We start from the raw sequence: 246,021 nt of genomic DNA, 5'->3' as shown, positions 1-246,021 counted from the left end.
TCTATTATTGAAACACATTCCCTGACCCCAAGAAATATTTTTCCAAAAGCAAATTATATTCTCAAACGTTTATTTTATAGTTCTGTCAAGATCCAATTCTTCCCTCTCCCACTTATGACATTTATCCTCCAACCCTTTTGAAAAGAACAGTAATTTTTCATCTCAGGTTTCCTCCTCTCAGGTGTCCTAATATTTCTGGTTGACCGGTTGACTTGCTTGCTTGCTTGCATTCACTCACTCTCTGTCACGTTCTCTCTCCCTTCTATCCTCTTCCTTCCTTCCCTCTTTTTCTTTCTTTCTCTCCTTTCTGCCTTCCTTCCTTCCTTCCTTCCTTCCTTCCTTCCTTCCTTCCTTCCTTCCTTCCTTCCTTCCTTCCTTCCTTCCTTCCCTTCCTTCCTTCCTTCCTTCCTTCCTTCCTTCCTTCCTCCCTCCCTCCCTTCCTCCCTCCCTTCCTTCCTCCCTCCCTTCTTTCTTTCTTTCTTCCTTCCTTCCTTCCTTCCTTCCTTCCTTCCTTCCTTCCTTCCTTCCTTCCTTCCTTCCTTCCTTCCTTCCTTCTTCCTTCCTTCCTTCCTTCTTCCTCTTTCTTTCTTTCTTTCTTTCTTTCTCTTCTTTCTTCTTTTCTTTCTTTCTTTCTTTCTTCTTTCTTTCTTTCTTTCTTTCTTCTTTCTTTCTTTCTTTCTTTCTCTTTCTCTCTCTCTCTCTCTTTCTCTCTCTCTTTCTTTCTTTCTTTCTTCTTTCTTTCTTTCTTTCTTTCTTTTCTTTCTTTCTTTCTTTCTTTCTTTCTTTCTTTCTTTCTTTCTTTCTTTCTTTCTTTCTTCTTCTTTCTTTCTTTCTTTCTTTCTTTCTTTCTTTCTTTCTTTCTTTCTTTCTTTCTTTCTCCTCAGGTTCTCACATGTGCAAAGCAAGTACTTTCCCCACCGGCTACATGCCCTGATCTTTACCTTTTCATTCTTTCTCAGGGATAATCTATTTCTTTTGTGTCCATTGGTTTTTCTTCTCTTTCTTTATTTTGTTTTTGGGGTCGCACTTGGTAATACTTAAGGGTTACTCCTGGCTCTGCACTCAGAAATTACTCCTGGTGGTGCTCTAGGACCATATGGGAAGCTGGATAGAATCCCTGTTGGCTACATGCAAGGCAAATGCCCTAGTTGCTGTACTATTGCTGTGGCCCCCTCAGTTAGTTTACTTTGTGCCATCTTCTAAGTCTTTCTCTAGTTGATTTTAAAGTACGGACTTTGTGAGAGCACCTCTGAGTGTCTGAGAACATCAGAACTTCCCAGTAGACAGTGACAAAAATTCCAACAATCCAGTCACTGCTTACAGTTGACCATCGTGAACTAGTTATCTTTCTTACATATTTCTGTAGAAAACTTCCTATTTCACTTGTTTTACAGAGTCTCTTGTCCTCCAGATTTCCATGACTCTTTGTTATTTTGCCTCCTGTTCCATTAAAGTAATATTCCAAATCTTTGTTCAGATTACCATACTATTCCCCTTCCCTGTTCTGGTTCCACTGATAATGCATATGAGAAGCCAGTGAATCTTAGGTTTCTGGAATGTGGGAAAAATCTATTGCAATTCCACTGATTTACTCCAATATAAATTTCTTTCAACATTCCTCATCTTTTTTTCTTAAACTTGTCAAGAACTTTTTTTCTGGAAAGATATTTACTTTAATTCATACCAAGGGTATTGAGAACCCACCTCTTTTTGAGGTAGCACAAGGAAATCGATTCTTTTCACTGAAGGTAGATGTCCCCATGCCATTCCTTCTCTGTACCTCCAATATTGCTCTTCGACTATTGATCCCCACATAGACAGAGCCACCTTGCATGATTTCAAGTCACTTGCTAATTCAATGAGGTTTGCCAATTTGTCTAAGCTCTCTGAAACTCAGTTTCATACTCTGTATGACTGTAATAAAATTGTTTTGCTCTAATACTTCAATGAGTTACCGTAATGCAAAACACTTTCCACATTATTGATACTTCTTTTTTTCTTAATCTAAAATAATATGTATCACATTGAACTAGGGGGAAGTAGTTGAAACTTTTTAAAAGCCTTGGTTACTGCCATTTCACATGGACATGAAAGACTTGATTTTCTAGATAAAGGATTTGTGTTTCCCTTGTGAAGGTTTCACAATCACAAACAGGTGATCCTATGAGCCCACTTTTTTAAAAAAGATCTTAAAGTGGCTCTTTGTTTATCTATGACACCCTTACTTACACCCTGGCAATGAGGATCTTGACAAAGTTCCTGGGATTTGACAGAATAACTAACTTATGAAGACTCTTCAACTTCTGCGTTGCTATGATCCCAAGGTTATGAATAATCAAACCCTAACATAGACACTCTGAATTTCATATCCTAAAGAGGCATCTTATTTCTTATGACGTCAACTGCATTTTAACAAGTAAGAATGCTTTTTTTCCTGCATTTTAGCAGGGAAGAGGTACACAATGAACTCAACCACAGAACCAGTGTTTAACGCAGTCATCTGAAAAATAGAAAAGGAAACCTTTAAAGTTCTTTCCAACTCAGATTAGGATATTGACACTTTGAGGTAAATGGTAGTCTTAAAGCTTTTTAAAATAGCCAGATATCTCAAAGGATAGAGTGCATGCTGTGCCTTCAGGAGGCTTCGGTTCTCCCTGGTACCACATGGTCTCCTGAGCACCATCTGATTGTAACCTACAAGCACTGAGCAGGGAGTTAGTAGCACCTAAGCTGTGTCAGGTGTGGACCCCCTCGCCAAATAGAAAAAATGGCCACAGAAATGAAAATATATCAGAACAATGAATTCCATAGAGACAGGGGCAAAATAATTTACTTAGAAAGGGGTAATTTACCCAAGTAAAGAGGTTTCTAAATAAGAGCTTGAAAATTTTTAACAGGATAGTTGGCTATTAATGGAATGATCTTGAAAAAATTAAGAGTACTAACATTACCTCATACTTCTTAGTTTTAGGCTTCTTTGGTCACTAAAATTTTACACTATCACTGTTTTTGGGGGGTTGGGAGGGACACACCTGGTGATGCTTAGGGCTTAATCCTGGCTCTGCACTCAGGGATCACTCCTGGTGGTGCTTGGGGGACCCTATGGGGAGCCAGGGATTGAAGCTGGGGTCAGCTATATGCAAGGCAAGTATCCAACCAGTTCTACTATCTCTTTGGCTCTTATCACTATAATTTTAACCATATTTTTTGGTTTAGGGGCCACACTCAAAGGTACTCAGGGATCACTCCCGATAAGGCTCAGGAATCCATATGGAATGCTGAGGATCGAACCCAGGTCAGCAGCATGCAGAGCAAGTGATTTACTTTCCATACTATCACTCTAGCCCCCATTTTAAACCATTTTTAAAAGGATCATATTGACCAAATATACAAGCTTTGCTTTGGATATAAAATGTTAAGTGAGTTATGATTTTCTAGGATTAATGAATAACACTTGTTTTATTTACTTAAAAAAACAGTTTGCATATCTGTTCTTTCCATGAAGAACTTTATGTTAGTTCAGCAGATTGTTTTCTGTTTCTTCTCTTCCCCGCCCTCCCGCTCCCCCCCCCCCCGCCCCATCTTCGCTGCTCAGTGCCCAACCCAAGTTCAAAGGCTAATGATAGAGACAACTCATGAAGAGGTTTGACTCTAGGGAAAGTTGTTCAGTGGATGGGAGCTTGGAGCACAGGGAAAGATGTTACTCTCTTCCTGGCTGCTCCTCAGCCTTGCTGCTGTGACTGCTGCCCAAAGTGTTCAGGAAAATGCCACAAAATTTTTGGAGAACTTTAATAAGGATGTCGAAGACCTGTCTTACAATAGTTCACTTGCTTCCTGGGATTATAACACAAATATTACCGATGAAAATGTCCAAAAAATGGTAAGTTCTTTTGGTAACTGGCAGGGATGGGGGAGGCAAGGAGGGGATTGTTCCTTTGTAGAGATTATTGTTTATTAATCTGAAAATTAAAATCAAAGAAATGCTTTGAGCTGTGTAGTTGGATGTTTGCATATATATATTTCTGATTCTGGAGTCTCAGATGATTAAATTGACCTTGGTGCTTATTTGGAAAATTGTTAAAAAATAATTCACTGGTCTCATTCCTGATTCTTGGAAGCCAAAGAAATTTAGTTACAAAGTTGCCATTGTAATCTTCATCATATTCATAAGTTCAAAACATTTCACAGAAACGGCATGTTATTGACCTAATAGTTTCCCAAAGTCAGCAATTTCAATAGGAATATCTAAAGACTCTCTACAATGATGTATTAACTAAAAATGCAGTTGTACGCTTAGTAAAGAGTTAGCTAGCAATGACATTAACCATGCATGGGTTAAGTCTGATTTGGAAATTTTTCATTGACATGGAACTCTGACGGACCTCGACAGATCACTGAATTCATCCAGAGCCCTCTAAGAAAACCATAATTAAACCCACCTTAGCAAATTTCTGAATGTTCTGAGAAAGCGAGATGCTTGGCTTGACAAGTGCAAGTGTTTAGGAATTTATTTTTCACAGATCCCAAAGCAATAATTTTACATGTATAGTGCTAGAAAATTAAACAATTTTACAGAAGAAAATGTTTGTGGCACTCTTCCAGAAATGTAGTTCAGAAACTGATAATTTCAAATGATTAGTGGGTTGCATGTTTAAATAAGATTTCTTATATTCACTGAACAGATTAAATCAGAAACCCAAATATATTTTTTTAATTTCTTTAAGGTTCAAAGACATTTTGATTATCCAGCGTTGTCAGAGATTTTTCCCTTTTGTCTCCTTTTGGTCTTATCACTTTTCATCTTTACATTGTTGCTTCTCTCACCCTATTTGAACTTGATTGGAAATTCCATTAGTGCAGTATGTGTTTGCTTTCATTCTCAACTGATCAGTTCAGCAAGTAATGGAATACAACAGTATCTGCCAAGTGATGAGCTCTGGAGTCAGACTACTTGCGTCTAAATTCTGTCTCCACAACTTTCTAATTGGGTGAACTTAAGCTGGTTAATTTAACTCTATGCACTGTAGCACTGTAGCACTGTCCTCGAGTCGTTCATCGATTTTGCTCAAGCGGGCACCAGTAATGTTTCTATTGTGAGATTTGTTGTTACTGTTTTTGGCATATCAAATACACCACACATAGCTTGCCAGGCTCTGACGTGCAGGCGGGATACTCTTGGTAGCTTGCCAGGCTCTCTGAGAGGGACGGAGGAATCGAACCCGGGTTGGCCATGTGCAAGGCAAACGCCCTACCCGTTGTGCTATCGCTCCAATCCAATGCATATCAGTTCAATGCATACCAGTGCATACCTCTATGCACCTTAATTATTTTTTTAATCTGTGGAAATGAATTGCCTCATAGATTTACTATGAAGTATGAATTAGTATGAAGAACCAACAAGACAGTGCTTGATACTAGTGAACATAGAACAATAAGGCGTCATTGTTATTAGGCTTAGTGGGACTGTGATTGCTGAAGGGACACGGAGCAGTTCTACTGGATGCCCAGATGCTGAGAAGACATGTTACAGAATGACATGTGATATTTGTTGAAATCATCTCTGGATTGATTATTTAGTCCTATCCCTTTTGAATTGTACTGGTTGATTTGGGCAAAGGCCAACAATGAAAAAGCATAAATCACAAAGTGTGACCAGAACACAGGAAAGTTTTGAGCCCTTTAAGGGATACTGCAAGTGTTTGAATTCAAGAAGCAAGCAGGATGCTCAAATCTCTTTTCTCAAGTAGTGGAAAGCCTTCATGCACTCAGGTGTAGCTGTAGGAATTTTCGGAAGAGAGGGATCAGGCACTATAGAAGCACCAAGGTGAGCAGGCAGGTGATGTGTGATCTGCTGCTAGTGGTCATAGTTCAGGGAAGAACTTTAGAAATGGAGAATGCTCCTTCTCTCTCCACATCGCAAATGGCAATGATTTAAAGGAATCAGAGGGAGTTGTAAGGGGAAACAATTTGCTGTATGAAGAAAAGAAATAGTTTGAGATGGAACAAAAGAGGGTGGAGTGTTTGTAGTTATATTGATCAAATCTCTTCATACCAGAAAGGTGCTGCTGTTGAAAGTTCCAAAGAGATAAAGAATAAAAGGAGGTGATGCTATTTCTATTACGTTTGGTGGAATTCATAGGACTTGTAAAATAAGGCCATACTTCAGTCTAAAGTTAGGGAGACACTGATGGGTCAGAAAGACAGCTCAGAGGGCAATCTTGTACATGTGAAGCCCTAAGTTTTACCCCAGGTATTACATTCCTACTGAATACTGTGAACCTCAGCATAGCTGGCCTGAGCAGCACTGCATCACCATGCCTGAGAATTGAACCATCTGACATGATTGACGGGGGCTGGAGCAATAGCACAGCGGTTGGGCATTCGCCTTTCTCGCGGCCGACCCGAGTTTGATTCCTCCACCCCTCTCGGAGAGCCTGGCAAGCTACCGAGAGTATCGAGCCCACGTGACAGAGCCTAGCAAGCTACGCGTGCGTATTGAATATGCCAGAAACAGTAACAATAAGTCTCTCAATGAGAGACGTTACTGGTGCCCACTTGAACAAATCGATGAGCAATGGGATGACAGTGACATGATTAACTAACTATTACCAAGAGTAGCCTCTGGCTTTCCTGAGCATTGCTTGGGCATTCTCCATTTCTAAAGTTCTTCCCTGAACTGACCACTAGCAGCAGATCACACATCACCTGCCTGCTCATCCCACCCCCACAAATGGAAGCATTAAAATATGTTTATGAAATATTTAGGAAAATGTAACGGCTGTGTAAGGACATATGGTGAGTTGCATCGATGGGCCCAGCTCTTCACCCTTCACCATGTCATATCTGAGGTTATATTTCTTTATAACACTATCCTACTGAAAGTCATGGAAGTGTGTTCTTTGCCATGTCACTTATTTTTACCAGCTGTTGGCTGATAGGATGCATGCAGAGGCTTGAAATGGACTTGAACTATGGGCTTGTCCTTTGCTCTTTTTTTCCTCACCACGAACATGCCTGGGCCAGCCAAGCTAAAGAGTGATGGTAGCCACATTTCATGGGAGCCACGTGAGTCTAGCAGAAACTAGCCACAGCCTTGTAAGCAAATCCAACCAAGAGCAGATCTGTTTGGGAATCATCTAGTAATCCAAGGCATATAAATAACAAATAGGTATGCCATTTAGATTTTTTGGTTGCTGGTTATATAGCATTGTTGGTTCAACACATAACTGCTAAACTAGGGGAAATTTGGGCTATATGATGTGTATGTTCATATCGTATTAGGGTAATATTAAGGACAATCTGCAATTTTATCATTGTTGTTCCTTAATATAAATTTTAGAATCAATCTATGGATCTCAAGTAACATGCAAAAATTTGTTGACCACACCTGGCTGTGCTTTGGGCTTACTCTTGTCCTTATGGTTATGCCTGGTGGTGCTCTAGGGGACGTATGGGGTAGCAGGGATTGAATCAAAGTTAGTCACATGTCAGTCTAGCACCCAACCTCTGTACTATCTCTTCAGCCCAGTGTGATGAATTTTGATCCAATTATGAGGCTATACCTCAAAATAATAGAAAGCATTAAAACGTGGCATGTATGGTATCCTAAAGGCTTTCTACTTAGACGAGAAGCTGATCAGATACACATAAAGAAAAAAATGGTTCAAAATAGGCGTCCAAATCATTGAGAAATTCAAAGAAAATTAGTCACCAAATTCAAAGAAAATTAGTCACACAGTAAACTGCCTCCTTTGCTTTAAAGCAAATACACGTCAGGTTAGATGTAAAATGCTCACCTTGTGAACTGTGATGCTCTTTGCAGTGATATGTTATCAATTCTTTTTTGCATTGCTCTTTCTCTAAAGGACTATTCAAAAATAGAATCCATTGTAAATCAAAGCTTAAATTGGGAGGGGGTAGTGCAAAAGCTTTCCAGCAAGGTGGGAGGTCCCTGGAAAATTTTAAGCTTTGGAAAAGAACAACGAGATCACATTGCCGCTGGAGGCCTCCAAGTTCAGTGTTCCATAACTAGCCGTTGGGTAGTCTCTAGGGTTTCTTCCGTTCCCTATTGCACAGGCCCTTAGTGTCCTTGGGCATGTCTGGTTACTGAACCTGCTCCTTTGCCTGTAGGGCCAGGTTCTCTGTGAACTCAGAGCAGGGTCCATTTAAACTGCTATTCTGTGCCCAGGGGAAAAATATTGACTTCATCCTAGTCTGCAATGAGTTTGATCTATACCTGTGCTGCCGAAATATTGGAACCGAGGAAATTTAATGTTATCCTGATTCCTATGAGCTTCCTTTGATACCTTGGGCAAATCAATTATTTCTTTGCTTCTTGACATGTAAAGGGGTATATGGAAACAAGCAAGAGTTTACAGTAAGGGACCTTGTGAATGGGAAAAGTCTATGCTCGTGGGAAGAGTTAACATGTGTCAAATGTGCTGGAGTCCTTCATGCTTCCAGTTTTTCTTGGTCATGAAAACTTCGTTATGTCCCAGTTTAGCGGTGTAATTTTTACAGAATTAATCTTGAGCCATTCCAAATGATGCCACCAGCGACTCTCAGAGAGAGCCGTGAGGGACCCGGGACAGCGACTGCTTCTTGATAACTTGGGGAAAAGAGCAGAGATTTAGTTTTGATAAAATCTTTTGGTTTACAGTTCCATATGGGGGCTGGGGGGAAGGCTTTCAGACCTAGTAAAGGAGGTGATTGTCTTTTCCTTTTACTATTAAGCTCTTTTAACAACAGCTTTATTGAGATATAATTTACGCTCCATAAAATTCAACAACTTAAAGTACATAATCCAATGCTTTTTAGTATATTTACAGATTTGTAGAATCATCACTGTCATTTAATTTTATAACATTTTCATCACTCCAAAAAGAAACCACAAGCCCATTAGCAATCTCCCTTCCTTTCCCTGGCTCCAGCGCTAAGCAACCACTAATCTGCTTTGTGTCTATATATCTGCCTGTGGTGACTATTTCATATACATGCAATTATACAATAAGTGGACTTTCTCTGATTTTGCACTTTGTAGCATATAACATCACCTCCTCAAATTGCCAAATTGTCTTTCATTTGTATGAGTTTTCTTTGTATTATTAAAGTTTTCACACATACATAAAAGAAGAGAGACTATTGAATAACCTTATATTTGTCTCTGTATATTGAATTTTCTTATGTCATCATCCAGCTTTCCCAGTTATCAGTACTTTCACCAATATTGTTTAATTTTTCGCCAAACCCCACATTTATAGGATGTTTTAGAAAAGAAATTTCAAATGTCATGTAGTTTTGCATGTAAATATTTCACCTTCTAACCCTCTTAGTATTAATTTTGCTTTTGGTTTTTGGGGGCCACACTCAGAAATGCTCAGGGGCTATTCCTGGCTCTGCACTCAGGAATTTCTCCTGACAGTGCTCAGGGGACCACATGAGATACCGGGGATTGAACTTCAGTTGGCCACCTACAAGGCCTTACTCACTGTGCTATTTCTCTGGTCCTTTTAGTACAACATTTAAAAGAAACTTTAATAGTAATACTGTGCCCAAAACTTGTGAAGAATTCTTCAGTGTCATCAACTATCTAGCCAGTATTCATTGACTACCGTCTTATTTTAGTTTGTTTGAATCATCGTCAGACAAGGTCCCCTTTCAACCGTCTTTTTTAAATGAGGTTTTATTTTTTAAAATGTTGTTTGAGATTCTGTTGTTTACAATACTGTTACTAATGGCGTCTCATGCACATAATCCCAAACCACACTCACCACCATTGTGCACACTTCCCTCTCCCAAGAACCCAACACCCATTTCTGTCAACACCCCTAACCCCCAACTCAATTGTGTGAATCAGTTCTCCCATTATGTTGCCTTTGGACCTGTGTTGCTATGTTGCTATGTACCTTTAAATCCCACATATGAGAGAGATCATTCTTCATCTATCCTTTCTTTCTGTCTGACTTCACTCAGCACGATCTCTTCTAGTTCCACCAATGTCGCTGCAAATTGCATTTTTTGTAGTATTCCATTGTGTATCTATATCACAATTTTTTTCTTTTGAATAGTCATCTTTTTTATTGAATCACCATGAGATACAGTTACAAAGCTTTCATGTTTGAGTTTCAGTCATAAAATGATCAAACACCCATCCCTCCACCAGTAAACATTCTCCATCACCAATGTCTCCAGTATACCCCCCTTTCCGCCCCCCCCCACCTCCATGGCAGACAATTTCATCCATACTCTCTCTCTACTTTTGGACATTATGGTTTGCAATACAGATACTGAGAGGTTATCACGTTTGGTCCTTTGTCTACTGTCAGCACACATTTCCCATCCCAAATCATTCCTCCAACCATTGTTGTCTTAGTGATCCCTTCTCTGTTCCAGCTGCCTTCTCCCCCAGCTCATGACACAGGCTTCCAACTATGGGGCAATATTCCTGGCCCTTGTATACCACAACTTCTTGTTAGGTCATTTGTAGTTAGGCATTTGGGTTGTTTTCAGATTTTGGCTATTTCACTAAGTACAGCAGTGGACATAGGTATGCATATACCTTTCCAAAGTAACATTTTTGTGTGTGTGTGTTGGGAATAGATGCCAAGAAGTGATATTGCTGGGTCAAATGGTAGTTCTATTATTACTTTTTGCATAAATATCCACATTGCTTTCCTTAGAGGCTGAACCATATGATTTTCCTATGAACAGTGGATAAGTGTTCGTTTCTCACCACAACCCCAACACTGGCTATTTCAAGACTTTTTGATGTGTTCTGTTCTCACAGGAATTAGATGATATATCATTATTGTCTTAATTTGCATTTCCATAGTCATAAGTGACAATCCCCTCCAGTTGTGTTAATGGATGTGATGTACTTTAAGTCTCCTTTGATCTCAGAGTTCCTCACTTGTTTCCCTGCAATTAATTTGTGGATAAATTGAATATTGAGTCCTATAAAACCATTGTTTTATATATTTTCTTGATGTGTCCCCATAATGCTACTTAACACATTCCTTTATTCTCTGTGCTTCCTGTATGTAAGAGGCAGATATCAGCACTTTTTTGTTCTGTAAAGTCAGAGAGCAAATATTTCAGGGTTTTCAGACCCTATGGCTTCTGTTCAACTCTGCCGTTATGTAAACTCTTTGCCATTAGAGGCTGAAGGCTATCATGAACAACACATACATATGTGTGGCTATGTTTCAATACAACTTTATTTACAAAAAAATGATGCTAAAATCCTGGTCGAGAGACTTTATCAGACTCCGGGTTCCCTTTGAGTTATTTAATAGGTGTGGTAATTGAATATACATTACTAGCATAGTATGAGAATATTGAGCCAAGAAATTAACAAATGCTATTTCAGGTCCCTAGAGCTTTGGGAAAATGAAATAAAAATTTTAAAATCCTGTCTAACTCTGGTGATGGCAATTGTATAGCAACACTGCAAGTATAAAAGAATAATGTTGGTACTATCATTAAAATAAAAATTTCAAGTTAAAAAAACAAAGAAGGATGGAAGGAAGGAACGAAGGAAGGAATGAAGGAAGGAAGAAAGGAAGGGAGGAAGGAAGGAAGGAAGGGAAGAAGGAAGGAAGGAAGGAAGGAAGGAAGGAAGGAAGGAAGGAAGAAAGGAAGGGAGGAAGGAAGGAAGGAAGGAAGGAAGAAAGGAAGGGAGGAAGGAAGGAAGGAAGGAAGGAAGGAAGGAAAGGGAGGAAGGAAGGAAAGGGAGGAAGGAAGGAAGGAAGGAAGGAAGGAAGGAAGGGAAGAAGGAAGGAAGGGAGGAAGGAAGGGAGGAAGGGAGGAACGGAGGAACGGAGGGAGGGAGGGAGGGAGGAAGGAAGGATGGGAGGGAGGAAGGAAGGGAGGAAGGGAGGAAGGGAGGAAGGAAGGAAGGAAGGAAGGAAGGGAGGAAGGAAGGGAGGAAGGGAGGAACGGAGGAACGGAGGGAGGGAGGGAGGAAGGAAGAAAGGAAGGAAGGAAGAAAGGAAGGAAGGAAGGAAGGAAGGAAGGAAGGAAGGAAGGAAGAAGAGAGGGAGGAAGGAAGGGAATAATATCTATCCAAAGGCAACAGAACCTGAAAATATGATATATAAAATGAGCTTTACGTGGTGGAGAGTGGGGGAGGGGACTGTCGATTAAGAAGGAACACTGGTGAAGGTTATGGTGTTGGAACATTGCATGCATGAAATCCCATAACTAGTAGTACTGAAAATCATGGTGCCTAAAATTTAAAAAATAAAAGAACACTTTAGCAAATCCTGCAGAGATCCTTTTAGAACCCATACGTTAATTTAATCATACTTATAAAAGAGAAACACATTTTAGATTAAAGGTTAAATTAAAAAGTCAAGACCTGAAAATTGATAGAGAAATATAGCTGACTTTTGGTAAGTAATGCTTTATTAAATGACTGCTTGGAAATGGTTAAGTAAGAGACAAAAGTATAAAATTATAAGAGAAAAATTTCTTAAACCAATCCTGCAGAGATCCTTTTAGAACCCATACGTTAATGTAATCATACTTATAAAAGAGAAACACATTTTAGATTAAAGGTTAAATTAAAAAGTCAAGATCTGAAAATTGATAGAGAAATATAGTTGACTTTTGGTAAGTAATGCTTTATTAAATGACTGCTTGGAAATGTTTAAATAAGAGACAAAAGTATAAAAGTATAAGAGAAAAATTTCTTAAACCAATTGCATTAGGATTAAAAACAAATTATCAAGAACATCACACAAAGAAGCAGACCTCAAAAGACAGTTGTAATTTTTAAAAGATTGTCTGCTAAAATATATTAAGAAATTGTACTAAATGCTGAGAAAAGGACAAAACTTTATTAGAAAATTGAGTAAAAGGTGTAAGCAGCAAATTAAAAAAAGAACTGAGTACATATTCATATATATTTACCTCATATCTATGTTTAATCTCACTAATCATTGGAGAAATCAAATTATAGTGAGTATTAGACGCTAAAATGATATAAATCAGATTTTCCTATATCTGACAGTACTATTGAAGTTAAAACTTTCTTGGAATGTTTTATTCCAAGAAACTTTACCATTATCATTATTGTAAACCACAGTACCTAAAATATAATTTTAGAAAAGAAGAGAGAAAACAAACATTTCTATAACTCATCAATTATATTTCTGGGAATTCTAACTGGAGAGCTTCACTTGCTTACTCAAGACACTTTGACCTGGAATGATTCCTATGAAATTTTCAGATTTGAAGATTAAAACAGAATGTCAAGGCTGAAGAGATAGTACAGAAAACATGTGGCTGACCCCAGCTTGATCCCCAGTACCACATATGGATCAAAAATGAAAACACAAACAAACAAAACCAGAAAACCTGGAATGTCAGCAACTTCATACGGCTTAGTCTAATACAAGGATGGAACTCCTGAACTGTTTTTTTAGGCTGGGAGCCTTACAATGAGACTATGGGAAAAATGTAAACAACATCAGAAAGAATAGCGCAGGGTGGAACAGTATATACTCAGATGTCAAAATTCAAGGCACTATCAAGTACTTTTATATATAAGTATAATAGGATATGGTATTATTAACATATCTAGTTCCCACATGCAGAACAATAATATAAATCTTCCACTACTGAGAACTTTTGGATATTGTGAGTTTTTTCCAAAGTACATTGAGAAAATATTCTTATAATTTAGTATCAAAGTTTCACTGAAGGTTTTCTTGACAGTAAGCTGTATTTGATTGGGTGAAGAAGGATGGGGATTGAGATATGAGTACAGAGGGGTCTGTGCTATAGACAAAACTTCTCTCCATAGCTTATTCCTTCCCACTCATGCATATTAGAGAAAAGATTAGAATGTATTGAATGCAATCCATGGTAAGTGATTAAGGGCATTAACTTTGGGGGGGGGTGACCTAGGGAAAGCTACTTAACACTCTGATGAATTGTGAAGTGGAGACAATCATAAATACCTTAAAAGAGTTTTTGTGAACATTGTTGAGAAGCGGCTCCCGAAATGTGCTCAATGAAAAGAGAAATAATTCACATTTCCGTTGCTACTATTCTCATCGCTTGTCTGATTCACTGTTGTTACCATTCCATAACAACCATGGTGTTGCTGCCATCGTGCCTCCTTGGAAAGTCTAAGAGTATTCCCAGAACAAAAGTGAGATTCCTTCATCTGGAAAGTGTAATCATGCCTGGAGTCCTGCCTCTGGTATCTCTACTAGTTATGTGTTGTGTAAAAAAAATACCACAAATGCTGTAGTTTAAGACAACACACATTTGTTACATCAGTTTCTGTGGGTCAGAAGTCCAGGTGTAGCATAGCTGGATCTTCCACTTCAGGGTCTCATAAGGTTGCAGTGAAAGTTTTGACCACCGTTGTGGTCTCATTGAAGCTTGACTGGAGATTAATCTACTTCCGTGCTAATGCAGTTGGTCATTATCAGTCAGATCCTTATATGATTCTGAACTGAGGGCCTCAGTTTCTTACAGTTGTCAGAGGCTCAATTTTTCTCCACATGACGTTTTGTGTGGCCCACAATGTAGCATCAAAGTCAGCAAGGCAGGATAGTTAAAATGAAGCAGGATAGTCTTCCAGCAAGATGAAATTGCCATCTTGATTAATATCAACGTGCATTTTCCACATTTTCTATATTTTACTGATTAAAAGTACATCATAGGTATCACCTAAGGGTCAAGGATCACACATGAGTATACCTCCAGCAAGTAAGGATCATCTGAGTCATGTGAGCGTCTGTTCATCATTGTATCCAGGAGTTAGAAGCTGGTCGTTGATTGGTCACACCTCAGAGATCTTTCAGTCTTAGTTCTATACCCCCATAATAAAGCAACTATTGCAGTAAAGCAGATAACCTAAATTATTTGGTTTTCCAGTGCATAAGTCTTTTATGCTATACTCACATATAGTAAGTGTTTAATAAATTATACATAAAATATATCTATCTTATTTTTAAAATATTTTCTGAAATTACCCATTATCTGAGCCTTGAGCAAGTCAAAATCTTTGCTGGTTAAAGGTCATGTGAAAAACATTTATATCTATAAAGCGTATAAAGTGAAGCACAGTAATGCAAAATGTGCCTGAATTTATTTATCAGCTCATCTATGCATATGTTGAAAATGAAGATAGGGGCACATTCTCCACCTTGGGGATTTTTCTGCATTTCAACGTGAGATTTGAGATGTCTAATCCATTTCTGTTATTTTATAGAAGATTCTCCACCTTGGAGTTTTGCCCCATCTTAACTTGAGATGTAGGGTCTAGACTTTTTCCCCCCTCTGGAAAAGCCTGAGTTCTCTCTTGAACACGTCTCTCTCCCTCATATTTCTATAGTAAATTTCTATAAATAAAACTATTTTACTTTAAGAAATGAAAACATAGTGGTTCAGGGATGTGGCTCAGCTATAAAGCCTTGCATGTGTGAGATCATGGATTCAATCTCTGGCACTATATAAAATAAAAATGAAAGAATAAAAACATTGAAATGGAAATGGACTGTCTTCTGTCTCATGGGGTTGTTAAGAAGATCACATGAGGTAAATATTTGTAGTGTGGGGCTGGAGCAATAGCACAGCGGTAGGGCTTTTGCCTTGCACTCGGCCCACCTGGGTTCGATTCCCAGCATCCTATATGGTCCCCCAGCATGCCAGGAGTAATTCCTGAGTGCGGAGCCAGGAGTAACCCCTAAGCATCGCTGGATATGATCCCCCCAAAAAGCAAAAAATATTTGTAGTGTACTCTATATTCACCCAACTCCTATCTACTTTTACATCTGTCTATGTTAATTATCACCTCCTCCATGAGGGCTTGACCACATCTGATCACCTATGTGAATCTTTCTTACTAGGAAAAAAATCCTTGGTCTACCCAGAGTTCATGTTTCATTAATGAAAAATTCATGATGCATTTCACATTGCTATGAGGTAGGTCAGTTGATCAAGGACTTAAAGGGAGAACACAGGCTATAAATTCCCACCATGTGAATTGTCTGTGAGAATTAGCTTCCAGTTCTGGGGACAAGACTCATGGGAAAATTAAGTACTGGGCCAAAAGAGAGAGTGACCAAGAGTGGCCGAGCCACTCTTAACCTAAAAATTGACCTTCAGTGAAGTTCAGGAAATGTTAGATGTTCCACCAGATGTTCTTTGGACTTTAACTTGTGTTCTGTCTGTTCAATGAGTGCCATTCAGACTTCAATTCTGTTTTTTGTCATTTCAGAATGAGGCTGGGAGCAAATTGTCTGCCTTTTATGAAGAACAGTCCAAGATTGCTAAAACTTTTCCACTACAAGATATTACCGATCCCAAAGTCAAGCTTCAGTTGCAGGCCCTTCAACAGAGTGGGTCATCAGCACTCTCAGAAGAAAAGCTCAAACTTGTATGTGACTACTTTAGCACTGATCATGGGGGTTGAAGTGTATGGGGAATATTAATCATTATCATCTACTATGAATGTTTTCTTTATCTGCAAAGAGAGTAATGTTGATATTAGGAGACAGCTCTGTTTTCAGGTAGAGTGACCATCTCATTTGTCCTTCAACTAGAGTCCTTTTGAGAGTGAAAGAAGACATGGGTAATAATTATGTTAGAACATAGAATAAAACTGGGATTGCCTGGATACTGTTTATATCCATACAGAGGTCACCTTCCTGAGGACCGGCAGTTTGAAGTACATACTAAATCTATGCCAGTAGTTCTCAACAGGAGATAATTTTTTCTCCCAGGAGCATTTAACAATTTATAGAGATTATTTTGATTGTCACAAATGTGCGTGTGTTTCGTTGGCATCTAGTGGATAGGGATACTGCTAAAAATTGTAAAATTCACCAACAGTGCCCAACAATAGAGAAATATGTGGTCCAACATATCTAAAATTCCAAGATTAGAAAGCCCTGGATATAATATTATCCTTTTTTCTTTTGTTCTCGACCCTGCACAGCAGCTCCCTTTACAAAGTGGCCACCATCTCAGTTCAACACAATTTAGATGGTGCTTTACTCTTTTCAAGACATAAATTCTCTCTGTGGGTCCTCTGATAGAAAGATGTTTCTTTCTTTAAGCATAAAGTTTTATTTCCACTTTGGTCTGCCTTCTCGGATCAATTTGTTTATATTACTGTCACTGTCACTGTCATCCCATTGCTCATCGATTTGCTCAAGCGGGCACCAGTAATGTCTCTCATTGTGAGACTTACATGTCATTAAATAAATAAATATGGCTACTTTTGAAAACCTGGCTGAGTATTTTTCTAAGGTAAACATTTTCTTTGTTTTTACTTTTTAAATTGTGGATATTGTCTTTTGAAATTTTTATGAAGAGTCATGATTTACAAAGTAGTCATGATTTACAAAGTAACTGATAGTTGTGTTTTAGGCATACATAATTCAACACCAATCCCTTCACCAGTGTTCCCAGATTCCCTCACCATCGCAACCCCCACTCCACCCCCACCTGTCAACTTGACAGGCACAACACAAAGTTTCAGTGGTTTCAGCTATGATCACTTGTTTTCAGTTCTGTTAAATCTGTGTTTGGGGTATATGGCTCTACCCCTCATTCATATCATTGATATCACTGAAGCCCTGATGTATGTTAATAGGATAAACATTTTCTCTTTGTCAATTTCCTCTCCGTGCTGCCTTTGAGTCCTCTACCAAGTTCTAGCTGTTGACTTCATTTGTCATCATCCTTGAGTAGCATATAGAATTCTGAGTGGGTCCTGCTCTACATGGAAGTCAACGGGCAAAAGAAATTTGCACACCACGTTTCACACGCGCTAAAATCCTTTAGGACTAAGTTTGTGTTTTTCTGCTTGCTCTGGGGGTTTTGACAATCATTTTTGGCTCATTTCAATGAAGTTTCCAAATCTCTTTCACCCAACTTGCTCTAAAATGGCATCTTTTCAAAGTTTACTCTAAAGTAGTTTGTCCAAATGCCTAAATCTGCTGCTATTAAAATAAAATCTCCTGGGTCTGGAGAGATAGTTCAGTGGGCTGAGTGCATGCAAAGGATGATTTGTATGTGGGTGGCCTGGCTTAGATCCCAGGTACTCCATGGTTCTCCAAGCTCTGCGGCAGGAACACCTGAGCACTGAACCAGGAGTAGCCTCTGCGCACCACTGGATGTTACCAAATAATCAAAGTAAAGAACAAAATAACATCTTTTATCTCATCTTTCTCAACCAGGAGCTAGCAAATTTTTTCTGTCAAAGGAAAAATAATCAGCATCTATTTAGGTTGTGTGTGCCATATTGTCCCTGTCACAGTGAGTTAAGTCTGCTGTTGCAGTAGGAAAGAAGCCATAACTAATACATAAATGAATGGGTGGCAGTGTGCCAATAAAACTTAATAAAATCAGCAGTAGATAGGATTTGTTCTGCAGATCACAGTTTACAGACCCTACTGTAACCCATTAAAGTATTTTTATCTAAAATATTTGCCTATTTAACATCAAAGTCTTTCTGAGTTTCTTGCCCTCTGAAACTTTGTGTTCTAATATGTATCTATAAAAAGAAAAATCCATGATAAGAACAAAGATAAAACCATATGGTGCATATTTTCTTACTAGTTCATATTTATTATTCTGCATTCCTTGGGCCAATTATTCAAGTATTTATTATTCTACTTTATCTTGACCATTCCATGATTCCTCATCTTTTTCACAAAGACCATGGAAAACTTTGTCCATTGCTCTGTTAACATCTAGACATCCTGGTCTAGCCCAGGTGAAACCTGGATATTGCATTTAGGAAAATATTTAAGACCTTTTTTGTTTTTTTGGAACACAACTGGAGGTGCTCAGGCCTTACTCCTGGGTCTTTGCTTGGGGGTCATTCCTGGAAGTGCTTGTGAAACCATAAGTAATGTTGGGAGTCAAACTGGGGGTGACTGTGCAAGACAAGCACCTAAACCCCTGTATTATATCTCCAACACCTGGACATTGCATTTTAAAAGATTTTCAGAACAATCTAATGTGAAGGCTGAATTCAAAATACTGACATACAAGTAAGAACTTTAAGTGGAATAGGAGGGACTCAAGGATGCCTGAATTCAATTGCAAGGAAGTAAGGGAGATTCAAAAGAAGAAATAGAAAGAGACTATGAGGCGTTTTGTATCATGGTAAAGAACTTGGATTTCCTTTGGACTATGGAATCTTTTGGATGTTTTAGCATGAGTCAGTCGTATTTCATGTTTGAAAAAAAATGACTCTTGTAACAGAATGAAAAAAGGAAGAGAGAAATAGAAGGGATAATGGGGCCTTTAATTCAGTGCTTCTAAAACTATCAATTAGGAGAGAATGAGTCCTTGCTTGCTTTCTTCCTTCATTGCTTTCTTCCTTCTATTTCTTATCTCAAGTCCTGAACTTATCACCGAACTGAAACAAACCATTTGCTGACTTGCTCTGGTCTATGGACCATAATTTTGCTTTGTACTGCTACTTTTATGCTCTTTCACCTACAGGGTAAGGTTTAAACTCTTTAGTGTGACAGTAGAAGGTCCCTTATAATCAGACCTTTGCTTACTTTCCCATTCTCATCTTCACTTTCCTCAATCAACAGTACTAGGGTTTCCTTAACAGTACTAGGACACTCCAGAAAAGGACGTGTCTTTTCTAATCTCCTCAGATCTTTACCTATTCTCTATGTGGCCAGCAGAGAATTAGTTTTCTTATAATACCCATATCCATGTCCCCTACTCATTGAAGTCATTCGAGAATCTTTAAGTTCTTAAATTATTCATTACCTTCCCACATCATTTCTTGATGACTTATAGCATCTGTCACTCTGTTATATAATTATTTATTGCAAGGATGTCTCACTGTCACATGACTGTGGGGTCCTTGAGAACCAGTGACTTGCTCATGTCACAACTGTCTTAGTATTGAACTTAGTTGATGTCCAATACATGTGCTCAGAATGCATACTGAATGAAACAACAGCTGCACCTCTCTGTGTATGTATAGATGAGAAATATTCTTGGGATTTAGGGAGGTTAAGATCTTTCAATAATTGCATTATATATATTTAATTCTCTGTGATAGCTGATAGTGGAGAAACATAACTATGGTGTTCCTATATTACTACATAAAGGAAGAGGTGAACTTCTGAATCTTAACTTATTAAAAATAACCTGTCTAAAGGCACATATTTATATTAGCATTCTATCTAGAGTATTTTCCTTTCTAACAGTGTATTATCTTTAATCTGCAGTTAAATACAATTCTAAACAATATGAGCACCATCTACAGCACTGGAAAAGTTTGCAGGCCAAATAATACCAACGATTGTTTGTTACTTGAACCAGGTAGGCTGCTAATTTTGAGCAGTGATTATGAAATTTACTTTCATCTGTCAAGTTCTACAACTGAATGTAGTATTGGATGATAATCCAAATGTGAGAAGATCTTGCATATATGTTTTACGTGCATGCCCTTTCAACTTAAAAATTATTATAGATTCTGTGACATTCAAATGGTTTAATTAAATTAGTACTTTAAGTATATCAATGGTTTCTTTTCTTTGCAGCAATATTCTGGAGCTATAATAAATTCAAATGAACCATTCCAATTCAAAACAAAAAATTATTGAATTGGAATGGTTTATTAAATAATTTCATGACCTTCATTTCTGCCCGTCTGACTTTTAGTTCTTTAAAGTTCATATCATGGACCACAAATAAAAATCTCACAAATGCATTTTTATATTTCTTGGGGTGATAACAGGTTTGGATGGAATAATGGCAGATAGCAACGACTATAATGAAAGGCTGTGGGCCTGGGAAGGCTGGAGGTCTGTGGTTGGCAAGCAAATGAGGCCATTATATCAAGAGTATGTGGACCTGAAAAATGAGATGGCAAGAGCCAACAGTAAGTGTTCTGATCTGTAGAGGTTCTAAAGCTTTATAAGAGCTATTTCTCATACATTGCCAAGTCAACCCTTTGATATAAAGTTGACTAAATTATTGATTATCTAAAGAACAATCAGGTTATTTGTCTCCAAGATGAAACTTGGAGTAAATAAAGAAACTTGAAGGAATAAATAAAGATGCATTTATACTCTACAGGTTAAAAAAAACCTAAAGGTAAGTCTTAGCTACAGTCTCAAACAAATTACTTGTCTGGAAAGATCATGGGATCCTGAGTCTTGGAATTTATGAGGCATTCTACTTCTCAGACACAGTGGGAGACAGAGACAGTGTCTTTTCCTAAACTTCTGACAAGTCACAGCTCATTGTCAAAGGTTATTTATGTATTTACCTCACACAAATAATCTCAGCGTTGAAGTAAAAAATGAGAATTTTAAAAGTACAGTTAATTTGGTTCAGAAATCCATTATTTTCTGCAATTGTAATTATAACTCAAAAATATTTAGTCATAAAAACCTTAGCAGGGAACAGAATTTTATTATCTTTTGACTTATTCTCCAGACTTAATAATGAGGTAAATCTATGACCTGAGGAATAACTTTATGCTTTACTCATTCACTACCTCCTGGATAGTATAAGGAAATTCTTTTTACATATGTTGTTTCCAAATGTGTTTCAACATAACTCCAATTTATATTTTCAATCTCTGTGTAAGTTGAAAACAGCTCAGTCCCATGTCTGTTCCTCCAAATGTATATATTCGTGTTCTTTACAATCATGTTGTGCTAATGCACCTATAAAAATTAAAATTAAATTTTTTGCCAAAAATACATCAGCAAATTTTCCTAGCTAATATTCTAATATGAATTCACATTTCCTTATAAGATGCTAGTGAAACACACAGAGGTGTGTTGGGTATACATATACAAACAAACATGTTGTGGCAATGTCTAAAATGAGCTGGGTTAGATTTGAATTAATAAGATATTGAACAAAAAGAGAACTACAATTAGAAATAAAACCACCAGAGATAGAATTGCATATTTGAAAGATTAAAATGTAAACTGAACTGTGAAGAGAAATAGAGACCCAGGTTTAGGACAGTAGGAATGTGAACTTGGTTGACTTATTTAACCATCTAAGAACAGGATGCTAATATGCACAATGGGGATTATAATAAAGTCAGCATTGTAGAGTTTTTGTGCTTGTTTGATGCTTACGTGCTTTTTAGATGCATTAAATAATGCATTTAAATTCTCAGCACGGACCAAGTGTTTAGCAGAGGTTAGTTGTGTTACTACACCTTTGCACTCCTTTGAGTTGCTGTTGGGGATGACAAATCAGAATCTTTGGATCCCGCTCCTCCCCAACCAAGTCTAATCTGAGTGCATGGTTTTTTTTATATCTTTCCCTTATGTTCTTTTTCCTTTTGAAAAACAGATTACATGGACTATGGGGATTACTGGAGAGCAGATTATGAAGCAGAGGGAGCAACTGGCATTGAGTACAGCCGTGACAAGTTGATTGAGGATGTGGAACGGACTTTTACAGAGGTAACTAGGGAACTCTAGGCAGAGAATGATTTAGGACAGTGCACAGAAAGAAGAGATAGTAATTAAAGGCACTTTTATTTGTTCTTCACACACTGGCCAGGCATTTCCATGTCTCATGGTTTTGAAATATTAGAACTTGAAAAGATCTTACAAGAGAAAACAGACTTCATTTTTTTTTCTTTTCTTCCATTCTATTTATTCTTTGTTCTTTTTTTGCTTTTTGGGTCACTCTGGAAATGCACAGGGGTTACTCCTGGCTCTGCACTCAGGAATTACTCCTGGCAGTGCTCGTGGGACCATATGGGATGCTGGGAATCAAACCCGGGTCAGCCACGTGCAAGGCAAACACCCAACGTGCTGTGCTATTGTTCCAGCCCCAATAAACAGACATCTTATACAACCGACCAGAACTGCTCTATTTCCCTTCCAGCCACTACTCAAACATTACCAATAATAAGATTATAAAATGCAAAAAGGATTGCAGAAAGGAACGCATAAAGAAATTGCTCTTGGGGCTGGAGCAAGAACACAGCAAGTAGGGCGTTTGCCTTGCACATGGCCGACCCAGGTTCGATTCCCACCGTCCCATATGGTCCTCTGAGCACCACCAGGGGTGATTCCTAAGTGCAGAGTCAGGAGTAACCCCTGTGCATTGCCAGGTGTGAACCAAAAAGAAGAAAAAAAAAAAGAAATTGCTCTTTAGATTATAGTGTTCTAAATCGAAGAAAGGAATGATGGTCCTTTAGATTATAAGAAGGTATGAATGGTCATTGCACGCTAACTAGGGCTGGCACTGCCTTCTTTTGTTAGCAGAGATGTGTAGTCTTTGCTTCCTTCCTCAGGACACTATTATTTCCTTAGCCTTTCTAAAGAAGACTTTATAAGACAGGAAGGGTCCTGTGAGATGTGCCCCTTTGATACTTATCAATTTATTCCTTTTCCTTCATTTTGACCTTCATTTTCCTTTATTCTTTACCTAGAACTGGGGTGCAATTGACTACAAAGTGGACATAAGTAAACTTTGAAATTGTAGTGGATATGTTTAATATGAGATAGTGGTGATGGTGGTTGTCCAACAATGCCCATGTACTAAAACTTAATTATAAAATATACACTTTAAGATGGGTAAATTTATGATATTAATAGCACTCCACTTTAACAACAGAGGAGCTAGGTAAAATCTTACAATGAAATTTATATTGCATCTATTTTTATTTTAGAACATGTGCTCCTCCAGAAATGCTGATTATTTTATGTAGTGAAGCTAGTTATTATCAGTATCTAGGCAGTAGAAATTATTTCAAATTCTCAAGAATATTTTCTAAAAGAAAGGTCAATTTAGGGAAATTCCACTTTTCTACAGGGGCCCTTCTTTTAGGTGTTGGGCATTAGAAATTGTGATTGGTCTGTAATTTTCTTCCTGTACTTTTCAGATTAAACCATTATATGAACATCTTCATGCCTATGTGAGGGCAAAACTGGCGAAGACCTATCCTCAGATCAACCCAACTGGATGCCTGCCTGCTCATATGCTTGGTGAGAAACTCCAGGAACTCTTTGTGACCTTCGCTTTTTGCTATTTATACCAAAGAAGTTGTTTTGGGGAGGGACACCTAACATACAACCTTTGAAAAATTCTGTGAATAAAGCTAGTAACAATAAAAATTGCATTTAAAGGTAACTTAACAGAAAAGCCATTCTAAATCATTATTTAATGTTTTATTCTATACATAGAGAGTAATTATATTGGTCACAATACAAAGAAAAGAGGTTCTCTAAGACAGAAATGTTCAAATAAGTGTGGAAATGGAAAAATAATCTTTGCTATTCAAATTGATTGACTAAGCTTGTTTGGTGGAGTTTAGGATTTTTGTGTCAGAGGAAAGAGGCTTTGTAGGCTAGACATAGTTGGGGGTAAGAGAAAAACATTTCAGAATTAAGATACAGATTAAATTGAAACTTCATAATGCCATTGTAAATGGCACAAATTATTTTTGCTGAAAAGTACTTTGTTTGGAATCATGGGTAATGAATGAAGTATTTGTCATTAAGGAAGAAGCTCAGCATAGGAGACTCGATCTCTCAAAAACTTCAGACCCTGTCACAGAGCCTTTGTAGACCACACAAGACCTGGGACCTTTCATTGAACCTCCTAATACCCTTCCAGAGTTCCTTCCTCCTTCGCTGAATCTGAGGCCAAATAAAATATACATGCTTGAAAGTTCATGTCATGCACACACAGCATTCCGAACAAAGTCAAACTAAGTTGCTGGTAGCTGATCTCTAGTAAAACCTCTCAGCAGGAAAGGAGATGGACAAAGGATTTGTAGGAATCTAGATCCGCGTGCTTGTTTATTGTCTCTGACCCTGAAATCCAGTTTCATATTTTTTGACATGTTTGAAAAAATAACTATTTATTTAAGTGTATCGCTATAGTAGTAAAAGTGGAACTCAAATGCTAGTTTGTAGAAATCCCTAAATGAGGACCCTGTAAGATCTCTCTAGAAACCAATAGCTTAAGTCTCTCTAGAATCCAACAAGCTTAAATTACTAATAATTTAAGTTATTTTGTCCCATGACTGGTGGATTTTATAAATATGTTTTGATATTTATATATAGTAGCTATGATGGGCTGGAGCAATAGCACAGCAGTAGGGAATTCGCCTTTCACGAGGCTGATCTGTGTTCCATTCCTCCACCCCTCTCGGAGAGCCTGGCAAGCTACCCGTGGCATATTGGATGTGCCAAAAAAACAGTAACAATAAGTCTCACAATGAGATATGTTACTGGTGCCCGTTTGAACAAATCGATGAGCAGCAGGATGACAGTGACAGTAGCTATGATGTTCTATGTATGTAACAATTATATATTTCAATTATAATTTGAAATGAAAGAAATTGGCATATTTCCCTAACAAGTTTTGCCTAACCATATATTGCCTATACTTATAAGAGATAGGAAAAAATAAGGGAGTTTAAAATAAGAGAAAAAAATTAAAATAAGTGGAGAGAAAAGAACCAGTGAGATAGCATAGGGGTGTGGGTGCCTTCTTTGCATGTGTGTGACCTGGGTGTGATCCCCAGCACCACATTGTCCCCTGAACATTGCTAGCTGTAACCCTGCAGAGGCCCCAGAGCACTACTGGGGTGGTCCTGGTGGTTACTAGAATCTTAGGGCCACAACAGCACTATGGATTCTGACCCTGGAACTGAACCGCTGGTCCGTTTTATCAAGTACTACCAGGATCCCCAGATCCCCCAAGCACCACTTAGGAAGCTCCTTCATTTCCCCAAAGAAGAAAGAGGAGAAAAGGAACTTGTGAAAATGAACAGAAACTGAGGTTAAATCTATATTATGTGACCTATGGCAATTCTACTTTATATACTATGTAAAATCAGATCTATAGTTCTATTCTTTTTCATTTATTGATGAAATTTTTTTTTAAATAGGTGATATGTGGGGTAGATTTTGGACAAACCTGTACCGCTTCACAGTTCCCTATGGACACAAACCAAACATAGATGTTACAGACGCAATGGTGAATCAGGTAGGGAAGAATAGTCCCTGAAAATTGAGTCAAAGTCATACATTTTATTTATTCTTGTGCTATCTTACTTGTTACAGTTTATATTTTGCATATAAAACCATGTAAATAAAAATATTCAAGCTACCTTAGATCTAGTTCTATGTAGCTCTATTTTCAATAGTACAGAGGGCAGGATGTTTGCCTTGTATGTGTGTGGCCAACCTGAGTTTGATTCCTGGCACCCAATATGGTCCCCAAGCCTGCCAGAAGTGAGCTCTGAGCATCATCACGTGTGGTCCTAAATCAAAAAAATCCAATGTCATACTTATTTATATCAATATAAGCCATTAAATATCAATAATTTATTTTTAATTAAATAAATTTGCTATTGAAACATTTTTTAAAGAAAATTAGTCTCCTGCTTTATACCACCAAGTATGACATAATAGAAAAACTAGACAACTGTTCTTTGGGATGAATGGGAATTTTTCTGTGTCAATAAGTGATTTTAAGAAAGTGTTTATTAATTCTACAAACTTATATATAGTTTTTCCTGATGTGAACGTTATCTCCAAAGAAATCTTGGCTAGCTCCCAGAAGAGTAAGATGGATGTTAGACATCTATTACTACCCCTCTCCAATTTCAGAACATTCTGAGATTCATATTCCAATATCTTTATGAAACCAAGATTCAACTACCCTTTGACTGATAAAAGTATGTCCAGTCCTTTTTGGTTCCTAGCATCCACAATTTTATCGTTTCTGTCTTGCACTGAGCCGAGCACCAGGGCCCAACCCCTTGAAGGAGCTCAATGAATGATTTTTGGCATGGTTTTAATATGTTTTGGCCAAGAGAAATATATTGTCATTCATGTTTACTTTTGGACTGTTAAGAAAAAAGACAGACCGCTTAAAAATGTTACAAGAATAAAGACAAATGGTTTTAGCTGTATCTCAGTAATAGACTGCATGCTTTGCATACATGAAGCCCTGCATCCTATCCCTGCATCAAAAAAATAAAAAGCATGGTATATAAGCACACTTAGTCTATTTTTAATATTGTGATATATTTCTTCATTAAGTTTCTAGTGTGTATGTGCTTTATTATACTTTTCTATGTATAAGAGAAATATTTTTATCAATATAAGTGTATTTGTATTTTCCATTCACAAATATAATTTTGCTGTTCTGCTGGTTGCTTCACTTTTCTACCCTAATTTAAAATTGTTTCAAATAGAAGTGGAATCCTTTAACTGATTTTCTGAGAACTTCCTAATTCCCCGGAGATAGAATTACTGAGATAAAGAATATAAACTCTTTGAAAGCTGTCTGCACATGTCACCGAATTTCCTTCCTGAAAGATGAGACCTATGTACATAACCAATGGAAAGAAGTCTGCTGCTATTATTTTAATGCGACAACGGAATATCGTTCATTTTGCTTCAGGGCTGGGATGCAGACAGGATCTTCAAGGAAGCCGAGAAATTCTTTGTGTCTGTTGGCCTTCCCAATATGACTGACGGATTCTGGAAGAACTCTATGCTAACTGAGCCCAACGATGGCCGGAAAGTGGTGTGCCACCCCACAGCGTGGGATATGGGAAAGAACGACTACAGGTACTGGAGCTGATACCCAGTTGCTTCTGAAACTGGGAGGCAGTCGATGCAGGGTTGAGGATGAATTTGGACTTCTCTGCCTCGCTATTCACGAATCCTGAAATCCCGAAATCCCATTAATCACTGATTTCTCGGGCGGGCTCAATAACCTCTCATTCCGTCCTTTCCCTGAGATCTTAGCAGTCCATCTCGACTCGGCCCTCCTAACGATGTTGCAGTGGGGGCTCTTCAGGGTCAAGGGAATGAGATCCAGCTTGTTACTGGATTTTGCATATAAATACACCATGGGGAGCTTGCAAGGCTCTCCCATGTGGGCAGGAAACTCTCAGAAGATTGCCAGTTTCTCCCAGAGGGAAAAGTAGGCTAAAGATATCACGCTTCTGAGAGCTTGCTTTTAAGTCTCTCTCTGGATGTTGGCCGTTGATGGGATTACACACACCTGGGTTCCTCTGCCAGTACCTTCATGCATGAGGCCTGTCTGAACGTGTGGAGAGGGGCCTCCAGCATGGCTGTAGCTAGGTTCTAGTGGTCTTTGGCCGCCAGGAGCTCTGCTCAAGGTCTGGAGGGAATCTGGAGCCCATCCCCTCCGAGGGGCCCCAGGGAAGGCAGCCAGGCGTGTGGGCAAGAGACTCTCTGCTATTATTCAGAATAAATAAATTAACTGCCTCTGATTGAAGACTAAGTCCATGAGAGCATATCTGGGCTTTCCCAGCAGCTCCTAAATTGAACCTTTAGACAGTCAGCCTCATTTGAAATAATTGTCATTTGAGACACTTATATATGATGTGGCTAAGAAAGGATTGGTGTTAAAAATGATGGAAAATGAATGTGTGAATTGGGCATTGCTCTTTCCACTTCGTGTTTTCCTCCGATGAGTGAAACAGAATAGGTGAATAAATGTGGGGTAGGGGATAAAAGAGAGAAGTACACCGTAAGGAGAAACATGGAGAATATTCTACGGGGAATCAGAAGAGAACTGGACACAACTAGACTTGGGGCTGGGATCTGACAGGGTGATGTTTGAATTAGGATTGACAGAGACTAGACAGACTGAGCTAGGAGGCCAGCAGGCTGAGAGAGGCAGCGTTGTATACCAGAGTCAACAAGTTAGATTAGAAGAAAGAGCATGCGAGAAAGGCATGCATGATGTGACAGGAAAAAAAAACATAGAATTTCAAAGTCCAGGTATGTCAGTTAAGAACCAGACAGCCTTGGGAATGGTATTTAACTTGCTTTGATTTCAGTTTCCTTATCTCTAAAGTGCAGTGGTCACACCTAGGTTGAATGTTTGTGGGTGTCTTAGGTTGGTCCTCTAACTTAAGATGGATGAAGAGGCACGAAGGAAGCAAGTTGGGACAGAGAAAACTGTTAATAAGGATGTGATCTCAGCCCAATATCCTGGGACTCTGGAACATGGTCTGTGCTACAGAGTTGGTCACACTTTGAGACAAAGGGACTAGCCTTTTGTACCTGCACCTATACTAGTGAGTCGTTGGCTATGAAGAGCCTCCGAATGTATGAAGATCTAACCTGCCTGAGTTATCTCATATTTGGCCAAAGACCAGGAAGGAAGCAGCACGTATCAGTCTTTAACCGCCATGAATCAGGAAACTAGGAGATTGTTGGGTCTCTCTGTTTGGGAAAGTGGGTGTGGGTAGGGATCCATGCATGTACTCTATAGAACAGGAATTGATAATCCTTTTCTGCAAAGGACCACATAGTGAATAAATCTCTGTCTCAACCACTCAGCTCTTCTTTGTGGCACAAAAACACCCTCATAGGTAATGCATAAAGAAATGACCATGAGTCTATTCCAATCAAGTATATTTTCTTAAATAAAAACATGTAGTAAGTCACAACATATTTTACTGATTCCTAGAGTGCTACAGTGAGGGTTAAAAGTGAATAAGCGTATGTAGGTGTCCTAACATGGCATCTTCCATACATAGTTCACATAAATCATAGCTATTCTTATTATTTCAAAAGAGAATAGATAAAAACAAAGTTAGAAAAGCAGGACATATTGGATTGTAAAAAGGAAGCTTTTTACTTTTTTACTTTTTTTTTGCTTTTTGGGTCACACCCAGCGATGCTCAGGGGTCACTCCTGGCTCTGCACTCAGGAATTACCCATGGCCGTGCTCAGGGGACCACATGGGATGCTGGGAACCCAGGTTGGCCGCGTGCAAGGCAAATGCCCTACCTGCTGTGCTATCACTCCAGCCCTGGAAGCTTTTTTTCTTGAGGGTGAACAAGGAGTAATTATCAGGGGGGACTGACCTGATCAGAATGATAGGAAAATTAATTCAGAAACCTACCAAAATATATCTAAACCTCATGGAATGAAACTTCTTTCAACAAGTGACCAGTACAACCACCTATCGGACAGATGTAGTCCTTTCTCATAGCAGTGTTATTCTAGGTTCACAAGTTGTGTTTGAAATGCTATTTTTTCACTGACTTCTATATTGTCAACCTCTTTGGGGCTCCTTTGACTTCTCTCTTCATCCCCTCTGAATCATCTACCACTCTCCACACTTTAGGCACAAGGATCTCATAAGACAAATCCTCTTTTCTTATCATTTCTGCCCTAGATTTATGAACCATTATATCCACTCCATAAATTCTATGTGAATGATTCCCAAATCAGCAATCTACGGAAGCTTGTACTACTATTTCTCAGTCTTCACTACACGAACTGCTTTCAGTGTCCAGAATTCCACATGCATTTTCATGTATTTCCCACTAAATATTTCCAGGAACTTCAACTATTTGTCTCTTCTTGTTAGCTGTCAAACTCCTGTACGTCAACCAAGGTCCAGCTTGCTTATTGAATACTCAGTTATGCCCTTTTAGGTGCTTCTTCTGTGTCTGCATTCACTCATTGTTATGCGCAGTCATGTCTACCGACCCCTTATAGAATCTCAGAGCTTTTGTAGTATAAGACTCACGTCACCATTAGTCTGTGAGTAGGGTTCAGCCCTACCCATTACTTTCTGTTGAACACCTATACAATGTCTAGTACAGAAAAGGTAGGTACTTAAGGTTCATTTGTGGAAAAATATTGGAAAGATGATACATGTTAACAGAATCATATATAATTCTACTGTGTTAATTGCACAGAATCTAATGATATTGATTTCAATGTTGCTTTTTTGCAGGATCAAGATGTGCACAAAGGTGACAATGGATGACTTCCTGACAGCCCATCATGAGATGGGGCATATTCAGTATGACATGGCATATTCCATACAACCCTTCCTGCTAAGAAATGGAGCTAATGAAGGATTCCATGAGGCTGTGGGAGAGATCATGTCACTTTCCGCAGCAACCCCTAGCCACTTGAAAGCTATTGGTCTTCTGCCACAGGATTTTGTTGAAGACCAAGGTTTGTTTTCGGAATTCTTTAGTTTTGTATGGGCAACGGTGTCTATTTTTAGGTGTAAGATGTATTTATTTTTTCCATGTAAAGTATGGGATCTTTATGGGAACTGGCAATCATAACTGGTAAAAAATTTAAGTATTTATCTCCATATACTTACATGTGATTTTGTGTCTTTGAAAATAGCATAAGAAAGGTAACAGTGGATGGTTTGAGGAATCTGAAAAAACATCTAACAGATGCTTAAACAGGTTCACAGAATGGAAAAAAGCCACTGAAGATCTTCAATTAATTCGTGGCAGGGTTCTGAGTAGATCCCTTTCTTTAGTTGCAATAAAATCTTCCCAAATTGTTAGAGGTTAGATTTTAAAAAACACACTTTGCAGGGCCTGAACAATAGTACAGCAGGTAGGGCATTTGCCTTTCATGAAGTGGACCTGGATTTGATCTCCGGCACCCCATATAGTCCCCCAAGCCCACCAGGACTGATTCCTGAGGTCAAAACCACTAATAATCACAGAGCATAGCTAGGAGTGGTTCAAAAAATGAAAAATAAAACACTTTTCAGATATGCAAACTGAAGACGAGAGAATGTAACTATCTCAAGGTCAGAAGAGCAAATTGACAGTCAGAACTTGAGTCTTAACCCAAAGCTTTCTCCATAATAGGCAAATTCAAGTGCAACTTGAAATTTTGGAATCCTTAGAGAATAGACACTGGAATATCAATATAGGAAGGGACTAAACCATTTTGTTCATGCTTCTGAAGCATGAATTTGTAACTAATACCCTGCAAGAGCTACACTGTCTTTCAACATCTGGCAAACTGTTTCCCTTTGGATGGTTTAGACTTGATGGAACATATAACCACACCTGCATCATAATTTTGAAACATAACTCATCAAATAAATTAACAGTGACTTGTTTTATCTCTTGAAATATTCTCTGACAGAAGACAGATATGGTTGAATCATGGTGACAGTACTAAAACGAGTTAAATCACTAGTTTTAAAAACTATATATCCCGTTGTTTATACCCTTGCTCCGTGAATGATGTTCAACAACCAAAATTTATTTATTTCTTCTCTCTCATTCCTCCTGTTCTCTCTTTGGTTTTTCTCCCCCCAAAATTTTATTGATTACATACTATGTACAGGGAATTTTTTAAAGATACTAGAGTGCTCAAAAAGAGAGTGGAAAACTATCCCCTGCTTAGATTTCAGGGAGCTCTATTTATAGACTAGATATTTGTAGACTAGAGATCAGCTCTCCTGACTATTACATCACCAATAAAGGTGAATGAAATAGCCTAATTTAACATTTTTCATTGCCCTTAAGAAAGATGTCCCTGCATTTACAGTACATTTTACTTCTGATTAGCCAGTAATTGATTTCCTCTAGGGAAATGCTCTTTTGTTTTTCTCCCTCTAATTTACCGGCTTTGGGCCACATCTGTTTGAAATATGTTCATTTAGCAAAGACTTACTCAAAACAGCTGCTGGGCTAGACATAGTCATGAATGAGACATTAACAATTACTGCCTTCATGGAGCTTATGAGGATTAACAGTATGAATACAAAGAAGGACCCCTAAATAGATCTGATAAGAGGGGTTTAAAGAAGACAGTTGAAACTATTGGGAAAAATGAGTGTGGGGGTTACTTGTAGATTTATTTTACCTATTCAGTCCAGTGCTTGACCCTACTCCTTTAACTGAAAATAAATGAATGTATACTTTTTATTTTATCCACTGCCAATATTTCTCATACAATCACCCCTATAATATCTTTGTTTTAGTGTGGGGGGAAGGGTACTCTCCTGGTGATTCTCAGGAACCAGGAAGTGTTTGAACGTGAGGGCCTAACGAGTCAGCGCTGCTCCAGATGTGCAAGCTGAGGATTATTGGGACCACCCCAGTGAACCTTGATGCTAGGGAGAACCATTTGGTGCCAGGGTTTGAACTGGGATCAATTACATGCCAACCATGTGCCCTAACCCCTGTATAATGTCTCTGACCCACAGTAAGTGTATCTTAAGGAATAATATCCTGATACTAGGAAATTACCAACAACAGAACATTCATTGTCATTCTCATCTTTCTCTTTTCCTTTCAGAAACGGAAATAAACTTCCTACTCAAACAAGCACTTACAATTGTTGGAACTCTACCATTTACTTTCATGTTAGAACAGTGGAGATGGAAGGTCTTCAGGGGTGAAATTCCCAAAGACCAGTGGACAAAAAAGTGGTGGGAGATGAAGTAAGTCAATAAATATGAAATTGGTAAAGTGTTTTCTCATGAACTTGATGTTTACTTTAAAGCTTTTGGATGACCTGTGCACACATGTGCATATGTACACCCAGAGAAATATGAGGGGGGATTTGACTTAGCCTTGAAGAGCATTTAATATTTTTACAAAATTGTGCAATTTTCTATTTTTAAGATTACATATATGGTGCCACAGAGAAATGATAAGGGCTTTTACTATGTACTTTTGATGATGCAATGCTCTTTATTAGATTAGTGTTTTGAAGATACACTCTCTGAACTTAAATAGTAAGAGATGACTACTATGAATTTATCATTGGGTGATGGTAAACTAGACTAACCAAACCCAATCTTCTTTTTTTCCTCAAAGGCGAGAAATAGTTGGGGTGTTTGAACCTGTTCCCCATGATGAAACATACTGTGACCCTGCATCTCTGTTCCATGTTGCTAATGATTACTCGTTCATCCGGTAAATAACAATTTTTCTCGCTATTAAATTGTAAAAATTCAGTTGTATTAATGGCAAAGAAATAAGGCTGTATGAAGAAATGACTATTAATCCTCTAGCTCCATCTGCCTCCCCTCCTCCACCTCAAGATAGATTATTGGTTTTAATTAAGTTGAACTCAACAAAATTTATTAGTTTAAATTAAAAACTTGTGTGATATCTTTTACTTAAACTTCAAAGAACTAAGAGTAACCTTGGATAAAAAAATTGTTGATATTCTCATTAACATTAGAGTACCGAGTTATTTGAACAGGCAGATTTAGCCTGAAGTCCCCAAATCTCATCTGTGTATCTGTTAACTCCAGATTTTGAAGTTATTTAGGGTTCATTTCTTTATTTGTAAGGTAGGAATCATACCTTACAAACCTTACATACATTTATTAAATTGTCATAGGATTTATATGAAACATTTATTTAAGGGATGCATGACTGTAGAATAATACACATGTGAGCTAACATTTATAAAATAGTGTTTCCTTTTTATCGTTGTTTGCATAAATGCAAGTAGGTTATGATGAATCCATATGGTTTATGTTTGGGTCTTTCTTGGACCTTTTTTGGGTCTTTCTGACTAACATCAGTTCAGTTACTTGGGCCTCAGAAAGTGAATATAATCTCAAATCTGTGATTCTATCATTGTCTGAACATTGTTTGAAATTTTGTACCTTTATCTCTTTTCCAGATATTACACAAGGACCATCTATCAATTCCAGTTTCAAGAAGCCCTTTGCAAACTAGCTAACCATAGTGGCCCCCTGCACAAATGTGATATCTCAAATTCTATAGCCGCTGGCAACAAGTTGCTGTAAGAAATGCTTCAAAATGCTCGCCCTTCCCTGTTAGCCAATATTCCTCATTACTGTGTTTAGGTTTGATCTGATTTCTTCATTCTAAAAAAATATAGCCTCAAAATGTCCTCAGTCACTACATTGTAGTCGAAGGCCATGTGGGGGAAGGGAGTTGCGGGCTGAATGAGGGCTAGAGACTGAGCACAGCGGCCACTCAACACCTTTATTGCAAACCACAACAGCTAATTAGAGAGAGAGAACAGAAGGGAATGCCTTGCCACAGTGGCAGGGTGGGGTGGGGGGGAGATGGGATTGGGGAGGGTGGGAGGGACACTGGGTTTACGGGTGGTGGAGAATGGGCACTGGGGAAGGGATGGGTTCCCGAACTTTGTATGAGGGAAGTATAAGCACAAAAGTGTATAAATCTGTAACTGTACCCTCACGGTGATTCTCTAATTAAAAATAAATAAATTTAAAAATTAAAAAAAAAGAAAAAGAATCAGAAAAAAAGTACTTGCTCTGAAAAAACAGTATTGACTCAAAATGAACAAGAATCTTAGAAGCTAAGATTCCTCCTATCAGAAGCAAGTCTGAAGTACTAAGCAGCATCTATAAAAATTGAAACAGTCTGAGAAACTACAAATAGCTGCCTCCTAGTCTAGAGATTTGAAAATCAAAATTCTTGGCTTATATTACTTAATAGCAGAAGTCCAAGAAATAGTATACTCTAAGAATTTCTATTTTCAAATCTCTAAGCTAGGAGGGACAATTCCTTATCAGTTCTTCTTATCAGTTCTTCTTCATGGATGGAGGGTAAATAGAAGATTATTACATGGATATGGAGATTAATTAGATAGATGGAAATACATAGAATCAGCAACTCAGAATGATGGAATAAACTCATACAAAATTTAAAAAAAAATGTCCTCAGTCACAAATTGAATTGTTTTGAGATCACGTAATTGAAGATACATCTTGTGTATACCACACACTTCCCTAGACCATGTGATGGATTGGCCATCTCCTCTTTCCATATTAAAGCTGCAAAGCTTCCTTTGTAGTGATTAGAAAGGAAGAAGAATTGGAGAATGAAGACATCTGTTTAAAATGCCTTGTTTGGGGCCAGAGCGATAGTACGTCGGGGCAGGGTGCTTGCCTTGCACAGGGCCTACTCAGGTTCAGTCTCCAGCATCCATCCCAGAAGGTCTCTCAAGCCCACTGGGAATGATTCCTGAGTGCAGAGTCAGGAGTAACCCCTAAGTATCTCTGGGTGTGACCCAGAAACCAAAATAGAAAAGCCTTGTTTTTATAGATAAATTTTATTTATACTTATCTGGAATAGATATACAGAGACACATTTTTATTTTTCACATCTAATTTAATGAAAAATTCAGATCAGAAGTACCAGGCAGGAAAAAAAGCAAAAACATCCTAAAGGTAAAGCAATTTAGAATGTTTATGGAAGCCCAGAGTAGTTGGTGAGTCATGTGCAAATGAAGGGTGCAGGAGGATGGAAAATGAGAGGTAGAGAGGAGTCAGATTCAATTAGTCTTTATACATCTGGGTGAGAGAATTAATGTGCCCCATATTCTTATCTGCATTGAGCAAACTTAGCCCACCCTCCCCGTTTTTTTTTTCATACAGTGATATGCTGCAGCTAGGAAAATCAGAGCCCTGGACCGAAGCATTGAAAAGGGTGGTAGGATCCACCACTATGGATGTAAAACCACTGCTTAATTACTTTCAGCCCTTGTTAACTTGGCTGGAACAACAAAACAAGAATTCTTCTGTGGGATGGAACACCGACTGCAGTCCACGTGAGTGCCTAGAAGTGATACGTTTCAAACCACTCCCTGTTCCATCTTGGGAAGCTAGAACGTGGTCCATCATGTTTGCCCTCCACACAGACAGTTCTACTGCTGATGGTGTTGTGATGCTCCATTTTTACTGGGGCAGTAACATTTGTTGATCATCTACTCCACACAAGACATAGGAAAGACGACTTCGCATACAAATACACTCTTTCAAGTCTGTTTAGTTAGCCCCATGTTGAAAATATAAGGGTGTCACAGTCCCCAAAACACTTTGCCCAAACCCTTCTCTTTGAAGACAAAGATTTGAAGTGTTTGAGTCCTATAAACTCTCCTAGCAGTTGCCTTCATATTTCTTAACATTTCATTTATTTCCTTATTGGTCACTTTTAGATTTGCCCTTCTGCCTGATATTTCACTTCCCTTTCTCAGCCTTCCAATAAAACTTCCTCATAACTTTTAACAAAAGAAATGATGGATATTTCTATCAGTGTTATACCTGCAAAGCTGAGTTTCACAGTATTTGAAATCTTAGGTAGTGTTTTTACCTTAGAGTTTCTACTGTCTTTTCCTGTTTTTCTTACATGCTTAATTATTTCTATATTCGTTATTCCAACTTGGCTGTTGCTTTTGTTTGGTTTTGCGGAGCCAAGGATGGAACCCAGGGTCTCATACATGATGCAAGGTATGCATGCTACCACTGAGTTACATCCCAAACCCAACAGTTCCTTTCAGTCCCATTTTTCCCCCTAAAGGCTTTCATCATAGGCTCCTACTTCCTCTTGGCTCAATCTGGACAACAATTTTTACAATCTGACTATCTTCTTTGGTGAATTCTCTGCTTCCTGTAGCCCGCATCTTCTTTCTTGGATTACCTCTTGTTTTCCTACCGCAAAGCCTCCGGACTGTCGAAGCAAAGAACACGTGGAGTGGGAAAATCAACTCTTGGCCAACATAGCTTTAATTAACTACCTTTCCATGTTTATCTTTGATTTTCAGCCCTTCTTATTTTCAGTGCAATGTCCTCCTACCGCCTAAATGCCAATTCCCCCTGGGGTTCTCTGGCACCCTTGGGCCTCTATTGCCTCTGCATACACTTTGATCATAATGTTCCTGCTCTTCATAGGAAAACGCTTATTTCCTCTTCAGTGACTTCTTATTTGCCCAGAGGTTGATTATAACTTCAACATTTCTTTCTCTGTTAAATGGGGTCATGGATGGTGGAAAGGGAAGTAAATGTACTTCCTTGATCTGTCATTTGTAACACTAGTCTTTGATTTCCCTTTGATCAGGTAATAATAACGGAAGCAGCAGCGAAAGCATCAAAGTGAGGATAAGCCTAAAGTCAGCTCTTGGAGAAAATGCAGTGAGTATTCTTGCCAGTGCATCTATATCCATTACTTCCCAAAGTCCTGTCTTCCCCGACACACAGGAAGTCCATTCCAGTGTGGGTTAAGGAGAAAAGGCCACATACCATGTGATTCTCTTAATAAGAACTACAATCCCCAACTTCTTGGGGTTTAATAGATACTAATAGATATCCTCCTAATTTGGATTGACTGTTTTTACTTTTTTGTTACAGTGAAGGTGTTACGGACACCAATGAGCAAACACATTCAATTTTATTCTATTTTATGAATTTTTTGTTTGGGGGCCACACCCTGCAGTGCTCAGAGTTTACTCCTGGCTTTGCACTCAGGAGTTACTCTTGTTGGTGCATGGGGGACCATATGGGATGCCCAGGTCAGCCACATGTAAGGTGAATGCTCTATGCACTATATTATATAACTCCAGCCCAAACAGTCAATTTTATTTTATTTTTAACACTATATTTATATTTTTTATTTAATCACTGTGAGCCTCAGTTACAAAACTTTCACGTTTGAATTTTAGTCATACAATGATCAAACACCCATTCCTCCACCAGTGTATATTTTCCATCACCTATGTCCCCAGTATCCTTTCCCCCTATCCTGTCTCACCCCCCCCCCTGCTTCTATGGCAGACAATTTGCCTCTTTCTCTCTATTTACGGACATTATGGTTTGCAACACATATAATGTGAGGTCATGATGTTTGATCCTTTATCTATTTTTAGCACACATCTCCCATCCTAAGTGATCCCTCCACCCATCATTGACTGAGTGATCCCTTCTCTATCCCAGCTACCTTTTCCTCCAGCTCATAAGGCGGGCTTCCAATCATGGAGCAATCTTTCTGGCCCTGTCTTTACTGTCCTTGGGTGTTAGTCTCATATTATGATATTTTATATTCCACAAATGAGTGCATTCATTATATGTCTGTCCCTCTTTCTGACTCATTTCACTTATCATGATACTCTCCATAACCATCTACTTATAAGCAAATCTCATGTCTTCATCTTTCCTAACAGTCGCATAGTATTCCACTGTGTAGATGTACCAAAGTTTCTTTAACCAGTAGTCTGTTCTCGGGCACTCAGTTTTTTTTCCAGATTCTGGCTATTGTGCTGCAATGAGCACACAGGTGCAGATATCATTTCTACTCTTCTTTTTTGCACCCTCGAAATATATTCCCAGAAGTAGTATTGCTGGGTCATATGGAAGCTCAATTTCTAGTTTTTTAAGGAATGCCCATGTTTTCCAAAAAGACTGGACCAGTGGACATTTCCACCAACAATGAAAGAGAATCCCTTTCTCCCCATATCCATGCCAGCACTGGTTGTTCTTGTTCTTTTTGATGAAAACACTTAATTTTAAATATCCACAATCAACTCTTGCAATTCATTCATATTATTATTTGTATTCCAAGAATATCTGTTTATATTTTTTGATAGACAATTTTTAGCCAGAATACAGATAATTTTATTTGATTTTAACCAATTATCTATGATCTTGAAGCTTCTTTAAAATGCAGAATCTTAAGAACCCTCCTCCTATCTTCCCAAAGAACTACTTAATCAGAATTTTCATTTCAACATGCATCGCCGTGATTTTTCTAGACAATGAAGACTAGGAACTGTGATTTAGGACACTGCCTCTCTAATTTCGCTGCACATTAGAGCCATATAAGATGTTTAAAAAACGTTAATGCTGTTCCCCTTCCTAGAGAGTCTGATTGAATTGCTCTGGGCCACAGCATCAAGAGTTTAAAAACCCAAGCACTAAAGTTTAAGAAGCACTGATGTTGAGATGTGCTTTTGGGTCAAACCATGTTTTACAGAAAATCATGTTACTTACACCTCGTGTGTATTATTTTAAGCTAGTGATTGCTTTCCCCTAAACATCTGTGTCCAGGTAGCCTATATGAAGTAGTGGTTAGCTTTAATTGATAGAGGAAAGGAGAGAGTAGTTCCAGATAGGAGATCTGGGTGTAGGCGTGGCACCCTGAAAGCTTTGCAGATTAGAGGACAGCTTGTGGCCATTAGATAAGACAGTCCAAGGTGCTACAGAAAATTATTTGCATTGGATAGATCTAAAGATTGTACTTAACTCCCTTACTTTTCATGGGAAGTTAAATATTATCCACGGCTCAACAGTAGTCATAGTGCAATTTTCATAGATAAGAAATTTAAATAAAAGTAACATGATAGAGTAGCAAAGGAAAAGAAAATGTCCGAAAGAAATAATAGAAATTAAGGTGTTTCATCTACCAAATGGGAAGAGTTATACTATTTCATTTTATGTTCGTTTCTCATTGCGGGCGCACCTGGCAGTGCCCGGGCACTGCTCTGGTGCTGAGCTAAGGGTCCATTTCTCAAAGTGGTGAGGATTGAACTCCAGTGTGAAACATGCACGCTAACCCCTTGAACTATCCACCTGGCCCTCAAATCCCATCCTCTTAAGAACCTTGAGCATCTGTGAAATTCTCTTTCTGTCACTGCCCTTTCTTGGCCTGATACATTTTAATTACTTTCATTTCAAGGATACGGCAGATCGGGATACTTTCCAATGATCTTCTTTTTTGGCACTTGTCTCCAAATGCCTTTCCAAGCTCCGGAGGGTTGGCAAGGAGTCCTTCGAAGAGCTACTGGTGTGACATTCTGAGGCCCCCTGCCTGGCACAATGCCTGTTCTCGTGAGATCAGAACTAATAGCACAGCGTCCTAGCAGGCCAGACTGTCTCCCTGGCTCAAGCTAGTACGTGGCAAAGTCCAGCTGGCTCTCTGGTCTTTACTGATTTTCACATATAGAAGTAAGAGCCAACAGAAATATTGTTAGTTAACGGTGTAATAATAATATTATTCCTATAAAAGTCACTTTCCCCCAAACCTGAATGATACCCAGCTGAAGTTAATATTAATAATTTCTTTGTGCAGCGTTGGGAGCATTTTATCCAAAAGAGAGAGGAGAGGTGAAAAACAAACATGCACCATTTGTCGATCTCTACTGCCAGCAACTGGAGAAAAGAATGATTGCATCTTTTCTTTTTGAACAAGTTTTTCATTGACTGTGCAAAGACATAAGCTAGGTTAGCACTGAAAAGTGAAAAGAAATTACCCTGTGATTTACAAAGTATGATTTTTTCCCTTGGAACCTCAAGTTTCTCTCTTCTTTTGCATGTATACACATCTGAAAACTTACTATTAAAAGAGCAAGCACTCTGTATATTTGTCTACAATATACAGACATTTTAAACAAAACACACAACTCCCATGCCTCCCGTCTTATAAATCTGCCTCCAGTGTGACTCTGGGGTAGGGCTTAGAACTCAGTGGAATGTGACGCTCATGAATAAGCCGGTTCTTTGGAGTGTCAAAATATTTAAAATGAATGTTTATGGAACACGAGTGCTCACTGGTCCCTACTGAATAATGTTTTACTTCTAACTTTGCAGTACCAATGGAATGACAGTGAAATGTACTTGTTCCAGTCATCTATTGCATACGCCATGAGAAAGTACTTTTCAAAGATGAAAAATGAGACTCTTCCCTTTAGGTGAGTGAATCTGCTTTCCAGTGACTTCTCCCAGGGCTCCCTTTTGAATCTGAAAAAAAAATATGCTGTTTAAACTTTGATTCAAGTGAAGTTGAGAAAACTTTCTGCCAACTTTAAAAGTTCCTTATAATCTGGAATTGGGGGCTCTCCAGTTAGGGATAGTGGTGATTTTTATCACTTACATTTTGCAATGTAAGTTGCAAAGGGCAGGAGTGATAGCATAGCAGGTAGGGCGTTTGTTTGCCTTGCAGGTTCGATTCCTCCGCCCCTTTCGTATAGCCTGGCAAGCTACCGAGAGTATCCCGCCCGCACGGCCGAGCCTGGCAGGCTCCCCGTGGCGTATTCGATAGGCCAAAAACAGTAACAACAAGTCTCACAATGGAGACGTTAATGGTGCTCGCTTGAGCAAATCGATGAGCAACGGGATGACAGTGACAGGTGGTACAGTGATACGTTTTGCAAGAGCATTGTTCTTATTAAAAAGCCCTCTCCCCTCATCTCTCACTTCTCCCTTAAACCCCAAATGCTCTCACCCACCCTCAACACTGAAAGGCAAAGCGAGAACCCCTGCTTTCATGGCATTTGTATGTATATGTGTGTGGCGTGCCTATTGTGTGCAGCATATGATAACAAAAATATAGGAATAAAATATAATCAAATTCGATGATGGTAACTGCTAAGGAGAAAAAAAAATTCTACGGGTGAGGGGCTATGGAATGCTAGTATGGGTTCATGACTGTGTGTGTAAGTTCAGTTTTAAGTCAAATCGTCAGGAAAAATCTCAGTAATATGTGAGCAAATATCTGAGGCAGAGCAGAGAGCCAGCAATGGGGGCAGAAATCTTCCAGGGCTGGGACAATAGCAGGAAAGATTCTGGAGCAGGAATATTCTGCTTCAAAAGGAACAGCAAGGAAGCCAGTGTGGTGTGGACAGAGTGGGCAAATAGGAGACGAGAACGTGTGGTCAGGGTGGCACTGAGGCAGGAGCAGGAGAAAAGGAAGTTCCTGGGAACTCATGAGTCAGTCAAGGGCTTTGGCTACTGTTGAGAAGGAGTCCGGAGCCGCGTGATCTGCCTTAGGTTTCATTAGCATCATCATGACAGCACAACAGCAGTCCTTGTCACATGATACTGCACTCTCCTCACTCAGTCATGGGTACACTATGTCAATTTTTGCTGGGAAGGACAGGGTCAGAGGGTGTGAATGTGTCACCTTTCTCCATAGTTCTGAGCCATCAGTGTTCACCAGGTGATTATCACAGTTCTGCCTCTCCACGGAGAATCAGTGGTTTCTTGCTGATTCCCTGGTGCTTTGAAAACATCCTATCATTGGAAGAAACACGATTCTTATATGTTGGCAGAGCAATTAGTGCCAAGACATGTTATTGCATAGTTGAGTTTATGAGATTTGGGAAGCGCGAAGTTTGGTGGACAATGCCAGCCTTCCATTGTTTATCGTGCCTTAAATCTCTCTACACCCTGCCAGCATGATTCTCCCCCTAGTCACCAGCAGAAGTCTTCATTCTCTTCACTGTGTCCTTTGTGCAAGAAAGAAAGCTATTTTCTTCTGTTTCTTTACAGGGAGAGCAATGTTGTAGTGAGTAATTTTAAACCAAGAATCTCCTTCACCTTCGTTGTCACTTCACCTACAAATGCATCGACCATCATTCCCAGAGCTGAAGTTGAAGAGGCCATCAGGTGACATGTACTTTCAAACACGCTCTATTATGGCAATGCCACTAACCACACAGTGAAAACAATAATATTCACTCTCTTCTGCTGTGTGCTAGCTACCATTCTGAGTTGTAAACAGCTGTTAGCTCATCTAGAAAACTTGAGTTTTAATTCCAGAAGGATCTCATAGCAAGGATATTGTCTTGGTTTGAGCTGTCTAGAGAAAGAGCCTTAGAAAATGATTTGAATGTAAGTAGTTCTTGGGAGATGATCTAACAGAGAAGTGCGGATAGAAGTTACGGAGAACAGAAGGGAGATCATAAGTGGTGTGTGCTTATCAAGTTCCCACCATGGGAAATTCAAGCTCCATTCTTCTGGAGAATTATGGGACACTATATCGAACATGCACAGATCAGGGCCAGCGTACTAATTTATTCACCAGTTCCCATCAGTCATTGAAGTTGCTTGCAGGTGACATTAATTTCTGGTACTTCTGACCTGCAGATTGGGCAGGCTCTGTGGCTTGAGAACAACCTCAGGCAAAGGCAGCCTTTTGCCGGCAGAAGAAAGTCTGGTCAGCGCACATGGAAATGATCATGGCAGAAGGGACGTGGAGGAATGTATTGCCATCACTTGCTATATGGACTTAGTTGTAAGATTCATTTTACCAACCAAGGTTTGAGGCAAGATAGGCCAGAATATGATTCCGTAGATGCTGTATGTCCACTGATTTGCCATGAGGCATTTCCTAAAGTAGAAGAGTATCAGTGTCTACTCAGAGTGGATGTATCAATAGTTCCTCCTGTCCTTAAAATAATTTAAGATCACCACCCAGAGGGCAAACTCACTAGATGGCTCTCTTGAGCTATTTTGCATCCTGGGAAGCTGACTTAAGACACGCAGGGAGGCCCCATGCCTGCCCAGGAGGGGAAAGGTTTTTCTCTCTCGCCTTTTTCTTTCCGGGGGTGGGGGGCGCGGATTGAGGGGGGAAGGCGTGGCATCCGACATCTTATGAGGACCACAAATGCTAGGTACGAACCTGCAGCAATAGCAATAGGACGCACGGGTGCTCTTGGGAAGGGGACGGTACTGGCCCCACTCTCCCCCGAGATGTGACCCCGTGCTGCACATGTGCGGCCTCTCTGCAGCTGCACGAGCATGAACCCAGAGGCCAGCTAAACTTACTTTTGCTACCGGCAGCTTCTTGCAGAAATGTCCTTGGACTGTGAACTAAACCTCGGCCCCATATCTGCCCAGGAGAGGAAAGGTTTTCTCTCTTGCCTTTTCCTTTCCAGGGGGTGGGGGGAGGAAAGGGCGTGGTGACAGCCATCTTATGAGGACCACAAATGAGAGGTACAAGCTTGCAATGATCCAATTTCTGGCAGAAATTTCCCTGGACTTAGGTACTAAAATACAGAAATCCAAACCCGCGCAGCCGCAATAGCAGCCGCACAACCTCATATCTCTTCATTCTAAGCAATGGAAAACAAATTATCAAATGCTTTATTTTCAGCAAGTCTGATTCTAGGGGGGAAACTCCAAACAATAATAGTGAGTTTTTTGTTGAAATATTGAATGTAACCAAAGTAAAGAGAAAGTAAATTGAAATTTATCAGTTACACACAGGCGGGGGTGGGGGTGGGGGATGGGAGGTATATGTGGGGTTTTTTGGTGGTGGAATATGTGCACTGGTGAAGGGATGGTTGTTCGAACATTGTGTAACTGAGACTTAAGCCTGAAAGCTTTGTAATTTTCCATATGGTGATTCAATTAAAAAAATTAAATAAAAAAGAATTTAAAAAAATAAGACATGCAGGGCAAGGTGTGCCTAGAAAATATGGTTTAGTTGGATGTGTACAGTCCAAGCCATCTCAGATCCTCCCTGCCTCTGATGTCTGTCTTGAGGAACAGCACCAGTTGAGAGCATGATGAAAGGGCCCAGGCCTCTGTAAGTCATAGAGGAGCTGGAACTTGCTGCTTTCCAGAATGACTCGAGGACTCTGACCTGACTTCCCTTTCCTCCTAAAGGACAGGGAGATGGCATGCCAGATACTTTGGCTTTCAGTCCACAATATTCTATAGTTCCCTATGTTTGCTTTATTTTTGGAGTAATCTTCATCTTTGCTTTCTATAAAAGTTGACCATATCACACCCCAGTGCAAAGGCCCTTTTCCTATGTCCTTCCCCAATGCTGCCACAAAATGTCAACACCTTTTATTTCGAGAATATATCTGTTGGAACTTGGAGATTCTTTTGAAGAAGAGGTGTATCCCATTGTCCTTTGCCCATTATTTGATGTAAAGTCATTGTGGACATACTCCAACAGAAGGGTCCTGCTTGTCCAATATGTGAACTTTGCCGTTAGAATATGGCAGGCACCAAAGAAGAAACGTTATCCAATTTCATTTTTTTTACACTCGGGTCCCAATTTTCCAAAGAAATTAGTACCAAACCCAAACTCAGTTTCAAGACTGTGAAGAGGGCATGATTGTCAAAATGCCTACCTTCCCCCATTTTTATAATTTAGTTGATTGATAAGTTACAATGTTTATTTTTAACCTTTCTGTTTTTTATTGATTGATTTTTATTGGTTAACAATACTATAGAGTCTCGGGCCATAGCTTTACACTTCTGAATGTATATAGGACTCACTCTGCCAACTGCCAAAGTTCCTTGCCTTCTTACCCTGCAAGAGACATCTCTACCATTCTTTTCCTCCTTGCTCTCCTTTCTTTCTTATAACCATCATAGCTTTCACCAAGTCTAGGAAAAATTCATTTAAAAATATTAAAGTAGCATTGGTTTTAAGAGCTATAAGGTTTTATGTATATTATAATTCAAAATCTGTTTACACTGCATTATGATCACTGCCAAAAATCTAATTTTCAATCACTACCATACAAGTAACCCCCTTTACCCCAATTATGACTCCCTTCCCTTTCCCCTCTGATAACCACCATTTTTCATAATTTCTTATAATCTAAGATTTTCTTAAATTTTTATTAACACACAATAATTTCAAAGGTTATTCATAGTTGAGTTTTAGGCATACAATATTCTAATACCAATCCCACCACCAGTGTCACCTTCCCTCTACCAATGTTTCCAGGTTCTCACTCACCCTCCAGCCTGCCTCCTAGACGGGAGTTTGGGACCTTTTGTAGTATAGATCTCTTGCTTTCTGCTTCCAGTGTTGTTGACTCTGTGATATCTATATATCTATATATACACACAATGCTATATATAACATATATAACATAATATACATATACATAAAATCTCTGTATCACACATAGATAGCATATATAATATTATATATATTATCACCTCTACACCAGTAATGTGCCTAAGGTCCCTTACTTCTGTTCCTGTTACCCCCAATCCGCTTTATCTTACTCTGCCCACCCTTGATTTTTCTCCATCCTTCTCATTTCTATAATTTAGGGTCAAGAGTAATCTGGATATACCTTCCATTTGCATTTCCTCATCCTGCCTTTTCTCATCCTGTTGTTCTGTATGACACAGATATCCTCTGACCTGCTTCACTTAACATGATATCCTCCAGTTCCATCCAAGTTGCTGAAAATGGCATGCTTTTTGTGTTTCCTTGCAGCTGAATAATATTCCATTGTGTATATAGCCACGCCTTAATTGTTCACTCAGCCATCCTTCCTTGGACACCTAAGTTGATTCCATATCCTAGGTATTATGCAAAGTGCTGCAGTGAATAAGGGTGTGCTTGTGTCCTTTTGAATCAATGCTTTTGTGTCTGGAGGATAGATACTAAGAAGTGGAATTGCTGGGTCATATGGCAGTTCTGTTATCGCTTTTCTGAGAAATCTCCAGTGTGAGAATGGTACATATCAAAACAAACTGGGAACAACCTATGTTGCTGTGGATGTGGTGAAAAGGGGACTGTCCTCCACTACTGGCAGGCATGTTGTCTGGTTCAACCCCTATGGAAAAAAGAGTTTGTTCTCAAACTATCTTTCACTGGACCTGGTTAGTTACTTTGATTTAATTGCTATTTTAGCTGTATATTCTTAGGATAAGCCTTATCAAATCCTTTCAGGGATAATGATGTAAGGAGTAAATAATCATACCTCATTTTATTTGGACTAAGTGTCCCTTTCGCCTAAATGTGTTTTTGTCTAATTCTGTTTTCTGTTTTGCATTTTGCCTAATTCTTTTTTGAGGGAATAGGATGTCCCGGGACCGTATCAACAAAGCTTTCCAGCTGGATGACAACAGTCTGGAATTTGTGGGTATTGAACCCACACTGGCACCCCCTTACAAGCCACCTGTGCTCATCTGGCTGATTATGTTCGGCATTGTAATGGCAATAGTACTGATTGGTATTATCGTGCTGATCGTCACCGGGATCAAAGAACGAAAGAAGTAAGTGACCTTTCCTAAACATATTTATCCTAAGACAGAAAAGTTTAGGACAAACTAACCAGAACATCTGCAGCAAGTAGTAGACTGTACAAGACATTCACCAATCAGAACATTTTTAGACCAAAATTTTCTGATTAATATTGCTAGACACTGACCAGATTTTGTTTACACTTTATCTTTCTGCAAGCTCTGTACAGAGATGTTCTCCCTGGGCTAACACTTTTTTAACCTTCAGGAATCAACTATTTTCATTGAGTTTATGTAATTAAGGTTAGTAATATTTTATAACACCTAATCAACAGCTTCACACTTCAGGTTGCTTATCCACATCCTTTCTTAAATTTTCATATGCACTAGTCTGTTTTATTCAATTTTCTTCACTATAGAGATTTTCAGTCCTCCGATATAGCTCATTTTAGAAAATAAGAGGGCTGGAGAGATGGATAACAGGAGTAAAGCATTTGATTTGCTTGTTGCCAGCCCCAGTTCAATCCCCAGAATCATACATATATGGTCACCTGAGCACTGCCAGGAGGGATCGCTGGACACAGAGTCATGAGCAAGCACTGAGCACTGCCAGGTGCAACATCCGCCCAAAAAAGAGAAAAAGAATTGATAAAATTCAATTAAATATGAAATATGGTCAATATTTTTAATAGAAAAAGATACTCAGAGACTTCCTGCTTCCTTTTGCCTCCATGTTCCTTTCCCAAGCCAATCAAAGTAATCAATTTATTGGCTATCCATTGAATCAGAACCCGAATATTAGTAAGACCCCCTGGGTGATTTGCATACCCACTACACTTTCGAGAAGTGTTCTTCTATACAATAAAAATGAGTACAGGAGATACTGCTCCAAAGTGAATTCATTAAACAAATTATCTAGAGCCCACTCCTTCATATGTACGTTAATAGAACATACATATAGTAGGTCATACAGTATGTTAATAGAAAATCTATAGAAAAGTAATCCTGGTTACTCTGCTCAGTGCTTTAAGACATTAATGCTTCCAGAAAATACATGTTGTAAGTTATCTTCGTAGATATATGAAAACAAGATTCAGAGAGATCAAGCAAATATCTTCCTCAAGTTTATATAGCTCATCAGTTACAGTTCAGGGTATATATACACAATTTTCTGGCTCTGCACTCAGGAGTTACTTCCGTGCTTGGAGGACCATATGGGATGCCAGGGATAGAACCCAGGTTGGCACAGCAAACCCCCTACCCATTGTACTATCTCTCAGGCCCTTATACCCAGTTTTCAAAGCTGATTGTTGTACCACAAAGCTGACCTACCCTGATCTTTACATTGTGGAAGTTAATAACTTAGAGGAGAATCATTATTAAGGTAATAATAATGGTTAATATTTATTGAGGACCATATTCCAGCTACCATGGAAACTCTGCTGGCGTTATTTTACTGCTTCATATAATTGCCATCATTTTCCAAATAGGCAGATTAAGACATAGAATCTTTATCTGATTCCAGAGTCCATATCACTGACCAGTCTCCAATTCTACGCCAACCAGAATGTTAACCAGCTATGGGCCTGTGAAACATAGCTAATGCTCCCCAGGTGTTGATTGTTCATTAACAGGGCAGAGAGGCAGAACCAACGATGCGATTAGACAGAAGAGATGCCTGGACCAAAGCGATATTCTATCTTCACCATATTAAGATACTTTCTTTTGTTTTTGACAGGAAAAGTGAAGTTGAAGCTGAAGACAATCCTTATGACTTCACAGACCTCACTATGAGAGATACTATCTCAAATATCCAAAGTAGTGACGCTGCTCAGACATCATTTTAGAAAATCTATGTTAGTCCCTCTTGAGGTGATTTGGTTATACACGAATTTAATCTGTAGCATAAAAAATTTATTATAACCATATTATTAAATATCTACATGATGACTCTGCGCAGTGCTTCTTGTCTAGAAAAGACGGGTCCAAAGAGAGAGTTTCTCACTAGCAATGTCTTCAGTATATATATCTGTGTCATGATTTGACTTCCCGTCTGTTTCCTAAAAGAGCTGTTTATATTGAAGTGTGTCATTGGCTTCATTTGCCGTTCAGCAGTAAGAGAAATGGAAATGTCTGTTGCGTGGCTGGAAGTGTGGTGGGCGAGGATATGCCATGGCAGCTAATGGTGGGGTCTTGTGAGAAATCTGGATGGGTCACTTTTAGAAAATTCCTTTTTTTTCTTTTTGGCTTACACCCGGTGTTTCTCAGGGGTTTCTCCTGGCTCTGCACTCAGGAATTACTCCTGGCAGTGCTCAGGGGATTATATGGGATGCTGGAGATCCAATCAAGGCAAACGCACTACCCACTGTATTATTGCTCCAGTCCCTGGATGGGTCCTTTTAAAGAAGGTGCACGAGACTTGGTAGAGCCACAGGAATTGAGAAAGACACACACTGTCCACATTAATTCATTTACTTATCAAGGGTGGTACACTTCCTTTACTTTCACTTAACCACTGTAGTGATTTTCCCATGATGCCTCTTGGACTATGCCCAGGGGCCTCCGTGAGCCTGCTAGAGCACCCCCGATAGACCCTCACTTCCACTGTTCTATGGCTGTGAAATCCTGGAAATCCTGGAAAGTCTGGAAATCCTGACTGAGTATCACCCTCCAAAGTGGGCACCTAATCTCCTGAACCTTTAGTATTCACTCACAGTGTCCCAGTAGAGCAGTGCAGACACAGTTTGACCCCATCCTGCCCGCTTCCATGCTGGCGAGTCTACGGATTCTGACTATTCATCACTCCCGACAACTTCGTATCTGACGGGCCCCCCAAATACCTGGGAATATATTCCAGTTTTGTAAATTCCTTTCTTATAGACGAAACAACGGTCAGTAAAAGCATCTTTCAAAGTTTTGTAGGGTTGGTAGACACCATCAGGTTGGAACCAAGCCCCATCCTGCTTTCTCCTATCTCGGAACCCTGCCTTGAGTGTGTTAAGGTCTATAAGGCAGGACTTGGGCAGGCAGAGAAGACAGGCACCCCCTCTTGACTTGGTACTATTGAGAAGAAGTTGTAGAACTTGTTCTTTCGGGTAGGAAACAATCCGGCATACATTACATGCTGAATAAGTTATTGCTGAATGCTCCTGTGTTTATTTTTAAAGTTCCATTTCCTTCGAAATTGAAATTTTTGTACCTTTTTAAGAAACAGAACACTCCTTTCATAATTCAGTTTTTCTGAGTAGAAAGGAATCATTATTTCCATGTCAAGGAACAACCAAAAGATCCGTGAAAGAACAGGGGGGAGAGGAGTGAACAGATGTCTCTTGAGAGGAATTATCTCTTTGATTCAGAAAACTGTAGCAGGGCTTCATTAGGGTGTCTTTTTATTGCAACAGTGCCTGACACATTAACCTTTCTCGGTCCTTTAGGTAGTATAGATGTGATAAGGAAGCATTCCAAAAGAGATTCAAACCTATGGGTTCATCAGCTGGTCACGGAGGGAGGCATTCCTAGGAAGAGTTTCAAAGCTAATGAGCCTCATAGCAGTAGATATGGGAAGCTAAAATTGCCCTGCTGTACCTTTACATAAGATAGAGAGCTTAAATAGAAACTTTAGTTGTCAAACTAACCTGAAACCCCAGTGACCTCCCCAAATCAATCTAAATGACTAAAAAGTGATGATATTTTCATTTCCTGATAGAAGATGATGATTACACTGAATTGACATTGATAACCATTACTGCTAGGAACGGTATCTAATTGTATATCTCATTCTCCTTTATTTTATTTTATTTTATTTTATTTTTGTTGTTGTATTTGGATCCCACCTTACTGGGTGCTCAAGGGCTACCTCTGCTCAGTGCTTGGAGATGGCTCCTGAGGTACTTAGGGGGCCATGTGGTGCTGAGACTGGAACCAGGGCTCCTCTATGCAAAACCTATTGCACTATGTCTCTGGTTCATTAACATCATTTTTTAATTGAGTCACCATGAGACACACAATTACAAAACTGGTCATGCTCAGGTTTCAGTCATACAATATTCCAACACCCATCCCTCCCTCCCCCGACCCCCAACCCCAGCTAAGAACTATGTGCTGAAAGTAGGTAAAGGAAGAAACATGAAAACCTCTGGGATTCTGTATGGCAAGCTATAATGCCCTTAACATCTTTTAAAATTTGTTCTCTGACCCAGCTTGGTGTGCTCCCTGGGTACCACCAGTTGTGGTTCCCAAGTCACAGCCAAACAAAAATAGAGTAAAATGTTCTCTCCATGAAACAAAGTTAATATATTACTGAATTTGTTTTCTTTTGTTTGGAGGCCACACTTAGCAGTTCTCAGGACTTATTCCCAGCTCTGGTCTCAGGGATCACTCCTGGAAAGGCTCAGGAGAATGATATGTGGTGCTAGGAATCAGACCCAGGTGAGCCGCATGCAAGACAAGTGTCATATCCACTGAACTGAACAAGTGTCACTCCAGCCTTTTACTGAATATCATTATTTAATTCTAGACTGCTATTTGTGTACAAATGTGAGGACAAAGAGTCATTGTTCTCACCTGGATATTGGATGAGAACTGGGTGATGTGAAGTGAGTTATAGACAACTGATGCCCATCACAGATGAGCCCCTCTCCCCACCCCAGGCACTTTGGACTGGCTACCTCAGCAATGTCTGAGAGCTTGTTAAAAACACAACTTCTCAGGGTGTGCTCAGATCGACTTTTCCAGAATCTTTGGAGTAGTTCCTAAGACTGAGGTTTTTTTTAACTCTCCATTTGATCCTAATGCATGCTAAGGTCTGACCCCACTGAAAAACAAAATTCAAGTCCACATTTTCTGTACTTGTTAATAACATTGTTAATTATCATGGAGGTGAAACCATAAGGAAAAAGAAGAAATATCCCACAAATATTTCTGTTTGGTTCAGTTGTTACACATGGCACACACCCTCTCTATATTGCAATCAGAAATGTGTTTTTGCTATAGGCTGAGAAATGTTCTACTAAGAGCAGCATAAACAAAATTGACTAATTTGACCTCCATTCAAGGAAATACTTTGTTTCCTACCTTGGCTATTTCTAGGTACTATAATAAACAAACAACGCTCAGAATACAATTAAGATAAACAAACTAAATTGCATCGTCTGTGCCTTGCTACATTCCTTCAAAAAGATGAAAGTGTTAGCCAACACTTGATATTCACTCTCATCAGATCTCCTAATTTCTTCTTCAAGGCTTATCTTTCTCCTGAAGATGTTCAATAGAAGACAGGAGTTGCTGAAATGTGGGCCGTTTTTCTGGATGCTAAATGAAAAAAAAGGTTGAATTTATGACAACTATCATATCAAATAACATAGAAATAGTTACATCTCAATCCTAAAGCTAACAACTTTTTAAAAAAAAATATTAGAGAATCACTGTGATGTACACAGTGAACTCATGAACTTTTGTGTTTGCATTCCACTCATACAGTGATCGTTTACCCATCCCTCCACCAGTGCCCATTCTCCTCCACCAATGCTCCCAGTATCCCTCTCACCACCCCCACCCCATCCCCCACCACCCCACCCTGCCTCTGCAGCAGGGCATTCCCTTTTGTTCTCTATCCTTTTGGGTGAAGCTAACAACTTTTTCTAAATTTTTTTTAAATTTTATTGAATCACCGTGAGATAGTTACAAGCTTTCATGTTTGGGTTACAATCTCACAATGATCAAACACCCATCCCTCCACCAGTGCACATTCCCCACCACAAATATCCCGGGTATAGCCCCCTTTCCCACCCTCCCCCTGCCTCCATAGCAGACAATATTCCCCATACTCTCTCTCTACTTTTGGGCATTATAGCTTGCAACACAGACACTGAGAGGTCATTTTGTTTTGTCCATTATCTGCTTTCGGCATGCATCTCCCATCTCAACTGGTTCCTCCAGCCATCATTTTCTTAGTGATCCCTTCTCTATTCCATCTGCCTTCTCCCCTCAGCTCATGAAGCAGTCTTCCAGCTATGGGGCAATCCCCCTGGCCCTTGTATCTACTGTCCTTGGGTAAGCTAACAACTTTTTTTATCGTAGAAAGACGACTGACATTTTCTACTGAAGAGAAGACAATAAGAGCCCTAGAAATGAGAAAAGTGGAAGTATCTTTATTTCCATAATATCTGAATACTATATGAAAAAACCAAAAGAAGAATATAGAGTCAAACCAAATGATAAAAGAATTCACCAAGAGAGTGATAGAGAAAAGTTACAAACAAAACTAACAGCCTTCTTATGTATGCACTATACCCACTTAGCAGGTATCCTGAGAGAGACAGCCCCGCCTCAGTCGGAACAAGGCTGGGGGTGTGGCTTAGCTGGGGGTGTGGTTTAGCAGTTGCGTGCATACCTTGCTTGTTGTTAGGCCCTGGGTTTGAGCCCTGATACTATAGATATAATTGCAGCAACATCAACATAAGATGTTAGCCAGATGTTCCCTAATGGCCAGGGAGACAGCACAGGGACTAAGGCTCTTGCCTTGCCCACCTGGTTTGATCCCCAGCACCTCATGCTTGCTTGAACACAACTTAGTATGGGCCACCCACCTCTCCCTGACAGAATACAACTTTAAGATGAAGTCAGCTTAAAAACTTAGCTGAAAAGTGCCAATTGTGGACTTGAACGCAGAGACAAACACTGCTTGTTCTTGAACAGGAAAAAAATAAATGTTTTAGAAGAGGCCACATTTCCCAAACTCAAAGGTAAACTAAATAAAATCGCCTCTACTATACAAACAAGCTATTTCAAGCCAAACAAATTGATTATATGGCTTATAAACATTTCAGGTATGCAAAAATGTTGGGGAGAGTAGGAAGAACGATGTGGATGAGAGGGCTAGCTTACCTGGTAGGCTCTGACACACAGTATAAAGTCTCTCCCATCCCATCAGGGCTGTGCCAGCAAAGAACAGAGAGACCAGGGTGCAGAAGAGGAAGTCAATTCCCAAATAAACCCAGGCATCTCCCTATACCAGTCGTGGCACTCAAATCACCCACGCTGTGGGCATGGTGGCAAAAGTCATTTCTGTCAAAAGTCTGTAACCAGTTCAGACCCGCCCTAGCAGCTCTGGGTGCTTGCAGCACTTCAAACACTACATCAGAGGCAGAAAAAGGCACCATTACCTCTTAAGAGGCCAGAGTGATGGTGCAGCAGGTAGGGTGTTTGCCTTCTATGCAGTTAACCCAGGTTCCATCCTGGCATCCCATATAGTCCTTTATATAGTCAGGAATGACCCCTGAGAGCAGAACTAGGAGTAAGCCCTGATCACCCCCAACTGTGGCCCAGAAGAAAAAGAAAATGCTGGGGTCGCCTTCAGTAGGACTCCAAGTGCTCGAGAGTAGGAAATCTCAAAGAGCTCATTTTCCCGGAGCTAATTTCAGGCTAGAGGAGAAACTGTTCTAGTATGTGATGGAGCCAGCAAGTCTATCAAGGCAACAAGAGATGAGCTTAGGAAGTCTGTAAGTCCTGGGCAACAATTTGTTCCTAGCTCCTAGCAGAGTGACTTGTAAATATGTACACAACAACAACCAACACTGAGAGCACTTAGTGTTTACCAAACACCGCTTTAAGAATGGGAGAGTTGCCAGCAGCTGACCCTCCCCCCCAGTAGAGACAGGAACCCTCCTTACAAAAAAGGTCTGAAGGAAATTCCTGGAGGACCCTCAATTGCTTCTTTTAATAGGTTGAACCAGAGGCTCAACCAGTCCAGACCAGGGAAGGCTGGAACCACCCTCCAAGAGAAGGTCCAGAAAGAACAAAGATCAAAAAAGGGAATTTCCTTGCACAGGGGCCATGCTAATTTTCTCTGTATCGTTCCAATTTTAGTATATGTGCTGCTGAAGCGACCTCATGTCTCTTCATTCTCAGCAATGGAAAACAAATTATCAAATGCTTCCTTTTCAGCAGGTCTGACTTTGGGCGGGTGGGGGGGAATCTCCAAACAATAATAGTGAGTTTTCTGTTGAAATATTGAATGTAATCAAAGTAAAGATAAAGTAAAGTGAAATTTATCAGCTACACAGGTGAGGGAGGTAAGGGGAGGGAACGTATACTGTGATTCTTGGTGTGGAATACGTGCACTGGTGAAGGAATGGGTGTTCGAGCATTGTATAATGGAGACTTAAGCCTGAAATCTTTATAACTTCCCACATGGTGATTCAATAAAAAAAATTAAAAATAAAAAAGTAAAAAAAAACAAAGAACGGGAGAGTTAAGCCATTCAATCCAGACAATAGCCATGGGAAGTACATCAGCTAAGTGCTGTTAGAGTGAAGAACAGAGATGTTAGGAGGCTTGTACACGGTCACACAGCTAGTATTCAATGCATATCTTTTGGCTCCAGAATCCACTGCTTGGTTACAACTATGTGCCTCTCACTGGTGAGGGAGTGAATATCTGAGTGTATGAACGCATGAGTGCAGCATTAAGCCCTTTTGTGAATGAAGCAGAACCCTGGAAAGGCTAGCAATACTGGGCTCTTACATTAAGGTTCTTACCGGGGTCAACAACTCAAAGGCCGGTGGTGTTTAGTTTAATCTCTCCCCTCGTGGCCCCAGCACCAGTGGTCCCGAGTACTGAATAATCAGGCCCACACAGCAAGATCGAGCATTGCCGGGAATGGCTTAAGCACTGTCTGTTCTCCTCCCACATAAAATGCAAGTTCCCTATTATCACATCTCTGTCAAAAGGCTCCCTACTGCCTATAAGAAATGATTCGCCCACTCCCTTTCTTTTCAGTCAGCCTGAAGATCTGGACGAACTTCCAGACTTCCTGGCAACAACTAGAGCCAAACGTGCCACGTTAAGTCTTGCTTCCATGCCTGTGCTCGTGCCAGTGCTATCCTCTGGAACCCTTAGCCAGGCTCTGCTCTGCACTCACCTGCCAAAGACGTTGGGCCCAGGTTCCTTGCCTTACTCAGACAACAAGGCATTCATACAGTTGACCCCCCACCTCCTCTGAGCTCTTCCTGTTCTTGTCACTGCTTCTTATTTGGAAGTATAATTATAGTCAGTCCCACTATGTGTGTGTGTGTGTGTGAGAGAGAGAGAGAGAGAGAGAGAGAGAGAAAGAGAGAAGGATGGGGTAGGAGAGGGAGAGAGACTGCATTTGGCAAGGGGAGTTATCCCCCTTAGTTCTACGAACTCAGTAGCTACTTTGCAAAAGCAACCTTCCTTTGTTTCTTCCTTCCTTCTTCCTTCCTTTCTTCCTTTCCTCTTTCTCTTTCTATCTTTATCTTTCTTCTTTATCTTTCTCTCCTTTTCCTTTCTCTCTTTCTCTCTTTCTTTCCCAAGATCAACCAAGTACTAGCACCTGAAAAATCATGTGTTAACTCTTTGAGCCACCACTTCTGGCTCTAATCCCCAGCAATTCTGACCCCATGCTTCCCCCATGATACTTTTAACATCTACCTGCATGAACTTCTATCCAGTAACAGGGACAGAAGGGGGTTCGTTCTGTATACACACACACTCTTCCAGCTTTTCTGCTTGAGGAGAGACTCCCATAGCTGTTGTAAAGAATGGGGACCCGTGCCCTAGCCAGCCTGCCTCTTTTAGTTCTGTGACTTAGGGCCGGTTACTTAACATCTATGAGGCTCTTCTTAGCTCTTTTTAGCCATTCTCTGCACCTATATTAGAGTGTCTGTTCTGATGACAAAAATGAGCCACAGCCAAACAATTCTTAGAACAATGTTGGACATCAGTTGTTCAGTTGTTGACATCTCCAAACACTTGATAGCTGGCTCCAGGGCCCATGTCTCCTGACTCTGCAGTTGATGCTGCCCTCGAAAATCACCCTTCCCGGTGGTAATGCAGCCCCCCCTCCCCCAGGCGCCTGGCACCCCCTCCCACTCGGCCAGGTGCTGCACTTGCCTCATGCCAACAGCTGTACATGATCTGGTAGATGGTGTCCGAGGCCAGTTGGGGCCGGTACAGTCTGTGGCCCTGGGAGACCTTCAGCACCACCTGGGAGTTGTCGTACAAGTCGTAGGGCTGCTTCCCCAGAGTGAACACCTCCCACATCAGGATCCCTGCGCCAGGCAGAGGGGTGGCCATGAGAAAAAGGAGAGAGAGCCTGGGTCAGAAGGGAGCGTTGGTGATGAGAGTCACACACCTGATTGTGGGGGAGGGGGGAACATGGCCAAGAGAGGAATAAAGGACGGGGTATTGGTGGGCCTGCACGCACTTCGGAGCCAGGGTCTCCTCCCGGGTTACTTGAGACCTGAATGGCTCTTCTTGCTGGTTACTGGGTGAATAGGAAGGGCAGCTCCAGAGAGAGCTACTGCATGGGGTTGAAGTTCATGGGTTGATTGGGACCGCGAGCGTGGCCCTGGTTCCAGGTGGCAGAGACCTCCCACCCCAGTCCTCTGGGCAGATTGAAGTCTTTGACCTTTGTGGCACAGCAGTGTTGTGCAACGAGATGATTGGACAATGAAATTGCCTCTCAATGGAAAGTTAAAGGGAAATCATTGCCAGGGTTCTGTTTGATCACCATAGTAGTATTTTGCGGGCCAGATATCTTTTTAAGAACTGAATAAAAGGGGCAACAGTGATGGTGCAGCGGGGAGGGCTTTTGACCCAGGTTCTATCCTCAGCATCTTATATGGTCCCCCAAGAACCTCCAGGAGTAATTCCTAAATGCAGAGCCAGGAGAAAACCCTGTGAGTTGTCAGTGTGACTGTGCCCTCCCTCCAGCCCCCCCCAAAAAAGGCAAAAAAAAGAGAAAGAACTGGATAAAAACCACTGACTCCTCCTTATGGAGATGAACAGTGATTGGGTGTTTGACTTCTAGGAGGCCACAGTTCCACAGTCCAGGGGTATTGGACTCAAGGTAAAGAGACAAAGTGCCCTTCCTCATGCCAGTCAAGAGGGGGACATTCAGGGGTCAGTCAGATCTGGCTTTGAGGCACAGCTCTTGCATGGATAGCCGGGGCAGCTCTTTATTCCAGATTTTATTTTAGAAATGATTTACAATATTGATAATGGCAGGGTTTCGTGTGAAAAACATTCCAACACCACATCCTCCACCAGCGTCAGTTTCCCTCCAAAACTCTCTTCAGAAAAGACATTTGGGCAACTCTTTTAACAGCTCTTCACTCGGATTCCCAGTGTAGATTCTGGAGATTTTCACAGCTGCCTTTCGGAATCAATAGAATAAAACTCAAAGAGCGCCAGATTATTGAAATCACAAGGTGGCCCTTGGCTAAAGCAGCAGCTTTCAGCAGTCAGCTTCAAATACCTGGAAAACCAGGAGCATATACAAAAAGAAGAAAATCGTTCTAGAACTGTGAAATGCTAACTAACGTCACTGAATCTTGGGGCTGCAAATTTTATGTCAAATATTTACAGTAAAGCAACACAGTATGTTGTTGTGTGTTCATTTAAAAATAAACATTTCAGGGCCAGGTATATGATTTGGCAGGAGAGCATATGCCCCCATGTGTGAGGCCCTGGGTTCAATCCCAGTACTGCAAACAAAACCCCACATATTAATAAAGAAACACACTTGGGGACCAGAGCGATAGTACAGCAGGTAGGGCATTTGCCTTGCACGTGGCAGACTCGGGTTCAATTCCCGGCATGCCATGTGGTCCCCCGAGCACCACCAGGAGTAATTCCTGAGTGCAGAGCCAGGAGTAACCCCTGAGCATCGCTGGGTGTGACCCCAAGAGCAAAACAGAAAAAAAGAACACTCTAAAGTCTGTCACCCAATCCACAAAGCTCTTTTTGGATCTCCACTTATCCCAAAAAGAACATTTTTTGCTTAACATCTTGGTTTGAGTCCTTAAGAATTGTTTTGGTTTGTTTTGGACAGCCTTTCTCCAGTGAGTTTCGGGACAAATATTAAGAATGGATGGAGCAAAAGGAGAGGGAGAGAAAAAGGGAATGCCCTGCCACAGCGGCAGGGTGGGGTGGGGGGAGGATGGGGGGAGGGTGGTGGGAGGGATGCGGGGACCATTGGTGGTGGAGAATGGGCACTGGTGGAGGGACGGGCACTTGACCATTGTATGACTGAAACGCAAGCACGAAAGTTTGTACGTCTGTAACTGTACCTCATGGTGATTCACTAATAAAAATTTTTTTTAAAGAAGAATGGATGGAGCTTGGGGAAACATCCAGGGAGTATGGCAGAGTGTGAGGAGCCATATTGTATGGCAGAGAATGAAGGACGAGCTGGGGAGCGCAATATTTTACCCCAAATAAGCTGTAGCTACTGAGGATACTGATTCTTAAAAATAACTTCCATCAGACATATCAATTGATATAAAGTGATTGAAACCAAGTTTGATAAGTTAAACTGCACAAATGCCATCAAGAATTCACCAGAAAGCCTTTTTTTGGATATCACCTTTCCTATTTATCTTGGATTGCCTTTTTTTAGTTTTTTTTTTTTTTTTTTTTTTTGCAGGGGCCAGGGGGGAGGGGCATATAAGGGAGTGCTCAAGGCTGACTCTGTGTTTAGGGATCACTGCTGGTGGGCTCAGGGGACCTTATGAGTTTCCGGGGATTAAACCCGGGTCAGCCATGTGCTAGGAAAGTGCTCGTCCCACTGTACTATCGCTCTGGCCTTGAATTAAGGGGACTGAAATAATACAATGGGTAGCATGTTTTCCTTCATATAGCCAACCCAGGATTCTTTCCCAGCACCCCATATGGTTCACTAAGTTCCTCCATCAGTGATCCCTGAGTGCAGAGCGAGAAGTAAGCTCCAAGCACCACTTGGAGTGGCTCCAAAAATTCAAACCAAAAATTTTTAATTTGAGATATAAAAATAAATGGCTAACTATATTTCTGGTTTTGCCAATAGTCTTATGGGTTTTGCATAGAAAGTTAAATTATGCTTATTGAGCAAGGCAGGAATGAAATAGGTCTCAATTTATTTAATGTCTTCTACATCTGGATGAGCATTTAAATATCTCATCCTGGACTCAGCTGATATTGATAATAAACAGGTCTGACATTCCTCAGCAAGGAAAAACCTAGCCAAAGAGCTACAAAATCGTAACTGAAAAAAAGGTTTTGCATTCTAATTAGCTTTTCTAAATCTCCATATGGACCTTTCGATATAAAATAAAGCTCATAAAACTCTTTCTGTAGAGGAACACACAGTAGTGTGTTAAGCTTTGTGATTATGCGGTGTCTTTGGTTGCTGCTGTGTTTTACAGCACAAAGGCAGCCACAGGTCCTGCATACAGCAAGGGAGGTGGAAGGATTGCAATCAAACCCTATAGTCACAGGCCATGGCATTTGATCCTGGGCTATGATTTCCTGCCCCCCTCAACTAAGCGTGGGTCTTAACGAAGATGCCGGTTGAAGTTGATGGAGACCAAAGAAATGCGTCGTACTGGTGTATACACCAGGCAGGGGCAAAGCATCCATCCACTGAGAAGGGACTGACTCTCACCACTGCCTTCAGAGAGAGCTACAGGCTTCATTTTCAGTCCTTGGGTATTTTGGATGTCAGGGCAAACTTGGTTTTCTCTTTCAATGACCCCTTTTGGAAAACTCTTCAGAATCTCCTATGGAAAAGCTTTTAGTCTCGTAGATTTTCAGGAGAAGGTGCTAGCAAGATGAGATTACACAAAAGGCGGCAGAAATCAAACAAGTGGCCGGGAAAGGGTCTCCAACATCGTGGATCCCTTGCTTGTCTCAGGCCATAAAAGTAATGTTGTAAGCACAAGGGACTTTTGCTACAAAAGGATGTTGCAGAACTTGTGGTTTCCTGTTGTAGAAACAAGCTTAAGAAACGGCCTTGGTTCGGTGAGGCCACTTCTTACCGAATGCCCATACGTCAGACTTGCTGCTGTATTTGAAGTAGTGAAACACCTCCGGGGCTGACCACTTGACTGGAAATTTTGTTCCTACTGAGCTGACATACTGGTCATCAAGAACATACCTGTGAGGGAAAATCAAAAAGACCTTGAGCCACCTGACTGTGCATAATGGGAGGAGCTTGGAAGCTCCCCCGCCCCCCCCCCAGTTGTCTCTGCAGAGGTTCCAGCTGATGAAGGCCTTTGGGCCATCCCATGTCAGCCAAATGTCTGGGTCTCTTGGAGGCCCCCTGTGCACCTCTAGGGTGGCCCTGATGATCCCTCGCACCACAGGGTCTTAGCAGGGCTTCATGCTTAGGTCCTTGCATTTAACTGCTGACCTGGTTGGTCAAATATTGGTGGGAGAGGCCCCCAGACCTCCTGAGCTCAGCTTGGGAAGAATTCATCACCAAAAATAGATATGCACCCTGGGAAACACCAAAGTCTATGTGCAGAATTGTGGGTCAATACAGAAAACACAGAAATGGAAAAATGAAATCAAGATGTTTCAAGGACCAAGGTAAGTCACAAGCATCTGAATGATGTGACAACAGAGCTGCGTGGCCAGCACGGCCTGTGCATGGCTTCCAGGATTCCTTATTCAGATGAAGACCGTGTCTCCCTTCTCCTAAGATATCAAGACATTACAGGCAATATTTCTTTTCTGAGAACAGAGTGAGCTTCTACCCCTTAGTCCTGGACACTTCTCCCTTCACTAAGTAGCTGTGAGCAGCACTTCCTTGTGTGCTTAATAGTTACATGTTGGAGTGTTGATAGAGAAGACCGCATATATTTGTGTGATGCCACGTAGCACTCAACTAAAGGGATGCCCTGCCAACATTGAAGGGTCCTAGAAGAGAACTACTTCTTGGTCATGAAGTTTGGAGGTTTTTTTTTAAAAAAAAATATGAGCCCAGCAAGCTACCGAGAGTATGCCGCCCGCATGGAAGAGCCTGGCAAGGTACCCATGGCATGTTTGATATGCCAAAAACAGTAACAACAAACCTCACAATGGAGACATTACTGGTGCCCGCTCGACCAAATCGATGAACAATGGGACGACAGTTCAATCCCCGGCATCTCATATGGTCCCCCAAGCACTGCCAGAAGTAATTTCTGAGTGCAGTACCAGGAGTAACCCCTGAGCATGAGCATTTCTGGGTGTGACCCCCCACAAAAAAAGCAAAAAAAAAATATGTGGAGTTTCAAAGCCACATTTGCCAAATACTGGATTAACCTTGGTCAACCCTCCACATTTCTTTGAAGCTACATTATCCCTCCTTGGAATTATGTTAGTTCATGTTGAATCAGAACAACTTTATACCTGTATTTTGTATCAGTGTCAAGAGCATCTGCCTCTCCTTTTGTCTAAACTGTGGGGAGGCTGAAGACATTCAGGTTGGGTTTTCAGTCATCAAACATTATGGAACATAAATGACAAATTAATCAGACTGAGAAACCACAACATAAGTAATTTTTAGACCTTGTTGGTCACTAGAGGGACAGGGGAACGGTTGGAGGGATGGTGGGGGGTTACTGTGAGAGTGGCATGGTTCCCTGACAGTTAGTGTGGTGAGGCTTATTCAAATATTGAGGTGTGATGCTACATTCCCCAAATTATATAGTGATATAAAGCAATAAACTTTGTTTTAAAATGTTCCAAGGAGATGGCACAGGGGTTAGGGGTGCATGCTTTGTATGCGCCCAACCCTGGTTTGATCACTAGAAGTTCCATGGTCCCCTAAGCATCCCCTGAACAACAAGAGTTCTGCTCTCCAGGCTGGCCCTGCTGGTCCCACCATCACAGAGCCGAAATAGCATCACTGAGGACCTTAGGGCTCACGTTGAGTTGGCTCCAGTCTGACTGGCTGATTATTGCTGGGAGAGGCTCTTCGAGCACTTTTAGTCCCAGAATAAAAAGCAACATGAAGTACATTGATGGGACTAATACAAATTAAAAATGGAATACATAGATATTGATAAAAATAAATGTTTAGGATTTCATTGAACTTTCTCTTAAGTTTAGAAAATATTTATCAGGATGCTGAAAGAATTCAAAGGAACCTTGGATAATTTCTAAAGAATTCTCTCTAAGTGAAGAAATGAGATGTCCAGAGGTTGTAAGGGGAGGGGCCCAGATAGCTACGCCCCAGTTCACAGTTCTATATCCCCATAAAGCATTTAAATGAAACGATATCTCTCTGTCACTAGTTGCACCTTTGGAACTGGCTTACCTAGTCATTCCAAAGTCAGAAACTTTCACTGTGAGGTCACTGTCTACCAAGCAGTTCCGGGCAGCCTTTGGAAGAAAGACAAAATTACCAAGTAGGAAAAATGACCAACAGTCTCCTGACATCAGAATCATTTTTCTTCAGCAGAATATATGATTGCTTGTCATGAAGGCTTCCTTTCACAGGCGTGATCTGAAGCACAGATGTTGTCTCTTTCCATTTGCATCTTTTAACTTTTCAAATTGGAAATGTGCTCCTGCATTTTCTCCCCCTCGTTCATCTCAGCAAACAACACGAATGGTCTTGCACATTAAGCAAAGAACCTGGGCTCATTAACAAGATGAAAAATTTCATTTCTAGGGGTTTCTCTCTACCACTAGAAGACTGTGCTGTAATGGATGCTTTAAAGGCATAAATGCTGAGCCGGAGACTTTCAGAAGGCACTGGCCTAGCTGTTCCTGGCACCTTAGCTCTTGGACACAAGACAATCTCTAAAAGATAAACACCAAGTGATTAGCAAGCAGAACACTCCCCACTCTTACCCTGACCCAAACATACAAATTTCATTTCCTTCTAGGCTAGGGTTTTTGTGGTCTGACTTGGTTGGTTTTCATCTCTGCAACTGCGATTGATGGGAATGACTGCTTAGTGTTAACTAAGCCCTTCCTGGAGTAAAGGTCAACTGGGGGTTGACAGTTCAGAGAAACACTACACCTACACTCACCAGTCTTTCCCACCTCTTTTCCTTCATACACGTATAGGCCATGATGCTTCTACTCTTTCTTTTTTCCTTCTTTTTTTTTTTGCTTTTTGGGTCACACCTGGCGATGCACAGGGGTTACTTTTGCTTTTGCACTCAGGAATTACTCCTGGCGGTGCTCGGGGGACCACATGGGGTGCTGAGAATCGAACCCAGATCTGCCACATGCAAGGCAAATGCCCTACCCGCTATACTATCTATCGTTCCAGGCCCTCTTTCTGATCTTTAAATATTTTCTTTTAAAATAGTGATTTTTCGGGGACTGAAGAGATAGCACAGTAGGTAGGGTGTCTCTCGGCACCCCACTAGGTCCCTTGAGCACCACTGACTCGGGAGTGATTCCCGAGTGCAGAGCTAGGCGTAACCCCTGTGCGAGGCCCAAACTCGAACAAATAAAAAAAGAAATTGAATTTTAGCAAAAGTATCATGTCCCTAAGCCTGTCAAAAAGGAACAAAAAGTAAAGATGCTCTCCTGGCCCTCTCAGCGTCTGTGTGTGAGCTTGGTGGGAAGCAGGGAGTCCTGTGGATCGTTGCCCTCTTTTCTTTGAGCTTGCTCGCCAAGCTTTTCTTGGAGCTTTTCTTACCAAGTCCCGATGGATGAACTGGTGACTCTCCAAGAAGGCCATGCCTTCACAGACATCATAACACATTTCTAAGAGCTGGCAGGGTTCCAGGCTTTTCCCATGACTCTTCAGGTAATCAAGCAAGCAGCCATTGGTTATATATTCAGTGACGATGTATATCGGGTATCTCTTTGAACACACTCCGTAGAATTTTACCAGCTTGGGATGGCTGAGTTTCCTGGAAACAACAGATTTTCGAAGTTCAGTACTAAGACGCCACATGCCATTTTCCACATCTGTAAAACATCCTCGGGACCAGAGAGATAGTATAGCGGGTAAGGCACTTACTTGCATTGCAAGCCGCTGACCTAGGTTCAATCCCTAGCATGCATATGGTCACCTAAGCCTGCTAGGAGTGATCCCTGAGGACAGGGCCAGAAGTAAGCCTTGATCACAGCCAGGTGTGACCCCAAAACAAAACAAAAATCCTTCTCAGATTTATGGTCTTTTTTTTGTTGTACCCTCATTGCACTTGGGAAAAGAAAGAGAAAGAAAATTTTAGGAGCTCCTAAGAACTCCTTTGTATTCACATAATAAGAGTACTGCCTCATTTTAAACAATTATACTTCTAGCAATAATTTAGCATTTGTAGGTACTTTCTTCCATTTTCCTACAGAGAAGCAGTGGTCTGTTGCCTTGGAGATTCCATAGTCTTCCATAGTATCTTGAGAACTCCTATGACTTATTTGAAAGAAGTTACATGCACGCTAAGAGCATTCACCTTCCATGTCTAGATATTTCCTTCTAAAAAAGTATTTACTTAATATCCTGATGTGAAGAGCAAAGGCAAAATGAAAATAGTCATCACGTTAGAGAAGTGATATTAGGCACAATTTTTATTTCTGTTAAAAAGACTGATTTTATACTATTATGTTACTTTTTCAAGAATAAATTAAGAAACTTGCAACCAAATTTATAGCATTTCTGGTAGGATATGACATAGCCATTACAATACTTGTCAACTTGCCATTATGAATGTATCTGTTCCTATAAATTTACAGCATGATTCTTCAGTGTTCAGATGTGTGAAGTAGACATAAATTTAACATATAAAATAAGAAACTCTTAATGAATGAGGATTTATTAAATATTTCATTTTCTTCTTATTGGAACTACAGTGTAATATCTTATCATACTATTCCGCTATTAATCTTACAGCAATTTAAAGACCTGCACAGAGGGCTGAAGATATTGCTCAATGGACTGAGTTCATGATTTGGATGTGGGAGCCCAGGATATGGTCCCTTGAACCATATGATCCCCCTGGACACTGATGAGCATGTTCCTAAAACCAAAGTAAAATAAAGACCTAAATGGTACTCACTTGCTCCCTTCAAAGGGAGGCCTATGGATGGACAAAAGTTCACTGTACAATAAAAGCTATTCCTTGAACAAATTCAATCCCTTACCAGGGCACTCATAGTAAGAACTGTATGCCAACTGATATTTCCCTCATGGGAGGCCTTTACCTATTCTGGCCCACTCTAACATATTTCTTTATGACAATGTGACTTGTCATTGACTCTTGATTACTAGTTTTTTAAAAATGTTACACTGAGACATTAGAATTACGTCATGAGTCTAAGGAAATGTCTGCCAGACTTTTCTGTTTCACAAAGGAAAACATTAAAGGGCCCTTTCCCATTTTCATAGGGCAGAGCGATAGCACAGCGGGTAGGGCATTTGCCTTGCATGAGGCTGACCTGGGTTCAATTCCTCTGTCCCTCTCGGAGAGCCTGGTGAGCTACCGAGAGTATCCCGTCCACACGGCAGAACCTGGCAAGCTACCCGTGGAGTATTCGATATGCCAAAAGCAGTAGCAACAAGTCTCACAATGGAGATGTTACTGGTGCCTATTCAAGCAAATCGATGAACAACAGGAAGACAGTGCTACAGTGCTCCCATTTTCATAATCATCCCATTGCCAAAGTTATAACAAGTGACATCACTCTTAGGGACCGTGCAACTGGACCATGCGGGGACCCTTGTTTAAAAATTATTAAGAATTACAAGAGGATGGCAGCAGAGCATTAAATCTGAATGCAGGATCTGGGCCTGGTGAGAGCACATGTTGTACAGCTCATGAAGCTTGCAGCTATATAGTACCTCTTCTAAAAACGTTCTGCCTTTCCTGATTACAAAAGTGGCTAAGCCCACGGACACTGAACTGTCTGGTGAGTTTGCATCTCCACTTTGGGCAAGTTATTTACCATTTCTGTGCTTTGGAAAATGAAATGAAATTTCATTATAATATTATGAAGTGGCAGTGTGGGGTGGGGGGAGACGGGACTGGGGAGGGGGGGAGGGATGTTGGGTTTACTGGTGGGGGAGAATGGGCACTGGTGAAGGGATGGGTTATCAAACTTTGTAAGGGAGAAACATGAGCACATGTTTCACAGCTCCCCACTGCCACTCTTCACATATAATATTTTAAATTTTCGAATATTTGGGCTTAGAGGAAAAAGCCTGTAAACTCTATTTATAGGAGCCTTTCTGTCAACATTCAGAAAGTGCTCTTTCTTTGCAGTGGATTTGTGATTTCACTGACCTTTGACCCAAGTCCTGCTACAGCCCTGTTTTTCCTACCCTGCTAAGTGTTTCTTAAAAGGACAACCGGCTGTTCTAATCTGCTTCAGACTGTGGGGTTTCCTGGTCACCAAGCTTTCAGTGCGAAAACTTGGAAAGTCTCCAACTGAGCTGGGTAGTTGGTCAGCCTTCATAGTCTGATACACCATGCTGATAAATAGTGGTAAAATTATTAAACTATTTCTTTGAGCTTCCATAAGAGAGAGGAGATTGGATGGGGATGGGGGAGAATATGTATCACCAAGAATATGTGCCTGGAGCTGAGATCCAGTAGGAATGTCATCTTCACTTACCTGGTGACACAAGAGGCTGGTTGGAAGGGGACTTTTAACAGATGGCATGGACAGTACAGGAAGGAAGTGGATATTGTCTTCAGTGTTACTTTAGTTCCGACCCATAGTGGCTCCTGCCTTAGGCTTGAGTTTTGTTTTATAGAGACACATTCTGTTCTTCATCCTACTCTGCACCATCCCACAATGAAGCCACAGGGCCCAGGAGATATGCCCACCCAGCATTGTTGTCATTTTTTGATGGCCCTTAGTATAAGGACTTGGTCCCAATAGCGAAGACCTCCTGGACAGGATGCATGAGTTTCTCCTGGGTCTTTTCCCCCAAGAGTGGACCACATTAGCAAAAATTGTGGGCCTGTGTATATCGTTCATGGGAGAAATGAAGGGAGCTTGGGACCACTAGACGATGTATAATAATAAGAAATACAGGGAACAATAAAGCTGGGGGATGGGAGGAGAAAGGGGAGTGACTGCGGGATTTGGAGGCCCTGGGCCTGGGCAGGCTTCTCTAAAGAGTCTTGAGAATTCTAAATTCAAATACGGTCTTTCTGGTAATTATGAAGGTGTACATTCAAAGGAGAAATATGTCCTCTTTGGTTTGTCTTTTGGGCCACTCCTGGCTCTGTGCTTAGGAATCACTCCTGATGAGGCTTGCAGTGCTGGAGATCAAAGTCAGGCCAGATACATGCGAGGCTTACCTGCTGGACTGTCTCTCTGGCCCAGGACCTTTTTGTTTCAGGTTTCTGGACCATACCCAGCTGTAGGATAACATGGGCTTTGTCCTTTCAGCCTTGCCGCAGGGAACTTAGTTTACCTTAAAGCAATGTCCTTTCTGTATGGACACAGGAAGACAGTTAATAATGTGCTTTGTAACTTGGGAGCTGATTGACTCCAACAATATTTACTCTCAGGAATCTGCTTTCTCAACTCAGTTGCCCTTAGTTCCTAGCACCCCAAAAGCAGGGTCCCGATGAGGGACGGAATGGATCCAGGGCAAGCTGTGAGCTACCCTGGCATCAAAATGGGCCAGGCCAAAGTGCCACAATACTCAACTATAAGTTGAGAGCATGGTCATAGACAAATGCTGTCATGATCCAAAAGTAACAATGAGACTAGGACCCTGCTGGTGTTAGGAAAACTAACCTGGCCTGAGGACTGTGGTCTGGAATATATAGTGAGATGTCCTCAGGAAGAACCAAACATTAAGTCTGATATATCTCTTACTGTACTCATACAGAATGACATTGCTAGAAATATTAGAAGTAAATTTACTATAACTATTTAAGTGGATTACTAGCTGAGGAAGGAAGAAAGGGACACACCCTGACACACCCTTGTTTGGACTCCACCCTTGAGCGGATCTCCTTAGATGAGATTTCCTTAGATTTTGTTAATATCCTCGAGAAATGGTCTTACCCTTCTTTGTTGATTTGTTAATGTTCAACCCGCCTTTGTGTTACTGCCCTATGTAATTTGCTATATAAACTAAGACTGGGGGGCACTGACGGGAGACAGAAGACAGAAGAGACAGAGAAGGAGACACAGGAGAGAACACGGGAGAAGAGCAGAGAAGACACAGAAGCAGAGACAGAGAGAGGTCGGAAGAGACCAGAGGAGAGACTACAGTGACAGAAACAGAGAGACAGACAGAAGCAGAGCACAAGGAGGAGCCGTCCCGATTTGGTCCTTACACAGCGGCTCAAGAACACCTAACTCGAGTTGTACGTTCGAGAGAGAAATGCCCAGAGAGAACTGCCCCGAGTGCCCGCGGACAACAGAACGACATGACATATCATTGCGTCTCCCCCTCCGGCGCGCGCCACACCTGTGATTTTTTACACCCAGCTGTCCTCCAGAGATAGTCCTGGCTCTTCGCTTAGGAGTGACCGCTGGCAGTGCTCAGGGGACCTTATGTGATGCTAGGATTAAACCAGGGTCAGCCCCATGCAAGCCAAGTACCTTATCCACTGCACAGTCTCTTCAGTTCACAGAATCTATTTGACATGTGTTCACTCAATTTTTGCATTTCTCTGTTGCATAAATGCTCACTTTGCAAGTGTGACAGACAGGACTGTGGGCACGAATGTCTGCCCATGGTGAGGACTCAACTGGCATTGCTCAGACAAAACTTACATCATGGTCTGGGCCTCCTGGAAGAATTCATCTTCTGACATGGAGCCCTCCTTGATCATTTTCACAGCAACATCGTATTGCCCCTTCCACCTGGCAAGATGAACCACTCCGAACTGCCCGCTGCCCAGCTGCTTCAGCACTGTGATCTCTTCTCTTTTCAGCTCCCAGATGTCTAACACGGCAAAACGGACATATTTTAGGTTTGAGTAGAAAGGCTAACAGTTTCCCAAGTGATTTTTATTTTTTACTTTTTTTTTGCTTTTTGGGTCGCACCCAGTCATGCTCAGGAGTTACTCCTGGCTCTGCACTCAGGAATTACACCGGCGGTGTTGGGGGAACATATGGTATGCTGAGGATTGAACTTGGGTCAGCCCCGTGTAAGACAAACGCCCAACTCGCTGTACTATCAATCCGGCCCCTCCCAAGTGATTTTTGATTTTAAGTTTGGTCTCTCAAAAAATCCCCGAGTGCTATAGTTTTCTAACCTACTTAGACCACCTGGTAATGCCAACTTGGACTGCACTTGAAGCAGATACCATTATTAATGACAAATCTCAATATCTTGACTAACTAGAGGCATCTGGGCATTGGTGTCAAAATGTGCTCAGTGCCCTGTGCTTGGTAAAACATCATTACTTTTCTATTCTTTTTCTTTCTTTTTTTTGGTTTTGGAACACACCCAGTGGTGCTCAGAAGTTACTCTTTACTCCTGGCGGTGCTGGGGGTACCATATGGGATGCCCGGGATCAAAGCTGTTTTGGTCACATGCTAGGCAAATGCCCTACCTGTCATACTATTGCTCCAGCCCCCAATACATTTTTTTTTTGCTTTTTGGGTCACACCTGGCAATGCACAGGGGTTACTCCTGGCTTTGCACTCAGGAATCACTCCTGGCAGTGCTCGGGGGACCATATGGGATGCTGGGAATCGAACCTGGGTCGGCCGCGTGCAAGGCAAATGCCCTACCCGCTGTGCTATATCGCTCCAGCCCCCCCAATACATTTTCTTATAAAACAAATTAAATTGTGATCTGGGTGGATTGCATTATCCTGAGCACGCAAGTTGAAAACGGGTTATCCTAAACAGTCACAGAACAAGAGGCAAGGATAGATAATGGATCCTAGGGGCTGATGACAGGTCTAAGCATAGAAACAGACAATACTTTGGACGTTGCTGGGGATATTACAGATTTCATTTAAGAGAACTTAAAAGGGTTTGCTTTTTAAGAAAATGACTTTGGTACATCTACACAATGGAATACTATGCAGCTGTTAGAAAAGATGAAGTCATGAACTTTCCATATAAGTGGATCAACATGGAAAGTATCATGCTAAGTGAAATCAGTCAGAAAGAGAGACACAGACATAGAAGAATTGCATTCATCTGAGGAATATAAAACAATAGAACAGGAGACTAACATCCAAGAATAGTAGAAATAAGTACCAGGAGGTTTGCTCCATGGCTTAGAAGCCGGCCTCACATACTGGGGGAAAAGGCAGCTCAGATAGAGAAGGGAACACCAACTAAAGTGTGGTTGGAGAACCCGCTCAGGATGGGAGATGTGTGCTGAAAGTAGACTATAAATTGAACACGATGGCCACCCAATACCTCTATTGCAAACTACAATACCCAAAAGGAGAGAGAGAGAACAAAAGGGAATGCCCTGCCACAGAGGCAGGGTGTGGGAGAGGGATACTGGGGTCATCGGTGGTGGAGAATAGGCACTGGTGGAGGGATGGGTACTTGAGCATTGTATGACTGAAACACAAGCACGAAGATATGTAAATCTGTAATTGTACCCTCACAATGATTCATTAATTAAAAAATAATAAATTAATAAAATTAATAAACAAATAAAGTTTAATACCTAAACACTTTCAGAAAAAATTAAAGAAAAAAGAAAATGAACGAATATATCTGAAGCTTTCCCCGGCCCAATGCACAGAGACTTGCTTTTTTGTCTCCCTAAGTTTTTTAAAAGTGTCTTAAGTGTCTTTTGAACAAAACTGAAGGGAAATGAAGCTCAAAGATGAGTCCATACCACTTCCCAAGGACGCGGAACTGGGAACCTTGTTGGTCGTGGTTGACACAGGGTGACGGAGTCGTGTAATCATGCCTGCAACAGAATCAGTGTCACATGAACACACACCATAGCATGTTGTCACATGGTCTCTTTACATCCCCTACCTCCGGGAGCTGAGCTAGCAGAGCTAAGGCTGTGCCAAAGGTGAAAGAGAATCCATTTGGAACATATTCCTTTTCTAGGTGGATTCGTTTCTGTGACTAACTAGCTACATGCTAATTAAAATTTTAAATAGTAAATGCTAATTCTAATTAAAGTTTTAAAAGTAAAACCCAAAATTAAAGGTGTGAAACAAAACCAAAATTAAAGAGCAATCACTCTATGCAATCTAAAGCCTCAACAGTGTAACTGGATGGAATCTTTCAGTTAAATTTTTTTCCATTTTTATCTTTAAATTACTTTGTTTAAATATGTATATACAAAGCACATACATTTGTCAAGACATCAGAACACTGCATAAGGTTACAAAATAAGGGACCGGAGCGATAATACAGTGGGTAGGGTGTTTGCCTTGCACAAATCTGACCCAGGTTCTATCCCCAGCCTCCCAGAAAGTTCCCTGAGCCCACCAAGAGTGATTCTTCATTGCAAAGCCAGGAGTAACCCCTGAGCACTGCTAGTGTGGCCCCACAAAATAAAAATAAACTTACAAAGTAGAAGGTAAACCACCTGAGTTAATTAAAAAAAACTGGAGCCTTTGACTAAACTGCATTAAATTTATTAAATGGTTGATTCGTTTTCATTGTTTAAACTGAGTTGTGGTAAATTTGGATGAAAACAATTACAGTATTTATGGGAAGATACAATTCCTCAAAAAATGTCAGTGTCTTCAGGGTTCAAGGGAGAATGCACGGGGCAAGGCTTTTGTCTTTGATGCAGCTGACCCCTGTTTGCATCCCTGGTACCACATAGGGTCCCCTGAGCACTGCCAGGAGTGACCCTTCAGCACAGAACCGGGATAAACCGTGTATACTTCTGGGTGTAGCCCCAATACACCCCCATAAAACAATTAATGTTTGTTTCAAACATAGAATGGTTTCAAGTCCTGGAAGATCCCACACATGTGTTTTTATAGGAGTAGTTTTCAGACCTTTTAAATTCAATAACTTTAATGAAAGAAATAGGTGATGTAGGTTTTAGAGAAGCTGAAGTAAGCTACATGTATATGTATGAAAAGACTTCATAGACAAGTTGAATAAAGAAAGGACGTGGAAAAATAAAATGTGTAGGAGCTCTTTGCAAAAATAAAAGGCATACATGTACAAGAATCCACAATGTGTGTTTCTATATGATGAATGGTAAGTGTTATTGTCATCACAGAAAAAAACCGTCAGCACAGACACCAAAATAACAGTGAAGGTTTCTCCTCCAATGCCAACTGTTTCTTAAATGTTTGCATTTTGCACTCACCTTACTTTAAGAAAAAGAGAAATGCTTACAAATATTTAAATTGGGGTTTTAAGTTTGATTTTTCAGGAAGCAGAATAGTTTTTATTGAATGAAACTTACTTAGAAGGATGTGGGCGCACATATGCTGCCCGAGCCCATGTGCTGCTTGGACCCACATGGCCGAGCACATGTGGTGCCCGAGAACATGTGTTGCTTGCATCTCCCCTCTTGAGTTGTATACTTTCATGTTTTCATGTCTGACGCTGGGATGGGTGTAGGGGCTCTGTCTGCCCTTGGAGAAGCCCGCATTTTCTCTTGAGTGCGTTACTCTCTCTCACTCTCTCACTCTCTCTCCCCCTCAAAAATCCTCCAAATAAAATCTATTTACTTAAAAAAAGAAAGAAGGAAAGATACGAGTGGGGAAGAAGGAAAGAAAGGCGTGTTCAAGAGAGAAAGAGCGACGAAGCAAGCACAGAGACAGCAAAGAGATGTGTTCCGGGGCTGGAAGGAGTACAGCTTTGTTCTCGTTTTGGGGCCACACTCATGAGCGCTCAAGGGCTACTCCTGCCTCTGAACTTGGGACTTGTTCCCAGAGGTGCTGGGGTGGTGTGTGCTGGGTTCCAACATGAGTCTCCTATAAGCAAAGCATGGACTTAGCCCTTTGAACTCTCTTTCCAGGTCCCCACCTCAAGCCGGTCCATATTTTTTTTTCATCTTTCAACATTTTTATTTATTTATCAATTTTACTGCACTGCACTGTAGCACTGTTGTCCCGTTGTTCATCGATTTGCTCAAGTGGGCACCAGTAACGTCTACATTTTGAGACTTGTTATTGTTTTTGGCATATCGAATATGCCACCGGGAGCTTGCCAGGCTCTGCCGTGCGGGCGGGATACTCTCGGTAGCTTGCTGGGCTCTCGGAGACAGACGGAGGAATCAAACCCAGGTCGGCTGCGGGCAAGGCAAATACCCTAACTGCTGTGCTACCGCTCCAAACTTTCATGATTATGTTTGAGTCAAAAAATATTCTAGTGCCCATCCCTCCACCAGGGCCCGTTCTACACCCCCAATGTTCCCAGTAGCCCTCCCCCCACCCCCACCCCTTCCCACCTCCCGCCTCTGTGGCAGGCACATTCCCTCTTACTCTCCCTGTCTTTTTGGTTGCTATAAACATGTCCATATTTTTATAGAGAGCATCTTTACTTCTATTTCACTCAACTTTCTTTCTTGGCATTAGAAAGTTTATCATGTTAGATTGCAGAAAATGTAAGTTAGAGGCCACGGGAGGCAGAGAACTTGAAAGCATCTTCCCCACTTTCGTGGTTCTCTGTATAATAATGACTATTAGCATGCTTAGTAGTAACCAGGAACACTGATATTTATTGCCAGAAACCATAAAAGAAAAACTGAAGTAAGCTACCTGCTGAGTTGTGCTGATGATAGTGAATAAGTTTTGGAATGGAATCAAAACAGTAGTTTTCTGCCAGGTACAATTTGTTCTCAGCATTTGTATGCACATGGTAATGTTTGACTGTTCCTGTTTTGTCACTGGTAAGAAGAAAAGAATGTTAAAGCATTTATAAGAAGCAACATGAGCTTGAATTATCACTGTACCACTGTCATCCCGTTGTTCATCGATTTGCTCTAGTGGACACCAGTAATGTCTCCATTGTGAGACTTGTTGTTACTGTTTTTGGCATATCGAATCTGCCAAGGGGAGCTTGCCAGGCTCTGCCATGTGGGCAGGATACTCTCAATAGCTTGCCGGGCTCTCCGAGAGGGACGAAGGAATCGAACCTGGGTCGGCCTCATGCAAGACAAACGCCCTACCCACTGTGCTATTGCTCCAGTCCAAGCTTGAATTAACAACACATAATAATGACTGAAGGTGCATATGCGAACTGTGGAAAGGGAATTCAGAGAGCCTTGCCATTTGGCGTTTTCTGAAATATCTGTGATGCTCCATAGTTATGGAGGAGACGCCTTCCTGAACTCCAGTTAGATTTTGTGCACATCCAGAATTCAGTAGTATGAAATCTGGGCCATTCCTTCTTGGGGAAGTATAAGCTGGGATCTGTGCTTGGTGCTTGAGAATGCTGCCATTCAGTTCTTGACTGTTATTCTGCACACCAATTATCTTTTAGATTTATAATGGGGATGAAAATAGGGGAGGTGATTTGGCTGGGCGGGGGTGAGAGGGGTGTTCTCAGCCAGAGCAAAGAGGAGGGCTCTTTGGGAAGGGAACCTGCAGGCTGAAAAATGCTGTCCTTTCCTGAGATGACGGTTCAAGTATAGATATTTAACTAGAAGCGTTAATTTCCTGACAATCTTGTAATCATAATAAAATGCAGTTAAATACTACATGTTCAGGCTTTACTATAGTCATGCACATATCTAGATTTCAAATTTCACATTAGGTCTCATTAGCTTCATAATTACGTTCTATAAATTTGAAGTTATATATATCGTTTCATGACAAATTTGCTTAAAACTTAAACTCCTAGAGTTAAGAGTGATGGTGGTTTATCTTTAAGTCTTGATGCCTTATTGAATACTGAGCACATCAATTTTTCACCTAATAAAGATAAAGGGGGAGCGGAAAGCTGCTCGATGAGGCTCACTACATAGATGCAGTCCAGGGAACACAACTCCACATCTTCTGCCTTCCACCAACTCTGACCTTGATGGGAAGACTTACTGGGGGTGGGCAGGTCTAAGCTCCACAGCAGGGGATGAATGTGTAAGGGTCTAGGGTCCATTGCTGTTTCCTTCTTGTTTAAGACATAGGAGAGACCTGAGGGCCATTCCCCAGATTCTTGTGACACTTGTTTACTGAGGCATGCACCAGGCACCTGGCTGTTCTCTACAAAGCACAGGGTTCACCCACAAAACTGTTGTCTTGGAAGTAGGGGCAGAGGACGACTCTCAATGGTCACATCCAACAAATACTTTAAGCCTTAACTTCTGGAGTTTACAAATAGCATCTTATTCCAAAAGGTGACTGACCGCAGTAGCCAAAGAACAGACATGAAAGATAAGAGAATGAAATCCATGCCATACTTACTTTACAGCCTTACTAAACAGGGACACTGTGTACATTCCAACCTGGCTGGAATTTCTAACCATGAATGCTCCTTCTTTTCCCTGAAAAGGAAGGAATATGTGGAAGGAATAGGAAACATCTTCATTATTCTTGAAAACGATTTTTCCTGGTAGGTGGTGAAACATAGCTTTTCGGTCTAGTTAAATGTCACTGACGACACAGATTGTTCAACAGTTGGCATAGAAGGAGGCCCATCATTTAGATGTCCCCTCTTCTCACTCAATTTTTTTTACAGCTCTACCCCCAGTGTTTGAATTCTTCCTCTATGGTTAAGTTTCAATTCTGACTAATCATGTTCTCTTTTTTGTATTTGAGCAAATACATGTTTTTCATCTTTCAACGATAAAATTAAAAAAAAAAACACATGCCATTATATCACACCCTTGGAAGCTTTTAGGGAAGCAAAGAGCCAGAACAAATCGTTTGTTTAAGTTCTGTACTCAACTTGTATTTCTGAATGTCTTGTGCTAATAATTCTAAGCAGATCCAGATTCTGAAAGAGCAGATAATAAATTGTAAATGTGTCAAAATACTTATTTGTGTTGTGAAGTTATCACTTTCTTGCCAGTATTTTTTAAGGAAATAATTAGGGTGTTTTATTAGTTGAGTTACATTAAAAGGTCATTTATGGAAGTCAGCGTTTTGCTGTTGGTAAATTCGAAGCCAGTTAGTCACAAAATTGGATAGATTTATTTATCATTACATCTGCTGTACTCTGGTTAAGATGGCCACGAGTAAATTATCTCTCGGTAGTCATGTCCTCTGTGTTCTCCTTCCATGCTGACACTGGGATGGGCCATGTGACTTGATTTGGTCAAGAGAACACTAGAGAACATGATGGAGGTATAGACTTAATACTACATTTCACTGCATAAACATTGCAGGTTTGATACCATCTTTTGAAAAAAGTGGGGTATAACCATAATATAAGCTTTTTTTGAATCCGTGCTAGTATTATTTGAAAGCATGATACAAATACAGTGTTCTCATAGAATTGGGGTCCATATCCTCTCCTATCACTTCCTTGAGGTCACCATGCTGTGAGGAAGCCTGAGTTAATCACTGGGGGAAACTGTGGCTCCCCAGTTGACTGCCTCAGTTCAATTCAATGTGGCTCTCCCTCTCCCACCCCGTCAAAGCACCAGTTAACCACAGCTACCGTAGTGACCCCAAACGTATAACATAGAAGAGCAAATTTTAACTCTTGTTGTTTCAAGCCATTGCCTTTTGGAATGGCTTGTTGCACAGTAATAGATACTGCATCAAAGGAAGGTGAAAGATTTGGTAACCCATAGGCAAGACAACCAACACTATGATATGATACACTGACTGAGTAATTAACAATAAGGCTACTATAAGAGGTCCAACAATAGAGATCTTTAGAGACTGTTTAAAGACTGGGATGTTTACCTTTTGTCTCAGTAACTGCTCAGATTGTGACCTGGACATGTTACCTGCAAACCAGCTGCAACGGAAAGAATTCCATATTTGAGAATGAATTATTTTTAAGTTTTATTTTAACACTATGATTTACTGCATTGATAATGGCAGGTTACATGCAAAAAGCATTCCAACACCACACCCCCCACCAGAGTGCCCACTTCCTTTATGTCCCAGTGACCCCCCTGTAATATGTTTCCTATTAAAGACCACTTCTCAGTTTTTGATGCCTTTGAGCTTTTGTTATTTCTTTACTGTGTTACTTTATAACCCACGTATGAGGAAGACCATTCTGCATCTCTCCTTCTCCTCTGACTAACTTCATTCAGCGTGACACTCTCCAGATCCATCACATAAACACAAATTGAACAATTTCATCTTTTTCTTATATCTGAGCAGTATTACATTTTCTTTATGTATCAGTTTCTTTATCCAGTCATCTGTTCTTGAATATTTAGACTGTTCCCAGATTTGGGCTATTGTGACTATTGCTTCAATAAACATATGAGTGCAAATGTCTTTACTGAAGAGTTTTTGGACCCTTGGAGTTAAGTGTCAAGAAGTTGAATTTCTGGATCACATAGGAGAATGAATCATTTAAATTGCATAACACATCATTCAACTTTTCATCTGTAAGGTGAAGTATTAACCTACACCAGGGCTTTCCAAACTAGACTTCTCAAGAAAATCACCCCAAAAACTTTTGAAAGATTAATTTTCTGTATTTCCCTTCCCACTACTGATTCTGGAGTGATATTCACATCTCTGTTTTCAAATAGGCTGGGGTTTAGGAACTGTTGAATTCCCTCTATGTGACCTCTAACTTCTCTCAGATATCACTACTTTGTCTTTTTTCTGGCCACACCCATTAGTGTTTAGAGACCACACCCAACTGAGCTCAGGAGTCTGTGCTCAGGGCTAACTCCTGTCTCTATGTTCAGAGACCACAACTGGTGGTTCTGGGAGACCATTTTCTAAGCCAGGATTAAACCAGGGTCACAGACTTAGAAAGGCAAGTGCCTTAACCTTTGAACTATCTCTCTGATCCTATATATCACCATTTTAAATGAAAGCCAGACTTCAGGGTAAAGTTAGTCTCCAAGGATGAATGTTTCTACCTTTTGACCCTCCTGTTTTCTTTTGATAATCTGATGGAAGTTCATATTATAGCATCTATTTTCAATGTCAATATTTTTCTTTTTTTAAGTTTTTTCAATGTCAACATTTTTCTAAGATGTATTTTCTATTTGCAGGAGAGTAGTATTTGTCTAAGATTATATCAAACAGGAGCAATTGCACTAAACTAAAAAAAAAATCATGTGAGGCATCCAAGTATAATCTTTAAATATTGCCCTTTTTTACTAAGTTATTCTAGGACATAATTTTTTATGTGGGGGCCACATCCAGCAATGCTTAGAGGTTACACCTGGCTCTGCACTCAGGAATTACTCTCGACAGGCTTGTGGGATCATAGCTGGAGATTGAACCCGGTTAACCACGTGCAAAGCAAGCACTCGACTGGCTATACTATCACTCTGGTCCCATCACTTCTTATTTTATATGTGAAGTTCAATGGGATAAAGAGATGTTTCTAATGTGAAATCAAGTGTCTATGTAGCCTTTGACTTTGGCCAAGACAAGGCACTAAGACATGAAGAGAACAAGATGTGAGGTAGGAGGGATCATAGGTCTAGGACCTGGGACCTAAGGGATCCTCAGGCTAGAAGATAACACTGAAGAGGAAACAGTAATACAACAACAATAACAACAACAACAACAGCAACGACAATAGTAATACAACAAGGAGAAAATTCAGGCAGAAAATGTTTCAGAACCTGGCAAGACGGAAGTATAGAAATATTTTCCATATATTCCCTGAATCAGGTGAAAGGGATCTAGCTGGTGGTCAGCTCACTGAAATGGAGCGAGTCTCACACTAGCTAGCTTGGAGGTCTGGGTTCTAGACATAATTTCCTAATAAGTAGTGTGTGGATTTGGATAAGCCAGTTAGCCATTTTTGGCTTTGGATCTTTCCATTTGTAAAATTAGGGTGAAGATTGAATTTTATTAAGGTTTTTTGGTTTGGGGGTTACACCAGGAAGTGCTCAGGGCTAACTCCTGATCTATGATCAGGGATCACTCCTGGTAGGGCTCAGGGAACCATATGTGGTTTCAGGGATCAAACCCTGGTCAGACATGAGCAAGACAAGCACCTGACCCTCTGTACTATCTCTCAGGCCCCATGAACTTGATAACTTTGAAAGCCCTTATAACTCTACCATTATATATACAGTGTAATGCATACTGGATACATGATTTGATAGCTTTCTTATTAATATTTTAATATATTAATACTTATTATATAAATGAATTAAAGAGTGTTATCTAGGATATCTGCCCACAGGAAATAGAAGGAAGAGACAATCAGAAACAAGGAAATAAGACAGCCCTATAAAATAATGTGAGATTTGGGGGGCTGGATCAATAGCACAGCGGGTAGGGTGTTTGCCTTGCACATGGCCGACCCGGGTTTGATTCCCAGCATCCCATATGGTCCCCTGAGAACCGACAGCAGTAATTCCTAAGTGCATGAACCAGGAATAACCCCTGTGCATCGCTGGGTGTGACCCAAAAAGCAAAAAAAATAATAAAGTAAAATAATGTGAGATTTCATGTAAGTTTCCCTCTTCTACACACTTATACACACACTCATATCTTGCTTGCATTGCAATTTTTCTGAAAATTGTCCCTGTTTAAATTTTAAAAAATAGTATTCTAATGGCAGAGCATAAGAGGCTTAGACCTAGTGCTAAGGCATCATTGGCCATCTAAATATTGGTGCCTCTGTCTTCAATGGAGTATAGTTGAGTTCCTCATGAAGTTATGACTATAAAGCAAACCTGTCCATGATCTCTGATAGAGCAGGAAACTAAGTAGGGGCACCAAGCATAGTTTGAGAAAGCTGAACCCCAGATCATAGAGCCTTCTAGTCCCAATCTCTGATTTTGAAGAGGCAGTCCTTCCCTGATGGTTTCTCTGATGCAGTCCCCTCACACACCATCAAAATCCTAAATGATGGAGCTATAGACTGTCTGTATTGTATCTGGGCTTTCCAAGTCAAAGAAAGTTTTCCAATTAATCTAAATGCTACAGACGAAAACCTACAAGATTTTCACTCCTACTGCTTTAAGTTTTTGTAATCTTTTAAAGTGCTATAATCTTTGGGTAATTATAGTGCTGGTATTTCTCAGTTTTTGTAGCGGGAGGGGGGAGTCTCAGTTTGAACGATCCCATCAGATGCTCCTCTGTGGGTAGAAGATGAAAAACTGGGTAGAACTAGAAGGTGACAAAGAGAACATGCTATAAAGGGGTGAAGGTAAGAGCATGTTTTCCCAATGTGACAGGTATAGCAAGGGTCAGCCTGGGTTAGATGTAGCAGGAAAGTGGAGACAGTGACGTGTATTTTATAAGCTCTCATTGGTCTGGTAGCTAATAAAACAATAACACAGTGTCTGTGCAAAAACAGCACTAAACATGGCATAACCCTAGTGTCCTATTTATATAGGTTGGCATTGGTTGCATTGGTTTCCATTGGTTGACTATATGTCTGATGTATATCTCAGATGTCTGAGACATATAGTATGCCTTATAATTAACTCCACTGTCCCTAACACCAATCTCTAAGCTCAGTAGATGATTACTTATGCCTATTTGTAGGATAATATTCTTAGATTTTGGGAACAAGTTTATGATCCTGACACCGACCTATCGCAGTAGATTTGGACTTGCAATAGTCTCATGTTCAATACAGCATTTAATCCTGTACTCTTTATCTCTCTAAAGGTTCTTGATTTACATGTTAAATTATAAAGCCACCCTAGGAATAGGAATCTCTCACCTTGCTGTCATGTTCAAGGTTTCAGTTGTGCTACTTTGTAAAATTAGTGTATCATAAATACATTCCCAAAATGGACTCAGTGTTATCTTAGATATTTCTAACTGCAGCCTGGATAATGTTCTCCAGGGAAGAGATAACTATTAGAAATGTCATATGTTATATCTCTGAAGACAAAGTGAAATGAAAGGGATGCAGCACGTGAAAAATCCAATGAATATGTGCAGCCAATTTAGATTGTCCAGATTGGGGGAAAAGCATTTTCATTGGCAATAACCCAGATCACTGTTACTCATCATGCAGATAGATGGCCAGAGCATCACATGTGTTAACTGATAAGAATCTGGTCTCTTGAGCAAGTCTGAGCCATCTGTTTTAATACCTTTGGAGAGGAATAGAACAGACATAAACATATCTGTGTTTAGCTTTAGAGGAACACAGAGCATGTTCAAAACTCACTCATAGCCATTTAGGTCTTCCTCATCTTCAGATGAATTTGACTCAGGGATGCCCCTTAAAAAGAGAGGAAAGGACACTATTACCAACAATGAAAGCCACCAAATAATCCAAGAGACTAACAGTGCAATATCAAATCCTATATGCTTCCTTCTATGAGAATAAGATTTAGACTGTTAGGTTTCATTGTCTGCACTTGGGAAGATAGCAGCAGAGTGAAGAGAGAGTCACTCAAAAATTAAGCTCTTGATTTGTGAGAAAATCACCTTCTATAATCAAAATCATAACTATGTAAATAGACACATGTGGGGGTTTGAATGAGGCCACCTCTTTTTTCAAACACTAAAGGCAAGAGCTTCCCCAGGCTGACTGAGTAATCAGATTGTTCAGTTCTAAGCACTTCTTTGGGAGGTAGGGGCAGGAGGTATATAATAGAAAAGAAGTGGGTGACTAGTGATAATTCACCCAACTAAAGTGGGGAAAGGGGCAAATAAATCAAGTTTCCCCCATAATAGGTAAGTCCAAATTTCCCAGTCATTACCGATATACAAAAATATTTATATAATACACAGATTGAGTAAATTTAAAACATATGTATATTTATGTTAACAGCAGCCTAGACCAGGAATGAACAGGAAAAATCAACACAAAGAAAACTATAACCGGGGGCTGGAGTGATAGCATAGCGGGTAGGGCATTTGCCTTGCACGCGGCCGACCCAGGTTCAAATCCCAGCATCCCATATGGTCCCCTGAGCACCGCCAGGAGTAATTCCTGAGTGCAGAGCCAGGAGTAACCCCTGTGCATCGCTAGGTGTGACCCAAAAACCAAAAAAAAAAACACAAGAAAACTATAACCATCATTAATTCAGACAAGCAAAAGGATTTAGAGAGGCAAACTACATGGGTCTCTCTTTCTCTCTTTCTTTCTTTCTTTCTTTCTTTCTTTCTTTCTTTCTTTCTTTCTTTCTTTCTTTCTTTCTTTCTTTCTATCTTCTTCCTTTCTTCATTCCTTATTTCCTTCCTTCCTTTCTTTCCTTACTTGTTCTCTTTTCTTTTCTGTCCTTTTTTTGGTTTAGATTGACCTTAAGCATAAAACTTAGTCACAAAAATTATTGCAAATTTGGTTAGTTTTCCTGCAAATGGAAGCAAATCCTCAATGTAAAGAGCATCTGAATTTGATTTACCATGGAATCTTTGAGGTGCTGTGATTTAAATTTTTTTCCTGTTGTTTACTGCATGGAAAATCTTCATTACTACAACAAACAAGATAAATTGAATACATTTATATTCATTATAAATGACAAAAATTTATTTTGTTCAGATATATTTTAGCTGTAACACTTCAACCCGCATTTTACTTGATTTGGGAATTTTAGCTAATGAGTTGTTTTCACATTTTGGTTTTTGTAGAGGCTCCAATAAAAGCTGTAATTTGACAGTATTCCCAAACAAATGAGAACTGCTAATAATGCCATACAATAACATCAAGCAATAGAAAACTTTTATTAATAACCATTTTGAGTGGGTTTGCCCTGAATTTCTAGTAAATATGCAAGCATTTTGTCAATTACATATTTTAAATAAGTTACTTTCCTCTTCACTGAAAGATTATAATTGAGTCTTGGCAATACTGAACTTTTAACTGCTCAAGGACACAGATGGGGCTGCAGAATTTTCATTATCTGCCATTTATCACCGCATCTCTCTCATTTGGAGTGTTAAGTGGAGCATGAGGAAGTGCCTACCTCTCCAAGTCCAAAGGCTGCCTGATTTGGAATGTAGGACCTATTTCCTGTTGGCCTTCATACCCCAGGCCTCCCCCCACCTTCACCCAAATCTCAACTTCATAGTGACCAGTTTCCTAAACAAGCAAATGCTCCTCTAGCGCCATTCCGTGGACATTACTTTAATTACAGCACATTGCAATACATTAATGTCTCCACGCCTTCTTCACTTCATCGGAAAATATTTACTTAAAGGTGTTAAGGAATTTATTTCACTGTTTTTCATTTTTACGAACTCATGGTGAATTCGTGGAATTGTGCATCACATAGGTTTGTCCATGTGACTTAACACACTGCTACCTACTCCAAGTCACTGGATAGCTTGTACAATGTGAGAATTGTCCTCTTAGAACTCCAGAACTGGACACATAAAAGGTTAGAGATGGGCTGGGTATGTGGCTCTGTGGGAAAGCATGAATTTCTTGTGTTTGAGGCCTAGGTTTCATCTCCACAGCATCCATAAAACAAAACAAAAAAAAAACAAAGATGGTAAGTTTATGTCATGTGCATTTTAGAATAATTTAAATTTCTAATTCAATTTTAGCCAGGTCTTCATCTATTCAAAAGGGGAAAATGTTCAAGATGGTGCATTTTGAAGGGAGCACTCCCAGCAGTGCCCAGGGTTTACTCCTGGCTCTGTACTCAGGGATTACTCCTGTCGGGGGCTCCAGGGACCATGTGGGATGCCAGGGATCGAACCCGGCTTGGCCACATGCAAGGCAAGCGCCCTACTCGCTGTACTATTGCTCCAGCTCTGTCCAGGATTTTGGTTGAAATGAGCAAGTGGCAAAGGCTGTGTGGTAAGACTTTGCATTTAGAATTCTCTGTGTGTGCATGTATGTATATATACAGTAGAATATACATATATATATATAATTCCATTCTAGTGGAATATGCACTGGATATTCTGCAATATTTGGATACGTTAATGAGATAATGGGTTATTTTACTACTCAGCAAATGATTCTAAAGCAGCTGAAGTGACGATATATGAAAGACGAATGATAAAAGTGCTAACAGCTTACATGAGTTGAAAGTATTATCAACTTCTATGAGCAGAGAATCAAGCTACTTTTTCAGGAAAACATTTCAATTAAGAAGGGAAAGATGGAGGGGAAGGCAGGAAAGATTCCCACGGTATGGGGTGGGTGGTCTCCAAAGCAGGGCATCCCCACACTTCTATCTAAAATTTTTAAATTCTGCACTGGAGAGAGATTACAGCAGATAGGGCGCTTGCCTTGCATGTGGCCACCACAGGTTTGATCCTCGGCATTCGATATGGCCCCCTGAACTCAGCCAGGAGAGATCCCTGAGCTCAGAGCCAGTAAGCCCTGAGTACTTCTGGGTATGGCCCCCACACCAAAAGAAATTATTCTCCATGATGATCTTTGAGTAACTTTAATCATTTCTTCATGGATGCAATGCTGTTCTGGCTAAGACGAGACCAATCAATACTTTATTCAAATAACTACCTTTCTGGGAGTCTAGGGAAGTATCGAGTCAGGACTAAATATTGGGTGCAGCACCTAATGGGATGTCCAAGAGAATAAAACCAGTTACCATGAATGAAATGCTTTTTAATAAAATGTTTTTAAAATGAAAACTAAGGGGCTAGAGTGAAAGCACTGCGGGTAGGGCGTTTGCCTTGCACGCGGTCAACCCAGGTTCAATTCCCAGCATCCCATATGGTCCCCTGAGCACCGCCAGGGGTGATTCCTGAGTGCAGAGCCAGGAGTAACTCCTGTGCATCGCCGGGTATGATGCAAAAAGCAAAAACAAACAAACAAAATAAAAACAAATAAAGTGAAAACTAATCTTAAACATTCTTGAAGATTTTTCTTTTAATGTTGGAAAAATATTTTAAATAAAGCGGGTTCTAGCAAATGGCTACACTGGCATCCAGCTGCCCCTTTGCAATGAAAGCTCCCATGACTTGATATACTGAAAAACAGAACAAAGATGCACTTACAGTTTGTCCGGTTCTTTATGGTCCTGTGTCTGTATCGTTGGTATCGTGAGGAATTTGCTTTGGGTCAAAATGATGCAGATGAAAGAATAAGAGAGCAAGGGAGAAAAAAAAGAAATGAGATGAACAGTGAGTCAAAGAGATGTTCTGTCTCTGCTATGAGAAAGGACACTCCAATTTCAGCTACGGCCTGTGTGGACAGCTTTGATACTGAACTCCAAGTATGTGGGGGCGGGGGTTGGGGGCTTAGGGGAGGGCCATGTATACTGTTTATACCCCGTGTCCCCAGACTGAGATGGGTCTTTTTTTTTACCTTTTAAAATTTAGTTGCCACCAGTCAGGGCAGTCTTCCCTTGGGATATAGGGCATGTTGTAGACATTTGGCTGGGAGCCAGAGTTTGTTTTCAGATCACTGTCATACCGGGTTAGAGCAGTACTTGAAGATGGCCTTTTCATTTCGAGACTCGGAATGACTGGAGGAATCTTAAACTTTGGAAGACAAAAGGGCTTAACATAAGTCACAGTGAAGTACAGGTTCATGTAACCACCAAAATATATGCAATCTTAAATTAAAAGGGAATGAAGGAAGGTATTCCACGTGGTCCCCTGAGCTTTGCCAGGAATGATCTCTGAGTACAAAGCCAGGAGCAACCCCTGGCGTCGCTGGGTGTGGCCCCGAAACAACCAAACAAAACCAGAGTCTATAAAGTGATCACACCTATAACAAAAGCTTGATTATGTATCCTGGCCTCCAGCCCTATGAGAAAATACGTTTCCATTGTTTTCATCATGTAGTATTTTCAACATGTATTCTTTTCTTATGGAACCCCTAGAAAACAAATACAATTGTTAAAGTTTGGGAGTTTTATTTTGGTTTTATTCCCATCTGCCTAGGAAGCCCCAAAGCAGGAGGCTATGTCTAGGCACATGAGAGTGAGCCAGAATGACTGACCAGTGAGATCAAGGTTGTGTTTGTTTTCCCAGGAGGCCAACTCCACCCTGGGGAACAGGTTAGCCTGGAGCCATTACTGTATCACTGTCATCCTGCTGCTCATCGATTTGCTCGAGTGGGCACCAGTAACGTCTCCATTGTGAGACTTGTTGTTACTGTTTTTGGCATATCCAATACGCCATGGGTAGCTTGCCAGGCTCTGCCGTGCAGGCTCGATACTCTCGGTAGCTTGCCGGGCTGTCTGAGAGGGGCGGAGGAATCGAACCTGGGTTGGCCACGTGCAAGGCCCTACCCGCTGTGCTATTGCTCCAGCCTGGAGCCATATTAAAATAAACTCTGTAGCTGGGAGAATTGGCCCAACAGCCATGCTGACGGCCTCAAACCCAGAGCTAAGGGTCAAATTCTCTGTCAGTAAATGAGAGTGGAGCTCCCCCAGGCCAACCTGTGAATGTCTCCCATCAGGTAAAGGACCAGCATTAGGAAACGGTGTCACCAAGAATCCTCACCCAGTGTGTGACCAGCCACATATTGACTGTTCCTTCCTTCAGCAGGCCTGGTCTTCCCGACCCACAACTCTTCTGTATGGGGATTTTCAATGAAGTGCCAGGAATGGAACCTGGGTTGGCCATGTGCAAGGCAAAAGCCCTACCCACTGTGCAACCTCCATGGCCCCAGAGTAAAAACATTGTGCCCTATGAAACCTCAGTCTACCACCAGGTTACCTACATGAGAAATATTTGTCTATGCCGGGGGTCTTAGCACTGTCTTTAGACAATGTGTGATATTGTCTAAAGGACTTCTCCAACAAAGGCACTCTTTTTTTGTGACTATTTATGTGATTATTGACTAAATTGGTCATCAAATGCAAAGGCAGAAAATGTTCCTATATTTGAATTTTTCACTCAACACTGTCCCTACCTATTTACTAGTGTTAGTTCATGTGTTTTCTCTCTGCTGAACAGATTGACCAAAGCTCATATTTTCTAGTGTTGAATATGGAAAATCGGGATTATTTAATATCGCCTAACTGAAAGACCTTAATATTGACTTACCACCTTATCTGGAAAGGTGGGAGTTCTGCATTTCTCTTCATTGGGTGCAACGTGCAGCTCAGAATCTGAAAAGCAAAACCAAGTGATGCTTTATTTTCATCTTGCATTTGCGAACCATACATAATCTTGTTGGATAATTCCAATAACACCAAGAGTCACGATCTACAGGCAGTTCCTCTTTTATTGCTTCATTCAAGATAGTTGTAAATAGCAGAGGAATAAATAAACAAACATACTGTATGCTTTATTTTCTGTTCTTATAATCATGGCTGACTTCTCTTTCCATCCCCACATGTAAATGGGTGCCCGGGCCATAAATATGTAACCATGATGGATCTAATAAGTGGGTTGGGGTTGTCCATGATTTATTGACAAAACTGAAAAATTCTGATTATGATCATGGTTTTTAATAAGTCGATCAGGTCATCAGTCACATAATAAGTGTCCAACTATACAGGTGTCTATGGTTAACTTGGGCTGGAGCGATAGCACAGCGGTTGGGCGTTCGCCTTTCAAGGGGCCGACCTGAGTTCGACTCCTCTGCCCCTCTCGGAGAGCCTGGCAAGCTACCGAGAGTATCGAGCCCTCGCAGCAGAGCCTGGCAAGCTACCCGTGCATATTGTATATGCCAAAAACAGTAACAATAAATCTCTCAATGAGAGACGTTACTGGTGCCCGCTCAAATAAATTGATGAGCAACGGGATGACAGTGACAGTGATGGTAGTGATGGTTAACTTACTAGGTCATGTACTCGAGAAATAGGATGGTTTTTCCTAGAGTACAGTGCGTGAACTGTAACATGACTATATTCTGTAGTGTTTTTCAGACTGGCAAAGAGCCTGCAGCATTCAGGACACGTGATGGGTGCCATTCATACAGAGCCAAGCACAATAATCCCAAGGCAATGATCTCTCTGTTTGTGGATTAGCTCCTTCCCAGGAAAGTCAGGGCCATCCCAGTTAATTCAGAGAATAAACTGTTCCCTGCTTGATTTCTGATTCTAACTTAATATATGTACATTCCTCATTTAAAAAAGCATGGCAGATGTTAATATTGTTATTATTTTCCCGAACATGACTCAATTGGCCCAGAAATTCAGCTGCGTTTGCCAGATAGCATCTTCAAGGCTGGATTTTCATGATGCCAACCAAACTGGCATGTCTTGTCTTCCTGAATTGGCGAGACTCGCTGGCCTCAAGTAGGTTTGCCTAACGGGGCCCAGTCTACCCAGGGGCCAGCCCAACAGAGGGGTCACATTACATGCTTCCCAGAGAGTACATCCTGGAGCCGCCTTGCAACTCTGCTGACAGCACAGGAACTTCCCGTCCACGAAGAACCCACTGTGGTACTTGATCAGCAGGTAGGGGTTGCCTCTGATCTCTAGGGAGCAGGCCAGAAGGAAACATAACATGAGTCAATGTTGGCACAAGAGAAGAAACGGTATTCGGTAAGCACTGGTATCCCCAGAACAATGAAAACCTCCCGCTGCGAGCAAGCAGGGGCGGAACTAATGGCTCCCAATAAATAGAATAGTTCCCAAAGCCGGGATGAAAGTCGAGCCAAGTAGAGTGGGAACAATGCAATGAACTTCCATCAGTTCAAACTACAACAAAACAGTAGAAAGTGTATAGGAAGATAAGCTGGGTGTTAGAACTTCAGAACGATTCCCATAAAGAGAGTCAGTGGCTTACAGCACTTGATACTTTCTTGTGCTGCACAGGAGGCTGGGGGGGAGGGCTAGACCTTAGGGAAAAAAAAACAGGAGTTTCTTTTCATAATAGAATGATATTCCCTCCCCACTTTTTATTTTGAAGCATTTCAAGTGTAATAGAAGTTGTAAAACCAGGATGATGAACGTTCATATCCCCTTTATTCAGATTCAACAATTTTTTTGTCTTTGGGCCACATCTGGTAACGCTCATGCATTACTCCTGGCCCTGTGCTCAGGAATTACTCCTGGTGGTGCTCAGGGAATCGTATGGGATGCTGAGGATTGAATGCGGGTTGGCCATGTGCAAGAAAAATGTCCTGCCCACTGTACAATCTCTCCAGCCAATTCACCAATTTTTAGCTTCTTGTCATGTTTTTTTTTACCTCTTTATTTCTTTAAAAATTTATTATTATGTGTTTAACTTATTCACGGCAAAGCCTGGCAAGGTACCCATGACATATTTGATATGCCAAACACAGTAACAACAATGTGCTCTTCATGTTCCTGGAGCGAGCAGATGCCATTGGGCTACACTAGCACGCGGCAGGGACAAATGAAGACGTTACTGGCGCCTGCTTGAGCAAATCAATGAACAAAAGGATGACAGTGATATAACTTATTACAGTGATTTAACTTATTACTTTTGTACCTTGTTTAACTATTTGAGAGTGAGTAATAAATTTGACGACCTAAATAATGTCACTCACATTACTTCAGCATATCATTTCTATTGAGAAGGACATTTCCATTTATAACCATAACACAATGATCAAAATCAAGATTATATAACACTGATACAATGGCATGATTCAACACATACTTCATATTTTAGTTTTCCCACTTGTTACATGTACTATCATGTATGTAAGATCTTATATGCATTTTCTGATTAAGAACCAAATCCAGAATCAATAAGGATTTCTACAATTTCTCATACTTCTGGTCTTTCATGACTTCAACCTGATTTTTCTATGGAAAGAATGGTTTATGAGACCAGATCTCCAGGAATCTGTATATATTTTGTTAGAACATGGGAATAGATAATGTTTAATACAAATAAATGAAATTAGAATACTCGTATATAAAACTCTTTCTCCAATGAACTACCCTCTTGAAACAGCGAGGAAGTGTACAAAGTCTGAGAGAATGGTTCAAGAAGTCTTTAGGTAGGAATGGTGGGGGTTCCATGTGTGGCTTCAATGCTCTCCTTGATTCTATGCTTGTCTTGGGGATTACCTTATTTTGATCCCAGGAGAATTCTAGTAGTCCTTTACTATCCTGACTCAAGGCTGTCTATGGACTTCATAACAATTACTCTACTGTGTCATTTGCATTTGGTCACAGGGATGTGTTCAATGAACAGTGGGTTTTACCGATGGCATTCCCCTTACTGACTTTAACTGAGCTCAGATGAACTGAGAGCAAAGAAAAATAATTTGTTTTTGCTTTTTGGGTCACACCTGGCAATGAACAGGGCTTACTCCTGGCTCTACACTCAGGAATTACTCCTGGTGGTGCTCAGGGGACCATATGGGATGCTGGGAACCGAACCTGGGTCAGCTACATGGAAGGCAAATGTCCTAACCACTATACAATTGCTCCAGCCCCAGAAAATATTTTTTAAAAACTTTAATATTAATGGAAATTAATGAGAAAATGTTACAGAAATCACAAAAAAGCCAACAGAGTTAAGATTACAAAAGACCGGTTTCTGACTGTGGTCTCAATGATCATCATAATTCCTCATGTACGTTTCTTACCTTCCTATTCTCTAAGGTCTTAATAACTATAGGCCAAACTATCTATTACTTCCGATGAGATGAGTTTCATTTCCTGGATAACTGATTCTTTTCCAACCAAGTTCAAAAGTACACATTGCAACACTCCCAACCAACTGCAATGGCAGTAAGAGGATCTCATATATTAATATGTCTATAAGATTCAACATGATTTCCCCTTACACATATTATTTCCTTTCCTACTTGATAGCTTTGGAAACTGTCATGGCTCTTACAGAGGCAGGCAAGCTGAGGCTCAGAGAAGTGGTGTAACTTGCTCCTGTTCACAAACAGCGTATCTGAGATTCAGTCCACAGATTTTTCTACCACATCCTGAAGCAGAGATGCCAGCTTCCCTGCCAACCCCCATTTAAGGGTTTGTTTTGTCAAGAAAAGCATGTTACAGTTACATCCGATCGGTGGAATACACAAACATGGTAGCTAACACTCTTCAACTCCTCACTGAATCAACGTATTGACTCTAGAAAATTCTAACATCTGCCTTAGTTTATAGACCCAAATAATCCAAATAATAGACACAAGAGAGGGGAGGTCAACATACTACAGTGAAATTTTGTAGAAAGAGAGGACTTGGGTGGAGGAAGCTCTTAGATTTCCTTTGGCAGATTGTGGGATCAACCTAACAGCTGACCCCACATTTCTTCTGCTGCTCTCTTCCAACAGAAGCTGGAAATGCCAGGTACTCTGCAGCCTCCTTTCACATGGAGGCGGCATGACACACATTTCTGGCCAATGAGACCTGAGCAGATGTCAGCAGGGGCCCTTCTGAGACAATTCATAGCCTTTGCAAGAGACTCCAATGGTGACACGTCAACAAGCTAAGAGAGTCCAAGGGTCCCAGCTGACTTGTTGAGCTGCTAGACTAGCTAGACTAGAGGTGAGATGACTCACTTGTCGATAAATTACTATGTAAGGGGAACAAACTGGGTGTTTGTTGCAGCAACTGTTTGGTATCTGCTTGCCTGCATCCCAAAGCATTAGCAATTGACAGCAAGTCAATTGGTGTGTCTGCGGCAGTCAGAGATACAGGGCAGCTCAGTAACTTTGGGGAGGGCTCAAAGATTTCCTTCTGTTCCTCTCTGCTCTTCTACATTTCAGATGTCTTCACAGAACATGCTCAGGACTTGCCCAAACCTATCTCACATATACAGATCCAGCAGTCACATAGGACTCTAGGATATGACCAATAACTACATTGGAGTTATCTACATTGAACCTGCCTCCAAGAACCTACTGCCCCTTTTCGCGTGCACACACACAATGGAGACTGTACAGGAAGCAACATCTTAGGGCTCCTCTTGGAGGTCCCGCTGTTACCACAGTGACTCGGTGTTTATGTGAAGGATACTTTAATATACTCATGAATTACTCCTGTGTGGCTTATGATGGCTCAAGGAGAAAGTCTATGAGAAATTCCATGTCACAGCTCAGGAAACTGAGACCTGGAGAACTTAGATGGTGTCATTAACTGACACAGTCAAGTTGGATTTGACTACAGGCTTATCAGAGCTGAGCTGGTGGCAGAGAGAGCAAGGTTGTTGCTCTCCCCACTGGACATACTGACCGTCCTACAGAGCAAGTTGTTAAATCCTTATACGGAAAGGGAAAATTAAATTGAACGTTTGTAAAGGGGTGTGTTTACATTGCGGTGTAGTAGGTGGTTGTCTTAAGAGTAATTGGAAGTCTACTGCAAGAGAACTCTAAAACTTACATGGAATAAATAAGATCTTACCATATCTGGGAACTTAATATCTGCATTCATGCTGATAGAGTCATTTGTTTGAGCTAAATATTGCCCTTAAGTCATGAACAACATTTAAAACAAAAGTAGAGCATGAAGAAGTATCAGAGAATCCAATTATAAACAATTCCCTCTTCTACCAAAAGTTGATACCAGGGCAGCCTACTAACCATTGAACGGAAACATATAAAATCCCCACTGCACCTAACATTTCTATGACACTGGTGAAAAGTTGGGTGTGAATAACTGAGTTATGTGTTCTCCATTATTAGTTATGTGACTCTGACTATGTCTCTAACATCATAAGTCTGAAATGTAGAGAATAACATAACCTGTTCCCAAAGAACTGTTCAGAGAATTACAAATATCTGTAATATATATTTTATAGGCTCTTAAAGCAGTAGCCGACAGAGTGTACTTAGTAAGTATTTGACATAATTTTCCATAAACATCCAAAGTACAGACACAACTCCAAGAGGACCCAGACTTTGCCCTGGCAAAGGTAAGCATGGTGGGTGGAGAGCAGGTGGCCCGGCTTCCTCCAAGCTCCAGGGAAAGCACAATAGTGAGGTCTGTGCCAAACGGGAAAGAAACGCAATCCACAGGCTTCCTTCATGTAACAATGAGAATGCAAAATGAGGATGAGCATGACACAGTCTCTGGGGTGCATAGGAAAATCAGTAGATTTTCTCTTGGCACTAGGTTCTTTCTCTGCTATGTCTTTCCTCCAAAACAAGTCCACCAGTGACTGTCTTTATATGTGTTTTTAAATTACCTTTCTGTAATGCTTTCAGCCACTGACTTCGACTCTCTTCATTCGATGCATAGACATAGAGAAGCCCATCTTTATAGACAATCTGGAAAGAAAAAGATTTGGCACCTTAAAATCTAACCACATTTTGGGGCTGGAGCGATTGTACAGTGGGTAAGGCATTTTCTTTGCAGGAGGCCCACTGGATTTGATCCCAGGCACCCTGAGACCACCAGGGAGTGATCCCTGGGCAGAGAGCCAGGAGTAAGCCCTGAGTATCACTGGGTATGGCCCCCCAAAGAAGGGTAAATAAATAAAATCAAGTATAGCGACATTTTGCAACTGCATATTTTCTGTTATCAAAAATAAACATGAGTTTATTTCTGTCACAAAAGCTCTGGAATCAAAGGCATAAAAATGTTTTTTTCATGGAGGGAATCCTATTGTATTCCCAACTGCACTGCCCCTCAGCCCCTGCCCCCACAGACCATATCACTTGGTCTGTCCAGAATGGTCAGTGCTGCTGGGGTTCCAGGCAGAATGTCTGTGTCCATGGTAACTGTCTGGTGTCTTGTGGGCAGGTAAGAGCCACGGAGGGCCTGTCATACTCTCTGTAGATCTCCAATTTGGACTTTTTTCTCAGGAAGCTGGTGGTTTTATCCCCATACCTTAAGTTTTTTTATCCCAGATACCTCTACACTTTGGGGAGTGAAAGACAGTAATGATGCATCAGATGCAGTGAGGATTGAGGTCTCAGGAGGAATGGCCTGGGTCACTGGGAATTAAAGTTATAAAATGTTAAGTAAGTATGACAGGTATCTTAGTTTAGTCTATTTATCCACCCAGGGAGAGACTTTATTAGAAAATGTTTATCTACCATATCCCTAAAATATATTCAAGGATGAAATGTTCATTACATACTGGCCAATTTCCACATATCTCAAACATAATGTGATATGTTTGAATATCACATTATGTTTGATATGTGATATTCGAGCTTATAATGAGTAAATTATAAGCTTATTATAATAAGCTTATAATGAGTAAAAAGTATGTCACCCTCTTATTCCCTTGGGTCATGTATCACCCTGGAAATCCCCAGCATGCCATGTTCTATCTCGTATGACACCCAAGTGTTTAAAGCTGACAATGTCTTCTCCAGATGCTCCTGTTTATTCAACTCTTGTTGGTAACTAGGTCCTTTGTTAAACACCTTCTACTAACTAGCTTTTTTCCTAGATGATTTCACACTTTAGTTCTACTTCTATTCTTTCACAAATATATGATTACATCTATTTTGCAAATGAAAAAACAAACTCAGAGCCTGTGTGTCACAGTTGTATAAATATAACAGAGGGACTATGGTCTCAGAAGGCTTTAAAACCTGTGTTCTTTTGAGTATTCCATGCTTCTGTGATATGAATTTGGAACATATTTCATGAGCACATACTCCTCTGGTGCTACCCCTCCCCCCCTGGGTATTCTTCTTCCCAATGGGAAATATGGCTTGTTCATCTACTAGATTGTTTCATTTTGCTCTGTTTGGGGTTTCTTCATATGAGAACTAGGTAGTCTGACAAGATGGTCTGTTTTTTTAAAATTTATTTATTTATTTATTTATTTGTTTGTTTGTTTGTTTATTTAGGCTTTTGGGCCATGCCCCATGATGCTCAGGGGTTACTCCTAGCAGTATTCAGGGAACCATGTGATGCCGGGGATCGAACCCAGATTGGCTGTGTGCAAGGCAAACGTCCTACCCTCTGTACTATGGTTCTGTCTCTGGTCTGCTTTTCAATCACAAAGACAATTATTCATGGCCTGAGAGACGTCAAGCCATTGTAAAGAGTGTTCTCTCGACAGCAGACCATGGTTTGACACACTTCAAGGTAAAATGAAAATTTATTAGCATGTTGGAGAAAACCTTTCACAATGCAGTCCTGCCTAGACCCTTCACTTTGCTCCTCCACTCCTTCACAGCTCTGCTTTTTTTGCAGGTAGGTTACACCCGGCAATGTTCAGGGCTTACTCCTGGCTCTGCACTCAGGAATCACTCCTAGCAATGCTTGGAGGGACCAGATGGGGATTCCGGGGATTGAACCAGGGTTGACCCTGTGCAAGGCAAACGCCCTCCCCACTATAAAATCGCTCCAGCCCCATGGCTTCCTTTTTTGAAAGGACTACTTTGCGCTCTCCAAACATGTATGTATCATTGTTCACCTCCTAGGCTACTGCATTGGTGTCACTGTACTTCCTGTTTTTGCTGAACTAACTTCCCTTTATCTTTCTCTATGTCACCTCCAAAAGAAAATCTCCATGACCTCTTGAAGATTCTGCTTCCTGGGTCAAAATGGGATACTCTGCTTTTTCTTGTTGTTGTTGCTGTTGGTCTTGTTTTTGTTGTTGTTGTTAGTAGTAGTAGTATAGTAGTAATAGTAGTAGTAGTAGTAGTGTAGTAGCAATACTTACAGTAGTAGTAGTATACCGAGGATCAAATCCTGATCTCATGCATGTAAGCTTTACCATAGACTCACAACCCGGCCAATGTCACCTTAAACATTCATTCTCTGCATTCTAATGATCTATATCTTGCGGATGAGGAAGTCTGGTCATTCCTTATAGTGTGCCTAGAAGCTTGTGGCACTCCCAAAACGCCCTTCAATGCTGGATGGAGAGATTGTCACACACAGCAAGACAAGTCATGCCATGTTGGCCTACACATTCTTTCTTTCTCTCCCTGTAGGGAAGTCCAGTTGGTGTCTATAATTGTCCCAAAATAGCAACACCTAAATGCAAGTGTTCTAAACCAAAACTTGCTGTTGCATTAAATAATCATTTTACTCTTGGTATCATCACAGAGTTAGGGCATTTGCCTTGCACGCAGCCGACCCGGGTTCGATTCCTCCACCCCTCTCGGAGAGCCTGGCAAGCTATCGAGAGTATCTCACCCGCATGGCAGAGCCTGGCAAGCTATCCATGGCATATTCGATATGCCAAAAACAGTAATAAGCTCAAAATGGAGACGTTACTGGTGCCCGCTCGAGCAAATCGATGAGCAACGGGATGACAGTGACAGTGACTCTTGGTATCAGAGTAATAGTACAACAGGAAGGGTGTTTGCTGACTCGGATTTGACCCCCAGCATATGGTCCCCAAAGCACTGCCAGGAGCAATTTCTGAGTGCAGAGCCAGTAGTAACTCCTGAGCATCACCGACTATGGTCCAACCTCCCAAAAAGAATCATTTTACTGGAGCTGGAGAGTTAATAGAGGGATTAAGTTTTTGTGTTTCCCATGGTCAACTCTGGTTTGATCCCAGAACTGCGTATCGTTCCCAAGCACTGCCAGGACTGATCTGTGAGCACAGAGCCAGGAGTCATCCCTGAGTGCCACAGGGTGTGACCACAAAACATATTAAAACAACAGTAGTATTTTACTAAGAAATCATTATTTATTCTAGATGTATAATGTTCATCGCAGAAAATATTTTAAAAGCAGAGCTAGCTATCCAGTGCAATGTGTCCCTCCCCTTACCTGAAATGGGTACTGCCTCTCCACAGGAGTCTGCTCCTCCAGATTGACTTTCTCCACACATCTGATTTTCTTAATCTCGATCAATCCTTTCCTACTGCCTCTTTTCTGAAGGAAAAAAACCCAAAATGTAAAATGTGATACACAGCGGCAAACGAAGGTGAGGTTATACCTGAGAGGGAGATTGGGGTAGAACTGAAAGAATCGTTTTTGATTATTCACAATATTCAACACCCAAAGACAACAGAACATAGATTTAACGATAGAAACCAGCTCAGATGCTCTTCCAAAAGTATGTCAGGAGAGTTGAATGGTTTTGTTTTATAATCTTGAGACATTTTAAACCACCTGCCATGTAGTCAATCATCTCAGACAAATAGTTGTTTTCCCATGCAGAGTCATAGTGTTTCCATTTTATAACAGTATTTTGAATTTCTACTGCTCTAGAATTCTCAACTGCACAGAGGAATATCTTACATCTCCGCACATTGTTCATACCATATGAAGGTAGGTTTCTCACACCTTCAGCATCATCTGGACCCAGAGAAAGACTTGCAATGGAGCTTATCCTGTGCATCTGTAGGGTGCTTAGCTGCATTCTGGTCTCCCACACAATGATATTTGCATACCCCCACCCAAATTTTGACCACCAAACAGTGTCCCTAACCATTACCAAGTGTCTCCTGGGGAGCAACATCACCCTCACTTGAGAACCACTGTTGTACACCAACAATATGCCCTAATCAACTGTTTTTAAGTCCTGAACCTAATTTTTTCGTTAGGGTTCCACTGGTTTATAACAATGTGTAAGTCTCAAACATACAGCTTTATACTTCCACTTCGGTATGTCTTGCATGGTGATCACCACCAGGAGTCTAGTTCCCACCCCACTGAGTACTTTTGAATCCCTTTACCTGTTTTACCCACCCCTCCCATGACCACTATTCTGCTATTAGAATCTAAGAATTTGAGGGGCTTGGGGATTAGTTTTCTTGCTTTGTTTCTTTACCTTGTTATTGAATTAAAGTATACTTTGACTAAGAAGAGATAAGGCAGTAAGTGAATACAATGTGATCTTACTGAGTGAGCAGAGAAGACTGATGTCATTTCTTTCTAATTATTCAGTGTGAAGACAAGAAAAATAACATCAAAACAATTGCAAAATGAAGTCTCACCATTTTGTCATATTCATAATAGGAGAGGTTTGTTTTAGTCAAAACAAAAAGGCGCTCTTTGTAATTATTTGGTGACATTTTCTTCTTCTGTTGTGACCTTTTGAGAAGAAGCTCTTCTAGGATGGATTTTGTATTCATATTGTCCTCCTAAATAAAATCGAAACATTAAAATGTGTGCTTACTGCATCTAATAAGATTTTCTTTTAGTGATCGTAATTGGACTTAACTATTTCTCACTCAGGAACATTATGAAATATAACATTTAAGAATATTAGATTTATGATTATGGAAGAAAATGTAATAAACAGACTCTTAATTACACATATAGTACCACATTTTTATTACTGCCTTGGCTTTATGTTGAATTATAATGATAATTATGATTATGACTTTAAGCATATTGATTTTATGCCTTTCATCATCTTGAACTTTAAATTATGAATTCATTATCTTTATAATACTCTCCCTTATCAAAAATGTTCTTACCCCTTGAACAGACTATATTTTTATATTGAATAAAATACAAAACCCTAAACATCTTTTTTACAAAGCTGTTCATGATTGGATTTCAGTCATACGGTATTCCAATACCCATCCCTCTACCAAAGTACTTTTTCCAGCATCAGTGTCCACAGTTCCCTCCCATCACCCCCACCCCCACCCCTTGCCTGCATCTATGGCAGGCACTTTTCTTCTTTTTTTCACTCTCTCTCTCTCTCTTCTTTTGGGCACTGTAGTTTGCAATATTGATACTGAGAGTTATCCAGAATATCCCTTACCTATTTGTTTTTGTTTTTTGGGGTCACACCTATCGATGCACAGGGGTTACTCCTGGCTCTGCACTCAGGAATTACTCCGGGCGGTGCTCAGGGTAACATATGGGATGCTGGGAATCAAACCTGGGTCGGCCGCATGCTAGGCAAATGCCCTACCCGCTCTGCTATTGCTCCAGCTCCCCCTTACCAACTTTTAACCCTCAGCTCTTGTCCAGCATGATAATATTATAAGGCATTTTATTTAAAAACTTTAAAGCAAATAAATTTTAGTTCAAATTTTAAAAAATAACAAAAAATAAAAAATTAATGAAATGTTAAGTCCATTGAAAAAACTAAATTCCTGACTTTGAAATAAGTAATGCAAAGAATAAATGTTTTCCAATTTAAAAAAAGACCTTAAAATTTGAACTCCAGGCCAGAGAAATACTCAAGTGCTAAAGCATATGTGAGAAGATTTGAGTTTTATCCCCAGTATGATGTAATGTCCCCCCAGCACTTACTAGGGAATAGGCGCAGCCCCTATTAGAAAAGGAAAGAAAAATTTGAACTCCAGCCAGCGAACCATGTATGAAGCAACTGATCAACTGAAATTTCTCTCCATTAATGTGGCCAGTTGTTTGATCAAGTTACCCAAAATACTTTGGCATGTGTACCATTGCAGTTGACATCCACAGCCCCTAGTTATGAGCATATTTTAACATAACGGATTTGAGTATACTTTTAAAATTATATTTTATTATATTTTAATGCAGAACATTTATTGTATTTTAAATCAGAACATTTAATCCGTGCTTCTGAGGAAGATACGAAGAATTGGGGAAAAGGTAGTAGTACGAACCAAAAACAATCTTCTTTTTCCTCCTCCAACTGTACAAAATATTAAATTTTGAGTTATTTCTGGAAAATACATGTATTTATCTCCTGGCTCTACTAAAATTGTTCCTCAGTCATATCAGGTCCAATGATGAAAAGAAATGATGGTAAACATTAGCCCACAAGACAGAAATATTCTTACGCTCCTTTTCACTTTGTGAAATCACAAGATTACATCAGATACTCACTCATTACTCTTTCTCCAATAATCTAAAAGTAATTAACTTTACTCACCTTCCTGTAACAGAGCCAAAGTGCACTGATGAGTCCTTAGATCAAACTCTCAACCTCTTAGTAGAAGGTACTGCTCAGAGGCACCATCACTCCTATTTCCTCTAGCTAGGTCAGGGTCATGCATTAAAAAGAAGCTATTTGCATCCTATTCACTACTCTACAATGGGAAGCAGCAATGCAGGCTTTGTTCTGTTGGAATGGAGGAGGACCTCCAGGGAACCTGTCCAATCACTAATGGGCACTGCTCCCAGACCTTGGAGACTCATATTCCCACTGAGGCAGGGGAGTGGGAAGGTCGAGAGACTAAGAAATACCGCTTGGCTTCGAATAGACCTGTGTCAGGCCCAATCAGTTTCCATACTGACTTGTTGTGATGATTTATTTCCATAGATCAGGCGAGAACCAACCCCTCAAAAGTTAATCCAAGGCTACTTTTGGTTTATAGGCAGAAGTAGTAGAAGTCTGTCCATTCAATATAATAAGGTCCATTCAATATAATAAGGTCTTGGTCACTTTTTGTTTTGAATATTGTTTTATTTTTTTTAAATGTATGATTGTTTTGAGAAAGTGAAATGTGGTTATTTTTTAGTAGGATGGGTTCTATTCACCGGAGTCAATGATTTATTTGCCCTAAGTTCCAAATAGAACTGAAATTGTGTGTATAATAAATGTAGTAGGACCTGGAAAAGCAGAAGGCATATCTATCTTTCACCTTTGCCTTTCTTATAATCTCTATGCATACGCCTGTTTAAATCAGATTGTTTTCTGTTCCAGCATCTCCTGGCAAGAAGAAAAAATGCTAGAAAATAAAACTATGAAAGTTCTAGATTTTGTGAGTTTAAGTATCCTTTGTAGACGGCATACTATGCTGGACATAGTTCTTGGAGACTTCTTCCTTTGACACTTTACTAACAAAACAAGAAAATTCTTGTCAAGTTTTTTCCCTATCCATAGCTAATACAGTCCTCCCCAAAGTAGAGTTCTAGTTAAATAGATCTGTAGCACTGTCATCTGATTGTTCATTGATTTGCTTGAGCGGGCACCAGTAACATCTCCATTGTGAGCCTTGTTACTGTTTTTGGCATATCGAATACGCCACAGGGAGCTTGCCAGGCTCTGCCGTGTGGGCAGAATACTCTTGGAAGCTTGCGGGGCTCTCCAAGAGGGACGGAGGAATCGAACCCGGGTCGGCCGCGTGCAAGGCAAATGCCCTACCTGCTGTGCTATCAATTCAGTCTGAGATCTAGTTTCATTGTGAAACTTATTGTTACTGTTTTGGGCATATTGAATACACCACGGGTAGCTTGTCAGGCTCTGCCGTGCGGGCTCCATACTCTTGGCAGCTTGCCTGGCTCTCTGAGAGGAGCAGAGGAATCGAACTCGGGTCGGCCACGTGCAAGGCGAATGCCCTACCACTGTGCTATCACTCCAGCTCGAGATCTAGTTAGTTTAATTAAAGTTTGTTTTGACTTATTTTTTCAGATGCTGAATCAACTTACAACACTAAGAAAATCAATTTGCAACATTAAGAACACTGTTTTAAGGCCCCTCATGACTTCGTGGTAGTAAGAACACTGTTTTAAGGCCCCCGCATGACTTCATACTTAGTGTTGTGAAGCCTTGAGTTCCATCGCGGGCACTAAAAAAACAAAACCGAAGTGCTAAACCGTCCACTGTTTAAAAAAAAAGGTAGGGGGCCGGAGCGATAGCACAATCGGTAGGGCGTTTGCCTTGCATGCAGCCGACCCGGGTTCGATCCGCGGCGTCCCATATGGTCCCCCAAGCACTGCCAGGAGCAATTCCTGAGTGCAAAGCCAGGAGTAACCCCTGAGCATTGCTGGGTGTGACCCAAAAAGCAAAAAAAAAAAAGGTAGATGCCAAAGTCCAAAGTGGTATACAACCTTCTTCAAAACGACATGATGATACACACACATTTTTGTTTGAAGAACTTTTACATCCAATACTTTAAAGATTATTTGGGAGTGGTTAGAATTGTGTATGGTGAGTCACAGATATCTGCAACAAATAAGATTTATAAAGTCTGTACCTTGAAGAGAAGAACATCAGCTAACAAAGAAATAAGCAATTCCCTGAGCACATGATATCTCCAAGGTCTTCTGCATCTTGTTGCATAATGTAAAATTTCACCAAACCCATTCATTTCCAAATCTTGTCATTTGTGACTTCTTTGCTTTTATTAAAAAAACAAATAAACATGTGATCTCTGTTTGCAAATCCCAAAGCTCTAGGCAATCAAAAGGATATATCTGAAAACATTTTGGTGAAAATAGTGCTGGATTTTATCATATATACCTTTTCAGGAAAAAATGAGCTCATATACCGTGCATATGGGTCAGCCCTTGGTCCTTATGTAACGAAAACCTGAGCCACACATCTCTAAAAGTTCTTTGAAAATTCTTCCTCTAAGTTTCTTCTCTGGTTTCCTATCAAACCTGTAGAATGCCATTTGAATGACTCACACCTTTGTCCTCATCATTTGAGTTCCTTATTTGAGTTAATACCTGGTTCCTACTCAAGTGTGGACCTGCATTTTCCCTTCTATTTGCTTTTTTCTTTGTACTTAGCACTTCTCTTGATTACCCTATTTCTAAACTGAACTTTAGCGTATGGCTTCTCTCCATAGAGGAGGCGATCGTGGGTGGTGGCTACATTTTAGAAGCATAATGTCTCCTCCCTGACATGAGAACAATAACTCAGCAAGGCTCCTGCACAATGATTGTCACTCAAACTTGCCTCTGCCTACACTTAGTACTGTAGGAAAATTCAGTTGGGAAGCTAAAAAAGAAAAACCTTCCAAAATGAAATGAGACCCCAAACCTAGTCAGTATTGACCAGAAATGTATTTCCCTAGATCAATGGGTGGGATTTGGCTGGACGCTCCTATTACTGTCTACACAGAATGGGTACATCAATTTGCCTACCAAATAGCATAGCTGCCTATTTTCATAAGCACGTGGAACTAGAAAGAGATTAAAGGTGTAGGGGAGGCAAAAACAAACAAAATCCTAGCAGAAATGAACATGATATTTTCAGTAATGAAGCCAGTAGCCACTACAGAACCTATAACATACATAAAAGTGCATTCCGAGTTTCCATGGCTTGGGTTCACTATGGTTATTTAGCATTTACATGGAAATAATACCACGAATATGGAGCTCAATTTTTTTTTTCTTTTTGGGTCACACCCAGCGATGCTCAGGGGTCACTCCTGGCTCTGCACTCAGGAATTACCCCTGGCCGTGCTCAGGTGACCATGTGGGATGCTGGGAATCGAACCCGGGTCGGCCGCATGCAAGGCAAATGCCCTACCCGCTGTGCTATCACTCCAGCCCCATGGAGCTCAATCTTGCAGGTCCCTTTGGCATCTTTGCTTCTGAGACCACATGCTTCTGATCTTGGGTCAATAATGATCAGCTGTCCACTGCCCTCAGTGACAACCAGTGGGTTTTACAGCTAGGTCTCACAACTAAGTAATATGCAAATTTTATGGAGGCTTACAATAAGGTAACCGGACTGTCATTTTGAGCTGACCTAGTCCCTTGGTGCTCTAAACATCAGTTTTTTGATCTGTACATGAGATCACCATCTTTACTTGATAAATCACATGTGGGGAAACCCAGGCACATGGTGGACAATTGCTAGAATCACGAGAAGAGGAAAGGTAGGAGAAAAAAACAACATAAATACAAAGTGGAATCTATCCTCTCCTTTATGCACAGCCCCAGGAAAGAAAATCTTTTATTTTTCTCAAACTAACCAAGAAAAACGTGGCCAAAGGGAGGGCCTGAGAATTGGGATTGGAAGGATAGTGAGTGATTGTGGAAATAATCGTCGCTAACACGCATGGAGGGAGTACCACGTGCCAGGTGCCCTTTTAAGCACTTTGAAGGTATGTAAAACATCTCGAAAATACTCACAAACATCTACAGGGTGGGCAATGTCATCTCTCACACGGGACTGGTTGTGACACCCTGCCCCATGGCATTCAGAGATGGTCTATGGAAGAGATAATAATATCTCTATCCTATGGGTAGTTTGTGTCACTTTAAGGGGTATGTTGCAGCATCATTCCCTGCTTATAGCTGATGGAGCGATGACAGAAAAGTGAATGGCCAGTTTCACTTTGTATGGTGGCCCTGGAACTTGAGCTCAGGCAGGCAGTCAGTCTGCACAGTCCTTATTTCTCACCATGGTGCTCTTTAGACAAGGCCATGGCAGCTACGTAATTCTCTTCACCAGAGATACCGCTAATGAAAGGCAACCACAGGATAACAGCGCAGATAGAAATCCTAGAAGTTGTTTTATGGATGCAACATTAGCCCAAGCAGCACAAGTGACTTAGCTAAGACCTGAAGGATGTGGCCTAGAAGCCACAGCCCAGGGAAATAGGTTTCTGGTGTCTCTCCTGGGACACTGTCCACACCAGCTTATCAATAAGTGGACCAAGATATTTCTGTATGCAGTTAAACATCATCCCACAGCCATGCCCAGGTATGGTGTCTAATAAATCATTTTGGGGAATCATCTTGACTCTTACAAGATTCATGCAAAGGTTGCCCTACTGGAAAGATCAGAAAGAAGGAACCCGCAAGGCAGCGTTAGATCGCAAAACACTAGTCCATGTTTTGAAAATAGATAAGAACATACAACCTCTTGAGTTGGACTAAATTCAAGTGATGCGGAAAGGGTGCAGGAGGCAGGAAGAGACAGTATATTCAGTATATATACTAATATGGGGTCATTGGTGGGTTCCCTCAACCACCAAATACTATCTGTGATGGGATGGAGCCCTGAGGCTTCACCCTTTGGAACTGAGAGATGATCGTAGCAATTCCTTACCCCTTCACTTGACTCAGTGACCCTTTTTTTATATGTCAGTTAGAGATTTGGTCAATGTTGAGATATTTTAATAATACATATTCCGGATTTTGATATGCACTGTAGCACTGTCGTCCCATTGCTCATCGATTTGCTCGAGCAGGCACCAGTAATGTCTCTGTTATGAGACTTGTTACTGTTTTTGGCATATCAAATACGCCACAGGTAGTTTGCCAGGCTCTGCTCTACAGGCAGGATACTCTCGTTAGAGGGACGGAGGAATCAAACCTGGGTTGGCTGCATGCAAGGCAAACACCCTACCCGCTGTGCTATTGCTCCAGTCCCGCAGGGCAGAGACCATCGGCAAGCTACAGTGCTGCAGTGCTACAGTTCTGGAAGAGTGGAAGGGTGGGGGGAGGAAAACGCTCCAAGTGCAGGCTGAGGATTTAAGGGGCTCTAAATGGGAAAAGGGCGGACCATGTGACAAACTAGATGTTCAAATATCGGCCCGAGGTCAGGCAAGCCTGCTCATTTTCTTACTAAACAAATAAGCTCAACAGGAACAAAAAGCTTAAGCCACCCCTCCTGCCTCGCCCCCCGCCAATTGTCTTAAGATGTCTGCCAAAGACTAACACTAGACCCGCAGAAGCTAGCAGATCATTATTTCCTGTGATTCTATGCAGGAGAACAGAGAAAGGTTCTTTAGCTCTTGGCATAATAGAGACTGAAACGCTTCAACTTTGATACTCAAAATTCTCAGCATGATAAAACTATAATGCTTATATATAAAACTATACCTAAACTGAACCAGAACAAATTTGTGAAAATCAGATGCTGTAAAAAGATCCATTTTGCACAAAGAAGTTGAAGATTCTGATGCCATTCCCACAGAAGCTAAAATTTGCTTTAGGTATAAATTCACCTTTTGTGTCTCATAAAAGTTTTCTTGCTTTCTAACTTTTGTCGTCCTTTTAGCAAATCCCTGGCTTCTGCTCTCTCCCCTTCACCCAGAACACTCATCTGAGTACCACCCTTAGGAAAATAGCAAAAGTGATAAATCCATGTCTTAATATATTTTTTCTAAATTAATTCAATGTGTAACACCACTTAGATAATTCAGATTGGTGTGAGCAAAAGCACCAGCCTATGGTGGGTCGAAATCCGTATTCTGTCTCCACACAACCTGGCCTGTTACTTAACTCTGACAAACCTCAGCTTCCCCATCTGCAAAGGCAGTAAAATAATAACCACAGAAAGAGGCTTAAGGAGGCAAGAGAAAATGGTGGCACAATGATTAGCACCAAGAAGAGATGTCCCAGAAACCCATACCACTTCCCCTCATTGCAACAAAAGAGACAAGAGCAGATTTGAAAAAATAAAGACAACTAAAGACTCACAGGGATAAAATGTCCATCCCCGTCTTGGGGGGATAGAAAATAACGGGAAGCCAGAAAACTCGTGTATTCTAAAGCCAACCAGCTCGAGAGCCCTGGTGGTTCTTTCAAATTATTTTAACCTCCAGCCTGGGCTGCCTTAAAATCCAGGTCAAACCAAACTCTCTATCTTTGGGGCACCAGATTTCTTCCAAATCACCATGTGATGTATACTAATCAGTGTCGTCCTCAGGCGCACATCAGAGTCAGCATCAGCTAGAAGCCCGTTAGAAATGTAGCGGTTTAGTTCTCACCAGACCTTACATGTCCTAATCGTAGCAAGATCTCGGCCTCCTGAGATCAAGGTGTGCCCGAGCACTTTACAAGCACTGACCTAGAGCACTTCACAGGGCCCAACTTTTAAGATCCAACGGAATCAGCCAGCTCCAAGAGAATTTTGCAAATGCTACGGCTGAGGCTGTGATAGATCATTTCCTTTCTAGCTGTCCTGCGCCATTGAAAATATCCTCTGGCCCCTAGTTGAGGAGACCTCAAGGGCCTCAGAACACACAAACACATTTTTGTTGCCAAAATAACATCATACAGAGCCAGGGTGATAGACCAGCGGGGAGGGCACTTTCCTTGCATGTGGCCAACCCCAGTTTGATTCCTTAGCACCCCAAGTCTTTTTATTTTGCTTTTGGGGTCACACCCAGTGATGCACAGGAATTATCTCCTGGCTCTGCACTCAGGAATTACTCCTGGTGATGCTGGGAGCACCATATGGGATACCGGGGATTGAACCCGGGTCTGCCGCATGCAAGGCAAATGTCCTACCCACTGTACTATCACTCCAGCCCCCACCCCAAGTCTTGACCCTGGGCACCGCAGGGTATGCCCTTCCTACAGAATAGCAACATACAATCATAGATAAATAAAAGAAGGTAAGTAAGACTAACATTTCTTTGGGTTTTTTTTTTTTTTTGCATTACTTACAACACCAATCTGCAAAGGCCTGGCAGAGGAAATAATCCAGAGTTAGACCAAACCGGGAGCCACAGACTCACAATCTGCCAGGTTCCCTGAAGGAGATTTAGAAGTAGGGGTGAATTCCAGTGAACCCCCAGCAGGCCCCCACCTTACAGGAATCCACCTAAAGTCAATGGGAAACCCCAGCAATGTCATAGCCAGAATTTTGTAACTTTCTTCTCTCTGAGTGGGGCTCCCCAGGTTTGGTAAACTTCAGCCTTCACAACACCCAAATCTGAACCTATTTTCCTGTGGGTCCGACACTGCATAGCCACCTGCGCTGAGACGCACCATTTTGGCCTGATCCTTCACCTGACGGCACTGAGGCTGATCTGTTCTTGCAGGAGACTTGTCCCAGCTGTCCTCCTTCCTCCGGTGGCAGCAACCTGTCTCACATGCTCCCGCTGCTGGGTCAGAAATGACTGCATGACTCAGTGCCCCCCAAACGTTTATTGTCCGGCAAGGCCTTACACAATGCCACAGGAAACCACGCTCAACACTTAGCCAACACTTGTTGATCTGATTGAATGCAACCAAAAACGGAGACAAAAGCGTATTTCACCAGGGTTCCAACTTTGATAACTCCTGCCCTTCCCAGGCGGCTCTCGGGTACATGTGATAACACTGCCTTTGTTTAGTGAGCTCTACCCTGGAAAAGACAAGAAAATGCCATGGAAAACCCTCCCTTTGGATGCTGACTTCTCTCTCACAAGTCAGGAAACCATGAGGTAATGCCAAACTGCTCAGAGAATGAGCAGTGAAAACCTCAACTCAACACTTGGACAAAGGGAGACCGGAGGATTTATGGGAGAAACTCAGTCAGGTGGCTGAAAATGAACACACAGCCACAACTTCAGTGATTCAGAAATCCAGACATGCCAGACCCATGACATTCTGAAGTAAAGTGAGCCAACGATAAATCAATTTGCAAATTATGGGGGAAATTCAGACATGGAAAGGTGATAAATATTGCTAATGGGTAGTGGAACAAGATCGCAATGAAAGAGAATAATTATGACAATATCAACATCTTTGTGTTTTTTTTAAATTTTATTTTATTGAATCACCGTGAAATAGTTACAAACTTTCATGTTTGGGTTACAATCTCACAATTATCAAACACCCCCCTCCACCAGTGCACATTCCCCACCACTGATAGATATCCCGAGTATATCCCCCCCTTTTTCACTCCATGGCAGACAATATTCCCCATAATCTCTCTCCACTTTTGGGCATTATGGCTTGCAGCACAGACACTGAGAGGTCATCATGTTTGGCCCATTATCTACTTTTGGTATGCATCTCCCATTCCAACAGGTTCCTCCAGCCATCATTTTCTTAGTGACAATATCGACATCTTTGATTGTATGCATTCCACTGCTTTCTCTGTCACACACTGATGAGACACAGATAATAACTTAATGACTTATATCTTTAGCCCTTCAAGGAGAGGGAATAAAATCATTAACACTGCATTAACTTAAAAAAGTATGATCTACTTAAGTGTAATTATAACCATTCGTAGTGTATTGAAATCTTGGGCTGGTAGGAGAGTAAAACTGAGTTTCAAAGAGTTATGCTTTGCTTGCCACAAGTGTGTGTGTGCTGGGGGAGTTGTGCAAATGGCAGTTAAGTTAGACAAGGGATCTGTATGACAATAATAGTTAGAAATGATCACTCTGGACAAAAACTGAGTGTTGACTGCTGGTGGGAATGCCGACTGGTCCAGCCCCTTTGGAAAACAATATGGACGCTTCTCAAAAAATTAGAAATTGAGCTTCCATTTGATCCAGCAATACCACTTCTGGGAATATATCCTGGAGAAACTAAAAAGTATAGTCAAAATGACATCTGCACTTATATGTTCATCGCAGCACTGTTTACAATAGCCAAAATCTGGAAAAAACCCGAGTGCCCGAGAACAGATGACTGGTTAAAGAATCTTTGGTACATCTATACAATGGAATACTATGCAGCTGTTAGAAAAGATGAAGTCATGAACTTTGCATATAAGTGGATCAATATGGAAAGTATCATGCTAAGTTAAATGAGCCAGAAAGAGAGGGACAGACATAGAAAGATTGTACTCATCTGTGGAATATAAAATAACAGAGTATATACTACCCAAGAATAGTAGTATATAATACCAGGAGGTTGGCTCCATAGCTTGGAAGGTGGCCTCACACGATGGGGGAAAGTCATCCCAGGTAGAGAAGGGAATACCAAGTAAAATGTGATTGGAGATCCTGCGCGGGAAGGGAGATGCGTGCTGAAAGTAGACTAGAGGCTGAACAGGATGACCACTCAACGCCCCTATTGCAAACCACAACATCCAAAAAGAAAGAGAGAGATCAAATTGGAATGCCCTGCCACAGAGGCGGGGTGGGTTGGGGGGATGGGATTGGGGGGTGGGAGGGATACTGGGTTCATTGGTGGTGGAGAATGGACACTGGTGGAGGGATGGGCTCTCAAACATTGCATGAGGAAAAAACAAGCATGAAAATGTGTGAATCTGTACCTGTACCCTCACTGTGACTCACTAACTAAAAATTAAATAAATTTTTAAAAAACCTGAGTGTTGAAAGTAGGTTAAGGAATATACATGATAACCTTTCAGTATCTGTATCGAGAACCAAAATTCCCAAAAGGAGAGAAGGTAGGGAGAGAGGGGTGGGGAGGGGGGAAAGGAGGGAGGGGGGGAAGAGAGAGACAGAGAGAGAGTGCTTGCCATAGAGAAGGCTGGGGGAATATGGCAGGAGGAAACTGGTGATGGGAAATGTGCACTGGTGAAAGGATGGGTGTTGTAACATTATTTAACTGAAACCAAATCATGAACAGTCTTGTAACTGTGTTTCTCACTGTGATTTAACTTTTTAAAAGTTTTTAAGACTTATGATATTGAGTCAACACAGGTCTGGCATCATTTCTATTCATTCATTTGGTCATTAAGTCCATCAGTCTGAATGAGAACTACCATGAGCTGAGCTGGAAAACACAAAGGGGAACAGAGTCAGTCTCCCTCTTGAGAGAGGGGGCACCACAAGGAACGGATTTATTGTAGCAGAGTGTATGAAAACCAATTTTCAGGGCTACTCTTAGATTTATTTTTGAAGCTGAAATTTGGGGAAAGAAGTCCTTCAAAAGAATGCAGTAGAAGGACTGGAGCGATAGCACAGTGGGTAGGGCATTTGCCTCGCATGTGGCCGACCCGGGTTCGATTCCCAGCATCACAGATGGTTCCTCGAGCATCGCCAGGAGTAACTCCTAAGTGAAGAGCCAGGAATAACCCCTGTGCATCGCCGGGTGTGACCCAAAAAAGCAAAAAAAAAATGCAGTAGAGGTGAGATCATATCCTCGAAGAAGATACATTGCTGATGAGTTCCAAATCTCTCCACCCTCTGAGAAGAAAGTAGGCAGACATTGAAGACATGGTGGGTGAAGGAATGTATGAGTGGCACAACTGCTTGGCCAACTGAATTAATTCTGGATTCTTCTAATTAACTTCCCTTCCCACATGGAGCTTTATATTTACTCCACTCTTTAGTTACGGTAGCTGGCAGAATATCAATTGTAGAAGAAAAAAGTATATACTAGAGTTGGGAAGGAGGAAGAGGTATAATACTGAAAACACTTGGGCACAATCTCTTGGGTTTCCATCCAGTCTTGGGTTGATGGGAGGAATTAAGTGGTTTAATTCCATTAAGTCCAAATGTGACTTATTTAATTATTTTATTAATTGAATTTCTCAGCCACTTCTCCATTTCCTTGGGTCTGTATTTTTAATGTTTTCAGTTTAATTCTAGCTTGCTGTGGCTACTTCCAATATGGAACTTGATTTTTCAGTTTGTTCAAATCATCGTCTGCTTTGTCACCTCTATGAAGTGAGACCTTGAGGACTCTTTTTTCTAAAGCTTGTTTTTTCTGCTCTTAACAGACAACCAACTCCAGGAGGGACACAGCAGCGTGGGATCCTTGGATTTAAGATATAAACAAGTTTGTTGACTCAGAGGGGCAGTTCCTACATTTTTTTCAGTAAAAAAGAACTAGATAGAATCCATCCTGCATCCATGTGTGGGCATGAGCATGGGCGTGTGTGAGAAAAACAGAGAGAGAAAAAGAGAGAGCAAGAGGGAGAGAGGATGAGGGGAGTTTTGACTTAATAGCTGACCTCTATATTCTCTCACTTAAAAAAAATCATTTGGCTCAGCTTTAAACATCATTTATTTATATGATGTGATTCAAAATTTCATCTGTATTCTCTCCTCTGAATTCCATACTTGCATTTTGACTCTCAACTTGTGCACTCCATAGTTGGAATATCCAATAAACATGACAATTTTAACATATCCAAGTTTCTACAGCCATCCTCAGTTGATGGCAACTCTTGTTCCAGATACTCAGGCCAAATGAGGTGTAGTCCCCCTCGAATTTGATCCTGCTTTCACACCCGACATCCAATCAATCCTTCACAAATATGTTTAGTTTTATGTTCCAAAGATATCCCCATTGTGGTCACTTCTCATCACCTCTACTGCTCCCTACTGGTCTCAGAATCACCCCATTTAATACTACAACCCCACTCCATCTTGCAACCTCAGTCTTCCTTTTCAGGGTTATTGTTTCACTCTTCCATAGCACTTAACACCTTAAAACCCATTATATAATTTCCTTGTTACCTTTAGTGTCTTTCTCTCTATCTTAATGCCCGCAAGGGCTTCAACAACTTCTCTCTGCAGCCTGCACTTTTGCCCTAAATGTCTCTTAAATTGGGATGTGACTCTGTTAACTCCTTCAGTTATTCCTTCAGTAACAAGCAAGTAGCACTGTAGCCCCTTGTTCATCGATTTGCTCAAGTGGGCACCAATAATGTCTCCATTGTGAGACTTGTTGTTACTGTTTTTGGCATATCGAATACACCATTGGTAGCTTGCCAGGCTCTGCTGTGCGGGCCGGATACTCTTGGTAGCTTGCTGGGCTCTCCGAGAGGGATGGAAAAATCGAACCTAGGTTCACCAAATGCAAGGCAAACGCCCTACCCACTGTGCTTTTGCTTATGAAAAAAATCTCTTTGGTATTGGGGTTTGATGTGAATAGTTAGACATCCTAAATTCAAAGATTAAGGAAACCTGCATATTCAACATCAGCGCCTAGGTAACTGTGAAAGTTATTAAGCAAGTGGTGGGTGGAGGTGAAATATGATGCAAAGGTATGCAGTTTCTTTTTTGTTGTGACCTTTTGTGGAACCTATGAAATCTTTACCTAGCCTCTTGACTTTTTAATCAATTTTCCTTTTTAGCGGAACATGGAGTTTGGGGGTCTAGATGGGGCCGGCTAACTATGAACACCACCTGTTCATAAATGTTTTGGAACACAACCATGGCCACGGGTGGCTGTTTTTGTTCTACAATCAAAGTGCTGATTACTTGTATCAGAGACTGTACGCCCAGAGAGTCTCAAATATTTGCTATCTGTCCTTCACAAAAAAAGCCAACTCATGCTCTTAAGTAATACTGCTGGCTATAGAAATGACTTTATAGAAATTTAGCCCAACAGTTCAAGTTAACACTCTCTGATTAGGCCATGCATAAAATGCCAAGAGTTGTTAGAGTGAAGAAAGTAGACAGGGGGATATGCTTATGGAATCCTAGTCATGATTCTCACTTTGATTTAACTTATTTACCCTAAATTTTACCTCGAACAATTTCAAAATCTAGAGGCGTTCAAAGAATTGTATGATGAGCACCTGTATACCACCATCTAGATCCTACAATTGTAGGTTACAATATTTGCTTTGTCATCTATTATCTTTCTCTCCACCCATCATTTACCTCATTGGCATTCATTACTACTGCCACGGTCACCATTTCTGCGGCTGCTATTCTTATTGCTATTTTTGGAGCATTCAAATTAAGTTGTAGACAAAAGTAAATTGATGTCCATTACTTTATCCATAAACGCCTTGGCATACATTAACATTCATAATATTCCCTAGAGTTTAATCAAAGTTAACTTTTTAACTCCAATATAGGGATCTTGAATGCAGCTTTCATTTGATCAGAAGACACACCTTTAAAAAGCTGAAAACTCAGGGCTGGGGCAATAGCACAGGGGGTAGGGCGTTTGCCTTGCACGCGGTCGACCCGGGTTCGATTCCCAGCATCCCATATGGTCCCCTGAGCACCACCAGGAGTAATTCCTGAGTGCAGATCCAGGAGTAACCCCTGTGTGTTTCCGGGTGTGACCCAAAAAGCAAAAAAAAAAGAAGATGAAAACTCAAAGATTAACAGAAAAATAAGGTTGCAAAGAATCATTCACCCAAAATATCTCTAATTCCCTAGATCTTTGTAGATATGCCAGTCTTTATATAAATCTTGAAATAAACTTGAGACATAAATCAGCCTTTCGTGGTTGAGAGCATTTTGCCTTTTATGAATTTTTGGAAATTTCTGTAGCTCAAAAGAGGGTTATAAGCTGTTCTTCCCTAGCATGTTGCTAAAAACACAAGGGAAAGACAGAGAGGAACATAGCTACAAGTTTCAGGGATTGGTAGATTAGATGTAGCCTCTGGTCAGAACCTCACAACTTTGTGGTAAGCTCTCTTGAGGGTGGGGATGGGGTTTGGTCATGCATACCCATATTTTCCAGATATATTCAAAGATCCAAACAGCAACACACTAATGGCCTTCGTATGCTTATTCTTACACAATGATTACACCTTTTTGGAGCCAGTTGATTTCCTGGATTCAGCCAGTCTGAATCCCTGACACGGAATATTCCAGAGATAGTTAACACTTTCGGTGTCTTAAGAGGCAAATTTCAGAAACCTGACCAATCCGCAAGGATGTTTGAATTGACTGCTTGAAGGAGAAAAGAAATGCAAGTGATGAAATGGTATAAGATGTCCATGGCATTCTGAAACAAATATCTTGCAAAGAAAAATCAGTGAAACATACAAAAGGAAGTACCTTCTTTGAGTCAGTGGGGTCAAATAAAATGTATGAATAATATCAGCATCTTGGATAATGACAATAAAACTCTTATTATCCTTTGGAACCCCTTAGGGAAGGCTCTCCTCACTGTCCTGTCAGAATGGTGTTTTTAGTGATTTCATAGGAGACTGATGTTGTAGCTACACAATCATAACTCCAGCTTCCGGCTCCGTGTCCAAATGGATGACAGGTGATGGTTCTCGCTTCAAATGTGAACCCTCTAAGACTCCTTCCAGGTTCTGTATTCCACTTGGAAATACATCCCCTTCTCCCACCTGAGCTAGTTCTCATTTTCAGATGTCTAGCATGGCCTACAAACAGAATCCCCTGCCTTGGTCCAACAATGCACGCCCTGAAACTCAGTTTCATCCTCTGCTCGGCTTCTCCAAGACAAGCGTGAAGGCATTCTGCTTCCTGTTCTGGCTTCAGAGTAGGGGTGAAAGCTTTGAAAAGCTGTTAGATGGCAAGCAGCCCCCAAGAAGTATCGCAAATCCAGTACAGTAATGGATAGAAATGGACAGTGACATCCTCCTCTCCTCTCCAACGACGTTTTGTTTTCTTATCAAGTCCTTAGACATTGGACAGAGGAGGCTTTCAGAGGTGCCCGTTCTAATGGGTGGAATGCAACATTTAATCTCTCCAGTCCCTTTAATAATTGTCTCTCTGAATGGACGGCCACTTCCCTTGGGAATACAGTTTAAATGAACCGACCCACATTCTGAAAGGAAATATTTGTGAGGCTTTCTTTAGCCTAGAATTTTGAAATTCACACCATCTCTCCAAATTTTCTAGTTACCCGGGAGAAAAACCACCTGGAAACTGTGTGACTTAAAATGAACGTTTAGGGGCTGGAGCAATAGCACAGTGGGCTGGGCGTTTGCTTTGCACCTGACCAATCGGGGTTCGATTCCCAGCATCCCATATGGTCCCTCAAGCACCGCCAGGAGTAATTCCTGAGTGCATGAGGCAGGACTAACCCCTGTGCGTCGCTGGATGTGACCCAAAAAGCCAAAAACAAAAAATAAAAAACGTTAAATTTACTCCCAAGTCTATGAGGCAGCAAATCAGGAAGAAGGTGGGATGTGCTTTTCCATCCACTTGGTTGGCAGTTGCTGAGGCAGCTGGCTCTGGCGGCCCTACTCGCCAAGGTGGGTTATTTGTCCACATGTCTGGGGTGCAGCTTTCCTTGAGCAAAAATCTCTTTCTGCACATGCCACCTTCTCCTCAGGGCTTTTCTTTCTTGTGCCATGGGGTGCTCCCAGAATGGTGGTCTCAGGGTTACTGCTGGTTTGCTTCCAAAAGGCAGGAAGCAGCAGGGTCACGCCCAGGATTGGCACAATGTCACTTCCACTGTGTTGCATTGGTCAAGACAGCCGCAAGCCCTGCCTACACTTGGGAGGAAGAGGCAAAAAAAACTTTCTTTTGAAGAGAGGGGGCAAGGTTACAGAGCAGAAGAAAAAAGTGAGATGGAAGATCCTGTCGGGGTGGATCTCAGGAAAACAGAATCTTCCAGATGATAATAAGCAATGACTAGGTGTGAATATTGCCAGTCATACACCCCACCCAGATTTGAAAGGACAGATCAGAAGTGTTTCCCAGTGGGAATGACATTGAAACCTTGAGTGGAAAGTTCCAAGCTGAGGTCCAGTGAGCCAACAAGTACTAGTCCAAAGCCTATTAAATTCAGCATGGTGAGGAGGTATGTGTGTGTGTGTGGCCTTGAGCAAATATTAGCATATTGAGGGTGAGGGCAAGCTAAAGATATTGATGCAGGAGAGGCAGAAGCAGCAGTAGCGGGTCTCTGTTCATTTGTAATTCCCAGGTTCTTCAATATTTTCATTGTTGAAAATACTGAGTAATAAAGATGCTCAAACTCAGAGTTGAAAAGTAGAAAAGCTTATTTCAAAGTAGAAAAGAGAAGGAAAGAAGCTCCCACGTGGGGAGGAACGTAGATTAGGACTAAGTTAAAGGGAGTTTTGTCTGTGCCCTTTGTAAGGCTCCTTGCATTCCTTAGTGGATGACAAGAATCTACAAAAGATGCCGTGAAAATCCTGGGCAAGTCTAGCTCGTCTGAGTCTCTCTAGGCATCATTGCCCATTACCTTAGTTTCCCTGTCAGCCCATGCTCCAGGGCCTAGTTTTATATTCCTAGGAAACCCCGTGAATGCTGAGACAGAACCCTGGGGGTTGAATGTGTGTCAGGTTGATAGGGAAGAGATGGAGCCTCTGGCAAGAGAAAACTGTGGCTTTCTCTGTCCCTGGCAAGGGGAAACTGAGGCTTCCTCTTTCAAGATCATAGAATTTTCCCTGGAAGGCAATGAAGGTTTTGAGCAGTTATCTCATTGGCTCATAGCAAACCTGAAGTCAGGAAGAACGGGCTGGCTCTCACAACTGATGGGATATGGTAGTCAAAAGGGAAGGGCTGGATCTACTAAGGGTGGTGAAGGGCAGAATCCTCTGGCTTTCAAGGTGGAAGAGTAAGGAGTGTTGGCATTTCAAGTTTAGACTTCAGGATTTGGCAAAATGCAGAAGCATTTACCAAGGCTGGCAAAGTACCACAGTCTTTAGCCCACATTTTGATTTTATTTGGGTACAACTGCATAAGTATGAAGGTCACAAGTAATGACAGTTCATTACTCCATGGGGCTGGGGAGATAGTACAGCTCTTGCCTTGCATGCAGCCAACCTGGGTTCGATCCCCAGCACCGCAGATGGTCCCCCAAGCACTGCAAGGAATGATTTCTCAGTGCAGAGCCAGGAGTAATCCCTGAGCATAGCTGGGTGTGGCCCCCCACCTCAAGAAAATGATATTATTCTATGGCCCTTTTAATGTTCGTATGTATTAACTCATCATCATCATCATCATCATCATCATCATCATCATCATCATCATCATCCCGTTGATCGTCAAATTTCTCGAGCCGTCTCAGTAATGTCTCCATTCGTCCTAGCCCTGAGATTTTAGCAGCCTTTCTTTACTAGTCCTTCCCATTCATATGCCAAAACCAGTAACAATGATGATCTCATTCCCCTGACCCTGAAAGAGCCTCCAATGCAGCACAGCACCGTTGGGAAGGATGTATTAACTCATTGAGCCTTAAACTAAGAGAGGTGGAAGGGTGGTGTAACTCCCACAATATATAAGGACCCAGGGCAAAGATCCTGTTTCCTGCTAATCTGTTTGAAGCAAAAGTCTACAAAGCAGACATGCAGTCCATTTTAGTCCATTACCTAGTTTTTACAACCTGTGGTTAAGTAGTTCTGCAATTTTAAGATGTTGATGAATGCTTCCGGCAAGCTACTGAGTATCCCGCCCACACAGCAGAGCCTGACAAGCTCCCCTTGGCGGACTCCATATGCCAAAAGCAGTAACAAGTCTCACAATGGAGACGTTACTGGTGACCCCTCGAGCAAATTGTTGAACAATGGGACGACAGTGCTATAGTGCTCCAGATGAATGCTTCATGACAAGGGTAGGTTATATGAAATTCAAACTTTAGTATCCATGAGTCAAGTTTTATTTGACTTGATGTCCATTATTTACATGTGGATGGCTATTCTGTTGCTACAAAAGCAGCTGGAACAATCTCCACAGAGAACAGCTGTGGCACAGGTGGTAAATATTTACTATTCGGTCCCTTACACTTTAGTGACTCCTGTTTTAGAGGCAGTGCTGCCTTTCCTTTCCTAAACTACACAACGAGCAGTTTTGTGTTGGGTGAACAGAATCCTACAGCCAAAACTGTAGTCCTGGGAAGGAACCCTAGCGGGGTCCCTCACCGGCTTCTGCAAGTGCGGCACCCCCCTGGGAAAACACCCCAGGGCTCGTCCTCCCCCGTGGGTGCGGCCACTGCCCAAGTGTCCAGAACTTACATCAGGGGTACTAGGAGTACTAGGCTCGCTGAATCCTCAGCGCTAAGCTAGGATATCATAGTGTTCTCCCCAGCGGCCCATTGTACAGCGGGGGTGAGCAAGCAAATGGTAGAGACAGAATTCGAACCCGTGCAATATGCAATCCACCAGTTACTGACTTTCCTGGGATCTGAGGTCCAGTCCGGACCTGTGCCCTGTTCAGAGTGCCTGGCCATCACCCCTACCGGGGCTGGACATGCCGGGGGCCCAGCGTCCTCCAAAACGCAGGGAGAAAGGTCAACAGGACAAGCGGGGTTGCGTGAGAATCGGGGCCCGGGGAGGGCGCGGCGCGTGCCCAGAGAAACGTGAGATCCACCCAGGGCCCCGAGACCTACAGACTCCGTCTGCACTCGGGCGGCCGCGGACCACGAAGAGCTGAGTCACGGTGAGGATGCAGAGCCCCGACCCTCCCGGCACGCCCTTGCTGCGCCCCGCCCGCACCCCGGCGTCCCGTCTCACTCCTGGCACCCAGCCTCGTGGCGCTCCACCCGCCTCGCCGTGCCCGCCTCCCCCAGTTCTGGCCGCCGCCCCTCTCCTGTACGCCCCGCCTCCTGGCTCTCAGGCCACCTCCCTGCTCCCCGCCTCTTGGTGCTCAGGCCGCCTCTCCACTCTAGGGTCACCTCCCCGTGCGCCGTGCCCGCCTCCCTCCCGGGCCCCGCCTCCCCCGGGCCCCGCCTCCTTCCCACGCGTCCCGCTCCCGGGCCCCGCCTCCCTCCCGGGCCCCGCCTCCTTCCCACACGCCCTGCTCCCTGGGCCTCACCTACCTCCCGGGCCCCTTCTCCCTCTCTGGGCCCCGCCTCCTTCCCCTCCCCCCCCCCCCGCGCCCTTCGCCCCGGGCCCCGCCTTCCTCCCAGGTCCTGCCTCCCTCCCAGGCCCCGCCTCCTTCCCACACACCCTGCTCCCCGGGCCTCGCCTCCGTCCCCGGGCCCCGCCTCCCTCCCGGGCCCCGCCTCCCTCCCCGGGTCCCGCCTCCTTTCCCTCCTCCCCCCCCCGCCCGCGCCCTTCTTCCCGGGCCCCGCCTCCCTCCCGGGCCCCGCCTCCTTCCGTGCTTCCCGCCCGCCTCCCTTCCAACGCCCCGCCTCCGCGCGCCCGTTTTTCTGTGCCCCCTCGTCCCCACCACGGTGAAGCTCTGCTGGGACGTGTGCGGCTCCTAAGCCACCTGACAGCCGACGACCACGTGAGTACCCAGACAGCCCGCCGGAGTAGGGGGGCTGGGAAGATTGTATCCCGCCTCCCCCAGGCTGCTCGCGTCTCCTTAGCGAGCCTCGGAGGGAGGCACCGGAGATGCTCCAATAGACTAACTGAATGTGGTGCAAGTGGAAGGAATCGCATTTCTTTCTGCGAAGCACGACATCACTTGTTTATTGGCATGGAACTGCAGTCTGAAAGGACCCAGAACTAGCCGGGAAGGGCTCAAAGGCTTTCTGTAGCATGGTTGCAGGCGATGTCAGTTCTATCCGGCTTTGAGAATTCAGCTCGGATCTGTACCCCCACAGTCCCGAAGCCAATATATATTGATTGTGGGCGGAAGGCATAATTTAGGATGGTCCTCGACTGATAGAGAGCACAGCCGGTAAAGTATTCTGTTTGGCAGCCGCTCACACTTTAGAGCAGGGACTGTCTCACTGCCCCCCACTTTACACATGGGGAAATGAAAATGGAGAGGCCAAGATGCGAACCGGGCCTCTCTGGCTCTTGAGTTTCTGTTGCTTGCTAAAAGCATCTCTCTTGGCTTGAGTAGGAATCTTCAAGAGAATGCATTAGATTTCACTTGAAGGAGCACTTTAGAGATGGGAGATATCAATAGCCTTTGAAGTGGAAAGGGATCAATAATCCATGTTCTGTGATATTCCACTGAGTGGAACTTGGAGACCCCGACAGGGGCTGAGTGGGCTGGGTCATACATTGGTAGTGCTCAAGGGCTACTCTTAGCTCAGTGCTTCTTGGCACTTTATTGCAGGGGACGATGCGGCGCCTGGGCGGGAGGGAGTGAGTGCTCTCGAGTGCTTCCCGTGCTCAGCCCTCTGAACTATCTCCCTGCCTCTTGGGACACACTTTTGAACAAGAGCCCCAGAGACTAGATCAGTTCCGAAATACTGACTGCGTTGTCACTCTCCTCCTCCATGAACTTCCTGCGCCAAGAAGACACAGATGTCTTTGCCAGAGAAGCTGGCCCTCAACTTCAGTGACCCAAGGGTCTTAGATGACACAAAGATCCCTTCTATTGTCAAGATCTTCGGGGTGTTGTGGCGAAAGTCACAGAAGCTCTCCGTGTGCCCTGTCGGTCGCCATACCCAGCAGTCCTAACCTCCCTGGCACTGCATGCCCCATGGCTGGCAAGGCCAAGAGACTTCAAAGAGGTCGAGCTGATGAATCGCTCCGGGGCGGGTCTCAGTAATATCAGCCCGACAGAGCTGGAGTCACTACACCTGGCCAAGTAGTTGTAGGATTCCGTGGGATAACATTCCCAAATAGTGACGCCTCCTGCACCTCCCCCGTCATTATTGCTTTCAGCCCAGAGAATGTAGATGCTCCTACTTTTAGCAAGTGTGAAGGAAATTCCTTGTTTCTGTATAGTCCTTGGGTGTTCCCTGCTTTCTGACTTCTTGTTGTTTTCCTTCCCTTGCCCCCATCCTCCACAGTTCAGCACCAGGACCCTCTGGTTTGGGACTCTGACATGGCGTCCATCAAGAAGGTTGCTTTCTCCGTGCTCAGCCGGGAGCAGTCAGAAGGGGTTGGAGCGCGTGTTCGCAGAAGCATTGGCCGACCCGAGGTATGCTGGCTAGAGGGCAGTGCCATACTTCCCTCACCCTTGCCCTTCCCTTCCTTGCTTTTGTTTGCTGTTGCAGTGGCCTGGAGTTTGTCCCTTGGTTCCTGTGCTCCAGACATGGTGCTCTCGTGGCCCCGAGGATCGCCACCCCCACCCCCAGCATGCTCCCTGAGTTGCTACTATGCAGTGCCAGGGGTCAGACTCACATCTGTCAGGCAGGTGCTCTACTGAATCACATCCCCAGGTCGCAGACTCAGGCTTTTTTGGTGGAAGGGACTGGCGGGCCCATGAGGGTCACTTGAGAAGAGAAGGCCTAGTATGACGGTGAGCTGTCCCGTGGGGTGTGGGTGACCAACACTCAGCTCAGCATTTGGGCTCTTTCCGAGCAGCTGCGGCACACAGGGGACTTCTGCAGTGCGGGCGCAGAGCTCCCGGGTAGAAAGCGTAGCGGAACTGAGTGCTCATCTCCTGTCTGAGCACTCCCAGTGCCAATCATGCCCACCTGATGCCCTAAAATGTATGTGGCCTCAGTTTAGAGCAGCCAAGAGTGACTCGTCGTCCCAATTATATCTTCCCAGAAGAGAGGATCTGATTGGCATGACATGGGTCAGCTCTTAGTGGACAACGGTCAGTCACTACCAGAGGTCTCTGAGAAAAACTCTGTGGCCATTGGGCCAGTGGGGGCTGGCTCTCAGAGAGGGCAAGGGCAGGGTTGGTAGATATACTCGATGTTCAAGAGCAGGTACAGGGGGCGGAGCAATAGTACAACAGGGAGGGTGTTTGCCTTGCTTGTGGAAGACCTGGGTTCGATCCCTGGCATCCCATATGGTGCCCCGAGCACTGCCAGGAGCACTTCCTGAGTGTAGCGCTAGAAGTTACCCCTGAGCATTGCAGGGTGTGAGCCAAAAAGCCAAAAAATAAAAAAAGAGCAGTTAGAGGAGGCATGGCACTTGCAAAGAGGAAGTTCTTACAGGTACACCGTGGTCTCAGTCATGGCCTTAGCCAAGGAATCCTGCACCCAGCCAGATTCCAAATATACATCCTATGTTTGGTACATTGATATAGAACATCATAGTTTCAGATGTACAGTGTGCCACCAGGATTGTAGTCGGGCATGAGGGGCGGTATTGGGAATAGAGCTCATGCCCCTATACTTGCAAGGTAGGCAGTCTACAGTGAGCCCCCCCAAACCAGGGCCCTTTAACTGTATTGTAATGGTAGAACCACCACAGTGTAGGTGGAACAAAAAAACCATCTTAAAACTCAAACGCCTTGGTTTTGCACACAGGTAAATTGTGGCTCTGAGAGTCATAGGGCAGAGGGGATCACACAGGACTGTCCATCCACACACCCCACAGTGCACCCCTCAGGCCCTAGCCCAGGTGCTCTGTGTTTTGTCTTTGAGGGAATCTATGGCAGATGTTGTAAGTGACGGTTCTTACGAGCAATGAGGCATATTGGTTTAGCTTTGAAAATCAGGTTGTATACGAGTCCCAGCTCCCCCTGCTTCCAGCAGTTCCCAGCCTTTCTGGCCAGAAAGTGACCCTCTCCTCATGCCGTAGCATCCTCAGCAGTTCACTGGCACAGCGAGCGCGTACTGACTGCATTTTATAGGTTTGCGGAAACTTCTTTGAAAGTGGAACAGCTGCACCGAAACCACGTCCTCAGCCCTCTTCTTTCCTTGCATGTGAGCCAGGCTGATGTTCTTGCCTCATCATCCTTTGAATGAAATATTGGTGCCCAAAATGACATTTTGAAATGTGAAGGCCATACCTGACTGTGCTCGTGGGTTACTCCTGCCTCTGCACTCAGCAATCACTCCTGGTGGAGCTCAGGGGACACCCTGGGGTACCAGGGCTCAAAACTAGGTCAGGTAGGTGCAGGGCAAGTGCCTTACCCAGAGTACTCTCACTCCAGCCCCCCCAAAGGACATTATTTGAGGAAGATAAAATATATGTGGTGGTCAGAATGTGCAATCTCATCTCCCAAGCTCAGTTCTGTTGTCCCTTGGTTTCCATAGCGCTGAAAGGGAGTTCTGAGTGACAGCACAAGACTGAAAGGAGATCCGATGTTCCCTGAAGAGACAGGAGCTAGAGAGGAAACTCTGATGGTGGGCGGGGAGGAGGAAAGTAGGGAGGAGCTGCCTCTGGCTGCAGTGTGAGATCAGCCATAAAAGTGAGAGAAAATAACCTGGAAGAGGGCTAGGGCGTTTTATGAGCATCTTTTTATTTGGGGGCCACACCTGACCGGGCTCAGGGCTCTGTGCTCAGGAGTCACTCCTGGTGGTGCTCAGAGGGCTATATATGGTGCCAGGGCCTGAACCCAAGTTGGCGACATGCCAGACCAGTGCTTTAACCCCTGTAGTATCTAGCGCTGTTGTTGTTGTTGGGGGGTCAGTTCGGGCAGTGCTTACTCCTACTTCTGTGCTCAGGGATCACTCCTGGCAAGCTCTTGAGACCATATGGGATGCTGGGGATTGAACCCGGGTCATCCATGTGCAAGTAAAGTGCCCTGCCTTCTGTACTATCACTCCAGTTCCTAAAACCACATCTTTAAGTTGAGGCTCCCTTTGGCATTTTTGAGAGAACTCAATATTTGAATTATTTCACAACTCCTTTTGGGGGGAATAGGTTTGAGCCACACCCAATGGTGGGGATTAATCTTGGGCCTTCCGGGGCCAGACTATTAGTATGGCATGGAGGGTATTTGCCTTGCATGCAGTCAACCTGGGTTTGATCCCCGGCATCCCATAGAGTCCCCTGAGCACTGTCAGGAGTCATTCCTGAGTACGGAGCCAGGACTAACTCCTGAGCATTGCCCAAGTGTGACTCCAAAAATGAAAAATAGAAAAAAGATTTAAAGCTGCACCTCCCTACGCAAAGCATGCACTCCGCCTGTTTAACTCTATCTCCGGCCCTCAACTGTAGCACTGGAGCACTGCTGTCCCGTTGTTCATCAATTTGCTCAAGCGGGCACCAGTAACGTCTCCATTGTGAGACTTGTTACTGTTTTTGGCATATCAAATACGTCACGGGGAGCTTGCCAGGCTCTGCCGTGCGGGTGGGATACTCTCGGTAGCTTGCCGGGCTCTCTGAGAGGCACGGAGGGGCCCTCAACTAGTATTTAATATTGAACTGGGACAAACACTGGTCGGAGATCAGCTCCAAAGTGTAGGTACATGTGTGTGTAGGCATTTCCCAAAAATAGCCAAAGAAGAGAGAAAAGATTTGATACTTTCATTTCCAGCAGCATGACCAGGCAGATGACCTGAAAGAATTAGAATAGACAATGACAGATAAATAACAAAAAGATTAATCAGCTAAGGTAACAGAAAGAGAAATTCTATTAACAATGAGAAAGAATAAAGTAATAGAAAATCAACATGGTTTTCTAGCCATGAGAATAATTTTTCTCTTAATTTAATTTTATTTTTTTATGAGAAAAATATTTTTTTTCTTTTTGGGCCACACCCAGCGATGCTCAGGCATTACTCCTGGCTCTGCACTCAGGAATTACTCCTGATGGTGTTGGGGGGACCATATGGAATGCCAGGGATCGAACCCGGGTCTGCCGCATGCAAGGCAAACACCGTACCCGCTGTGCTATCGCTCAGTCCGGAGAATAAGTTTTGTTCATTTGTTTGGTTTTTTGTTTGGGGGTCACACCCAGAAGTTCTCAGGGGTTACTTCTGGCTATTTGCTCAGGAATTACTCCTGACTGGCTCAGACACTCCACTTGCAAAGCAAACCCCCTACCCGCTGTGCTCTAGCTCTGATCTACGGCTTGAGAGTAATGAAATCAGTACCATGAAGACCATGGTCCCAGGTGGTTTCACAGACAAATCCTCCTGAATATGTAAAGTACAAGTCATTCTAGTGCAGGCTCTCCAGGAGATGAAGCCCCAGGGACTTTTCATCACTTTCTGCTGCCAAGCTCAGATGCTGCGAGCAGGTGAAAACCTTACTGCGGCTCATGTATAAACATTTTTGCAAGTATCATAGCAAAATATTAATCAACCAGACATAGCACTGTGTATCAAAGCTAGCATTTCACGACCAAGATGAGATTATTTAAGGAGGCAAATTTGTTTTCATGCTAGAAAAATCTGTCGGGTATCAACAGTGGGTTAAAGAGAAAAGTAGGATCTCAAAATGTGCAGAAAAAAATCATTCAATAAAATTCATCATAGGTTTATGTTTAAAAATTATTAGTATACTTGAAGTAGAAAGGAATTTCCATAAGCTAATGCTAAGCTTCTCCAGAAAACCTGAATTAAGCAATTGGCTGAAAGTGAAACTTAAAACATCCACCTATTTGTTTGGTTTTGGTTTAGGGTCCACACCTGGCAATGTTCGGGTTTTACTCCTGCCTCTGTGCTCAGGGATTATTCTTTTTAAAAAAATTTTTAAATCTTGGGGCCGGAGCGATAGCACAGTGGGTAGGGCGTTTGCCTTGTACGAGGCTGACCCGGGTTCGATCCCCAGCATCCCATATGGTCCCCCAAGCACCACCAGGAGTAATTTCTGAGTGCAAAGCCAGGAGTAACCCCTGAGCATCACTGGGTATGACCCAAAAAGCAAAAAAAAAATTAAATCTTATTGAATCACCATGAGATAGTTACAAGCTTTCATGTTTGGGTGACAATCTCACAGTGATCAAACACCCATCCCTCCACCATTGCACATTCCCCACCACCAATATCCCGGGTATACCCCCCTTTCCCACCCTCCCCCTGCCTCCATAGCAGACAATATTCCCCATACTCTCTCTCTACTTTTGGGCATTATGGCTTGCAAGACAGACACTGAGAGGTCCTCATGTTTGGTCCATTATCTACTTTCAGCATGCATCTCCCATCTCAGGGATTATTCTAAATGATGTTTAGAGGACTATATGGGGCGAAGGGGATCAAACCCATGTCTGACTGCATGCAAGGCAAATGCTCTGCTCACTGTACTCTCTCTGGCTTCAAAATATCCCTCTGTTTAAAGTCAGAGATAAGACAAGCATATCTTGGATCAATCCCTGCCACCTCATATGGTCCCCTGAGCACAGGAGTAATTGCTGAGCACAGTTGGGTTCCCCCCCACCCGCCAAATAAAAAGACAAGGGTATCTGTTATCATAATTTCTACTCAATATTGTTCTAGAGTGCTAGCTTGGAAAAAAATTAGGGAAAAAAGAGAGTAGAAGGATTGAAAAAACGAGAGAATAAAAACTGCAGCTAGTTATTTGCTTGTGGGTGTTGGTTTGCATATCACCCCCAAATATTGGATCCTTCCCTTTAATAGGATTATGGGTTCCCACCCACATTAGGTTCATATCTCTGAGGTTTATGCGTAATGAACCTAACTCCATTGATACAGATAACATTTATGCATTATCGCAAATTCTGTTTGACCGGATATGAAGTCACCAGGGCTATTTCTTTTTTTTTATTTTTAAAATTTTATTGAATCACTGTGAGATAGTTACAAGCTTTCTTGTTTGGGTTACAATCTCACAATGATCAAACACCCATCCCTCCACCAGTGCACATTCCCCACCACCAATATCCCGGGTATACCCCCCTTTCCCACTCTCCCCCTGCCTCCATAGCAGACAATATTCCCCATACTCTTTCTCTCTCCTTTTGGGCATTATGGCTTGCAACACAGACACTGAGAGGTCATCATGTTTGGTCCATTATCTACTTTCGGCACACATCTCCCATCCCGACTGATTCCTCCAGCCATCATTTTCTTAGTGATCCCTTCTCTATTCCATCTGCCTTCTCCCCTATGCTCATGAAGCAGTCTTTCAGCTATGGGGCAGTCCCCCTGGCCACCAGGGCTAGGTTGCTTCTTCTGTTACAACCTTTGTCTTCTGTGCAGCTCTGATATCCTACCAGCAAGAATCATGGCATCTTACCATGATAAGAAATCTGGGAATCACTTAATTCTCTTTCTTTCTGCCATCCTCCATCTCTACTGTGATTGCCTTAGTCCTGGCTTCTGTCATTACCTGGGCTGTTGGAATGACTTTCTCCTTACTCCTTGTCTTCTATCTTCATTTTCCAAACTGTCTCCCACATATGTGCTAGGGTGACCTATAATAATGTCGATCTTTGATGAAAACCCATCACCTTCAGCAGAAACCCCAAAGCTTCTTAAGATTTAGCCTCTGTCTTCAGACCCTTTATCATCATCATTTTATGTGCGTCTTTTATTCAGGAGACTCATTTCCTTGCAATTTTCAAGCTTGCCAAGCCATTTCCCTGTTAGTTTACAAGTACTGGTATTGCTTCTCTTCCTCCTACTTGATTAAGCTCTACATATTCTTAAACCCCATTTCAAGTACCACCTTTCTGCTAGGACCTTCCTTGATCTTACCTCTTTCTCATATGTGTTTTCTTCCTCCAGTACATTTATCATCATGGGGAAATTCCTGATTTTCTAATCTGACCACAACCCCCACTAGAGTTTACAAATCTGTTTAGACTGCAGACTGTAACTGCTTTGTGCTTGAAAGGGCCTTGAAGTTTTAGATCATCATGAGATGTCTGTCCAGTTTTTAAGCTCCTCATAAAATGTCAATTCTAATTGAACCTGTATGGGTTTGTACAAGAAGTTCTTTCTTGTAAGCAGTTTTTATTGCAAGAAGTTGCACATTGGGTATACAGTTTTCAATGAGTTTTGCTAGATCTATTCTGAATGTAGCCCCCAGATGTGTCGCTAAATAGACACGTCTAATCTGTTGAATTTTATTTTTATTTCAGTTAAAAAATCTGGATCCATTTCTGTTGTTGGACGAGTTTAAAGGTGGTAGACCAGGTGGATTTCCTGATCACCCACATCGAGGATTTGAAACAGTAAGAAAAAGAATTTGATTGAAAATTAAATATTTTATGTACCTTGACTATGTTACTAAATTTAATTATTGCTTCTATAAGAAAACTCAATCTTAGAAATGATAAGGAATAAAATGTATAGTTTATAACTGTAGATCGGAAACTATAGAATTGTAGCATCTTTTTACATAAACTATACTCAAATTTCAGAGTTGACTGTTTTCAATCCTCTGAATTTGTCCCACTGGACACATTCCCATTTGAACAGTTAATGAACAATAAAAACTGGCTTTAAAATATATTTATATAATTAAAGTAGTTTGGGTTATGAAAGAAACAATTTAAGATGTGATTTAAATAATTTTATATAGACCTTTGTTTGTTTTTAAGAATGTTCAGAAATGTTTAAGCACACATTCTCTAATATTTCAAACCCAAAAATATTATCTACAAATACTGTAGTTAAAACTGATTCTAAGGGGTTTAAAATCAAGGGAGTAAAATACACAATAAGCCAGCAACTCAGATTTTAAGGACATACACATACATTTAGTAATTTAACTAAAATTTACAGATTCCACTCAGCATATATTTTCAGTTTTAGAAATCAAAATGTGTAATGTAATAGCATGGCACTTTGTTCTTTTTTTTTTTGCTTTTTGGGTCACACCCGGCGATGCACAGGGGTTACACCTGGCTCTGCACTCAGAAATTCCTCCTGGCGGTGCTCAGGGGACCATATGGGATGCTGGGAATCGAACCCGGGTTGGCCACATGCAAGGCAGTTGCCCTACCCGCTGTGCTATTGCTCCAGCCCCAATAGCATGGCACTTTGAAAGGTCCCCATTGTCTATACATACAGATACCTAGGAATATAGAGAGGTACTTACTTCCCAGTTACAAAATTTAACTGTTTCTTGAACAAAACAAGAGAGGGATTTTCAAAGATTCAGAGTGTTTACAATGTCAGTGATTGAGTAAATGTTTATTGAATGCTGTAACAGGCAGGTATTGGTGTTGCATGATCTTTTGTATAGCGGGATGCATGTACTTTGTATGGAATAACATGGGCAGAAGGCAGAGAGAGGAATGCTAATGAGGAATGAAGTGTGACCCCAGCTTGCTTTCAGTTTGCAATCGAGTTACAGAGGTGAAAGATGGGTGTGAATGGTACAGCATGGTACAGAATGGTACAGCAGGCAGTGTGCTAGCTTTGTACACATCCCACCCAGATTCGATCCCCCAAGCCCTCCAGAATTGATCCCTGGTCATAGAACCAGGAGTAAGCCCTGGTGAGTAAACAGGTAGATGAGCAGGTAGACTGAATCAAAACACTTCCAGAAACGTTACGAAGGATCCTGCTAACTTCATGGGTCTTTCTTCTTCTCTTAGCCATTCGCCTTCCAGTCCTCTGCTGTCATCTGTGGGATGTTGTGCTTTTTTAATTTTTAATTTTTTGTATTTTGCTTTTTGGGTCACACCTGGCAATGACAGGGGTTACTCCTGGCTTATGCACTCAGGAATTACTCCTGGTGGTGCTCAGGAGACCATATGGGATGTTGGGAATCGAACCCGGGTCAGCCGCATGCAAGGCAAACGCCCTACCCTCAGTGCTATCCCTCCAGCCCCGATTTTGTGCTTTGACCCAGATCCCAAATATATTAACCCACTGTGCTCTTCTGATTCTAGTACCAGTACCTTCTTGTCACCCTGTGTCTTTTCAGACACAGCATCTGAGTTTTCTAGACCATTCCCAAAAGGTGACGCCTTTCCCTGCATTAGATTCCCAGAGCGTTGTGTCGTGACTAGCCTCATGCATCTTAGACCTTTCTGGTGCATTCAGCCCCATTGTTTGCCTTGGATTAGTGTTGGGTATTGCTTCAGCCTTGTTTAACTTACCCAGGAAGACTAGCAATTGCTTAATGTGAGGTAATTCCCCCACCACAATACCTCATTTTCCAGAAAGAAATGTTTGGTCCTTAAGGGTTGACTCTAACTGAATAATGACATGAAGACTTTTTTTCTGAAGACGGTGACTCTATTAAATTCAATGACCGATGAATCCTGTTTGTTTCCTTTCCAATATGTGAAGGGAGACAGAAACTTTTATACATTGATGGAAGGGGGTGGTACCTCAACTTCATTCCATGAAGAATTTCAGCTCTAGAGCATTGGCTTATTTCTTTTGAGCATGTATTTTCCCTAGAGCTATATTTGTAAGGGCTTTAAAGAACGGGCATGTGGTTCAAGTGGTAGAGCACAAAGCTCTGAGTCCCTGGCACTGCATGGGCCCCAAGTGCCTCCAGGAGTGGCCTCTATTTCTCAAAAAGCTATATTAATAATTGTGTATTTTACTTATGTGTGGGCAGAGTGATAGCACGGTGGGTAGGGTGTTTGCCTTGCATGCAGCTGACCCAGGTTCGATTCTTCCATCCCTCTCTTGGGAGCCTGGCAAGCTACCAAGAGTATCCTGCCTGCACAGCAGAGCCTGGCAAACCTCCCGTGGCATATTCGATATGCCAAAAACAGTAACAACAAGTCTCACAATGAGATGTTACTGGTGCCCACTCGAGCAAATCGATGAACAATGGGAAGACAGTGCTGCAGTGCTACTTATGTATTCACCTGTTCTTTAAAATCTATTTGCAACCCAGATATCTATACGTGTGGTAGTTCTGTAAGTTTCTGTGGGCACATGCAGAGCAACCCAAGGGCACCTTCCCCGCTGAAGATGAACAAGGCCATATTCTGTCCCATTTCAGGTCTCCTATCAATAAACATCCCTTGTGGGGTCTACTTGGTGTCACATTTTCCACGTTAGTTGTGCCTTGTGTGGGTGTCAGTGACCTCTACGCATGGAGCTAAGATGCCTGTCAGTATTCCTTGGCACAAAAAGGTTGCCAGGCACCTTCTGGAAAAAATGTGCATTAGAGAAACTGCCTTGAGGCATGTGTTGGAATGTGTCGTGTCCGGGATCAGTGTCGAGCAACAAGCGATGTTCCCTAAGTTATCTTTAAACAGGAGCACACCTGAAAGCTGGTTATCTCTGGATTGTTCGGTGAGAACATTGTAGGAAGAGGCTCCCAGGAGCCTGAGCCTGGATTTCCCTAAGGAGCACTGGGTCTGTAATTGCAAATACAACAGCTTTCCAGCACATTGCTACTGCAAATGCCTGCAAGCGAGCCTATGAGTTTGCCCCTAGTGTGTTGGTCAGACTCAACTAACTCCTAATCATGTAGAATGTAAACATCTTCAGTTTATTTATTTAGTTATTTATTTGCTTTTTGGGGTCACGCCCAGCAGTGCACAGGGGTTACTCCTGGCTCTGCACTCAGGAATTACTCCTGGCAGTGCTGGGGGACCATATGGGATGCTGGGAATTGAACCTGGGTCGGCTGCGTGCAAGGTAAACGCCCTACCCGCTGTGCTATTGCTCCAGCCCCAACATCTTCAGTTTAAACCATGGCCCCTTGTAAGCTCTCTTTCCTTTTGGCCCTGGCACATTTTCTATAGGCTTATCATCAATTTTGAAAATGTAAACTAGCTTTGGGGCTGGAGTGATAGTACAGCAGGTAGGGCATTTGCCTTGCACATAGCCAACATGAATTTGATCTCTGGCATCCCATATGGTCTCCTGAGCCCGCCAGGAGCAATCCCTGAGCACAGAACCAGGATTAAATCCTGAGCACTGCCAGGTGAGGCCCCCAAAACAAAAAATTAATCTATTTAACCCAAGTTCAACCCTCGGCACCCCAGACGATCCTGCAAGCACTGTCAGGAGAGATCCCTGAGTGTAGAGTCCATACAGTCAGGAATAATTCTTAGACAAAGCTGGGTGTGGCCCCAAAACCAAACAAGAATATTTATTTACATGAAGCGATAGCATAGCAGTAGGGTGTTCGCCTTTCACAGGACCCCGTGTTCAATTCCTCCGCCCCTCTTGGAGAGCCCGGCAAGCTACCGAGAGTATGGAGCCCGCACGGCAGAGCCTGGCAAGCTACCCGTGCGTATTGGATATGCCAAAAACAGTAACAATAAGTCTCTCAATGAGAGACGTTACTGGTGCCCACTCGAACAAATCAATGAACAGCGGGATGACAGTGACAGTGACCAGAAAAAATATGTTAAAACGTATCTGTTGCAAATTATATATTGTCAGTGAAAAACTGTGGAGATTGAAGAGGGCGGAATGCCCCCACAAGAAGGCACAGCCAGTGGCTATGAATCAGAAGTGGGAGCAGGGGCCTGGAGCGATAGCACAGCGGGTAGGGCATTTGCCTTGCACGCGGCCGAGCTGGGTTTAATTCCCAGCATCCCATATGGTCCCCCAAGCACCTCGAGGAGTAATTCCTGAGCACAAAGCCAGGAGTAACCCCTGAGCATGACTGAGTGTGACCCAAAAAGCAAAGCAAAAAAAAAAAAAGCGGGAGCATTGCTGTCCCAAGGCCTGAACGGGTGCAATGACCTGGCAGTGGCCTCTTTGTCTGCCCTGATCGCTTGACTTGTTTAGAGCAACTCTCAGTGATCAGGAACAAAGCAGGGTCTGCGGAACGGATGGCAGGGCCCTGCCAGTGTTTAGTTTGGCTCCCAACAGGAGGACTTCAAGTTCGCGGGCTGTTCGGAATCCGTCACCTCCGCCTTGAGGAGAAACTGGTTTTCAGTTCTCAGAGCCTTCTTTGCCTCTGATCGTCTTTTAAATTCTCACCTTGGGGCAGGGATGGAGACTTAGCTGGGGGGGGGGGTTGCCTATGTGAGGCTTTGGCTTAGATCCCAATAACACTGCCCACCCCCAAACACCCCTCCCCCACAACACCACTGTGGCCCCCAAACAGAGCCACGATCACAGTGGCCACAAAGAAACAAAAACATCTCACCGCCTCTGGATGTGCACACCCCCAAGTCCCGAGAACCCCAAGTGCAGGTACGTGGCCTCTGTGCCGGGTTCAAGATATGACATGCGAGTCCCAATCCACCCGGTGTAGGGGGCTGGAGCCACAGCACAGCGGGTAGGGCATTTTGCCTTGCATGCGGTCGACCCGGGTTTGATTCCCAGCATCCCATATGGTCCCCTGAGCACCGCCAGGAGTAATTCCTGAGTGCAGAGCCAGGAGTGACCCCTGTGCATCGCCAGGTGTGACCCAAAAAGTAAGAAGCAAAAATCCACCCGGTATATTTCTCGGGGCCAGGTGGGGACAGCCGCATCCGCCCTGCTCTTCCCCGGCTTGGCGACGCGCGGGAGCCATTTGGCCCCGCAAGCCCGAGCAGGCTCTCCAGTTTCCTGCAGGAGAACAGCCCGGCCCTGTTCCCAGGGTGTGCCCAGCGGAAAAGCCACACGGCCGGGCTGGAGAGCGGCCAGCAGCCTTCGCATGCGAGGCCGTGAGCATTGTCCCAGAGAGGAAGGGCAGAGCCGGCTGGTTCACTCCCAGCACTCACCCCTTCATTCCAAGTCCATCTTTCTTTCTATTTTTTTTCTTTTTCTTTCTTGGTGGGGCCGGGGGTGAAGAAGGACCGGGCTCCCCCGCAGGCCAGGCCAGCTCTGTCCTGCTCCCCTGTCTGGCCACCTGGAGAAGGCCCAGTCGATAAAAGGCAAAGTCCACTTGGGACAGAATCCAGTGGGTAGGGCGTTTGCCTTGCACGCGGCCGACCTGTGTTTGGTCCCCGACACCCCCTACCGTTCCCCGAGCACCGCCAAGAGTCATTCCTGAGTGCAGAGCCAGGAGTAACTTCTGAGCATCACGGAGTGTGCCCCCCAAAAACAAACAAAGAATCCTCATTCAGTATTCCATAGTTCCCAGCCCTGGGATACCAAACAGCCCTGATGACAGGGGACAGGGGAAGCCTGTCACACTGTGCCTGTGAAATAAGGTCCCCGGAATGGCGGACCACTATTGGAGAGGAGGATTTACTTCTTTTTTTTTTTTTTTTTTGCTTTTTGGGTCACACCTGGCGATGCACAGGGGTTACTCCTGGCTCTGCACTCAGGAATTACCCCTGGCCATGCTCAAGGGACCATATGGGATGCTGGGATTTGAACCCGGGTCGGCCGCGTGCAAGGCAAACGCCCTACCCGCTGTGCTATCTCTCCAGCCCCAGGAGGATTTACTTCTTGCTAATATGCAAAGACAATGGTGTGCTGCTGCCAAAGGCAGCGGGGAGGCTGGCCCAGGGCTGCTTCTGAATTTCCAGGCCCCATGTAAGCTTGTGGAATTTAGCCTGTTTGTATTTGGCAAAATCTCTGGCGGGCCGGGTGGGGGAAAGTTAGCGTGGTAAGAAGGAAGTAAAAGCCCAGAAACACCCACAAGACACACCCTGGCACCACCATGCTAAGAATATCAGCCAAAAACCTTTTAGTAAATGGCTGGATATTTATTATGAGACAACCACGCAGAAACCTCCCACTTTCCTGGAGAAAATCAACAACCATCTGTCATGGGAGAAGACTCCCTTCACAATAGCTCTCAGAACTCCCTAGCTCCAGAGAGGAAAATGTTTGCCTCCTTCACCCCTTTTCCTGCCTGCAGGCACTGGGTGTATACCGAACCCCCCCCCAAAAAACAATCAGGAAACAAAAGCAAAGGAGAGAATTCTTATATATTTGAAAGTAAATGTGGAAAATTCTATATATGCAGGATAGAATGTTAGACCCCAGAATAGATGAAGCAAATGTTATAATTTCCCTTTAATCATTGATCGTTGAAGTCATGGCTTTTCATGGCACTGTTGGCATTTGGGCTGGAAATAGATGTCGTTCAAAAAAAGCATAAACAAAAAGCGCACGGAATTTATGTATGAAGTGCATGGAGAGTCTAGGATTACATGTATTAACTGAATCGTAGTTTTCTAAGTACTCACTCTCGAAGTATCGTGAATGTAGTTCACTTTATTCTTCTTTTTATTTTTTCATGATGCCCTACTATAAAGAAACTACAGTAAAAATGAATATGTTATTTTACTAATTATTGCTGAATTTTATTCTATAATGCATAATTTAAATGAACAATATTATATCCCTGGAACTGACAAGGTGTATGAGAAAAAATCTACTTATGTATTTATCATACTTGCTTGTATTCCTTTATATACATTCTCCGTCCCTCTCGGAGAGCCCAGCAAGCTACTGAGAGTATCCCGCCTGCACGGCAGAGCCTGGCAAGCTCCCCACGGCTTATTCGATATGCCAAATACAGTGACAATGATGGGTCTCATTCCCCTGACCCTGAAAGAGCCTCCAATATGGCACCGCCACTGTTTGGAAGAATGAGTAAGGAGAGGATGCTAAAATCTCAGGGCTGGGGGGCTGGAGCGATAGCACAGCGGGTAGGGCGTTTGCCTTGCACGCGGCCGACCCAGGTTCAAATCCCAGCATTCCATATGGTCCCCTGAGCACCGCCAGGGGTGATTCCTGAGTGCATGAGCCAGGAGTGACCCCTGTGCATTGCTGGGTGTGACCCAAAAAGCAAAAAAAAAAAAAAAGAACACTCAGGGCTGGGACAAATGGAGACATTACTGGCGCCCGCTCGATCCAATCCATAAATAGTGGGATGACAGTGACAGTGATTTATTTCCTGTGAGTTCTCTGCAATGCCCGGGAACAGACCTGTGCGCTGTAGGATGGTAGATGTCAGTGTCCCCAGCGTTACCCTCCAGCTGTAACACACATAACTGTGTGCAAACGCGTAAAACGTTCCTCTCCGGCTAGAAGCAGCAGCTTCAGTATTGTGTCTGAGCCGGGCGTGCAGCCTGCTTGACTAGTGTATGTCACAACTTGGTTTGCCCTAACGCAGGACTGTCTCCATGCTAGCTGGAATGTGACACAGGCAAGGTGCAGAAAACAGTTGGGGAGTTGTATAGACTTTTATAAAAATAAATACAAAGGTATGAAAAAGACTTTCTTTTGTAGTTCCTTTTAATGAGTTACTGCCAATTTTATCCTGGGGAAGAGGAACTCATTGGATGGGTCTGGGTTTTCTAACTGGAGGCTGCTTCTGCCCTCTAGTGGAGGAATTCGAGTACTGGCAGCCGGACGCCCTGTAGGGAACCAGGCAGTTCCCAGAGTGAAGAGATTGCCCCTCCCCCTTTGTTTTATAGTCTCTGGATCTTGACTGTTGATGGGATTACACAGCACGGGGGGGGGGGGGCGGGGGGGGAGTTTGTGGGTGTGGCTGCCAAGCTACTGGAAAATAGGGGGTCTGCGTGGAGGACGGCCAGTCCTGATCCAAGCAGGCTTGGAGATCTCAGCCCCAGGTCCCACACACCTGGGTTCCTCTGTCGGTTCCTTCATGCGTGAGGCTCATCCAGGTGTGTGGAGAGGGGCCTTGAGCATGGCTGTGGCTGGGTTCTGGAGGTTTTTGGCTGCCAGGGCTCTGCTTTGGGTGGGGAGGGAAACTCAACCCACTCCCCTCCAAGGGGCCCGGGTGGAGACAGCCTGGCGCAGGGGCAGGAGATTCTGTGTCATTGCTCTCTTCTAGGAGCTTTGTTTTACCTCTTATAGTCTAGCCCACTAATGTACCTAAAGCAGCACAAATGTATTTGGTTTTAACATACTTGCTTGTATTCTCTTATATACATTCTTCATCCCTCTTGGAGAGCCCAGCAAGCTACCGAGAGTATCCCGCCCGCATGGCAGAGCCTGGCAAGCTCCCCGTGACGTATCCGATATGCCAAAAACAGTAACAATAATGGGTCTCATTCCCCTGGCCCTGAAAGAGCCTCCAATATGGCACCATTAGGAAGGATGAGTAAGGGAAGGCTGCTAAAATCTCAGGGCTGGGACGAATGGAGACGTTACTGGCGCTTGCTCGAGGAAATCAATGAACAACGTGATGACAGTGATACAGTGATACCCCTCCCCCACCTTCTAAAGGTAACAAATAGCACTTCGAGTGTGTCTGAGACCATATTCTGAGTCCTCAAGTAGACAATGGGAGAAGGTGCGAGGGGGTGGGGTTGTGATAATAAAGACTGCTAATCCATCATGCAGCATACATCTATGGCACCAAATAGAAAATAGTGCATGAGACTAAGAGCATGTGCAAAATGAGCAGAGACCAGGGCGGGAGCGATAGCACAGCGGGTAGGCTGTTTGCCTTGCACACGGCCGACCCGGGTTCGATTCCCAGCATCCCGTATGGTGCTCTGAGCACCGCCAGGAGTAATTCCTGAGTGCATGACCCAGGAGTAAACCCTGTGTATGACCAGGTGTGACACCCCCCCCCCGGCAAAAATGAGCAGAGACCATTCAATGATAAAGTTTCTTGTAAGGCATCCGCCCTGAAGCGAAGCTGCTTCCGAATTATCAGTTAGTAGACTTTTAGAATGAAACATCGGTCCATTTACATTTACAATTAAAAACAAGAAATTTGCTACACAATGATATTTGCTACTCCTTTTGTTAAACCCCCCCAACACACACACACTCACACACACACACTGTTTTCTGTACATTACTTCTGACCCTTACAGCAACCTTGAAATATAAGAGGGGTCAATCCTATTTGCCCTGGAGGAAACTCTTCCTCACTCACTCACCAGAGAAGTGGTGGCTGGGCCCAGGCCCCAGGCCCACCCACGGCACGCCAGGACTGGGTCCCCACACTGTGGACGCTTCACCAACTCTCTGCTCACTTGCGATGACTCCAGGGTGGGAATTTCACACGTACACTTGCACAGTAATACGCTCATTCTCTGAACTTCCTGTCTAATGAGGAAATGCAGTCAATTGCCTCACTGCCTGAATATTTCAGGGAAATCATTGAACTTCTTATAGTCACACAGGGGCATTTCAGGTAATCATTTCTTAACTTCACAAAATTGTGCTTTAATTGTGTTCCATCTTTTATTACAACCTAGATGTTCTTTTCCGACAGAGCTCATTTCTATAGACTTTTATGTAAGTATATTCCTCTCTACTTTTCTGCCTTGCACACCTCCGCCTTTCCAATATTTCAGTCTCTTAAGGATGAGCCTGGGGGAACTGCCCCATCTGTGAATTTCTCTAAGATTGTTCCTCATTAGAATAAATCCTTCCTCACGGATCCTACGGAGCTTGAATGTTCTTTTTCTTAGCTTTTATTTATCTTGTTTGCAAGAGAAGGCTCTTGCAGATAGGAGGATAATTTTTAAACTCTCTTTGAAAAGCATTTAAAAAATATTCCAAATATAAACATTTCTTTTAAGAGGGAAAAGGAAAATCAAAATCGACCTCCCTGTATCAGAGACCCCTCCTTAGGATAAAATTCCTTCTTGCGTCTTGCAGCCCCAAATCCTGAGAATATCACCAAATATAATGAAAGGAGTTGTTGAAAGTATGAGAAATTGAATTCTAGCCATGAATTGAGGAATAATAACAGTGATTAAAATAAGTCTTTCAAAAGGTATCACCTGCTTAAGAACCTCATGCCCGAGGCTGGAGTGATAGTACAGCGGGTAGGGCATTTGCCTTGCATGTGGCCGATCCAGGTTCAATTCCCAGCATCCCATCGGGTCCCCCGAGCACTGTCAGGAGTAATTCCTGAGTGCAGAGCCAGGAGTAACCCCTGTGCATCACCGGGTGTGACCCCAAAAGAAAAAAAAGAGTCCCATGCCCTACTGACTAAGCTAGCCGGGTGTCACAGGTATCACCTACTTAATCAGATTCAATATGATAGTGAAATTTTGCAAAAACATTTAGAAGGGAACCCATCTGATCTCTCTCTTTTTTTCTTTTTGGGTCACACCTGACTTTGCACTCAGGAATTATTCCTGGTGGTGCTCAGGGGACCATATGGGATGCTGGGATTTGAACCCGGGACGGCCACGTGCAAGGCAAATGCCCTACCCGCTGTGCTATCGCTCCAGCTCCATCTGATCCCTTTAAGCTGCCTAAAAGCCTGGAGCCTAGCCCCGCCTAACCAGGCGACACAGACCCCAGGCCCCTTTCAGGCACTTGTTAGCTGCCTTGGCAGCTCTGAAATGGAGAGTATGCTGCAAATGAACAATTCCCCGTACATCACAATATCCTGTGTCCTGCGATGACTAGATGCAGCTTGCTACACAGATGTATTGTCTGTCTATAAGGAATGAAAATGTGCACGTAGCAACATACAGGGAGACAGTTAATAGCGGTTGGAGAAAAACAGCGATCATACACCATTATGAGCAACAGAGGGCGCTCTTTGGCAAAAAAATATATCTAGCTCCTACATCCTTGCCCTCAACCACTACTCCACACTGTTTCTGGAAGGCCTTTCTGAGAAACGTGGGGGGCAAAACAATGGACATGAACAGTGTGTCCATCCGAAGCCAGCCTGATGATTCCAGGGAGCCAGGGTTCACGCCTGAGGAGCTGTGTGTGTATGTGTATGTTTAAGAAGGGTGTTCACAGGCAGTAGCACAGCGTGGAGGGCGTTTGCCTTGCACGCGGCGAACCCGGGTTCGATTCCCAGCATCCCATATGGTTCCCTGAGCACCGCCAGGAGTGATTCCTGAGTGCAAAGTCAGGAGTGACCCCTGTGCATCGCTGGGTGTGACCCAAAAAAGAAGGAAGGAAGGAAGGAAGGAAGGAAGGAAGGAAGGAAGGAAGGAAGGAAGGAAGGAAGGAAGGAAGGAAGGAAGGAAGGAAGGAAGGAAAAAGAAAAGAAGGGTATTTATGACCCTGGGGTTTGAGAAACTTTGAGAAGATTCTGAGGTAGTCTGTGATTGGTTCACCTGAGTAGAAACATTCGAGAGTGTGATTGTCATTGAAGGCTCATGTACACACCAGAAATTTTACTCGAAGTGAAAGGAAAATTAGTAGACGGGGTAGATGTTGGAGAGTGGGCAAGGGATGGTGAGGCCTGCTCTCCGCCTGTTACCAGACACAGGAGCTCGTCTCCTTTCTGTGGGTGCCCTCTCCCAAGCGGTACTCAGTGGGCTCGGAATCCCACCCCCCACCGTGCTTCTAAGCCAGCAAGGGCGCAAGGTGTGGTGGTGTGAGGGCTCTGTGGTGCTGGGGACCCCCAGGGCCCTCCCACAGAGCTCAGGGGGCACTTGCAGGGTCCCATCTGCTGTTGCTGGGCTTGGGGGACCATTGTGGAGCCAGGGACGAGACAGAGGTGCTGCTTGCCCGGGGACCTGTGCAGTCTCCCTGCCCAGGGTCTTTTTCAGAGATGGTCAGTTCCCCTAAAGCCCTCGGGTCACCTGTCCCGGCCGGTCACCTGTCCCGGACACACCCACTGCTCTCCACAGGCATCGGCATTCAGCCCCAAACTCTTCTTTCAAAATATTTTTATGACCGTGGAGATGAAAAAACCGTGTGAGCGCAAGAAATCACACACAGAGAAAGAGCCAGACTCTGCCCCTCAACAGTGTAAAATTTAAGGGGAGGCAGCTCAAATGGTAGAGCACCTGCCTTGGCATGTGAAAGACCCCGAGTCTGTTCCCCCCTCAGATGGAAAATGTTGCTTTAGGTTTTTTTTTTTTAGCTTTTTGGGTTACACCCGGCGATGCTCAGGGGTCACTCCTGGCTCTGCACTCAGGAATTGCTCCTGGCAGTGCTCAGAAGAACATATGGGATGCTGGGAATCGAACCTTGGTCAGCTACATGTAAGGCAAACGCCCTCCCCACTGTACTATCGCTCCAGCCCCTGCTTTAGGTCCTTGCTCTGTAACTAGTCTCACCACAGCACAGCATGGCCACACAATCACGGGAAGCTCGTAAGTGCCCAGGATAAGATGACCTATAATGCCTGAGAGGCCATGCAAACACAAGATGCTGCCCCTGGCCTGGTCAGCCACCAAATGTTGTCAGCCAGCGCCACACTAGGCACCCATCTAGATGAGGATCCAGCACGTGCTTGCATTCAGGGAGGTTGCCCAATGATCCTCTCTCATGTAGCGTGCCCAGGGGAGAAAGCTGTGAAGAGACACAACAGGCAGACACACAGAGCAGACACTCTCAGGCGTTGGTTGGAGCTGGGTTGTGACCTTTGGAGAGAAGACTGAAGAGAGGAAGGAGACCCTGAGAATCTTGGGGGAGAACTGCATCCCAGGAAGCACAAAGGGGCCCCCACTGATGGAGCTTCTGCCCCCGGGAACAGGGCAGATATGTTGATTTCAGACTTACTGATCACTGTGTATTTACTGAAACTAAAATACGAAGGGGCCGCACAGCGGTTCTCTCTCTCCCCGCCTGCAGTCGGTAGTCTCAGTCTGCCTCCCCCACCCCGGGGAGGTTGATGGTGATGGGCGGACGAAGGAGGGAACGAGGGCCAGGCTTGTTGGTGTCAGTTGCAGTTTACTCCATTCCCATCTCCATTCTCCTCTGATTCTCCTCCCGCTTCTCCCTCCCTCGTGCTGCTTCATTCTCCTTCTCAATCCCACTTCAATCTCCTTCTCGCTCTGGATCCCCCAGCCCCCTCTTACAGTCTATTAAATCCCAAAGCATGAGGGGTTACGGTAATAACTACACATAGGTGTGGTCATACCATCAACAGAGATAAAGTCTTTCTCTCGGGGGAAGCTGCTTCTAGGACAGATACTCATTCAGCAGGACGACCCACCCAAGTGTGGAATCCCATAGGTGTGTTTCTCCTCTCCTTGTCCAACAAACATATAAACATTCATAATATTAATCACTTTGTATGGACATAGTAAGAGATACATTAAGCTTATAGGATTGCTCCCCTGTGGTCACCTCGATCTCAGACTACAGTGCTCAGGCCAGATTAGTCTTTCCTATCCTGAGCAGGGTCCTTATCTCATTGTTACTTTTGGATCATGACAGCATCTGTCCATGACCATGCTCTCAACTTATAGTTGAGTATCATGGTGCTTTGGGCTGGCTCATATTGATGCCAGGGTTCTCACAGCTTTCCCTGGGTCCCTTCAGTCCCTCGTCGGGACCCTGCTTTTGGAGTGCTAGGAACTAAGGGCAATGGCAGCTTCAGTCAAGGAAGCAGACGCCCTGGAGTATGGATTGTTTGGAGACAATTTGCTCCCAAGTTACAAAAGCAGAATATTAACTGTCTTCCTTTGTCCATACAGGAAGGACATTGCTTTAAAGTAAACTATTCAAAAGATATAAGGAGAGGAGAAAGGCAATATTAACTTACAATACAAGTTCAGTGTCCTAGAAGGATCTGACCTTACAAGTTAACAGAATCTGCTTAGGGGGTAAAGCTGGTTAACTGGTTCGGGACGAGAGCAGAGAGAAGTTATGGACAAGCACAGAGGAATGGGAGTGACTCAGGAGCACTGTGATGGGTGTGACTCAATAAACCTAAGCTCCCTGTGCAAGGGAGAAAGGACAAACCAATGTTTTCCTACAGATCACCAAGTGCTTGGCATTTGATACATGTTTGCTCATGTAGCCCTCACCACATGCATCACCTCCAGGATTATGGTTGTCAGGGAAGCAGCTGAGCCTCCGAAGGTCAAAGACTTCACCTCTGAAACCTGGGGAATGGCAGTCCCCGGATTCCAGCCAGAAAGTTGGAATCAAGTCTGGACTGTTTCCCTGTAGCAGGGCAAGCCCCAACAGCACTTTATTTATTTATTTATTTATTTATTTATTTATTTATTTGCTTTTGGGGGTCACACACGACTGATCAGGGGTTATTACTGGCTTTTCACTCTGGAATTACGCCTGGCGGTGCTCAGGGGACCCTAAGGGATGCTGGGAATCGAACCCAGGTGGGCCATGTGCAAGGCAAACACCCTACCTCCTCTGCTATTGCTCCAGTCCCCCCAAGAGCACTTTCAACTACTTGAATGTGCCTGTTAGCCAAATGCCTGAACCACATTATTTACCTCTTTTTCCTTTGTGAAAAATCCTTTGGCACTCATTAAGGTGTCCTATGGGGTTGAATAGGAAAAGTGAAATTGGAGGGGGGGGTGGTCCAGGTTTCTCAGTAATTGCTCATTCTCAAAATATTTTTACTTCTAAAAATGGGGCTGAATTTTCATCTGCATCCAATGATTCTGTTTCTATCTTGGAGACCAGTTAGTAACTTTTATTTTTTATTTTGGGAGTCACACCCGGTGATGCTCAGGAGTTACTCCTGGCTCTGCACTCTGGAAGTACTCCTGGTGATGCTCAGGGGACCATGTGGGATGCCGGGGATCGAACCTGAGTCGGCTGCATAGAAGGCAGGCACCTTCCCCGCTGGGCTATCACTCCGACTCCCTGTTAGTTACTTTCATTTCCTTCTATGTCCCTTGTAGGCCTCTCTCATAGGGGTTAAAAACTTGACCCCAACTCAAGTTTTTGTCCTTTTTCTCCTTCTTTTCCTACTGAATGACCATTTAGGAAAACCCAGTCCCACTATTTTAGGGTAAACGAATATGGAAAGAAGACACGGTTTCATCTAGGATTTGAGATTTCTCTTCTGGAAAGAGCCTTGCACATTCCACACTGCATGGGTCAACACACTCTCCCTTGGAAATACCAGCCAGAAGGATCTGGCCAACCATATGATTCAAGCTGCTGTTTCTTCCAAATTAATTCCGAGCTCCATGAGCAGCACTATTCCTAAATGCTACATGGCAAGGGGAGTTGTTCTTTCATTATTATTGGGAGAGTCCACATCCTTCTTTCTCTCCCACTCCAGTACCTAAACCCCCAGAGAAAGAACTGATCAGGAAGGCAGAAGTTTCGGGCTATGTATGAGTGAAAGGAAGCAAAAAAAAAAAAAAAAAACCAGATCCAGGAAGCATGTCAAGACCCTTCAGAAAAACCTGGTTTGAGACTGCAAGTGTCCCCCAGCGATCAGGCGCTACGCAGCCAGCTCCATCCGCCACGCGTGGCAACGCTCCCGGCATTTGTGCTTGCACCGTGGCCTAACAAATCGTCTGGCTTGTGTCAACTCTCAGCAGTACTGCTTGAGCTTAAACAGAGCCCCTGCAGGCACGGATTTAGAGGATGCTGCCAATAAATGACAATAATAGGACAGTGAAACCCTGGTTGTGAACCAAGGCATCCCATGTCCCCAACACACACACACACACACATGTACACATACTGATGGAAGTGTGATTTGGGGGTGTCATGGTAGAAGTTCGCCTTGAAAGACTCAGGAAAGCTTCATTAGCCAGCCTTCTCTTACTGTATACGAGATGGGAGAAACGGTGCCTTCTCTGCGGCTATGGCGTAGTGAATGCCTGCACCCGGAAAAGGTAGGGGGGGAGTGTGTTTGGGGGGGTGCCACCAGTCGGGTCCTGTCAAACCCATTGGAATCGCTCTCTAAAGTCTGATTTTTTGCAGGGAAAACAAATACCTCCACCCGCAAGCCCCCGCACTCGTGTTATCCGTGTAAGCATGCATCTTCAGTGAGTCATGCTGACCACAATTTGCTTTGCAAAGTCGCTGGACAGTGTTTCAGATGATGAATAACTCCAACGCCCCCTAAGCTTGGATCATTGAAAACTATTTGGGGATGGAAAAGCATCGAGTTGGAAAGAGCCTCCTTGGAGAGCCCAGAGGGGAGCATCAGCTCAGAACAGAATGAAAAATGCTTCATTTTTCTTTCTTTTTGGTGCTGTTAACACAGATAAGAACAGCCCGGGGCCTGCTGCTGCTTAGGGCCTGCAAGCTTCCTCTTTGTCCTCTTCAATTTAGAAGCCCCCTACAGAGTCCTAAGCGCTTATTTCTAACTGTGCCCCAAGTGCCCACTAGGGTACTTCCAGATTTTCCCACTGGTAACACACATTGAATCCGATGGAGCTGTAGTATCCTCATACTTCCCGTGGAGCTGTTACTCTAGGCTCTAGTTCTTCTTCCATCTTACTGCCTTCTTATTTACCCCCCCCACCTTTCTGCAGCAGGGACCAAGTTTCCCCCCACCATTGTGCAGTAGACGGAAAAGAGCATAGTACCCTTTTTGTCGGCAGAGTAGGGCCAACGGGCCTTGTTTCTCCAAACGAGAAGGATGCTTCCATTATCCAAAACTAAACTAGCCCTTGCAGAAAATTCAAGCTATCTGAAAAGTGGAAGCAAGATAAGAAAATGTACCTGCAGTATTTCCTGCTGGGGAGGATACTGTCCACGGTGTGCTGCGTCCCTCCGGCTGCCCCCCATGCATGTCCGACCCAGACTGATAAAATTTTATTTAAACAAACCCATTGTAATGACTCATTGTATCTGCTGCCTTTAAAAAAATCTACAGGATGAGAAACACATCGCCCTTCATGGTGTCTGAATGCTAAGAATATGGAATCCGCTGTTTGCATAGGTGGTATTCAAATCTGTTCACCATTAGGAAACTATAACAGCTTTCAGTACTTTAGCATTTTTCTGAAAGGAAGACGTTACAAATAATGTGTCTAACCTTTGAAGATCGATTTGTAAGAATAGAACAAATGTCCATAGTACCCCTCGCTTGTCATCCCTCAGCAAGCATTTGCCCTGTTTTCCTTGTATTTGTTCCTTCGCAGTGCTGGGATTGGTCCCAGGCCTCTCGCACACTGGCCTGGCACGCCACCACTAAGCCACGACCCACATTTCCCTGGATATGTGTATGTGAGGGTTATGGTGCAGCCAGCAGGTCATCCTGTACCTGTGGGGTGAGTGCATCAGCAGCCTGATGGTGCCTTCAGACTTCCAAATACCCAAAATTTGCTGCTGTGCCTTTGGCCAACAACTTGGGGTCAAGTTTTCCAAGAAATTAAATGGCCAAAAGTTAGGTATGTGGGAGCCACACCCAAAAACCATCTCCCACTCAGCTATATAAGCTCAAAGCCTCCACCCCTCTCGGAATGCCTGGCAAGGTACTAAGGATATCCTGCCTGTACGGCAGAGCCTGGCAAGCTACCTGTGATGTATTTGCTCTTCATGTTTTTGGAGCGAGCAGATGCCATTGGGCTACACTAGCACATGACAGGGATGAATGGTGTTACTGGCACCCGCTCAAGCAATCGATGGACAATGGAATGACAGTGGTACAGTGAAAACACTGTTTTGATCGTTCATCCTATAAAAAAGAGGAATTTGGTCTACTTTTTATACTACAGGATGAAGTGAAATCACAAACTGCAAAAATAGCCCAAGCTAGACATATATAGTGGTTTCTTGTTAAGAGGAGGAAATAGTTTAATTGGTGAAAATGGCAGTATCAAATTATGCATGTTGAGAACTTCAGAAGCATTTTCTCTCTGGTAACCTCTGGGGTATATGGTTATTTTCTTTCTTGTGTAACATCGTTATGCTGCCACTGTTCTTTTTTGTGGTATTAGAGATTTTCAATTTGTGGCAAAAATAATTATTCACTGTAAATACTGATTTAAATTGTCATGTTTGGGTGAATAGGTCTTTGAGCAAAAATTGGATCTGGCTTACATAATTACATAATTACAAGAGATGCTGGGATGCTACAGTGCATTTTTTGTGAGCCCACATAATAATGTGTAAATAGAATTCTGAAGTGAAAAAAGTTCCAAACTTGCAAGGGATAAATCCTTTAACCCTGGCAGAGGACATTAGGACAGCTGGGGCAAAAACTATCGAGCAAAGCTTTCTACCCACATTAGGATGTTCGGGAGCCTGAGGTAAGGAGCAGCACCCGGCTCACAGAACAGCCTGCTTTTGCAGACACCTTGTAGAACTATTTAGGCCGACTGAAATTTCTCATAGGACTTGCAGATCCTGGCAAGCTACCCGTGGCATATTGGATATGCCCAAAACAGTAACACTAAGTCTCACAGTGAGAAACGTTACTGGTGCCCGCTGGAACAAATCGATGAGCAACTGGATAACAGTGATTTATTTATTATTTATTTATTTATTTATTGCTTTTTGGGTCACACCCAGCGATGCACAGGGGTTACTCCTGGCTCGTGCACTCAGCATATACTCCTGGCGGTGCTCGGGGGACCCTATGAGATACTGGGAATCGAACCCGAGTCGGCCGCATGCAAGGCAAATGCCCTGTGCTATCGCTCCAGCCCCTCGTGCCACTTTTAGACTTGCTTTGGATATGCCTCTGGAAATGTTGACTTCTGTTTCTCTGACTTTATTTGATGGCATTTCCCAAGCATGAATGGAGTACTGAGGGAGTGTGTGTGTGTGTGTGTGTGTGTGTGTGTGTGTGTGCGCGCGCGCGCATGCGTGCACCTGGCATCAGAAAGATGTTTTCTTGGGATTTCCCACACCAGCTTTGAATGGAAGGCGTAGAGACATGAAATCTATAATCCCACACAGCTGGGAGACCAGGACCTTTGGACCCCTGCTGTTTGGAGTGGAGCGGCTTCTCTTTTGCCCTGAGCAGAGGAGAGGGCACCTCTCGGCATCCTGGGGGTTCTAGCACTCTCTGCAGCTGCCCAGAGCAAGGGGCTCCTACTGGAGTCTCTCAGAGACGTCGTCTGGGCGTCTGTGTCCTCTCAGAGAGCCATTCCCTCAGCCTGTTCTGTCATCAGACTTGCCCCTGACACAGATGTTAACAGATGTGCAGTGGGAAAAAAAGTGAACCAGGACAGAGAGATGGTTCAGGGTTTAAGATACTCGGTTTACATCCATAGGACCTGAGTTCAATTCTCAAAACCAACAACAGGGGTCACTCCCAAACAGAGCTGGGAGCACCCCTCAAGGACTGCCAGATGGGACCCAAACCACCTCCCACCCCCCCATACGCAATGGAAAAAGCCAACCATTCTCCACCGCTGCCCAATTCCTACTTTCTCTTCTGTTTGCTTTCGTGAAGGTCTCTTACCTCTTGGACGGGGGCAGCATGGCCCATGAAGACTTCTGCGGACACTTCGGTCAGATGAACCCAGGAGACCTGCAGGTACGGACAGAGCCGAGGGATCGCCATGGGGGGGGTGGTCATCCTCGGGGGCATTAGCTTGGGCATGCACACTTCCGGGTTATCCACACTTTCCTTCCCCCTGCCCCTTCAGCCTCTCCCTTCTGAGAACGTGTCCACTCAGCCGGCCTCTTGGATTTCTCCCTCTGCTTTTAGTTCCTCCCCAACACCTTCACCCCTACCTTAGCTCCATCCCAGGCAGTTTTCTTCATTCTTCTCAAAAGAGACCGTCTCCTCTTCCCGCTCTTCCATTCCATCCCTCACCCAGAAATCAGGGCTGTCCTTGCCATATCTCCCCCGCAGCCTTTACGGAAGCCACGCGGCTCACGATCGTACCTGATGCCCCAGAGGCTAAATTTAATGTCCCAGTTGCAGGCGCCCACTTTGTAGATCTCTCTGCTACATGTGAGGGCCCCTTACTCTTCGCGGGATTGATCACTTAAGACAGCGATTATTCTGCCACCCCGGCCACCATTCTAATCTCATCGGAAACACCTTACAGCGAAAACGGCAGGAAGCGTTGGGGGTCATCCTTGCCTTGGGGGCTTTGTAAGTCTGGCCACTGCATCGGATCTTTCCAGGGGTCGTTCCTTATTAGAGGAAAGATAGTGTCATGACAGTGTCTCCGGGCATGTGACAATCAAAGGCACGAGAAGCAAAAGGGCCAAACATGGTGGCCAGCTGCTTCCCCATCCCCCCTCCCATCCCTGAGCGCTGCTGCTCCCGCGGCTGTGCTCCCTACACTAAACAAGGTGGAGGGAGCCCTGCTAATGGCTTGCTGGTGTGCGGAGAGCCAAGTGTGGCCCCTTCGTCTCCACTTGGGTCACGTGTGCAGGGCCCGCGCCAACTCCGGAGCTGCCTGGATGGGGCGGTGGTGAGGGTGGGCCCGGGGTCCCAGCTCACCAGCTCGCTGCTCTGCTCCTGCAGTGGATGACGGCAGGCCGGGGCATCCTGCATGCCGAGATGCCTTGCTCCGAGGAGCCGGCCCATGGCCTGCAGCTCTGGGTGAATCTGCGCAGCTCCGAGAAGATGGTGGAGCCACAGTACCAGGAGCTGAAAAGTACCGAAATCCCCAAGCCCAGTCAGAATGGAGTGACCGTCGCTGTCATTTCCGGAGAAGCGCTGGGGGTGCAGGTAAGCCGGGTGCTGCTGTGCGCCGGGGCAAGCCCTGAGCTGTCTCCCTGAGGGACTGGCTGCAGGAGTGGCGGGAACCAAGGGGAACCCAGAAGTTTCCTGCAGGCGCTTCCAGAGGTGGGGGAGGAGGGCAAGGATGTCAGCTCGTGAGGGAAATTGGTCCAAAAGCGCTTCGTCGGCTCCTGGCAGATGGCTCGAGAGACCCGAGCGCACATTTTACACACAGGAAGCCCAGTGTCCATCTAACACGACGTGTCCCCACACTCTGCCCAGGAGCACTCTTGGAAGGCTGGTTGCAAGCCATGTGTTCTGCCTTCCAACACCGTTTGGCTGCTAGTCGCACCGCAGTGTCACCACCTTCTTACAAAATGATCTCATTGATTGATGGTTGGTTTTCAGTATTGTGGAGTTTCGCAGGTTTGACTCCCCACCTCACTAAGGGTGCAATTGTACCATTCCCACCACCACAGTTCCACAGCCATCCCATCCCCCCCACACATCCCTCTACCCAAACATCACCTACCTCTATTCATTTTCCCTCGTTTGTTGCTTCTCTCCATTTACTTTGCTTCAGTTTTTCATCTTCTACCCAGGAGTGGAACTGCACTGGGTTTGGCATTATGCCACTGAGGTCATCACTTCACTCTCCACCTGCATTCTCCCTAAGGCACAATCATCTTTTTAAACCCCATAGCAGGGAACAGAAATACAGTACAAGTGAGAACTCACCTTGCCTGTCGTTGACCCCAGTTCAATCCCCAGGACCACATTTGTTCCCCGAAAGACTGCCAGGAATCACTCCTGTATACAGAGCCAGGAATAGCCCATGAGACTATGAGTGAGCTGCAGAAGTAAATTAAGTAAATAGGGGCCAAAGTGATAACACAGCTAATCAGGTGCTTGCTTTGCATGCAGCCGGCATAGGTTCAGTCCCCGGAACCCCAGAGGGTGACCCTGAGGCTACTAGGAGTGATTCTTTTATTTTTCTTTTTGGGTCACACCCCGCGATGCACAGGAGTTACTCCTGGCTCTGCACTCAGGAATCACTCCTGACGGTGCTCAGGGGACCATATGGGATGCTGGGAATCGAACTCGGGTCGGCCGCGTGCAAGGCAAACTCCATACCCGCTGTGCTATCGCTCCAGCCCCTACTAGGAGTGATTCTTGAGTGAAGAGCCATGAGTAAGCCCTAAGCACAACCGGGTGTGACCCAGATACCAAAAATTAAATAAGGGGCCGGAGTGATAGCACAGCGGGTAGGGTGTTTGCCTTGCATGCAGCCAACACGGGTTCGATCCCTGGTATCCCATATGGTCCCCCAAGCACTTCCAGGGTTAATTCCTGAGTACAGAAAATTAAATAAGTAAATAAATCAAGAGCAGTATAGTATTCCATTTAGCGTGTGGGACCACAACTTCTGTATCTAGTCAAGAAACAAACCAGGGGTTGGAGCGATAGTACAGAGGGTAGGGCACTCACCTTATACATGTCTGACCCGGGTTCGATCCCTGGCACCTCAAATGGGCCCCTATATCACACCAGAAGTGATCCCTGAGCACAGAACTGGGTGTCAGTCCTGAGCACCACTGGGTGCGGCCCCAAATCCAAAACACATCTGCTTGGATATATATTTTATTTTATTTATTTATTTATTTATTTATTTTTATTAGTGAATCACCTTGGGGTATAGTTACAAACTTATGAACTTTCATGTTTGTATTTAGTTTCCATCCCTCTATCAGTGCCCATTCTCCTCCACCAATGATCCCAGTATCCCTCCCACCACCCCACCCTGCCTCTTTAGCAGGGCATTCCCTTTTGTTCTCTCTCCTGTTGGATGTTGTAGTTTGCAATAGAGCTATTGAGTGGCCATTATGTTCGGTCTATAGTCTACTTTTGGCACGCAGCTTTCAACCCGAGTGGGTCCTCCCAACATTCTCTACTACGTGTTCTCTTCTCTGTCTCTGCTGCCTTTCCCCCCAGCATGTGAGGCCAGTTTCCAAGCTGTGGGACAGACCTCCTGGTTCTTATCTCTACCTCTACTACTCTTGGGTGTTAGTGTCCCATTCTGCTACTTTATAATCCACATATGAGTGCAATCTTTCTATGCCTGTCTCTTTCTTTCTGACTCATTTCACTCAACATGATACTTTTGGACATATATCTAACCCCTGGACAGCGTGCCCTGTATTTTCTTCTCAACTGAACCTCTCTCACATTTAGATTTAGGGTGCCACATTTTTAATCCAACAAGATCTGTATGAGCTAGAGCTTATGGAGAGGTTTGTTGACGGAACAGGGCACAAAAAGTACCGTGTCAGTTGCAGCCCAGAACTGTTGAGGAAGAGGCCCACTTCTTCAGCTCAGCCCATCTGAGGTCCTGGCGAGTGGGGTCGGGGTTGGTGTGAGGGGTGGCTGAGGATTCCTATACAAGTGATCTCCAAGGAAGCGTTCCTAGGGGAATAGGGAAACGAAGCAGGTTGTGGAAGGGAGGCAGTCTTGGGTCAAGGCCCCTGTCCCACCCTGGGTGAAAAAAAGGACGAATGTGTTTACTCTATGGCCACTGTTTAAAGGCATTGAGTCTGGGAAGAGGGACACAGATATGGTTAAAAGCGATCAGGGAGAATCCGGGGGCCCTAACAACGCCTGCCACCAGGAGTTGATTCCACTCAAACCACTTGGCCGTTCTCCCCGTGGACAGCACTATCCAAAGGCTCTAATTAATGTAAATTTAACTTCTGTTTATCTACAGCCAGGCGGATAGGATAAACAGAGCGGGGGAAAAATAATGACTGGACAAGAGCTACCAGAGGCTACACAAAGGGATGCCCTTCATGCTTCTGGTTGGTTCTGATTATTGGTCGGCAGTTGTGGATTTGAGAGACCGTGTTAAACCCACAGCTCTCTAGCTGCACCGTGTCTGGGTGACAGCATTATTTGCCCCTGGGTTTCCGGTGCGACCTCACCCTGAAGGACTAGGTGCCCTGGGCTGGCCGCCAGGCCTGGACTTCCGCTGCCGTTGCAGAAGGAGCCTTGGTTGTGATTCTGGGAGTCCTGTGAGGACACTTGCTCAGTGTGTGTGGGGGTCTCAGGCCAGGGACAGCCATTTACCAACATGTCTCCGTTCATTTCCGGTGCCTGTCGCTCTGTGTTTCCAGGACTCCAGGGTTCTAGGGACAGGCCTTCAGGGATACTGAGGAAGTTGCAAGATTTCTTCCTCTTCACTTCAGGCCGAGCACACACAAAGCTTTTGCCCAGTTGTTTTAGCATTTGTTTGGCATTGACCTTATGACCTTATTGACCAGAATGAGTTGAGCTATCTGCAGCCACACAGGGCAGCTGGAGTCCTGATTGGCTGGAGAAGCAAAAGCAACTCTCTGCTGAATCTCAGATGTTTACAGCTGCTTCTCATATCTAGGAAATACCGTACAGTTATGATGTCGAGGCTGGTTCTAATTGCAGGCAGGAGGACTTGGGCAAAGTACCTCCATGCTGCAGACCAAGTGGTCTTGCAGTGGCAACCATAAATTAGAAACCAGAAGTAATGTTTTCACATGGCAAAATAATGTCCTGGTGTCTCTCTTGTTCTTGTCGGAAGTCTCTGAGCTGAAGGACATTCTCCTAAGTAGATGACTCCATCCGTTACATGAAAGCATTTTAACAAGGCAGGAACTCCTGGCACCCTGGACAACAGTTAATGTAGGTTTTGAGAAGCAGTGTGGTGCTGTGGTTATCAGATAGCAGGATTCAAATGCCCACCATAAATTTGTTGTGTGGCCTCGGGTGAGCCTCTTGGCCTCTCTGTGCTTGAGTATTCTCACCCATAAAATAGGTTTGCTGTGGGGATTCAATGAGTTTTTCACATGCTGAGGCGTGCAGACAACACCAAGCATATTATACGCCCCGCAATGGGAGCTGTTGGCACTGGTACTTTGATGACTTGATGTTAACTTGGGCAGGAACTGAGCAGAGAGCTCAGTCTTCTATGCTAAAGGGACTTACTATGATGTGGAAAAAGGTAATCCATCCTCTCCTGCTTACTAAAGAGGTCATTGGCTGTTTATTTTGGGGGTCCTGTGGGGATCACATGAGAAACAGTGCTGCTTCTCTGTGATGCCATAGTAGCTGCTCATTGAAAAGTCTCGAAGCCTCCAAGAAACAAACTAGAGCTCATTTGTCCCCTGGAAGACCAGTGTGAGTTGAAGTGCAAGGGGAGGCAGAGAACAGACCTTCTGAGAGCCTGGAACATGCCCCAGCCCAATAGAGAGGCAGCCGTAGCTTTCCTCACAGCCAGAGCATCTAGAAATGGAACGAGCGAGGCTGCCGGTACTTCCGGGGTGCCCGTATCCCCATGGCTTACCTGATAATGCTGGGAAGCCAGGGACTGTGCCTGAAACACCAATCATGACTCTGAGAATCTGGATGCAGCCTGAGAACCTGCATTTGAAACAGATTTGTGGGTGATGCCAGCACTCCTTCCTGGAACCCATTTGTGATTTGTCTAACCCTCCTGGGATCCAAAACCCTGGACCTGACAACTCAGGAGGGACACTTTGCTAGGTTCCTGGGAACGATGGCGAAGGACCCAGCACTGTGGTTCTTGGCCAGTCTTAGTAACCTGTGAGGATTTCAATGCCTACCTCCACACGCAGGGCTGGAGCGATAGATAGCACAGTGGTAGGGCGTTTGCCTTGCATGCAGCCAACCCAGGTTTGATTCCTCCGTCCCTCTCGGAGAGCCCGACAAGCTACCGAGAGTATCCCACCCGCACGACAAGCTCCCTGTGGTGTATTCGACATGCCAAAAACAGTTGCAAACAAGTCTCACAATGGAAACGTTACTGGTACCCGCTTGATCAAATTGATGAGCACGGGGTGACAGTGACCTCCCTACACATACACAAAAAGAAAGAAAGTGAGGCATGCGGGGTTTCGTGCAAGATGCTAGCAGCTTTTGTCTTCTTTTGATATTTCTAAGGATCAACATGTCCCTGTGTCCACATGCTGATGTAGCCTGGAAAGTCACAATCCATCTTGAGCAAGATTCTGCAGGGACAGCATGTTCTAAAGTGAAGGGCCTCGAGGGAACCAAGATAAAAAGGGGATACTTTGAATAGTTTCTCTCACTTCTGGAAGGTCAGCATCACATGTGTATTTCATGAGAGTATGAAATGCTCCAAACCCCATTCCATCCTTATCAGACAGCCAATCAATCAGCGATATTTATTGCCAGTTATCCGAGGAACATGATTCTTTTCCCAACAAATGCCTCTGCTTGCCTCCTGCTGTTTGAGATTCTGGTATGTTCACAGCAAACCCGAAGGAGACAGGGTCAGAAGAAAGCCAGACTCGGTCCAAGGCCAGCTCCACCTCTGACTAACTTTAGGGAATTCTTGAAGCTTGCTGGGCCTCTGTTTCCCCCAAGTAAAAAGGCAATAACTGGAATTGGACCCCCTGTGCGCAGGGTTTAGAACAGTGCTTAGAAGGGGTAAGCCCTCTATAGTTGCTTGCTGATTTTTTTTTTTTGCCTTTTGGGTCACACCCAGCGATGCAGAGGGGATACTCCTGGTTCTGTACACAGGAATTACTTGTGGAGATGCTGAGGGACCATATGGGATGCTGGGAATCAAACCCAGGTTGGCAGAGTACAAGGCAAATGCCCTACCCGCTGTGCTACCTCTCCAGCCCCACTTGCTGCTTTGATTTCTTTGCGAAAGCTTTGTACAGTGTTTATGAGGCTGACACCCAAGGACGGTACATACAAGGGCCAGGGGGATTGCCCCATAGCTGGAAAACTGTTTCATGAGTGGAGGGGAGAAGCAGATGGAATATAGAAGGGATCACTAAGAAAATGATGGCCAGAGGAACCAGTTGGGATGGGAGATGCATGCTGAAAGTAGATAAGGGACCAAACATGATGACCTCTCAGTGTCTGTGTTGCAAGCCATAATGCCCAAAAGTAGAGAGAGAGTATGGGGAATATTGTCTGCCTTAGAGGCAGGGGGAGGGTGGGGAAGGGGGGGTATACCCAGGATATTGGTGGTGGGGAATGTGCACTGGTGGAGGGATGGGTGTTTGATCATTGTGAGATTGTCACCCAAATATGAAAGCTTGTAACTATCTCACAGTGATTCAGTGAAATTTTAAAAATTAAACAAAAAAGCTTTGTACAGTGTTCATGGGGCCCAGGATATACATAACACCATCCCTCCTGAACAGCAGGCTGTCTCTTCAAGTATTAGATGACAACCAGGATTGGAACTATTCCCTTTCCACAGGAAGTAACCAACATACCAGGTTATCCATTCAGATTTTCTTAGCACTGTGCCCCGTGCCCCAGAAGCAGTGCCAAGTACCTACAAGGCAGGCGAGATACTTTGGGGGACTGAAGCTATAGCACAGCGGGTAGGGCGTCTGCCTTGCATGCGGCCGACCTGGGTTTGAAAACCAGCAACCCATATGGTCCCCTGAGCACTGCCAGGAGTAATTCCTGAGTGCAGATCTAGGAGTAACCCCAGAGCATCGCTGGGTGTGACCCAGAAAAGCAAAATAGAAGAGATACTTGGGGGGCTGAGGTGATAGCTTCAGTGGCAGAGCCCGTGCCCAGGACGTATGAGGCCCAGGGATCAGCCATCACGGCACGGGGCCTCTGGAGCACTGCTGGATGTGACCCTGGATCCCTGGTATCATTTTTTGAGTGCATTAGTGAAAGTGTGAAAATGTAAACAAAGGTTGATAAAAGAGAAGCAGGGTAAAGTAATAAGTAGGCAATGTAAAGATCGAGGATGTCCACAGTGTACTTCGTAGAGTTAACTGAGAGGTGAGAAAAACCCCCAATTAGCTCATTTGGGTTTCAGAATTGACAAACGGGGGCCAGCGAGCTAGGACAGCAGGTAGGGCATTTGCCTTGTATGTGGCCAGCCCGAGTGTGATCCCCAGCACCATCTATGGTCTCCTCAGCCCACCAGCAGTGATTCTGAGCACAGAACCAGGAGTAAGCCCTGGGCCTAATGCCCTCCACCAAAAAAAAATCAAATAAGGGAAGGGTTTAGGAAGTAGGTTTAAAAAAGCCAGATCTGGGGCTGGAGCGATAGCACAGCGGGTAGGGCGTTTGCCTTGAACGTGGCCGACCCAGGTTCAATTCCCAGCATCCCATCTGGTCCCCTGAGCACCACCAGGGGTAATTCCTGAGTGCAGAGCCAGGAGTGACCCCTGAGCATTGCCGGGTGTGACCCAAAAAGCAAAATAAATAAATAAATAAATAAATAAATAAATAAATAAATAAATAAATAAATAAATAAATAAATAAAATAAAAATTAAAAAAGCCAGATCTGTTTGCTTTTAGCCCTTCTACCTAAGAATCACAGGCTGGTTTGCAAGACCCACGTTCCTGCTGGTTTGCAAAATTCCTGCCTGGCCTAATCCAAGGCTGTGGTATTTCAGGGTGGGTTTGACACACTTACGAGCTTTCAGTGCTCCGCAGGGCACTCCCACGCCATTGCCCAGTTTAGTTTCAAAAGACATCACAACACGGGGGCCCTTGGCAGTTCCTGCTCGGCCCGAGAGCAGCCTGCACATCCACTGGGGAGCCGGTGGGTCAGCACGGGACCTCGAACCAAGCCAACACTGGTGGCCTGCGAGCCAAGGCAGGCTGCTGGCATGCACGGCCTGTCCTGGGTGGCAGTGAGACGGAAACAGCTGCCACCACCTTTCCCAGCTTCCCCTTCGTCCTGAAACCTCGAAGGGCCACATGCCTTTGGAGACACCCTGCCACCTGTTCATGATTGTATCACCAATAACAATCCTTTCTGCCTTCATTTGACTAAGTCTATGGAGTTGATTTGGCGTTCAGAGAACCGCTCTTAGAGCGTGTCCTCCAAAGGAAAGGAGGTTTCTGGCAATCCTGCCACCAAGATGCTCCAGACATCTTTCCCTTCTATGTAGTCCTCGCAGCAGCGGAAATGAGCCTTCTCTGATGAGGTCCAGCACATTTCACATGGACTCGGCCAACTTGCCTAGTCACCCTTAGTCCTTAGCACCTGCCTTTCTTGGCCCATCTGGGTTGGCTGCTGTTCATTTGGGGATGTGGGGGGAACTGCTCCCCCAGGAGGCCCCTCCCATTCCCTCCCAGACTCCAAGTAGCATTAATAAATTTGTGAAACCAGGGAGACGTGCACTGGGGGTTGACTTCGATGCGTACGAACATTGCTGGGTGCAGAAGCAGGATGACGCACGTCCTGATAGCAAAGGTGCCAAGTGGGCAGCGGAGAACCAGGTCAGGAGCACGCTGACCACAGCACCTTCGCAGAAAGGAATCCTCCTTTCCAAAGGCTACTTTTTCCTGCTATTTCCTTCATCACTCGAGGGCTCCGTGATAGATATCAAGGCGCAGTGCTACAAAATGTTTCCTCTGTGTGCATGTGGGAAGTGGGGAGTTAAGGGTAACCCCGAGACTTTCTCAGTATTTTTTCTCCTTACTTGGAATTTTGAAAGATGCAAAAGTTCACGTATTTAGAGCACATGTTAAACCAAAAAAGGGACAAAGAAACCTCAGTTCTTTAAAATACATATATATAATTTCAGTAACGTAGTTACAATAGTGTTAAAGTTTCTGGTATTAATCTCAAAGAGATTATACCCCACAGCGACCAAAGTGCCCAGAACCTCTACCACTAGTCTAGACTTCATTTGTACCTCCACTTCCTCTTCTGTTTGTAAATTTGTTTTATAAATGGAGGCCAAGGGCAATGTCAACTCTCTCTTTTTGTTTGTTTTTGTTTTGGGGGCCACACCTGGTGGTGCTAGGGCGTTACTCCTGACTCTATGCTCAGAGATCACTCTTGGTGGGTTCTGGGGACCAGATGGGTTGCCGGGGATGGAACCTGGGTCAGCCATGTGCAAGGCAAGTACCTTACCCACTATACCCTCTCTTGGGGCCTACAGCCCCAAACCTTAACATGCAGTACTAACCGAAACAAGTGAAGAGCCTAAAGTCTGTGTCAAGGTATCAGCAACAAGGCCTTGCTGAGAGCTTCTTTACTAGTCAGGGCTTTTAAATAGAGTTCTCTATACTGTTACATGTAGTCGAGAGGCAAAAAGGCAGCAGGAACATTTTAAATCTCACTTCTTAGTGTGAGTACTTGTGTGTTAGCATTGTACTTTTGAAACAATTGAATGTATATTATGAAGACCAATGGCATAATGTTTTTAGTATCCAGGATACTTAGTGCAAGAAACTGCCACATAAAAGAATTGAAAATACTCTGCTGATTAATTTTACATAAAACATTAAATGGACATTGATTTTTTAAAAAGATGGCCATTGTCTTGGTACAGCTGTTTCTGGAAACCTAATATGATCACTTTATTTTAGGAATTCAAGACATTTAATGATGTAAACATTTGATTCTTTCTGAAAACAATTTCACATTCCTCTGGCTTTTATTTCCATAGATTATTTTTATGGGCCACATTTAATTAGATGTGAGGGAGCATGCTCCAAAGAATTCACACCTAAGAAAGTCACAATGACCCCAAAGAAAACTGGCTGCATTTCCCTTTTGAAAAAAAAAACCTTAAAAAATTATTTTAATGAATCATCGTGAAATTTACATTTACAGACTTAAAGACTTTCATGATTGCAATTCAGTCAAACAATGTTCAAGTGCCCATCCCTCCACCAATGCCCATTCTCCACCCCCAATGTTCCCAGTATCCTTCCCCCCACCCCCACCCCTTCCCACCTCCTGCCTCTGTGGCAGGCACCATCCCTCTTACTCTCTCTGTCCTTTGGGGTGTCATAGTTTGCAATACAGGTAACAAGCAGCCATCACGTTGGGTCCATCGTGTGCTTTCAACATGCATCTACTGTCCCGAGCGCTTCCTCCAACCATCATTTACTTGGTGCTCCTCTCTCCATTAAAAAAAACGGTTTTATTTCATTGATGGTTCCCCTTTCCCATCCCTCTGTGGATGCTGCTACAGTGGCCAGAGGTTGCACACAAGCTTGACTGCGGTGCTCGCACATTTGCTCACGGTGCTCACTGGAGTTGCAGTCAGGCTGCTCACACACTCGGGGACAGTGCGCACAGGGGGCTCTTACACCTTTCACTGCAGTGCTCGCACAGTCCTGGCCACAGTGTGGGATCACACACAGAGCCGCCAGCACCGGCTCAACACGTGCCACAACAGGTTTGGGAGGGGGTCTTGGGCAGGGACTTGAACCACTGAGCCATCTCTAGCCCCCACACATAAATTGACCTTGTAAGACCCTCAGTGAATCTATTTTAATAGGTACGTGGGGCAGGGAGGGAGGAAGGAAATGGCAGCAAAGTCTCCGGGCGCTCCTCACATCCTTTCTCTTCAGTGAAACCTTCTCAGGCTGCCCTGCCCCCACGCAACTCGCATCATGGCCCCAGAGACTTGCTTGGGTGGCCAGTTCCCATCTTATTCAAGGGCTCATTCCTCCTTGAGCGCTCTCTGTGCACGCATTAGGTACCTGCTGTGTGCAGAATCATAGTCTGATGGAGGCGAGCACCAGGCAAATCACCAAAGAATGCCATTTGAGAGAGGCAAGCACAGCAGCGTGCGTACCTTCCAGGCTGGACGGGGAGAGGGAGAACGGTGTGAGGGTGAGAGGGAAAGAAAGGGGGCGGATGTCGTGTCTTCTAATGAATTGTTGGAAACGCCCGCATGAGAGATGCAGGGATGGCTGGGAGGCCCGACTGGAGGAGGGGGTGCAGCTCACCAGGCCAGTGGGGTTGCCACAGGACACAGGCAGGGGTGGGAATTGCTGTGGTGGAGGGGAATCCAAGGCCAGGCTGGCGCACTTTCACACTGCGTTGCCCTTCAGTGGGGTTTGAGATTGCAGGGCGGGGAGGAGGGAGAGCGCGCGTTGACCTGTCTTGTCTGGTCCAGAGCTGCACAGAGTGTTCCTTCTGTTGAGCTCCCCCACTCCGACCGGCAGCCCCCGCAGGTCAGCCGCAGCCCGCAGATAAGTGCCACAGACATTTCTGGGTCAGGGCTGTGAACAGGCACGGACGTGCCCCTTTGTTGTGTTTCGGAGAACCCGAAGAAATGTGCTTGGAGACTTCATCCTGGGCTAGGCTGCCATATTGGCCTTTGGTTTACAGTTTGGAATGTTCCAGCAAACTGGTCAGGATCTGCTCAAGTCGGCTGGACAAAACATTGCTCTTGCCCAGGGCAGCCTACTCACCCCCGAAATACCATTCTCGGTGTGTGCGCAAGGTGCCAGAGGTTCCCCACCGACCTCATGACCTAGGAAGGACAGTTCATGGTGACAAGCCCCCTTCTTCCCGTAGAGGAAGACTGTGTGTGCACCCTCTTTATGCTGCAAGTCACACCCCTGTCCTTCAGACGTTGTTGCCCTGTTAGTGGGAAAGTTCAACTAAGCATAATGAAAGATAATATTTTAAAGATACAGAGATGTCACCTTCACTAAAGGTTAGTGGGCATGATCTATGTCATTGTCATCACTCCTATGACTGTCAGCCTTGTACTTTTTTTCTTTTTTCTCCTCCACCGATGTTCCCAGTATCCCTCCCACCACCCCCACCCCATCTCCCACCACCCCACCCTGCCTCTGCGGCAGGGCATTCCCTTTTGTTCTCCTTTTGGGTGTTGTGGTTTGCAAGAGAGGTATTCAGTGGCCATCGTGTTCGGTCTATGGTCTACTTTCGGCATGAAGCTTTCAACCCAAACAGGTCCTTCCAACATCCTCTACTTGGTGTTCCCTTCTCTATCTGAGCTGCCTTTCCCCCCAGCATGTGAGGCTGGTTTCCAAGCCATGGAGCAGCCCTCCTGCTCCTTAAAACCTTGTACTTTTCAGACATATTATAAGTTTCCCCCAACCAGGAACATAGCACATGGTTTTTTTGAATGCTAGTGAAAATTTGAACGTACCGTCAGACACCGTAAGAGGCTGATGCATGTTGCATTCAAAGCTCACCTGTGGTGGCTCTAATTGTGGTGAGTGGCAGCCTTTTGAAGATTGTATATCAGCGTGTATAAAACTATACTGCCCATAGCTCTGGAGATTGATCGGAAAATTTGGTAGTGTTATATATATATATATATATATATATATATATATATATATATATATATATTTGCTTTTTGGGTCACACCCAGCGTGATGCTCAGGGGTCACTCCTGGGTCTGCACTCAGGAATTACCCCTGGTCATGCTCAGGGGACCATATGGGATGCTGGGAATCGAACCCGGGTCGGCCGCGTGCAAGACAAACGCCCTACCCGCTGTGCTATCGCTCCAGCCCGGTAGTGTTATATATATATATATTTTTTGCTTTTTGGGTCACACCTGGCGATGCACAGGGGTTACTCCTGGCTCTGCACTCAGGAATTACCCCTGGCGGTGCTCAGGGGACCATATGGGATGCTGGGATTTGAACCGGGGTCGGCCGCGTGCTAGGCAAACGCCCTACCCGCTGTGCTATCTCTCCAGCCCCGACCGGTAGTGTTATATTTTGACTAAAGTACGAATCCTTTCGATTGGGTAGCTTTTGAATAGTTTGTTCACACTCAAAGTAAAATGTGCTGAGCAAGTTCAGTGTCAGATAGAATTCTGGTTTCTCGAAGCTTCTTCAAGAATTCTGCTGCCATGGACAGGTGTAAGTACTCCAAATCTAAGCCTTTGGGGGCACACTTGGCTGTGCTCAGGGCTTACTTCTGGTTCAGCCCTGTGCTCAGGACCCTGCTAGCGAGGTTCAGGGGACCCTCTGTGGTGCCGGGACTCTACCCCTTGCCAGCAGTAGACAAGGCCAGTGCCGTACCCACTGTACTGTCACTGCAGTTCAGCCACTCTAAATCTTAAGGAGCCACTTCCCTGACTGATGAAGGAGGAATAGAATAGCTAAGATATGGCATGAGTGAAGATGGCCCGTTGTAGGACTCTGAGGGTAACTCAGCGCCTCCAGATGGCCTCCAGAGCTTCCTTTCACTGCAGGAAATGAATGAAATCTGAAAACCCTGCACCTTCTCTGGTCATTTTAGCTCTCTTTCTCTCTCAGCTTTCACATTTCATTCTCTTTTGTCTTTGTGATATCTTTTTGTCTCCTGCAGCACCAGGAATCAGACTCGGGACCTCACACATGCAAGGCAGGTGCTCCGGCCCCAAGCCACAGCCCTAGCCCTTTACAAATACCGTGAGTGGGGAGACTGGAGCAATAACACAGCTGGTAGAGCATTTGCTTTACATGCGGCTGACCCGGGTTCCATTTTCAGCACCCTGTACGGGTCCCCAAGCACTGTCAGGACAGATACCTGAGTGCAGGGGCAGACTAAGCTCCGAGCACCACCCAAAACAAAACAAACATTTTGAATGATGTTATACCTGGCAGAACTGCTCTTTTGCATCTCCCGTCACCTCCCCACAGCCCCATCTCTGACTAAACGTGAACTAAACTAACCAACTGAGAAAGCATCTTCCCAAAGGCACAATGCTCTCAGGCTGCTCTCTCTGGGTACCATCCGCACTGGGAGCATAGATGCCACCTTTGCTTTTTTTTGGGGGGGTCACACCTGGCGATGCACAGGGTTTACTCCTGGCTCTGCACTCAGGAATTATCCCTGGCCGTGCTCAGGGGCCCACATGGGATGCTGGGATTTGAACCCGGGTCGGCCGCGTGCAAGGCAAACGCCCTACCCGCTGTGCTATCGCTCCAGCCCCACATAGATGCCACCTTTGGAACATAACTTGGACGCAGAGATGAGGAGCCAGTGTTTCTAGGCTCCCCGAAGAAGAAAACTATGGTTTAATTTTTCTATTCGTGAAAACATAAAACCCCCTTGTTCCTTCCACTTCTGTATGGGCGATGCTTTTTCACAGCATACAGGACACAAGGCCCGGGTATATCTTTGCAGGTCACCTGTGAATGGCCACTGGAGAGGAGCGAGGTCAGTGTCTCAGCAAACAGCAGTGGTGGGAAGTCCTGAACTAGGGTTTGCCTCTCCAGCCCCTGGAACATGCACATGTGGCTATGGCCTAGTGCTTCCAGTTGTGTGCACAGTGCCAGCCTGGCCCTCCAGACTGCATTTCTCTGCCAGCTAGGAGCTATGAAAGGGGGCAGGGGATGACAAAGAACTCCACACCTATCACACTCCAGGGAGCACCCACTGGCTTGGCCTTTGTGCTTTTGCACTCCTTTCCCACTGGGAATTTTCTCATAGACCACATCTCCCTGCATCACTATCTTTCGACTCCAGTTGTATTGAAGCAGAGCCCTCCTGGCCCCGCTCCCCTCCTGCGTGTCTCAAGATGCTTCCCAGTGGGACTCGGGTCTGCCTCAGAGACCTTGGAGCCCTCTGCGAACTATTGAGGTATAGCGGGTATGTGTGCCCAGCTGCACACACTGGTTTGGGACCATCTATTACTCATCAGACCCAAAGAGTTTGGAATAAAAGTTCCTGGTACAATGAGGAAGTGTTTTCCTAGTTGTAACGGCCAGTTCTTCAGCCAGACCACAGCAGGAAAGGGACTGAGAGTTGGGTAGAAGTCAAGTGCAGGGAGTCTGAGAAACAGACTGAGAATTGGGCAGAAGTCAAGTGCAAAGGAGAAGACCAAAAGCTCCACCCACTTCTTCCCCTACCAAGTTTATAGTAAGTTGAAAAGTATGCTGAGTTGATGCAATGGAGATCTGAGTATCATTCTTGTGTTTTTCCCTTTTGGTTTGGGGGCTATGCCTAGCGGTGCTTGAGGGTCACTTCCAGCATGCTCACAGGACCCTGGAGGGATTGAACCTGGGCGTCCTGCATGCACTAAACCCTTTGAACTATCTCCCTGTCCCCCCTCCCCATAGCATGTTTATTACTAGTAAAATCTGGATGCTTAGCTGAGGCCTTTGGGAGCGTTCAATACTTTGCACACCTGTCAGAGATGGGCAGGTAACGGTGCGCAGTCACCAGCAGACTCTGCAGTAACAGCTTATTCCATTAGAGCAGAAAAAGAGGGAGAGATGGAGGGAGGGGAGCGCGTTTCCCCCAGAGTGGTGTCAGTGGAGCATATGCAGTTCCTTGAATTGTCCTCACCGGCCAGATTCCCCTCCCGCATTCAGAGGCACAGGGAGGAAGGGAGCTAGCAGTGTTGCCTCGTGGAGACATCAAGGAGGGGTGTGGCATCTCCCCCAGCCCAGTATCTTTTTTTTTTTTTGCTTTTTGGGTCACACCTGGCGATGCACAGGGGTTACTCCTGGCTCTGCACTCAGGAATTACTCCTGGCGGTGCTCAGGGGACCATATGAGATGCTGGGAATCGAACCCGGGTCAGCCGCGTGCAAGGCAAACGCCCTACCCGCTGTGCTATCGCTCCAGCCCCCAGCCCAGTGTCTTGTGTTCTGTTCCATCGGCCTATCCAATGTGACGCATGCTGGCGGCTGCATCTCTCACAGAAGGGGATAAGTTTACCGGTACAGACCTTCTCCCAGCCAAATTACCATCTGTTCTTGATAATAAATTGTATCCACGGAAGGCCCTGAAATGAGCACAGAGTTCTTTGATTCAATGAATACTGTCTTCTCTCCAGATTCCACATTCACTCTCTGTCCTGTTCCCCTATCTAATTGCTCGCAACAGTGTTGAGGGCTGTGAAATTCCTAAGGATCCCTTGGTGAATCTGGCCCATGGGTAGATCGTTGCCTGCCCTTCTGCCTTGCGTCACCCAGTCCTGTTAGGCATCCTCCCAGGTGTCGACCTCCCAGTCCCCACATCTGGGGATTTGGATCTTCATCCCAGTCTGGGTGGCTCCACAGTAGGCTGTCTGATCCAGCCCAGGTTCTGCAGCCACTGGAGCTCCCGTCACTCTGTGTGTTGGAAACCCTTCAGTTACTTGACGTGTGATGTTGGCCAACCTGGAGACATCACCCGTAGCCCCAGCAAGACCCAGGGGCTGGATGAGAGACCACAGGTTCAGAAGGTTAGTGTGAGGCTGAGAGACTCTGAGGTGTCATATGCAGTGTCCTGACCAAATTTTCACCACATCCTACTCCAGATGGGAACTGAGGCCTGTTGAGATCAGCCATTTGCTCAGAGACTCAAGGTGACAGCTCGTTTTCTTTGTAGGGTCTAGCTTGGGGTTTGTGTACTTGGCCATAGGCTTACATGGTTTCACCAGTTTGGCACATCCCAATAGGAATAAACTTTTCTGCTGAGAGCAGGTGTGTATTCATCATCACTGTCATCACTGTCATCCTATTGCTCATCAATTTGCTTGAGCAGACACCAGTAACGTCTCCATTGTGAGGCTTGCTGTTACTGTGTATGGCCTATCAAATACACCATGGGTAGCTTGCCAGGAAGGGTTAAAATCTGAGTGAGCCAATGAGGAGAGATATATATATTGAACACCGTGCCCTATAGCACAATGGGTAGGGCGTTTGCCTTGCATGCAGCCGACCCAGGTTCGATTCCTCCTCCTGTCTCGGAGAGCCCGGCAAGCTACTGAGAGTATCCTGCCCGCATGGCAGAGCCTGGCAAGCTCTCCATGGTGTATTCTATATGCCAAAGACCATCACAACAGGTCTCACAATGGAGACGTTACTGGTGCCCACTCGAGCAAACTGATGAGCAACAGGATGACAGTCATACAGTGGTACAGATATTGAAATTTCCAAGGAAAATCTCGAGCCCTGTATAATGTTGCTAAGGAGCTGACCCCTTCTTCCATGCCCAAGAATTCATAAACAACCCCTGGCTTGCATGGGGAATAAGTACTGACCACATCCCTAAGTTTCAGCCTTGCAAAAGTTTTCGTAACCTCTTCCATTTCTCAGAGCTCTTGCTGTAGTAGGGAATTCCCTTCCTGTTTGAGGAATGATGGGAGGCCAGATGCAATACTTTCGGAGCATATTTCTATGCTTCCTTTCTTTAGATTAGTTGGTGTAGTAAATTTGGGGATTGATGAAGGAAGTGATGGGTTCATGAGAGGTGGTACCACTTAAGCTTTATTGGGATGGTGCTTGGGTATATTTGCATGAAAAGGAAAGCCCCCCAAGGGGGAGACCTTCCAGAGGCAGTGGTGTGAGGCCAGCATCAAAAACGGAATAGTGCCAGGGACTGCCAGAGTGCATGGGGGTAATCCAAGAGGGCTTTCCTATGTCTAGATACAATTGCTCAACAAAGTGTGTGTTTGGGGAAGCAGAGAGGGGTCTGGGTCAGTGAGTTCCGGGGGCACCAGATGTTTTCAGTCTCTTAAGCTGCAGTGCTTGTCTTTATTTACGGCTAATAGATGCTGGGCATACTTTCTCGGGGTATATGAAATGGACTTTAGATGGCTAAAAATATGCTGCTTTGGAATGTATTTACAGCAATCAAATGTGTGAGTATTTGAGTTGGACTAAAGGTCCTTAGCCTACTGTGAAGGAGTAGATCACCTAGGAGCCATTTTTGCCTAATGCCCATGTGCCATCTTGGTCCATGTATCTACTAGCAGGACAGAAGACTTTGCATTATTTTACCACCCCCGTGACTGTAATGGCATATTACAATCTGAGTGATGTTTTGAGGGTGACATAAGTATAAAGATTCTCTTCAAGGAGTCGAGAACTTTTCCACTTCCTTTTTCCTTTGGGACTTCTGCTTGAACCACGGAACCAGGCATCAGTGACCTGTGAAGATCAGCTCTCTCGTTCCCTTTTTTCATGTATGAGATGAAATCCATCTGAGTAGAATATCTCTTCCAGTGAAACACAGCTCATGTTGGATGGGACCATCATAGATTTTCTGAGTTTTACCCCATTTTTATGAGCCATAGATTTTCCTGAATATGTCCCATGTGAGGGGGTCTACTAAGTGGTACTCAGGGGCTACTCCTTGCATGGTGCTTCAGTGACCACCCCATGGCAGTGCTTGGAGGCCCTTTCAGTGATCTTCCTGCCCCCTTGTCAAGGCTCTTATTCTGACCCATTTTGTCCTTATGCAGAAACTTACTGTTTCTCCTGCTTGGGAATGCTTTAGCTCATTTTTATGAAAGCAAACAAGAATTAACCTCTACCTCTTTCAGCACCAAAAAATGCCTTCAAGCACATGTGTATACCAAAAGACACCCTCTGACTATGTCAGACAGCTTATACTGCATCACATAGGCAAAGCCCTCTACCCTGATGAATCCTCCCTTGCCCACAAAATTGAAGGTTTGTATCTACACAAAGGTATCAGTCCCCAGAGCTCTATGAAATCTTATCTTTGTCAAATAGTTTCTCATCTCGATGCACTTTCTTGAAAGAATTCTTAAAAATATTTTAGTAAATACCAAATGTAACTAACAGAGATTAAAAATATTAGAAAACCCTGTGAGGAATATTCTAGCATCCCTATAATAGATTTGCTGACTCAACGTTGGAACATGTTCCCCTGGCTAGGAGATGCATGATAGGAAGGCTCCCTCTTGGCATCTTTGGGGGTCATTTGTGGGTTTATTATAGAACATGCCTTTGTAGGAATATGGATAGATTACTCGTTAGAAGAGATGGGCATTTGTTCCTTGTCTGGCTTTAATTTTCAAAACATCAGAACATCTGTAGCCCAAGTTGAGGCCAGAAGACTGATTCAAAGTGTGAAGAAATCAGAGTCCACCTCCACAGTGAACAAGTCTCTGATTAAATTACTGGGACTCAGAGTCCCGTTTGCATGTCTGTTTTCTTCCCTTGTAGCTCTTCTCTCCTTACCACCCTCCCCTAAAGAAAAGGGCCTAGAGAGTATTACTGTTGATCAAAGTGCTTCTGGAAATAAGCTATGCAGACCAGACAGGATAATTTGGCTCCATCCAAAATTCCTGGTTGGCCAGACAACTTGATGCTGAAAATTTTTCACAATTCTCTGTGACTGCTAGAAGTTGGCAGTGTTATCTGGCCCTCTCTAACTCTCACCCTATACAGAATCATTGGCATTGTTCCTAATAGTTCCTTGTCTTCTCTTTGTGTAGCACTTCATGTATATGTCAAAATATGATGACAGGATTTTAATCCTTCCCACGATACCTTTGGCACTGCAGATGGAAACTATAATCTCTTTCACTCTTTATCAGAATTCTTTAATCAAGAATTCAGAATTCAGAGTGCTTTGGATTGAGGACAGAGACTTAACCTTTCGTTGAAGACCATCAGCATGTTTGAAACAACAGAGTTGAGATTTTGCTTTCAATGGCATGGCATACATCTGCGTTTCAGATCATGAAAACATTAAGATTCCCCCCTCTCTCAGGAGGAGGAAGGCATGGGATCTGGCAGTGAGTTATTTTAGTAGAGTTGGAAGTGTAAGTGGTGGAGAGAGAGAGCCATTCATGATGGGGTTTCTTCCCAATACAAAACCAGCAGGCCATGGGAGTGGAAAAGTGGTGGAAGAAAGACATGGTGGTTGGAAAATCCCATGGGAGATGTGTGGGCTGATGACAAATGGAGTAGGTCTTCCTTTGTTCATTGGAGCTCCTGAGCTATTTGGTGAATTTTTCTCCATCAAGGGTCTTCCTTGGAATTGGTTGAATGAGAAACGATCTAAAATACAATCTATAGGTTCTTAGAACCTGCAACTTGGAGTGAAATTATGTCTAATGAAATGAGATCCTCCAATAACATCATTCAGCAGTACCAAACAAAATCATCAAGTAGGGAGCAGAGAAGAATATATCAACTGCTGGGCCATTCAGAAAATGAAACCAGTTTAGGGGCTGGAGTGATATCACAGTGGGGAGGGCGTTTGCCTTGCACGCTGTTGACCCGGATTCGAATCCCAGTATCCCATATAGTTCCCTGAGCACCGCGAGGGGTAATTCCTGAGTGCACGAGCCAGGAGTGATCCCTGTGCATCACCGGGTGTGACCTGAAAAGAAAAAAAATGAAACCAGCTTAGTCCATGATCTCACAGCTCACAGGAAAATTAGTTCCACATAGATTAAAGAATTTAAAATGAAGATTGAAAAATGTTAAATAATTTTTGGACTAGAAGTGTTTATCTGCAAACATTTATTGGGTCTTTGGATAGAGAAAAGCTTTTGAAGTTTAAGAGCATCAGAAGAAAATGATTGCCAGATCTGCTTTCTTTTCAAATGCCATAAAATAATGAAAGGCCAGAATCTAACTAAGAGGCTCTTACAACAAGTTTCTTTAAGCATCCAGAGCCATAACTGGGGAAAAAGATCACATTTCTCGGGGCTGGAGCAATAGCATAGAGGGTAGGGCATTTGCCTTACATGTGGCCGACCCGGGTTCGATTCCCAGCATCCCATATGGTTCCCCGAACACAGCCAGGAGTAATTCCTAAGTGCAGAGCCAGGAGTAACCCCTGTGCATCGCCGGGTGTGACACAAAAAGCAAAAAAAATAATTCTCATTATAGATAGATAAGCAGAGCACCAAATTCCCTTGACCCTACCCTGAATACCCAATTCACAGCTCCATCTCACAACCATGCTTCATACATTTGTCTACACATGTTACCTGAACTTCCCTACTTTCCAACACCACCCCTGATGCTCACAGCCTGCCATCGTGCCCCATCGGTGTACTCAATGACCACTGACTTCCAGGTGGCCAGACGGTGAGAATGTTTGCCCTTCTTCACGTGAATGGTTACTTTCCATGGGCTGACTGCTTGCTTCTCCACACCCTCCCTCATCCCTTTGGCCTTAGAGATCATGTTTTCTTATGCCTCAGCAGCTTCCTTTTCCAGAGTGGTGCCCACGCTCAGTCCTGAGCCCTCTTTTTTCTCACCCATCATCACCTACCCAGCTGACCTTCTCCGGCCCATGGACGTAAACAGTTGTACCATTCATTGACCAATGTACCTCCCCAGCACAAATCTCACCTTGGAGCTCCAGGTAGACTCAGCTCTGTGTGCATGGTTCCCAGGTAACTCCCGTTTCAAAGAGCGAAAGTTGAAGTCTTGACCCCCGCCCCCCACCCCCACTCCTCCTCTGTCTGGACAACAAATATAACACAAACTCCCATCTAAGCTTCTCCACCGTAAATAACGAGGTTATCCTCACTCACTGCCCCAATTCAAAATATGGTTGTCTTCCTGATTCCTCCGCTACCTCCATCCTGACCATTAGCAATTTTTTTCTAGTTCCCAAAAAACGTTGTGTTTTTTTTAAACATTTACTTCTTTTTATTTTTACATCTTCCTGCTTCGCTTTTCTCCCCTGCCCTGTTCTAGTCAGGCCTGCAGCAGCGTCCTCTCCTGTTTGACCCCTTCCAGTTCACCACCTAGGACCTCAGGAAGTTTTTTTGAAGATAAACATTTGTTCAGTGTGTTCCCACTGTACTCTTTTGAACCCCAAAATGCCTTACCACAGCCCACACCTTAGTCGTTTTGTTCTGACTCTGTAAACTCATCCCTGGTCATTCTCTCTGGTCACTGCTTTAAGTCTCCATTTTGCCCTTCCCTTTCTGGACTCACCGCGCTCTTTACTGCCCCATAACCTTAGCACATGCTCTGCTCCTTTCTCAATGCAGAGACCTCTGGCTGACTGCAGCTCCTCTCCTGACTCACTCGTGCCTAGCAGCCACAAAGGCGACGCAAATCGATTGCTCACCAGTGAAGCCCTAATACCCATTGACTGCCATGCTACAGACTCTCAGTCAGTATTTCTTGAATTAGAGAACTAATTAATAAATGAAAACAGGTTAAGGGATATATTTGAATTTTAAAAAGAAGGTATAGGGCCAGAGAGGTAGCTGGGCATGTACCTACCTCATTTTGCTTAAGCACTGCTGGAAGTGACCACAAGGACAGAGCAGAGAGGCTGGCTGTCCCCTGCTCTTAGGGCCCTGAGCACCATGAGGGTGTGATGGCCCAACCCCCCTAAAGAAACTAAAATCCAAGTAACCTAATCAATACACACGAATCAGTTAGGATAGTGTGTGACTAAGCTCTCAATATATTTCACTGTATCACTGTCACACTGTTCATCGATTTTCTCCAGTGGACACCAGTAACATCTCCATTTGTCCCAGCCCTGAGATTTTAGCAGCCTCTCCTTACTCGTCTTTCCCAACAATTGGAGGCTTCTTTCACGGTCAGGGAAATGAGACCTGTTATTGTTACTGTATTTGGCATATTGAATACACCACGGGGAGCTTGCCAGGTTCTTATATTCATATTTAGTTAAAATATTCCTAGCTAGACATTGTTACCCAAATATTGGCATCTGTGCCTGCAGGTAGTTTTTTAGGTTACATTCTTTTCCTATAATTTTTCTTTATTCCATTTTTAAAGGATTTTTAAGTGTTTTCCTTTTCCTTTATTTCCAGCAATTCTTCCCTTCTGTGCTTGTGCCATTGATACATTATTTGCAGTGGGCACTCATATACCAGCAGTACTCAGGGATAAAACCAGAGTCTGCTGCATTCAAGGCAGGCACCTAAACCCCTTGCTATCTCTCTATCCCTGATGAACATGCAATGAAAAAAATCTAAATGTATAACAAACCACATAGAATTGGTTCAAAATGGAGTTAACCTTCTAACAATAGGAGATAAAATGAGGGAAAAGCAGTATTAAGGGCAGAAGACAAGTTGAAACTGCCCCGAGGTGTAGCAGAATCCCAAGATAGATCAGCAAACCCTGGTCTTCTAACAGCTGATCAGTGCAATGACTTGTTCAACTGCCAAATTGTTTGGTCACATGATCATGTTGACTGATTGGCTTTGGGGTCATGTTGTGTTTAACCTTGGAATTACAGATCTATCAAACACCCTTAATGTCTAAACATTTAGACCCATAATTTCACTGTACAGGAAAGAAAGTACTAGAAATAGGGGTCAAAGACAGTAATCAGAAGTTAACCGCTGATGAATAGAACCAGCCAGCATGATGCCCCACGTCAGAGAGATGAGCTCACAGAAGGATAAGGGTCCAGAAAGAGGTAAAAAATAAAATTAATAAAATTGTCTTACTGGAGACTGGCTGATGGCATTTGTGAGGGCAGTTTTTTGTCACAGTGTGCTTAAGAAACTAGAGGGAGAACTGGTGTGTGCTTCCTGCAAAAAATCACTCACTCCCAGGGGGGTTTTGAGATAGCCCCCACACACACAAGAAGGTGAAAGCACTTCCCATAGCCCTACATGACAGGCTGGCTGTCCCTTGCTTTTAGGGCACAGCAGCATGGTGGTCACAGCATCAGCACTTAGGGGACGGGAAGGGACACTGAGCTAAAAGTAGTGGCCAAAGGCAAGAGACCTCTTAACTTGCTCATGCGCGGTGGCACTCTCGCCTCTTTGTCATGGCAAGGCATGTCCCGGCCACATGGCCTCCATGTGGAAGTGATTGAATCTCCTAATTAAGACCACATGGATGCATAAAAGCAGAGGAAGGAAGCCAGCTTGACTAGGGAATCATACTGAAAGCCCGGGCGAGCGGCCAGTCTTTGAAGGCTACAAGATGAAGGTAGTGGGGGGGGGGGGCGGAAGGAAGTGGTCTTGTGACCCTCATTTTGTTGTGGTGGTTTTCCAGTCATTACAGGCATTGCCTCTTGTGTAGACTCATTAAGGTTTTCATTCTGAAGCATTTATGGACAGACACGAGGCTGGTCTGAATATGGGGGTGCCCCTGTTGTCAGCAGCCAGGCCACATTTGCCTTTAACTAACTCTTACTAAGAGTAAGTCACTTGCCTTCTTTCTAGAGGCTTTGCCTCGGTGATATTTGAACTGTAAGATTTGAAGCCTTTCAAGTATAGAGGAGCATTGTTAATCAGGACCGAAACAGACAAAAGGAAAGAAAACAGGGGCACTGAGGGAATTTAAGAGTATACATTCGGTTCCTGTTTAATATCATTCAGTGGACTGGAGTGATAGCACAGCAGGTAGGGCATTTGCCTTGCACAAGGCCCACCCAGGTTTGATTCTTCCGTCCCTCTCAGAGAGCCTGGCAAGCTACCGAGAGTATCCCGCTCGCATGGCAGAGCCTGGCAAGCTCCCCGTAGTGTATTCGATATGCCAAAAACAGTCACAACAAGTCTCAGAATGGAGACCTGACTGGTGCCCACTCGAGCAAATTGATGAACAATGGGACGACAGTGCTACAGACAGTGAAACCTTCCGGAATCCAGTTTTCAGTACCAAAAATAATATTACAGTCAGAAACTGTTTTGGACTATTATCCTTATGAAGAATACCTTCACAGTGAACTAGAAGACATTGTCTTTAGGTCTCTTCATGCTGTATAAGGTAACAGGATCTGTTTGAAGCTTTATGCTGTTTCTAAATACTGTTGGTGTGTCAGATTTTGTAAATACATAGTTAAATACAGAATGTTGTATGGTTGTGTGCCTGCCTGCACATGTCTGTGTAGCTGCAGTCTCTGAGAGATAGTTTCCTTTTTAAAAAATTACATAGATTAGGTGGAGAGACTGCAGCAGGAAGAAAATAAAGCCAGGACAGGGCCGATGACTGAAGTTGAAGGCAGGAGTAGAGACAATTAACTCACGGTTCCCCCTCACCTCCTGTAATCTCTATTATCCCTCACCCCAGCAACACGGCCACTTCTCCACAGCTCTAGTCTGAGCAATCAGAAGTAAATTTTTTTGGGTTTTATTTTTTGGGTCACACCCGGGGATGCACAGGGGTTCCTCCTGGCTTTGCACTCAGGAATTACCCCCGGCGGTGCTCAGGGGATTCTATGGGATGCTGGGAATCGAACCTGGGTTGGCCACGTGCAAGGCAAATGCCCTACCCGCTGCGCTATGGCTCCAGCCCCCAAAGGAAATGTTAAAGAGGAAAACATTCCTGTTCTGACTCAGAACGTCAGCCCCAGGAATAGACAGAAAGATCACTGAGTCCCAGAAGGAGAGTTTCCGATGAACCGAGCCCAGGAGATAAGCACTCTGCCCAGCAGCAGGGTAAGCTCGCTAGTCTCCATGCCTGCTCCGGTCCAGCTCAGCCTTGCTGTGGTGACCACATTCTGGAGAACTTGAGTCCAACTGAAAGAGAGGGCCTCTTGGGAGTTTCCAGGGATCGAGTGCCGCTGCCACTGAGGCGGAGGTTAGGACCAGGCTGAAAACCTAGCAGGACTCCTTTAGCTGGAAGAATGAGAGATATTGCCCAGCCGGGGGAGTCATCTGACACTGTGTGAAATTTGCCCTTGATCTTTTCAGAGGTAATTCTAGAAGTCTTCATCTGGCAAAGCCCGATCCTTTCCAGATGGTGCCCTACGCACCTAATTACCCTGGAGAATCAGCCCTTGTGTCCCTAGGGGGCTGTCCTTGCTATGTGTGTTCTTCAGGCTCTTCAGATTGAGTGTCAGTCTTTGGCCTTGAGCTGCACTCAATGTCACAGGTCTCTCTGGTTTCATTGCTTTGTACACAGCGGAGTTTGCTTTTCCAGCCTTTGACACCATCCTGGTGCAGCTTGACCTTCGAACCTGTGTAAAAATTACCTACCAAACGATTGAAAGCCCAGTGTGTCATCACATATGAGGCATCCATAAGCAAAGGAACAATATATTGATAGCATTATTTATAATTCTCTATTCCAAGGTTCAGTGTACAAAGCTATACTTTGACCAAACTAAATCTACCCGGAGACAGATTTATGAAAACTCGATAAGTTTACTGCAAATTTATTGGTATGCATGGAGCTTTCCATCATGAAACATCATCCAGTAAATAGTTTTTGAACACCTACCATGTGATAAGCACTTAGGATAGGCTCTGGGTGGAAATAGTAAAAATGTACACATCCCCCTGCGGCTAATTTCGTGGTTTTGTGCAAGATGTCTTTATGAAGGATGGTAGATAATTGTGCAGATAATTCAAAACCTCCTTTGTAGCCCTTCCTAGTTACTCACCTTTTACTTCACAGAAGCATTTTTGCCTTGTTTTCTGTCTTCCTTCATTTGCTCAATATTATGCTTGTGCAATTCATCTCAGTTGTTGCACAGGACTGAATCGACTAATTCTGCTTGCTGTATGTATCTCATTGTATAAGTGTGCTACAGTTCATTTGTCCAGTCTCTCATTAAAGGAATTTGAGGTACTGTTCTCCAGTTTGGGGCTGTTAGTAACAGTCACTAGTAAGATTCATGTACATATCACTAGGCAAACATTTCTGCTGGGGATATACCAGTGAGCTGTACTGTGGAATCATAGATTATGCATACATTCATCTGTAACACATACTGCCAAACAATCTTTAAGAGTTTATGCCAACTTAGAGTTAAAGTACGAAAATTCCTGTTACTCCAGTGGACAGAGATGATCTAGAGAGTTTAAAGCCTTGCCTTGCACTGAGCCCAGTTTAACCCCCCCTGGCACCACCAGGAGTGAGTGACCTCTGAGAACTGCCAGGCGTGGCCCCCAAAACAAAAACAAAGGTTCTAGATATTTGACATCCTTTCCAAATATGATGTTATGTGTTCTTTTCATTTGGGTTTGTATTTTGCCATTAAAAAAAAGAAGGTTCTATTAAAAAAAATAGGACCGGGACTGGAGTGATAGCACAGTGGGTAGGGTGTTTGCCTTCTTTTTGAAATAAAAATGCAATTCTGCTGTACTAATATATGGATATAAATGTCTACATATTTTGAATGTCCACTCATACTTTTGAAAATCAATAGTAGGACTTGACCCAACAAATGAGGAGAACATTATTGTGTAAAATCCTTCTGACCTTGGGGACTGGAGCAATAGCACAGCGGGTAGGGCGTTTGCCTTGCACGCAACCAACCCAGGTTCGATTCCCAGCATCCCATATGGTCCCCCGAGCACTGCCAGGAGTAATTCCTGACTGCATGAGCCAGGAGTAACCCCTGTGCATTACTGGGTGTGACCCAAAAAGCAAAAAAAAATTGGACCACTAAGATTTCTGATAAACAGTGAGACATAAAATTTATACCAACACTGATAATCTATTGGATTTTGGTGTATGTCAGTGCTTCAGAATAGTATAATATTGAATTGCAAACTGTGCTTAGCTGTGCTGAAATAAGAGCTACTGTTTATGCAAAATCTTGTGCAAGTTTTCATTTCTTCTTACATTTGAAGTTGTGGGTTTTCCAAGCCAGCAGTGAATATCGGGCCATACACCTTATTCCACAGAGAGCCAAGTTAGAACAAATATTTCGGGGCCTCTTTATTTTTGCAATTTCCAATTGGACATGACTTCCAGTAGATGGAGGAGCCCACAAAATGTACATCTGAATGTGAAATGACCTACCATAGCAAGCAGAATATTGGAAGTGAAGAAAAAATGTTGGAGTAAGCTATTGGCCAGGAAACTATTAATGTCAGACCATATTTGAGAAATGGCAGTCAAAAGTCCACTGTCATCCTGAAATTAGCTTTCACACCACTGTTAAGGCAGGAGGAATAACATTCAGAACAAGAGAATCAAGAGGGGCTGTATTGATCTTTCATCACCTACCCCTAGGACTTCCCAGGAGAAATTGCAACTGTTGTGACTCCAGAGTCCAGATCTATGACTGTTGAAGTAAAAACAGATCTTATTTAGTGAAGGTGCTAACAGTCTCTTTCCTTTCAGTCCAAGGTTTACACACGCACACCAACCTTGTATTTGGACTTCAAATTGGACCAAGGAGCAAAGCATTCCCAGCCGATTCCTCAAGGTATGATGGGCTCTGGAATGTAGTGATCATCTCAGGGGAAAATTATCAAGAGGCCACTTTGTCTGGTATGTGATTGTTTCTGATTCTCTGCCTGAGCTTTGTTCATGCTTAGTTCTGTCTAAATTAGCAAATACTTCTGGGGAGGAACAGATAGCTCTGAAAGTCAAGAGGAATACATAGAACGTTAGAGCTTGACCACGCAGCCTGCCACCACCTCCACCTTTCAGATATAAGCACTGAACGCCCACCAGATTAGTCACGGTAGCACATAAGGGCGTTTTGATGCTAGTACCTACTGGCACTGCAGTACACCCTGCCGGGTTCTTGGACTGTGGTAACAGAAAGAAGCCATGAGCCACCCATTCTTCTTCCAGCATGCCCTCCTGATTTGCTATGCCAACAAGTTGAGAAGCACTGAATAGCATCACTGTATGATATTTGCACAAAAAAATTGCCTAACCATGCTTTTCTCAGACCATCCCCAAAAAGTGTCACATGACTATAGTTCCTTATTCCTAGGTACGTAAAAATTTGGGGGGCAAGGCAGCATTGATTCTTGTGCCTCCTGATTTCCCTGCCACTCTTGATTTGCAGTGTTCCTGATGTTAATCTGATCTGTATCATGTATGCTTCCATCTCATTTAACAGAAAGTAAAAGGAGTTTAGATTTTTCATTTAATTAGCTTCTTCACAATGCTGGGGATTTGATCCAGGTCTTGTGAATGTGGGCCATCCATTTTGCCACCCTTATTTTACTTCATGCTTTCATTAAATAAAATTTTATAAACTAATGACCAGTGAGAATTAGCCATGTATACATGCACTTTTCATCAGAGATAGAGGTATTTCTTTATAAAGGTAGTATTGTGGAGGACTTACATTTAATTCTGGGCATTTATATTCAATTTCAGGCTTAAAAATGGTTAAACCTGAGTCTTTAGGCATCAACCTTTGATCCAGTACTTTATTCTGTGATTTTTTTTCACGATGGCTATTTTTAGTGCATTTGAAAGATAAAGATTGGGCTGGAGTGATGGTACAGCAGGTAAGGCATGTAAATGACCCGGGTTCAATCCCTGACACCCCATATGGTTCCCCAAGGCCCACTAGGAGTGATAGTTGAGCACAGAGCCAGGAGTAATTCTTGAGCCCTTCCAGTTGTGATCTAAAAATGAAGGAAAACAGCAGGGACTGGAGCGATAGTACAGTGGGTAGGGCGTTTCCTTGCACGCAGCTGACCCAGGTTCAATTCCCAGCATCCCATATGGTCACCCAAGCACCACCAGGAGTAATTCCTGAGTGCAGAGCCAGGAGTAACCCTTGTGCATCGCTGGTTGTGACCCAAAAAGAAAAAGAAAACGAAGGAAAAAAGCAGTTTAGATTAATGCAATCCTATGCCTTTCTAGTTCTAATCTGCATAATTGCATATAAGCTTTAGCTTTAGTGTAGTGATTTTTAAATTTTTAATTAGTTTATGTTTGCTTTCCTCTGATCCTTTGTCCTTCTTCATCGTCCCATTGCAATGTCTCTCTGTACAGTCCAGATCCAGGATATAGCCCAGGTATGTCCTTAGATTCCACCCTGCTATATTTTTCTTTATACTTCCCTTTCTACTCTGAAGAGTGGATGTAAATATATGCATGTACATAGATCTTTGGCTATTGTCTTACTAAAGTGAAATCATTTTACAATCTGTTTGCTTCTTGCTTTTGTGGCCCGAACAATAGTGCATGGAAATCCCTCCCCGTCTACCTGTGCCAAGCCAGTAGTTTAGAGATGCATGTCTGTAGGGTGACTTGAAGCAAGTCTATTGGAAATTCCATTATGAAGAAGAACTTGTCTTTTCTATCCCTTCTGGTTGCAGTGCACCTTCTCCCTTTCAATGTCTCGCTCTCTCCTTCTCTTCCAATACGTTCACCTCTTGCTTTTGTGAAGAACCCAATTCAGGCTTCACATTAGGTAACAAACCCAAATGCCGACATTTCTGTCTAGTACCAGAAAAACAACTCAGGTGTTATAAAGCATTTACTAGTCACACTATTGATCCAACTTACTGCTTCTCAACCAGTATACTGGGTGGTAAAATTAGCTGATAAAATTATACATTTTTGGAGGGGGGCTCCCGTGGCGCCCCAGAAGGCCCATGGCGCTACCTGCCTTTCTGGATTCTTACCCAACAGGATTAGAGGTTCAGTGCAAGGGTCCACGTATGCCATGCTGCTTGACAGGCCGTACCAGGGGGTCTCAGGGGCTACACTCAGCAGTGCTCAGGGGACAATCATGTGACACCAGAGATTGAGTCTGGGTCAACTGCATGCTCAGCACGTGCCCTAGCTATAGTACCATCTCCCGACTCTGCTGTGTTTATTTTCAAGCCCTTAAAGGTCATCCTATGCTTTTTTTGTTATTTTTTATTGAATAGTTTTCTTTTGGCACTCTTCACTAGTTGCAAGGACCAGAGACTATTCTAGGTACATTCATTCTTGCGGTTCACCCAAAAGATCTTTATTAAAGGTCTGTTGACACCAAGCTAGATCTTGAAGATAATATTTAACTTGTGCCACTGAAGAGGTTCACAGATCACAGAGAACTGATTGGAGACAAGCAACAACAAATACCAAACAGTAAAGTATCAGTGCAAGGCAACACACATTTAATTGTGATAACAGTAGTTGACTATTTTTATAAGGAATTCAAGAAACGGAATCTATGTATGTTGAGAACAGGCAAGAGGGAAATCGAGTTTGAATGTACGAGAAGATGAGCATTGCTCCAGGAATGAAATCCAAGTTTCAGTCAAATTTTCTGGTCTCCAGTTTCTTGAATGATCAAGCTAGATAAAAACCACAATCCTTTAGGAAAGGGAGTAGAGGAAATAGTATGAGGTTCTGGGTCTTACTGTCTTGGATCAAGACAGTAAGAGTTACTGTCTGTGCTCAGGAATTACTCCTGGCAGTGCTCTGGGGACTATATGGGATGCCAGGAATAGAACCTAAGCTGGCTGCATGCAAGGCAAATTTACTTAAAAATTACTTTAAAAAATACTCCAGTTTTTTTTTAAATTTTTATTTATTTATTTATTTATTTTTTGCTTTTTGGGTCACACCCGGCAATGCACAGGGGTAACTCCTGGCTCTGCACTCAGTAATTACCCTGGCAGTGCTCATGGGACCATATGGGATGCTGGGAATCGAACCCGGGTTGGCCGCGTGCAAGGCAAATGCCCTACCCACTGTGCTATTGCTCCAGCCCAAAAAAAATACTCCAGTTTTTAAGCATCTAGTTCCTCATCTGAAAATACCAACTCGATGAGATAATCCATATAGAGCACCATGACAATATGTGATTAATCATTGTCCCAAGGTCTGCTATGAAGCTCCTAAAACCTTTGACAAATTCCTAGGTGATAGGGTGAGTCTTTTATTCATAACCTCCCTCAGCTAATGAAGTGGCCTTGGGAGAGGGAACTGCCTGTCCTAGCAATGTTTCGTCATAGGAAGGCTGGGAATTTCCACTTAACACATCAACACTGGCATTGCCCATCTGTGGGTGAGATACCAGTCATCGTTAACCCTTCATATCCTTCTGGAAGAGGTACTAAAGAGTGGCATAATAACCAAAGTCAGTATTTTAATTAAACATGTCTACATGATGAAGTCTTTTTTTTTTTTGCTTTTTGGGTCACACCCAGCGATGCTCATGGGTTACTCCTGGCTTTGCACTCAGGAATTGCTCCTGGCAGTGCTTGGGGGACCATATGGGATGCCGGGGATCGAACCTGGGTCGGCCGCGTGCAAGGCAAATGCTCTACCCGCTGTGCTATCGCTCCGGCCCCCACGATGAAGTCTTAATAAAAATCCTAACCAAAAGTGTCAGCACTCTGGGTGAATCCCTATAGTGCCACAAAAGTGGTGTGCCCCAACTCTCAGGGACTTCTATGAATTAGGACCTTTTGACCTAACCCTGTATGTCTCATCTGTCTGTTGATCTGTATCTGGTTTATTTTCTCTTTGGCCTTTTGGGGGACACACCCAGGAGTGCTCAGGGGTTAGTCCTGGGTCTGTACTCAGGAATTATTCCTGGCAGTGCTTGGGTACCTTATGGGATGTTGGGGATCGAACCTGGTTCGGCTGCATGCAACGCAAATGCCCTACCCACTGTACTATTGTTCCGGCCCCCTCAATCTGTATCTGTGGAGAAGGTGATTTTTTTTGTTTGGGGGCCACACTCGTGGGTGCTTAGGTGTTAATCTTGGCTCTGTGCTCAGGAATTACTCCTGGCAGTGCTCTGGGGACTATATGGGATGCCAAGGATCAAACCCAAGCTGGTTGCATGCAAGGCAAGTACACTCCCCGTTCCACTATAACTCACTCCAGCCCTGTTGATCAATTTATTTAAAAAGAAAACTGATAAAAGTGTTTCTCTGGTACCAGAAGCTAGTCTAGCAAATTATCAGACTTGAGAAGGTTGCAGAAACCCCCAATTTACAGCCAGTTGGCCAGAAGTATACACGGCAACTTTGGATTTGTGAATAGCATCTGAAGTGGACACCATTTTGTGGTACTGAGCCCTCAACTTTTTTTTTGCTTTTTGGGTCACACCCAGCAATGCTCAGGGGTTACTCCTGGCTCTGCACTCAGGAAATTACTCCTGGCAGTGCTTGGAGGACCATATGGGATGCCGGGTATTGAACCCAGGTCGGCTGCGTGCAAGGAAAACACCCTACCCTCTATCACTTCGGCCCAGAGCCCTTAACTTTTAAGATGTTTTAACTCAACATCTCAGAGAAGAGCCTATGTGCTTGGTATCAGAAGGGCTGTTATGACTAGAAAGTTGTTTTGTTTTTTTTTAATTAATTTATTTTTTAATTAGTGAGTCACAGTGAGGGTACAGTTACAGATTCACACATTTTCGTGCTTGTTTTTCCCTCATGCAATGTTTAAGAGCCCATCCCTCCACCAGTGTCCATTCTCCACCACCAGTGAACCCAGTATCCCTCCCATCCCCCAATCCCATCCCCCACCCCACCCCGCCTCTGTGGCAGAGCATTCCAATTTGTTCTCTCTCTCTCCTTTTGGGTGTTGTGGTCTGCAATAAGGGTATTGAGTGGCCATCATGTTCAAGGACTAGAAAGTTTTTTTTAAAATACCTTGTGCTCCCAAGTATTGATTTTTATTATATATCACTTAAAACTTAAGGCAACAAAGACAGGGAGGGTCACATAAACTTCTGATCCTTAGAAAACCACTGATTGAATATCACTGTCTATATCACTGTCACTGTATCACTGTCATCCCATTGCTCATCGATTTGCTCGGGTGGGCACCAGTAACGTTTCCATTGTGACTTATTATTGTTTTTGGCATATTGCATATGCCACAGGTAGTTTGCCAGGCTCTGTCATGTAGGCGAGATACTCTCGGTAGCTTGCCGGGATCTCCGAGAGGGGCGGAGGAATCGAACCCAGGTTAGCCATGTGCAAGGCGCTACCCGCTGTGCTATTGCTCCAGCCCCTGACTGAATATGAGAGACGCAAATTAAAAATTAAGACACTTTTAGTATGCTTTTAACATTAATGCTGTATTTATTAACTATGAGCGGGGCATTACTGATACCCCAACAAATTAGAAAACTGAAGAAGAGAGAGGTTAAAGAGAAATCCAAGAATGAGACTAAATGAGTAACAAAGGCAAACACTGGCAGACCTAGTCTGGGGAATACAGAGTGATCAATCGGTAAACAGGTAAAGGAATTTACATAGAACCATTTTTTCTTATATATTGAAAGAGACTCGATGTCTTTACCTGCTTCTTTACAGTTCAGATCTTTTTTGGCATCTATCCCCTGAAGTACAATTTCCAAACTCTTCTCAAACAAATTGAAAAATGTTATAGTTACCATTTATGTGTTTATTCCTAAGGCACCTTGGTGTGTACCACATCTTCTCTGGTCTTTCTTCTAATATTACATTTTGAAAATATTTGGAAAGAACATTCTGTGGCAAAGGCACTCATCTAGGCATAAGCTGGAATAAGCCCCAAAGTTACAGTATGTCCTCTTAGTCTATGTGACTCCATTACAGCGCCATAATCCTTTATATTTCAGTGATGTGGGGAAGCTTCAGAAATCGGTGTTTTGCTAACTAGGCCCCCATGTTCTATAGCTAGTGATTTAAAGGAGGTGAAAGGATCTATAAACAAAATCTAAGTATTATCTCCGGACTTAAAAAAGCCCTTGAAATGAAAAGGATCACCTGCATATTAACTCACAGGAAAGCGCCTTACAGCTGACATAGTATTTAAGTTTAAGAGATTTAATGGAATTGAAACCCAGAGCCAATTTTATGTATACTGTTAGATTCCAGAAACTTTAGCTGTCAAGAGAGGGTTTTGAATGGCCATAAATGTGAACTTTTAAGAGGCACAAGGTTTGTAAGACTTGACGGTTTCGAACCAGATCTCTTCGACAGCTTTCTGGCCCAGGTCAAGCATTTTCTGCAAATGCTTCCACCCATGCTTGGCACTGATCAGGAGATAGTCACTGTTATCGGGGTGCACCTGGCAAGAGTACGCCCCGATGACAAGCGACTGACAAAAACGGCCACAGACAAGGAGGTACAAAGCATCCCTCTCAACAGGTGTCAGGGGAATGACACTTTCAAATCCTGCCAGGATATAACCTCCAACCTGGATCGGATTCTTACTTTCGAGCATCATATACATGATCAAGATTGCTACTTCAAACACGTAGTAGCCATAGCTCATATCCCCGAAATCTAAAATCCCAGACACGTGGTACACAGACTCCCCAGACTCTAGCTTTTTAGACTCCACCAAGATGTTATAGTCATTCAGATCGCCGTGGTTGATACATTCGCGAAACTGACTGAATTTGTTGGTTATCTCCTCCTTAAACATCTGAATGACATACTCAATAACCTCTCGATTTTGACCCATGCCCACGGAACTCAGATACCTCTCCAAAAGGGGAACATTTTTCAGATTCCAGATGAAGTTCTCCCGATAGAGACTGCCTAGGCTGGGATGCTGGAAGGCCTCCAGCTCCTTATCCATTCTGGCGGCAACTCTGCCGATCTCATACAGCAGCTGGGGATTAATGGGAACCTCAGCAATGGGTCTTCCTGGGAGGTAGGTGAGCAGCCTCACCAGGTGGCTCTTGGTTACGGAGCCATGATCTATGCTAATGATCGAGGTGATGTTTTTCTTCTTACTGTAGCACAGAGAGGCTGTTGGGAAGCCAGCATCTCTCAGAAACATGCTGGCGTGGCTCTGCACGTCAATCAGGGCCGGCGTTTCAGTGGACACGGCATTGTTGATCTTGAGGACGTAGTCGGGCAGCCGCCCACCCTCCGAAGCGGCTCCGGCGGTTGTGATGAACACCAGGAAGTTCTGGTCATCGTAGCTGGGGAGTGGCTGGATCCTGGAGACTCGCAGCCCGAATATCGATTCCACCAGCACTACAGCTTCCGCCTCACTGAAGGTGGGCCGGGCAAGCACCTGAGACTGCTGATCGTCTCCACTTGCCATGGTGCCTGGAGGAGAGGGAGCACTCTCGTGAGGGACTGGCCAGGACAAGGGGGTGAGGGCATGAATTCCCCAAAGAGGTGGTTTTCACGGGAGTCAGCTGCACCCCCCCCCCCACCCAGGAAGTCTTCCCATCACTTGGCAGCGCAGAATGGCTTCCCATCTGTGGGCTGAACCCAGTTCTTGTGGGATTTCACTTTATAGAATTTAGCCTCTCGGCCTCTCAGTGCAGCACAAGAGCTAAGTGCTACTGATATGCCCTACCTTGCCCTCACATCAGCCCCAACTGACCAACCAACCTGAACCCTGGGACCAATCCCAGAATGCCTGGTTATAGGATCCCACTGCCCAAGGGCCAAACTGTTTCCAGTCCCTCATGGATGAGTTAACCAGGATCCAGCCATGACCGGCAGGCCCTCCTTCTGGGTTGGCACGTGTCTTCAGTGTGCCACCAGTGGAGCAGCCCCAGGGTGGTCACCTGCAGCCCCAGCCGTCAGCTTTTCTGTCAACTACCCCGCCAGTGAAATTCTACTGTAGAATCTAAGACTGGCTAAAGGTATTTAATTGGATGTTTTGGTTGCATCAACTATTCCCTAAGATGCCTGGGTGCTGCACATACATTATTTCTAACACTCTGTTTGGTAACTCATGGTAACGGGGTTTGACATGGATGTCTAGGGTCTCTAGATTTTGGCCTAAGCCGCGCAATTTAAGGTTAACTCGATAGTTTCATTAGCAGACAAATGGGCTAGAAATAGAGGCACTCACTCACTGCTGCCAGCCCATTCCTGATACCAGGGAAACGTCTGTGTCCTCAGGAACATCCACTTTAGGGCAAACTGGAACCAATTCTCATAAGTCAGACTAGGTTTTTATCTGAATTCCTTCCCATAAACAGTATTGGAATCGATTTTTACCATCTATTTCCTTCTGGCAAGGCACATTTCCCTGGGTTGTGCTAATCTCGCGGAAAACAGATGTTTCACGCAGAGATGATCTGGAAGGCAGCGGGGTCTCAGGAACTGAGCAGGGCAATGCATCACTTACCAAGAATCCGATTTGTTGAGCCTCTGACAGGACTCGATTACTCGCACACAGGTCACACGTATCTCAGCTAAAATACGAATAAGGAATTACTGTTAATTCTTGCAGTCACTTTTCCATGTCTTGCAAAGCAATCCCATTTTCCCTGCTATACACTGATCAAGAGATAGCACTGTTAAGTTTCAATTCACTGAAGCCATAAATCTATTTCTAGGAAAAGTCAATCTTTCCCAAGAAATTGCTGCTTTCTGTTTCTTCATATTCCCTCTGACTTCTGACTGCATACAACTTTGGCCCACAATTGCTGGCTCTGAAAATGTAGGTGCCCCAGCCAAGGAATAGGGGCAGTGGTGAAAAGCTGAAAGAGGGAAGGAAACAGATTCCCAGCTTTGAGTATCCACAAGGGAGCCCCCTGCCTACTCCTTAACTGTAGACCCTTGGCACCCATTTTGAGACTTTCAACCTCCTTGAAAAATTTAAGGTACTATACTTGTGTTATTTGAACTCATCAGCTTTGTTGCAGCAGCTAAAAGAAATGAACACACGCCTTTAAATATTGGAAACATTTTTTCTTCCAGAGGAAAAAGGGAAAGGAGGTATGTATCATATATAGAGCCAAGAATAAGGGTAGAAACGTGTTTCTAAATACTTCGGGGGTGTTGAGTAATACCCAGGGGTGCTCAGGGGCTATTCCAGCCTCTGTGTTCAGGAGTCACCCCTGATAGTACTAAAGGAACAGTATCTTAAGGATATGTATGGCATTCTTTACTTCAGGTTTCTAGAACTTATATTTAATCTTAAGGCCAGAATGGATATGAAGTGTCCGTGTCCAGAACCCATGACACTTAGGAGGCTCTGTGTGTGCCCGGGAACATTGCAGCCTAATTTAGTGATCACACAGCAGCTGAGAGCGCCTTCAAAACTGGCTAGACTAACCCCGCACAGGCATTTAACCCCTGGCTTTTATTTTCTGCTTTGTTTGGGTGTCACCCGGCAATACTCAGGGCTTACTCCTGGTTCTCCACTCAGGAGTCTCTCCTGGCAGTGCTCAGGAGACCATATGGGATGTTGGGGTTTGAAACCAGGTCAGTCATGTGCAAGGCAAATGCTTTCCCCACTGTATTATCACTCTGGCCCTTAACCCTCTTCTTTTTTTTTTTTTTGCTTTTTGGGTCACACCCAGAGATGCACAAAGGTCACTCCTGGCTCTGCACTCAGGAATTACCCCTGGCAGTGCTCAGGGAACCATATGGGATGCTGGGAATCGAACCCGAGTCAGCTGCGTGCAAGGCAAATGCCCTACCCACTGTGCTATCACTACAACCCCCTTAACCCTCTACTTATTACCACATATAGAGGTGAGAGGTGCCCATTTTGGAGTTCTGGAGCTTGTATTTTAAACGCAAACAATTGCAACCTAGGGGCAAACTTTTTCCTATGAGAGAGTACATATCAATGTCACTGAGACTTCACTGCGTAAGAGGCTACCTGAAAAGGAAGAAATCAATGAGACTGAACTAATAAGAATTTGTGAAATCCGTTATTTTTTTTAAATTCTTTTTTTTTCTTTTTGGGTCACACCCAGCGATGATGCACAGGGGTTACTCCTGGCTTTGCACTTAGGAATTACTCCTAGTGGTGCTCAGAGGACCATATGGGATGCTGGGAATCGAACCTGGGTCGGCCGCATGCAAGGCAAAAACGCCCTACCCGCTGTACTATTGCTCCAGCTGTCATATTTCTTTTTAATTGAATCATTGATAGAGAGCCCATTTCAAAGCTGTTCATCATCAGGTTTCAATCATACATTGTTCCAACACCCATCCCTCCACCAGTGTACATGACCCAGCACCAATGTCCCCAATTTCCTGATTCTATGGCAGGCAACTTTTTTCTCTCCCCTTCTATCTCTCTCGAGCGCACTACCCTTTTGAGAAATTATCATGCTGGATAAGAACTGAGTATTGAACGTAGGTAAAAGGAAATCCGTAATAATTTTATATTAATATAATAATTCAAAACAAGACTGATAATGAGATCATTCTGAATGAGGAACACATTAGCAACATAAGTTTTTTGGAATCTCAATTCTCAGGAGACAGCTTTCCATGTGCCCAGGATAGAGCCAAGCACTTTGGAGAGCAAATTCCAGTGATTATTTTTTTAGTTCATAAGACAGCAATCAGAAAGATGTATAGAATCCTCTGGAAGCTTAGTCTGCTCTTTCGAGAACAAATATTCCCATCAATACAACAATCTCCGGACCAGTCATTTCTAATTGACTCCAACATGCTATTCTTGGTTTTCTTTTTTTTTTCTTTTTGGGTCACACCTGGCGATGCACAGGGATCACTCCTGGCTCTGCACTCAGGAATTACCCCTGGCGGTGCTCAGGGGACCATATGGGATGCTGGGAATCGAACCCGGGTCGGCCGCATGCAAGGCAAACGCCCTACCTGCTGTGCTATCGCCCCAGCCCTTCTTTTGCATTTAACAAATTCTTTCGGAGAAACCGCCCTGCTTACCTTCGCTGCATGGCGTGCGGTTCTGCACGCGGGTGGCTGGGTCGCGAGGGGGGTTTGGGTGTGTTGGCCTGGGCCAACCTAGACATACCGGAGAAAAGAGAAGCAAGCGCCTTAGGAAACACGGAGCGCCGCGAACGGTGTCACGGAGCCGACAAACATGCCTTCCACTTTCACATGCACACCAGTGTGCACTGACAAACACACGTGTGCATGCCGGCAATGTGCAGCAGCAAACACACATGTGCATGCATGCACACATGTGCAACCTCTTTGGCTGCTGTGCAACACGAACACTTGCCTTGCATGCAGCCAACCCCTGCTCAAGCACGCCCCCTTGCTCTGATCTCTCTGAAGTTTCCAAAGCCAGAGAGCGATGCTCAGAGCCTGGCCCTGGCCGCCTCGGTCTGCTCGTTCCCAGTGATCCCTTCAAGGGGGGGGTCTCCCAGGTTGGGGGGCTCCCTTTCCGCAGACGCGTAACTCACAGACTCAGTCCCGGAGCCACAGCCACTGCGCCCGCCTGCCTCCCCCGCACATCGCTTGCTCGTGTCTGGCCAGCGGGACCGGCAGGTGGAATCTCTGTGGGGGAGGGGACGGGGCTTCAGCAAGTCTCGCGATGCTTCCCTCCCCCAATCAGGGTCCTCTCCGCTCAGTTTTCTCCCATCCGTGTGGGAAATGGGGGGGATGGGGGCAGGGAAGGGGCGTCTTTCGAGGCTCCCCGCAACTTCCAGGTGGTCGCTTGTTTTGAAAACCCCCAACCCCCCCTTGTCTCTCCCGAGTAGCTCTCCCGCTCTCAAGCTCAACCTGAGCATCCTTTGTAATAAAGTTAACAATTTGGTTTCTTAAAAAAGCTTGAGATCAGGGCTGGAGCGATAGCACAGCGGGTAGAGTGTTTACCTTGCACGCGGCCGACCGGGGTTCAAAACCCAGCATCCCATATGGTCCCCTGAGCACCGTCAGGAGTATTTACCGAGTGTATGAGCCAGGAGTAACCCATGTGCATCGCCGGGTGTGACCCAAAAAGCAAATAATAATAATAAAACAACCTCGAGATCGTTTAGCGTAACTTGCTGAAGTGGAAATCCACACTTTGTGCATGTATGTGTTTGGTTCCATTTCTCGGCTACTTGCCTGACCCGGGTTCCATCCCTGGCACCCCACCAAGGCACTCCTCTAAGCCCCACCAGCAGTGACCCCTGAACACGCTGGGTGTGGCCCAAAATCCAAAAAAAAAGGGGAAAGGATCGGGGGTTGAGCCTGCAGCTGCGAGAATTGGGATGCTTTCGGGGTTTTCAGATGGGGCTACTATAGAAAAGTCCTATTGATTGTGGAAATGAATCCAGGTAGGGGATACTTTTCCCACCTCTATAAATAATTTTACCTCTAAAATAAAGATGGACATGGAGTAGAAGCGTGTATAAATAAATAACAATTTTTCACTGGTAGCATCTCCACTTCCTAATTTTTGGAAGTTTGTTTTTAGGAACTATGTGCGGATAATGATTTCCCCTGGTGGACGGCCATCGTGTCTGCAAGTTTACTCCTAAATCTCTCAGGAAATAGAAGCCCAAGGAAGCTTCAATGGAGAGCATACTCTCTTCTGCTTTTGGAGAAGCGGGCTTCGGGGAGGCAGCGGCTGCGCCTGCCGCCTGGATGTCTAATAGTGTTGCAGATTTAACACTAAGTCACCATGTGGGGGAATGAGGAAGGGGAGGCCCCGGGGATGGGGGTGGTATCCCCCCAAAGGGAGCAGACTGTCGGCACAGAAGGCAGGGAATCTCTGGGAGGGTCTTAGGGCCCAAGCGCTGTTTGGGGGTCTGGTGATGAGTGCGAGCCAGGGCTGAGACCCCTCTCTGCTGAGGCCTGTTTCCCCCTCCCTTTTTTCTTTCTTTCCCCAGAACAGGTCTTTCCCATGGAGGTGGTGAGCTCTGAGCAGGCTGTGCATTTACAATCTGCACGCACTGATAAGGGATTTTCTGACAGGAGGAGCAGAAGGTGGGTTACAGCAGGCAAGGGATGCGGCCTGACGAAAGCTCTCTATGAAATTTGACAATCATCAGGAGCCTCCTTGAGAAGGGTTGCAAATACCGACCTTTGCAAGCCCCTCACCTCCATTGACAAGCTGGTTTCCACCCCCCACCCCCACCCCTCAGATGTAACTGACATAGCTTCTTTCCCTTTCTCCTCTGCAAGACAAAGCGCAGAAACAAAAATATTTTGCCAGGATTCAAAGGGGTATGTTCATTTCATGTCCTACAGCTGCTACAACCAAGTTGATGATTTCAAACGACGTAAGTGAATAACCTTACACTTCTGGAGGACGCTGAAAGTCTCAAGATGGGTGCCAAGGGCTTAATAGCAGGGGGGTCCCTTGTGGACGCTCAGGGGGGGCAATCTGTTTTCCCCTTCCTCACTTTCAGCTTCTCATCCCTGTCCGTATTTCTTGGCCGAGAGTGCCTACCATTTGCAACTGCCGCTGAAATCATTTGCATATTATTCATATAATTTGAAAGAAAAGTTCTACTTTCTGGGGGGGTGCCTAAAGGAAGTCAGACCTAAATGTGTTATCTTTGCCAGAGAGCAGCGGAGGGAGCTCAGAGCACCTGCATTTGTATAGAAAAGGGATCTAGCAGGTCCCCGCCTCTCAAAGCAATAAAATTGTTTGTGTGTGTGTTTGGGGGGGTTGGTTTCTATTCCTGGTGCAGGGCTTTAAAGTGGGAGAAGACATAGAAAAACTGACAAGGATCTGAGAATCTCACAAGCCTGCTCTTCGTCTGTGCAATCTTGCTAGTGGCAAGAGGGAATTCTGGTAATACTAATAAAACATGAAATTTTAAATACAGTAAGCATTCGCACAAGTCGGACGTTTGCTCTGCTGTGGTTTTAAATGACAGTGCTTAGGAATCTTCCAAGCAAGTACAGATGGGAACATGTTGAGAAGGAAAGCAAAAGAAAATTGCCCCTGGTTCCTGATCCGTTTTCTCTAAGCCCGCCCCTGCTAACCTGTTCCATGAATTGTGTTCTTCCTGCTGTGGATAGACTCTACATTCTAGCAGAGGGCAATTGCAGTGAGCAAAAATAAAGAAATAAACCGAGGATGCCCTTCAGAAATCAACTTAGTCATCTCCATAAGCAAATGTTTCGTCTTCTTGGATCACCAGAAAAAAAAAAAGAAAGTGTGGAGGGCGAGTAGGAATGAAGCCAAGGGGCCGAGTGGAATAATATTAGGATAATCCAAATAATTCCCAGTAATCCCAGTCGTGCTGTAACTAGGGAACCATTATATACTTTTTTTTGGAACCATTATATACTTTTTCACATCATTTAACTGTGAAGAAGGAATTGAAATAATGTGAAATAACTTCTGTTTTCCCATAAAGGAAAGATGCCTGGAAAAGAGCATTTCATTTGTTTTAGTTTTTTTTTTCAACGATCACTAGCTGCCCTTCTATGCAAAAATTATGCTTCCGAAATCTCTTGATGTTGATTCCGCACGTGGAGCAAGCGATTTGCCCCACGTGTGCCACTCACGGCAGAAGCCCCCCCCTTTTTTTTAAGCAAAGAGTAGGGTCATTTTAGCCCTCCCCCGATTCCTCCGTAGGCATGTCACCCTACACCCTAGCAGCTGTGGCATGGTGGACCCCAGTACCTAAGGGTGAAAAAACAGAGAAAAGGGGGGCCTTTAAGGCCTCTGAGAGGAAACAACAGTGGAGGGAAGTGATAGTAAAGTGTTTCCATTTAAAAGGTAGTTACCCCTTTAAGAAAAAAAAAAAGAACTGCTCATGCTTGAAAGAAAAACAAAGGGAAAGCACAAATATCAAAACTGCCAACAATATTTGGATCGGGGTAAATCTATAGGTCAGTTTCAAATTGCCGTTTCACAGTTTTCAAATGTTTCCAAAGGAGGGGGCGCGGCGGGCAGGCGCTTGCCCTGCGTGCCGCTGACCCGGCTTCCATCTCTGGCACCACAATGGACGCCAGCGTTGCTAGGCATGGTTCCCTGAGCTCAGAGCCACGTACAGCCCCCTCCGCGCCAAACCAGATCCATTTCACACGAACGTGTATTTTATCTAAGCAGCTGATAGAGACGGGCTCCCCGAGAAAGTGACCCTGGGTCTGATCCCTCCACCCCGCTCCCCAACAGAAGGAAATCAACATATTTTTGCCCTGGGGGAAAGAAATGGACAAGGTTTTGTAATGGGGAAATGTTTTTAAAGAAGCAAATGGGAATTTGCCCAGGATTGATTCTACATCAAGACTGGGTTTGGGGCTGCCGGACATCGAGACTGCGTAGAGGAGGCAGCTGATCAAGGCCAGGAGAATTGGCTGCGAAGAGCCGGAATGGGAAAAAGACACAGCTCAGCCTAATTCACCTTTGTGTCCCTCCCTCCGACACATGACAGCCCATTTGGGTAGAATAGACCAGAGGGTCAAGTAAGGGAGAAAAATCCAAGTGAGCTCTGAGCAAATAACTTTACTTCCAGAAGTCTTACATTTACTCAAGTAAATTCTCAGAGAGGAAGAACTACCCAACTTTTGCAACCCACCCAAGCACCTTTCTTTCATCCTTCAGATTTTCTCAGCCCAGACTCAGTGTATATTAAGTTTCATCCAACATTTACCACCACCTTCTTGTTTCTTAGCGCCTCTTGCATGTCTTCCAACCCACCTCCATGGGAAACCCTTCCCCCCCTACCTTCCACACCTGCCTGGGTCCGCCTTGCTGGAACCCGGAACACCGTGCTGGCTTCTGGATGTCTCCTGAAGGCACCTGGAGCAATGTCCTAAATACCTTTAGGAGCTCGGCACCTCAGCTCCACTCAGTGGCACCTGGTCTGTCTCCTGGGCCACAGAAGGATGTGAGAGGCCAATGAGAAGCCGGCACCGGTGCAGAGAGCAGAGGGCAGGGCAGGTCGAGCCTGGTCTGCACTCTGGGGCCCTGCAGGCAGCCCAGCAGCCTTTAAACCCCTTCTCTAAATGCGCATCCTCAGAAAACCATGTGGACACTCCCACTGTACTCACAGGATGTTCCGAGGAGCCCCTGTCTGTGGCATAACTCCTGGATCACCATGTCCCAGAATTGAGACTTTGTTTTAGGAGCTCAAGAAAGCAAAGGGTTAGGATAGAAACACAATTGAGATTAAGTAAAGAAAAGCACCTTTCTAGCAGAATCTTCACTCCCTCAACCATCCAGCAGTGTAACAATCTGAAGATAAACCAGGCTGCTAATGTTGCCGGAAGGAGGATTAGTTGATTCACCCCTTTGCAGCTAATCTGTAGCTGGGTGAATAATATAGTGTCTACTTGGATAGAAAGGGCTGGAGCATGGGCTTCGCATGCAGGAAGCTGGGGTTTCATCCTTGGTCCTGCAAGATCCCCCAGGCACTGCTGGATGGAAACCCACCTACCTCTGCAAAAAAAAAAAAAGTGATAATTGGCTGAAAAGGTTTAGGAATGTTTGCATACATCTCTACTTGAGGGAGTATATGCATTGTAAACAGCTCTCAGAACTTCAATTTTAAAATCTACATCTAAAAGAAAATAAAGGAGTCGCCCTATATCTTTATCTTTTGTCTTGGAGATGGACATGTTTGTGCCTCATATTCAGAGGTGCCTGTTACATATATTGGTTTATTTTTGTTCTCGATGGCATCATAAACACTAATCTTTTTATGTTGCTGGTCCCTTTGCAGGGTGGACAAGTTTCATTTATACCTTATCTGGAAATGTGCACATTGGTAAGTTATGAATATTTTTCTTTGGGTGCAGTTGCAGTGTGATTTGAAACTACGGAGGGCGGGGGAGAGGAACTATAGAATGTTTCATGTAGTGGAGTACTAGAAGTCCTCATGTTTAGCACTAGCCCTTCTCTACATCTCAATGTATGTACCTACATATGTTCAGACTCACCTGTCATTTTACAGTATATTTGGTGACGAGAAGAACATGATGTCCCTTTCACTGTGGTTGTATGCAGATGGCAGGTTCAGGCACAGTTACATATGTTATTCAATGCTAAGATGTTGGCAGCCTGGATTCTAGGAAAGTCTCTATCATATTGACGGGTGCCCTGCTCACAGTCCTGTGATCTTTGCCTGCCCTCACTTCCTATTGCCAGTAGTGTGCCTTTTAGCTTGGGGGACTTAGCTATGCCAGAAGGTACTACTTTCTTTTTTACAGTGACAGGGAGGCAACATCACTTCCTGCTGGTGATGCAAGGCATCTTGGGTGATTGTGTATGTATTTTGTAAAAATAGTCTAGGTAGGGGCCAGCTGATAGGAGAGTGGGGAGGGCGATTCCCTTGCACACAACCAATCTGGGTTTGATCCCCAGTACCCTAACTAGTCCCCAGCACCACCAGGAGTGATTCCCAAGTACAGAGTCAGGAGTAAGTCCTGAGCACCTCTGGGTGTGGCCAAAAAAAAAAAAACAAAAAGAAAATTCCAAATATTCTACAAATTTTTTTTTAAATCTACAATTCTGTAACTTGTTGATTTAGTACACAGAGAAATTCTCTTTAGCCTTCTGATCTCATTTAAATAGGATTTCTGTATATTAGTGCTCACAGACTTTTCCTGGAGTTCCTGATGGGATTATGCTCAATGCGCATGCGCTTGATAATTAACCCTTGGCTGTCTGCCTTCCGTCTCCTATACACCTTCCTTACCCAACTGCTCCATTGATGTTGGATCCTGGGATCATTTCCCACATCAACTCGGTGCAGTTAAGTTTGCATTTCTGTGCTTTCGAGATAGCATGGAGAGAACCAGCCTCCCCTCATTCCTGTCCGACTCTTCATGAGCAGTAATGTAAGTCCAGCGAGAGGGCTGCAGACTCACAGTCCCATTTTTCAGGCCCTCTGGGGTTGGGTGCTTTCCAGACCTCCTATGAGCAGTGAACTTCCTGGGGTTCAAACATGGCTCCCCGCTTAGCCATTCACTCCAGTCCCAAACAGCTGGCTTACTGATAACATCTGTTGAGGTTCAAAGGCTACACTCAAAGCTATTTAAACCATTCTTCGTATTCTCCAAGAGGGAACTTCAGTTGCCTAAAAATATTCTTCTGGAAAATAATGGTAAAACAGACCCATGTATTTTGATTTCATGCAGTAAAAATGGGCTTAGTTCCTCTTTTACTGCAGACCAATTCATTTATGGATCAGAAGCAAAATTTATTTTAACATTTGAGAAAATATGAAAAAAGGCCATGGTATTTTTATGCAAAACACTATGAGGGGTTCTCAGAACCTATAGCTACCATATGACCTAGTGATTAGATTTTTTGGTATCTACCCCAAGAACACAAAAAACAGTAATTCAAAAGATATATGCATACCTGTGTTCATTGCAGCACTAAATATAATAACCAGGATATGGAAAGAACTCAACTATCCAACAGCAAATAAATGAATAAAATAGCCATGGTATACATACATAACAGAATTCTACTTGTCTAAAAGAAAAGATAAAATATTTCCTTTTGCTACAGTTAGATGGAACCCATTGTAGTGATGTTAAATGAAATAAGTCTGAAGGAAATAGACAAACACTGGATTCATCTGTGATATCTAAAGAGGCAAAGAAGTCCAGGGACATTACAGGAGGTAGGGCACTTGCTTTGAATGCAGCCAACTTCTTTTCAGTTCCTGGTACTTTTTGTCCCCAGAGCACCACCAAGGGTCACTCCAGAGACGGAAGTAGCCCCTTGGCATTCAAATAAAATAAAACTTAGAAAAATAAAGAAGGATCTACAGTGCTTGTGAGAACAAGATGAAACGGTTAGAGCATTTGCCCTATTCATCCAGAGCTAAGCTATAGAAACTTCAGACAATTGCCAAAAGGGGGGAAACAAAGGGAATAGACAATGTTTAATGAAAATAAAGCCTTGAACTTCTGACATCAGAACCAGGTGGAAGTGGACTGGTGGTCAGAAAACAAGGTGGACTGAAGGTGACCTTGGGACATTGGTGGTAGAGGACTTTTAGCACTTCGGTGGTGGCAGTGGTGATCTAGAGAACTTTGTAAAAAGCATATACAGGAGGCCGGAGCTATTGTACAGCAGGTAGGGAGTTTGCCCTGCACACGGCCGACTCGGGTTTGACTCCTGGCATCCCGTATGGTACCCCTCCCTCCCCAAGCACCTCCAACAGTGATTACTGAGTGCAGAAGCAGGAGTAACCCCTGAGCATTGCTGGATGTGGCCCCCAAAAGCCAAAAAAAGCATATACATCAACACTGTTGTGAACTCTGTTACCTCAATGATAATAAAACAAAAATTGAAATATTCATGGTAGTATCACAAGTCGCTGTGTATACACATTCAATTGCATTTAACCATCTGGAAGAGATAAGATATCATTTGCTTTTATGATCTTTTGAGAATCTTGAGCACATAGTATTGTATAGCAAAGAAAAGTAAAAGCCATCTTTGGGGGGTAGTACCCCTGATTTATGATTTCAGGGGGAACAGAATGATCAGCACAAATGGAAAAGTAGGAAATCTTAAAGTGGCAAGGATGCCAGACACTTTGTGTAGAATGGGCGAAAGAAAGCAGGGGGGGCACAATTTCCACGGAGTTCTAGAGAGCCAAGCCTCTCATCACTCTGGACCACAGGCAGCTCTTCCAATAAGAAACTTGACTGATGGCCACTGACTAGTGAATTTCATATATTTTTCATGTTTACAAATATAGAAACCTCTCTCAGCTTGTGGGCTTCACCAAAAGCTCACATTTGCTTTGTATTGAACTGGCATTGTAGAGAAGAGAGAGGGAAAGAAACATAATTTTCAGAGCCCTTCATCCATAGTTAGCGTGTTACTTCCCAGGTAGACTTCAGTCCCACAGTTGCAAAGGGTAAAAGCTCAAGCTTTGAAGGGCAGGAATGACTCCCACATCCACCTGTGTACCTGCAGGTGAGACAGATCTTCAACCTCTCTCTACTCATGGGCTTGATCCCCTCTTATGTGACTGAGCCATGGACCACCAGTGTCAAAAATCTGGCTGGAAATGGGGTCACCGTTTGTAGCATGGGATCCAGGTGATATCCGTGCAGAGTAAACTGTGGGTAGAGAGAATCCAGCTCCCTAAATTGACTCCTTGACTGACTCCATGACCTCACTGGAATTTTATCTCTTTCCTTCACTCTTCTCCACCCCCCTAATCGAGATGTTACTAAGAAAAGTGAAAGGGCAAGAAAACAACCAACAGAGAAAAAGAAATGACAAAGCAGGAAGAGCTATTATATATTTACTGACATCTAAAACCCATAGAGAGGGTCTGAAGTGATAGCATAGTGGGTAGGGCGTTTGCCTTGCAGGCGGCCGACCCGGGTTCGATTCCCAGCATCCCATATGGTCCTCTGAGCACCACCAGGGGTAATTCCTGAGTGCAGAGCCAGGAGTTACCCCTATGCATCTCTGGGTGTGACCCAAAAAGCAAAAAAACATAATAAAGTAAAAATGAATAAAACCCATAGAGAGAACTCAGAAAATGTTTTCTGACTTAACTGCCTGTAGTGTATCTTGCATGTTGAAATTGTGATGGCACCAGCCCACCAGAGATGGCAAAAACTGATCAGCAAAAATAAATGTCTTTTTCAAAATGTTAAGCATTCCCATTTTGATACATACATACATACATACATACATACATACATACATACATACATACATACACACACATGAGGATGCTGGAATAAATGGACAGAAGTTTTGGGTTTAATAAGTAATCTGCAGAGAGCTCATACAATGCAGATTTAGGAGGACTATTACTTGGTACAGGATTATTTATTCGGGGTGTTGAAATAAATGAGTAATAGTAGATTGAGTTTGCGTATATTCAGGTGGATTGCTTTTGGTTTTCAGCCACATCCAGCTATGCTCAGGGCTTTCTCCTGGCTCTGTGTTCAGGGGACCATGTGGGATGCTGGGGATTAATACCAGTTGGCTTCTTACAAAGCAAACGCCCTACCTGCTATACTAGCTCTCCAGCCTCAGGGTGAAATTTTGAACATTAGAAAATGCTGGACTAGCTACTCAGACCTTTAGATACCAACTTGAGTAGAGTGAAGCTACGTAATTGCCTTCTAGCGGCACTCTGAAGAGAGGGGGTTAACAGAATTAAAATATAATAGAAATACTACTCTTTATTTGAAAAACTATATAAGCCTTGCTCTTTCAAGCCTGTGTTTTCTCTTGAATATGTATTTATTTCTCTCCAAGGCTCTTTTCACTCTGAAGAAGCCTGTGTTCTCTCTTGAACACAAATTCCTCTTTCTCCTAAAATCTAAGTAAATTTCTTTCAGTAAAAACAATCTTGCTTCACTGTCACTGTGATCCTGTTGTTCATCAATTTGCTCGAGTGGGCACTGGTAACGTCTCCATTGTAAGACTTGTTACTGTTTTTGGCATATCAAATATGCCATGGGTAGCGTGCCAGGCTCTGCCGTGCAGGCGAGATACTCTCAGTAGCTTACTGGGCTCTCTGAGAGGGACGGAGGAATTGAACCCGGGTCAGCCGCTTGCAAGGCAAACACCCTACTCGCTGTACTATTGCTCTAGCCCCTAATCTTGCTTCACACACCAAAAATGTATTTGAGACATTTTATGCTTTTCAGGGTTCTTAGTAATCATTAATCATTAATGCATTGGGGTTTTATAAAAGCCTAAATTGTTCAATGTTAGCTTTAAAATTTGTGCAGGAAGTACAGGGGAAAGATCATTAACAATAATCTTCCTCCCAGGACCTCACATATGTGAGACATGCGCCAAAATATTTTTTCATTGAAGCTACAAGTCCTTTTCTTACCCATCAGCTGAAATCTCTGCAGTATGGTTTTTTTTTAAAATAAAGATCATATAAAAGTGACATGGTCAGAAAACCAGTAGATCCAAGGATACTGAGATCTGAACTCTGATCCCCTTCCCTACTGCCGAAATGAAAACGACACAACACATTAACACAAAGATCAAAGGGATAGAAGAGTTCGGCCCTAATCCCAAAGCTAGGAACTATTTATCAGCTTGGTTGCCAGTCCTCTAGAAAAACCAGTATCAAATATACTGTTGGGGCTTAGAAAATATATTTAGAAGTCTAAAACTATTGGCCTGCAGTTCTTGAAGTTGATAGTTTAGTGAAATGAGCTGTTAAAGGATTCAAACTTATTTCAAACATTATGCCTGCTTCGCCTCTGCTCAGCCCTTTGCTCCTGTTCTCAGTGGCATTAAGTTTGGCACCAAATCTGGATTGAACAGCAGAAGTGAGGAGCACCCTGAAAGTCCTCATGTTCACCTTCACATGTTTCAAGTAATGATTAACCCGGCACTTCATCTTCCTTCCATGCCCATTGCAGCGAGGTACCTGGGCCTTCAAGGTGGTACCCTCCCCTGGTCCCCCTGCTCATGGCTACTCCCTCCAGCTCAGAGGAAACCGACTCAGACTCTTAAATCTGCTAATCTGCCTTTTGCAGCAGTAAAGGTAGTCCCATGATTTAATTCATCAAATCACTAAAGAAAGCCCTTTGAACTGATACGGGAGAGATGACTGAACTGAAGGGGTCATTTAGAAGGATGGCAGCAGTACAGGGACACCACTAATGATTCAGCCCTACTGGGGCTGGAGTGATAGCACAGTGGATAGAGCATTTGCCTTGCACAAGGCCAACCTGGGTTCGATTCCCAGCATCCCATATGCTCCCCTGAGCACCACCAGGAGTAATTCCTGAGTGCACAAGCGAGGAGTAACCCCTGTGCATTGCTGGGAGTGACCCAAAAAGCAATCACAGGCCTACCTTGACTGCATTTCTCAGAATTGGCTGACGAGCACATGTCTGTACTTGAATTTAAAATACATTGTTGTGGCAGCTTAACTTTTTCAGTAAATAACCTTGGCGAAATAAGAGGGTTTCCATTGTGCACAGAGAATGAATGCTATCAAAATCTCTGATAGAAATTCTGGAATGGGTTCTGGCGTAGAATAAGTGGGACAGTAGTTCTTATGAAGAGATGAAAAGGAAAAAAAACTGGCATATGGGGAAAAGGTGCCCAGCGATTAATCACCCCCTGAATATGCAGCACAACTTTAAAGTATGTTTTCAAGTATTTTGCCCTTTTCTGACTGTTTAGGGCAAACAAAAATACTTGCAATTCAATTGTTTTCAGTTAAATTTTCCTTAACTGCACTATTAGATTTAACATTCTTGGCGAAGCTTCTCAATGGAAACTATTTATTATCTGATTTGGCTCTATCTTTAATTGAAAGTAGTCAGAAATAATAAAATATATTTTCTTTGAGACTTATTTTAGGTTCAGGAGATAACCAGATGGGTGAAATAGCACAGATATGATATGAAGATAGACTCAGCCTTTGATTTCTGTGAGCCTGTTTTAAACATGTCACCAAATAGTACGGAAGCTGAGGGTGCACTTAGAATGATTAACCTGGAAAGCTGAATCCAGAGTCGGCCTGTGGGAAAACCTGTCTCAGAGCGCAGCGCTGCAAATGACCTCTCCGGTAGCAGCTCTGTGGACACTCTCCGAGATCAACGAGAACAACAGGCAGAAGTTGCATTCCATATAAAGTTCAGAGAGCTCTTCGGAAGACAAGAACCCGTTTCTAAATTCAGGTCTCCTCACAGACCCATGAACATCACAGTCAAATAAGCTATCCCGAGAGCAGCTGGAGAGAAATCCCAGCTCAGAGTTATCTTAGAGAATTGACTCTTGCCAGCTCACTCCCGTAAACCCTAGGGAAAGGGCTTTATAAGCTGTTTTTGTCTATGTATCATGAGACATCTTGTATGATAAAATTCGGGCCCAGGAGTGGACCACATGGATAATGGATGATATATATCTATGTGTTACTTGAAGTTCAAGAGCAAAGCACACTTATTTATGTGCAGTACCGGGGATTCAACCCATACATACGAGGGTTGTATGTAGGATTCAATCCTCATGCATACAGGGCATTAGCTTTACCAGTGACCCACATCCTCTGTCCTACAAAGCTCACTTAACAAAAGGTTTTTCCATATCACAGTTTAAAATATTACCCAGCTCCAAGTGATATTATCCAACTCTTAGACCTCTTCTTATTAACAAATCCTTACATGAATAGAAAACCCGTAACGTTTTATCACTCATATCTGTGACATTTGTTGAGCTAAATCATTGATAGATGGGAAAGAAATCTCCAGTGCTGTGCTACGAATCACTTTTGCTACTTCCTAGAGTCAGTGGGGCACCCCTTATCCAACTTCACAGTGGTTGCTAGAAATTTGTCATAGTGGGGACATTTATACCACAGAAATTGGCACACACTACAATTAAATTTGTTCTTCCCCTTATCCCTCAAATCCTGTTCTTAACATGTTATCAGCATTCCCAGACCTCTGGGAAGATGTTCTTGTTTCTTTGGGGTTTTAAAATGATTTTGGGGTCACATCCAGTGATGCTCAGGGTCTATTCCTGGCTCTACACTCAGTAATCACTTTTGGCAGTGGTCGGGGAACCACATAGGGTGCTGGGGATCCAACCTGGGTTGGCCTTGCAAAAGGCAAACGCCCCACCCACTGAGCTATCTCAAGTCCCTGGGACAGAGATTCTTTGTGTGTATGTGGGAGGGAACCAGGTGCTCTTTTAACATTTGTTCATCGAAGTTCTCTCCTGCACAGTATTTTTTTTTTGCTTTTTGGGGTCACACCTGGCAATACACAAGGGTTACCTCCTGGCTTTGCACTCAGAAATTACTCCTGGCAGTGGTCAGGGGACCATATGGCATGGTGGGAATCAAACCCAGGTCAGCTGCGTGCAAGGCAAACGCCCTACCTGCTGTACTATTGCTCCAGCCCTCACAGTATTTTGAATTCAATAAAGTCAGTAAAATGTTAAAAGAACAAGTTTGTTGGGGCCAGAGCAATAGTACAATGTGCAGGGAGCGTTCCTTGCACACAGCTGGCCTTCATCCAGTCCCCAGCACCACATATAGTCCTGCTCACAGCACTGCCAAGGGTGATCTCTGAGCACATTAGCCCTGAGCACCAATGGGTATTACCCCAAGACCAAAAATAGAACAAGTTCATGGAATACTTATATGTTTGTGGTTCTGAAGACAGTTGGAATAACAGGATAAAGCAGCAGGTTTTCTCTGAATTCTAAACAGTGATTAACATAAGCTGTATTCAAAAGTATCTCCAACTCAGTCATATTATACAAAATAAGTGATTTCTCCTGAAGACCGAGTCACTGATCCAAACTGAAAATCCTGTGGTTTATTGGCTACATTTCATGACTGGAGGAAAAGTGCTTTTCCATTTGTATTTTCTCATATAACCTATGAGGCATGGCATTACACTTGCTAAGGGAACCACAATGCAGGATTCACTTTCTTATTCTTTCCTACATCGGAACCAGCCTGTTTCCAGCGTCAGTAATTGCAAATAGAATCACCGAGACTTTAGAAGTTACCCAAGTATATGTCTGGAATTGATATTATCATTACAGTGCTACCTGATTAACCACATCTGTAACCATACACATATGTGCTGTCATGAGTATTGAATTGAGCGGGCCATCATTTTTGCAGGACCTGACCAGGCACAGCAGAAAATAGAACCTCATCACACAGCCGTGCTGGGAGAAGGTAGCACTGTCCAAGTAGAAAATAAGGTAATTATCAAGCATCTTTTATTTTCTGATGCTTTCTACTCATTTCTGTGCAAAGGGATAAATCTGTCAAGCTGGAAATTGTTCTCTCTTCTCTTGTGAAAGACAAGTGCATTAGTTTCTGTCATGTTGACTTGCTTGTTTATTTTGGGACAGATTCTTCATGTCCAGGAACTATCTCCAATCCCTGTCATTTACCCTGAAAATTTGAATCTGGAGGCACACATGTCTCTGAATTTTCTTTTTTTCTCTTTTTGGGTCACACTCAGCGATGCTCAGGGGTTACTCCTGGCTCTGCACTCAGGAATTACTCCTGGCAGTGCTCGGGGGGACCATATGGGATGTTGGGAATCGAACCCGAGTTGGCCGCATGCAAGGCAAATGCCCTACCTGCTATGCTATCACTCCAGCCCCCAATCTCTGAATTTTCTTTATTAGGTTGATTTATTTCATTTTTAATATGAGAGGAAATGGACAAGTTCTCTAGGAATATAATGTGTGCTGTACATACATGTTCACATAGAAACTTTGAAGGTAACCCTCATTTTGAATGGAGAGGAGCATATCCTGCGTTTTTATAAACACTTAATGTTGAATTTTTGCTTTGTGAGGAATGTTTCTGAGAGTTTAGGAGTCTGAGGAAGTTTTTATTCCAGATCACCATATTTCTTCCCTCTGCCTGCTCCCTTGAGTGCTCTCCTGGCCGGTCTGACGGCGGTGTGTCAATGTAAATAAGGAGAATTGCAGAGACAATTGTGCAATATCTCCTGAACAGAGGACATTGGAGAAGTGAGGGTGAAAATGATTTTAAGATTTCAGATTTCTGATCGACATCTAGCCTTCTGGCCCTGGGACTGTGGAATACCCTGGCTTTGAGGAATTATTGTGGCCAAGGACACTTTCCTGCAAGCTCGCCAGCTGCTGTTTTCATCATCTGTGTGAACTGGGAGGGTTCTAGAAGAAAATCACAGTAGCAGCAGATAAATGCCTGTGTCGGCTTCCAGGGCAACCTGAGTGACCCAACCTTCACATCAGGTTCAATGTGATCTAACATTAGGTTGAGTATGAATCTGCCACTTGTGACTGATCAAAGTGGCAATTTTCTCTGCTTCAACCGAAAGTCAAAGGCACAGAAGGATCACAGAGGCCAGAACCTTCCGATAAAGCTTTCATTTGTTGCATTATCTGGTATAATCTGGCAGCCTCCGCTCTTTCTATAATAATAGCGGAGAGCACACTGCAAATGTGACAGATTTGGAAGCTCATCTGGAATACCAAGAAGAAGTGATGAGAGGAGCCAGAAAAATGGGAGACAGCTGGCTAGGGAAGAGGCGCTGAGACCTCTGACAGGTCATTGGCAAACAGTGCTCTTGGCTACAGGGGCTTCATTCTCTGCGTGCAGTCCTGTAAAGATCACTCCTGTAAAGGTTGCTGTGTTTAAGCAGAGCAGGGAAGTAGACTTTGGTAAAAGCATTTTCCCATTAGCATTTAAATGGGCCTGTCTCACTTCAGTCCACTGAATCGGGGACAGTCCCTCTAGACTTTACAACAAAAGGTCACGAAGATGTGAAGCTTCACTGTGTCTCGTTAACCTACGTAGCTCGGAACAGTTCGGAGCCTCCCTGAGCTTTAGTTTCTGGGTGTGCAAAATAGAAATGATGCTCCCGGGGCTGGAGCAATAGCACAGTGGGTGGGGCGTTTAGCTTGCATGCGGCCAACCCGGGTTCAATTCCCAGCGTCCCATATGGTCCCCTGAGCACCGCCAGGAGTAATTCCTGAGTGCAGAGCTAGGAATAACCCCTGTGCATCACCGGGTGTGACCCAAAAAGGAAAAAAAAAAGAAATGATGCTCCCCACTGCCTGGGGTTGTCAGAAGTCTATTGAGATGAATTTTGTATGTCAGCAGTCAATTCCAGATAGAGCCAGGGATCCAGGAATTTTGCTCAGGAGGCTAAATTCCATCCTGTCTCTGTCACTAGAGTTTTGCTGGGCCCCCGTGACACTTGGTCCATCTCTGGATGCTTTTATGTCACAAAATGGTAGATCCAGGACAGCTGTTGGTGCGTTACTTGTGAGAAATGCTGTGGAAGTGAAGATGTAAAATGAGAGATGTCAGCTTCAGGAACGCTGAGTCTCCAAAAGGAAACAGATGGGAAGGTTCCCGAATAAGTTCAGCTGCCCTACTGCCACTCAGGGACTGGGGTTGGGCCTCTTTCCCTCTGTGGGCAGGGTCTGCAGGCAGGAAGAAGCTCTGGATGTAGCAGGAAGGAAAATGCTAACACATTGGAACCTCTTGAGTTAGCGTGTTCCAGATTAATTAGATAACCAGAGCACAAACCATCACAAATATATCAGAGGACAGATGTTCCTTGCCTCTGACAAAAATATTCCCAACAGAGATCAGAGCACCAATTTCCAATCTGTCAATGTATTAAGAAGTTTATGTATGTATAATGTGGATGAAGGTAGAACTCTCACAGTTAAAAATACGTTAACTACTTAAATTTTTAAAGCATTGTATGTAAGGAAGATTAAATACTTTTAAACCCAAAATGCCTTTGATCATAAAATGTTTCACTGAGCACAAATTTTAAAGGCAAAAACAACATGTTCCTTTTTAAATTTTAAACTTTGTATATACTTATTGTAACAGAAAGATAAAAACATAGAGAAAAAAAGAAAATTCTCTTTCTAGTTACTTAGAAATAACCCATGCTAGCATTCTGGTGTGTTTCTTCCATGATTTTTTCAGTATATGATTTTGTGATTTATCTAAGTTAGAATTGCACTATATGCAGTCTTACAACATTAAAAAATTTGGACACTGCATTCTGAACATTTTATTGCATATTCAAAGTGTTGAGAAAAAATGTCTGGGCCATATGATATGTCATCTCATAAACATATCATAATCATATATCTAACACTTCATTGTTGAAACAGTTCTGCAGGAGTAGGGGAGATAGCTACAGGGCTGGAATGCATGCTTTTCATTCAGAAGTCCTGGGTTCCACCCCCAGAACCACACTGGACCCCCAAAGACCTTCAGATGTATCCCCAAAAAACTACAGTACTGCCAATGTGAAACTGATTATTCCCTCACACAATATTCCCAAAATTGTCATTGTGGGATTAGGGGACATCAATAATATTGGGGATTTGCATTGATATAGTCAAAGTGCTCTCGAAAAGGATTGCATCGCCAATTTAAAATCTCCAGGAAGGGGCTGGAGCGATAGCACAGCGGGTAGGACATTTGCCTTGCACGGGGCCAACCCAGGTTCAATTCCCAGCATCCCCTATGGTCCCCTGAGCACTTCTGGGAGTAATTCCTGAGTGCAGAGCCAGGAGGAACCCCTCTGCATCGCCAGGTGTGACCCAAAAAGCCAAAAAAACTAGGGGAAGGGTGCTAGAGAGATAGTACATCAGGTAGGGTGTCCGCCTTGCATGCAGCTAACCCAGGTTTTATTCCCAGTATCCCATATGGTTTCCTGAGCATCACCAGGAGCAGCCCTGAACGTTGCCAGGTGTGACCCAAAGACAGAAAACAAACACAAACAAAACAAAACAAAACAAAAAACCAACTCGCTAAAATCTCTGGGAAAATGGTATATAAATGAATCTTTCCCGGGCCAGGAGACCATGTTTTGCAGTGGTCAAAAACATGACAGGTATATGTGAAGTCCTGAGTTTGGTCCCTGGCTTTTTCTGCATCTCCACCCCCAGAACTTCCAGGTGTGACACCGAATTTTAAAAAATATGCTTTTTCTGTACCTACATGGAATATTGAATGTCATGATTACAGTTCCTTTGAATTTAGGGGCTGGAGACAGAGCACAATGGGTAAAGTACTTGCCTTGCATGTAGCCATCCCGAGTTAGGTTCCCACCATCCCATACTGTCCCTCTGAGCACAGAGCCAGGAGTAAGCCTAAGTACCACTGAGTGTGGTCCCAAAACAAACAAACAAAAAGCTTTATTTCATTTTCTGGGAAAAGAAATTATCTTGCTTAATTCTAAGCAAAAACGTTCATAAATTTTAACATAGCAGGACCCTTTTAGAGAGGAATTTGCCTTAGCAGATGTTCCTCAGATGTTTTTGGAAGGTTCCACTTAGTGTAACATGTCTGGAACATACTTTACACCAATAGTCATGAATGTCAGTAGTAACAAAATTGTACGTTTAGACTTCCATAAATAATTTTGCATTTAAATAAAGTAGATTGCTAGTGGGAAGTTATCAGCCCTCTAATAAGCCAAGCCAATTACATAGCTAGTCTTAATGATGTCTCCAATTAAAGAAAATCTTTATTTAAATTTCCCCTTCTTTGAGAAGGTTAATATTTTGGTGGTCTGGACTTGTTCTTGAGTTCTAATTGCTACTAAAGATCTCAAAGGATAAGTATTTCCATATTGAGTGCTGCACGGAAAATATTTCTGGAATTCACATTCAGATTTAGGAACATTGTCCACTGGCCAGCATGTCAACTTTGTATTGTTCCCATTTTGACATTCAAAAATAAGCATGTTTCTTGTTTGACTCTTTGCTGGCTTTAGGATCCTGAGATAAGCCACTTCGTACTCATTGCTGGGGAGCCAATAAAAGAACCAGTTGTCCAACATGGTAAGCCTCACATTATGGTGATTTTTCTTTTTCTTTGAAAGTTAATGTACATGCGTAGTATTTGAGGGAAGAATAGCTGGGATTTTGTCCATTCTCCCTATCTGCAGATTTAAAATTGTTCAATTTCTATGTGATTATAGGAAAGGATACACCTGGTGTTTATTTCTATATTGACTCTCTTTTCAAGAAACAGATCCTGTCTAGGATATTTTGACTTGGAACTATGGGGAAGACAAAAACCAAGTTTTTATATTGGGTCCTAGAAGATTTCAACTTAAAAAGGTTTTGTGGTGACTGGTGAAACAGTTCAAAGGAATGGACTGAGGTGTGGCGTGCACAGGCCTCAGGTGTAATCCTTGGTACCACCAGGTACAGCCCCAAACAAACAAAAAATGGAAATAATAAAGTGGAAAGATTTTGTGGTCTATTTGGGACATGAATATTGTTTTCATCTTTACCAAAGTTAGTAATAACTAGTAATCGATTGACTCCCCTCCCCCGAGAAGTTTCACATCTACCAATTGGTCATACTCCAATTCTGGTAAAAAAATTAGCATGAAATCTATGATGATTCTGTAAATTTAACGTGTCTGCCAGCTTCTACAGAACAAACTTTTGGTCATTTATTTTTGTCTTAGGTTCTTAGCAGTGACTTGTAATCTATTGGTGGAAAATAAGAAATTCTTAAGAATATTCCTTTGGAATTTTCTAAAATATATGAGTCAATCTTTGTATAATATGACTATACTCGAAGGCAAAGAATTCTGGAATAAATATCAGTAACACTTATGTATAATATTGTCTGTTAAATGAAGGACATTTACAACCTAATTTATGATGTAAAGAAGTGCTTATACATAATACATCTTCACAAGTTACTGAATTTGGCATGCATTAAAATCCCATTACATTACTTTGCCCAACATGAATTATCAGATATACAAAATGATCTCAGAAAAAAATTCAAGCTGACCATCCATTCAGAGAACTCTGATTTTTAAACCGTAATCATTTTTGTTCTACTATAACTGAAAGGAAAAGCATTAAATCATGCCCTGCCTAGGCTATAGCATTCAACCTTCATTTCTCAAGTATCTGATTTTCACAGCAAAGTTTCATTCAATTAAATGACAACAAAGGGCTAGAGGAATAGTACAGAAGGTAGAGCACTTTCCTTGCAACCCAGGTTCGATCCCTGGCAATCAATATGCTCCCACCTCCACCCTGAGCTCTCTAGGAGTAATTTCTGAACACAGAGCAAGGAGTAACACTTGAACATAGCTGGGTGTGGCCCAAAAACCTAAAACAAAAACAAAGGACACTGGCTGCGCTGGAAATCAAGCTTCCATATGACTCTACAACACCACTTCTGGGAATATATCCCGAGGATGCAAAAACGCACAGTAGAAATGACATCTGTACTTGTATGTTCATTGCAGCACTTCACAATAGCCAAAATCTGGAAACAACCCAAGTGCCCTAGAACAGATGACTGGTTAAAGAAACTTTGGTACATCTACCCAATGGAATACTATGCAGCTGTTAGAAGAGATGAAGTCATGAAATTTGCTTTTAAATGGATAAACATGGAGAGTATCATGCTAAGTGAAATGAGTCAGAAAGAGAGGGACAGACCAGAAGGGCTGCACTCATTTATGGAGTATAGAAATAACATCACATGAGGCTGACACCCAAGGACAGTAGATACAAGGGCCAGGAGGATTGCCCCATAGCTGGAAGCCTGATTCATGAGCAGAGAGGTGAAGGCAGATGGAATAGAGAAAGGATCACTAAGAAAATGATGGCTGGAGGAATCAGTCGGGATGGGAGATGTGTGCCAAAAGTAGATAATGGACCAAACATGATGACCTCTCAGTGTCTGTGTTGCAAGCCATAATGCCCAAAAGGAGAGAGAGAGAGTATGGGGAATATTGTCTGCCTGAGAGGCAGGGGGAGGGTGGAAAAGGGGGGTATAGCTGGGATATTGATGGTGGGGAATGTGCACTGGTGGGGGGATGGGTGTTTGATCATTGTGAGATTGTAACCCAAACATGAAAGCTTGTAACTATCTCATGGTGATTCAATAAAATTGAGAAAAAGGATTCTGAAGTACTTTGTTCTGTGGAAACCTGCAGACACATTGAGTAGGTTTAATCTTTATTAACAGCAACTATAACTTAAAGAATCATCGCATGGCTTCCCCTCCCTCCAAATTGGAGTGTGGCCAGTTGGTGGATATGAAACTTTGAAAAAATTTTGCCAGTACTACTTGAAAATCATTTATTGCTAGAGCCGGAGAATAGTACAATGGGTAGGGTGCTTGCCTTGCATGTGGTCACCTGAGCTCAGTCTCCAGCATCTCATATGGTCCCCCGGAAGCATCACCAGAAGTGATCCCTGAGCACACAGCCAGGAGTAAGTTTCAGTACTATCACTGGATTTGACCCCCCCAACAAAAACAAATTTATTTATTGCTGAATTGTCTTTGGGGCAACATTAGAATGCACAGAATACCCAATATTCATTAATATACATTAACATGTGCTAATGATTATGCAATAAAATATAATAAGTGGGAAAGAGGTGAAAATCTTTTAAGTTGGGGCTGGAGCGATAGCACAGCGAGTAGGGCATTTGCCTCGCATGTGGCCGACCCAGGTTCGATTCCCAGAATCCCATATGGTCCCCTGAGCACCACCAGGAGTAACTCCTAAGTGCAAATCGATGAGCAATGGGATGACAGTGACAGTGACATAAAAGTACAATTGTCATGCAGAGCTTTTTTAACTGTCATTTTTTGTCCTAGGTCCATTTGTGATGAACACCAATGAGGAGATTTCTCAGGCTATTCTTGATTTCAGAAATGCCAAAAATGGGTTTGAACGAGCCAGAACCTGGAAATCAAAGATCGGAAACCAGTGAAAGGCACAGGAGCAGGTGTCTCTCCCTGGAGGAACTTGGCGATTGACAGCATTCAGTATGCTAACACATCCCCTTTCCCATGCTGATCTAGTTATGCTTTCAAAGTAATAGCTGTTGTTTTTTTCTATAATAATGTGCATGAGGTATTGCCAGGCACGAGAAAATAAACAAATGACTGCTTCTTTAAAAACCAGTGCTCTTCATTTTGGCCTAAGTCACTAAATCGCTGTTGGGAAAATCATTTTGTGTGCACTAGTCTTTTCAGAGGTATATGGGTGCTTTCTATGTCTTTGTGCAAGCATGAGAGTTTGCTTTTTTTTTTTAAGAAACAAATCAGCTGTTTTCTGCTCTCACTACCATCTGAGGTCTCTTCCTAGTCCAGGTTCCGTGGGTTTCACATTACAGGTTATCTGCATGAAAATAACAGCAGTCCCCAGAGCTTGAGTCAGTTTCTCAAACTGCCCTGCTATTGGTAGGGACACACAGGATCACAGCCAAGACTTCCTTGCATTTCCTGCCAGAATCTGTGTCTGATTTAAGACACATGCTTCTGCAAGCTTCCATGCGGTAGTGAAGTTGGAATCCAGAATTGGGGTCCGGCCTTTTGTGACTGCAAACACTGGTGGCCACACCACTTCCTTCCAAAGCAACTCCAACCTGGGGCGTAGGCTGCAGAGATTTTTTTGTCATTGGTTGGATAGGAAATGAATTTAGAGTGCTTTCTCATTTCAAGGGGAAGACATGTCCACCTCCTGATCACGTTCGGAGCAGGAGAACATTACTTGTTTTTATTTTTTCTCATCTGTCTTCCTCCACCCCATGAGATTGTGCAAAAATCTACCTTGACTAATTGAAGTTGTTTCATTGGATTTTGATCACAACCGATTATTTGTTTTTTCCATGTGAAGTCTTGGGGTTTCGAACTTTCCTTCTGGAGAATGCCTTTTGAAACAGTTTTCTCTAGCTGCCTGATGTCAACAGCTTGGTAATCAGTGGCTTTTAAAACATTCAAAATGTACAGACAGTGGGCCGTGGTGAATATTTTCATGATGTCTTATCTGCAGTTGGTACAAGGCTCCAGTTATGACCACGGACCAGTGAAGGTAGGTGAGCCCATTTTTTATTGCAGTGTGGATTCCTTTTTAACTGGCTTATGCAGAGGACTAAATTCCTCTGCCCCCACAATCTCTGAGACCCTATGAAAATGCAAAACTCTTTTCATTGTGGGCAGCCTCTAGCCCGCATTTGTTAACACTCTTCTGTTTTTTTAGGCTTAGTGGGGTGGGGGGGGTCTTTTTGAGATGTAACAGAACATGAGTAGTCTGGAAGCTTTTCAGATGAGGGGAGTTTCTCCTCTGCTGCATATGCAACGAGCACAATGATTTCTAATGAAGCCCCTGTTTCGTCCTTCAGACACAGCTAACATTGTGGGCCATTTATTTTCAGGTTGGTTGAGTTGAGAGCAGACAACATTAGCTTACTTGGTTTAGATCATTCCCGCTCTAATCGGAGAGCTTTCTGCAGGCGTTTTTGCTCTGGTCCGAGTTCCTCTTTGCCACCATATGCAAAAATGTTTCCTCAGGAGTCACTTTTATTTGTTGTTATATGAATCTTGTCAGGTTCAGCAGTAAAATCAGTGTGTCTAGGAGCAATTGTCTCAAGATCTGTGAGTTGAGAATAGTGCAAAAGAATGAGCTAGGACACGTTGACTAATTTTTTCCCCCAGCTCTAGGTATTTCATAGGTAATGTTTTCTTCAGCTTTTTATTTTGAAAATGATTCTGATAGAATTGTTTTGACTGAGGTAGTACAAAACTGTTATTGATTTAGAAGTTTCTGGCTGTGAACAGTCAAATGTGGGTGTGAATTTTTGTAAACTCTTGGGATATGTGTTTTCAACCGGGGTAATTGCACCCCCAACAGGGGAAAATTAGTCCTTGTGGGTAAAAAGCTTTCGTTTTGTTATGGCCACAGTATATAACAAGAGATATACATATCAGGGAAACAGTACTTGAGGAACGCTCCTGTACTAAAACTTCATGGGGAAAATATCTTGCAAAAGGCTGAAGAAGGTGGAGTAATCAACTTGTCTTGCAGTCAGCACCCTAAGATTCTAAATTCCAAATATGCCTGGAATAACCACAGTTCTGGGCTCCGGGACATTGCCACCAGCCTAGGTGTTGGATCATTGTGCACTCAAAACGTAGGTGACAGGAGTTGAAATCAGACTTGCTGGAAACACCCAAGACTTTTCAGGGTGTGTAGGCTTTCCTGAAAATTTGTAGGTCTCGGGAATCCTTTAAATGAACTTTGTTCATAGAGTATTTTTTTAATCCCAGGACTTTTTTCCTGCATGGAGTTTTAAATGTTTTCCATATCATTTTGAAAGCGCTAGTTGATGTGTTGATACAAGAGCAGACTCTGATATATTGGAACTAAGTTACATTCATGCAGTGCATCAGTTCTCTTAAAGAGCACGGACACGGAGAACTCTTAGGTGTCCTGGGCACAGTGAGGTTGGATATATTTTCATTTGGGACCATGGGGTGCCTATTTTGCATGTAGGAGTTCAATCCCCTGGCAGCACATGGCCCACACACCATTGGAAGTGAGCCCCAGGCATTGCAAACATGTCTTTCAACATGGAAGCAGTGACATTATGTACTTAATAATACTATCAGCATTTGACTTTGTATGTGAAGTTCCTTTAATTTTGTAATAAAATTGTATTTATTACTTATAATCACTGTATCACTGTCATCCCGTTGTTCATCAATTTACTCGAGCGGGTGCCAGTAATGTCTCTATTTGTCCCAGCCTTGAGATTTTAGCAGCTTCTCCTACTCGTTTTTCCCAACAATTGAGGCTCTTTTCAGGGTCGGGGGAATGAGACCTGTTATTGTTACTGTATTTGGCATATCGAATACGCCATGGGGAGCTTGCCAGGCTCTTCCATGCAGTATTGCTTCTGATACTAATGTTAATTGCTTGTAATACTAATATTAATGGCTTCTTGTGGACATAATTCTCATGGACACCACACCCACCACCCAGTATATCCATTTCTTTAAATGTGAAGCTACATAGTCTGAACTTACATTCACCCAAGTCAAAGAAATGAAGGATTTCTGACATAAAAGTTACTGAGAGTGAACCAGAAGTTTGGCATAGCTCTTTCTGGGTTGCAGTGAATGCGAATGTGAATCATATTGACTTATACCTTTCACATTATAGTTTTCCTCCCCACCTTATCCCCAAGTTTTTTAAATCTTATTAAACTTTTCCTCCCCTCCCTATCCCCAAGTTTTTTTTATCTTTTGGAAAATTTTCCCTTCCCCCCCTCCCATCCTTTTTTGCTGTCATTGTTGTTGCTATGCGTGGGGGTGGAGGGGGTGTCACAGATTTGGTGCAAGTGCACTGGAACTCTCAAACTGTGCCACGGTGCTGAGGATCCCGAATGGCATTGCTGACAGGACAGCGTGGCATGTGGGATGGTGCCAGGGATCAAACTCTGACCCTATGGCCAGAGAGACAGCGCAGTTAGTAGGGCACTTGCCCTGCACGTAGCAGGCCCACCTAAGTGTGGTCCCCACAGCATCCTGTATGAGCACCAGCAGGAGTAGTTCCTGAGTGTGGAGCCAGGAGTAACCCCTGAGCACCATCCGTATGGCCCCAGACCAGAAAAATCAAGTTTAGGCCTCATGCTTACAAGTCAGGCTCCCTACCATTGAGATTCTCTGCATCTCTCCTGTCCCCAACTTTTTCTTAGAAGAAAATCTAAGGAGAAACATGTTTCTTATTTCATTTAGGAATGCTTATGAATGTTCTTGTTGAAATTAAAATTTAGCATATGCAGGATGGTAAAAGTCTTATCATTGGTTTATATATATATATATATATATATATATTTGCTTTTGGGGTCACACCCAGCAATGTACTAGGGTTACTCCGGGCTCTGCACTCAGGAATCACCCCTGGTGGTGCTCAGGGAACTATATGGGATGCTGGGAATCGAACCCAGGTTGGCCGCGTGCAAGGCAAACGCCCTACCTGCTGTGCTATCGCTCCAGCCCTGGATTATGAATTAATTATTTTTGACTCTGAGAGCCCAAAGTGGTTGATTTAGTAAAAGGCATCTTTAAGAATTTGACTCCTGGATGCTTAAACATCCCCCGATCTCCCCTCTTCTAGCCCCCTAGGCACAGAATTGGCACTGGTGTCCAATTTGGAAAAGAGGGGGCTAGAAGAGGGGAGGTTTAGGGAGACGTTTAGGAACCCAGTAGTGAAGGTCTTAAAGAAGCCTTCTAATAAGTCAACCACATATGGCTCTCCGAGCCAAAAATAAATTCATAATCCAGTCATCATACTTTGACCAAATTGGACACCAGGGTCAATTCTGTCCCTAGGGGACCCTCCACCCACTCCACTCTGCCCTGCCATCACATTCCAGCCTGGAATGTTCTGCTCTTCAGCTGAAGTAAGTGTGGTCCTGATTATAGTTGCATGAGTCTGTGAACATTTGCTCTGCAGCCACTCTGCAAACTGTTCCTACTTTCCTGACAATTGTGCTAAAGACCCTTTCAGTGACCGGCATCCTAGCTTCATCAGACTTGTACTTGGGGAGCTCTTAGGGGCCACCCATGCATGGAATTTCTGAACTGAGATCCATCTGTTTGGAGATCTCTTTTTGTACTTATTTTTAATTTTTTCAAATGGAATAATTCCCAAACGTGGCTCAGGGCCCAGGAGTGCACTGCTAGTGGTCTTCGGCTAACTGGGCCAGAGGGTGCAGTAGTTTGGCCCAGCCATGTAATGCTGCTTGGGCCCAGAAGTGCCAGACTGGCAGTGCTTGGGGGTCATGCAGTGCCAGAGATTCAGCTCAGATTCTCAAGCACGCAAGGCTTGCATCTTGGGCCTCTGAGCTATCTCCCTGGCCCCCGTTTGAAAAAATAACAACTCAAATGTAATGTGTTTACTATTGAGCTGCTATATTTATCAATCTAGAAGGAACATACTTGCTTCTAGAAATAGGGTCAATTCAATGCCTATGCTGGTTTCACCATGCAGGTGAACTGTCTAGATATGGAATTTATTCCTGTATTTATTTTCTCCAGTTTTTTAAAAAACACAACGGGGAGAGTTCTATACAGTTGTACAGTATGTGCACTGCACAACTCTATGGCGCTCCAGCCACATCGTCTCACGTTTGTGTGCAACATTTCTGAGTGACTATAGTGTGGACTCTCTGGACTGCTGGTAAATGAATACCCACAACCTCGCTATCCTGTTGTTGACATTGACCTTCTGGCCAGCATTATTTCCAGTTCGTTTCATAAACACTAGGAATTTTGGAGTGTCCTTAAGCTACCTGGGAAAGCCAATCTCTGTCACAATCCCAGGCAGCGAGGCAGGCATATATCAGTAAGGTGATAATAGAATGGTGCTAGGTTCTTCTAGACTTTCCCAATTCTTTTGTGGCCAAACGTCTCTCTTTCTTCCCCTCACCATTGTTTAGCCCCCTCTTTCTGAAATCCCCTGGGTGATGATGGGTGTTGGAGTCATTCAAACTTGGATTTAGTTCAAGATCCACAGGAATGGGGTATCCTCTCACTTTCACAAGAGGCCACATTCCTCTCAAGACTTCCTTGAGTGAAGGCTGTGTCGCCTGCCTTCTCCTGCAATTGTCTTTTTGTTTTTGCTTTTTGGGTCACACCTGGCAATGCACAGGGGTTACTCCAGGCTCTGCACACAGGAACCATTCCTGGTGGTGCTCAGGGGACCTTATGGGGTGCTGGGAATCGAACCCGGGTCAGCCGCATGCAAGGCAAATGCCCTACCCGCTGTGCTATCACTCCAGCCCCTCCTGCAGTTATCCTTTAAGTGAGTTGAATAACACAACTAAGAGTGTACCTTCTGTCATTAGCTTCAGGAAGCAGACTCTCTGCTTCCCTCCATCTTTCCATTTTCAAAGCCAGGAACAGGAAAGTCCAATGACCTTGATGCTAGTTAGATGACTCAACAATCTGTTAAGGGGGGCAGGGGTGATAGTACAGTAGGGAGGTCACTTGCCTTGTACCCAGCTGACCCGGGTTCAATCCCTGGCATCCCATATAGTTCCGTCTGAGCACCACCATGAGTAATACCTGAGAGCAGGAGTAACCCCTGAGCCTCCAAGCCAAAACCACATAAAGAATAAAAATAAAAATAAACCAATCTTCTTGAGGATGAGATACATTTTTATGTTTTCCATGAATTTTTTCTTTGTGACTGTGTAGGTTGAATTACATACCCCTATGTACATATTTATGTAAATTAGCCCCTTTCAACTATTCGGATACTTTTACCTCCAGTAGCATATTTGATATCCAAGATACATTTATTCTCCTTATGTTTTTCCTTGTGTAACTTATTTACTAAAACAACAATAACTCAATATCCTAGGTTCAATTCCCAACACTGTAAAAACTCCTCATTTAAAAGTTTAAATAAACCTTTACTATAGATACACATGTACTCTAAAAAATAAAATAAACTTAAACCTGACTGTTGAATGAGTTCCTTCATGTATCCATCTTTGCTTATGAACAATTTTTGGGATGAAAATATAGTATTTGAGCGCATGGATGCTTCCCTGTAGAATTTGACATAAAAAGATCTAGGATTCAGGCACATGTGTCATGCCAATAACTAATTAGTGGTGTGAGACAGGGACACTAGATTCAAGGTAATAGGCAGGGGCAAAAGGAAACTGTTTCTGAGTACATTTCTGTGTCTGGCTCTTTCCGATCCATAAGATTAGTCTAGCTGTGAAGGCAGAGAACTGTATCATTGAGGGTGTGCATAAACCAGGACAGAGATGAGACAAAAACCTTCTTAGGTGGCTGTTGAGGTGGCGGGTGCCCTTTTCTCTCACTCCTGCTATTAGTTCTTGTCTCTACCAAGATACTAGGGCATTAGAATGCAATTACCTTGAGAGTATTCTGCATCATGAAAACTTGGCTGGTTGTGATGTCATAGTTTGCAGTGGAGCTCCTTTGAAAATACGTTTTTTCAAACTTATATTCCAAGGCAAGAGTCTCTTGCCCCCGCACCTGGCTGTCTTCACCAGTACCCCCTGGAGCGGGGCAGGTTGAGTTTCCCTCCCCACCCTGAGCAGAGCCCCGCAGCTGAAGACCTCTGGAACCCAGCCACAGCCATGCTCAAGGCCCCTCTCCACACATTCGGACGAGCCTCACGCATGAAGGAACTGGCAGAGGAACCCAGGTGTGCGGGACCCGGAGCTGAGATCTCCAAGCCTGCTTGGATGGGGACTGGGCCTCCTCCACCCAGACCCTCCATTTTCCAGTAGCTTGGCAGCCACACCCACAAACTGCCCCCAGCTCTGTGTAATCCCATCAACAACCAAGATCCAGAGACTATGAAACAAAGCTTCCGGCAGACCTCTTATAGCCTAATTCTTCCTCTCAGAGGACCTGGCAAGGTACTGAGAGCATCCTGCCCGCACAGCAGAACCTGGCAAGATCTCCATGGTGTATTCAATATGCCAAGTACAATAACAATGATGGGTCTCATTCCCCTGACCCTGAAAGAGCCTCCAATTCGGCACCACTGGGAAGAACAAGTAAAGAGAGGCTGCTAAAATCTCAAGGCTAGGATGAATGGGGACGTTACTGGCACCCACTCAAGCAAATCGATGATCAACGGGATTACAGTGCTACAGTGATATTCCAAGTGGCCACAGGTGAAAATGGCATAAGTTGGGGGACCACGGCACAATGCTGGGGGGAGGGCAACTGGTAGGACAAGGGTGGGGAGTACAGGAAAGAACCAAGGTCCAAAGAGGAACATGGTTGGGAAAAAGATTGCAAAACACAGGTATAGGAGCCTGGGCATCCACGCCTCCTCAGTTCCTTGAAATATTCAAACAACTCTGCACACACAGACAGACACTATGTGCATACACATGCACACCCGCTTGCCCTGAATTTTCAGTTCCTTTCCTTTGTTTGTTTGTTTTGGTGGGAGGGCCACACCTGGTGGTGCTCAGGGCTTACTCCTGGCTCTTTGTTCAGGGATCACGCCTGGTGGGCTCGGGAGACCCTATGAGGTGCTGGGCGTCAAACCCAATCTGCGGTGTGCAGGGCAAGAGCCTTATCGCTGTACTGTGGCTCTTGCCTCGTTAGCATCAGTTTAAACACCCTGCGTTTCTCTTCAATGTGCACGAAACACAGAGCTGCCCAGGTCAAAGGGCGTCCAGCAGCATGAGACCCAACACTTCAGGATTTCAAAGCAGAAGGAACAGGCCTTCAGCCAGCCAGCAGCAGCTGTGGCCACCGCCGCCACGCTTGGCAAGTGTCTTTCCCCTTCCCATCTCAGTAGGTCCGCTGCATACTGTCTGCCCGCGAGAATGCCAGACTCACATGACAAAACCCGAAGGTTCAATTACTAGGTGATTTTGCCTTCTTCCATCTGTAAAGACTTAGGTAGAAGGCCCAGGAGATGGCTCAAAGGGGTACAGCACAAGGCTAGCACGCGCAAGGTCCTGAGTTTGATCCCTGGTACTTACTGCATTACTGACAGCAGCACCGCCAGGTATGGCCCTGCTGGATCCAAGCTGCAGTGTCCTATCACCAGGACCAAACCAGTGTTGCACGGTGCTGCCAAGTGTGACCAGACACTCAGCTGGCCAAGTATTGTCAGAGCACGGATCGTGGAGGGGGGTGGGTATCCAAAAGAGGGCAGATGTAAAGATTGAATTGGCCTTTTCATTGGCCAACTCTTAAATTGGCCTTTTATCTGGAAAAATCAACTTTGGAGAAATGTTTAAGAAAGTGAAAGAGAGATGACAGGAAAAAAAGAGTTTGTCCTTGATTTATTCTGGAAAAGGGTTTTTTTTTTTTTTTTTGCTGTAAGAGGGATGGAACAGAGGACCTCACACGTCGAGGCATGCAGTTGACCCCTGTACCACATCCCTGACTCTTATGTGTAGTTACTATGGCGTTGCTCCCTCTTGCTCTTTTCCAAACTCACTTCTCTGGTTGCTAAAGAATATGGAAAACTCAGACGCCAAAATCTCCACACAGAACAAAATGTCCCGCCCCTGACAAAGGAAAACAGGAACTTTATTTGTTGCCTGTTCTTTCTGACATCCTTGAATAAACTCTCTGAGACGCGTAGTCCTAGCTCAGCCATCCACACACCAGGAGAAGCAGGTTTCAGGAAGGTCTGTACTGACCCTCCAGCAAATATCAAAAGAAGCAGTGCCCAAGTTCAAAGCCAACTTGCTTTTTTAACTTAGTATACAGTCAAATTAACATCTTTCCCATCTGATCCCTTCACTTCTAGAAATAGGAGCATGGTTAGAGACCTGAGTAACTGCAAGAGCCAGAGAGGTAGTAGTTGTAGAGGTAGTAGTTGTGTGCAGCTGACCCGGCTTCCCTTCCTGGTACTCCATGTGGTCCCCTGAGTCTGCCAGGAATTATCCCTGAGCACTGAGACAGGAGTAATAAGTCCTCAGTCAAAACAAAATAAATAAAAGCACTAGGATTGAGTAACTGCCACTATAATCAGGACTCAAGAAAAAGCCATTCACAATGCTCTTTTATGATTAACTCCCTCTTACCCACAACTTCTGGCAACCTTTTTTGGTCTCGTGACCCAGACCACTGTAGTTTGAGGTTTTTGAGATTCACAAATGAAGCTGTAGTTTGGGATTTAAAAAAATATTTTTATTGAATCATCATGAGCTACAGTTGCAAAGCTTTTCTGTTTGAGTTTCAGTCATATAATGATCGAACACCCATCCCTCCACCAGTGCACATTCTCCACCACCAATGTCCCCAGTATCCCCCCATTCCAACCCTCCCCCTTCCTTTATGGCAGACAATTTAATTTGGGATTTTTGAGACTCATGAATTAAATTAGGTAATACATAACCTCTGGGAATTGACTGCTTTTATTCCTAATTTTTTTGAATCTCTTTGTGTAAACCAGAAGCTCAGGTCTTTGTCTTTGCTAAATGGTATCCGGGTGGGGTGATGGGCATATTTTGCTTGACCACTCACTGACTGCATGACAAAGGGGATGTTCCCAGTGGGGAGCTAGACTAGAAAGTCACTAACATATTCATGTGAAGGGTTTGAATGAACTGAATACCCAAGGTGGGAGAATAAGCACATTTTCTAGAGTTCCTCTAGCCTGCTAAGCCAGTTCTGAACTATTTGAATTTGTGCTCTCACCCCTCCAATTGGACTGGAGCAATAGCACAGTGGGTAGGGCATTATGCCTTGCACGAGGACGACCCGGGTTCGATTCCTCCATCCCTCTTGGAGAGCCCGGTAAGCTACCGAGAGTATCCCACCCGCATGGCAGAGCCTGGCAAGCTACCCATAGTGTATTTGATATGCCAAAAACAGTAACAACAAGTCTCACAATGGAGACGTTACTGGTGCCCGCTCGAGCAAATCAGTGAACAACAGGATGACAGTGCAGTGCAGTGCTACCCTTCCAATAAGCCATCTTCCTGGACAGCAGTGGTTTGCTCCTGCAGGCAGAGCTTCCTCAGGACCTGTTACTTCCCTGAGGGAAGAATGGGGAGAGAGCCTCCCCAGATGTCCCATGCATTCAATGGTCTAACACGCCCTGGGCAGAGTCACAGCAGGAGGCACGAGGTTTGTAGAACCTGGAGCAGGACTTGAACCCCAAACCGAGACAGATTCCGCTGGGTTGGGCTAAACATTCACCAGCAAGTGAAGATGAAATGAGAACTCCAGTGAAACCCGGGAATTGGAGGGAATTGATATTGCACCTCCATCTGCACACCCCCAGACCCCAGACCCACTTGCAAAGGGAAAATGTTGACAGTCTGTCATTCATCCAACTTCAGGGGGAGTATCCCGAGCCCTGGGCCCCCAGGCCATGCTTGTCAATAACAAGTCCAGGGGGAATTATGTGAAATGAGCTCTCTGAGCAGCTCACTGCATCCTTCCAGATATTGTGAATATGCAAATTCCATTCAGCCCACTTTCTTTGCACCAAACTTCCTGATTGCTGCCAACAGTATGACCAAAGAAAATAACAGCAACTTTTTGTAGTGGGGGGGAAGGGCGCTTTGGGTTTGGAGGTGGTCAGCTCTTTCTCCTGGCTGTGTGCTCAGGCATCACCCCCGGAGGTGCTCAGGATGCCATTTGTGGAGCTAAGGATCAAACCCAGGTCAGTGGCACGCAAGAGCAGCACTTTACTTGCTGGACTATCCAGTCCCAGTACCAACAAGGTTATGAAAGCCTTAGACACTACCAAGCATACAGGAACGGTTTTGAAATTTGGATGGCAACGCTGCAGTCCAGACTCAAAATGAGCATCTCTGAGGATGGGTTCCAAGCATCAGGATTGCTCTGAAGCGTCTTTGCTGGTAGATTTCAGGTTGAGAACCTCTACTCCAAACCCTTCTCAAAGAGAATTTAGCCAACTAATAGCATAGATGGCCCTGGGACTTGTTATTAGAGCCCCAGGCTAGATCTCACCCTAAAGCTACCACATCAGATAAGATCTTTAGGCAATTAGCATACACAATAATTTTGGAGAAGCACTACTGCTCTGTAAATAAGATTAGACCACACAAACCTAGCCCAGTCCCAATTTGTCAAATGCCTATCTGTAATAAATGCTTTCATCAGATATATAGTCTATGCTTTTTGAGTTGAAAAAAAAATGAATCAGGCATGTATTCTATCTTCAAGGAGATTGCAGTCTAATAAGGAAAATGTGATTTGTTCATGTGTAATTGGGTCTAGTTTAGGGACGTCAGAGAACATTTGCTGCAAGAAATAGCATTTGATTAGAGTCTGGAAGGCAGACACCTGTAGGAAGATATTTAAAAGATATGTGATGTCATTAGAATAAATGAATAATCTCAGGGTTGCATTTTCTAAAGCTATGGATGAATCAACTTGATTATTCATCCATTTAATATAGACTTCGTTGGCTCTATTACTTTGCAAATAAGACATCGTGACTCCTCTAGCGGTCCTTATAAACCAGTTGGGGGGACAAGTACTAGACAAGTAATGACACCAATTATCCATCAGCTTCAGTAGTGGTCCATGCTGGGGAGAAGAGGCTAGGAATCTATGTACAGAAAACTGGTATATGCGCCAAAATGTGAAAATTTTCACGAAGACTTTAATTGTCACAATTTATAATGATTCACAATTTAGAACAAGGCGTCAGAGAATTATTTATTTATTTATTTATTTATTGCTTTTTTGGGGGGTGATACCTGGCGATGCACAGGGGTTACTCCTGGCTCTGCACTCAGGAATTACTCCTGGCGGTGCTTTGGGGACCATATGGGATGCTGGGACTCGAACCCGGGTCGGCCACGTGCAAGGCAAATTCTCTACCCGCTGTGCTATCACTCCAGCCCTGAATGATTTATTATTTAGGGGTGAAATTATTAACAGCCATGAATTAACTAGGGGGAATACATGCTAGTACAATAAAAATCAGAGATCTGGAAATCCTGCTTCTGACTTCCATTCTCTTGCAGACGGCTTAGTAATTAGTTTTGATTAGGACTCAAAATAGGACCAAATTGTGAGTATCTTCTTTGGCAAAGTTTTTGTGACTTATTTTTAAATTTTCTTTTGGGGGGGTCACACCTGGCTATGCATAGAGGTTATTCCTGGCTCATGCACACAGGAATTACCCCTGGCGGTGCTTGGGGAACCATATGAGATGCTGGGAATCAAACTTGGGTTGGCCACGTGCAAGGCAAACGTCCTACCTGATGTGCTATCGCTCCAGCCCCAAGTTTTTGTCATTTAAACCTTTGAACTCAATGGTTTGACCTATTGAATAATTGAAGATGTGGTATATGTGTGTATTATATATATATACATATATATGTGTATATATATACAGACATATATTTGGCTCTGGGGCCACACCTGGTGGTCAGGGCTTACTCCTAGCTCTGCCTCAGAGATCATGCCTGGGGGGCTCGGGGACCAGAAGTGGTACCGGGGATTGAACCCTGGTCAGCTGCATGCAAGGCAAATGTCCTAACCATTGTACTATCTCTCTAATCCAAGTTATACTTTTTTATTTTTTGCTTTTTGAGTCACACTAGGCGATGCTCAGGGGTTACTCCTGGCTCCGCACTCAGGAATTACTCCTGGCGGTGCTTGGGGGTCCATATGGGATGCTGGGAATCGAACCCGGGTCGGCCGCGTGCAAGGCAAGCCCTCTACCCGCTGTGCTATCGCTCCAGCCCCCAAGTTATACTTTTTGATTTTAACTTTTCTTACCTGAACAGGTAACATAAAGTTAGTTCGACAAGATCAACCAGTGCAGAAAGTCTTGGAAACTGAGAGCTAGTCTGGACTTTCTGGACACCTATGCTCTGATGACTTACTCTGAATTAATTATTAGATTTCTGTTGAACTGTTAGTTCTTCTTCTGATAGCAAAATGACAGGCTGTGATTTCTGAGTTATTTCACACTAGGCTGTAAGTTACGAGGCTGGAAGCATGCTTGACTTAGTTCCCACCCTGGAATCAACACTGCATTTTGAATGATGAGGAAAGCCATCCAAGCCACTTAACAGCTGTAATTCAATCCAGAGATTGGAGATTTTCTCCTGAGTTCTCATGGGTAGATATTCTAAGAATATTTATGAGCTAGAACCAAAACCTTAGAGGAGCTGTGAAACCATGCAGGAGGGTATGTTTATGGATGATATTGAATAAAATTTGCCTTGATAAATAAAAATCATTTAAGTCTAATAAAATATTTTTTAAAACTGCTGAGCTATTTTCAAGCAGAAGCAGTGTTGTAAGAAAATTATACTTTGAACATTAAGCAACTGGCAGTATCTGTCATCATATCTTAAAAAAAATCATACTTTCTAATACTGATTTTTAAAGTTTTGAAGGAAAATGGAGGACATTGTCCATTTATCACCCACTGAAATATTTCGTGTGCTCATCTCTGTTACCCTCAATTCACCCCCACACCAGAGAGCTGATCTGTTTCTGCACCTTCCATCATATGACTATACTATCCTCCGTCTCTTTCTTGCCCACCGCAGCTCTAAAAATCCTCCCAGACTGCAAATCTAAACCACCCAGTGAAACAAAACCCAGTAACCACAAGGTTAACACAGAGAGTCTGGGCCCTCAGTCATAGACAGACCACCTACCATTTATCCATCGCACTCTTCTTTGGTTTGCTTGGTTGTTTTTTTTCTTTTTGGGTCATACCTGGTGATGCACAAGAGTTACTCCTGGCTCTGCACTCAGGAATCATCCCTGGCGGTGCTCAGGGGACCATATGGGATGCTGGGAATCGAACCCGGGTCGGCCTGTGCAAGGCAAGCGCCCTACCCGATGTGCAATTGCTCCAGCCCCCTATCCATCGCATTCTTGAGAGGAGTTCAGTAACTTTTGTCCCAGTACACCTCTGCACCATTGGTTTTGATGACTGCATAGTATTTCTTTGTACACATGTATTAGTATTTTATAGGTAACCAATCCCTCAATTTATTTGGGGACAGGAGAGAAGTGGAATTTAGGATATATTTCTGGCTCTGTGCTTAAAAGTGACCTCTGGTGTGCTTAGGGGAGCATATTCTTGGTGCCAGGGATCAACCTGGTGTTGGCCAATGCAGCCAAAAGCGAGGCAAGTGTCCCACCTTCTGCGCCTTCTTTCTGGCCGCGATTTTGAACAGTTAAGCTACATACTGAATGCCTTCGTGGGCCAAATCTTTACTCACAGATCCACATATTGTATAACAGATTGTGCAACTGTGTGAAAGGCAAATTTTTCACATAAAGTCCAAAAATTTCATTTTATCAGAAAAGGCCACATGTTGATCCATTCCTGAAACAGTTGTGATTTGCTCCTGTCACAAAAAAAAGGATGATTTTTTTTATTTAAAAAAATGGTGTTAATTTCCTGTGGCTGTCATAACAAATGACCAAAAACTGGATGGCTGAAAAGAGCAGAAACGCATTGTCTCACAGTTCTGGAATCCAGATTTCTGAAACCAAGCCATCAGCGCCTCTCCCTCCAGAGTCTCCAGGGGAAGATCATTCTTTGCCTCGTCCAGCTTCTGCTGGCTTCATGCAACACTGGCTGAGTTCCTTTCACCTTTGTCTCCGTGTTCCTGACCTCTTCTGGATTTGTATCTTCCCTTCAGCCTTTTGTAGGGACAGTTATCTTTGTACTTAGGGCCCACCTAGAGAATCAACAATCATCTCATCTTAATATCCTTAACAAGATCCACAAAGATTCCAGTGACATCCACAGGCTCTGGGGGTTAGGATGTGCACAGGACGACACTGTCCTACTCTGGGGGTTCAGCCTCCTCTAAACCTCCTCTAAGGACAGTTGTCTTTGTAGTTAGGGCCCATTTGGATAATCAGCAGTCATCTCATCTTAAAATCCTTAACGTGATTCACAAAGAACTTTTGCCCCAGTAAAGTCACATCCACAGCTCTGGGACTTAAGATGCACACAAAACAATACCATTGCTCAGATATTATTTTGAAATATTTTGAGGAACAGGGAATTCTTCTGATCCAATCATAATTGAGCAGAATATGAATCAAAAGCACTACCTGATACTGTTTTTTCCTCAGTATTAGAATGCATGGGCTGGAGTGATAGCACAGTGGGTAGGGTTTTCTCCTTGCACGCGGCTGACCTGAGTTCGATTGCTCCATGCCCCTTGGAAAGCCCGGCAAGCTACTGAGAGTATCTCGCCCACACGGCAGAGCCTGGCAAGCTCCCCGTGGCGTATTCGATATGCAAAAACAGTAACAACAAGTCTCACAATGGAGACGTTACTGGTGCCCGCTCAAGCAAATCGATGAGCAACAAGATGACAGTGATATAGTGACTAGAATGCATTTGAGGGGGCTGGAGAGATAGCACAGCGGGTAGGGCATTTGCCTTGCACGCGGCCAACCTGGGTTCAAATCCCAGCATCCCATATGATCCCCTGAGAACGGCCAGGGGTAATTCCTGAGTGCAAAGCCAGGAGTAACCCCTGTGCATCGCCAGGTGTGACCCAAAAAGCAAAAAAAAAAAAAAAGAATGCATTTGAATATCATCTCTCTCTTCTTCTCAGCTCTATTAGCATTTGTAAGAAGTAGCCATATACACCCAGAGTGGCTTCTTACAGCAATGCATCTAGACTGTGAACTGAGCTAAAATATCAGAAATCCAAAACTGTGCGGCCTCGAGCAGCCACGCGAGTTTATAGAGTCTTCATTCTCAGCAATGAAAAGAAATTATTAAATGATGACTTCAGCAGGCCTGATTGTTGGGGGAAAATTCCAAACAATCATAGTGAGTTCTCTATTAAAATATTGAATGTATTCAAAGTGTAGAGAGAATAAAGTGAAGATCATCAGCTACTTAGGTGGGGGCTAGGTGGGAGGGGTGTATTTTGGGGTTCTTGGTGGTAGAACATGTGCACTGGTGAAGGGATGGGGGTTCAATCATTATATGACTGAGACTTAAACCTGAAAGCTTTGTGGTTTTTTTTTTTTTTTGCTTTTTGGGGTTACACCCGGAGATGCACAGGGGTTACTCCTGGCTTTGCACTCAGGAATTACTCCTGGCGGTGCTCAGGGGATCATATGGGATGCCGGGGATCGAACCCGGGTCGGCCGCCTGCAAGGCAAATGTCCTACCCGCTGTGCTATCACTCCGGCCCCTGAAAGCTTTGTGTTTTTTTTTTCACGGTGATTCAATAAAATAAAAACTTTAAAAAATTTTAAAAAAAGAAGTAGCCATATAGCACATCAATACACACTAAAGTTTTAGTAACTTGCTGTTAAACCAGTGTTTTGGTTCGGTTTGATTTTTAAAGCGGGCATCTCGGTCAATGTTGGAACGATCTGAACAGCAGATCAGGGCGGCCTCTGGTTTGGAGGAACTGCTTCGGATCACACACTTTGAAGACTGGAAGCTGTGGCGATGCCGACTGAAGCTGAAAAGTTTTACCAGCACAGACTCGCGCTCAGCGTCCCATCGGTCCACTAGGTTTGCAGCAACTTTCTATGACATCGAGACTCTAAAAGGTAGGTGTGTGTGCATGTGTGTGTGTGTGTGTGTTTGTATGTGGGGGTGGGAGGGCTTCTTGCACTTTATCACATAGTGAAAAATGCCCCAATTTCTTCCAAAAGTTTGAATAGGACCCTATAAATATCAGGTAAAAGAAAAGGAGTCCTCCAATTCCAGGATTTTGATGGATGGTTTCCTGTGTTTGCCCCATAGAGAAGTATGTTTATATGATTTGGAGGTCAAACACCAGCCCAAAAGAAAATTTTGCAATAAATACATATATGTGGCTGGCCCGGGTTTGATTCCTCCACCCCTCTCGGAGAGCCCAGCAAGCTACTGAGAGCATCTCGCCCCTACGGCAGAGCCTGGCAAGCTCCCTGTGGCGTATTCAATATGCCAAAAACAGTAACAAGTCTCACAATGGAGACGTTACTGGTGCCCGCTCGAGCAAATCGATGAACGGGATGTCACTGCCACAGTGCTATTTAATTCATTGATGCAAAAGGGACACAGAAAACTGTTCTTAATAGAAAACAACCATTTGTTTATTTAAAAAATACAACCACCTGAGTATTTATCAACAACCATTCTACAGCCATATAGATGAGTAGAAATTAGTAAATGAGGTATAAAATTTTTCTTTCTGCAAAATTGTGCTTTTCAGTAAAAATGAAAAGTAGAAGTTGGAAGTTTAGTTATAACGATGCGTACTGCCAATACTAGATGAATAATAAAGGGCCAAGTTTACCTGACAAAAGACTCCAAACTCCATTGTAGAAAATAACATAAAATGAAAGAAAGGCAGTGATTGTTCCCTCGTAAGGCTTAGAACTTCTTTTTAGGAAAAGTATCACATATATTGTGTTGTGAGGGATAAAATGCTTGCTTAATATGATTGTGTGGTCTCTAATATGGCACTCACATTGTGTTTGTTTTGCAAACCATGCCTGGTGATGCTCAAGATTTTCCATGGGCTCTGTGCTCAGGGATTACTCCTGGCAGGGCTCAGGGAAACTATATGGGGTGCTGGGGATCAAAACTGTGTCACCGCATGCAAGGTAAATTCCTGTACTGTACTATGTCCCGCTCCCCTACACATTAACTGGTTTTTTTTGCTTTTTGGGTCACACCCAGCAATGTAGAGGGGTTACTCCTGCCTCTGCACTCAGGAATCACCCCTGGCGGTGCTCAGGGGACCATATGGGATGCTGGGGATCGAACCCAGGTCGGTCACGTGCAAGGCAAACGCCCTACCCGCTATGCTATTGCTTCAGCCCCCTAGACATTAACTTTTTTGATGACATACTAAAACAACATAAGGAGCCACTATGATGTTGTTGATTACACAAACATACGATTACCTAGTGCAGATGAATCCCAGCCATGTATTACTTAAGGACAGGGACAGTTCTGAGAAATGCAGTTAGGCCATTTCACTGTGATTTGCATGCCTTACGGTGCAATTGCACAAACGTGAATGACCCAGCCTCTTACATGCTTAGTTGCAATTTAGAGTCTGTTGGGACCACCGTTGTCCATGTGGTCCGTCACTGATTAAAGCATCCCTAAGTGACATAAGACTAGGTTTCTATCCCGTGATTAAAATGGATCCCTAAGCCAAAATGAGTTATTCCTGCCACCCAATTTGTAAACTGTGGTGACAATATAGGAGATAGTGGCTACGGGACAGCAATGTATTGGCAGGGAGAGTCGCTCAGCAGCACAGAGGGCATGAGCGTGCAGAAGACTCTCTGTGCTCCTGTGTTTGACTGTGTGTCTAAATGAGTTGACATGATTGGAGTCATAGTCTAGAATCCACTGGAGCCAGAGGTCTGAAGGTTCAGCTTTCTCTGTGCAGTGAACTAGCATGGACTTCCTGAAAGGAAAGGGGTCAGATCTCACCCGTATCATCAAGGCTTAATCACATTCCTTGTGCGAAGGCCTGAGGTGTGAGCCAGAAGACACTAGACAGATGGAGGCTGACTGGTGTTTTTATAAAAACCGTGATTTTTAAGATGACTTTTTTTGGCTTTTTGGGTCACACCTGGCGATGCACAGGGGTTACTCCTGGCTTTGCACTCAGGAATTACTCCTGGCAGTGCTCAGGGGACTATGTGGGATGCTGGGAATCGAACCCAGGTCAGCCGCATGCAAGGCAAACGCCCTACCCACTGTGCTATCGCTCCAGCCCCTAAGAGGATTTTGATGTTTTCTAGTGAAAATGCTGTAGGAGAATTTTAAATGTTTATCAACATAAAAATATGAAATTTGCCAACTCTAAAATGATGTCTTATTATAGAAAGGATCATCTTATGGCATTTACTAAGTTAGAAGCAGGAAATAATCAAATTGATGTGTTAGGGCAGTTATTTGTTTTGACCCTTCCCTCCTGGATTTCAGAGTAATTTCGACTGGGCAATAAAAATGTAGTGGAGTTATGAAACCTTTATTCAGTGCATCAGTCATAGTTCACCACAATCTTGATGAATATTTTGATTAATACCATCCCATTTTTCAAACATGGTTTTGTACATTTTTTAAGAAGCCAAGCAAAAGCAATATTTAAGCAGAATTTTAAACAAGGAATATTTTCATAAGTTGATTACTTATTTTTTCAGAGATGAATTATTAATAATAAGGAATTAAATAATACCCATATTAATGCCTAATTGGGTCATTTATCTTTCATGTTTATAGCCTTCCGGCTCTTTATATAAATATTCATAATTGGGAGTTTAGAAAGACATCTTAGGATGGAATATTTTATTATGAAAAACAAAGTTTAGGCAAACCGTGTAGTGTACATAGTATTTCTCAGAAGACCAAGCATCTTGCTTATTATCTTTTCAGTAATTGAATAATCAACACAGGAGAAAAATTGAGATTTAGGGAAGAAAAAGGAAAAGGATATGAAAAAAATGCTTGTTGTTTTTGTTTGTTTGCTTTTGGGCTATGCTCAGTGGTGCTTAAGGATTAATCCTGGCTCTGCACTCTGGGATCAATCCTCGAAGTGCTCAGAGGATCATACGGGGTGCCGGGTATTGAACCCTGGTCAACTGTGTGCAAAGCAGGCATCCTACCTGCTGTACTATGTCTCTACCGCCCCCCTGAAAAAGATATTTTTAAGGAATAATTTATAAACTAGGATCAGGTATCTAACAATAACTTTATATCTATGCAAAAATTCAAATCACCTGAAGAGGAACCGATACAACATTTGGAAGATAGGATAAAGCTGGAGGAGAGTTCATCCATGACTGCATAACATATTATCCCCAAACAACGTTTTTATATCCGTTTGTGTCAGTTAAAATGAAGACATGGCCAAATGGGTGTCTCCTCAGGATTTCTGTGAGACTGCAGTCAGGTTTCAGGCTGCATGTCAAGGTTCAGTTGAGGCAGGATGTGTTTCCACATTCACTCCATGGTTGTTGGCAGGCTCAGTTCCTCACAGGCTGTTGACCAGATACTCCCCACAATCCTAGGCCATGTGGACGGATCGAACATGGCAAAAGACTGCAAGCTGAGATAGAGAGGGGACCAGCTAGAGACCGATATTATGGGCAAGCTGGAGGCCAGTCTTTTGAATCTAATCATGAAAGGGACGTTCTATCACTTCTGCTGCATTCTCTTCTCAAGAAGGTGTTCAGGGGAATGTGTGAGCTTCCTAGTCAAAGGGGGCAAAAGCCAGTCACAGAAGAGAGAATTCCATACATGTGTGAACAGCCAAAAGTGGCATCTCTGGGTATCGGTTTTCTGTGTCTTTTTTTTCAGTTGAGGTAAAATGAACCTCTCATATTATCACTGGGGGTCATTTTAGAAACTTGTCTACCACAAGACTCCCACCCTAACATATAATAAATTCTACAGTTCCGTGGCGAATTCAAAGCATGTGTTTCTGCCAAACTTGAGTCATTTCCCAAAACAGCTGTAAATAGTCTCTACCACAGAAAGTACCAAAGTGTCAACATGTAATTAAGAAAATCAACTGTGGGGAGCTGGAGCGATAGCCCAGTGGGTAGGGCATTTGCCTTGCATGCGGCTAACCTGGGTTCGATTCCCAGCATCCCATATGGTCTCCTGAGCACTGCCAGGAGGAATTCCTGAGTGCAGAGCCAGGAGTAACCTCTAAGTATTGCCGGGTGTGACCCAAAAAGCTAAAAAAATCAACTGAGAGATATGCAAGTACTGTTTTATAAGAATAGCTCTAATTTTCTTACAGTTCCAGAGGCTTAATCTCTTTTCCTTGTTTTACCTCAAATTAGCTAGAAAGCAGAGAAAATTTCTCCTTCCATAACAATGAATGGACTTATTTCCCCATTTTCTGCCAACACCAGTATCAGGCCCTTGCAAATGAGATGACTCTCGCTTGAGGAGGATTACTTCCACTTAAACTTCCATTCATGCATTTGGCCCAGTTGGAATGCTACTCTAGATGCTTAAGTGACCACCAGAAGCGTATTTCTCAGTGTGTAAAGCATATGCCCACACGGCTCAGGAGAGTATTCCTTTAACTCCCCGATGAGTCAGGATCTCCAGATATGCTCAGTTTCCTGACCCTGAGGCCACAGCATTGTCCCGTAAAGGGAAAGCAAGGCATTCTGTTCCATCAGCAGAGCATTCTGTTCCACATTCTGTTCCGTCATGGAGAAGGATCACAGATTGAGGCGGGGGCGGGGGTGCTCCTGGAAACCATCTATGGTTAAGGGACTCACAAAGATGACCGGCAAGTAAAATAAACCAGCCCTGTGGCTATGGGGCTGACTCCCGTGGTCACGCTGGCCGGGCAAGGCCGGTTCATCTGCGGGTCTCCATGAGCTGCCTCCCTACAGTTATCGATGAGGAATGGCAGCGAACCCAGTGCAGCCCCCGGGAGACGTGTGTGGAGGTGGCCAGCGAGCTGGGAAGGAGCACCAACACGTTCTTCAAGCCTCCCTGTGTCAACGTGTTCCGGTGTGGTGGCTGCTGCAATGAAGAGAGCCTCGTCTGCATGAACACCAGCACCTCATACGTCTCCAAGCAGGTATGTAGCCAGGGGCCCGTGCAAAGCCCAAGGGCGCTGGGGCCAGGGAGGTGACCCTGAACGATTCTCCTTGAGATCCCTGCCAACCCCTGCGCTGGATGCTTCTGGGGTATCACTTCAGTGACTCCCCCAAACAAGCCCAAAGGTATCTCACCATCCTCCAGTGGAGATGAGGAAACGGAGGCTCCAGGGAGATAACTTGGGCAGAGACCGGATTCAAATCAGCATCTTGACTTACCAACTACTCTCTGATGTCAGGAATGGAAACTGGTGGAAAGTACTAGAACGGACAGTGAAAGGAGTAGAGAGAGCCCCACTGTCTTGTGCGTTCATTAAGTTACGTGTTGTTTAAGTGGTGTAATGAGCCAGAGTTGGATGAGGGGGTTGCCAAGGTTGGGGTGCAAGGAAACACCAGTGAAGGCCACAGGGGAGCAGAAAGGAGGAGCTGTTGCCTGTTGCCGCCCTTAAACTAGAAAACTGGGGAGGGAACCCAGAAAGTGAGGAAGCGGGCAGCTGGACTAGGGCGAGGGAGTGGCCACTGCCAACGCGTATCCTGGCAGGCAGTTGGGAGAGGGTGCAGGAAGGGAGACGACACCCGGAGTGCAGTGCGTGGAGGTAACTGTCTGGGACACAGAGCCCGCTGGGGGAGGAAAGAGAAACTGAGGCATCTATCCTGGGCAAACTAAGAACAAACACCCAGCACAGAAAATCTGTGAAAAGAATTCTACCGTCCCAGAGCTGGAGCGATAGCACAGCAGGTAGGGCATTTGCCTTGCACGCGGCCGATCCGGGTTCGATTCCCAGCATCCCATATGGTCCCCTGAGCACCACCAGAAGTTAATTCCTGACTTCAGAGCCAGGAGTAACCCCTGTGCATTGCCAGGTGTGACCTAAAAAGAAAAAAAAGAATTCCACAGTCCCATGGGGGAAAAACATGACTTCCCTCTTCATCTTATAAAAGCCCTTTTATTCCTTAGGGAACTTTTTCTTTCTGTCACTACTATCTTATACAAGGTAATAAAGACCGCACAGCAGAGCCGCAATAACACACTTCGGAAAACATCTTCCAACATTCTGAGTTAAACAGCACGGATTTGGGTTCTACTTGGAACGCCCTCCTGCCTTTTCTGTACATGTTGATATGTTCAGTTAATTATTGTCACATTTGCCTACACAGTCTTATCCTCAGGATTGGGAGGGAGAGAGGGAGGATACCAAATTTAGCATCCACAGATTGATCCGTGTTTGGTGATTAACCTCACTGGATGGAAAGAATACGGAATTTGTTGAGGAATAGGTTAACTTGAATTTTGTCCCCCCAACCCCCTAAAATATCCCTTCGACGGCAGAACTTCTTTTTCTTGATCCTTTTCAGAGAATCTTGGAACTTGTGAAATGTCTGACCTCTACTATTTGACAAGCAGGGAGAAATAACCTAAGTTTGGCTAAGCGTCAGCAGTTAGTAGAAACAAAACTTGTGTAACATAAGGGGCTTTCGTTCATGGCCATGGTATTCCCTAGGGCATAGCTGAAAACTTTCGCAAGAAGATGAAGTTTATGCAAAGTAAACACTCTAAAAGCACTTTTTTGCTTAGACTCACGGAAGTCCCATTACTTATCGAAAGGTCAGAATAAACACAACTTTAATGGATCATTTCTACTTAATAGATAGGTGACTGCTTAATTGTTGCTGCTGTACTCAACAAATGATTTGTTTGAAAGACTGTACTTAAGTGTCAATATACAACAGTATTTATTTCTGAATGCACAGATTTGAACATTTTAATAGTGTTTTTTTTTAAACTACCTCTCATCCAAAAGTTGGGCATGATTTGATGCAACCCATCTTGGAAATAACACAAATTAGCTGAATGCTCTGTGTAGAAAGGATTGTATGGGATGGTTATTGAATAGACAGCACATTAAAATTTAGTTCAAGTTCATCCATGCATCACTCTAGGACTAAGTAATTGAAGTATCTCTAAATTCTAGGTTCCAAGATTCTATCTTGCTGCTTTATGTCATAGTGGTTTTATTCCCAAAGGCAGTATGGAATTTTCTGGGTTTTTTATTTTTGGCATTTTTGGTCACACCCAGCGATGCTCAGGGGTTATTCCTGGGTCTGCACTCAGGAATTATTCCTGGCGGTGTTCTGGGGACCCTATGGGATGCCGGGGATTGAACCTGGGTCGGCCACGTGCAAGGCAAATGAAACACCCTACCCGCTCTACTATCGCTCCAGCCCCAGTGTGGAATTTTTTTAACAATATTGTCTCAAGCTCATTCCAGTCTGGGACTGCCTGCACCTTAACTTGGGATATATAATTCCTTTCTTTTATTTTATGTGGTTCCACCGTCACCTCTCTTCCTCTCTCTCATGCTTCCTAGACAAAATTCTTTCATTTCACACACAGCAAAAAGGAGTATGGCCGGGGCTGGAGCAATAGCACAGTGGGTAGGGGGTTTGCCTTGCACACGGCTGACCTGGGTTCTATTCACAGCATCCCATAGGGTCCCCCGAGCACCAACAGGAATAATTCCTGAGTGCATGATCCAGGAGTAACCCCTGTGCATCGCTGGGTGTGACCCCTTAAAAAAAAGGAGTATGGCCTTAAGCTCTAGAGTAGACTGCTTGAGTTCAAATCCCCACTTTTGTAACCAGTCTTGCCCTAAAAAAGTTATAAAACCTCTCGATTCATCCTTTCTTCATTTGCAGCATGGGCACAGGTTAAAAATTCACCTCCTAATGTTACAGTGGTTAAGGAAATTGAATATAAAAATGCTTACGACACGGCCTGGCATGTAAAAACATAGAAAGAGTGGTGCTGCCATTTTTTTGGGGGGGAGGCGTGATGATCTTAGATCAGTTGCCCATTATGATCGAGTGCTGCATAGGAAACATGCTAAAGCCCAGTGGCTGTCAGCAATGATGAGTTATTCTCATTCAGAAGTCTGATGTGGGGGCCGGAGCGATAGAACAGTGGGTAGGGCATTTGCCTTGCATGCGACTGACCCAGGTTCAATCCCCAGCATCCCATTGGGTCTCCGGAGCACTACCATGAGTAATTCCTGAGTACAGAGCCAGGAATAACCCCTGACCATTTCCGGGTGTGACCCAAGAAGCAAACCTCCCCCCAAAAAACTGAAGTTTGATGTGCAGGTCGTTTAAAATGGGCCCAGTTGGGTGTGACTCCAGTTCTGAGTCTGATCTCTGTGTCTCTTGACCCTTGGACCAGGAAGTCGGCCGGGTCATGCTCATCACCTGCTTATAGCAGGTGAGAAATCCAGCCCCACAAAGCCCCACATGTTGCCCATGTCTGCTAACATCCTGTTAACATGGATGGCCAAGTCTAGACTCAAGGATCAGGAGACTATGTTCCTCTACAAGAGATGATGTGGGAAAGGCTAAGTGGGAAAGTCTCTGCGCAATTATTTATTTACCTTGGCATCAAAGACATTTCCTAGCTATTTTTTGCTTAATCTTTACAATTCACATTCAGAATCAAAGCAAAGGCAGAGGGACCAATACTTCCAGTTTACAAGCGTTACCATGACACCAGAAAGTTGGGAGATTTGGCCACAGTAAAGTACTTGGCAAAGTCGAAAACGCCCCCTGGTCTCCTGACTCCCAGTTCAGTGCTCTTTCCATCGTGCCTGCTCTTATCCTTATTAGTTCGATTGTTAGTGGACAACATCGCTAGGGCCATTATCATGAATAACAAATGTAAATCTGTAGACTATGGAAACAATTCTTAGTTTTAAAAGTTTCTTGTTTTATGGCTATCTTTCTCTACCCTAGCTCTTTGAGATATCAGTGCCTTTGACATCAGTGCCTGAATTAGTGCCCGTTAAAGTGGCCAACCACACAGGTTGTAAGTGTTTGCCGACAGCTCCCCGCCATCCATACTCCATTATCAGAAGATCCATCCAGATCCCAGAAGAAGATCTGTAAGCGTTTCTTGTGCTTAGTTATCCTTGCTATTGCCTTTGCCAATACGTTATGCAGAAAATGCTTCATTACTTTCTCTTTGAGTTTGTCATCTTTCAGCTTCTAACCCAAATCCACTGATCATAGCCATTTGTCAACATTTTAAATTAGGCATTTGAAGTTTATTATGGCAGTACTAGAAAGCTGAATGGTTATGAACTTGGCATGTTTACTTATTGACACCTCTGCTCTACTCCAGCCTTACCTATCACATTCATGTTCCCTTATTCTAGAGCAAGGATAAAATAAAACTCATTTCAAGATTTCAAGTTGCTTATATGTTTGGTCCCAAAACTAGGAGAGAAAGAAGATTCCCAGGGCCCAAGGGGTGTGGTAGACCTCTCTGTATCTGAGTTTGTCAATACTCCACACTTCCTCTTATGATAACCCTATGAGAAATTCTTATTTCAAGTCAAAATGATTTCAAATTCATTTAACGTTGACATTTTCTTGAGTTTCTTTATGGAATAAATTCTGACAGCCCAAAGTGTGCTGAAATGAAAGGTAAGAATCATTGATTGGAAAACAACAGTTAATAAAGAGAAACAAATGAAGAGCAAAATCTCAGCACTGGATACAAATGCAAAATAACTATGTTGGATGCACAGATCTTACATAAACAAAGGAATAAAGATGCTGGGCGAGCAGCAAGTAGAAGGAGGAGCGGGTGGTTGTATGTTAGTGAACCTGGAGCCAGAAAAGAGAGGCCTGCGTCTCTCATGCAGTAAAGAAAGTTCCTGCAGGAGGAACTTTTATCCCCAAAATGTCCCAGCTGTTCTGACCAATGTTCTCATATCTATTGTCAAGAAGATAATGCTTAGTGGGCTGGAGCGATAGCACAGCAGGTAGGGCGTTTGCCTTGAACGTGGCCGACCCAGGTTCGAAACCCAGCATCCCTTATGGTCCCCTGAGCACTGCCAGGAGTAATTCTTGAGTGCAGAGCCAGGAGTAACCCCTGTGCATCGCTGGTTGTGACCTAAAAGGAAAAAAAAAAGAAGATAATGCTTAGGAACTAAGATTGAGCAATCTTTACTTTTGTTAAATAAGCTGTATTAGCAGTTAGTTGGCATAACCAGTTGATGCAAATCATTATTTTATTGCAGTGCTGAGGGTCAAACCCAGGGCTTCTCACATGCAAGGCAAGCACTCTACCATGGAGTTATAGCCCCAGCCCTTTTCGGTTTGTTTAAGACTCGAACTTTCCAAGATTAATTTAGATTTTCACAGTTAAATTTTTCCAAATAAAATCTTCATAATTGTAGAAGTACTAATAGCATGCATTTCATACAGATTAGTTTCTCTAAAAATTCTCACTATTCTCCACTCAAATTTATTTATCATTAAAAGAAATGTCTCCAAGGTGTGACTGATAAACCTTGAATGCTTTTAAATCTGTCTTTTTTCTTTTCCTAGCTGCTCCCATTCCAAGAAACTCTGTCCTGTTGACATGCTATGGGATAACAGTAAATGTAAATGTGTTTTACAGGAGGAGAGTCCACTCTCTGGAATGGAAGGTAATGACAGCAGAAATTGAATACCAATAATAATAATAATAACAGCCACAGCAATTAATTTACTACGGCCATACAAGGTTGTAAGCCTCTCATATGCATTCTTTGATGCTCACAGCCATACTACAATGAACTTTCACTGTTATAATTTATTTTCCTTGCCCCCTCCCCTTCCTACTTGTTGGTGTTTTTGCCATGAGCTGGGGTTACACATAAGCGTGGCTATGGTGTGCCCTTAGGTTTTAGCTGTGGTGCTCACTGGGGGTCACGCAGTAAGTTGCGGGGTTTGCACACTTGGCTGTGGTGCTTACTACAGGTTTGTACTCCTTCCATTTCAGTGTTTGCACATGTACTCACTAGGAGTCATACTCTCTTATTGGGGTGCACATGCTGAGTGAAATGAATCAGAAGGAGAGGGACAGATAGAGAATGAATGCATTCATTGTGGGATATATATGTATATATATAATCATCATCATCATCCTATTGATCGTCGAATTTCTCGAGCGGTCTCAGTAATGTCTCCATTCGTCCTAGCCCTGAGATTTTAGAAGCCTCTCCTTACTTGTCCTTCCCAACGATGCCACATTAGAGGCTCTTTCAGGGTCAGGGGAATGAGACCCAGCATTGTTACTGGTTTTGGCATATGAATATGCCACGGGGAGTTTGCGAGGCTCTCCCATGTGGGCAGGAAACTCTCGGTAACCTGTTGGTTCTCCCAGAGGGAGAAGTAGGCTATAAGATGTCATATATATATATACATATATATGTATATATGATGTCATATATATAAGATGACATCTTATAATATGTCATATATATATATACATATATATGAAGACTAATATGCATGGCCAGGGAAAACAGGGCCAGTAGGACTGGCCAGTTGTTGAAATCAACCATGTGTGTGTGGGGCGAAGGGTAGGTAAGATAGAAAAGGGATCAGCAAATAAACATTTTATTTTTATTTTTTAATTGAATCAGCATGAGATAGAGCATTGCAAAATTGTTCATGATTGGGTTTTAGTCATACAATATTCCAACACCCGTTCCTTCAGCAGTGTAATTTCCCAGCACCAGTGTCCCTAGTTTCCCTCCCACCCCTTCAAGCCACCCTTCACTCCCAGCCTGCCTCTATGGCAGGCACTCTCTTCTCTCTCTCTTTCTCTTTCTCTCTCATTTTAGGCATTATAGTTTGCGATATGAGTCTGGAGTGGTAGCACCGAGAGTAGGGCATTTGCCTTGCATACAGCCGTCCTGGGTTCGATTCCTCTGTCCCTCTCGGAGAGCCTGGCAAGCTACCGAGAGTATCTCGTCCGCACGGCAAGCTCCTCGTGGCGTATTCGATATGCCCAAAACAGTAACAACAAGTCTCACAATGGAGATTTACTGGTGCCCACTCGAGCAAATTGATGAACAATGGAAAGACAGTGCAGTGCGACAGCGCAGTTTGCGATACAGATGCTGAAAGGTTATAATGTACATCCCTTTACCTGCTTTCAACACTCACTTCTAGTCCAGTGATCATTTCCAACTAATATTGTTATACTGGACCCTCCTCTATCTTAACTACCTTCCATCTTCCACACCATTGAGAGGCCCACACCATTGACAGACCTTCTGGCTTGTTTTCCCTGGCACTGGATATTAGTATCACACTGTTTTGTTCTGTTTTTATATCCCACAAATAAATGCAGTCATTCTATATCTTTCCCTTCTCCAAAAGTCTATCCATTTAGAGTCAAATTTCATGACAGTATTTTTCCTAATAGCTGTGTAGTATTCCATTGTGTACATGTACCTTAGTTTCTTTATCCATACATCCGTTCTTGGGCACTCAGGTTGTTCCCGGATTCTGGCTGTGGTAAATAGTGCTGCAGTGAACATAGAAGTGCAGATGGTGTTTCTGCTGTGGTTTTGGACCCCCAGGGTATATTCCCAGAAGTGATATTTGCTGGGTCAACTGGGAGCTCAATTTCTAGTGTTTTGAGGGATGTCTATACTGTTTTTCAAAAAGGCTGGGCCAGTCGGCATTCCCACCAGCAATGAATGAGGGTCCCTTTCTCCCCACATCCGCACCAGCACTGTCTATTCTTGTTCATTTGTGTGTGCCAGTCTCTGTGACATGAGATGATATCTCATCGTTGTTTTGATTTGCATCTCCCTTATGATTAGTGATGTGGAGGTTTTTTTTTTTTTTTGCGTGCCTTTTGGCCATCTGAATTTCTTCTTTGAGGAAGCTTCTGTTCATTTCTTCTCTCCATTTTTTGATGGGGTTGGGTATTTTTTCATATACACTTCTACCAGAAGCTTCTGCACCTCAAAAGAAACAGTGAACCAGATACAAAGACAGCCCATGGAATTGGAAAAACTGTTTACCCAATACCCATCTGAAAAAGGGTTAACATCAGCAAACATGGAGTGGGCCTTGCCTGAATACTTTTAAATGAGTCTCTACTGCCACCTAGTGATATATGAAAATATTGCAAGAGAATAGTTCAGTAACGGGCTCTTCTTGTGCCCTGAATCTAAGCTGCCTCACCCTTTTCCTCTGCACAAAATTCAAAACGGAGTCTCTCCAAATCTATCCTTCCAACACACATTCCTCATGGTTCCTCAAACATCATCAACCACAGATCAGTGAAAACAAAGAGGTTGAATTGTATGAGGGTACCGTTTAGATGACTGGGGCGATAGCACAGCTGGTAGGGCATTTGCCTTGCACACGGCTGACCCGGGTTCGATTCCTTCGTCCCTCTCGGAGAGCCCAGTAAGCTATCGAGAATATCTCGTCCACAAGGCAGAGCCTGGCAAGCTACTTGTGGCATATTTGATATGCCAAAAACAGTAACAAGTCTCACAATGGAGACGTTACTGGTGCCCGCTGGAGCAAATTGATGGATAGCGGGACAACAGTGCTACAGTGCAGTGCTACCATTTAGATATATCGCTAATGATCAAATACTTGTAAGAACAGATGACTTTAAGCCAGTATCTTAGAATATTAGAAGGGCTCGTTCAGAGCCCTTCATACATCGCCTGCTCCATTATCCTTTTATTACACCAAATGAGCAGAGCAAATGTTTATCGAGTGCCTATCTTACGCCAGAGTTATGAGAAGTAGCCCCTAATGTCAGATTTGTTTTGCCAAAGGAAGACACATAGAAATCAACAGGAATGTAGCAGTATAAGAAACAGGAGGATGGAAATTTTCACAGAGTAGGACCACATAGGACAACTCATACAAGTTGTGATATATCTCAAGGGGAAGGATGTCATAAAGAAGGAAGGAAAAGGCCCCCAGCAGGAATGGCGCTGAGGGATCTCGGAATATCAGGGGAACAGAAGCCTAATTTGGTCTGGATGGAACAGAGGACATAGAGAAAGAGGGAGAGGATGTGTCGGGAAGGTTCACTTTATCACTGTATCGCTGTCATCCCATTGCTCATCAATTTGCTCGAGCGGGCACCAGTAACATATCCATTGTGAGACTTGTTGTTACTGTTTTTGGCATATCGAATATGCCACAAGTAGCTTGCCAGGCTCTGCCATGAGGGCGATATACTCTCGGTAGCTTGCCGTGCTCTCCGAGAGGGACGAAAGAATCGAACCCAGGCCGGCTGTATGCAAGGCAAATGCCCTACCCGCTGTGGTATCACTCCAGCCCGTCGGGAAGGTTAGTAGGGTTCAAGTCACGGAAGCTCTTCTGTGTTTTAGTGGGGAAATTGGCTTTTGCTGTGGACAACCTTCTAAATCACTTCAAGTAGTACAGGATGTGATTAGATTAGTCTCTGAGAGTAGTGTTGAGAATAGATTGAAGAGGTAAAAACGAATGTGCGGTGACAGCAATCTACATAAAATATATTGGGGCCGGAGAGATAAGATAACACAGGGCCCAAGGTCCATGCCTAGCATGTGTCTGGCCCTGGTTCAATCCCTGACACCGCATGATCCCTTGAACACCACTGGGTGTGGCCCTGGAAGCCTTTGAACACTGCCACGGTGGCACGACACTGCCAGACCAGAGCAGCACGAGCTACTTGGGCCCTGGCATTAAACTGCCTGCCCAGTTGGCCAAGAATCGCCAACAGGCCCCCCCGGGCCTACTGGACATGCGCAGACACCACAATTTTTTTAAATGCAAGGGGGCCAGGAGGTAGTACAGTAGTTAGGATGTATAAACCCTAACGTGCACCCAATTTAGATTTGGTTTCCAGCACCACAGGGTCCCTAGCACACCCCTGCCTGCCCTCCCTTCCTCCCCAAAGCAATGGCTCATGGCAGCACAAAGAAAGGACAAGTTCCAGCTGGTGGAACTAGATTAAGTATGGTCATTGAATAAGGGGTAATGGCTGTTTTTTAAAGGCAGCAAGCTGGAAGAGCAAGGGACATGTAGGGAAAAGAGAAGTTTAGGGAAGAAATTTAATATGTACTTTCCTCTAAAATCTTCAAGAAGGCTGAGAGAGTCAAGTTCTTCCAAAGTTTCTATCTCTTCCATTTCTTTTGGCAATGAACTTCAACTTGATGCACAGAACTGGGTATTACTCAACTTTTCTGGACACTTTCTAGAAGTATCTGTCAGCGACGTGTGTTGGAAACTTCTTCGACTCTCTTCTCTCGATGGAGCATATCTTCTGGCAGATGTGTAGGGAACTGAAATTCATGACCACTGTTGTTTCTTTCCTGTCAGTTTTGATTTATATTGCAAAACTGCATCCCTGTATCTGACCACAAACCGGAAGGTTTGAACTATATTCCTACAAACTCAATTCTCCACATCTTTTAAATCTTTATCTAAAAACTGGGAAGGACTAGATTCATGATCCTATATTTTATTCCTAATACTTGGATACTTGGATGTGAATTGGTTGCATTCCTAACAAATCACCAGCTGGAGATATTTAAAAATCCTCTCAGAAATCATATTGGAATGCCCTGCCACAGAGGCGGGGTGGGTGGGGGGATGGGATTGGGGGGTGGAAGGAATACTGGGTTCATGGGTGGTGGAGAATGGACACTGGTGGAGGGATGGGCTCTCAAACATTGCATGAGGGAAAAACAAGCACAAAAATGTGTGAATCTGTAACTGTACCCTCACTGTGACTCACTAATTAAAAAATAAATAAATTTAGAAAATAAATAAAAATCCTCTCAGAAATATTTCATTTATAACTCTGAATCGCAAACTTGAGATGACATATATTTGCTATCTATATATTTGGGTTAGAGGTTGATCTACTCCTTGCAAAAAGATTAGATATGAGACTCTAGAGGTAAGAAGATTGAGTGACGAGAAGTTCTTTTAGAATGACTGCACTCATTTGTGGAAGATAAAATAACATAATATGAGACTTACACCCAAGGACGGCAGACACAAGGGCCAGGAAGATTGCGCCATGTTTGGAAGCCTGCCTCATGAGCTGGGGAAGAAGGCAGCTGGAATAGAGAAGGGATCACTAAGTCAGTGATGGTTGGAGGCATTGTTTGGGATGGGAGATGTGTGCTGATAGTAGATAAAGGACCAAATGTGATGACCTCTGAGTATCTGTATTGCAAACCATAATGCCCAAAAGTAGAGAGAGAGTATGGGGGAAATTGTCTGCCGTAGAGGCAGGGGGAGGGGTGGGATTGGGGGAATAGTGGGGACATTGGTGGTGGAGAACACACACTGGTGGAGGGATGGATGTTGGAACATTGTATGCTTTGTAACTCTATCTCAATTAAAAAAACAAATGGTATCAGCATGCTTTGCCCCTCGCCTTCTCCATGGCGCAGTTATTTGACCAACACTTTCCTGTTCCTTCGCAGACCACTCTCACCTTCAGGAACTGGCTCTCTGTGGGCCACACATGAAGTTCGACGAAGATCGTTGTGAGTGTGTCTGTAAAACACAGTGTCCCCAGGATCTGATCCAGCACCCAGAAAACTGCAGTTGCATTGAGTGCAGAGAAAGTCTGGAGAGCTGCTGCCTGAAGCACAAGATCTTTCACCCCGACACCTGCAGGTGAATGTCATTTGTACTGTCACCGTGCGTCAGTGAGATTCCTAATGAAGCCAGCTCTTTTTTTTTAAATGAATCACTGTGAGGTACAGTTACAGATTTACAAATTTCTGTGATTACATTTTGATCATACAATGATCGAGTACCCATCCCTCCACCAGTGCCCATTCTCTACCATCAATGTTCCCAGTATCCCTCCGCTACCTTCACCCCATTTTCCCCCACCCCCGCCTCTATGGCAGGGCATTCCCTTTTACACTCTCTCCCCTTTTGGGTGTTACGGTTTGCAATGCAGGTACGAAATGGCCGTCATGTTTGGTCCATAGTCTACTTTCAGCATGCATCTCCCATCCCAAGCAAGCCCTCCAAGCACCATTTACTTAGTGGTCCCCTTCTCTATCTCAGTGCCTTTTCCTCCAGCGTGTGAGGCCATGAATCCAGCTCTTTTGATAGTGCCTGAGCCCGTATTTGATTGCAAAACAGAGGGATATGCAACTAAGGAATAAGCAAGAATCTGTAGAGCAATGACTAATTATATAATAAAGAATTTCTTATTTGGGGCTGGAGCGATAGTATAGCAGATAGGGTGCTTGCTTTGCACGCAGCTGACCTGAGTTCAATCCCCAGCAATGCATTTGGTTTCCTGAGCCCCACCAGGAGTCATCTGTGAGCCATGAGTAAGCTCTGAGCACTGCTGGGTGTGACCACAAAACCAAAACAAAAAAAACCAACAAAAAAGAAAATGATTTTTCTAAGAATACCCTATAACTTCATTCATCTTTGGAAAATACAGAAATAAATCAAATGAACGCGATACAAAGAAATAAGAGCAGGGAGCTGGAGCAATAGCACAGTGGTAGGGCATTTGTGTTGCATGCGGCTGACCCGGGTTCGATTCTCAGCATCCCATATGGTCCCCTGAGCACCGCCAGGGGTGATTCCTGAGTGCAGAGCTAGGAGTAACCTCTGTGCATCTCCGTGTGTGACCCAAAAAGGAAAAAAAAGGAAAGAAAAGAAAGAATGGCAAAGCCTTAGAGGCAGAGAACTGACCGGTGGTCACTCGAGGGAAAGGGGGTCAGAGAGTGGATAAAATGAATAAAGGGGGTGAACTGTATGAAAGCAGATGGAAACTGACTTCCAATGGAGAGTCAGTTATAATTATAATGTAGTATCTGCAAATGTAAAATTTCAATGGGGTGCACTTGAAACCTATAGGTTATAAACCAGTGTTACCTCAATAAAATGCATTTGAAAAACTACTGGGACTGGACAGAGAGAGAGAGTTGAAGGGGATGAATGATGCTTTGCAACTCGGAGACCCAAGTTCAATCCCTGATGCTGCATGGTCCCCTTAGCCCCGTCACGCGTGAACCTGGGCATGGCTGGGTGCTGCTTGGCAATCTCTAAATACTGGCTGATATATGGGCTGGAGCAATAGCACAGCGGGTAGGGCGTTTGCCTTGCACGTGGCCGAGCCAGGTTTGATTCCTCTGCCCCTCTCAGAGAACCCAGCAAGCTATCGAGAGTATCCCACCTACATGGCTGAGCCTGGCAAGCTACCTGTGGCGTATTCGGTATGCCAAAAACAGTAACAACAAGTCTCACAATGGAGTCGTTACTGGTGCCCGCTCAAGCAAATCGATGAGCAACAGGATGACAGTGATATAGTGATACAGTGATTTGTTGATATATAAGTTCCAAGCAAAAACCTGAATTGATTCTATTTGAACAATTATCTGAATGAGAGTTTCAGTGAAGAAATGTTGAATTCTCTCTGACTTTTTACATTCACAAACACTTGTTGCTTTTTCCTTTGAGAAAGATGTCACAGGTTTCTATAGCACCCAATTTATTAATGAAGAGACCACCTGGGGATTAGTGGAGGGTATTTAATATAGCTCCATATTGCTGTTTAAGATGCAGATGGACATTTTACTCTGAAAGCATGATCAAATCAGACCCAAGTTACTCCACTGAGCTTAGTCCTTGATTCAGAATTCCCATGCTTCTTTTCTTTCGCAACAGCCCATTTCACCCCAGAACACGTGCCAGTGGAAAATCAGCCTGTGCAAAGCATTGTCGGTTTCCAAAGGAGAAAAGGGCTGGCACCCCTGGGCTCCATGGTCAAGAAAACACTTTTTTCTGCTTTGCTTCTGTGTCCCCCATCCCTGTCCTTTTTAACAGTTTGCTGCTTTGCCAACTTGCTGTCATGTTATTTTTTCCCCAGGTCTTAGGGAAAACATCAAATTGACTTATGACTCTGGTGAATTCAGAACACACACCCCCTCCACGTCTCTTGCATTAAACACCAGCCAAGGATTTCCTGGTTCACTGTCAGATATTCCTGATGGAAGAAGCCCCTGCACACCAGAAAAAGGAAGGAACCTCCCCCCTTTTTTTGGTGAATGAAGAATGTTTGATCATTTTGGAGTG

At 43.6% G+C, this 246,021-nt stretch overlaps 5 protein-coding genes and 2 pseudogenes across 6 annotated transcripts; 3 read left to right on the top strand and 4 right to left on the bottom strand.

Annotated features, from left to right (window-relative positions):
• Nucleotides 1-3,697: 3,697 nt before the first annotated feature.
• ACE2 (angiotensin converting enzyme 2) lies at nucleotides 3,698-49,130 on the top strand. Its single transcript, XM_004612209.1, has 18 exons — nucleotides 3,698-3,880; nucleotides 16,238-16,396; nucleotides 20,229-20,322; nucleotides 20,741-20,884; nucleotides 22,324-22,436; nucleotides 23,870-23,972; nucleotides 25,886-25,983; nucleotides 27,409-27,578; nucleotides 30,739-30,965; nucleotides 33,072-33,216; nucleotides 33,596-33,694; nucleotides 34,416-34,538; nucleotides 36,166-36,342; nucleotides 37,644-37,698; nucleotides 41,146-41,246; nucleotides 42,826-42,942; nucleotides 47,122-47,316; nucleotides 49,022-49,130. Exons 1-18 carry the CDS (start codon nucleotides 3,698-3,700, stop codon nucleotides 49,128-49,130), a joined length of 2,412 nt encoding a protein of 803 aa, XP_004612266.1.
• Nucleotides 49,131-52,518: 3,388 nt separating this feature from the next.
• Nucleotides 52,519-108,104, bottom strand: BMX (BMX non-receptor tyrosine kinase). Its single transcript, XM_055122446.1, has 20 exons — nucleotides 107,999-108,104; nucleotides 98,584-98,730; nucleotides 97,412-97,516; nucleotides 93,906-93,987; nucleotides 89,140-89,259; nucleotides 87,879-87,943; nucleotides 86,188-86,363; nucleotides 85,878-85,934; nucleotides 83,309-83,377; nucleotides 82,126-82,179; nucleotides 77,742-77,796; nucleotides 76,293-76,372; nucleotides 74,649-74,776; nucleotides 71,798-71,872; nucleotides 69,757-69,928; nucleotides 64,709-64,925; nucleotides 63,368-63,432; nucleotides 61,101-61,219; nucleotides 57,196-57,353; nucleotides 52,519-52,593 (listed from the first exon to the last, which is right to left on the bottom strand). The coding sequence occupies exons 1-20, from the start codon at nucleotides 107,999-108,001 to the stop codon at nucleotides 52,519-52,521; spliced, it is 2,022 nt and encodes a 673-aa protein (XP_054978421.1). The 5' UTR covers nucleotides 108,002-108,104.
• Nucleotides 55,072-55,169, bottom strand: LOC129400512 (U6 spliceosomal RNA; annotated as a pseudogene).
• An 11,556-nt stretch (nucleotides 108,105-119,660) lies between the features above and the next one.
• Nucleotides 119,661-212,735, top strand: PIR (pirin). Of its 2 annotated transcripts, XM_055123116.1 has the most exons (10): nucleotides 119,661-119,784; nucleotides 121,250-121,380; nucleotides 128,134-128,226; nucleotides 147,855-147,938; nucleotides 148,884-149,090; nucleotides 176,592-176,676; nucleotides 193,480-193,524; nucleotides 202,369-202,451; nucleotides 207,005-207,071; nucleotides 209,878-212,735. In XM_055123116.1, exons 2-10 carry the CDS (start codon nucleotides 121,285-121,287, stop codon nucleotides 209,991-209,993), a joined length of 876 nt encoding a protein of 291 aa, XP_054979091.1. In that variant the 5' UTR covers nucleotides 119,661-119,784; nucleotides 121,250-121,284; the 3' UTR covers nucleotides 209,994-212,735. The 2 variants fall into 2 exon arrangements, with proteins under 2 accessions (XP_054979091.1, XP_054979092.1); XM_055123117.1 differs by lacking the exon at nucleotides 128,134-128,226.
• LOC105943142 (hydroxylysine kinase-like) lies at nucleotides 183,090-184,223 on the bottom strand. Its single transcript, XM_012933572.1, has one exon. The coding sequence runs from the start codon at nucleotides 184,221-184,223 to the stop codon at nucleotides 183,090-183,092; it is 1,134 nt and encodes a 377-aa protein (XP_012789026.1).
• On the bottom strand, nucleotides 191,168-191,338 carry LOC129400722 (U11 spliceosomal RNA; annotated as a pseudogene).
• Nucleotides 210,996-243,595, top strand: VEGFD (vascular endothelial growth factor D). Its single transcript, XM_012933586.2, has 6 exons — nucleotides 210,996-211,096; nucleotides 226,872-227,082; nucleotides 231,898-232,088; nucleotides 235,888-236,036; nucleotides 237,490-237,590; nucleotides 243,396-243,595. Exons 1-6 carry the CDS (start codon nucleotides 211,007-211,009, stop codon nucleotides 243,593-243,595), a joined length of 942 nt encoding a protein of 313 aa, XP_012789040.1. The 5' UTR covers nucleotides 210,996-211,006.
• Nucleotides 243,596-246,021: the final 2,426 nt, after the last annotated feature.

Source organism: Sorex araneus, chromosome X (assembly GCF_027595985.1).
Source record: "Sorex araneus isolate mSorAra2 chromosome X, mSorAra2.pri, whole genome shotgun sequence".
Classification (NCBI taxonomy): Eukaryota; Metazoa; Chordata; class Mammalia; order Eulipotyphla; family Soricidae; genus Sorex; species Sorex araneus.
Note: the sequence above shows the minus strand (reverse complement) of the source record. Positions and strands in the feature narration are given on the sequence as shown.

Coding starts and splice junctions, on each gene's coding strand:
- LOC105943142 (XM_012933572.1), bottom strand. CDS start 184,223: ATGGCAAGTGGAGACGATCAGCAGTCTCAGGTGCTTGCCCGGCCCACC.
- VEGFD (XM_012933586.2), top strand. CDS start 211,007: ATGTACAGACAGTGGGCCGTGGTGAATATTTTCATGATGTCTTATCTG. Junction 227,083..231,897: donor TGACATCGAGACTCTAAAAG/GTAGGTGTGTGT, acceptor GCCTCCCTACAG/TTATCGATGAGGAATGGCAG. Junction 232,089..235,887: donor CCTCATACGTCTCCAAGCAG/GTATGTAGCCAG, acceptor TCTCTACCCTAG/CTCTTTGAGATATCAGTGCC.
- ACE2 (XM_004612209.1), top strand. CDS start 3,698: ATGTTACTCTCTTCCTGGCTGCTCCTCAGCCTTGCTGCTGTGACTGCT. Junction 30,966..33,071: donor GGATTTTGTTGAAGACCAAG/GTTTGTTTTCGG, acceptor TTTTCCTTTCAG/AAACGGAAATAAACTTCCTA. Junction 34,539..36,165: donor GCCGCTGGCAACAAGTTGCT/GTAAGAAATGCT, acceptor TTTTTCATACAG/TGATATGCTGCAGCTAGGAA.
- PIR (XM_055123116.1), top strand. CDS start 121,285: ATGGCGTCCATCAAGAAGGTTGCTTTCTCCGTGCTCAGCCGGGAGCAG. Junction 121,381..128,133: donor GAAGCATTGGCCGACCCGAG/GTATGCTGGCTA, acceptor TTTTTATTTCAG/TTAAAAAATCTGGATCCATT. Junction 128,227..147,854: donor CACATCGAGGATTTGAAACA/GTAAGAAAAAGA, acceptor GCTTTCGTGAAG/GTCTCTTACCTCTTGGACGG.
- BMX (XM_055122446.1), bottom strand. Junction 69,929..71,797: donor TTCCGCGTCCTTGGGAAGTG/GTATGGACTCAT, acceptor TTGCCGTGTTAG/ACATCTGGGAGCTGAAAAGA. Junction 61,220..63,367: donor TCTGACTTTGGAATGACTAG/GTAAGCCAGTTC, acceptor TTTCCCTCACAG/GTATGTTCTTGATGACCAGT.